Consider the following 233,040-nt stretch of genomic DNA (forward strand, 5'->3'; position numbering starts at 1 on the left):
GTCTGCTCTGCACTGGTTCCCGCAGGTGGCTGTTGTTTTTGCTGGAGGGTGGGGGAGGGAAATGCACCTGCCAGGGCCTTCGTTCATGGAGGGATCTCCTTGTGATCCCTGTCTCTCTACGGCATGCTCTCAGATGAGCAAATCGCTCTCCCTGCCATCTGCCGCTGGTGCTTTTCCAACTGCTGGTTCTGCCCTGCATCTGCGTGGGTGTTTGTCCTACCTCCTGAAGCGCCGAGGCTCTGCTTCCTAGGGCCTCCTGGCTCTGCCAGAGCCAACCCCGCAGATTTTTAAGATTCTAGGCTTTCAGTCGATTGGGCCCCTCATGTTTTCAAAAGCAAATATTATGGGGATTTGTCCTCCCATTGGTGGGGCTCCCTGGTGTGAAAGTCTGTTTTCTGCCCTTGTCCATTCCATTTCACTCCCAGACTGCATCTTCGCTCTTTCCACCTTCTTCGATGTGGCCTCCTTTCTACCGTTTAGTTGTGGAGTTTGTTCTGCCAGTCATCACATCAGGTCCTTTTCTGGATTATTTACACCGACGTGAGTGTTATCCAGTTGTATCCCTGGGACCAGAAGAGTTTAAGGGACCTCCTACGCCGCTCTCTTCTCAGCCGACCCTTTTTATTATTCTTTTTTCAAAACAAGTGTTTGCTTTGGTTATTGCTGTCAATTATATGTTTGTTTTCTGTTGTCCTAATTTGGGCTTTTCTTTATTTTTTATTTTTTATTTTTTATTATATTATGTTAGTCACCATACAGTACATCCCCGGTTTCCGATGTAAGGCTCGATGATTCATTAGTTGTGTATAACACCCAGTGCACCATGCAGTACGTGCCCTCCTTACTACCCATCACCGGTCTATCCCATTCCCCCACCCGCCTCCCCTCTGAGGCCTTCAGTTTGTTTCTCATAGTCCATAGTCTCTCATGTTTCATTCCCCCTTCTGATTACCCCCCCTTTCTTTATCCCTTTCTTCCCCTACTGATCATCCTAGTTCTTGTGTTCCATAGATGAGAGAAATCATATGATAGTTGTCTTTCTCTGCTTGACTTTTTTCACTTAGCATTATCTCCTCCAGTGCCGTCCATGTTGCAGCAAATGTTGAGAACTCATTCTTTCTGATAGCTGAGTAATATTCCATTGTATATATGGACCACAACTTCTTAATCCAGTCATCTGTTGAAGGGCATCTCGGCTCCTTCCACGATTTAGCTATTGTGGACATTGCTGCTATGAACATTGGGGTGCATATGGCCCTTCTCTTCACTACGTCTGTATCTTTGGGGTAAACAGCCAGTAGTGCAATGGCTGGATCATAGGATAGCTCAATTTTTAACTTTTTAAGGGACCTCCACACTGTTTTCCAGAGTGGCTGTACCAACTTGCATTCCCACCAACAATGTAGGAGGGATCCCCTTTCTCCACATCCTCTCCAACAATTGTTGTTTCTTGCCTTGTCTATTTTTGCCATTCTAACTGGCGTAGGGTAGTATCTCAGTGTGGTTTTGATTTGAATTTCCTTGATGGCTAATGATTTTGAACATTTTTTCATGTGTTCATATCTTCTGCCCATTTTTTTATTTGTTTGAACATTTTTGATTTGTTTGAACATTTTTTCATGTGTTCATATCTTCTGCCCATTTTTTGATTTGTTTGTTTCTCGTGTATTGAGTTTGAGAAGTTCTTTGTAGATCTTGGATACCAGTCCTTTATCTGTAGTGTCATTTGCAAATATATTCTCCCATTCCGTGGGCTGCCTCTTAGTTTTTCTGACTGTTTCCTTGGCTGTGCAGACTAATTTGGGCTTTTATTTTATTATTTCCTCCCTTCTACTTTCTTCGAGTGATTCTGATGGAGTTGCTTGTGACTCTGGCATAACCTCGTGCCTCGGATATCTTCCATTTGCCCCTCTGGATGTACCCTCCCCTCCTCACCCCGAGAGGGTGAATTGTTCTCCAGTCCTGCAGTCCTGTATGAACTACACCAATGGGCTCACTTGCTGTCTGGCTTCCAATCAGGTTCAGTCCGTGGGGTGTCCAGGCAGGAGATTGGAGGGCGACAGTAGAGGTTGGTCAAGATATTCATTCCCCTGGCTCCTTTCTGACGGGTTGCTTCCGGCTGTTTATAGTTTCTCAGGTGAAGATCACCGTTTCTCTCAACTCTTTCTTTTCTTGTAATGGTAACCTTTCCAATTTCCTTGTTCCCTCAAGCTAGAGATGGTAATGGCTGTGCTGTGACTAGCCCCAGATTACTGAGTTATCCCTTGTGATTCTCCTACCCTCTGCCCGTACCTTTGTAAACAGTTTATTAAACCCTCCTCTAAACTTCCTAATTTGACTTCCTAATTTGGCTCCATCTGTTTTCTCCAGGTGCCTGACTGATACGCCTAGAGACTATTATGACTGGTACATGTTCTTAATTTAAAGTCTAAAGTTAATCATTAGCTTTATATTCCTCCTAAATAAGAGAAAAACATTAGATCAGCAAGGCTTCAGGATACAAGATCAATATGCAAAAATCGGTTTATTTCTATACAATTGCAATTAACAATCCAGAAATGAAATCAAGAAAATGATTCCATTTACAACAGCATTAAAAAGAATAAATTACCTGGGAATAAATTTAGCAAAAGAAGTATGAGAAGATTTATACACTGAATACTAGGAAGCATTGTTAAGAGAAATTTTAAGATAACTAAATAAATGGAAAAGTATTTCCATGTCCATGGATCAGAAGACATCATAGCGTTAACATGACATTACTATTTACAGATTCACTGCAATCTCCATCAAAATCCCAGCTGCCTTATTTTTTAGAGAAATTGACAAGCTGATCCTAAAATTCATATGGAGATTCAAGGGACCCAGCATATCCTAAAACAGTCTTGACAAAGAAGAACAAAGTTGGAGGATTTACACATCCTGATTTCAAAACTTACTACAAAGCCACAATAATCAAGACAGTGTGGTACTGGCAAAAGATAGACATATAAATCGATGGACCCTATTTCACACCATATAAAAAATTAAATTCAATGAATCAAAGCCCTAAATAGGAGCTAAAACTGTGAAATTCTTGGAAGAAAACATAGGCATAAATCTTTGTGCCCTCGGGTCAGGCAAGGGCTTCTTAGATGACAAGGTAAGCAGGACGTGCAAACAAAGAAAAACAGGTAAGTTGGACTTCCTCACAATTAAAGCCTTTAGTGATTCAAAGGGCACTATCAATAATGTTAAAAGACAACCTACAGAATGCGAGAAAATATTTGCAAATCAAAATACCTGATTGGGGGGTGGGGCACCTGGTGGCTCAGACGTCTAAGCATTGGACTCTTGATCTCAACTCAGGTCTTCATCTCAGGGTCATAAGTTTTGGCCCCATGTTGGGCTCCATGCTGGGCATAGAGCCTACTTAAAAAAAAAAAAATCTGAGGAGGGTCTAGTATCCAGAATATATAAAGAGCCCTTATAACTCAACAATAAAAAAACTAATTAAAAAAAAATGAGCAAAGACGATAGACATTTCTCCAAAGAGGTATGCAGATAGCCCGTAAGCACATGAAAAGATGCTCAACATAATTAGTGATTAGAGAAATGCAAATCAAGACCAAATGAGGTTCCACTTCGCATGCGCTGGGGCCGCGTCTTAGTCTGCTTGGGCCGCTATAACAAAATAGCATCAACTGAATGACTTACAAACAACAGGAGTCTATGTCTCACAGTTCTGGAATCTGGGATGTCCAAGATCAAGGTGCAGCTAGATTCCGTGTCTGGGGAAAGCCTGCTGCCTAACTGGCCATCTTTTCACTGTAACCTCACATGTCAGAGGAGGTGAGAGATCTCTCTGGGGGCCTCTTTTATTAGGGCACTTACCCATTCATGAGGGCAAAGCCTCCCAAAGGATCTGCCTCTTAATACCATCACCTTAGGGGTTAGGATTGCAACATGTGAATTTGGGGAGGACATAAACATTTAGTCCACTGCAGATGGCTATAATAAACAAGGACAAACAAATGTTATCAAGGATGCGGAAAATTTGGAACCTTCATCCATTTGGTGGCAGGCATGTAAAATGGGGCAGCTGGTTTGGAAAACAGTTTGGCAGTTCCTCAAAAAGTTAAACATAGAATAACCATATGACCCACCAATTCTACTCTTGAGATATATATATAGATAGATATGTATATATGTGTATATATATATATATACACACACACAGACACACACACACACACCCAAGAGAAATCAAAACATCTGTCCACATGAAAACTGTCCACCAATGTTCACAGCCGCGTTATTCATAATAGCCAGAGGTGGAAGAAACCCTAATGTCCATCAGCTGATCCGCAGGTAAACAAAATGTGGTATGGCCATACAATGAAATATTATTCAACCACAAAAAGAAATGAAGTGCTGATAATACGTCGACATGAATAAACCTTGAAAATAAATGTTAAGTGGAGGGAGCCAGATGCAAAAGGCCACATACTGCATTATTTCTTTTATATGAAGCCTCCAGCACAGACCAATCCATAGAAATGGAAAGTAAATTGGTAGTTGCCAGGGACCAGGGGGAAAGGGGATGGGGATTTACTCCTAGTGGGTATAGGTGGGGTGGGGTTGTTGCGTTTTGCTTTTCTGTTTTTTGTTTTTTTCCATAAGTGGGCTTTTTTGGTGGGTAATGAAAATGTTATAAAATTAGATAGTGATGATTATTACACAGCTTGATGAATATGCTAAAAACCACTGTTATGTACACTTTAATAGGGGGAAATTTATGCATATGAGTAACTTAATTTTTTAAGAAGACAAAAAAAAAAAAAAGGGAAAAGAGAACACACGTCCCCTCACAAAGCGGCAGCAGTTTGCAGGCACAATGTGGTCTAAATCCGTACTTGGAAAAAAAATCTACCAAAAAAATCCCCCCAAAAAACCTTTCTGCATGCAGAAAGCCAAGCTATTTTGGTTATATATATTCGAAACAAACTTTCTTGCTGCATTAACAGGCTAGTGCTTTATTTTATTTTTTTAAAGATTTTATTTATTTATTTGACAGAGATAGAGACAGCCAGCGAGAGAGGGAACACAAGCAGGGGGAGTGGGAGAGGAAGAAGCAGGCTCATAGAGGAGGAGCCTGATGTGGGGCTTGATCCCATAACGCCGGGATCACGCCCTGAGCTTAACCGCTGTGCCACCCAGGCGCCCCCAGGCTAGTGCTTTAGAGCAGTGTTCTTAAGACTTGGCTTATGACCCTTTAGTAGGTCAAGGAATAAATTTAATGTGTCACAACTAACTTTTAAAATAATGAAATAGAATGAATTAGGAAGTATCAGAGTGTCACATAGGTCCTTGGCAAGAACCAAGGACATTGGCACAATACTGAGGCTAATTGCTTCATGTTGTGGGAGAGAGACAGAGAGGGGATGTAAAAAATATACCCACCGGCTAAAAGCAGACTGTTTTATTCAGCGCACTGGTGTCTAACTTGATTTTCTGGTGCATGATTATTGATATGACCATCACCTGATAATGGAAGAATCAAGTATTTTTATTTATTTATTTAACTAATTAATTAATTTTTAAAGATTTATTTATTTGAGAGACAGTGTGTCTGAAAGAGCACAAGCAGGGGGAGAAGCAGAGGGAGAGGGAGAAGCAGGCTCCCCACTGAGCAGGGAGCCAGATGTGGGGCTCGATCCCAGGACCCCGGGATCATGACCTGAGCAGAAGGCAGCCCCTCCACCGACTGAGCCACCCAGGCACACCGAGAATCAAGTATTTTTCAATTTTATATCAAAATTTGAAATTAGTTGTGAACTGAAGTGTGGGAGAATTTTATTCATTTTTGGCAACATTGTCATGACTTTCAGCTGATTTTGGTTAGGAATTTACAGTGTAGTTTTTTTCAGAAAATGCATAGTTTGGAAAATGTTGAATGTGTGACAAATGTAGCGTTTTAATTGAATTAGTTCAGACTGCCCTTAAATAGGTTGTTTTAATGCTACAAAAGATGAGAATGAGAAAGTGAAAAATGTGGGGTGAGTGATATTAGGGGAAGTATCGACATTAAACAGCAGATAGTGATTTCATTTGAGCCTCAAAAAGAGTAAATGTAAGACAGTTTTTAAAAAATAGTTTTAGCAAGTGTGCAAACCAACAAAATGACATATACTAATGTATTATTTGCAATAATATTCTTGCAAATGAAAGCTTAATGACATCAAAATTTAAAAAATACTAGGTAATATGACATACTGAATTAGACCCTTCAGTATTTTCAGAAAAAAAAAATATATATAATGGGATGGACAAATTTTCTGAGTCATGATGTAGCTGTCAAAGAGAAAGCCTTATCATTATTGTGTTGGGTTACATAATACATGCAAACAGTGAAAATTGCTCATAGGGCTCCTGAAAAAAAATTATTCTTGCGGCATGTATTTTGGTCTGTACAGTTTTTATGGTAAACCAATCAATAAAAATATGTTTTAGGAATAATATAATTTCTCCTCAAATCTGTACTGTTGTAGAACTTTAGAAGCAACACGTAGTATGCTTTTACAATCTGGTACTGATTTTGTGATCCAAAAAACTTGAGAAAGACAAGTTGAAAATTGCACAGCAGTTTATGCCTGAGGTGAGTTTGGTTAAGGCCATTTTAAGGAGGGTTTTGTTATGTTTAGTTAACCTCCTCACACAAACTGGATTAAAGATATTTGCAGAATTGAAAAGTACAATTTTGGTCACCAAAAATTAGTCTGCAAAAATGAAACTATAACAAAGTTATTTAAGAATTGTTTAGAAACATCGAAAAACAGGGTCACTTGGCGTACTCTTATTACAGTTTATGTGTTGTAATTCTTCGGATGACAAGCAGATTCTGCTGGAATACATGTATATATTGAAAAAAAAAAACCAGTGGGAGTTGTTAATTTTATTAAAGGAAGCTGAAAAAAAAAAACCAGCCAATTCCTTGGAAAAAGAGAAAACCCCACAAAATGTTTTCAGGGATTAGAGCTGACCACACCACTTGGTTTATCATATCAAAGTTAGTTGGTTGTCTTGAACGAAAGTCCAAAGCAGATTATAAGAATGAAATTTATATTTTTCTAACTGAAAAGTAATCTCATTGGAAAATCTTTTCAAAGTTGTTTCTTGCGTAACAGTGAGGGCCTATTTAACTGATGTGTACGTATGTATTTATTTTAGCTGATTTTTTTTAGACGTTCTTAGAGAATTCAGTTAGAATGTTCATGGGAAAACTATTCCAATATTTCAAGCCTTTCCAAGTGTTCCAAATGACATTATTGCTGTGGTAGGCAAGGTTTTAATATATATGCCACTGGACCCGTGGTTCTCAAACGTGGTCCCCAGAGGCATCAGCATCTCCAGAGAACTTGCCACAAATGCAAACTCTTGGGCTCCACCCCAGACCTTCTGAATCAGAAGCACGTGGGAACAGCAATCTGTTTTTTAAAGCCTTCCAGGTAGTTTAAAAAAAAAAAAAAAAAGCTTTCCAAGTAATTCATATATAAGGTCAAATATGGGAACTAGGATACTTTCTAGATGTTCCCAACACCACTGCAACACATTGATGAGAACTGATTGATGAAAGCAGTTTGAATTAAATGAAATAAAATTAAAGCTTTTTGTTGCATCTCACCTCCCGTGTTGGTATTGGTGTTCTGTTGGTCTCTCTAGTCAGTCAGAGCATGTTATTTGGAAGAAATTGTGTGCTGTTGATATTATTTCTTCCTTAAAAGTTTAGTAGATTTCACAGCCATTTGGAGCTAGAGTTTTCTTCATGAAAAGGTATCTATATTGTAGTTTCAACTTCTTTGATAGTTACAGGATTATTCCAATTTTCAATTACTTCTTGTGTCCTTTTAGGGTTTTTTTTTTCTAGAAATTTGCCCATTCCATCTAAATTTTCAAATGTATAGACATAAAATTGTTTATATCCTCATACATCTTCTTAATGTGGAAGAATCTGAAATGATATTCTCCTTTTCTACTTTCGACATTAATTCTTGGTTGGAATCTATTCTTTCTCGTCTTCATAAGGTCTGTTCTAATCTGACTGATTGCTTTCTAGGATTGCAGCACAAGGCTCAATCTGGGATTTCTTTTCATGTACTGCAACTTAAAGAAAAAAACCAAAAATAATGGTTATGTAAGATGTTAATACTAAGGGAAGCCGGGTGAAGGGTGAAAGGGAATTGTTTGTATTATCCTTGCAACTCTTCTATAAACCTAAAATTATTCCAAATAAAAAGCTTATTTTAAAAAACAAAAATGGTATTAATCATCCACTTATTCATCAAGCTCCACTCAGAAGGGTTTGGGTTGTATGTAAGATTCAAGTCCACCAGAGAATTAGAATTTGTTGCCTCGGAGGTTCCAAAGAATTGTTGTAAAGGCTCAGAGGCAGTGGCTTTTACTTAGGTGTTTCTTTTTTAAAAGACATTGTTTGGGGCTGTTTCCAAAGAAAGATTTCAAAAAGGGATGGAGCCTTTGCAACTTCATTGGAATAATTATACAATTCAAGGAAACAACGCTTTGAATATGTTTTGAACACTATTTATGTTCAGAGGGGAAAAAAGTAATCTGATTGCTTTATCCTTCTATCAGATGCAATCTACCTAGGAAGGAAAGAAACCACTAGTACTAAGAACAGAACAATTACTACAAAGTTTTGTAAGCGAGGGTTAAGTTGTGAGAGTCTGACCAAAAAATGCCTCCAGAGTTCTGAAAAGGGCAGGAACTTAGTCTTAAAGAAAATGTGGAATTTGTAGGAGTGGGGGGGTCCTACCCTGGACATGACAGGAGGCCTCCAAGGACCCTAGTCTGCCTGGAACATGGAGGGCATGTGGAGGAACGGTGGGGACTGGGGTTGAATACCTAGGAGTAGAGCTGGATTGTGTCGAGCCCTAAAAATGCGAGTTGAAAGCCGTTGAAATTTCCATAGTTGTGGACAGAAAACTTATGTGATAAAAATAATGTATTAATAATATTTTTTGGTGCTTATTTTGTGCTGGGTCCTGTGTTAAGTGCTTTATATTTATTATCTCAGATGCAACTTAGAACAATCCATTAAGGTATTTTCTCCATAAGCACATTGAAGCTTCAGAAAGTTAAGTACAGTAGTTCCCTTCTATCCTGGGTTTTGCTTTTCACCAGCTTAGTTACTGGTGGTCAACTGTGATCGGGAAGCAGGTGCTCATTCTTCTGAATATCGTTAGAAGGTCAATAGTGGCCTGATACTACATGACAATGCTTTACTTGATCTCAACATGTAGGCATTTTATCCTCTCACATCATCACAAGAAGGGTGAGTACAGCATAATACAATGTTTTGAGAGACCTCATTCACATAGCTTTTATTACAGCATGTTGTTATAATTGTTCCATTTTATGACTAGTTATTGTTGTTAATCTCTTCCTATGCCTAATTTATAAGCTAAACTTTATCATAGGGGGGTATGTATAGGAAAAGACATGGTATGTGTAGGCTCAGTACCATCCTGGTTTTAGGCATCCACTGGGGGTCTTGGAACATATCCCCCATAACCTACTTTAACTTGTTCAAGGCTATGGAGCTTGTGTGAGTTGGAGCCAGGATTGTAATTGTTTATCTATCTGTTTTTCTCCACTAGACTCTGGACCCTAGAAGGCACAAATCATGCTTATCTTGTTCACAGATATGTCCCTGATTCCTAGGACAGTGCCTGCATGTAGTAAGTCTGCAGTAAAGATTTGGTGAGTGCATGAAACTTAATGACCACATGTACTTATTTATAATCGCATGTATTTCATTTGCTGTGAAAATTTGTTTATGAATCCCTATTTTATGCCTCTTTGTCGACAAACTCTTGATACGGTGTCTGGAGCACACACACTAGGTCTTCCTTAATGCTTTTCTGTTTCTTCCCTTTGCATTCCTCTAATTTCTGATACATATTAGGTGTTCAATAAACAGACTTGAGACAACTAATTTGGAGGCCAATCCAAGAATCCTGTGGCAAAATGTGTGTGTGTGTGTGTGTGTGTGTGTGTGTACATCTTTTGGGGAGAAAAGGTTCAAGCTTTTATCATAAAAGGGTCGTAAGTCCCTAAAAGGCTAAGAGCTACTGTTGTAGATGAAGGAATGACTGGCTGTGGAAATGAGGCAAAAATCTACACCTGTGGGGATTGAAGCAGTGGTCTAGAGAGACTGTATTTAATGAGTTCAGGTCAGATTACATAGATGGACAAGTTCAAGTCTCACAGGGGTTATTTAAAATTAGGATTGTCCCAGAGGACATCAAAAGGACACAGGAACTGGCTTGAAAGGACTACCACTGGTCAAAGTTGAGGCAATTTGAGCATTAAAAGGAATAATGAAAGAGAAATCAAAATATACATCCCCAAAACTTGTATAAGAATGTTCAAACTGGGGGCGCCTTGATGGCTCAGTTGTTCAGCATCTGCCTTCAGCTCAGGGCGTGATCCCAGGGTCTGGGGATCAAGCCCCACATCCGCATCAGACTCCCTGCTCCACTGGGAGCCTGCTTCTTCCTCTCCCACTCCCCCTGCTTGTGTTCCCTCTCTTGCTGTCTCTCTCTCTGTCAAATAAATAAATAAATTCTTTAAAAAATGTTCAAACTTGTATAAACCTTGAAGATTAGCTTTATTCATAATAGCCCAAACTGGAAATAACCCAAATATCCATTAACAGGAGAATGGATAAATAAATTGTGTGTATTCATGCAATGAAATACTTCCCAGCAGTAAAAAGGACTGGGCCACTGATACATAGAACAATATGATGAATCTCAAAAACATTATGCCAAGTGGAGAAAGCTATACACAAAGACTACATACTGTATACTTCTATTTAGAATAAAATTCTAGAACAGTGACAATGAACTTATGATGAAAATCAGAACAGTGGTTGCCTGGAGGGCAGGAGTTGACTGTCAAGGAGTATGATGAAACTTGATGGAGTGATAGAAATGTTCTATATCCATTGGGGTGTTGGTTAGATTGGGGTGTTGGTTACATAAGTGTGTGTGTGTGTGTATATATATATATGTCAAAATTCACCTCACTAAACACTTAATATCTGTGCCTTTCACCATATGTAAATGTCAGTCTAAGGAAAATAGAGAAACAACAGTAAAGGACTGTAACACATTACATAAAAAAAGAATCTGTGGGTCCATAGTGATACCCCAGATAAAAAATGGAAGAGCTCCCCTTTTCAGGAGAATATGATCTAATAAAAGGGGGAAGAAGTGATAAAATTAGAAAATCACTACTTTGCAACCACCAGCACAGTAATCCAGGCAAAGATTGCCAAAGGATGCTAAAAACTACGGAGTGAAATTTGGGGAACAAGATATTCTCAGTCTTGAAGGCCAGTTACTTATTAATTACAAAGCGGGAAATGCACCTTTCCTTTTTTCTTTTTTCTTTTCTTTTTTTTTTAGATTTTATTTTTAAGTTGTCTCCACACCCAATGTGGAACTCAAACTTACAACCCTGAGATCAAGAGTTGCATGTTCTACTGAGCCAGCCAGGTGCCCCCACAATGTACCTTTCTAATAAAGACATCTCGTAGACACGTGTTTAGTCAAGAGATCAAAGTTGGCATCATCGATAATAAGATAAATTTGTGTTATTTCGTCCTGATGTGAAGCAATGGGAAAGACATGCCATCACCTTTGTAGTATTCTTGCCAAAAAGTTGAACCCTAGGAGCTAAGATGGTGGCCAAGTCAGAGGACCCTAAGCTGTTTTTGTCCATGCAACACAAGATAACTATCAAATCATTCTAAATACCCCAGACATCCGCCCAAAGACTGACAGAACAAACTCCACAACCAAAAGGAGAGAAAAAGCCTCATGGAACAGAGTAGGAAGGGCGGAGACATGGTTTAGGGGAGAAGGGGATCATGACTGCTCTGGAGGAGAGGGAGCCACAATCAAGGAAGCAAGAGAGAGAGAGAGAGAGAGGAGCACACAGGGGAACCCACAAGGAGAACATTTCCCCAAAGCCATTCGCTGGGAAAAAGAGAGGGGCTGATTTTCGTGAGGTCTTGCAGGCAGCGGTACTTCAAGCCTAGAGTTTGAAAAGCAGGTGGGCTTGGCTGGCCTAGAACCCTGAGGGCGCCGCCCTGCTTCTGGAGACAAGGCTGGCAAACACCGAGGGGGCAGAGAGCACGGGAACAGCCATCTGAAGAGTGCCTGTGGCACAGGACTGGGAGATGACGTGCCCTTCTTGGAGGAGTCGCAGAGAGGCAGTCTTCCTGGAGAGGCCTCTCTGGGCACACGCGAGCCAGCCGGCGCCATTTCTGTCCCCGGCCCCCAGCAGAAACACAGATGCAGCAGCAGGAGGCAGCACCGGGCCAGCATGGGCTGCCGCGCTCGCTTCCACCTAACCTCGCTTCCCTGCCCTCCGGTGAGACTGTCTTTCGGGGTCCAGCTCGCCTCAGTCCCAGCGCAGTGAGACCCTCCCCTAACAGCCCAGCGCAGGCCGCTGCTCCCCTCACGTCCCTAAAGCCTGCAGGTTGGAGAAGTCAGCCGGCCTGGCTGGGCTAGAAGCCGCAGGGCACCGCGCCGCTCCTGGGGCAGACGGCCCGGAGACAGCCGTCTGGAAAAGGCCTGGGACACAGTCGGGGAGATTTGTTCTTCTCGAAGGGCTTTCCTGAGAGGCAGCAGCCTCAGAGACTGCTCTCCGGGGACAAAGGAGAGGGCCGGTGCCATTTTCCTCCCCTGCCCGTCAGCATCCACACACAGCCACCTGGGCGGGTGAGCCGCACGGCGAGGACGCGGGCCGCCTAACCCGCCGACGCCAACCCTGGCGCTCTGGCGGCGCTGCCCTTCGCAGCGGAGCTTGCCTCCGTCCCCGCGTGGCCGGCCCCTGGCCCAGGAGCACAGCGCGAGCCCGCACACGCCACGTCCCCTGGCTAGAAAGTTCTGCGGGGCTGCAGTTCTCGTGCAAGCAGCCTCAGGCCCCATTTCACAAGCGGAGCAGAGCACACCTAGTGCAAACTCGCCACATTCCCTCCAGGGACCAAAGACGGTTCACCTCTGGCGGGGAGAGTGTCTGCAGATGACCTGCCCGAAGGCGAGAGCCGCAGAGTGCCCGCAGCCCCCGGCTAGAGACCCCCGCGCAAGTGCCAGACGCAGGCACTACCTTCCCTCTGCTTCATGAAGCCATTTTCCTCCGGAGTGGGAAGCAAACGGACTTCTCTTGCACCCAGAAGAAGGCAGAGACTTAGACAAAATGCCAAGACGGAGGAATTCATCCCCAATGAGAGGACGAGATCAAGTCATGGCCAGAGATCTAAACGAGACAGATAGATGTAAGAGAATTTAAAGCAACAATCCTAAGGATACTCGCTGGGATTAAGAAAAGAATGGAGGACTTCAGGGAGGCCCTTACCACAGAGAGAAAAGAGGTAAAAATCAGTCAGAAATGAAAACTACAATAAATGAGATGGGAAACAGGCTTGATGCAAGGAACACGAGGATGGAAGGAGCAGATCTCTGCACAGACACTTAGCAGACCAGAAGCGTGAGGCCTGATCTGTTGGACGTGCTGAATAGGAAGAAAACTCTGATCGCCAATGGTAAGACTTTTTTTTTTTTTTTTTACGGTTGAGTAATATCCCATTGTCTATATATATCACATCTTCTTTGTTCATTCATCTGTTGATGGACATCTGGGCTCTTTCCATAGTTTGGCTGTTGTGGGCATTGCTGCTGTAAACATTGGGGTGCGGGTGCCCCTTCTGATCATTATGCTTGTATCATTTGGGTAAATACCCAGTAGTGCAGTTGCTGGTTCGTAGGGTAGCTCTATTTTTGGAGGAAACTCCATACTGTTTTGCAGACAAATGTGGAAATTAAGAAACAAAACAGGATCACAGGGGAAGGGAGGGAAAAATAAAGACGAAAACAGAGGGAGACAAACCGCAAGAGACTCTTAATTATAGGAAACAAACTTAAGAGTCTGTTTCTTGATCTTTTGCTCTCTCTCTTCCTCTCTCTCTTATTTTTTCCCCAGTGTTGCTGGAGGGGAGGTGGGTGGGGGGATGGAGTAATTGTGTGATGGGCATCAAGGAGGGCAATTTATGGAATGAGCACTGGGTATTATATGCAACTGATGAATCACTAAACTCTACCTCTGAAACTAATAATACAGTATATGTTAATTGAACATAAATTTTTAAAAAAGAATGAGAAGTACCCTGCAACCAAGAAGACTCTATCCAGGAAGGGCACCATTCAGAATGGAAGGAGCGATTGAGTTTCCCAGACAAACAAGCACTAAAGGAGTTTGTGACTGCTAAACCAGATCTTAGTTATTATTGTCAAATGGTGTTCTTGTGACATGTCATTTCCCATTCCCCATTCTATTCTTTTTAGGGTGGTAATTATTACATAGAATGCCAACTTTTTTTTTGTTTTGTAGAACCTATTTACTTTTCTGTTACCTAATAAAATTTTTTCTCTTAAACATTAAAAAAAAAAAAAAGTTGAGCCCTAATCCAGTCATGAGAAAATAGTCAAGAAGATCCAGGTAGTAGGACATTCAGCAAAGTTGGACTCTTAAAAATTGTCAATGCCACGAAAGACAGAAAAGATGAGGGACTCTTCTAGATTAAAAGACACTAAAGAGACATGGTATTCAAAAATGTATGATCCTTGATTGTATCCTGGATTTGGGGGGAAAAGACTATAAGGGACATTCTGGGGGCAATTGCAGACATTTGAATATGGAATATAGGGTAATATTATATCAACATTAGATTTCTTGGGTGTGATGTTGTCACGGTTATTAGGAGCATGTTCTCGTTCTTAGAGATATATGCTAAAATTTATGTGTATATGTATGTATATCTATGCAGATGGATAGGGAGAGAGAGAATAGCTACAATAAAACACAATGTTAACAATTGGTGAGTCCAAGCAAAGGAAACGTGTGTTCATAGTAGCACCCTTTCAACTTTCTATAGATTTGAAAATTTCCCCCTAAAAAGCAGCAGGGAAACTAAGACAGTGCAAATAAAGTACTTGGCCAGTGGTAAGTGCTCCAAAAAGGGTGGGTCTTACGCAAGAGCGTAAGCTCCATGAGAGCAGAGACTTTTGTTTATTTAGCACAGTATTCCTAGCACCTACAGCAGTGCCTGGCACTTAAGATGGTACTCAGTAAACATTTTTGAAACAAATCACTGAGGGGCACCAGGGTAGCTCAGTCTGTTAAGTGTCTGCCTTCAGCTCAGGTCATGATCTCAGGGTCCTGGGATTGAGCCCCACATCAGGCTCCCTGCTCAGCGGGAGCCTGCTTCTCCTTCTGCCCCTCCCCCCTGCTCTTGCTCACACACACACTCTCTCTCTCAAATAAATAAAATCTTAAAAAAAAAAAAAAGAAGTCACTGAGAGATTGTATATTAGAAATGTAAGATGAAAAAATATATAACTGAAATACCACCACAGGACAATGTCCCACTACACGGGACAGCTGCTTCTGTGGTCTGAATATAGCTGTGCCAGTTGCTTTGACTAAAATGACTTCTCCATGATTAAAAAATATGATTTAAAAAAATTGCCCCAGAAAATCTTTCTGCCCGACTGAGATGAGTTTGGTCACTCCTTTACAAGAAGTAATATTCTCTGAGTAACATCAGCATGTTTGGTTAAACCATTTGGGATTACTGTGAGGGGAAAAAATAGCCAGTTTAAGAGCTTCATTTTTTTCTAACGCTGACCCAAATTGACATCAACGGACTTCTCATGGGAGGGGTGCTACGCCCTCTGGTGGTGAGAGGTCCCTATCTGGTTTCCACAGCAAAGGCCTCTAGAAAGAATGGCTTTACCCAGAGGTTCTGAAAACTTATCTCCTTACTTCCTAGACACATGGTGACTTTAAAGACTGAATTTGATGTGATCATTTTTGACTCAATGAGTAGCCAGCTTTAGGGAATGCCTGAGCCAGGCTGGGCGGAGCAAGGTACAAATTTAAGAATAGCAGGTGACTTTTGTAGTTGAGTTAAAGTTTAGGTGTAAAGACTTGTTCCCAGCATGATGAGTGCCAAGGGAAACCTGAAAGGCCATGTGAACTGTGAAATTTGTCAGGATCCTGTTTCCTCATTCGTCCTGACGAGAATGAGAGTTCACTCCACCATACACCTCGGGAAGAACCCTGGGCAGAATCCCGGGGCCGTGATTGCCCAGGGAAGACTGGCTCCTGCCCAGATAGCTCACCAATGCCCAGCTTGTCTCCCTGGAAATGCCTTTTCTTTTTTTCTTAGTTTCTAACACTAAAAAAGTCTTTTTTTTCCTGAGTGTAAAAATGATTTGTGGCTGATAAAGAAGTGGTGTATATATGCAATGGAATATTACTCAGCCATAAAAGAGAATGAAATCTTGCCATTTGCAATGACATGGATGGATCTAGAGGGTATGGTGCTAAGTGAAATGAGTCAGTCAGAGAAAGACAAATACCATATGATCTCACATGCGGAATTTAAGAGACAAAACAAACAAGCAAAGGGGAAAAAATAAGAGAGAGAGGAAGAGAGAAATCAAGAAACAGACTCTTAACTCAATACACAGGAAACAATCAAATCAAAAAATGGGCAGAAGATAATGAACAGACACTTTTCCAATGAAGACATACAAATGGCTAACAGACACATGAAAAAATGTTCAAAATCATTAGCCATCAGGGAAATTAAAATCAAAACCACATTGAGATACCACCTTACGCCAGTTAGAATGGCAAAAATTGACAAGGCAGGGAACAACAAATGTTGGAGAGGATGTGGAGAAAGGGGATCCCTCTTACATTGTTGGCAGGAATGCAAGTTGGTACAGCCACTTTGGAAAATAGTGTGGAGGTCCCTTAAAAAGTTAAAAATTGAGCTACCCTATGACCCAGCCATGGCACTACTGGGTATTTACCCCAAAGATACAGACGTAGTGAAGAGAAGGGCCATATGCACCCCAATGTTCATAGCAACATTGTCCACAATAGCTAAATTGTGGAAAGAGCCGAGATGCCCTTCAACAAATGACTGGATTAAGAAGATGTGGTCCATATATACAATGGAATATTACTCAGCCATCAAAAAGAACAATTTCACAACATTTGCAGCAACATGGACGGGTCTGGAGGAGACAGTGCTAAGCGAGATAAGTCAAGCAGAGAAAGACAATTATCATATGGTTTCACTCATTTATGGAACATAAGAAGTAGGAAGATCGGTAGGAGAAGGGGGGATAAAGAGAAGGGGGAATGGACCACAAGAGACTATGGACTCTGGGAAACAAACTGAGGGCTTTAGAGGGGAGGGAGGTGGGGGATTGGGATAGGCCGGTGATGGGTATTAAGGAGGGCACGTATTGCATGGTGTAGTGGGTATTGTACGCAAGTAATGAATCATGGAACTTTACATCAAAAACTTGGGATGTACTGTATGGTGACTAACATAACATAATAAAAAATTATTATAAAAAAAAGAAACAGACTCTTAATTACAGAGAACTAATGTGGTTACCAGAGGGAGGGAGGGATGGGTTAAATAGAGGATGTGGATTAAGGAGTGCATTTGTAATGAGCACACAGTGATGTATGGAAGTGTTGAGTCACTGTATTATACACCTGAAACTAATATTACACTGTATGTTAACTAACTGGAATTTAATTTTTTAAAGATTTATTTATTTGTAGGAGAGAGGAAGAGAGAGCACGAACAGGGGGAGCAGCAGGCAGAGGGAGAAGCAAGCTCCCCACTGAGCAAGGAGCCCAATGTGGGACTTGACCCCAGGGTCCTGGGATCATGACCTAAGCCGAAGGCAGATGCTTAACCGACTGAGCCAGCCAGGCACCCATTTCCCCATTGATTTGAAATATCTCCCTTACCACATGCTCAGCTTCCATGTATCCGTGGACCTGTTTCTGGTCTCCCTGTTCCAGGCATCAAAAAGAGACAGGGCTTTATTTGGTCCATGGAGTTTTCAAAATTTGGGGATTTCACATAAAAATGAATCTCCGTGAAGCCATTTCTCTCCAGAGTGGGAAACAAACCAGAAGATCCAAAAACTATCTGCTGGAGGCCAGGAGGGACCACTCATTTTAGATGGACATTGTTACCTCCCTTTTTCCTTTCCTGGGAGGGGTCTTATAACATAAACAGCAGGTGTATATGGGGACTATCCCAGGCAAACTGGGATAATGGTCACCATGCCTGCTGTCCCAGCATAATTATTAATAGTCTCCCTTTTCTCTTAGAAGTGTTCTGGTTTGGGTGATAAATGATAAGTCACAATCTCCACCATTCCTTATTGCATCACACCCAGCATTCCTCTTTCATTTATAAGAACCCTTCCAGGAAAGGAAAAGGGAAGGCAAGAATGCCACCCTGACACAGAGGCTTGCCAGAAGAAGGATTACATGGACTCAGAATAGAGAGATCATATTATCTGGTGGAGAGAAATTAGGACAAGTTTCTTCTGACAAAGCATATGATGTCATAATTTATCAATCCCTTTCCCTTCCATTATTTTACTTAACTGCACAACAACCTGCCCACTTACACAACTTAGCCAGTCTGTTATCGTGCATTTATTTGTGTATGGATTTGTCTTCTGCTGTAACCTGCATTCCAAAACAGGGACCTAGTTAGTCTGTTCTGCTCTCCACTGTATTCACAGTGACCGGTTCGGGGCCTCTAGGAACTACTTACTGGCTGAATAGGCTCCCAGGAACTACTGATTGAATGAACTAACAAGGAAATTAAGGAGCAGAGAGCCGAGGTCCATCCGCACCCAGTCAGGGGCAGAGAGAGGCAGGCAGGAATCAGGCTAGGCGGCTTGATTCCTGGACTGGAGCCCAGGATTTTTCCTAGCCAGTTGGCTGTAACCTCCCCAGACAGGCAAGAAATGGGAGAGTGCTCAAGCAGGACTTGCCTTTGACCTCGGCGGACCTCGCCGAAAATTCTGGATCGAGGGGCCCCAAAATCAAGTGGCGCAGGAAACGCCACATCTCAATATCGCACCTGCCCCGCCTGAGAGCAAGACTACATATCCCAGTAGGGTCCGCGGCGCGCACGGCCCCTGCCACGCGGCTTGCGCCTCCGCCGTTGGCCCGCTGGGGGCGCTGCGGCGACCCCTCCGCCGCCCCGTAGAAATCTCCGCGGCCCCGGGGCCGCTTGCTTCCTGTTTGTCGGACGAGGAGACATGGCGGCGGCGCCGGCGGCTGCTGGGTCTGGGGCCGGCCGAGGGCGACGGGCAGCGGCGACGGTGGCGGCTTGGGGCGGATGGGGCGGCCGGCCGCGGCCCGGTAACATTCTCCTGCAGCTGCGGCAGGGTCAGCTGACCGGCCGGGGCCTGGTCCGGGCCGTGCAGGTACGAAGCCGGCCCGGAGGGGCGGGGCGGGGCGGACCGGGCGGGAGCTGGCGGGGGGCCGAAGAAGAGGCCTTTCCAGGCCGCCGCAGTACGGGCCCGACCCCTCTTCGCTGGCCGCGGGGCCTCCCTGCAGGCTGTCCGGATGCTGTCAGCCGCCGCGCGGCGGTAGGCAGCAGCCGGCGAGAGGCCCTGCTTAGGGGCCGAGCGGGCCTGGCTGCATCGGGCATCGATGGCGTGTACGAGCCCTGGGCCCAGCTCCTGGATCCTCCCAACCCTGCGCCACGTCTGCACGTCTGGGGGACCCTGAGCGAGTTTGGTTTAGCTTCTAAGGGCCGCGAGTTTCTCCCCCGTGAATTGGGTGGTGGGTCATTATTGCAGTCCCGGAACGGTTCCTAAGCGTATCATAAATGTCATTCTCTCAGAAAGGCCATTCCTTGACACTACCCCCTACCCCACTTCTAAAGTAGGTCCCCATTGTTATTCAATCACAGCCCTGAATTCCTTTCGTTCACATTACTTTCTTAGTCTGTAATTACATATTTCTTTGTTGTCTACCCTTTTTCTCGCCTGTATCCCACGTTAGGCTGAGCTCCAAAGGGTGCAGGGACTGTATCTGTTTAGCCAATGTAGAGCGTCATGCTTAAGAGCGAGGACTTTGGAGTCAGGCCTGGATTCAAAGCCTGGCTTGAGCAAGTTACCTTTCCGTGCCTCAGTTTTCTCATTTGTAAAAAGGAGATGATAATTAGTAACTTGCCTCTTAAGGTGGTGTGAGGATCAATGGAGACAATTGTGTAAAGCGTTAAGTGCATTTTGTTGCTTAGTAATGGTTGAAAGATAACCAGTTAGTTAATGCTGTACTTGCTATTTGGCTTATAATAGGCACCCAATATGTGATTAGTATTTTTTTGAATGAATGAAGGACACTGCTTTAGGGTAAGGCAGGATGAAAAGACCTAGGCTCCTCGCTCCCACTACCCCCCTTTCATTCCCAAAACTTAGGTTGCAAACACACCGGTAAAACATTAGCTTAATTTAAAGACAGCTTTTGCATATAGAAACTTTTTGAAGGATACACAAGAAACTAACACAGTGGTTGGTGGGGGTCGATGGCGATTGGGTAGATGAGGGAGAAAATGGGAGTGAGATTTCTCACAGTATACTATATATATCTATAAACTTGCCATTTCAGTATTACTCATATGATTAAAAGGACAGAATAAAGATAAAAACCAGGTGGTCTCTGTGTTAACGGGTTACAGATGAAGAACCAGTTCTGGGTTAGCAGTATTTTCCTGAACATCAGATAATCAGAGTTGAGCAACTTTTTCCCCCTGCATTCTTCTCTATCTGCCTTAACATCCTGGAAAGACTTGCTCTTTAAACCAAAATGCCTTACCTAGCTGGGTTGCAGGGACAGGTAGAAAGGGAGCTAACTCACCTTCACTGAGCACATACTTCGGATCAAACATTGTGCAAGGTATACAAACAGTGTCTTCATTTAATCTTTAGTCTTTCGAATGAGGTGTCAGGACTCCGCTCTCAACACAGATGAGGAAACTGAGGCTCCGAAAATTTAGGTGATGATCTACTAAACACCCATCTTGCTACTTTACATTCTGAGGGCAGTAGGGAGCCACAAAAGGCATTCGGCATAATAAATGAGGCAATTTAGGACACTTAATTTGTTTCCAGTGCTGGATGACTTGGAATGGGAGGAGATTGGAGAAGCTCATCAGATGGAAGGGTGCTAGGATATTCTTGAGCCTGGTTTAGAGTGATTATTGTGGTAATCAGTAGTTGTATGCAAGTGTGGAAGCTCTTTCAGATGTTGAGATGGAGAGATCTTCCTAAAACTCTGGTGAGGATAAAGTGGGGAATTTCATCTTTCAAATGTGGTTCATTACAATTCTGTCAATAGTCTTAGCTTTATTCATTATATTTCAACTAAAGGTCTCAAAATATAACTTGTATCCTTTCTTGGTAACTTCCCTTCATTTCTTCCTTGCCCCACACACCCCCTTTCCCCCACATTACAGGTAAATGCTTTCCTTACTGTGCATTTCCGTAGCACAGTAAGCGTGTCCATTATGGCATGTGGTATATTGGGAAGGACCAAATTGAAAATCAATTTTTTTAAGTTGTGGTGAACACATAACATGAAGTTTCCCATCTTACTCATTTTTAAGTGTACAATTCAGTAGTGTTAAGTGTATTCACATTGTTGTGAATCAGAGTTCCAGGATTTTTTCATTTTGCCAGTCTGCAACTCTATACCCATTAAACAACTCCCCTCCCACCCCCTTTCCCCAGCCCCTGGCAACTACCATTCTACTTTATGTTTCTATGAATTTGACTACTTTCGATACTTCATAGAAGTCGAATCAAACGCTATTTGTCTTTTTGTGACCGGCTTATTCCAATTCAGCTTAAAGTCCTCAAAGTTCATCCATGTGGTAGCATATAACAGGATTTCCTGGTAGAAGACCATATTTTGAAGGAAGGTGGACCTAGATTGAACCCTAGTTCTGTCACTTACTAGTTGAGGGACCTAGATTATGTTAAACTTCCTGAAGCTCTGTTTCCTTATTTCTAAAATGGTAATAATAATATCTATCTCATAGGGCTGTTTGGAGGATTAAGTGACATCGTGTCTCTGAAAAGGTTGGCCAGCGTGAGGCAGATAGTAGATGTTCAGTAAATAGTCGCCGTCGGCTTGCAGCTATTAGACTGGGCTTCTTAAGGGACTTGGTCTTAAGGTACTTTCAGAGCCTGAAACAGTGTCAGGCCCTTGATACCCAGGACTCAGAAAAGTGTTTGATTTGAAATACTGTTTGTGAGGGCTCAGTCTTCCTCCTCCTCAATCCTGTCTCTACTGCTAAACAGTCTCATGGCTTTAAAGAGTTCTAGAGTCAGATATCCTAGGTTTGAATCCCAGCTCTGGTACATACTTGCTGTCTGTGTTTGGGCAAGTGACTTATCTCTTTATACCTCAGTTTCTTCATTTGTAGAATTGGGCTAATTGTGAGACCTAGTCTGTAAGAATGTGGTAAGGATCAAGTGAGTGTATACATATAAAGCACTTAAAAGGTGTTTTAAAATATAGTAAGCATGCTATAAAGGTTAGCAAGTATTGTTTAACAAATTCTCTATATTCTGATGGATCCTAAATCTATATTTCCATCCAGATTTCTCCCATTAGCTTCAGATGGGTATATCCAGATATCTTCTCAACACCTCCACTTAGATGTCTAGTGGGCATCTCAAACTTAATATGTCAAATAAAATTCCTGATTCCCTGATTCCTCTTTCACCAAACCTGATTGTCCCCCGGTCTTCCCTATTTCCCTAAATGGGATTTAAGAGAAGTCTGGGAGAAGACTACAGACCACCTGATTTAGAACAGGCCTGTGCTAGGTGGGTTTTAATATATTTTCCTTTCTTTCCTCCCGTTTAATTTGTCCTCTGTCAAGGTAATAAAGTAATGCTGGTGTAATGCTTTAGTGTTTACAGAGCCTGTGTACATTTATCAGCACATTTGATCCTTACAGCAAATTAGATCTTACAGATCCCTTGCTTAAAGCCCTGCGGTGGCATCCCACTGCAGTTAGAATCAAATCTGCATTCCTCACAGTGGGTGCACAAGACCTGCATGATCAGTAGAAGTTGAGGGAAAGGGACAGACTAGGCAAACCCTGGGCTCAAGGCAGAGTAACTCACACAGGTCATGACCCACCACCCCTAGAGCTAGTCCTTCAGTTTAGCAGTCTGGTGACAAACTAGGTTATGGCATCCTCATTCTGTTTCCCAAATGCTAGTTGTTGCTTCCTTCAAGATTACTGGCGTATCTAACTTCTACCTGAATGTTACCTCATACTTTTTCTTGAGATTGACACCTCCTTTTTTTTTTTTTTTTTTTTTTTTTTAAATTTCAGTAAGCGCAACTTGTTTTAGCCTCATCCTGCATTAGATTTGTGAAATGTAGGGGTTTAAGTCAAATAGAGTCCCCTTGCCTGTCAAGGGCAGTTTGGTATTGAAAAACCCGTGGATAGGATAAATTCTCATAAATTAAAAATAGACATACTGTTCATTTTAACAGGAAGTTTTTGTATTTACAAACCATAAAATTCACTCCTAATTATATTGAAACAAAACAAATCCCATTAAAGTGGACACAGGTATTCCTTGGTTAACATTTATTATCAGAATACCCTAACAAAGTATTTCATCTTCATGAGTTATTTTTTAAGACCTCTATTTACTTGCTTTTAATATATAGTAAGACATAAGATATCTTATACTTAGGACTAGGGCGCCTGTATGCTCAGTTAAGCATCTGCCTTCGGCTCAGGTTATGATCCCAGGGTCCTGGGATCAAGTCCCACATTGGGTTCCTGGCTCAGCGGGGAGTCCGCTTCTCCCTCTGCCCCCTCCCCCTTGCTTGTGCACACTCTCTATTTCTCTCAAAAATAAATAAATTTTTAAAAAGCTATCTTACACTTGGGACTAAACAAGATAAACATTTATGTTTATGAAATTCAGCCTTTATTTAAAAAGAAAAGCAGTAAAGACAATAAGTCAATGAAAACTAAGTGTCTGGAAATGTCACATCCACTGAACAGGTTGACAGCTTAGGCAGCATGATGTAAGAGATTATCACTGCTATAAACTGTCAGACCACAAGTACTCCAAGAGAAGAAACCCATACAACACCTGCCAGTAATTCAGCTTTGAAGATGACTGGATTGGTGGCTCTTCATCACAGTACTCAGCTGTTCACAAGGAAAACAAAATCCAAATGATTATTTTTAAATGGGAGTAAATGCCTTGTAAGACAATGTAGACGTCGTAAAGAAATTCCTTGTGTGGTTGAATATTTGGAATATGATAGGGAAACTCTCTGGGTATCATGAGCCTTGTAATTAAAAATGGCCGGGCCCTGCCCCACTTTTTATCCCCAGATTCTAACCCTCCCCACACGACCACTGTCCACATTGTAGCTGTTTGTTTTGCAGGGGGAGGGTCCTGCAGGAAACAGGATAGCCAGTATTTCTTTCTTTTCTTCTTTCTTTTTTTCCTTTCTTTCTTTTCTTTCTTTCCTTTCTTTTCTTGAGAGAGAGAGAGAGAGAGAGACAGTGAGAAACGGAACACAAGCAGGGGGAGTGAGAGAGGGAGAAGCAGGCTCTCCGCTGAACAGGGAGCCTGATGCAGGGCTTGATCCCAGGACCCTGGGGTCATGACCTGGGCCAAAGGCAGACGCTTAATGACTGAGCCATGCGGGCTCCCCAGGAGAGCCAGTATTTTTAAGTAACATGCTTTTATGGCTATTTCTTGACTTTTCAATTTTAGACACTATCTCTTGTAAACTAGGATTTAATTCACAACACCCTTTGCCACATATTTCTTTTTCATTCTCCTAATTTAGTTACATCACAGTTTGGCCTGTTGGTGTTAAGTATTTATATGATGGTGATCATGCTGATATCATTGTTTGCAGTAGGGCCATATAGTAGTGTATGCTTTGTATATTTTTTTTGTTTCCCTTTGAGTTTAAAGCCACTGTCTCCCCCCTCCATTTTTTGAATTGAGATATAAATATAGTAGAATTCATCCTATTTAGTGTATAGAGGCATACTTTGTTTTGTTGTGCTTTGTCTGTTGTGCTTCACGGATGCTGCATTTTTGCAAAATTGAAGTTTTGTGACAGTCTTGCATGGAACAAGTCCGTTGGTGCCATTCTCCAACAACATTTGCTCACTTGATGTTTCTGTTACATTTTGGTAATGTTCACAATATTTCAAACTTTAATTACTATAATATAATGATCTGTGATCAGTGATTAAGACTTGCTGAAAGATCAGATGACAGCATTTCTTAGCAATATTTAATGAAGGCGTACTTTTTTTTTAGACATAATGCTATCTCACACTTATTGACTACAGTGTAATGTAAACATAACTTTTATTATGTACTAGAAAACCAAAGAATTCGTTTGTCTCACTTCATTGCAGTGGTCTGGAACTGAACCTACAATGTCTCTGAGGTATGTCTGTTAGTTCTATGAGTTTTGACAAATGCAGTTGTGTGACCACCACTACAGTTAGGATATAGAAAATTCCCTTGTAGTAGTTAACACCTTCCGCACCCCATCCTCTAGCAACTGCTCCTCTGTTTACTGTCCTATTCCTATGCCCTTTTATAGACTGTCATTGCAATGGAACTGTACCATATGCAGCCTTTGAGTCTGGCTACTTTCACTAGAATAATCTCATTCTAAAATTTGCTTTGCTTTTTGTGCGCTTATAATTTAGTCCCAATTCTAAAACTTTATTTTTTAAAAAGAAATCCTTCTTGGAATTCTCCATCTTCCTCCAATTTAGACTAGTTCCTTGCTAGGACAGCTATACATCTGAATTCTTGGAATTTCCCTTCACCAAATTCAAAGCATTTTATTTTTCTTATGTTTTAGATCCAGATCCTTTGTTTCTTGAATCCTGTCTTTCTTTGGGAGAGTGCATTCTCTTAGTAGCCTCCTAAGAAAGAGTACTTGAGAGGTGGCTTTTTTTTTTAAGCTTGCATATTTGAAAATGTCTTTTATTCTTATACTTGTATATTAAGTTTAGCTGGGTATAAAATTCTAAGTTGGGAGTTATTTTCCCTTAAATTTGTAATGGTGTTATTCCATTGTCTTTAAGCATTTGGTGTAACTGTTGAGAGGTTCTGTTCTGATTCCCATTCCTTAGTATGTGACCTATTCCGCCCCCCCCCCCGGCCCCTGAAAGCTTTTAGGATCATCTCTCTCTCTCTCTGGCATTCTGAAATTTAATCATGGTGATAGTCTTTTTTTGTATTCATTGGGCTGGACATTTGGTGTAGATATACATCAAAATATGTAACAACTAAAAAATGAATAACAACTATTAAAAAGTCATGTCTATTACCTGAAATTAATTTCCTCTGCAAAATGCACTGAATGTACTCTCAGAGTCCTCCTATTTTTCTTTTTTACTTTTTAAGATTTTTTAGGGTCCTCCTATTTTTAAAAGCCATTTTCTCTCCTATGATTATGTTGGGCTGATTGCTTTGGAGAACTTCATGGAATAGGGGAGAGTTGAGTTGGTTCTGAAGAATGAGTAGAATTTGAGTAGCAGAGATATTTCTGGCACTAAGAACACCACTGAGAAAGTCCTTCTGATTGGCCATTAGAAGACAGGGAAGAGACAGTGAATGCTTGTATGGAAGATAGTGAAAGATAAGTGTAGATATGTTGGGAATGGGATGGGGAAGGTAATTAATATTCATTGAGCATCTACTGGTGCCATTGTGCAGAGACTTGTTTGTTTATTAAATATTTGACCTACAAAAACCTATATAGTAAGTAATACCATAATATTATGGCAATACCCATGTACCTACCACCAAACTTAAGACAGTATCAGTATATTTAATGTCCCTTCATCTCATTCCCTCCCCCATCAGAGGTAATATGTGTTTTGAATAGAAAACATGTGCACATACACATTCAGGTTACAGAGAAAAGTGAGTCTCCCTTGCAAATAGCCCACTACCACCTCTGCTGGCATCTTCCAATTCTCCCAGAGGCAGCTGTGGTTATTGATTTCTTGTGTATCTATCTAGAGACATGTTAAATTTAGAAAAGCAAATGTGCCTATATATCTTTTTTTCTTACGCAGTGGTATCATAATGTACATACTATTGCGCATTTATTTTTTTTTCACTCGAAAATGTATCGTAGAGATCCTTCCATAATCAGTACATACAAATCTATTTTGTTTCAGGCATTTAAAAAACTTTTTGTGTTGAAATATAACATACAAATAAAAATGCACAAAAAAAATGTGTACAGCTCAATGAATAGTAATAAAACCATCAACTATGTAGCAACCAACCAGATCACCTCTGTACCTCTACTCTACAGCTCTACTTTTCCTCCTCTCCAAATGAAATTACTAACCTGACTTCTAACATTGTATTTAGGTGTACTAGTTTTTATGCTTTATATAAATAGAATTAAACAGTATGTACTGAATCTGCTTTCTTTCATTCGATATTTGTTAGATTCATTCATGATGATAATGAAGCTGTAATTCATTAATTTTTATTGCTGTATAGTATTCTATTAATAAACCACAGTTCATTCTACCTTTGAGTATCTGAGATCTTTCCAGTTTGGGGCTTTTATGAGTACCACTTATATGAGTATTCTTGTACGTGTCTCTTGGTGCATATATGCACAGTTTCTTTTGGGTATATATTTAGAATTGCTGGGTTATAGGATATGTATGTGTTCAGCACCAGTTGCTATTACCAAACACTTTCCCAAGTGGTTGTACTAGTTTACATTCTCACCAGCAATGTATGAAGAGTACCTGCTGTTTCATGTTCTCACTAACCCATGCATGGTGTTGCCAGGCTTTTTAAATTTGGTCATTCTAGTGTTTGTGTATTGGTATCTCATTATGGTTTTGGTTTGTGTTTCCCCAATGATTAATGAAGTTCAGCACCTTTTCAGAAGTCTGTTGACCATTTGAACATCCTCTTTTGTGGATGGCCTGTTTAGATCTTTTGCATATTTTTCTCTGTTGGTTTTTTTTTTCTTTTTATTGATTTGAAGTTATTTCCATTTCCTGGATATGAGCCTTTATAATGATGTTTTATAAATATTTCTCTCATTTGGTGGTTTCCCTTTTTAGTCTCTAAAAAGATTTTTTGATGAACACACATGCTTAATTTTAATGTAGCTCATTGTATCACTATTTTCCTTTATGGTTAGTGCTTTTTGTATTCAATTTAAGAAGTCTTTGCCTACCCTAAGGATCATGAAGAAATTGTTTATCTTCTAGAAGCTTTATTGTTTTGCCTTTTACATTTAAATATATGTTCCATTTGGAATTTATTTTTGGATGTGGTGTAAGCTTGTGCATAAAGATACCCAGTTGACCCCACATTATTGAAAAGTTGCTTATTCCAGGAGTGTTCTGTGATGTCTGTTCTCATGTCTGTTTCCTGTCTATTTTTTCCCACTGGTCTGTTTATCCTTGTGCTTGATACCACTTTGTCTTATTTTCTGTAACTTCATGTGTGTTGATTTTGACTATAGTGTATTGAATAGGAATAGCTTCCTGTACATAGTTATCTTTAAGAGTTCCTTGGCTCTTCTTAGGGCTTTGCCATTTGTGTATACATTTTAGAACGAGTTTGCACATTTTTACAACAAAATTTTGTTTGGGATTGCATTCAATCTATTGAATACAATATAGTCATTCTCTTCCTTCCCCTCCCCTCCCCTTCTCTTCCACCCCTGTAACTGTAGGTGTAATATAAAAACAAGATTGATTTTTATATCATTCTTGTATTTATATGGCCCTTATATTTTAATACTTTACCTTTAGATTCTTTTAGATTGTATATGTATACAGTCATTTGTAAATATCATATCTGCAAATGAAGGTTTTATTTTTTATTTTTTATTTTTTTTTAAAGATTTTATTTATTTATTTGACAGAGACAGAGACAGCCAGCGAGAGAGGGAACACAAGCAGGGGGAGTGGGAGAGGAAGAAACAGGCTCATAGCGGAAGAGCCTGATGTGGGGCTCGATCCCATAACGCCGGGATCACGCCCTGAGCCGAAGGCAGACGCTTAACCGCTGTGCCACCCAGGTGCCCCTTATGTTATCCTTTTCAATCTTATATTTTTTCTATTTCTTGCCTAACTGTGCTGCCTGAGTGGAAGTGTCATGTTCCTGATCTAAGAGGGAAAGCCTTAAACATTTCACCATTAAGTATGACGTTTGCTTAAGGTTTTCTGTAGATACTGTTATTTGTTCACTTCTTTTTTCAGTTTATGATGTTGCATTTTATAAAAATCTTTTTCTCATCAATTAAGATGTTCATATAATTGTTCTTTATGTTTTCAGTGTGATGAATTACCTATTTTTCCTTTGTTACATGTTTTTTAGAGGTCATATCTAAGAAAAACATTGCCTAATCTAAGGTTATGAAATCTATGCCTATGTTTTCCTCTAAAAGTTTCATAGTTTTAGCTCTTACATTTAGATCTTTAATCCATTTTGAGTTAATTTCTGTATATGGTATGTGTAAAGGAGTCCATCTTCATTCTTTTGCTTATGGATACCAGTTTCCCAGCAACATTTGTTGAAAAGACCTTTTTTTTTCTCATTGAATTGTGTTGACACCGTTGTCAAAAATCAGTTAACCATAAATGTAGGGATTTAATTTTGGAATCTCAGTACTATTCCATTGATCTTGTTGTTTATCCTTATGCCAAAGTCTTGATTATTACAAGCTTGTAATAAACTTTGAAATCAGTGTGATTCTTCCAACTTTGTTCTCTTTTTTCAAGATTATTTTGGCCATCCTGGGTCATTTGCATTTCCATATGAATTTTAGTATCAGGTTGTCAATTTCTTCAATGAAGCTGCCTGGGATTGTGATAGAAACTGCATTGAATCAGTATAGGAAGTATTGCTATTTTAGCAATATTAAGTCTTCCAATCTGTGAACATGGATGGCTTTCTATTTATTTAGGGTTCTTTAATTTCTTTTGATAATATTTTGTCGTTTAATTTTATAAGTCTTGTATTCCTTTTGTTAAATTTATTCCTAAGTGTTATGATTTTGGGTTTCATTATAAATGGGACTTTCTTAATTTCATTTTTGGATTGTCTGTTGTAAGTATATAGAAATTTAGCTAACTTTTGTATATCGGTTTTTATCCTGCAACCTTGCTGATTCATTTATTAGCTCTAATAGTTTTATATGTGGGTTCCATAATGTAGTCTATATACAATATCATAGGATGGCAAATACAGTTTTCTTTTCCATCTCTGAATGCCTTTATTTCTTTTTCTTACCTAATTGCTGTGGCCTGAATCACTAGTACAATGTTAAATAGAAGTGGTGAGGATCAATATCCTTGTCTTTTTCCTGATCTTAATGGGAAAGCATTCAGGCTTTTACTGTTAATTATGATGATAGCTGTGGGTTTTTGGTAAATAACCCTTTATCGGGTTGATTAGATTGATTAATTTTCATATGTTGAACCAATTTGCATTCCTGGAATATACTTTGCTTGGTCATGGTTTGGAATACTTTTTACATGTTGCTGGATTTGGTTTGCTAGTGTTTTGCTGGGGATTTTTGTGTCTATATCCATCAGAGATATTGGTCTGTGGTGTTCTTGTGACATCTTTGTCAGATTTTGGTATCAGGGTAACAGAATGAGTTGGGAAGTGTTCCCTTTTTTGTTTTATGAAAGAGTCTGTGAAGAATTTTTAGTTTCTCTTTAAATGTTTTGTAGAATTGACCAGTGAAGCATCTGGACTTAGGCTTTTCTTTGTGGGTAGTTTTCTTTCCTTTTTTCTTATTAAATCACTGATTCAGCTCTTCTTGAGTCAGTTTCAGTTTTTTGTGTCTTTCTAGGAGTTTGTCCATTTCATCTAGGTTATGTAATTTGTTGGCATATAATTATTACTACGGCTTCTTTATAAACCTTTTAATTTATGGTTGGTAGTAATGTCCCCTCTTTCATTCCTGAATGTAGTTATTTGAGTCAGTGTTAAGTTGGTCATTATAACTAAAATTTTAATTTAGTTGATCTTTTCAGAGAACCAACTTTTGATTTTGTTGGTTTTTCTTGATTATTTTTCTATTCTCCATATCATTTATTTTTGTAGTAGTATTTATTTCCTTGTGCTTGTTTGGGGTTTGGTTTATTCTTTTCTAGTTTCTCACAGTGGAAGTTTAGATAATTTATCTGAGATATCTTTCCTTTTTAATATAAATGTTTATACCTGTATATTTGTAAACACTACTTTTGCTGAGTCCCATAAAACCATGTTTGTTTTCTTTTTTTCCTTTCAAGGAAAGGAAAGATGGTTTCCCGTTGCTTTTGGACATTGTTTTTGAATGATATGAAATTGCTGATATTCAGTCATTTTTTACCTACAGAAATGGTAATGCTCTTGGTTCACCCAAACACAGATTACTCTCACAAACATTTCATTACCTTTACTTCTGTATTATCTTATTTTTACAATCTGAGAAATCAAGCTCAGGAAGAATAGTGGGATTTATTCAAAATCATAGGACTGGTATGCGTCAGGATAGAAGTTATTGAAGACCTGCATGTCCCGTAATAATAGTCATGAGGTGCTTTTGATCTGATCGAGGGACAAGTGTGTATGAAAATAATTCACATCCGGCCTCTGGTTAATGATATGTCCTAAGAATGTTAGTGGAACTGTGCCATAATTGGTTAATGAACCTGTCATTAAACTAGAAGGTTATTGCTCATTCCTTCAAACATTTACTGAGTCTCTGTTCTATGCCTGCCATTCTTTGAGAGAGAGAAGGTGGGCGTGATAAACACAGCCTGGTACCTACTCTGAAGGAGCTTGTGGTCTACAGGAGGAGAGGGACAAGTGAATGAGTAATTATGATACAGAGGGAAAATGTTAGATAAGGCCCCAGAGGAGGGACACTTACTCGCTTAGAAAGGAGAGAGGGGGAGGGGTACCTGGTGAGCATCCATCTCAGGCCCTGATCTCAGGGCTGAGGTTATAATTTCGGGGTCGTGGGATTGAGCCCTGCATCAGGCCTCATGTCGGGCTCCGTGTTCAGTGTGGAGTCTATTTGAAATTCTTTCTTCCCCCAACCCCCTCCACTCCTAGTGTGCGTGTGTGCCTGCGCTTTCTCTCTCTCTCTCTCAAATAAATAAAATCTTTTAAAAAAGAAACAAAAAGGAGAAGGGAAGACCCAGCAAGGAACATTTGGCTTATTTGGCTTACACTTTGAAGAAGGAGAAGGAGCTTTCCAGGTAAAGACCAGGAGAGGACATTTTAGGCAAGGAAGAACACGTGCAGAGAGACATAGAAAACATGCACATTTGGAGCCTGGAGTGTGACTGGGAAAGGGATGAAACTAGAGAGGAGGGCAGGTGATAGAATATAAAGGCGGCTATGTCACAAGGCAAGGAGTTGTACTTTAGCTTGTAGGCTCTTGGGGAGCTTTTGAAGGTTTCTAGAAGGAGACCTTTGAATTACTTGTCCTGGGTGTGTTTAGGAGGCAGCTGCTTCCCTTTACCATGCATGCTGGTAGTTCTTTCCTCGCCAGTAAAACGTTCCTTTTTCTTTTTTTCTTTTGACTCACAGTTCACGGAGACATTTTTGGCAGAGAGGGACAAACAGTCCAAGTGGAGTGGAATTCCTCAGCTGCTCCTGAAGCTGTATGCAACCAGCCACCTCCACAGTGACTTCATTGAGTGCCAAAACATCCTCAAGGTAACTCTTAGGGGCTTTGGGAGGGCTGCATTCAAAGCCTCCAGGTGACACGATGTGTGTTTTTTTTCTCCTTCAGTGTATGTACTTTTTAAAATAGCCTGTTTTTAATGTGTAAGCTGTAGAAAATTTGGGAAGTTCAGAAAAAGTGCAAAGAAGAAAATAAAAATCAACTGTAATCCCACCACCCAGAGATAATCCCCATTAAGTTCCTGTGTCTGTGCTTCTGGGCTTTATTCACACTTGTTTTGTGGCAGTGCTTGCTTAATTCGGGAGGCCAACACTGTGTCCCGGGATTGTGATGACATTCTTCTTGAGCAGGAGTTTTAAAACTCCCATGTTGCTAAAGGTTCAAGGAAGTGGCCTTGTGGTTGTCGATCCATTATGACCAACATAAGATGAAGGAACTGGGGTTGATGGTTGGGAGAGGGATGGAAGAGTGCAGAGAGATGCTAAGGCACCTGTTCTCGAACTTGAGTGTGTATCAGAATCACCTGGAAGGCTTGGTAAAACAGTGCTGGCCCCCACGCGCCCGCCCAGAGTTTCAGGTTCAGTAGGTCTGGAGTTATGGTATCCAAACTTTAGCTTGGGAGATAGGTCCAAATTTGAATTTAGATCACCAGTACTAGCTGCAGTTAAAACCCATGCAAGTTATAGTTGATCATAATGAAACTTGATATAATGTTCTTCAGAGGTAAAGTTTTGATTATTATATCACATAAGTCATTCTAAAATATAGTAGGCAGCAAATAAGCTTTCCCTTTAAGAAGAGATGTTTTGTCTGTACAAATTTTCCATAAATTGAAAATCATTTCCAAATAAAAGTTTATTTAATTTAAAAAAGGTGTTTTGTATTCTTAATATAGTCTGAATGGGATAGAAATAGAGTCTTTTACATTTGTTTGAAAACTTTGCAAGGAATTGTACATTATTACACTTGATTCCTGCAAAATCTCTGAATGTGGGGTAGAAGAAAGAGAGAAATTAACATTTGTGAATACTTGCTCTTGATGCATGATCACTATTTCTTTATTCATCCAACACATGCTTCTTTGAAGCCTGTGTACAAGGATTATTTAATTCTTATGGTAACTCTGACATGCGTGGTATACTTGTTTTAGTCCAGAGTACTTTTGATTGCAAGTGACAGTAACCCACTCAGACTAGCAAAAAAGATCCTTTATTGTCTCGCATAACTGGAGAGCATATGTGTGAATTCAGGGGCTGAACAGGGTTAAGCTGTACTTTCTTACCTTGACATCTGTGTGTGGCCTCATGTTCCTCCATGTAATCACAGCTGTAAGGTGACATTTCTACAACTTGGGCCAGCCACCGAGGTGAGGGGGATGAGAGACTATTGGCCAAGCCTGGTCACCTGCTCCTGGTGCTTGGTGGCAACCCCAGCAGAACTCTGTGGAAAGTGGGGAGGGGCCTTTCCCCCAAGGAAATGGGGCTTTTACTTGAAGAAGAGATAAAGAGATAGTGGGCAAGCAAACGCAGATGTCTTCTACAATTCCCTTTTTCAGTTGTGAAAGAACAGCCTCAGCAATAACCCACCCAAAGCCTGTGGCTGTCACATGATGAGCCCAGATTTGTCTTCGTCTTCCTCTAAGACCAGCTTCCACTGTACTATGTTGCCAGCAGGAATTACATCCTAGTTTTATAGTTGAGAAAAATGAGACCCAGAGAAAGTGGTTCAGTCTTTAGTAAATGGTTCAGTCACTAATTACGTGAGCCTGGGCAGCTTTGTGATTTTGCTTTTCACGTATAAAATGAGTAAAACTATACTCACTTCATTGAATTATTTTAAGGATTAGATGGGCTAAAGTATCAAACCCCAGTGCCCAGCATGTTACAGGTTATCTGTAAGAGTTCTGCTTTTTCTTTCTTTTTTTATTTTTAAAGATTTTATTTTATTTTATTCGGCAGAGGGACAGCCAGCGAGAGAGGGAACACAAGCAGGGGGAGTGGGAGAGGAAGAAGCAGGCTCATAGCAGAGGAGCCTGATGTGGGGCTCGATCCCAGAACGCCGGGATCACGCCCTGAGCCGAAGGCAGACGCTTAACCGCTGTGCCACCCAGGTGCCCCGAGTTCTGCTTTTTCTTGATGTGTGGTGCCTGGACCAGCAATATTAGCAGCGCTGGGGAGGTTGTTACAAATGCACGTTCTCAGGCCCCACCCCAGGCCTATTGAATCAGAGACTCTGCAGGTGGGACTCAGCAGTATGGGTTTTAACAGGTCTTTCTGGTGATTCTGATGTTCGCCACTGTGTGAGAACCACTGCTCTAGCCCATCGTGTGCCATCTTCCCTCAAGATCTCTGAAGAGAGAGCCTAATAGTAGGGTCCTGGATTCTTCCCACCAAATACTTCACCCCAGATAGTTCCTTTTTCTTCTGTAAGAGCAAACTCTGGAGCCAGACTTCCTAGATTTAAATCCTGGCTCTGTTACTTACCAGCTGTGTGACCTTGACAACTTCTTTGTATCTCAGTTTGCTTATCTATAAAGTTGGGATGATAAATTACTGTTATCTTGTAGGTTTGTGAGAATTAAAAGGAGTCATGCATGGAGTACTTAGAACCGTACCGGGTACATAATAAGCATTAAATAAGTGAGCTATTGTTACTATTCAGATTTTGATCGTCATATTAGCTTTTCTGTAAGATTATTATTTGTTTCTCTTGTGGTTCATTGGGGGCTATCTTTGGGCTCATGGGCATTCAGGTTGTGACTAAAATGTAAACTGATGTTTTGGTGCGTGGTTCCTCTTGGATACTAAAACTGAAAGTCTGTCTGTATACTTTTTTTAAATTAGGAAATTTCTCCTCTTCTCTCCATGGAGGCTATGGCATTTGTTACTGAAGAGAGGAAACTTACCCAAGAAACCACTTATCCAAATACTTATATTTTTGACCTGTTTGGAGGTGTTGATGTAAGTAGTTGGTCATTATTACTACAGCTTAACCGCTTGAATATTTAACTCTTGAAATGGGAGAAACGAGACATTTCAGAATTTATAGTCTTCAGAAGCTCAGGGGCCCTCTCCTGTGTTGAAGCACCATAGCTTTTACAGGAGAAGAATTGATTTATTTGAGTTAATAATATATCCACCTTTTTCTTCACAAAATGGAAGGCGTGTCTCCTATCCCCCATCCCCTTCTCAGAGGCAGCTGTGATTTCTAGTTTTTCTGTGTCCCTCCAGAGATGTTCTGTGGTAATGTGTGTGTGTGTGTGTGTGTGTGTGTGTGTGTGTGTGTAAATAACCCCCACTGTCCTCACCTTAGGTTTATTTTCTCCCCACATAGAGGTGGCATACCCCGTATACAGATAGATACACTGCTCTGTACCTTGCTTTTTCCATGTAAATTCTCTAGCTTGGGGGTAGATTCTGTATATGTAAATCTGCCTTATTATTTTAAATAGCTATATAGTATTCCCTGGTATAATTATATCATAATTTTTTTACCCATGCCCCAATTGAAGGGCATTTAGAGTTTTCTCACATCTTTCCTTTTACAGTAAGGTTGCAGTAAAGGCTTTTGTACATGGGAGTATATACCTGTGGGATCAAAACTTATGTGTGCTTTATTGTTTATAAACTCATTAATTATATACCTAAGAGGTTTTATCAGCTTACATCCCCAGTAGCAAAGTATAAGAGTGTCTGTTGATCTGCACCATCACCAACACAGTGTATATATGTGTGCTTTTATGGACTGTGTTATTGAAGCCTTGCTTATAGAAAAGTATACCAGTAATTATCACAAAATAATTTCACCTTTGTCGCTACACCCAAATCATGAAATGGAACATTACCAGCCCCCAGTAGCCGCCTTTACCAAATGGTACATTTTAAGTAAATTTTAAGTATTTATTAACTTGATAGAAAAATGGTATTTCTTCAGTTTCTTAAAAAGCTTTAATGAGATATAGTTCACATACCATACAATTCACCCATTTGAAGTATACAATTCAGTGGTTTTTGGTAAATTCATAGATACGTGCAACCATCACCACAATTTTAAGATATTTTTATCACCCCAGGAAAAACTCCATATGTTTTAGCTATCACTCCCCTATATACCCCTGTCATAGGCAACGTTTACTCTATTTTCCATCTCTGTAGATATCCCTGTTCTGGACATTTCATCTGAATGGCATCATGTAATATGTGGTCTTCTGTTACTGGCTTCTTTTACTTAGTTTAATGTTTTCAAGTTCATCCATGTTGTAGCATGTATCAGTACTTTATTCCTTTCTATGGCTGAAGAATGTTCCATTGTATGGATGGATAGACCACATTTTGTGTATCTGTTTGTCAGCTGATGGACTTTTGGGCTTCTGCCTTTTAGCTGTTAAGAATAATGCTGCTCTTAACATTTGTGCCCCACTGCTTTGTGAACAGACATTTTTATTAATTTGGGGTGTATACCTGGAAGTGGGTTTGCTGGGTCGTATGGTAACTCTTAAGTTTAATCTTTTGAGGACCCTTTAGACTGTTTTTCAGAGCAGCTGCACCATTTTACATGCCCACTTATGGTGTATGCAGGTTCTAATTTTTCCACATCCTTGTCAACATCTGTTGTTATCTGTGTTTTTCGGTTAAGCCATCCTTGTGGGCGTGAAGTGGTATCTCACTGCTTTTGATGCTGATTATCTTGGTGGCTCTTGGTGTTGGGCATCTTTTTATGTGTTTATAAGCCATCTGTGTGTCTTCCTTAGAAAATACCTTCTTTTCGTATTTTTTTTTAAAAGATTTATTTATTTATTTATTTATTTTTTAAAGATTTTATTTATTTATTCGACAGAGATAGAGACAGCCAGCGAGAGAGGGAACACAAGCAGGAGGAGTGGGAGAGGAAGAAGCAGGCTCATAGCAGAGGAGCCTGATGTGGGGCTCGATCCCGTAACACCAGGATCACGCCCTGAGCCGAAGGCAGACGCTTAACCGCTGTGTCACCCAGGAGCCCCTAAAAAGATTTATTTATTTTAGAGAGCCTGCTCACAGCTCATGGTGGGAGAGGGGCAGAGGGAGAGACTCTTCAAGCAGACTCCCTGCTGAGTGCAGAGCCTGACCCGGAGCTTGATTTCACAACCCTGAGATCACGACCTGAGCCAAAATCAAGAGTCCACCACTTAACTGACTGAGCCACGTAGGCGCTCCTCCTTTTCCCATTTTTAAATTGGATTGTGTTATTATGCATTCTGAGAGTACTTTATGTATTCTCTTCATAATTTTTAAAATTTGCATTCTTCTGTCAGTGGGATTGAATATCTTTTCGTGTGTTTATAAGTAGTTCCTTTTCTGCCAGTTTTCTCTTCGTAGCTTTTGCATCCTTTTCGGTTTGATTATCAGGTCTTTCTCTTACTGATTTTCTGTCTTAGTTGTTTGGGCTGCTGTTAAGGACTTTCACAGACTGGGTAACTTTTTTTTTTTTTTTTTTTAAGATTTTATTTATTTATTTGACAGAGATAGAGACAGCCAGCGAGAGAGGGAACACAAGCAGGGGGAGTGGGAGAGGAAGAAGCAGGCTCATAGCGGAGGAGCCTGATGTGGGGCTCGATCCCATAACGCCGGGATCACGCCCTGAGCCGAAGGCAGACGCTCAACCGCTGTGCCACCCAGGCGCCCCACAGACTGGGTAACTTCTAAGCAACAGGAATCTATTTGTCATAGTACCGGAGGCTGGGATTTCTGTGGTCATGGCACTGGCAGATTTAGTGTGTGGGGAAGGCCCAGGTTGCAGACTGCCAGCCTCTCACTGTGTCCTCCTGTAGTAGGAGGGGCTAGGGATCTCTCAGGAGCCTCTTTTGGAAGGACATAATCCCATTTATGAGGGCTCTGCCCTCCAAACCTAATCAGTTTCCAAATGCCCCACTGCCTAATGCTATCCCATTTGGCATTAGGATTTAATGTGAATTTTGGGAGGACACAAACATTTAGATGGTAGCACTTTGAGATTACTCAATTTTTAAAGGTCCTTTGTTATATGTGTTGTATTTTTATTTCTCTAAGTTTGAGAAATGAATTTTGACTTTGTTTATGGTACTTTTAAGTGTCGGAGGGTTTACTTTTTAGGTTATCAGATTGCTCAGTCTTTCCTTTTATGGCTTCAGAGCTTTGTTTCTTGCTTTTCCCACTGTTGGATTATAAACTGGGTCTATATTTCTTTGTAATATTTTAAAGTTTTTATCGCATACGTTTAAATTTTTGCACCATGTAATGAGTGAGGGACTGGGATCCTACTCCCCCCTTCCCCATATCTGTCCTTGATCTGGGTGGTGACTGTATAGGAATGATGTTCACTTTGTAAAAACTGGAGCTTTATGTTTATGGGTTATACTCTGCTATGTTGGTATGTTATATTGCAGTTTAAAAACTGTTTCCTTAAAGAGCCCTTTGCCATGAAAGTAAAGATGGAGTGTTACACGTTTGGACCCATAGCGTCAGCCTTAGCCTTTATTTCCTAATTGTCGCTCAGCATTGCCTCTCCTCAGCAGCTCCAGTGGTCCTGTAGCGTGGACTTAATGGCCAGCTTGAGGGACCCTTCACCTCTGAATTGTTCATCAAGGAATTTATTTATTATTTTTTGGGGAAAGACTTTATTTATTTATCAGAGAGAGAGAGATAGGGAAAGCACAAGCAGGGGGAGAAGCAGGCTCCCTGCTGAGCAAGGAGCCCGATGTGGGACTCAGTCCCAGGACCCTGGGATCATGACCTGAGCCGAAGGCAGCTGCTTAACTGACTGAGCCACCCAGGCGTCCCAAAATTTATTTAATGGAAACCAGTTTATGGGAGGAAAAAAGAATAATGTGGGTCTCTAGCCTGATGTCTGTTGGCAGTGAAAATGCGGTTTTCTGTTGCAGATGCCTGTCAGGGACATCTTTGCATCAAAGTTTCTTGATTTTGTGAGGTTTTGGTCTGCTTTGGAGAAGATGAGCTTCTCCAGGAACTTCAGCCTGTTCATAAATACGAGCTTTAGCTTGGGTCCTTTTTCTCTTCACCTACCTTAACTTGGGTGCATTTGTTCTTGTTGAACTCCCTTGTCATCTTGCTCCTAAAGGTATTTTTGAGACCGAGTTCTTTAGTTCTTCCTCTGCCAGTCACTAGCAAGGCCCAAAGTAACCCTCTCTTCAGTATGCTGCCCAAAGCTCAGCCGAATTGGAATAATTGGGAGTGCTGCTGGTTAGGCCACCCCTTTGTCAACGCTGACGTGACAGTGAAAAGTGTATCCTCGAGTTTGCAAAGTCAGATGCGTACAGGGTCAGGTGGGTAACTTACTAGAGCAACGGAGGCCCAAGTCAGATGATCTGTGTAAATTAAATGCCTACAGGGACTGCGGAGAAGTGGAGAGTGTGGCCCCTTTGATGGGGGAAATGACTCTTTCATGCCCATTGATTGCTGTTGCCCTGGGGGATGTGGGAAATCTAGACTCTTACGGGTAACTTCTCCCAGCTTTTCAGTAGGTGTGGACCAAATGAAATGTCTGTGGGCCAGGTGTAATCCATAGCTTGGCATTCAAGAACTTTTAATTTATTCATTGACTTAGTTCATCTTCCACTTGAAGTGAATTTATATTCTGTGTGGTTGAGCATTTTACACCTTGGATGATTGTGAGAAGTGAGGCATCTCTTTTGAAAATGGTGTAGTATGCCTTAAACCTTAAAAATCATTACCCATTTTGCCTTGTTTACATTTCTGTAAATCTCTCATGAAGGTGTAAGTCAAAATGAGATGAAGCTTTGTATACGAAGATGCTTAGTGTACTTCTTACATAGTGGTTAAAAGTGTCCCTCAGAAGAAAGGTAATTTTTGTTCTCTGTATGGTTAGTGGTGATATAGTTGATTTTCTGTTATTTTCTATTCTTTACTAAATTAGTTTTTACTTTAATTCTTATTTTTTTCCTTTTTTTCTGCTTGCTTTGGGTTTCTACCTCCTTTTCCACTGTCTCAATGTGAAAGATTAGGTTACTGGTTTGAGATTATTCTTTTTTGTTGTTTTAAGTATAGGCACTTAGAACTATAAATTTCCCTCTAAACACTGCTTTAGCTGTATCATAAGTTTTACTGTATTCATCTATCTCCAAGTATTTTCCAGTTTTCCTTGTGATTTCTTCTTTGACTCATTGATTATTAGGATTTGTTTTTTAATTATACACATTGGTGAATTTCCCTGATTTTTTTGTTATTAATTTTTAATTTTATTTCATTGTGGTTGGAGAATATGCTTTGATAGTTTCAGTGCCTTTTAATTTATGAGGCTTGTTTTATGGTCTAATATGTGATTTATCCTGGTAAATATTGCACGTGTGCTTGAGTTGAATGTATATTCTTTGCTAGGCAAAATTGTCCTGTAAACGTCTATTAGAGCTTGTTGGTTTATTATGTTCGAGTCTTCCTATTTCTTTGGTGATGCTTAGTTGTTTGTCCATTATTAAAGGCAGGATATTGAAGTGTCTGTTATTTTTGAATTGTCTGTTTACTTCACTTCTGTCAGCTTTTGCTTCATGTATTTCGAGGCTTTGTTGTTAGGTGCATGTATTTATAGTTGTTAATCTTCCCGATGGATTGACCCTTTTCTCATAATAACCTGTCCTTTGTCTCACCAGAATGGGTTTTTAAATGCATTCTTATTGTAAAGAGTTTAAGCAAAAAATTATGTGTTGTATTAAAAGTATATAAAATGAAAAATGAATGTATATCATCCCTATCCCCCATAGAAATCTGTATTAACAGTTTATAGGTGTGTCTTTTGAGATTCTGTTTTATTAATTTATGTCTGTAAAAGAACATAAATGTTCTTAAAGCAAAAGAGAGGAATCCTAGTGATGACATTCTGTAGCTTCTAAAAAATTAAAGCCAAATTGGATCCCAGAGATGATGTAGTCCAACATGCTTATTTTTTTAAATGACAAAGCTGAGGCCATGGAGGGACACTGACTTGCCCAAGTTGACATGGGGACTAGGTGGCTGAGCTGTGACTGAGGTTTCCTGACCCTTGGTACAGTGCTCATTCCTGCGAGCCTCACTGCCTTCTGGATGTGTTGGGAAGCAGAGGGTCTTTTAGTACTATGACAGATATCTGGGTCATCAGTTGTCATGGCAAAAGATTGTTTTATAAGTTGTGCTTGCTTGGAGTTAATTTTGAAGATTTTACCCAATATTCTTTTCTTTGTTTCCTTTTTCTTTTCTTTTCTTTTTTTTTTTTTTTTTTTTTAATATATAGCTCCTTGTAGAAATTCTTATGAGGCCTACAATCTCTATCCGGGGACAGAAACTGAAAAGTAAGTATACTTGCGAGCCACTGGTCCTCCTTTCCCAGCTTGCTGGTGTGATGTGGTTCCAGGGGCTTCTCTTCTTTCCCCTCCTCGCTCAACAGTGAGGGTCTGCCTTCCATTCAGCGGCAGCATACGCTCTCCACCCCCACCTAAGAGCTCTCTCTCTTCACTTTGTACTAGATAGAAATACAGATCTGGGGCTTTTTTTTTTTTTTTTTTAAAGATTTTATTTATTTATTCGACAGAGATAGAGACAGCCAGCGAGAGAGGGAACACAAGCAAGGGGAGTGGGAGAGGAAGAAGCAGGCTCATAGTGGAAGAGCCTGATGTGGGGCTCGATCCCATAACGCCGGGATCACGCCCTGAGCCGAAGGCAGACGCTTAGCCGCTGCGCCACCCAGGCGCCCCAGATCTGGGGCTTTAAACGAAAAAGCGTGAAAGCCACTGGGCTAAAAGAATTGCATCGTTGTAGTTTCTAATAGTCCATGGCCCAGCTTTTGTGTTTTCTCTGGAAATTCTTATTTTTCCTATCTAGTTAATTGAGGGAGTAATGAATAACCTGGTAAGATCATTTGTTTGTTTTATTTTAAAAAGTATATATTTGTTGTTGTAAGGGTGATATGTGCTCTTGGTAAAAAGTTTAGTCATTACCAGAAATGGTAAAGGTTAGAAAGTCAAAGTGTTTTGGTAGCACATTATTTCTTAAGCTGGGTGTTGGGTCTGTGGGTATTATTCTATTATTCCTTTTTATAACTTATACATGTTACAAATACTATTTTTAGGTATTCTGTATTAAGAAAAAAAATTAAGAGTACTCTGGGACAGCCAGAGATCACAAAAAACACATACATACATACATACATGCCAGAAATTACTTTTAACATTTGATGAATGCGCTTCTACAAACATCACATACATATTTTTTTAGTTGAAGTATTTTTCTTTTATATACAATGAGCTAGCGTTAAGGTAGGTATCTTGGATGACCCATTCAGAGAAGTTCACCTAATCCAACTTAATGAAGCCTGTCTCCTTCATGTACTGACAGAAATACTGGTGGCCCATATTGAGGCTGTATTTCCTGATAAGACTACCAGTTTGAGCATAGGTGGCAAGGAGGAGAACCCTGGGCAAACTTCCTAGGATGTTTCTCCAGGAGAGCTGCTGGAGACCCATCTTGCTCTCTCGGATGCAATGAGGCAAAGGGAAAAATACATACTTTTTTAAATTAAAAAAAACTCCCCCCTTAACTCAAACAAAACATATTATGTAAGGCCTCATTTGTATGTGCAGCAGTGGTTAAGAAGATTCATATTCATCTTTGATGTCTCAGCTTTGTACTCTATCAAATTGGTTCTTCGTGTTCTCTGTGTACACTGATAGCAAGTAGCATCTTGTAATTGTTGGTGGGTTTATTCTCTCTTTCTCCTACTGGGTTTAGAGACTTTGTCTTATTTTATTTTTTTGCTAACCACTGTGTATTCTTTATCTGATCTTGAGTAGATGCTGAATAAATATTTGATGAATGAGTTAGTTGCAATTCCCTTTGAAAATGAAAGGTCTAGAAATGCAGAGATACACTGATCTGGTATTCCAACCTGCTCTGAAGTCTTGAGATAAACAAAAAAGCCCCCACAGGTTGAAAGGTAGTGATAAGGGACATCTGCATTGTCTCCAGATTATATCAGATAACCCTTCTGGTCAAGCTAGCTTGGCAGGGCTGCCCATTGACATCTCAGAGGGAGACCTAACATTGAGTTTGTGGCAGCATAGGAATGAATGGAAATAGTTCTTAAAAATAAAAGTAATGCCAAGCATTACATTGATGGTTCATACTCAGTTTTATCCTCTCCAGGCTCAGGGGTCATAAAAATTGTTTCCTTTGTTGTATTCCCCCGTTACTGCTCACAGAGAAGTAGCTAGTTCTTTGTTGGAGTTAATAGGTCAGGCGTTAAAAGACATTTCCCCAACAGAAATAACAAAAACAAACACACTTGTGAGTCTTCAATAAAAATGATACTTGTGTTTGCTGGTAGTAGAACCTTCAGTGGAAATTTATAACGTACAATCAGGAAGCTTATACTTTGGATTCTAGCACTTCTGCTTTTGGAAATGTATCTTGAGGAACCAATGCAACAAAAGCAGAAAAAGGTACATATATATATATTAAATTGTTTGTTTTTAGTCTATTTAAATAGCAAAAATGCCCCCCAAGCCCTGGATATATTCTAAGCAAACTACAAAGGGAACATGGCTATTGAGAGATGACACCACAATAGGTTGAAAGTATGAAGACTGTGGAGCTTAAGAAGAAAACGGCTACTGTATCAAACCAAAAATCAGTATACAGATTGGTTTGTAGGGTCTGATGAGCACCATGAAAATCTTTGGTAAGCAAGGACTGGAAAGAGGTATGCTAAAAGGAAAGTAATCATCTTGGAGGGGATTGTGAGGAACAGTTCTTAGGTTCAGAAAATTTAATTCTATTATGCCATCTTTTCAGTGAGAAAAATAACCAATTATTCCCCCTTCACTTTCAGTAAGTGATGAAATGTCCAAGGACTGTTTGAGCATCCTGTATAATACATGTGTCTGTGTAAGTACGCCTGCCCTTGGGGCCCCATTTATGTGCCCACCACATCTGCAGTGCTTGAGAGGGGAAAGTTAAAGTGGGGGTGGTGGATGTGAGACCTATTCTCAGACATGCGGGAATTGGACTTACTTGTGTGGGCCTGTGAACCAGGACCAGCAGGCGGAAGTTGTGGGGAGGCAGAATTTCATAGAAATTATTAAGAGTTAGGGCTGCTCTAGCAGGTAGTGATCTCCTTTAGCCCTGGAGGTGTCCAAGCAGACACTGAACAATCATTTATCAAGTGGATACATATACCGGAAGAGTGTGTGTAACCTTTAAGATTCCTCTTTATTATTTCTGTTCCTTCATTTTCCTTGTTAGAAAACAAAACCGGAACCAGAAGCCCCACCAATGTATTAAGCAGGAGACTCTGCCTGGTTGACCCCTGAAAAGGAAAGAATGGTGAATAAAAGAGCAATTTGGTAGAAAGGAAGAAGCCTAGCACTTAGTACTAGAACTGGATTTGGAGTTCTGGCTCCTGGCTCAGTGCTTATTAATTCACCTCCCTGAGCTTTAGTTTCTTATCTGTAGGGTGCAGTCGGTAACCTTACTAGCATCGTAGGCTTGTGAGGACTAAGTGGGATGATAGATGTGAAAGCACTTTGTAAAGCAACATACAAGTGCTAGTTTTTGTCAGACACAGTACCTGTCTTTTAAGGGCATATGTGGTCACCTGTACGCAGTGCACGTAATACACACCAGAATGGAATAATCCTGTGGAAGGAAATGCTCCTATAGAAGCAAAACCTGTATGTTATGAAATACAGTGGAACATTTGATTCCGTTGCATTTCTTGACTCATGCAGAAAGAGATTTCAGGAGTTCTTGTAGCGGTAAAATCTACCAAGATCATAAGTCATAAATTTAGAAGTAGGTAAGAAAGAAAAGTATAGAACAAGGTGAGGGCATAACATGTATTCAGGAATTGGGCTGACTAAAAAATCATCTGTCGCATGTCTGGATGGGACACAGATTGGAATTCAAGTTTCTTATCAGCCAACACAACTAGGGAAGTAGGTTCAGCACTTACACAGTTCAGCATCTGTAACAGAGCCATGCAACAAAAATACAGCGTGAACCACTTAGATTATTTTAAATTTCCTTATAGCCACATTTTTTTAGAAAGGAAGAAAAGAAGGGGAAGAAATAGGTGAGGTTAATTTTAATAATATATTTTATTTAGCATAGTATATTAAGAGTATTCCAACATGTAAATAATATAAGTGATTATTAATGGGATATTTACCTCCTTTTTTGTACTAAGCTTTCAAAATCCAGTGATTTTTTAATACCTAGAGCACATCTCAGTTCAGACTTAGCCACATTTCAGGTTCTCAGTAGCCACGTGTAGCTAGCGGACAGATAGGCACAGACAGACCAATAACATAAAAGTTAACTGTCCAGCTAACACACAACTACTCTTGCAACTAAGGTCAGTAAGAACTTGTCCTTATTTTAGGAGATGACATGTGTATGACGTAATGACTCCATCATTGGCAACATCCATATAGTCATTAGTTTGTTGAGGGTGTTTGTTATTAATGACACCTAATGTTAATAATATTCCAGCAAAACACAGTTCATGCAAGAAAGAAAGGAAGAAAGAAAAAGGAAAGAAAGAGAAGGAAACAAAATGTGAAGAACATAGGATGATATGGCCCAAGTCTGTGCTGATCTGGCTTAATTCCAGGAATTAGGCAGAAACCAAGAAATGTCTGATGGTGCCGCTTTGGGGTGGAAACTTGTGCAAATTGTGGCTGACCTGGAGTAAGCATATCCTGCCTAAAGACACTTACATTCCAAATTTAAAATGTACTGCTGGCCAAATAAAACTTGGCTTACTGGATGCTAGTTTGTAGGTCCTCATTTAGTTACTAGGCAGATAGTAGGTCAAGAACCTATGATGAACCTACCATGAAAAAACCCCTCCCCCCAAAATGCATTTGCACACAATGTTTTGTATATAGTTTTAGTGATTTAAGGCCCCTGCCAAGAATTCCTGATATAGCTTGGAATTGCTTTTTCAGTTTCTGGAAGGGGATACCTTGCTTTTCATGTTTTATTTTGTGGTTATAACCTATTTTGCCTTTTGTCTTCTTTTTCCCTTGTGATAGACGGAAGGAGTTACAAAGCGTTTGGCAGAAAAGAATGACTTTGTGATCTTCCTGTTTACATTGATGACAAGTAAGAAAACATTCTTACAAACAGCAACCCTCATTGAAGACATTTTGGGTGTTAAAAAGGTGAGCTATGTTTTCTAGCAGGTCGTTGACCAGACGGGGGAGGGTATCTCAGACAATTGGATTCTCAAACCTGAATGATGTACAGAGCTCTTTTGAAAGAAAATTCTTCCATATTCCTAGTGTTAACTTTTTTTTTTTTTACTTAAATATATTCAAGTACAAAACTAGGTCATACTCCTTATTCTGATGGTTTTTAAATGACGGTAAAACCCAAACCAGTATATAAATTGAAATCAATCTAATGATAAGACTCAAAAGTTCAGATTGACTTTGTGAATTTAATGTGATGGCTAATGTTACTTTGCTGAAATCAAATTACCCCTCACTAATCATTATGATGCAAGGTCTTCAGAGCATACTTGCACTGCTGTATGCTGTGTGATGACTCCATTTTCTTGCCATTTTTCTTTATTTGAATGCTGTGAAACCTTCCTTCATTAGTATATGTTCCCCTGGGTGGGGATGTTCGACTTTTACGTATTAAGTCCACTTCTGTTTATTCTCATTAGTCTTCAACTGTTAAAGTTTAATTGATACCAGCATTGAGGACACAGATGTGAGCACTGACATCCTGCCACTTTGGTTGTAAGATGGACATCCAAAAGATCCAGAATATGCTTTTAAAAAAAACACACAAAGGAGTGCCTGGTTGGCTCAGTCAGCAGAGCATAGGACTCTTGATCTCAGGGTTGTGAGTTCAAGCCCCATGTTGGGTGAAACGCTTACTTACAAAAGGAAAAAAAAGAAAAAAACCAAACAACTGTGATTGAAATGAAACACTAAATTAAAAAATTATCATCAGGAACTTACCCCAAAAAACACACCCATAGACCTCTGCTAGATAATCACTCTATGAGATTTTTGCATAACGCTTGTGAAGATGTGGAGCCTCCTTCCCCAGTCTTTGTTCCACGCCTCCATGTTGATTGCAGGCTGGCAGATTTCTTCCTCTTACTACTGAGTAGGCAGGAGCAGCCTCTTAGAGTTGCTGTTGCCAGGAAAAGGCTACCCACGTGCATTGTGGTTAGCCCAGCTTTCATTTCTGTCTTTCTGCTGCATTTTCCCCGGGTCCTGCTTGTCATGCACAGGCGGAAGATGCACAAGTGGCCTTTTGTCTGTAGGAACACACTGGAGATGTGTGCAGGTCCCAGACAGACCCTTTGTACCCTTTGATAAAAAGGCTTTGTTATTTTTCCGATAATTGTATGCTCTAGCCAGTGTGTGAAAGGGGGCTTCCAGGGCGGAAACACCAGATTCCCTGGCAGTCTTAGCACGGGAGTCTAGGATTGCTTCTTCCTAACTTTTCCTGCTTGTCCGTCGTGCCCAGAAATGTTCATTTCTTTGTGTGTTACCAAAAATAGTGATGAGTTCTGCTAGACATGGTTACGTGGTGCAGTTTGAAAGGGGGATGGACACCATAAAGTGGGAACCCAAGCCACAAACTGGGAAACGATATATGTAACCCATGTAACTGACAAAGGATTGGTATTCAGAATTTATCAAGAGTTCTTACAAATCAGCAAGAAAAAGACAAATACCCCGGTACAGAAGAGTGGGGGGCAATGATGTAAGCAAACATTTCATAGAGAAACAAATAATCCATAAATAGAACATGCTTAACTCTATTGATGATCAAAGAAATACAAATCGAGACCACAGTGAGAGAGAGAGAGCGCAAGTGGTGAAAATATATATCATTGGCCTTTCTTTCTTTCTTTGGCTTTTTTTTTGAAGTAGGTTCCATGTTCAGCGTGGAGCCCAACATGGAGCTTGAACTCACAATCCTGAGATTGAGGCCTGAGCTGAGATTAAGAGTCAAGTGCTTAACCATCTGAGCCACCCAGGCACCCCAAGAATATGTGTCATTGGAATCATTTATATACTGCTGATACCTTTTTGTTTCTGCAGAATCTGTTTATCTTTCTTTGTTTTCTAGTTGACTATGTACATACCCTCTGACCCAGCACCTAGGGAAGTACTACCCTGAGGGCTGAGGCATTATTCTTGCGCTTGGGTCACCTGTAGCCTATGCCCAGGCATGCTTGTGGATAAACTCAGTCCCAGGACAGTCGTTCTTAGAAATGAAAACACTATTTCAAAGCCGAGAGCTTGTGAAATCAATTCATTGGGTCTACCAACTAAAAAGAAAAGATCTAAGTGTGTCATGTAAGGATATTGTTTCTAAGTTTTTGTTACATATTTATATATTCACCTATGTATGTTTTATTGGGTTGTGATGGCAATTTTTTCTTATTCTTGGACCTTGTCAGAATGGTTTGGAAGCCACCGCCCCAGAAAAACTTCTGCACGTGTACATCAAGAAACGCATAAGAATGTTTATAGTATTACTGTTTCAGAGAAAAAACTGAAACCAAATCTGTGATCCATCAACAGGAGAATGGATAAATTTTCTCTCTTCACACGATGAATATTATAGAGTTGTGGAAGTGAATAAGCTGTTGCTAACGGCAACAACATAGCTAAATCGTAGCAACTGATAGAAGTCAGTTGCAGAAGACTGTATATAGTATCTTTTTTTGATTTTTATTTTTTAAAGTTCAAGCAGGGGAGGGACAGAGAGAGAGAGAATCTTAAGCAGGCTCCACGCTCAGCACAGAGGTACCAGTGGGGAGCTTGATCTCACAACCCTGAGATCATGACCTGAGCCGAAAACAAGAGTTGGTTGCTTAATCAACTGAGCCACCCAGGTGCCCCTAGGATATCATTTTTATAAAGCTCTGAAATAAGCAAACTCAACTCCTACATATAAAACTTTTTTTTTTTTTTTTTTAACAGCAAAACAAAAAATTCAGGATTGTTACCTCTGGCAGAGAGGCAGGAAGGTGGATAGGAGAGGCACACATAGCTATTCACTTGGTTATGCTTCAAAACATATGTTGTATGTATTAAATATTAAAATATAACACAAAGAAGTGGGCTTGGAGGGCAGTGGGACCTGGTTTCTGACCCAAACTAAGTTAGGGCTAGAAGAACAGGGCTGAAAGTTACCATTTCCTCTAATAACAATAGCTAACATTTGTTGTGTACTGGGGGAAGAAGAAGGCAAAGATGGAAGAAGCTATCCCAACTCGCCCCTCCCCAGCAATCTCCTGTTCTTCACTACCAGAAATAAGAGTGAGGGGGCGCCTGGGTGGCACAGCGGTTAAGCGTCTGCCTTCGGCTCAGGGCGTGATCCCGGCGTTATGGGATGGAGCCCCACGTCAGGCTCCTCCGCTATGAGCCTACTTCTTCCTCTCCCACTCCCCCTGCTTGTGTTCCCTCTCTCACTGGCTGTCTCTATCTCTGTCAAATAAATAAATAAAATATTTTTAAAAAAAAAGAAAGAAAGAAATAAGAGTGGGGGCTTCTAGGATTCATTCACTTGGTCAGTACACATTTACTGAGACCCTTGCTACCAAGTCTTACGTGCTAAGGCTCTGGAAAGAAAGAAGGACACACCCCTCCCTCAAGGCAGTGTGAGTTTATTTGGAAAAAGATGGAGGAACAGGTAATCACAAGATCCTGTGGTATGTGCAGTGATAGAGAAAGCCGCAGTCCAGTGGAAGTGAATCAGTGAGATGAAGGGTAGTAGGTATTATTTGAGGAATATAAGGATATTTTGAAAGAAGAGAAGCTCATGTATTGCACATTTGCAGATTTTAAAGAAGAAAAAAAAATGAGAATATCACCAAATAACAAAAGGCGCTTCATAAAATTCAGTAGTCATTCATGATAAAATCTAGGAATAAAAGGATAGTTCATTAACTTATTATATAGGATATCAAAACTTACAGCAGACATTAAGCTTTTTTTTTTTTTTTAAGATTTTATTTATTTATGTGACAGAGAGACAGCCAGCGAGAGAGGGAACACAAGCAGGGGGAGTGGGAGAGGAAGAAGCAGGCTCCCAGCGGAGGAGCCTGAAGTGGGACTCGATCCCAGAGCGGCAGGATCATGCCCTAAGCCGAAGGCAGACGCTTAACGACTGCGCTACCCAGGCGCCCCAGACATTAAGCTTAATGTTAAAACTTTGGAAATATTATCGTTAAAGTAAAAAACAACACTTGCTATCATTTGCTCTAGAGAATTGGTTACGTGTGCACATACACAGGGAGACCCCTATAGGAGTGGTCATTGCAACAAATAGTGAAAAATTATAGTCCACCTAAACATACATACATACATATATATGTATGGTTAAATATGTTGCGGAGTAAAGCAGTGAAAAATGAATGAATTAGAGCTACTTCTGTCAGAGTAGTTAAATCCCAGTGTTGACGGGCACCTGGCTGGCTCAGTAAATAGGGCATGTGACTCTTGATCTTGGGATCGTGAGTTCAAGCCCCACATTGGGCCTAGAGCCTACTTAAAAATAAATTTTAAAAAAATTACTTTCTCTTGTCCGAAGTGACCTAAATTAAAATAAAACAAAAAACCAGTGTTGACTAAAAAGTAAGGTATAATGTGTCATTCACACTGTGCATACAGAAAATATTATGTTTTTAAATTTTTTAGTTTATTTTTTATTGGAGTATAATTGACATGCAATGTTACATTAGTTTCAGGTGTACGACATAGTGAGTCAGTGAGTTTATACACTACTCTGTGCTCACCATGTCACCATACATTGTTATTACAGTATTATTGAGTGTATTCTCCATGCTGTACTTTTCATCCTCATGACTTATTTTACAACTAGAAGTTTGTACCCCTTCATCCCCTTGAGACCTATTTTGCCCATTCCCCCCAATCCCCTCCCTCTGATAACCACCAGTTCTCTGTATTTGAATCTTTCTCTGGTTTATTTATTCATTTGTTTTGTTTTATAGATTCCACATATAAGTGAAATCATAGTATTTGTCTTTTCTCTGACTTATTTCGCTTACCATTATACTCTCTAGATCCATCCATGTTGTTGTAAATGGAACGATCTCATTCTTTATGGCTGAATAATATTCCATTGTACATGTATACCATGTCTTCTTTATCCATTCATCTATGGATGAACACTTGGGTTACTTCTGTACTTGGTTATTGTAAATAATGCTGCAGTAAACAGGGGTGCATATATCTTTCAAATTATTGTTTTCGTTTTCTTGAGGTTAATACCCAGTAGTGGAATTACTGGATCGTATGGTATTTCTATTTTTAATTTTTTGAGGTACCTCCAACTGTTTTCCATAGAGGGTGCATCAGTTTACATTCGTACCAGCAGTGCATGAGGGTTCCTTTTTTCCACATCCTGACACTTGTCATTTCCTGTCTCTTTAATATTAGCCGTTCTGACAGGTGTGAGGTGATATCTCACTGGTTTTGATTTGCATTTCCCTGATGATCACTGATGTTGAGCATCTTTTCATGTGTCTGTTGGCCTCCTATAGGTCTTTGGAAAAGTGTCTAATCAGGTTCTCTGCCCATTTTTAATCAGATTATTTTTGGTGTCGAATTGTGTGAGTTTTTTATATATATTTTGGAGGTTAACCCCTCATCAGATGTATCATTTGCAAATATCTTCTCCCATTCATGAGATTGCCTTTTTAAAAGTTTTGTTGGTGGTTTCCTTTGTTTTAATACCATATATTTTTATGGAAATATAAGAACATGTGTGGGAGTAATAAACACAGTTCAAAATTATGGTTACCTCTGGCGGGAGAGATGGGGATATAACTGTGTAGGAATATACAGGGGCCTTCAGCTATATTTGAAATATCTTATTTCTTAAAAAGAAAACATCTGTAACAGGAATGGCAATTTATGAGTGATAAAACTTCCATGGTAGGCATTTCTTTTCTTTTTTAAATAGGCAAAATGAGCCACATGAGCAAAGATAGAGAAATAAGAACAGTGGTGTTCAAAGCGGTTAGTCCTCACACCAGTCCTATAAGGTATGTTAGTCCCATTTGATAGTTGAGCAGAGACTTAGAGAGGTTCCATGACTTGCCTACGTTTGCACAGCTGCGGTTTGCAGAGCTGGAATTTGGACCTAAGTGGTGTAGCTACCAAGTCCCATTCTTAGGGGAATGCAGAAGAGGACCGCATCCAGTCTCCAGTGACCTGAGCATGGGGATTTTTTTATTTTTGTCTCCTGTAGGAAATGATTCGACTAGATGAAGTCCCCAATCTGAGTTCTTTAGTATCCAATTTTGATCAGCAGCAGCTTGCTAATTTCTGCCGGATTCTGGCTGTCACCATTTCAGAGATGGATACAGGGAATGATGACAAGCACACACTACTTGCCAAAAATGCTCAGCAGAAGAAGAGCTTGAGCTTGGGGCCTTCTGCAGCTGAAATCAACCAAGGTAAAGTCTCTACGTTTTCAGAATTTTGACACCCCTTTGTAAATTATCTGCTCTTTCAGTATCTCTAGAGATTGATTCATGTGAGGCTTCTGGGGTCCACTTAGAGTATGTAAATTTTGTGTGTGTGTGTATCTGTTCATTATTTTAGAGGACCAAGTCCATAACCTTTATCAGATTTTTTTTTATCTATGTTATGTTAGTTGCCATACAGTACTTCATTAGTTTTTGATGTAGTGTTCCATGCTTCACTGTTTGCATATAACACCCAGTGCTCATTGCAATACGTGCCCTCCTTAATACCCATCACCATGCTAACCCACCCCCCACCCCCCTCCCCTCTGAAACCCTCCATTTGTTTCCTGGAGTCCGTAGTCTCTCATGGTTCGTCTCCCCCTCTGATTTTTCCCCCTTCATTTTTCCCTTCCTTCTCCTGATGTCCTCCATGCTATTCCTTATGTTCTACATATAAGGGAAACCATATGATAATTGTCTTTCTCTGCTTGACTAATTTCACTTAGCATAATCCCCTCGAGTTCCCTCCATGTCAGTGCAAATGGTGGGTATTCATCCTTTCTGATGGCTGAGTAATATTCCATTGTATAGATGGACCACATCTTTATCTGTTTGTCTGTTGAAGGGCATCTCAGCTCCTTCCACAGTTTGGCTATTGTGGACATTGCTGCTGTGAACATTGGGGTGCATGATTTTTGAATGGATTCAGAACCTCAGAAAAGTTAAGAATGTGGGTGGCTCAGTTGGTTAAGCATCAGACTCTTGATTTCAGCTCAGGTCATGATCTCAGGATCATGAGATGGAACCCCGTGTCAGGCTCTATGCTGGGCATGGAGCCTGCTTGAGATTCTTTCGCTCCCTCTCCCCCTCCCCCCATCTCTCTAAAAAAAAAAAGAAGAAGAAGAAGAGTTAAGAACCATTGTTTATCGGAATTACAAATACACATACCTTTTGATCACTAAGCCTCTTCTGGGCCTTTATCCTATAGATATATAGGATATGATGTATATTCAGGGTCATTCATTGCAACGTTGTAATAACAAAAGACTAGAAACAAGACCACTTAATTTCTAGAATATTTATGTAAAGGGAAATTGTATAGCTTTTAAGAAAAAAGAATGAAGATCTCTGTGTAGTGATTCAGGAAAATATCTCCAAGATGTATTACTGTTGAAAATGCAGAGCTGTGTGTACAGTATGATACTTTGTGTGGTAAAGCAGAGATGGGGGGAACACGATCAGATGTATTTGTTTGCTCGTACACAGTATGGATAAACTGGAAGCACGCACAAGAAACCGAAAATGGTTACCTGTTGGGGGTGGCTGGAACCAAGGTAGATGACAACAGTGGAAGTAGGATTTTTTTTTTTTTTTAAGATTTTATTTATCAGAGAGAGAGCGCACGTGCACACGCAGGAGTGGGGCGAGGGGCAGAGGGAGAAGCAGACTCCCCGGGTTAACTGAACAACCAAGGTGAAATAATAAAAACTTAGCATTAAAAGGCAGTAGTAGGGAGCCATGATCACCCTCTGGCAGCCCGATGATGCTTTGAAAACAGTACTTTGTTTCTGAGGTCCAGCTCACTGGACGTGTGCATTCCTAGGCCCAGCTCTGCAGAATTGCTGAGTGCCGCACAGCAGCCTCCCTCATAACTACTGAAGTGAGTCCCCCGTTAACTCTGCGAATATTCTAGTTTTAGTCATGAACACCAAATGGTCACAACTGTATTTCTAGGTATTAAGGAATATAGTTGTACATGTTTTAGTCATATGTAAAAACAGAAATACACGAATCTGTGGATGCCAGGTTGGTGGTTCCCCCTCCAGGCTTGTTTTTCTTTCTGAATCCATAGATCCAAGGCCTGCCTTGGTCTATGTAGGCTTTTCTTCCCCTCCTTCTTCCTTTCTTCGGACTTAAAGAGTGCTCATTTTAGCAAATCGTAAAATATACATTCTTAAAAACATGTGAATTTTAACTAAATTATACCTTAAAGCTGATTTAAACACGCTGACAAAAGCTCACGTTTGTTAAGTTCCTGCTGTGTAGCAAACATTGAGCTAACTGCATTACCTAGAGGTGATTTTATTTACTCCTCCCAGCAGCCCTATGAGATAGAGATTAGCATCCCCATTGCACAGCTTAGGAAACTGAGGGTCATAAAGGTTCAGTATTGGATGCCTGTGTGTGCTGAGGCACTAAGTCACTTTCATCTTAGTTTCCCACTTAAGGAATCTGTTCTGGCAGATTATTTTTATCCTGTTAGTATTGATTACCTTCACGTACCTGTTTATAAGCTGCCTTAAGTGAAACCAGCATTGCCCATCGTTCTTGGAGGACAACGTATTCTGGTCAGTTGGTTTTTTAATTAACTGAGAGTTAACCCCAAACCCAGGTTTCTTTGTTTTGGGACATTACAAAAAGAAAGTCTTCATAAAATGTCAGGGTTCACTCATATACCTATGTGGCTACATGTGATGTCTGCTTATAGCTTTGGGATTGAAGCTTTAGTAAATGTTGTATTTTAGCGCATGATGTTATGTAGTGTCTGACCTTTCCCAGCTCTCTGACCATAATTCCTGTTTCCCTGTCCCCCACCCTACACACATTTTTCTCCAGTCACGTGCCCTGGGAAGGCCAAGGTGAACATAATTAAATCACAAGTACAGTGAGAAAGATCTTAGTCCACAAAGTTGTGCTTTAATTGAACTCCGGTACTAAATGCTTCTAAATATAGGTGTGTATAATAATCATCTCAGGCTGCCCTAACAAGAAACCGTAACTGGGTGGCTTAAACAATAGAAGTTCGTTTTCTCACTGTTTTGGAGGCTAGAGGTTCAAGATCAAGGTGCCGACAGCATTGGTTTCTGGTGAGGCCTCCCTTCCTGGCTTGCGGACAGCTGCCTTCTCAACTGTGTCCTCAGGTGGTCTTTCGTCTGTGTATGTACAAAGAGAAAGCAATCCCTGGTGTCTCTTCTTATATAAGGACACGAGCCCTATTGGATTAGGGCCCACTCTAAATGACCCCATTTAATTACCTCCCTGAAGGCCCTGTCTTCCAGACACAGTCATATCATGAATTAGGGCTTCATAAATTTGGGGGAGGGAACACAATTCAGACCATAACAGTATGGAAAGTGGACATGTTTTCCTTTTGTTTTTAATAAACTGTGGCTGTTTTCTTGCCCAGCAAAATAATGATTTATACTGTCTTCCCAGAGCTCATATAATAAAAAAAATGTAAGAGCCCTTTTTAGATTTCTCAGAAGTACCAGTTGTTCTTCTCTCCATTCGGAGGGGAACAGATGGTTTCATCGGGGGGAAAAATCATTCAAGATTTTAGTCAGAGATGTAGATGAAGCCACAGGCCAGATAATTATCGATTGATAGGTGACAGCTAAGAGGTGCTGATTTCTGTGAGCCAGGACAACTTCAGAATCCTCTCAGCTGGAAAGCAGGGCCTAAACTGAAGAGGAAAGTTTATGGGAATATTTCAAAATACTGATGTTTTAACAAATATGAGGAGAGGAAAGGTTTGCTTTTGCAGAAATCCTGAGTTGTGTTTCGGTTGTCAGCCAGTTTAACATTAACCAGTAGTGTGGATCACTGCCAGTAAGGCCCTCAGAGTTACAAGGACACTGTGACCCTGGTGCCAGTTCCCTGAGGTTGTGTATAATTTGATGAGTATAATTGGGCCAATTTTTTTTTTTCTGGGGACAGAGCCCATAGCTTTGATCACTTTTTCAAGAGACGAGTGATTCACAAAGGCTTAAGGATCTCCAGGGTGGGGGTTGGAGTCTCAGAACCCTGAATGCTGGGCAGTCACATCTGAAGGAAGGGCTGTGTTGAGTGTGCAGGATGGGAAGGATAGGTCTTAGGGACTGAGAATAGAGAAACTGCAGCTCTTCATCCTGCAGAAAAGAGGTTGAGCGTAAAATAAAAATCCAGCTTTGAGAAGATTTTCATGTAGAAACCACTGTTTTATTTATTTTTGGAAAAAAGTAATACATATCTAAAGTTTCTTAAATAAGAAGAAGAGTGGGTATATAGTAGAAAGTTTGTTCCCTTCCCCGTGGCACCCCTGTTACATTTTCCCTTGTGTCCCTCCGGAGAAATTCTCTGCATGCCCAGTCAGGGGGATGGAGGAGGGAAAGAGATTGGCTCCTCCTGATCTGCAGAGATGGTAGGTACAAAATAAGCACCCTTCTGCCCTTTGTTGTTTTCACTTAACTTTATCTTGCAGAGCGTTCTGTTGCAGTGCATACAGAATTATGTGATTCCTTTTTACAACTGCATAGTATTCTGATATGTGGGCACACCACAATTTATTTAACCTGTCCCCGATTGATGGAAATTTGGTTTATTTTAAAATCTTTGTTCCTACAAGTAACAGCCGTGTGTATGGAGTATGATGTGCTGGATATTTGCCTTTTACACTTTGATAGATGTTGCCGGATTAACCCTGCACAGGTTTTACTGGTTCATCTTCCCCTACCCTGTACGTTGTTCTCAGTACAGGGCTTTTTTAAACTTCCTGATGTTTGTCAAGCCAGTAAGTAAAAAATGGTATCTCAAAACAAAAAAGCTTTCTCCGTGTATTTTTTTAAATTGAGGTGAATGTCACATAAACCACTGAAAGTGAGCAATTCAGGGCATTTAGTACATTTACAGTTTGTGCAACCATATCTCCATCTAGTTTGAGAACATTTTCATCACCCCCCAAAAGGAAACTGCATGCACATTAGACAGCTGAAATTCCCCGTTCTCCCCAACCCTGGCAACCACCTGCTTTCTTGTTGTACATGTACCTAGTCTAGGTGCTTGTAAATGGGGTCCTAGAATATGTGACTTTTTACATCCTGCTGCTTTCACGTCGCCTGATGTTCTTGAGGCACGTCCGTGCTGTGGCACATCAGTGTTTAATTTCTTTTTATGGCTGAATAATATGCGTTATCTGTGTATACCACAGTTTGTTTATGCATTCCTCAGGTGCTGGCCATGGGGGTTGTTTCCCCATTCGGGCAGTTGAAGTAGTGCTGCTGTGACTGTGCGCGTGTGTGCATCTGTTTGCGCACCTGTTTTCAGTGATTTGGGGGATATACTGAGGATTGGAATTGCTGGGTCATCTAGTAATTCTGTATTCAACTTTTTTTTTTAAGATTTGATTTATTTGAAAGAGTGAACAAGCACAACGGGGGAAGGGAGGAGGGGCAGAGGGAGAGGGAGAAACAGATTCTCCCGCTAAACAGGGGAACCGTTTCAGGGCTCAATCCCAGGACTGTCCCCCCCTGCCCCATTACACCTCAGCCGAAGGCAGACGCTTAACCATCTGAGCCACGCAGACACCCCTGTGTTCAGCTTTCTGAGGAAAAGTTAATTTTAATGTAGTTTTAATTAGCTTTTTTTTTAAAAAATGAGGTCAGACAATATAGTCACTAATTTACAGAGGATAGAAAGGGGGCTAAGATTATTTCCTGAGCTCCGTGCTGGAACTGAATTTATATGACTTTGTATAATCCTAACTAATTACTTTGTTGTAATTTATTTGATTTTTGAAGAATTTTCTTTAATATTGTTCTTTTGAATTTTACTTTAAAATTTTTCATTTAAATTCTTCACACAGAGACAGGTATATGACACATATCACATTATAATGATACTTACTCATCACCTAGCTTCAGCTGTCAGTGTCTCTTTATCTGTATCCCCATTCACTCCTCCTTACCTTACTTTGAATTATTTTGAAGTAAATCCCAGATATCACAAGATTTTAACCTGCATATGTTGCAGTGTTCCCACAAGATAGTGACTCTTTTTAAAAATAACTCCAACATCATATTATACTCCCGAAATTAATAGTAATATCTTGGTATTGTGAATACCTACTTAGTAATTTTCAGTTAGATGATGCATTCATGTGGTTCAAAAGAATCTACAGATTTAAAAAGGTGTTCATTGAAAAGTTTCCCCCTCACACTCTTATTTCCAGTGACCTAATTCTCTTTGCCTTTGGTAGCCACTGGTGTTTTCTATCCTTCCCGGAAGATTTGATACATGTATAAGCAAATACTTAGAGATGTTAGCCCTTATTTTTAAAGAAGGTTAAATGATAGATCCATGATCTACTCCCTGGATTTCCCTGCCTCCACAGTGTATTATGTTCTCTTATGCTGATCAGAATTTCCATCTTTTGTGAGCAAAATGGGATTAAGGGAAATAAGAGTTGGGTGATTATTCAGTTTCTTTCTTAACCTAAAAAAAAAAACAAAACTTCTTTCTTCCTGCTAGTGCATGTTTGTTACAGGAAACCCAAACTAGAGAGAAATAGTTTTAAAAGAAGCATTTATGGGGCGCCTGAGTGGCTCAGTCGTTAAGCGTCTGCCTTAGGCTCAGGGCGTGATCCCAGGGTCCTGGGATCGAGCCCGGCATTGGGCTTCCTGCTCTGCTGGGAAGCCTGCTTCTTCCTCTCCCACTCCCCCTGCTTGTGTTCCCTCTCTTGCTGACTGTCTGTCTCTCTGTCAAATAAATAAAATCTTAAAAAAAAACCCGAAAAACATTTCTATCCTCTCCTACTTAGGAACGGCCACAGTAAACCCCTTGTTGTATAGTTAGTCTTCATTCTTTATGTGTATATTATGTGCATATTTTAAAGAAGCCGATTTTTAAAGAAAATGGGCTTAAGCCAGTACTGTTTAATAATTTTTTCTCTAACAAGTAAATTTAAACATTTTTTTGAGTCACTCTGAATAAAGATATGTGTGTCTTTGTTCTTAGTGTCTGTTGTATTCTATTGTAATGGGATATATTGTGTTTAATCAGTATGCTGTTGATGACCATCTTTACCTTTTTGCTATTGTAGAAACCACATCAGTGAATATCTTTGTACATGTGATTGGTATTTCCTTGCAGGAAATCCCCAGAAATGAGCCTCCTGGCTCAAAGACACACAGGTTTTAAGAAATTAAAGTGACTCCAATTTATATTCCCGCCAGTAGATGTAAAAGAGCATATTTCCCTGCACCTGCTATTGAACTTGTTTCTGTAATTTAAAGTACTATTTTACTTTGGCTTAGCATTTCATTTTGGAAGCAAACTCTCACTGGCTACTGTCAGATTATTCCTGTCGTGCGGGTAAGGACAGACTCATTGTTCAGGGCTTTAGAGCTGGTCTCTGTTTTGAAAATGCACTCTTTTGTTCTCTCCTTGGCAGCGGCCCTTCTCAGCATCCCTGGCTTTGTTGAGCGGCTTTGCAAGCTTGCGACTCGAAAGGTATCCGAGTCAACGGGCACAGCTAGCTTCCTTCAGGAGTTGGAGGAGTGGTACACGTGGCTGGACAATGCTTTGGTGCTGGATGCCCTGATGCGAGTGGCTAATGAGGAATCCGAGCACAATCAAGGTACTTGCGGTGGGTTTTCTATGAGGTGGGGACCTTTTCCTTAGGCTCCTGGAGCCATTCTTGACCTCTTTTCCAAGGAGGACTAATTGAAATTTGTTCAAAGTAGAATTTTCCTCTGGGAAGTTTTAGATCATAACTGTTAACGATACTTTTGAAAGCTAGTGACAAACCTCTTTAAACTCTGTCAGAGTGGACCTGAAAGCAGGGAGAGGGGACTGGCTGGATCCGATAACCAGAGCATTCTTAGGAACTCAGAGAGTCCTTTCCAGGTCTCTTCATTCTCCATGGTTCTCTGGTGTTCTCTTCTCACTCTTCTGATGAGTAGACTCCTAGTTTCAGCAGCAGCTTCCTGGTGAAGGGCTCTGGCCCATCTTGGGTCAGATGCTCAACCCTTAAACGTTTGACTCTGGGCAGCAGGATGGGGTCAGATTGTACAAACTCAGGAATTCTCACTGTAAAAGTGAAGAGGAGTTCTGTTTCCAGGATGGCAGTGTGTGGAGCTCTGTGGACCTGCTCCCCGTGGCAACTATAAACAGCGACAAAAACCATCCATGCAAAGTCTGTGGAAGTTGTTCTAAGAGCATACAGTAAATGAGGAGCTCTTCAAGATAATCGCTAAAACTCAGAACAGTGAGAGTCTGTGACATTTGAAGTTCTGCTTGGTGGAAGTTCTACTCTGGGCAGGTGTGGCCAAAAAGATAGAACCCTCAACAGGGGACATGATTTCCAAACAAGGAATATGGTATCTCACCATTGAGGACGAGGGCAGACTGCCAGCTTTTCTCATCCCCTCCAATTTCAAGTTGAAGAGGCTGAATACTTGATGAGTATATCCTACAGGTCAGGGGCTCCCCGCCTCAACTTCATTGAGATATAATAGATTTATAACTGCGTATACGTTTAAAGTATATAGCGTGTTAATTTGTTACATTTATATATTGCAAAATGATTACCATCCTAGCATTAGCACCTCATCCCATCACATAATTATCATTTCTTTTTTGTGGTGAGAACATTTAAGATCCACTTTATTAGCATCATTCAGATCTTACTAGCTATGATCACCATTCTGTACATTGAATGCCCAGAACAAACTTAGAACTGTACGTTTGTACCCTTTGACCACTATCTTCCTATTTCTCCCAACCTCTGGTAACCAGCATTCTACTGTTCCTCCGAGTTTGGCTTTTTTAGATTCCACATGTAAGCGATATTATATAGTATTTGTCTTCCTGTGTCTGACTTCTTTCATTTAGTTCACTTATTTCACATAATGCGAGGGGCCCCTTTCCCCACCCACCTCTGTATTACACTCAGTGCACAAGCTATGCCCTAGGCCTGGCAAGCAAGAATTCTGTGACCCTGCTGCTCTTGCCCCAACTCACTTGTAGGACAGAGATTCCATGCAGGGATCTCCATGCAGCATGCAAGCTGAGAAGGCTGAGTCTGCTGACCCTGCTCAGAGTAGTAGCACCAAGAATTTGCCAGGAGGAGAGTTAGTAGGTAAGAACAGAAAGTAGGGAAGTTCAAAGCTAAGGGTGTTCTCAAAAACAGTGTAGATTTTGGTGGTAAGCAAATAAAAGGAGGCTGTTAGCTCTTAAGTAAGAACAAAAAGCTAAACCATAGGCTTGGTAGTTTACCAGCAAGAACGAGGCAGACAGCTTAGCAGAGCTCTTCTGAGATCAAAACCAACTCAGACTCAAAAACTACCTTTGCCCAGTTTTAATTGGATTAGACTTTGGAGCACTTTATGCCCCAAGGCCTTGTCAAAAGTTGAGCATTCTGCCAGCAATTAGTGGAGTCTGACAGCTGGGTTTCATACCAGATGAGGCAGAAATCTTAACAGAGAGATCAAGGAAAGCCATAGAGAGCCCTGCTGAAACACTGTCATCCACGGAGACTGTAAACATGCCCACGGCTGCACACTCTGAGGGCAAAACACAAAGACCTCACTAGGCCAGGGAGAAATAGATTTTACTGAAATAGGCTAGCCAGGTCACTGAACAAATGAACAAAGGAATGACAGCAATCCCTGAACGGAAGGAAAGGGAATCCATATCCAGAGTTGCTGCACTATTTACCTAAAATGTCAGTTTTTAATAAAATTTGAGCTATGCAAAGAAGAAAGTACGGCCCATACACAGGAGAAAGCAGGCAACAGAAGTTGCCCGTGAGAGAGCCCAGATAGCAGATCTAACAGAGACTTCAAAGCACCCAGTATAAGGATGGTCAAAGAACTAAAGGAAGCTATGCTTAAAGAAGTAAAAGAAGGGACGCCTGGGTGGCTCAGTCAGTTAAGCAGCTGCCTTCAGCTCAGGTCGTGATCCCAGAGTCCTGGGATCGAGTCCCATGTAGGGCTCCTTGCTTAGCAAGGGAGTCTGCTTCTCCCTCTCCCTTTGCCCCTCCCCCCTGCTTGTGGCTCGCTTGCTCTCTCATTCTCTCTCTCTCTGACAAAAAAAAAAGTAAAAGAAGCTAAAGAATCTGTGACAACATCAAATAGAGAGTATCAGTAAAGAGATAAATATAAAAAAGAGCCAAGTGGAAGTTCTGTGGTTTATTAAATTATAAGTAACTGGAATGAAAAATTCACTGAAAGGAGCAGGAAGAATATTTGAAGAAATAGTGGCTGAAAACTTCCCAAATTTGAAAAGCACTAACGTACACATCTGAGAAGCCCAAAAGTACTGGAAATAGCATAAACTCAGGGATTTACACCCGGACACATCATGATAAAAATGTTGAAAGAGAAAGAGAAAATCTTGAAAGTAGCAAGAGAAAAACAACTCCTCGTGTTCAAGAATATCTCAGTAAGCTTGATAGCCGACTTCTCGGAAATAACAGAGGTTAGAAGGCAGTGGGATAACCTATTCAGAGTGCTGAAAGGAAAAAAACTTTCAGCAGCAAAACTTCTTTCAGAAACGTAGTGAAGTAAATTGCTAGATAAACAAAAACTTAGAGAATTTGTTACTAATAGATCTCCCTTATGAGAAATACCGAGGGAAGTTCTTCAGGCTGAAAGCAAGTGCCCTCAGACAGTAATTTAAATCTACACAGCACAGCAAAGAGCATTACTAAAGGTAATTACGTAATCATAAAAGACAATATAAATGCATATTTCTTCTCCTTTCCTTAACAAGTTTATAAAGCAGTTATATAAAACCATAGGTTTATAATTATATTGTTGAATCTGTGACATACAGAAATACAATGTACTTGAGACAGTAACAGCACAAAGAAACTTTGTGGGACCAAATTTTGTGACAACTTGAGTGGGACCAAAGTTGTATTGCAATAAGGAAATTATACGAGATGGTAACTTGAATCAACAGGAATCAATGAGGAGAACCAAAATGGTAAATAAAAGGGTCACTATCACCAACTCTATTAATATTTACTTTCTTTTCTCAGCTTCGTGAACAGACATTAAATTATATAAAGTAACACCACGCCGTATTGTGTAACCGCGCATGCAGTGTATTGTAGGGTGTGTTGTTGGACGGTTAGCGTCTGTAGAGGTAGCACGCCTAACAGTAATAGCGCAAAAAGGCGAGAAGGAATAGAGCTGTGTAGGAACGCTGGAGTTAGCATAAATCTGAAAAGATCCTGTCAAATTAAGATGTATGTGGCAAATGCTACAGCAACTGCAAAGAAAGTAACTTTAAAAATACAGGGAGAAAGTCATTAAAGGAATTATAATGTTATACCAGAAAATATTCTTTTACTACAAAAGAAAGTATTCTAGGAGAAATAGAGGAATTAAAAAACACATGAGATATGTAGAAAACAAAAAGTAAAAAGGCAGAAGTAAATGCATCTGTGTCATTAATAACCTTAAATGTGAATGGATTACAGCAGTTCATTGTTTTAAAAAGATCCAATTGTATGCATCCTACAGGAGGCATTCTTTTCTTTTCCTTTTTATCTTTTTTTTAAGTAGGCTCCATGCTCATTGTGGGGCTTGAACTTACAACCTTGATATCAAGAGTTGCATGTTCTTCTGACTGAGCCCGCCGGGTGCCCCCAGGAGGCATACTTTCTATTCAAGATAGAAATAGGTTGAAAGTAAAAAACAGAAAAAGATGCATCCTGCAAAGAGCAACCATAAGAAAGCTGGAGTAGCTAATACTAAAAAAGATTTTAAAACAAAAAATGTTATCAGAGATAAAAAGGACATTTTATAATAAAAGTCCGTTTATTATTATGAGTCTGTTAAGAAGATATAACAGTTACAAACATATATTTAACACCAGAGCCAAAAAAAAAAAAAAAGAAGCAAAGACTAACAGATTTGAAGAGAGAACACGCAGCTCAAAGGTAATAGTTGGAGGCCAGAATACCCTACTTTCAGTAATGGGGCGAACAGCCAGACAGGGGTCAAGAAGCAAGTAGAAGACTTGAGCAGCAGGTAAACTGTCTAGACTTACTGGATGCACATAGAACATACACCTAACCCCTGCAGAATACATGTTCTTCTCATGTGCACATGGAACGTTCTCCAGCATAGTCTGTATGCTAGGCCATCTGAAAAGCCTCAGTAAAAGAAAGAGGATTAAGGTTGTACAGACCATGTATTTCAACCACAGTGGAGTGGTATTAGCAATCAGATATTAGAAACATACGGAAATTCAGTGATATACTTCTAATTAACCAATGGTTCTGAGACAAAATCACAAAGAACATTAAAAGATACTTTGAGACAAATGAAAATGAGGACACAACATACAGAACTTAAGGACTGCAACTAAAGCCTGCTAATAAAAGAGAAATGTATAGCTATAAATGCCTACATTTTTAAAAACTAAAAAAATGAAATCCCTAATTTTTCTCCTTAAGTTATTGAAAAAAGAAGAGGCAAGCTATATTCTCAAAGCTGCATTCTCAAAGCTATATTCTCAAAGCAAGCAGATGGAAAGAAATGATAGAATTGGAGTAGAAATTAATGAAATAGAGAATAGAAAAACAATAGAGAAAATCTGCAAAACCAGTAGTACATTCTTTGAAAAGGTCAACAAAATTAACCTTGAGCTTCACTGACCAAGAAAAAAAAAAAAAGATTCAAACTACTAAAACCAGGAATGAAAGATGAAAGAGAGGGTACATGACAATGAACCTTACAAAGCTAGAAAGGACTCAGGGAATACTGTATACAACTGTGCCAGCAAACTAAACAGCCTGGCTGAAATGGACAGCTGGTAAGAAAGACAAAAACTACAGCTGACTTGAAGAGAGAAAATCTGAACAGACCTATGACAAGCAAAGAAATTGAATTAGTAATGAAAAAGCTACCCCCAAAGAAAAGCCCTGCCTACATGGCTTCACTGGTGAATTCTGCCAAACATTTAGATTTAACACCAGTACGTCACAGACTTCCACAAAATAGAAGAGGAGGAAACGCTTCCCAGCTCATTTTAGGAAGTCATTATTAACCTGATACCCAAACCAAAGACACTACAAGGAAATCACAGACCAATATCTCTTATGAATATAGATGTAAAAATCCGTAAGAATATACTAGCAAACCAAATACAGCAACATATAAGGATTATACACCTGACCAGGTATGTATACATGAGTAAGTAGGGTTTATTCCGGGTTGATTCAGTATATGAAAATCAGTTGTGTATACACCGTATCAGTAGAACAAAGGACAAAAATTTACATGATCGTTTCAGTAGATGCAGAAAAGAATCAGACAAAATCCAACACCCCTTCATGATTAAAACACTCAAGCTAGGAATAGGAAGGAACTGCCTCAGCCTGTTAAAGGACATCTGCAAAAATCCACAGCCAGTATACTTCATGCCTAGACAAAGCTTCTCGACTAAGATCAGACACAGGTACAAGACAAGGACGCCTGCTCCTGCCACTTCAGCTCAGCGCTCTGTTGGGGGTTCTGGCTAGGCAGTTAGGCAAGGTAGAGAAATAGAAGGCATCCGGATTAGGAAGAAGTTAAATTGTCTGTCTTCAGACATGACATGATCTTATCTAGGGAAAAACCCAAGGAATTCGGTAAAAAAAAAACAACAACAACAAAAAAACACTGAATAAGTGAGTTCAATAAAGTTTCAGAATACAGGTCAGTATACAAAATTCAATGTGTTTGTATACAGTAGCAATGAACAAAATGAAAGTAAGAAAACAATTTCATATGCAGAAGCATCAAAAAGAGTAAAAAACTTAGAGATAAATTTAACAAAGAAATGCAAAACATACGCTCTGAAAATTACCAGACATCTTTAGTATTGAAAGAAATGAAAGAGGACCTAAACAAACGTAACGCTATCTCGCGTTCATGGACCGGAAGACTCGTATTGCTAGGTTCGTACCCCACATGTTGAGCTGTACGTCTGTCACAGGTTCAGCACAGTGTCTGTCCAGACCCCAGCTGGCTGCTTTGCAGAGATGGATTAGCTACAGACCATGTATCTGATAATAATTATCTACTAATTACAAGGGACTTGAATCCAGAATTTGAAAGAACTCCTACTGCTCAATGATAAAAAGGCAACGCATTTTGAAATGTGAGCAAAGGACCTGAATAGGCATTTCTGCGTGGCAGTTGTCCAGATAGCCAGTAAACACATGAGAAGATGTTCAGCATCGTTAACCATCAGGGAAATGCAAATCCAAACCAAATACTACTGCATACCTGCTAGCGTGTCTGCCATCAAGAAGACAGATGATAAGTGTTGGCAAGGATGTGGAGAAATCAGAGCCCTCATTCCCTGTTGGTGGGCATGTAAAACAGTGTAGCCACTTTGGGAAACAGTCTGGCAGTTTTCAGAGGGTTCCTCAAAAGGCTAAACAGAGTCACCGTATGCCCCAGAAGTTCCAGTTGTACTTGTATTTTCAAGAGAACTGAAATCATATTGCCATAAAAACTTAGACATAGATACAGCTGCAGAGTTATAATAGCCAATATATGAAAACAACCCAAATGTCCATCAGCTGATAAATGGATAACAGAATGTGGTATATTCATACAGCACAATGCTGTTGAGCAGCCTAAACAAATGGAGTACTGATCCGTGCCACGATCTGCGTGAATCTCGAAACCATCGTGCTGAGTGAAAGAAGCCAGGCACAAAAGGTCACGTGTTGTATGATTCCATTTCTGAGAAATGTCCTAAAGAGGCAGTTCCATAGAGACAGAAAGTACTTAGGTGATGCCTAGGGATGAGGGGTTTGCGGGCAAATGGGGAGTGGCTGCCAGTGAGTGCAGGATTTCTTTTTGGGGTGACAGGATGCTCTAAAAGCGGTTGTGGTGAGGGCTGCACAGCTCTGCAAATTCCTCAAAACCCCCGAATCGTACACTTCCAGTGGGTGAGTTGTATGTGAATTATAGCTCAAAGCTGTTGTAGAGAAAAAAAATGAGTGCCTATGCCCCAGAGTGCGGTGTAGACATACGGAGGGTGGTGACGCCTTGAATCGGTTTCGTGGAGCTGAGGAGATTTGCAGGGAAGCACAGGCCTCTCAGACCAGTTCGCCCAGCCTCGTCCTTGGGAGTGAACCTTGTTGCTAAGCTCTGGCCATTGCTTTCAGAACTGCATTTTTTAAAAATATTTGTCCCAAAGACTTTCTTGTCAGGCCAGTGCCAACCTGGCACCAGAGATTGGCAGTGCCTCGGGGAAGAGTCCGAGCTGCCCGTGTTTCTCTTTCTCCACAGACGTTTATTACTGAGGAGGGCTCGTGTGCCACTCGCTGCGCCTGTTCCTCCCGTAGGCATCCTGTCCTGCGGTCGCCCCCGAGCCCCCTGAGCTAGGTAATGAGGACGCCGAGGCTCTCCAGGCCGCGCAGCAAGTGTGCCGCGGAGGCAGCATCTCCATGATAGCTCTTCAGAGTCTCTCCACAAATCACTTGACTCTCAGACTGTTCTGGGAGCTGGGCCAAGGAGTCCCAACATGGAAATTGAGTAATTATGATTTTTCTCCCAATGCAGGAAAATACTTGTTTTTTGAGATAGAATTTTCTCAGTTTGGTTTTCTCCAGTAAATTTTTCTTAAGTCTTTGCCCACTGCCACTTTTAGTTGCAGATTAAAAAGAAAAAAAAAAGAACAAGTAGCAAGCAAGCATTCGCAGAAAAACTCAAGTGTTTTGTTTCTATTTAGCATACGCGTACGTGTTGCGTACATGTGCCGGGCGTTGTTTTCAGTACTTGGAATGTATTAAATCCTTTCCTCTTGGCGACTGGGGTAAGAGATCGGTACTGTTGCCTTCATCCTGGTTTTACAGGTGAGGAAGGAAACTGAAGCATAGAGACCTCCACCAGTGTACCAAGGCCACCCAGCTGGTGAACAGTAGAGCTGGGGTTCAGACCCAGCAGGCTGGCTCAGGGTCTGCACTCTTAACGCCTGTGCCGCGCTGCCCCTCAGTCTTGCTTCACTCCACAGCTGGTCGTCTCCCAGGGTGATGATTTTATATTAGTGCCATAATACGGCTGGAAAAAATAGTTCCACGTCTGTAGGGCACAATAGCTTGGGTTCTTGTGCCATAGTATCACCCTGCAGAAGTCACCAGACTTTCACGTGCACCTTACCCAAATATTATTTGATAACCACCGCTCTGCTCTGTTCCATATGGTTTTTCTGGCCCTTTGCAAAAGGCCTATAGGGCAGCAGTCCCATTGGGAGCTTGGAAGGATCTTAATAGTTATCGCTTCATCCTTTCACCTTAAAGACGAGGAAAACTGAGGGAAAGTAAACCCTAAGGTCTCCTGACTCTGACCAGTGCTCTTTTAAAATAATAGGGATCCAAGAGGGAGGCTTCCCAAGAACCAGGTGCTGGCCTTCTCTTGTGTTCTCATTCACTCCTCACAGCTACCCTAACCGTCCACGGTAGCACTGCTGTCACTTCCCTTCTCCAGGGCAGTTCGAGGCCTTGTGAGGAGGTGACTTGCCCAGTGTCACATGGCCAGCAAGTCGTAACTCCAGAGCCCTGAGCCTTCAGCACTTTGCTCTGCCGCCTTCCCATGAGTACTCCTCGCTGGCCTGCGTGACTCGTTGAGACTTGCTTGTTCATGGGGTAGTGGAATAAATGTGATGGTTTGCTGCCGCCCCAAATACGATGCCCGGCACTTATCAGGTGTCCCAGAAATATTACCTAGCTGCTGTCGTTGTTACTAATAATGAAGTTGGGTAAAATGAAAGTCTGTGAGTAGATGGTATGTTCATCTGTATCACTAGTAGTGATTGTGGTGCCCGGTCTGCCTTAGAAAGTTGAACCTTAGAAAACTTTAGATAGTTCTTTGAAAAACAGCAGACAAGAAGTCTTGAAAAAGGATCCCTCTCAGTCTTTCAGCAGTGCCTCCTCGTAGAATCTAGGCAGGGGAATCAAGTACTTAGAGTCATTTGTGACTTGAAGAGAGATTGGCACAGTTTGCGGCTTAGGTAACTGTCTGGGCACTTGAGGGGGGGCTCTGTCTGGTGGTGGCGGGAGAAGGGATGAATCCATCACTGCGCTGGCTGCATCAGAGCGTTGTTAGTGTGTGAAAGTTGACACAATTGCAGAGTCGACTTTTCCCCCTTTTGTTGAGGTATAATGGACATACAACATTACGTTAGCTTCAGGTGTACGGCATAATGATGTGATATTTGTATGCAGTGCAAAATGATCACTGCAGTCAGTCTAGGTAACACCTGTCCCCATACATACCGAATTTTTTTTTCTTGTAATGTACAGAGTCAGTTTTTCTAAGTTTCTATGCTCGCCTGGCCCCTGGGGGCCTGGCGGGGGTTTTGTGGCTTTCCAAGTCTCCGTCATGGGCTCAGGGGCCAGTCTAATGGCTCTGTTACCTCAAGTCTGTCGAGGGTGGGTTTGAGGGGCAGAAACATGTTTCCTCACAAGCAGTGACTCAGCCCTCTCTCTCGGTGGCTGTCTCAGCCTCCATTGTGTTCCCTCCTCCAGGGGCTTCTGAGGAGAATGGCCTGCCTCACACTTCCACCAGGACCCAGCTGCCGCAGTCAATGAAGATTATGCATGAGATCATGTACAAACTGGAAGTGCTCTATGTTCTGTGTGTGCTGCTGATGGGGCGTCAGCGAAACCAGGTGGGCCCCTCCCCCATGTCTCAGAACAGGGGGAGCCAGGAGCACGTGCTTCCTGGGCACTAGTGGTGTGCCAAGTACTCCTTTAGGTTGCCTCTCAGGCTGTCTCTAGCCCTGCAAAGCGTAGGGCTGTTTTCCTTCTCTGTGTTTCACACATCAGGAAACTAGTCTTGTTCCAGAGTCCACCGTCTTTTCCACCGTACCTTGCCGTGGGCAGCATTTCTGGGCAGAGCACTGGTGCCCAGGGCAGGAGCTGGTGGCTTGGCCATGCTACCTGACCTTGCTAATGTGAAGAATAAAGGGTCATTGTGGCAAGACTAGAGGAGTCGCCAATCCGATGGGGGCTCAGGGTGATGGCCAGAGCCCGGAACTATGTCAGGTTACAAAAACTAGGCAACTGCGGGGGGAGGGGGGGCTCCAGATGTGCAGGGGTTCCCCGAGCCTTGAAGCAGTTCTAGGAGGGAGGAGCAAGGGCCTGTAAGCTACAAAGGGAGAAAGGGCTCTGGAAGTATGTAGTGCTCCCTTCAAGATAGGTGATAATTGGCCTTCTCAGATGGCTAATCATTGTCCTGTGGATGAAAAAAAGGTGGGTGTTAGGGGCAGGGTGGGTGGGGTGCTCAGCAGTCCTTATGCTTGCTTTTGAGTCAGACACTGGACTGTCACAACAGCTCTGTCTGAGACTGGTGCGGTTATCCCCATTTTGGGTAGGTCAGCCAGGGAGAAGACTGAAAAGCTGACATCCAGCATGGGGATGTCCTGAAGAACGTGAGGGGGCTGAGCTCGTGATCCCCCAGGCAGCCTACTGGGTAGAGGGAGCAAGCGCTAAAGTGGGAGTGTGCCCAGTGGGTTGGTGGAACAGTAGGGAAGGGGGGCATGGACTAGAACAAGCAGTGAAGGGGAGCAGGGGAGGGACTATGGGGCCAGATCGTGTCGGGCTTTCATAGGCCATTTTCAGGACATCAGTGTTTACTCTGAGTGACTAGGAAGTCTTCTTTTGGCTGCCGTGTGAAAGAGATGATCGTAGCCAGGACCAGCACGTTGGTGGAGGGGGGTGGTAAGAAGTGCTTGCATTCTGAGTATATTCTGAAGGTGGAACAGGTAGAATTTGCTGATAGTTTGAATGTGGGCATGAGAGAGGGTTTAAGGGTAACTTCTTTAACTCCTAAGGTTTTTGGCCCAAGCAGGTGGGGAGGTTAGATTGGCCATTTATTGAGATGGTTAAGACTGTGAGTTAGGGAATTGGGGGTGAGGGGCGGAGGCGTAGGGAGAAAGGAATTCAGTTTGAACAAATTAGGTTTGAAGTGTCTGTTAGATTTGGCACCTGGATTATCCGTACCTGGGGTTAGGGGAGAGGTCGGCCTGGAGATCGAACTTTGGGGGTTGTCGGCATGCAGTTGGTATTTAAAACCAGGACCATGGATGAGATCCCACCCTGATCTCCACAGTATCAAAGCTCCTTCCTTCAGCATGGAATATAACTGTTATAAAAAATAATAGTCACTATGCTTTACATGTGTTGAGTGCTTTTACCTTTTTTGGAGGCACTTTCACAATTATTCATATTGGAATTTTCAGTATTTGGTAAGTTATAAAACAGGTGGTAACCCCCTCTCCCCTCACTTGATGCTTGAGAAAACCAAGGTACATAAAGGGCTGTGCTCTCAGGCTCCAGTCAACAGAGCCAGGATTTAAATTCTGCTGCCCTGCCTCTTTCTGTCCCCCCATGACTGTCCCCTGCTCCCCGAGGCTTCCTGTTGCCAAGTCTTCATGAATCAGTCATTGTGGTCTCTAGTTCAACTATATGTTACAGCCACTGCTTCCTTGGAAGGACCGTGGGCTGGCCTCAGGACCCTGCCTGCCCGAGAACCAGTGTTATTCTGGCACGGCCTCATCTGCCCAGTCAGCGGTTACTGCGTTCCTGCTGTGTCCCCGGCACCGTGGGGATGTGGATTCATGGACCTTGCCGAGATGGGGACGGCAAGGGGAAGGGTTTCCCTGGCTAGACCTCCCAGAAGGCTCCTCCTTGGAGTGCTTATATTTGTGCCTGCAGGCCAAGTTCTCTGACGAGTCTTGGCTAAGTTGAAATCACTAGACTGGAAACTTTCCCCAGCTGTTGGAAGTTCCATTTCTCTGGTGCTAACGTAAATAATCCGTACTTCCTGTACGTCAGGCCCTGAGCTTCCCCCATGTTACCTCATTGCATCCTTTCAGCAGCTTCGCTAGCCCTCATTTTCTGTCGAGGAACTCAGGCTCAAAGAAGAACGTTGCTCAGAGTCACATCTTTGTCAAGTTCTGGAATCCTGCGGTAAATGCACACTGTGGGCCTGAAAGAGTCAGGCTTTAGGGTCAGAACACCTGAGCTAGGGCGACATTTCCACCACTGCCTTGCCCAGGTTGGTCCTGCTCAACTTCCCCTTGTAAAATGGGATTTAATAAGCACTGGTGCTGTGCTCAGGACTTTACATGTATTTTCTGACCTTATCCTTAACAAAGCCCTGAGAGGAAGTAGTAATAGCTTTGTTTTCTGTAAAAAAATATTTTTGATAGGTAAATAATTCACATAGTTCTGTATTAAAATGTGTAAATAAGTATCAGTGAAGCCTCTCTCCCCTCTGATCCTGAACATTCTGGTTCTTCCATGAAGCATCTAATTTTACCAGTTATTCGTGTATCCTTCCAGAGACATTTTATGCTTATAATAAAGCAAATATATTCCTCTTGTTTTTTTTTTAACACAGTAGTATAGCATGTATATATTTTTCTTTTTTTTTCCTTTCTTTTTAAAGATTTATTTATTTGACAGCACAAGCAGCGGGAGAGGCAGAGGGAGAAGGAGAAGCAGACTCCCCACTGAGCAGGGAGCCCCACATGGGGCTGGATCCCAGAACCCTGGGATCACGACCTGAGCCAAAGGCAGACACTTAACCACCTGAGGCACCCAGGCGCTCCCATATTTGCTTTCTTAATATTGAATCTTGGTGAATGTTCACTAAATGTGAAAAACCTCAATTCTTTTTTTTACTGGTACCTTATACCCTTCTGAATGGACATACCATAATTTATGCAACTAATCCTCATTGATGGGAAGTATAGGTTATATCTATTTTTTTGCTATTGCAAATAATGCTACCATGAGCGACTTTGTACATATGTCATTTAGTATGTATATGGATCTGTCTGAGGATAAATTCCTAAAAGTAGAATCGCTGGTCAGAGGGAATACGCATTTGTAATTTTTAGAGATACCACCGAAGCGCCCTTCTTCTGCAGGTGGTACCCAGTGTTCCCTCTCACCAGCAGTGCGCGAGCATGCCTGAGGCCCAGCTCACCAACACAGTATCACAAAACTTCCTTCTTTGCTAATCTGAAAAAGTGAAAAAGTGGTTGTGAATTGAATTTCTCTTAATATTGTAAGTGAGGCTGAGCACTTCCCATATATTGAAGAATATTTTGTTTTCTGATCTGTATCCTTTGCCCATTTTTCCTCTAAGGTTGGCCTTTTTGTTTAAGAGATTTGTAGGATTCTTTATGGAGGAAATTAGCTTTTTGCCTGTGACGCGAGACTGCCAATATGGACTTTGCTTATTGTGAATTTTGCCATAGGGAATTTTTAAAGGTTTATATGGTTGAATTGAATGGTTTTCTCTTTTGGCTTCTAGATATACTTAATATACTTAATACTTTAGAAAGTCTTTCTCATTGTGTCTTTTTTTTTTAGTTCTTTGCATAGATTTTTCTAGTATATTTAGCATTTAATTTTTTAAAAATGTTTATCTTGCCCCCAGTTGAAATTTATCCTACTCTGAAGCATGAGGGGTATTTTTATTTCTTAATGATAGGAGGGAACGAACTAGAAGGATTAAGAGATTTGGTTAAGGTTACAAAGTTCATATGTGCTGGGGTGGAAGTCAAACCCAGGGCTTTCTGAATCCAAACTCATGTTCTTAAAAGAGGACCCACCTTATAGTATGACTCCTAGGAGTGTTGTGGGGAATGTGTGAGCAGAGAATAAAAGTGTCTCTGTGCATAGTGGGAATACAGTCAGGGGTAGGCTAAGTGGGGTATTTTCTTTAAACCCCAACAGTCCCTACTGACTGTCGCTTTCTTTGTTCTAAAGATTGTTTTGTACATGCCAAGCACGAGACTTTGATGGATCTTCACAGCACGTTTGTCATAATGCTTTTGCCTTCCCACCCCATCCAGGTTCACAGAATGATCGCAGAGTTCAAGCTGATCCCCGGGCTCAATAATTTGTTCGACAAGCTGATTTGGAGGAAACACTCAGCATCTGCCCTGGTCCTCCATGGTCACAACCAGAACTGTGACTGTAGCCCGGTGAGCAGGGGATGTGGCAACAGATGGGCTTTACTAATTGTTTCAAGATCTGCTGTTGACCCTTTGAAATCTCATTTTTTTATTTTTTATTTTTAAAGATTTTATTTATTTATTTTGAGAGAGGGAGAGAGAGAACACGTGAGACAGAGAATGAGCAGAGGGGAGAGGGAGAGGGAGAAACAGATGCCCCACTGAGCAGGGAGCCCCATGTGGGTCTCAATCCCAGGACCCCGTGATCACGACCTGAGCCCAAGACAGACGCTTAACTAGCTGAGCCACACAGGTGCCTATATGTATATATTTATAATTTATTTATAAAGTCTAAATAATCCCATAAGTGGATGCTTCCTTGGAGAAGGGTCTGCCCCCGCCTCTCCACCTGTGAGGAAATCCCTTCTGAGGCCCTCTGGCCAGCTTTGTCTTGCTCGCCTCTGGAATGGGGCACTCACTGTCCTTCAAGCAGGGCCCACCACTCCGTGACCTAGTAGCAAGTTTTCCCGTGTTCTGCCCCATCGTATCGTCCAGCCATCGCTAGTAGTTCTGCGCTCTGAAACCATGCACCACCAGTGGTCTGCAGCCAAAAGGGCTTTAGCATGCTTTCTTTTTTAAAGGGGTCAAGGGCTCACCTCTGCCTGGCCTTTTACGGTGCACTGGAGAGAACATTGCACTGGGAGTCAGGAGGCCTGTGTGCCAGTCAGCTTGTTAGGAGAGGTTGAACGAGTCACTGAATCTCTGAGCCTGTTTCCTGCAAAAGGAAGGCCCCAGTCCCTTGCAGTGTCCTCATGGGCCACGTAGAGGCCTGGTCACCACCACGAAGGGGCCAGTACCCTGGGACTTGAACATGCCACACAGCCATCAGTGCCATATGTCCTCCCTGGTCCCTGTGCCATGCTCTAGGGACTTTGCTCCATGCCTTATCTTCCAGCTTACTGTTTTTCTCTTTAGCCTTGTCAGGTTTTGCTTCTCAACCCATCCATCTGACTTTTTAATTTCAAGTGAATATAGTCTGCATTTTGAGACATCTGGCTCTCTGTCAAAAACTACTTGGTGTTTATTCATTATGTTAATGTTCCGTTCTGTTGCATTCTATCTCTTTCATTACTTGTAACATACTTTTTTTATGGTCTCGGATTGCTCCGGGGGTTTTAATACTTGTATTTCTGTCTTCAGACTATCTTGGGGCGGAAAGCTGCCTCACGCTCTGTGATGTAGCCTGGGCTCTGGAAGTGTTTCTTTAGGGCCCTTTGCTTTTGTCTGCCGGGCACATTATGGTTAAGTGTCCCAAGGTAAATTTTCATGTTGAGTGCCTTGGTCCTGGAGGTATGAGCCCAAAAGCCTTCTCCTGGGGCCTCCCCCCCAGCACCAGCAGCACCCCGACAGAAACAGGCACCCGTGCTAGCTCCCTGGGCTGCTAAGTGGGGTTTCCTAACCCTTCTTCCATGGAGTGTATACTTCCTGGGCTTCACGTGGGCTCGGGTTTCTGTCTAGTCCCTGCAGGGCGTTAAAACGCAAGCCCTGGGGGAGTAAGTGTAATTGCCACTTCTCCATCCTCCCCGAGCTGTCAACCATCTGCTCTCGTGCTTCCCACTCTGAGCCCAGTCCTTTCTTCATTTCTGATTCCTGTGGATTTTCCTGTTAGGAACTTAGCCTTGCATTTTAAAGAATTTCAGTTATTTTTTATCCAAGGTGTTGGTGGGGGGGGCGGTTAGCAGGAAGGGTTCACATTAGCTTAATCTGCTATTGGCCAGATGTGGAGGTCAACAAAGGGTTTCTGACTAAAGAAAAGTCCTCATGGTGCACGAGGACAGAGGCTCAGAGAAGCAAAGTAACACACCCAGGCTTTCCGCCGAGTGTTCGGTTTTCTCTGGGAGTACTGTGTTGATGGTTTTAATGTCAAGGATGCACGTGTGTTCTAGGACATCACCTTGAAGATACAGTTCTTGCGGCTTCTGCAGAGTTTCAGCGACCACCACGAGTAAGTACGTGCTGTCCCTGGAAGGGGAGTTGTCGTGCCAGCTTCTATCATCTCTCCGTCCCGTCGAGCTCAGCTCAGGGGGACTGGGGAGCTGTGAGAGCTGCTGTCACCTTGGTGACAGCTGCGCAGGGCGCTGCTGCTTGGGCAGCCCTTCCTTTGTGCCGGGCCCTGTGCTGAGCTTCCCCTGAGCCCTCACGGCCACCCTAGGACGTGAGTACAGGTGTTGCTGGCCCCTTGGAGTCACTACATCTCTCAGCTGTCTGCCCCTCGGAACCAGGAGCAGACAGCTTGGCTCTTCACAGGGACCTCAGGTGGGGAGGGTGGGCTGAGTATTTGCTTATCGAACAGGTGGACTGTTCTTCACCTGCATAAGGAGATAGGCCCTCTCCCATTTTTTTGAAACACATTGTGCCCTCTCATTTTTTATTTTTCAACCTTCAATGGAGAATGTAGAAGAGAACAGTTCTCTTCGATAGGAAAAACAGTGCGGGGGAGGGGTGACTAGCAGCTGGCCTTTGGCCTTGGCACTGGGGACAGTGTGGCGCGGACTTTGGTGAGCTGGAATGCACAGTCAGTTACTGCTCAGCTCTGGCCAACTGTTGGTGTACAGGAAACCGGGTCCACTGTTGCAGAGCTTCTGAATTTTTCCCTCAAGGGAAGCTAGAAATTAAGATTTATGTGAAAGGTTCTGATTTTAAACGTTGGCTTAAATTCCTTTGAAACATTGTAAAAGCTACCAGAATGTGCCTGAGGACAAATGTGGTCAGGGGACTCCACTTGCTACTTTCATCTGGATTATGTCGACCGTCCTCTTTCAGAGGTTCTCTGTCTGAAGGACTTAAGCTCCAGGAAGTATGTGAACCCTCTGAAAAATGGCACCAATATGTTCTGATTGTGTACTTTTTTTCTGAGGAATTGGGTCCCTAACTTTCATCAGACTCTGAGCACTTATATGGGCTAGGCTCTGGGGAGACAGTGATGAGTGAAAACAGCCATCACCCCCACTCTCATGAAGGGCACAGTCCTGGAAAGGAGGAGGACATTAATCAGAGAATTATACCATTGAATGTACATTGACAGATGGAGAGAGTATTCTGGTGGAGGGAGCATGGTCTGTGAGAGAACATTTGACAGGGGTCGTGACCTGGCCAGAGGGTGGTCAGGAGCTCTTCTCTGCAGAAGTAACTTGTCAGCTGAGACCTAAAGGGTTGGCAGTGATAAACTGGGCGAAAAGGAAGAGTGAGAGGCTGACTGTTCCAGAAGAATCCCCTGTAGGAGGGAGTGCTGTGTGTTCAGCGAGGCCAGTGTGGCGGGTGATGTGAATGAAGGGGGGCTTGGCTCAGAGCGAGGCTGCAAAGGTGGTTGGTGGCTCAGTCGCAGGGCCTTGCAGGTCATGCTGGTGGGCTTGGATTGTATATATTCGAAAGCTTGTGAAATCGTGGAGGCGTTTTTGACATGGGATTGACATAATCAGAGTCCTGTTTTCTAAAGATCTGTCTGGGTGCTGCGTGTTGAGTCAGTTCCTGGGAGAGACCATTTAGAAAGCTGGTTCTGTCCACATGGCTTGGGTGATGCCAGGCCTAGAGGTGAAGGGCGCAGGAGAGTGTCACAGCTGACTCAGGCCCCCTGGTGGGAATGCTGGAATAGGGCCTGGTTTAAGGAGCAAAATGGAGAGTTTGATTTGGACGTCATTGAGTTGGAAGTGCCTGTGAGAAGTCACATAGAAATGTTCAGTGGCAAACAAAAGGCCTGGAGATGTTGAGGGAAGGGCCCTCGCTAGTGAATGTGGCAGGTAGAGAGGAAGGGGCTGGAGCCCGGGAGGCTCCCTTGGCCTGAGCCCTTCTGCTGCCTCAGGGGCAGGTGGCATCAGGAGAGGGCTCTTGGGGGTTCTCTGATTCTCACCGCAGGCAGTGGGAAGGTGAGTAGCCCAGCACCTGTCCTCTACCCCCTTCCACCCGTTTGCTTCAGGAACAAGTACCTGCTGCTCAATAACCAGGAGCTGAATGAGCTCAGTGCCATCTCTCTCAAAGCCAACATCCCCGAGGTGGAAGCTGTGCTCAACACTGACCGGTAGGTGGCGTCAGCTCTGGCCCACAGCCTCGCTGGGCTGCTTGCGTGCCCTGGGGTGGTAGGGGCTCAGACTTGTGCCTCAGGTGTGGTACTGGTCCTTTCTCACTGACGGGTAGCTGCAGTGTCCTGAGGGCTCCTGTGCGTCAGGCACCGTCCTCACATCACCTGCATTACCTCGTTGGAGCCCCGCAGCGGCCCTGGGAGGGAAGTGCCGTCACCCCTCTGCTTTACAGAGTGGGGTGCAGGGACTTGGAGAGGCCACTTGCCAAAGGTCACATGTGCTCTGCCCGCTCCTTTGTCACTCACCTCTGCTGACATGCTTCTTTCTTGCCCTTTGCCAAGTCCCATTAGCGGGTTATGCTTGTGTCACCTTCTGAGCAGTAGGGAGGTCACGGGCTCATGGGGGTCCAGGCAGGGAGGACTGTATCCAGCAACAGGAGTCATAATTCTCAGCCTCTTTTTTTTTTTTTAAAAGCAGGAGAAATCTGTTCAGATGAAACCATGCACAGTCCATAATGTCTGTAGGGAATAAAAGTAGAGCTGTTCTATTTGAAGAGGGAACTTAAGGGCCCAAAACCCCTGCCTACTTGACCCTCTCTTCCCCGTGATGCAGCCTGAGTCATTTCCTCATCTAATGTCTTTGCTTCCTAGACCAGGAAGCTGAGGCCCAGAGGCACGGGGACTTGTCCAAAGCCAGCTGGAGCTGACCGTGGGGCCCAGGGTATTCCCTGTCTCACCCTACTGGCACAGACTTTGTCCCATCTGGTAGACTCTGTCCTGGTGTTTCAGACTCACTTTGGTGTAAACAGCCCTCCTTCCAGCAGTTCTGAGCACGCACTCTGGGTTTTTCTGGCCTCTGATCACTTGCTGGTGGGCCTGGGAAGGGAAAGCTGGCCTGAGGGGTGGCGTGATTCACTTGGCTCTTCAGCGCTAAGACTGCAGGAGTCCTTGGGGTGCTCTGGGCCCAGACAGCAGGAGGACATCCTGCCGGCTTGGAAGTGTCCCCAGGTGTTTTCACCCAGCTAAAGCAGCAGAGAGACCCAGCCCCAGGGCCCCAGGACAACAGTAACCCTTCGGCCAACTGGGACTGGGCCCTGTCAGCCTCAGGTCTGCCACCAACATCCGGGTTTTGTTCCAGGAGCTTGGTGTGTGATGGGAAGAGGGGCTTATTAACTCGTCTGCTGCAGGTCATGAAGAAGGAGCCAGCCGAGTCCTCTTTCAGGTGGGTCTAGGGACAGGCACCTGCCACTCCTGAAGGGCCCAGAAACCAAGTGTTTCTCAGGTGGTTAGAAATACCTCACTTAGTTACCAGCTTCCACCCTGGACATCTGACTGCTCTGGGGCGAGGGGGTCCGACTGAGCAGGGGTGTGTGAGCTTCGGCGCACCGGCAGCGTATTTCAAGAACTGACCAAGCATTCACCAAGCGCCTCTGTGCTGGCGTTGGACAGGTGGTAGGGAAATGGGAGCTACAGCCCCTGCCCACACGAGTTCCCTGGGTTGTGGGAAGCAAGCACGAAAAGAAACCTGTTTGAATGCAGTGTGAAAAGGAGCGGAGCCAGGACCTGCCCCGGGAGCTGAGGGAGCCAAGGAAAGCCCCTTCCCCAGCTGGGGGCTGGTGGGGTGAGCGGGAGGCGGGAGGGCTTCTCAGAGCTCCTCCTGCTCACCTGAGATGAGTCCTGAAGGCTGGGGACAGAAGTGCGGCTAAGGGAGGCATGCTGTCAGGGCTGGGGTGTGATGCGTCGGTAGGTCCCGTGCCCTCCTCTGTCCCCCGTCAGCTCAGCCTGACTTGTCCAGACTTCCCCTCATTGATCCCAGCTCTGCCCTCTGGGGCCACATCCTCTCTAGGACAGCCATCAGAAGTGAGCTCAGTGGCCCGTCTGCACATGCCTGTCCAGTTCCCACATGCATTCCCGGCCTCAGTTTCCATTGTCTGCCTGTTCTTCTGAACGGTCAAAGCCTAGAGTGCATTTTCATATGTGACCTATTGGCGCCAGCCCTTTGATCCTAGATCCCCCTACTCTGAGACACAGCTTCTTCCAGACAGAACCAAATAGAGGACCATTCTCCACTGAACTGTCCGCTCCATGAGGACTTATCCTTGCTTAACCCCCAGTGCCTAGTATGAGGCCTGACACCTAGCAGATGTGCAGTAAATGTTGAATAAATCAAAAGGCAGCCAACATCTCCCAGCCCCTTGGTGAATGGAATATGGGACAGAAGAGGGCAGCCTTAGCCACCTGGGCCAGGGGTCAACATTTGGGTCGCAGGTTTTGGCAAGCCCGGGCTGTGGAGAGTTTCCTCCGAGGGACCACCTCCTATGCAGACCAGATGTTCCTGCTGAAGCGAGGCCTTCTGGAGGTAACGGCCTGGAGGAGCCAGGGTGTTGGGTGTCCCGTTCTCCCCGCAGCCCCATGCATCGCTCTCCTTCCCGAGCCCTAGACAGCTGGACAGGGGCAGCCGCATCTCTATTTTAAAGCGCCAGTGCAGATTGCCCCAGGACTTCCCCCAAGTTCCCAGCTGCGGGTTCCCGTAGGTGCTTAACGGATGCTTGAGGGAGCTGGGGGTGCCCATGGAAGACTAGAAGAGTCTGAAGTTACCCAGTAAGGCCTTTTGACCCTGCGGATATTTTGCTGTTAACCAAAAGTTAATTTCCTTTTATTGTAAAATGACCTTCAGAAAAAGCAAAATTTACAAAAGGCAGGGAGCAAAATGGCCAAAGATATAATTGGTTTAAAAAAAAAAAAAAAAAGGGATACAAATAGGAAACTGACCCATGAACTGTAAAATCCGTAAGAAATTCATCCAAATTAGCATAACTTCAGGAAAACGAAAATGAAAAATGTAAACAGTTGAACTGTCATAGAGAACTTTATTAAGAAGTTAAATTGGCTTTACGTTCCTGATAAAAATTCATTGATCTTAGTATAACCTTTTTTATTCATAAATATGAAGACAAACCGTGGGGTCAAAATGTGTCCCGTGCCCTTAAACCCTGGGCTTCATTTACTTGAATGGCCTCAGTGCTCAGGCAGTGGCCAGTGTTACTTCTGGAAACAGCTCCTCTCCCCTGCAAGCTGGGGAGCCCTGGGCAAGCAGGAGAGCTCATGACTGCCTACCCCAACCCACCCCCAACCCGCTGGTGAGGTGCGGCAGCATGGTCCCGCCCTTGGAGCCCCCAGCATCCCCAGATGAGAATCTAGACAGGGGAACAGGTTCCATCAACTGACGTGGATGCTTACGCGAAGCAGGTGTCCCGTGGTTGGGGCTCCATGCCCGGCCCTGGTGGGACACAGGCAGCCGGCAGCTTGGACGAGCACAGCCTGGGGGCGGCAGCCACATCTGCCTCTTGGCCCCAGGATTCAGCCAACTTCCTGCCTTCATCCTGTCCTCTCCCACCCCCAGCACATCCTGTACTGCATTGTGGACAGTGAGTGCAAGTCGAGGGATGTGCTCCAGAGTTACTTTGACCTTCTGGGGGAGTTAATGAAGTTCAATGTTGATGCATTCAAGAGATTCAACAAATATATCAACACTGATGCAAAGGTAGGACTAACATGGGCTCCGTGGGGTTCGCCGCATTGTTCAGAAGTTGTCTTGCAGGGGTGCTGGGTGGCTCAGTCGGTTAAGCATCTGCCTTCGGCTCAGGTCACGATCTCAAGGTCCTGGGATGGAGCCCTGCATAGGGTTCCCGGGTCAGTGGGGTGTCTGCTTCTCCCTCTCCCCCCCCGCCCCCTGCCCTGCTCATGCTTGCTCTCACTCTGTCAAATGAATAAAGTTTTCTTGGAGCCCTGGCCCTTGCTAGTCTTCAAGTCCTGTTTTAAATTGGAGAATACTGGGGAGTCAGTGGGCATTCTTCAGCAAACAGTCAGTCACTTCTGCTCTGTGCCAGGACTGCGCTAGACCCTGGGTGTACAGGGGTGATCGGCGCAGCCCCTGGGAGACGGTGGGAGCAGGTGGGCTGTGACATGGCCCTGAGGCGGTGCGGTGGGTGCCAGCACGAGCCCCAGAAGGGCGGGACTGGGCCTGATGTGCTAGCCTCATGGGCTGTTTGACAGAGACACAGCTCAGGCTAGTTGAAGTGAAAATGAGAGGAATGCAGGACCCATCGGTGCAGAAAACACTGGGCTTAGCGTCCGATGTGGCGTGAGCTGCTGCTGAGGGGCAGCTCACCCAGCTTGTCCGGGCCTCGGTCTGACCAGAAGCGTCTGGGCCTGAGTGAATGGGTGCCCCTCGCCACAAGTGCCCACCCTGGGCCACGGCTGTGCGCGGCGGGAGCCTGCCACCGCCCGTCTGAGCTCAGGCCCCGCTCCAGTTCCAGGTGTTCCTAAAGCAGATCAACAGCTCTCTGGTGGATTCCAACATGCTGGTGCGCTGCGTCACTCTGTCGCTGGACCGATTCGAAAACCAGGTGGACATGAAAGGTAAGAGAAAGCCGTAATGCCCAGGCGAACCGGCCCGCTGTGGCCGCGCTCGTGGCAAACACCCAGCATCTAGCAAGGAGACAAAAACGGCTAGAAGCAGCTGCCCCAGATGCCCACGTGGCTGGGGTCAAGGTTGTGGCTCTCCGGGAGATGTTCTTGGCTGCCTTGACTCTTCTCTGTCATCTGTGCTTCCTTTCATAAGACGCACGTTTTAATAAAAGTGAAGAAACTATTGATGCAAGCAAAATGCAACACACACACCCCCCCCACCCCCGCCGTTGGAATTGCCTGGGGTGAGAGGGGCCCAGGTGGTGGGCCGAGGGGAGGGAGGGCCTCAGAGAGAGGTGGCCCCTGCGCCCACTGAGGGACGAGGAGGTGGTGAGCTCCTGCTGGGGCTCCTGAGAACGCGGGCTCTGCCTGGGAGGAGCGCTGCCAGAGATGCACGCGTTCCTGAGGCAGCCGCCCCCGCTCCTGTGGCCGCTTCCGTGGTCGGGGCTCCCAGCTCCGGAGTCAGGACCCCAGGGCGGGTCTGGCTGGAAGCCTGAGGGGCGTGTCCCTGGGCCTGAGCCACAGACCAGCTGTCACACCTCTGCTCCTCTCTCCCCAGTTGCCGAGGTCCTGTCCGAGTGCCGCCTGCTTGCCTACATATCCCAGGTGCCCACGCAGATGTCCTTCCTCTTCCGCCTCATCAACATCATCCATGTGCAGACACTGACCCAGGTGACGCGCCCTGCGGACGTGCCGGGAAGGGAGATCGGAAACAGTCTCCCTCATCCTGGAGCCCGATGGTTGATCTGTCCCACCTTCCCCTAGTAGTGTATCTTGATCCATCTGTTGGTTCCTTGGAAACCCTGCCAGCTATTCCGAGGACTTTTTCCAGTGAGGGATCAGTGCCGCATTTTACAGACAGGGCCTGAGCGGGTAGCAAGTCTCCAAGGTCACGGATGGGTCGGGATTGGTACTGAGTTCTCGACTCCAGGTCCAGAGCTCTCGGTGCCCTTCCTGCTGTGAAGGCTTTGGGGTTGGACTTGATGCTGCCTCCCACCCCCTCCCTGACTAACTGCGGCTGTGTCTTCCCCTGAGCTTCACACTCCTCTTTTCTAGAATGGGGCTGATGCTGTACCCCTCAGAGGTGGTTCTCTGTTCCTTCAGCTCACACACACGTACCGAGGCAGGGCTCTGGGCTGGGGCTACGCAGTGAACCAAACAGGCCGAGACCCTTCCCTCGTGCTGCCCCCAGCCTCATGCGGAGTGGGAGTTAGAAAGTGAGGCGGCCGCACCTAACGCAGGCACCCTGTCCTCCCTGGGGGTCGACGCTCCGGGAACCAGAACTCCCGGGAAGAAGGGATGCCTGAGCTGACCCGAGGAGCGGACTGGAACCGGACTGATGACGAGGGTCCCACCAGGGCGGGGATGGCTGGTGGGTGGAGGAGGGACAGGAAGGTGCTCAAGGCAGTCCACTGGCAGCTCTGGCGTCCTTCCCTCCCCCGTCCTCCCAGGTCCGTGCCGCTCGCGCGTGGCCCTCAGGGTCTGGGTGTGGGACACCCTCCTCCCTGCCCCGTGGCACCCCGGGTCCACCAGGGGCCCCCCGGGGCGCTCCGCCCGCACCTGACCTGGGTGGCCTGGTGCCCGGCAGGAGAACGTCAGCTGCCTCAACACCAGCCTGGTGATCCTGATGCTGGCCCGCCGGAAAGAGCGGCTGCCCCTGTACCTGCGGCTGCTGCAGCGCATGGAGCACAGCAAGAAGTACCCCGGCTTCCTGCTCAACAACTTCCACAACCTGCTGCGCTTCTGGCAGCAGCACTACCTGCACAAGGACAAGGACAGCACCTGCCTGGAGAACGTGAGTGTCCCCAGCCCCGGGGGTGGCGGCTGGGCTGCGGGGCCGCGCGGCGGGCAGCTCTCTGTGCCCTTACCGAGGCCCTCCCCACGGGGTGCCGGGTTCGACCTGGGTCCTCCAGGCGCCCCCCAGCCCCTCTCTCTCTGCCCAGAGCTCCTGCATCAGCTTCTCCTACTGGAAAGAGACCGTGTCCATCCTGTTGAACCCAGACCGCCAGTCACCCTCCGCCCTTGTCAGCTACATTGAGGAGCCCTACATGGACATAGACAGGGACTTCACCGAGGAGTGACCTTGGGCCGGGCCTCGGGAGGCTGCTGGGCCGGGGCCAGTGCGGGTGATCGTGGGTATGTGTGCCGCACGCCGTGACCTGTCCATGCCCCCCCCCTTGCCTCCCCGCTACTGTGCCTGCCCCAAGTCTTCAGGTACAGGCTTGGTGGGAGGGAGCATCTAGAAGCCTTTGGCCCTTGGGTCTGAGGGCCCCAAGTATTGGGGAACCTCGGTTCCTTCAAGATCCCCATGATAAGGACAGGGACACTCTGCCCACCCTTCCTTCAGAACCCTGGGGCCCTGGCCCACCCAGAGGTAAGGGAACTTTTAAAAATAGCTCTGTCTGAGCTCTTGCCCAGTCTCTTGGCTGTCAGTCCTGGGGTGGGGAGGGAGATATGGGCACCCTCCTCCAATCTGTGAGCCAAGCTTGCTCTGGCCTTTGGACCCAGGCAAAGGCTTCTGAGCCCCTTTCCCCTGGGCAGGGGTGGGGGCTACCAGAGGACGCTGCCTTCCCCCACACCTGCCCCTCTGTTCCTCCCTCGTTTTCCTTTAGCTCCTCTGGTCTGTTTGCTCACTGGCCGCTGTGTTCATCCCAGGGGGTTCCCCTAGAAGTGGGGGCCTTTTTCTTCCATCCCTTGGGGCACAGGGTGGCTGTGCCCTGCCTCGGGGCAGCGTCTCCTGCCTGAGCCCGCACACATAGGAGCCTGGCTAGGAGCACACCCTCGGCCCCTCCTTGTGTTGCCAATTTATTAACAACAAATAAATCGATTAAATGGAGACTATTAAAGAACTTTATTTTAAATGACGGATGTGGACCTGACTTTTGTCCAGGGACCATGTGTTCCTTTTCCCGATCCTCAGAGGAGGAGAAGGCACCCAGCTAGAGCTGCAGACATGGCATTTACTCAGGGTCCAGCAGGGCTTGGGGCGGACTGGGATGAAGAGGCGGCAGGAGAGGGCCCACGGCACGCCACGTCTTCAGAGCCCAGGAACTCCGGCGTCACTCCTTGTGCTAAGGGGACAGGAGTGGCTGAGTGAGTGCCACCACGCACACCCTCGGGCAGAGGGTAGGGGGTGCCCCGTGCAGCCCCTCACCTTGGGCCCCAGGGCATCCCGGGTCCGAGCCCGCAGCTTGTTAGCCTGCGTTTCTGCCATGTCCGCCCGCTCCTCTGCATCATCCAACTCGTGCTGGGCCTTGCGGTACTTGGCCAGGTTAGTACTGGCCTGCTGTTCCTGGGGGCACAGGCAGGTCTGGTCACCCTTTGGTCACTGAGATAGGGGGTCAGTCTGGTCCCACCCCATGCCCAGAGGGGTCTGGCTTCTGGTCCTCAACTGCTCCCCTCCTCCCGCATCACCAGTACCCACGGCAGGAACGGGGGGCAGAGGGGGGGAGGTACGCAGAAGGGGAACGCACATGGGGTCCCCTCGGTGACAGAGCTAGGTCCTTTCCCTAGCCAAAGCTGTCAGGAAACTGTCCCTCTTCCCACTGGGACAGTGGGGTCACTGCCGACACACAGAGCCAACACCGGGGTAGGGGGGCCCCTCTCTGGCTGTGAGCAGCGCAAGCAGCGCTGAAGGGGAGTCACCAACTTCCAGGCCCCGGTGGCCCAGACTCGGGTGCACTCACCGCCTCCTCAAACTGGCGTTTGTAGCTCTTGACCTTGCTCTGCAGCTTGTCCACCAGGTCCTGCATGCGAGCCAGGTTCTTCCTGTCCTCCTCAGCCTGGGCAGGCAAAAGCGACTCAGGTCTTGCCCAGACCAGGCCAGCTCCAGGGTCACCCCTCGAGGCGGACCTGGTCACCCACCTGGTACGCGAGCTCCTTGACCCGGCGCTCGTGTTTCCGCACCCCTTTGAGGGCCTCGGCGTGCTTCTTCTGCTCTGCGTCCAGCTCGGCCTCCAGCTCCCGCACCTGCGAGCAGCCAGGGATGGGCCAGCTGCCCGGGGCCTGCCCTCCGGCCGGCCCACCCTGCCAGGGAGAGGACTGAAGGGCCTCACGCACCTTGGCCTCCAGCTTCTGCACCTGCTTCTTCCCACCACGCAGGGCCGCTTGCTCAGCCTCCTCAAGCCGGGCCTGGAGCTCCCGCACCGTCTGCTCCAGTGTCTTCTTCATCCGTTCCAGGTGTGCGCTCGTGTCCTGCTCCTTCTTCAGCTCCTCAGCCATCATGGCTGCCTGTCGGCGGAGGGGGGGGGGCACGGTCGGCATGGTCAGGAGGTGAAAGTCCCTTTGAACTCAGCTCTGGACCCCCCACGACCCCAGCCCAGCCTCACATCAGTGATGGCCTTTTTGGCCTTCTCCTCGGCTTCCCGCCTCTCCTGGGCAGCCTCCTCCACCTCCCCGCTCAGCTGGCTCAGATCCACCTCTAGCTTCTTTTTCTGGTTCAGGAGGCCTGTGTTCTGGGGGGAAGCAGAGCCTCAGAGTGGGGGCCTGCTGGCCACACCCTAAGCCTCCCCCCCTCAGTGTCCCCGGGTCCCTCCTGTCCCCACCTGCGAGTGCAGGAGGTTAAGGCGCTCGGTGGCCTCCAGCAGCTCCTGCTCCGCCAGCCGCCGGCTACGCTCTCCCTGCTCCAGCGCGGCCCGCAGCTCCTCCAGCTCCGCGGCCAGCAGTGCGGCCCGGCGCTCCAGGGCCTGCGCCTGCTCTCGGAGCTCAGCCGCCAGCCGCTGCTCCTCATCCCGCCCCGCCTGCTCCTCCTTGAGCTGGGCCTGCAGCAGCCGCGTGGCTGCCTGGGCCTCCATGGCCTGGCGGGCGGCATGGCCCAGCTGCAGCTCCAGGTCGTTGAGGTCGCCCTCCATCTTCTTCTTGAGCCGCAGTGCCTCATTGCGGGCCCTCGTCTCTGCATCCAGCGAGGCCTGCAGGGACTCCACGGCCCGCTGGTGGTTGCGCCTGTAGGGCGGAGGGAGGAGAGGAGGGCTCGCAGCCTCTGAGAAGGGGGTGCAGGCACAGGTACTGGACCTGCTCTTACACTCGCCCAAGGAATGCCGCAGACGCGAACCCATTGTGGGAACAAATGACTCGTCCTTTCCTGGTTTCAGGCCCCTTGTGACTGCCTGTTACCCCTCAGGACAAGTTTACGGACAAAAGTGAGGCTCCAGACAGAGGTGGGCTGAACCCTGGCTCTCCCTGCACCGTGTAGCCCTGAGCAAGTCCTTTAGCCTCTGAAGGTAGCCTCTAGACTGGGGACGACAGCCCTGACCTTGACAGAGTTCTCGGGGAGGGGCAGACCAAGTGTCTGTGTGCACAGAGGGGCCTGGCGCACTGCCTGCCTGCCTTCCTCCTGCCTGCAGGTGGCCAGGATGGGAGGGGCGTTAGCCTCCAGGGGTGGTGGTGGACGGGGATGCCTCGAGCCCGCCCCCCCCCCCCGCCCCCGTACCTCAAGTTAGTGCACTCCTCATCTTTCTCGGCCAGTTTCCGGTCCACCTCAGCCTTGACCTGGGATAGCTCCAGCTGGATCCTCAGAGTCTTGGTCTCCTCCAGCTCCAGGGCTCCCTGGAACACAGAGCAGGCAGTATGGGCGCGGGGGCCGTGAGCGTGCGCGACAGGAGAGCAGAGGTGTGGGGGGGGGAGCAGGGCGCCACCCACCCCGGCCCTGTGGTCAGCCCCTGACCTCGGCCTCCTCTAGCGCGGCCTGGAGCTCACTCTTCTCCCCTTCCAGAGCCTTTTTGGCTTTCTCCAGTTCCTGGATGCTCTTCCCACTGAGGCTGACCTGGTCTGTGAGGTCACTGATCTCCTCTGCAGAGGGAACAGGGCACTGAGGGGCCACCCCCATGCCTCCTGCTCCAACCCAGGTCATTTCATTCACTCCTAATTCCAGGGGGACCCCACCAGGGCACCCTCCGTGACTCCCAAGGTGCTTCTGATGACGCCAGTGCAGTCCTGCCCCCAGGGGGAGCATACCCTGCAGGTTCTTGTTCTCTCGCTTGAGCGTCTCCAGGGCCTCGAGCGCCTCCTCGTGGCTGTGCCGCAGCCGGAAAAGCTCAGTACCCAGGCTGCGGGCCTCCCTCTGGGCAGCCTCCAACTCCCGCTGCGTCTCCTCCTCCTGCCGCCGCCGCTCCTCCAGTGCCCGCTCCAAGTGCCGCTGCTTCTTGTCCAGCGCCGCAGCTGCTGAGGTGGCCCGTTCCAGCTCCAGGGTCACGTCCTCTGACTCTGTCTGCAGTCGCAGCTTGGCCTTTTCCAGTGAGGAGCACTTGGCGTGAGCGGCCTCCACTCCCTCCTCTGCTTCCTGCAGCCGCAGTGCCAGCTTCTTTCTAGGCCACGGGAGCAGACGGTGGGAGGCTGGCCCAGCAGTCCCCACATCTCCCCTCGCCCCCTGATGGGTCAGAGGCTCAGGCACCACCCCTACGTGGTGACGGCCCTGTGGGTAAGGCACTCACTTGGCCTCCTCTAGCTCCTCGGTCCTCTGGATGGCATCTGCCTCGTACTTGCTCCTCCACTGGGCCACCTCGGCATTGGCCTTGGACAGCAGCCGCTGCAGCTCGGCCTGGGCCTCTGCCTCCTCCTCGTGCTGCTCCCGCAGGAGGTCACAGTCGTGCCGCAAAGCCTGTACAGCATGGGCCAGCGCACTCTTGGCCTGCAGAGACCCCAGCGACCTCAGCATGGGACTGGGCCGGCAGCCCCAGTGCCCACCCTGCCCGCTCCGGGGTGGCCGGTGGCCAGCCCACCTTGCTCTCCTCTTCCAGCTGCCTCCGCAGTTCCTCCAGGCTCTGGGTGGCCGAGGCCTTGCCCCTGCTCAGCTGGCTAATCAGAGACTCCTTCTCCTCGAGCAGGCGGCTCAGTTCCCCTGCAGGCCAAGGGGTGAGCAGCAGGTCAGGCGGGCTCTCGAGGGGCGGCACCAAAGGCCGGGGGGGTGGCCCAGCCGAGCCCTTGGCCTCACCGCTCTCAGTCTGCAGCCGCCCACGCTGAGTGCTCGCATCCGCTAGCTGCCGCTGCAGCTCTTCCACCTTGATCTTGGCCTCGCTCAGCTGATCCTCGTAGGTCCGGCACAGCTTCTCTGCACTGGCCTGGGATCCAGGGTCAGGAGTCAGAACAAGTTTGTCAAGCACAAGGCAGTGTCTGGGGCTGCCAGCCGGGGGCTGGGACCTGGGGTTGGGAACTAGAAGGCTAGACGTGGGCTCAGGAAGCAAAGGGAAAGCAGTGCCCAAGTTCAGGGTCAGAGATTATGCTGGACCATGGTTTTAGAAGATGGGTGTCAGACGTGAGAGGGCCAGGGTGAGTTAGGATACTGGAGTCTGAAGTCAGCTGCAGACTGGTCAGAGGTCAGCTGTCAGAACTGGTGGTAGAAAGGTCAAGGGCCAAGGTTGGGTGCTGGGGTTTGGGACAGGAACAGTCAGGATAGAGGTCAAGGACTGAGATGTTAAAATTAGATGCTGGGTCAAAAAATGACCTGGAGTCAGGGCACAGAGTTTAGTAGGAGTCAAGGTTTGAGGTCAGGACTGGTGTGGGGTTGGGGCTGGATGACAGGTGAATAGGTCAGGGGCCAGGATCAGGTACAGGGTCAGGCCTAGTGTGGGTCAGTCCTGGCATAAGGGTGGCCAGGGACTGGCGGGTGGGCTCAGCGCTCGAGTCAGATCAGTTCAGAGCCATGATGGGTATGGGATCCGAGCTCAGTCAGGAGGGGTCAGAGGTCGGGGTCAGGAACGGGGCAGACACCTTGCCTCGGGCCAGAGTCTCCACATTGGCGCCCAGATCATCCACCTCCATGCGGAGCTCGCTCTTCTCCTTTTCCAGCTTCTGCCGCACCCGCTGCAGACTGTCCACCTGCTCGCCCAGCTCGGCCGCGCTCTCGGCCTGCTTGCGGCGCAGGGCAGCCACGGTGGCCTCGTGCCGCAGCGCCGCCTCCTCCAGCTCCCGCCGCAGCCGGCCCAGCTCGGCCTCCCGCTTGCGGCAGCCCTCCCGCTGCCCCGCCGACGCCCCGCCAGCCTCCTCCAGCCGCTCGCTCAGCTCCTCCAGCTCCCGGGCCGCCTCTGCCCGCTGCTTCTCCACGCGGGCCCGAGCCGCCCGCTCCGCCTCCAGCTCCTCTTCCAGCTCCTCCGCCCGAGCCTGGGGACAGGCAGACACGGCAGCTGTCACCTCCCTGTGCTGCTGGCCCTGACCCTTCCCACCCCCGGGCCCCACACACCTGCAGTTCCTTGATCTTCTTCTGTAGCTGCGCCCCAAGGAGCTGCTCGTCCTCCACCCGCAGGTTCAGCTGACTCAACTCCGAGTCCTTCCTGGAGGTCGTGTGGGGCGTGAGCCAGGGCCGGGCAGACTGCCATCAACCAGCCTGGGGTCCCCCAGCCTTCCAATCTCCCTGCTCCCTGCCTGAGGCACCCAGCCTAAGGATTCCACACCCCGCCCCCCCGCCATGCCGTGGTCCCTCTCAAACCCCCAGCCTGGCCAGGGCCCTCGGTCCAAAGAAGGCAGGACACTACCACCCATGTCCTAGGGCCCCCCGTCTCGATCGTCCACGTTCATCTTCTGCAGGGATGCAGAACTGACCCCAGAGCCCAGAGAGAGAAACAGGTTACAGGCTCAGGACGCCGCCTGCTGGCCAGGGGCTCAGGCTGGCTGCCCACCCCATGCCTACTTCTTGAGCTTCTCCTCCAGCTGCTGCTTGTCCTGGGCCGTGTCAGTCACTGACTCCTGCGTCAGCTTGAGGTCACCCTCGAGCTTGCGCTTCGCCCGCTCCGTGTCCATGCGCAGCTTCTTCTCTTGCTCCAGGGAGCACTCCAGCTGTGGAGCAGGAGGGGTGGACAGGTTCAGGCGCCAGGCCCAGCAGGCCCCCGCCCTGGCTGCCCCAGCCCCCCTCTGTGCCCCCCTGGCCTCTGCAGGGGGCCGGCACTCACATCCTCCACTTGCTGCTCCAGCCGGAGCTTGGCCTTGGCCAGAGCGCTCACACGGTCCTCCTCGGCCTGCAGGTCGCCCAGGGCCTGCTGGTGGGCCTCCTGCAACGCCTTCTTCTCCTTGGTCAGTCTGGCCACCGACTCGTCCAGCGCCGCCATCTCCTCGGTCAGGTTCTTCACCTGTGCCCGTGCCGGGGTCACCATGAGGACGTCCCTCCCACACTCTGGTCTGAGAAGCCACCCACCAAGTCACAGCAACCGCCCCTTCCAACTAGGGGACCCCAGGCAAGTCACTTCACTCGGAGCTTCAATTCTCAGTAGATGCTAGCTTCCTTCGGTGTAACAGGTTCCAGACAGTCCCGGTTTCCACTGTGAGCACCTGAGCGGGCAGCTGACCCCGCGCCTCCCTCTTCCTCCCCCCCATAGCAGCATCACTACTCCGGGTCCCTGAACCGCATGGGGCTGTGGGAGGGGCCCGATGGCAGAAGGCATGCAGAGGCACTGGGGCCGGGCTTCCTGCCCTCAAGAGGCCTGCGGTCCAGGACGGATGACAGTTGCTAGCATTTGCTGAGCACCTACCGTGTGCTTGGCCCTGTGCTACGCCCTGTGCTGAGTGCTCGCAAAAGCTCGTTACACACTGAATCCTCAACTGCCCGAATGAGGTAAGTGCTGCTATTAACCCCACTTGACAGATGAGCAAACTGAAGCCCACAGAGGAAGTGACCCGCCCGCGGCCACCCAGCCGGGGTGTCCCAGAGCCTGGAGGTGGAGCAGCAGCTTCCTGGCCCCCCAGCCGGCCAGGCCCACACCTTGTTCTCTGTAGCTTGCTTCTCCTTCTCGGCCTTGGCCAGTGTCAGCTCCAGGTCGTCAATGTCCTTCTTGAGCTCTGTGCACTCGTCCTCCAGCTTGCGCCGGCGGGCGGCCAGGTCGGCGTTCACCTCCTCCTCGTCCTCCAGCCGCTCGCTCAGCTCCTTCACCTTCGCCTCGAGCTGCACCTTGGACTTGATCAGCAAGTGGCAGCGCTCCTCAGCATCCGCCAAGTTTTCTTGCTCCTGGAGAAGGATGTGGGGGGTGGGGCAGAGCTAGGGCCAGCTGAACCAGCCAAGGGACACCAGGCCAGGCCCTGGAGAAAGTTCGTGTGTCCATGCAAAGGTCTGACACCCATGCTCAGCTGGGCTCTGGGGACCAGCAATGCTTCTGACCTACCTGCTCTTGGCCCTGAAGGGGCTCAGGTGTGATGCAATGAGGGCTCAGGGAGAGGGAGAGGCAGGGACGGAAGCAGAAGATGTCCGGAGGGGACATCGGACAGGCTGGAGCAACTCAGAGTGAGACCCGAACACGGGCTCGAGGAGAGAAGTTCTGGGTGAGGCCTTCCGGGGGGATGGGCAGCAGTGCCCCAGATAGGTTTGGGTACTCTCTCCCACCTCCCCGTTTCCTCACCACCTGGCTGCCTCCCGGTCTCCTGTACTAGCAGGTGAGTTTGGTGACCACACCCTGTCTTCCCACCAGCATGTCCCCAGAGCTACAGCGGGGCCTGGTGCACAGGTGATACTCCGTGTTTGCGGAAGGAAGGAATGGCTCTGTGGACGTGGGGAGACTGCAGACTCTTGCTCCCTGCCCTCTGGCTATGACTGTTACTTGCCACCTGGCTTCCCAGGGGAAGGGAGCATGGGTCTGTCTCAGGGAAGGCAAGGAAGGGAGGGCGGGGGAATGGGGCTCCACTGCCACTTGAGCAGGAAGCCAAGGTAGCAGGAGGCAAGAGCATCGGGACACATGCGCAGACTCTGAGGGCAGGGAGGCTAAGCGTGGCCATGAGCCCGCAGGCCTCCTCTCATGGCACGTCTGGGACTGGGAAGAAAGATCCAGATCCTGAGCACCCGGAGCATACCAGGTCTACCCTGGCCCGGGTTGGGGGGGGGGGTTGTGATATTTCCTCAAAGCAGCCTGGGGTTTTCTGGGGTGCCAGGGGGCACAGGTCATCAAGGGAAGCCCCCCTTCCCCTCCCCCACTCACAGCCTGCAGCTGCAGGGCCAGGTCATTCTTCTCCTGGGTGACACTGACGTGGGTCTCCTCCAGCTCCTGGCGCTTGGCCTCGGCAGCAGCCAGAGCCCCGCGCAGCCCCCGCAGCTCCGCCCGCAGGGCCGCCAGCTCCTCCTCCGCCTGAGCTGAGCGCAGCAGCGGCTTCATCTTGAAAAAGAGCTTCATCCATGACCAGTTCTTGACGGCATTGAAGGCACGGATATTCCACTGGATGGTGAACAGGGCGTCCCTGGGGAGGGGAAGGCCCAGGAGGCCGCAGGCTCAGTGCTGCCCCTCGCAGTGACAGCCCGACATTCCCGGGGCGCGTGCCCCGCACGAGGCTCCGCACTGAACACTTTCAGCGCGGTCTCTCATCTTCCCGGCAGCCCCGTCAGGTGGGTCTAACGCCTCTGCTTTATAGGGGAGGTGGGGAGAGGCCCAAGGTCAAACGGGTCTGCTCCCTAATGTCCTGGTGGCCCTTGAAAGTATCCTGACCACAGTCACAGCTGGCTACTGTGGTCCTCGCAGATAGCCAGCTGTGACTGGGTCGGAGACTCACACGGCCCTTCTGCCGCTGGAGAGAGTCACAGCACCCACTCCTGGGACTGTCGTGCACTTTAACCAAGATAATGCAAATAAAGCCTCCTGCCTGGGGCCTGGCACTTCAAGTCTTGGAAAACACAGGTTGTCATTATGACCATTCTGGGCCACACTCTGGGTGGCCTGCAGTGGAGGGAAAGGTGCTCTTGCCCCAATGTTTGAGGTGAGGAAATGGAAGCTGGCAGCTGAGGGGCACAAAACAGAACCCTGCCCCTTCAGAGGCACCCAACCAGCCCCAGGGGATAAGCTGACCCCAAGACAGATAACACGACAAGCTGTGGAGAGCCTGGGGGTCCTGCCAGCCAGGGTACTGTGGTCCCGCCCCCACCCCTGGCCCCCACACACCTGCCACCAAGCAGGCGCTGGTACTCCAGGCGCATGAGGCGGCCCCGGCTCCGTGCCTGCAGCAGCGTCAGGACCTTGGCCAGACGCTGGTCACGAAGCTCCTCCAGGACGCCTAGAAGCCCAGCCTTGAAGAACACCTGGGGGTGGGGGAGGCACCGGGTGGAACCCCCAACCGCCTGTGTGTCGTCTGTCCAGTGGGACCACCCTCCATCCCGCGTGCCCCGACCTTGGTGTGGCCGAACTGGTACTGGGTGTGCTCAATGTCCAGTGAGCCCAGGAGCTTCTCTGTGGCCTTCCTGCTGTCCATGAAGGTGTCGTCCGGGATGGCACTGGGGTTCAGGATGCGGTACCTGGGGCAGCAGGGAAGGGCTAATGAGGAGGAGGCCAGACAGGGGCGCAAGGACGATGATTCCTGGGCCTCGCAGAGGCTCCGCAGGGGCCCCACCGACCCAGCCGGCGGGGGAGCATGGCCGCACTGGGCAGTGAGCTCATTCTGCTTAAAAAGCTCGGGCTGCGTTCAAATGCATTTTTTCATTACATTTGTTAAGAAATTGTATTTACAACAGGCATGCAGCACTTTTCATAATTTTTTAACTTACAATTTTTTATAATTCGTTTTTTTTAGAAGGCAAAAATATAACGAAGGGATATGGTACAGTGCATCAAAGCTGAAGGAACATTTGAGGGCGAGAATTCTCAATGACAGCAGGGGTTCCCAGCATGTCCACTGCTGTGGGTCCCAGTGGCTGTGGCCACACTGGGAAGGCCAGAGAAATACGAAAGCTCCCTCCCGAGGGGACTGAGGAACAAAGCACACAGTTCACTAGACTATGGGATATCTTACAGCCATAACAAAATGAATGCTACAAGTCATTAGACACCTGTCCAAACCCACGCGATGTCCGCCTCCAGGAGCAAACCCTGATGTAAACCATGGGCTTAAGTGATTATGGTGTGTCATCAGCTGTGACAGACGTCCCACTCTGGTGGGGGATGTTGATCCTGGGGGAGGTTGTGTGTATGTGGGGGGGGCACAGATATATGGGAAATCTCAGTACCTTCTCCATTTTGCTGTGAACCTAAAACTACTCTTAAAAAAAACTCTTAATTAAAAGGAAAAAAGGTGATGGTATAGACTTATGTCTGCTGACAAGGAGCAATCTCTTTCTCTTCCATGAAAAAACAAACTCACAAACGGGTGAAGGGTGGGGGGGAGAGGTTGAGAGCACACGCGCACGAGAGAGCACGTGTGCAAGCACGCCCATAGCCTTCGTGTCAACACGCGTGGGAACGTCAGAGTGGGTGACCACGGGGACTTCGGGAGGGGAATTATGGACCCCTACAGCCCCTAAAACCAAACTTTCGGAGGCAGAGGGAGCTGATAGCACTAACTGGCATCACATAAAGTCTAGTCTATGGGGACCCTCACTCCACTCCCAAGTCCACAGGCAGCTCCGCCTGCCCCCCTTCGACTCTGTTCTGACATCTGCTGAAGACATTTCAAACTTGACTTGTGTAAAGTGGAACTCCATCCACTATCCCTCCACCCCCCAAAATATCAAAAAACCCTGTCTTGGTATCTCAGTAAACCTACCACCAACTCCCCAGTGGCTCAGGCCCCAAACCTGGGATCATCCTCGTCTTGTTCTTATTCCCTATCCAATCCAACTTGGCCTATTGGCTGCACCTCCAATACTTACCATAAGCCTGCTGGCTACTCCCGCAGCCTGCTCCTGTCTCAGCCACGACCACCCACCCTGAGATGCCTGCCCAGCCCCCTCCCCAGTCCCGGTGCTCCCCTCGGTGATTGGAATCTCAGTCCTCGGGCCCTTGATCCCTTTGGTTCCAAGTGCCCATGCCATTCCCTCAGGCAGCTGCCTCCACCTGGGGGAGGGGGGGCTGTGTAGGAACAGGGGTGGGGTGGGCAGGGGAACCAGGGCCGGGCAGGGAGACACCCACCGCTGCCGGAAGTCAGCATAGAGCAGCCTGTTGGGGAACCCTTGGCGACAGATCCGGATCCCCTCCAGAACCCCATTGCAACGCAGCTGGTGTAACACCAAGAAGGCATCCATGACTCCTGGATGTGGCAGGGGTTCAAGGGAAAGGTTAGAAGTCAATGGAAACACCTTCATGTCCCAGAGAAAGACCACCAGCCCACAGAGGGGCTTTCTTCGAGACTGTGTGGGCTCCAAGGAGAGGGAAGACCCAGCTTCTCCATCTGCCCTGTCCGCTCCCTCCAATGGCCCCACCCCGCCAACCCAGCCCTGGGGTGACTACCTGGGGTCTTGTTCTCATTGGGGACAATGCAACGGACGAAGTGGGGCTGTGTGGCCCGCAGGTTGGTCATCAGCTTGTTGAGGTTCTCCTGGGGGTGGGAGAGGGGAGAAGACACAAGAGGGGCAAGAAGCAGAATTGGAAACCATTGCGGATCAGCCCGCTAAGGACTGGTGAGCCAGGCTTCTAAGCATGCCTCTGCACATCGGTCCTTTCACTCTGGTCCTGGTGACCCTCTTCCCTCTTCTGCTTGACTGGGTCCCCATCACTGCCACCGAAGACTTCACCCCTCCCCCCCACCCACCCAATCCCCTTCCCTCCCACGGGCCCTGTGGCTCCCTGCCCAGGCAGCGTGGGGACGGGAAGCAGCACAGACTTGCTGTGATGTTCACGTGGAGAGGAGTTAAACATCACTGCAAGTCTTAACGGCCGCCCGCCCAGGGTGCAGGGGACAGAGCAGGGACCAGGGATGGGGGTGGAGGCTGGCAGGGGAGGGCCTGCACAGGGCCCAGCGTGGGCCTCACCTTGTGCAGCTGGGACACCGTCTGGAAAGATGCTGCCTTCTTACGCTTCTCCTTCACCCCAGACTTGGGGGGCTCGGCTAGGAGAGACAGGACCAGTCACTCTAGGGGATGTGACTCTGTGAGTACCCTACAGGATGGCGATCTTGTCCCTCTGTACTCACTGGAACAGGAGCCTGAATAGTTCTCGTAGAGGGTAGCCAAGAGCTTGTTCTGCGACTTTTGGAAGATAGGAACCACCGTCTCATTCAACGGATCCTTGTTTTTGTCCAGCCAGCCCACGACGCTGTAGGGCACCTGGCGGAGACCGGACAGGTGCTGACAAGGGTGGGTGGGGGCACGGAGACTGAGAGAAGGGGGGGGGCAGTCAAGGGTTGGGGTTCCCACAGGCACCTACCACGCCCGCATAGTGGGCCACCTCAAAGTGGGCCTGGTATTTGCGCTTCTTGTCAGGCCGTGGCTGCTGGAAATTGGGTGACTTCCCCGCATGATTATCATAGAGCTTGGCCCGGAAGCTGGCGTCTGAGGCCTTGGGGAACATGCACTCCTCCTCCAGGATGGACAGGATGCCCAGTGGCTGGGGACAGGGAACAAGCTTGAAGGGCTGCCATGGGGCCAGCCCATCCTGGCTGGGCCAGATCCCCATATCCCAGAGCCCTTCCTTCTGGAAGCCTTCCCAGACGCCCCAACCACCTGCTGGGAGGGACAGAAACCAGACAGGTGCTTAGGAGTCCCGTCTTCTAAAAGAGAAGTTTGCAGCTTGGCTGCCAGCCCCCCTCTGCACGATTCACAGCTCTGGGCTGGCCTCTTCGCTCACAGCTGCACAAACTCAAACTGTTCCCACTCACGTCCCGATGCCTGTGGTCTCTCTCTTTCTCTCTCTCTCTCTCTCACACACACACACCACACACACACACACACAGAGTACAATAAAAAAAAAAAAAGCAGTTCAAACTTTCGCTTCCTCACATACTAGCAGGTGGGCCCTTGGGCCTCAATTTCTAACCCACAAAGTGGGGAGTGAATACTTTCAGTGATTTCACAGCAAAAAACTACTGACCCCCCAAATGTGCCAAAGCAGGAGATCACAGAAATGCGCAAAAATCACCTGCTGCGTGAACTCCTGTGGCTTCTTCAACAATGTTCAATGTTCAAAATACATTTTCAGAGAAAAAGTAAGATGCGAAATGAGTGCGAGTCTATAAAAGAAAACGCGTGCCCAGGATAAAGGGTTTGGAGACGTACCGAAGTGCCAGATACAGGCTGTACAAGGTTAGGATTAGGGGGAGATGTTTTTTTCCCCCTTTACTTCTGATTTTTCAAATTTTCTTTGATTTTTCTTTCTTCTGGTCTTTGTACAACGGGAAAATATGTGTAACCACTCAAAGCAAGAAGCAAACAGACCCTACCCTGCCTGCCCCCAGCGCAGTTCTGAGGGTCCAGTGAGACCGTGGCTGCAATAGGGCCTCGTGAACCACAGAGTCGTGCATGCCCAAGGGGCTGTGGTCAAGAGTGCTGGGTGCACGCTCACACGTACTCAGCAACACCACCGCCAGCAAAGCTACTCACAGCCATGCACGCTGCCATTCACACACGTGAACGGAGACACAGTCGCAGCCACGCTCACATACATGTGCACGTGAATGCTTGCACACGCTTGCCAGCCAGCACACATCCAGCTCACTCACCACACCCACAGCCCCTTTCCTTGCAGGGACCTTGGCCCAGGCCCCACCTTCTCGATGAGGTCAATGCAGGGCTGCAGGTCCAGGCCGAAGTCGATGAAGACCCAGTCGATGCCCTCCCGTTTGTACTCCTCCTGCTCCAGCACGAACATGTGCTGGTTGAAGAACTGCTGTAGCTTCTCGTTGGTGAAGTTGATGCACAGCTGCTCGAAGCTGTTGAACTGCGGAGGGAGGCGCCGGGCTCAGTGGTCAGGGACAGGGAGACCCACAGAGGACCGGGGTGCGCGTGACTTCACCCCCACCCACCCGTGGTCTCACACCCTGGGGAAGAACGGAGCCCAGGGGCATGAGCCTGCTCTCACCTCAAAGATCTCAAACCCTGCGATGTCCAGGACCCCGATGAAGAACTGCCGGGGCAGCTTGGTGTCGAGGGTCTGGTTGATCCGCGATACCAGCCACCGGAACAGCCGGTCGTAGGTGGCCTTGGCCAGAGCCCCCACGGCAAACACCACCTGGACGCATGGAGAGGCTGGTCTAGGGCCTGATGGGGAGGGGGTACCTGTCCCAGCTGTCCCCAGGTGGGCCCCGGCCTGCAAGCCACTCACCTGTTCCACACTCTGGCCCTTGGTCACATATTCATTGCCCACACGCACTCGGGGGTGCAGAAGGCCTTTGAGGAGGTCCCCACTGCTGACCCCCATCAGGTAGGCAGCCTTGTCAGCACCTGGCAGAGCACATGGGTGGGTTAAGAAGAAGGAGGCCAAGAATATGGGCACTTGGGGGCTCTACTGGCCTCTGCCTGGGGTTAGGAGAGGGAGGCTGGGAGAGGTGGAGTTCAGGGCAGGCAAACTCTATGGCTCAGATGAGTGAGGGTCTGGAGTTGAGAAGTCAGGGGTTACAGTCAGGGCCAGGGAAAACTGAGGCCAAAGGTTGTAGACAACGGTTAGGGTTAATGGTCACAGACAAGACACTGGGATCAGGGTCAAGGTTGATGACCAGGTCAGGGCAGGGTCAGGACCCCTCACTCTCAGTGCCGTCGGCCTCGGCCTGTTCCTCCCGCTGTTTCTGCTTGAACTTCATGTTACCAAAGTGCAGGAGGGCCCCCACGATCTTATAGCAGGCGCACTTCTCATCCACGCTGAAGCCCAGGATGTCCATGGCATGCTGTGGCAAGGGACAGAAGATCAGAGAAGGCCAGGGGCCAGCAGAGCTAAGGGCCCTGGGACTGCTCCCCGGTCTCCACCCAGCCTCACACATGCCCACACCATTGGCCCCCGCTCTGCCCTGTCCCACCACAGACGTACATCAGTGGCCATCAGCTCTTCCCCATCGTTCATGTTGTCCACAGTGATGACCCCCTGGCTGCAGAAGTGGTAGTCGTAGGGGTTCATAGACAGAAGCAGCATATCTGGAGGCCCAGGGAGGAGCAGAATGGGTTTGGTTGTGTTCACTCAGCTACTCTCCTCCCGCCCCCATCCCAGCATGGGAGGCCCCGGGGGTCACCCTGGCAGGAAACTCTAGGGCCTTCCCAGGACTTCTCTGTAGCTGAGTTTCTCACCTCCTCCCCCATGCTCATGGCTTTGCTTTCTTTATGGTTTTCTGAGGAATGAGCCCAGGCTCCATGTGCGGTGCTAGGACACAGGGAGGACCACACTCTGCCCTTTTGGGGCTTGCAAGAGAGGGGAGCTGGGCCGAGACAGAGCCATTGCTTCCCCCCCTGGGGAAAGTCCCAGGACAGCAGAAGGGACAACCTTGCCAAGACGATGACACCGAGGGGCCCGTTCTCCAGTACGAGAAGGAGAGGGCTCAACAATAACAAGTCCCAGCTAAGGAGTGGGGGGACGGTCCCACCTAGCCCCGCGGGCTCTGACTCCCACTCTACCCACCCTGACCCTCACCCTGTAGCTCCGGCTTCTTCCCCGAGAGGATCTGGTAGTAGACGTGGTAACCACGCTCACCGGGCAGCTGGAAGATCACTCGCGACTTCTCCAGGAGATCTGGGAGAAAGAGGGGCACTAGCCTACCATCCCCTGTTTCTCCCCAGACTGGGTTGCCCCAATAGGGCTGAGGGGGCAGGGAGGAGGTGCCAGTGAGGGTCAAGGGTGAGTAGAGAGGCACTGCGTCCACACACCTGCCAGCACGTACTGAAGGGTGTCAGCATGGGAATGTGCGTCTGTGTGTGTGTGGGGGGGGTGTTGGCATTCGTCCTTTTATCTGTGCTCTCATTCCTTCATTCACAGAGCACGCTCCTTCCCTTCAGAGCAGAGCTTGTGTGTCAGTGCGTGTGTGCGGCGTCATGAATGACAACGTTCCTTGGTCATCACATGCCTGTGCTTATCCATCAGGGTCTGGCCACGCATCCCAAGGTGGGGACTGGTCAGTGCGGGGCCTCGCATGCGGCCTGGAGCCTGGTGTCTGAGCAGGGGGGCTAGGTCAGGTGGGAGGGTCAACAACCCCCAAGAGGCGGGAGGGCAGGCTTCCAGGAAGGACAGCGACTCTGTGTGTACGTGAGGCAGGGGCCTGCCCAACTGGGGGCCAGAGAAAGGACTGAGGTGGGCTAAGGACTCAATCACAAGCAGCCTGACTGCCCCAGTAAAGATCTGGGTCTCCATCTTAAGGTAATGGAATCTAGAAAAGGTTTTTTAGCCGAAATATAATGTGGTGAGATTAGCTTCTGAGAAAATACCACTCTGGCTGGAAGCTCAAGCAGAGAAATGGAGGCTGGGAGACCATGTGGAGGCTGGTGGAATGTTCCAGGTGAGAGTAAGGTGGCAGGGGGTGGACAGTGGCCAGGGGATGGAGAGAAGTGTCTGGAACAGGTGGGAGCCCCAAGGACTTGAGGATGGATGCTCAGTCCGAGCAGAAAGACCCAGGCGTCTGTCCCCCATCCCCCTTTCCCACCCTCCCCTAGACTCACAGCTATCAATATCTGCGGATGCCAGCTTCCCAGAGGGACCGAAGTGAATGCGGATGAACTTGCCCTGTGGGCGGAGGAGCAGGCTCAGCTGGGGCCAGCCATCTGCGGGGCACTAGCTGCAGAAAGCTCCCACCACCTCCATTTCCCTGCTGCCAACCCCACCCACCTCTCCCACTGTCGCCACTCACAAAGCGGGATGAGTTGTCATTCCGCAGGGTCTTGGCGTTGCCAAAAGCCTCCATGGCAGGGTTAGCCTCGATGATTTGATCCTCGAGAGTGCCCTGGTGACAGCAGCATGAGGGGTCTGTCAGCCCTGGTGCCACTGACTGGGAGATCAAGGAGCCCAAGGGTCCTGGGTATCAGCCCATTCTGGACAACCTCTGGTTGTGGGGGAAGGAAGAGGGGCTCTCTGGGGCCTCATTATCATTGCCTGCCCCACTCACACTGGCCCCATACTTACCCCAGTCTTTGTGGCCAGAAATTGCTGGAAAGAGAAGACAACATTAGAAATTATGAGGTCTCACCAGGCTGGTGGATGGGGGTGGCAGTAGTTAGCAGGACAGTGAACGTTAGTCACCCAAATGTGTAGCCCCCAACCCCCCTCCCTGACCCTGTCAGCACTGTTAGAAGGAGAAATGCTAGAAAGTGGGAACAAGCCTGGCCCTACTCAGGGGCCTGAGGCAAGGAGCTGTGTCTCAGGGTCTCCTACTTGCAGCCCTTCCCCTCCCCCAGCTCTGTCTCTGGCCTCTTCCATATCCCTTAAGTTTCCATACTCCAAGAAGTAGCCCAAGCCCAAAAGCCCTAGGCCTTCCTGACTGAAATCAATTCCCCTTCAGAGCCCAACTCAAATGCCCCCTTCTCAGGAAGGCTCCCCTGTGCTCTGAGGCTAGAAGAGCCCTCTTCCTGCTGGAACCTTCTAACCCCTCACCTCCCTCTGTAAGAGCCTTCTTCACACTTCTCCTTTGTATTTCGACGAGCTTCATCCCCATCGTATAAATATCCATTGTACAATTGACATTGTCCACTGATTATTATACAAGATGGCCCTGCCAGGTGCATATTATTAGCCCTAATTTGCAAATGAGGAAACTAAGACTCAGAGCAGGGAAGTGACCTCCAGGCCACACGGAAGTGAAGGGCAGGGCAGGAACTGAGCCCGGCGTCCTGCCTCCCATGACACCACAGCCACGGCATGTCTCATCTAGAGGGACATGTTGAATTGAAGGAATCTCCCTTCGTTCCTCTCCTAGCCTCATCCTTGTCTTCTGTCCATGTAGGTGCCTTTCCTTCCCTTCCCTACCCTGGCTCCCTGCAGCCTGGGAAGAAAGGAGAAGAAAGGAAGGAATGGCTTCTGGAATGCCAGGTGCCAGGTCACCAGGGGACTTTGGTTATTCACTCACCTCCAGGGAGCCCAAGACTTAAAAATCTCCCCAGAGACATTGCTGGGGGGATGGAGGCTGGAAGGAAATGGCAAGAGCCCCTCCTTCTGAGCTCCGCTTCCCACACTCATATCCGGGGCCTTTTGAATAGGGTTCTCTATGGCACATGGAGTCAAATCTGGGGCCAAGGGGGAGGGGATTGATAAGGCTTTTAAGTTCTAGCATCCATGGACCCTGTGAGCCAGCCTTTCTTTCCACCTCCCTTGCCTGACCCCCACATACACCCCACCGTGCAGAGCTCCTTTCTGCTCCGCCCTTCCCAGCTGCATCCCTGCCAGCTCTGGCCTCTCCCTGCCCTCTGTTCCCGTTACTGGACCAAGCCCCAACTTTCTGCAGCATCCTCAGAGACACTGTGGGGGGGTTCAAAAATGGGGTGGGGAAGGGAGGGAGCAAAGAGCACCAAAAAGTCAACAGCAAAAACAAAACAACAAAAACAATCACCACCACCACAACAAAAAACCAAAAACAAAACTGAAAGGAAAAACAAAAACAAAAGCAAGAAAATCAAATGGGGGGAAAAAGGAAAAGGCAAAAAGAAAAACAACATTAAATGGAAAAAGAAAAGAAAAAGAAGAAAGAAAAATGCCCCAGAATAAAGCAAGGCTTAACAGGACCAGGAGTGCAGGCTGGGTGGGAGGTGGCCTGGGGCTTCCGGAAAGAAAAGGCAGCCCATTTTGGGTGGGGAGGAGCACACACAGAGCTCTGAACAGCTGGCCTTGGGGGCTAAGAATGAATGTTATACCCAGAAAATTAAGATAAAAACATTGGTCCCCCATTATTTCAGAAATTTCAAAAATCCATACAGAAATCACAGGGTGAGAAACTGCCCCCTGACCCTGGCTGTTGGGAATGCCAAGCGCCCTTGGCTCTGGCTGGACTCCATATAAGCCTGCTTTTTGATTGACAGCAGGTGACTGTCTTTGGTGCATGAAAACCAAGAAAATGATCATTTCATAGTTAAAAGCTGCCTATTCGGTAAACTTTCAAAATACGGAGGTCATGACGGAAGGGAAAATTACATAAAAAGTTTAGGAACAGCTGTGGTCCAGCCCCTGTGTGTTACAGATGGGGCCGCTGAGGCAGGTCCAGATTTGGGTCCCACGGTGTGGAAGAGGCGGTCACAGCCTCTCTCAGTCAAGCCTTGCTCAGGCCAGAGTCTGCCACCAGGGTGGGAGGCTCAGGCAGGGCTAGAGGCTCTGGGGAATCAACTTTTTAAAAAGGAATTAAAAAAAAAAAAAAAAAGAAAGAAAGAAAGAAAAAAAAAGAAAGAAAAAGAAAAAGAAAAAAAGAGAAACAGTGAGAAGCAGTGAGGAGAGTGGGGAGCGGCGCCCGTGTGGGCGAGTCTTACGGCCTTCTTGCCCAGCCCGTCTCCCAGGGCAGCGACGATGGCAAAGTACTGAATGACCCGCTTGGTGTTAACCGTCTTACCGGCCCCCGACTCTCCGCTTAGACGACACAAACATGAGTCACAAAAGCCCATCTGGCCACTCTAATTCCCCCCAACCCCCAACGCCCCACCCCTCGTCACTCTCTCTTTCTCCCCACCCAGCTCCCAACTCAGGACCCCCAACTCAAGACCCTCCAGAGACAGATCAACCCTCAGAGGTGCTGAGTTGTTTACAAAGCAAGCCAGGGCAGAGCATCCATGTGAGATGAGAACACACACGATGACACCGCTGTCTACTGAGCACTAACGTAGTGCCAGACACGGAGCTAACCGTTTTACCTGTACTGGCTTGTTGAAGCCTTAGAAACCCTGTAAAGCAGGCACCATTACCACCCCTATTTTATGGGTAAGGAAATGGGACTCGGGAAGTTACGTAAACGTCCCTGCTGTGTGCCAGCACATACATTAACTCGCCGACTCCTTATAGCTCTGCGTGGTAGGTAGGCAGGACTGTTCTGCTTTTACTGATGAGACTCAGGGGCCCAAGGGTACCAGCAGGAAGTGCATGTGTGAGAACTAGAACCCAGGTCCTTCTGGTTTTAAAGGCCTTGCTTTTAACCACCAGGCTTCATGCACACACACACTCACATACAATGTCCATGTTGGCTTGGCTGGACATGAACTTGGCATGTAATAATTCTACCACTTTCTCATGGGGGCAAACGAAAAATCAAAATAAGATTCAGGGATAAGGAGATTGTAAGGGGGAAAGGGAAAGTCATCTCCTCCCTCTTGCTGAGCCAGAATCATAATTCTTGAAAGATCAAGAGGGGCAGGGGAGAAAGTATCAGGGCTGGTGATCACTCTGGTGCTTGGGTATCCCTTCCCTGTCCACCACCCCATAATGCATCTGCTCAGAATGGGGGCAGAGAAAACGCTAATTTAGCTTCAGCAGGACACTAGCTCCCGATGGTAGAGGCCCTGCCCTAAGCGCTTTGGAATCAACCCTGGGAAATGAGTTTAGTTCCACTCCCCTCCTGCCAGGTGGCCAGCACTTCCCACCACACCCCCAGAGCCCCACACTCACGTGATCAGCATGGACTGGTTCTCTCGGTCTGGAGGAAAGGGGAGGCGACAGAGAAGTTAGCCAAGGTGGGGAACCAGTCACAGGTAGAACACTCTGGATATCCATGGCACTGGGGCAGCCCCTCCACCACCCAGGGCCAGAAATGGGAGGGACCAAGTGGGATCATCCAGACCCCATCCAGACCATGACCAGCTCCCACTTGGAAAGACAGAACGCTATGCCAGAGTGTCCAGCAGCATCAAAAGGGAAGCGGTACAAGTGGAGGGAAAGGGGTCCTTTACAGGGGCCTCCCTGGAGCAGGGGTAGAGGTCTTGGGTGAGGGAGAGGAGTCAAGGCGGCTCTTACTGCGCAGCATGTCATTGTAGGCGTTATCCGCCACTGCATATATGTGGGGTGGGGCCTCCGAGCGGCGCTTTCCCTTGTAAGCAGCCACCACGGAGGCCGTGTACACCGGGAGCCATTTGTAGGGGTTGATGGTGACACAGAAGAGGCCCGAGTACGTCTGAGGAGAGAATGTAAGGTGGGTTATTGAAGGCCAAGTTCCCATCCTCTGGCCCCAGCCCTCGCAAAACCATGACCCTCGCAATACGCCCCAAGGAACCACTTAAAGTGCCCCGCCACACCCTCTGTGGCTGTCCTAGCCCGCCCCAGCCCTTACTCCGCAGCCCGCGGCCCCACCTCCACATTGCCACGCCAGGCCTCTAGCTGCAGCTCCGCCCCTGCACTCCAGGAGCCGAACCTCCTCTAGCTCCGCCCCAACCCGGGCCCCGCCTTCCCAGGGCCATGACATCACCCTGTCCCACCCCTAGCCCCGCCCGCCCGTTCCCCGTGGCCCCGTCCCCACAGCGCAGAGGCTCTTCCCCTAGCCCCGCCCCTACCTCTATGGCCCCACCCCCACCGCACGCAGCCCGGCCCACGGCTCACGTAGATCATCCAGCGAGCATAACGCTGGCGCAAGTTGTGCAGCACTGATGCCTCGTTGAGGTGCGTCATCATGGCCATGTCCTCCAGCAAGTCGAAGCGGGGCGGGTTCATGGGCTGCAGTTCTGCTTCGCGTACCATCAGCATCTGTCCGGGAGACCATATCGTGGGAGACCTTAACATGAGGTGGGGTGGCAGGTGGACAGGAACCCACTAACGTCAGCCTCTTACCCCTTTGCACCCCCAGACCCCCCTTTGATTCAGTGCGCTAGCGCTAGCTGGCAATGAGCTGCACCCCAGGGGACAGAGAAGCTAATCCCAAAAGAGGGGACACAAACCTTCTGGTCTTTGGTCTCCACGTTGACTCTGCCCCCAGTAGCCTCCGACTTGATCTCGGCCTCCACATAGGCATCCTGTTCATCAGGTACCCAGACCCTCTTCCTCCCTGGTTGGGGGGGGGGAACACTGGGGCTTTGAGAAGGTCTAGGCACATCTGGGGGTTGGGGGCCCAGCTGGGGTTCCCAAGCCATGTGCATAGAGCTGTGCCCCTCCCATGAGCCCCCTCGGCCAGGATGCAGGGAATACACAGAGAAGATCCTTCCAGACCCAGGATCCTGGAAGGGTAGAGTTGGGAGAGTCTATAGGGATCTCTTCAGAGGGATTTCCTGACTGAGTTAACAATCCCTCACCACCTTGGATTACACGCTTGGGTTCAGATTCCGGTTTTTGCCTTATCTACCCTGCAATCTTGGGAAAATCCCTCATTCTCTCTGGGTCTCTTCCCTCAAAAGGCAAAATGTTATGGACATCTCCTGAGGTCCCATATGGAGCAGCCCTCAACATCAGGAACATAATTCTCAGGGGGGTTCTGCCTCCCCTCATTTTGAAGACTCAAACCCACTTCTCCTAATTCTGTGTCTTGTGTTCCTTCCTGCCTGGCCAGCTGGCCCCCAAGCTTCGGGGAGCGCATATTTCATGGTAGTTAAAGGCACGGACTTAGATTGCAGACCACCAGATTCTGTTCCCTGTCCTACTAGCCAAGCACCTTAGTCAGGACCAACCACATATCTTGCAGGCCCTGGTGTTAAAATGCAGGCCCCTTGTTAAAAAAATCATTACGAATTTCAAGATGGTGATTCCAGAGTATTAGATCAAGCATGAGGCCCTTCTGAGGATGATGCCCTATGCAAGGGCAGAGGTTGCACACCCATGAAGCTGGCTTTGGCCCTGGCCCCCACCCTTCCCAGGTTGTTGAGATGATGCATGGAAAGTCATCCACTCTGGGCCTAGCACAAAATAAGCACTTGATACACATTACCTATTGTTATTATTGTCCTATGAGCAAACCAAGTCATAAATAGTAGTCTTTATTCCTGTCTTTGGCTTTGGCTGTATGGAAAGCACTAAAAATAACTCCAGCACAGGTTTTATGGACACCAGCCTCCGCTCTCATCTCAGAGGCCTCGGGCTCCAGCCACAGACTGCCGCTCTGGGAGACAAGGAGTTCTGTCGCATTTTACAGAGGAGCAAACCGAGGCTTGCTCACAAACATGCAGTAATGGACACATGGTCTCTGAGAATGTAGCCTTAGGACCCCAGACTCTGCGGGAAAGGGCCAAGGCTAAAGCTGTCAGGCCAGAGTGCTCCTTCAGCCCTGAGCTCAGTGCCACCACCCCTCCCCACTCCCGGTCTGAGGGCTACACTGTGGCTACACTGTAAGGGCTACACTGTGGCTGTGCCCCCCCTTCACTTACCATCCCACGGGACAGTGTGCACCTTCATCAGGTCCTGGTAGCCCTGGCGGAGGTAGCGGGCAGACTCCCCAAGTTCACTCACATCCATCATGGCCGTGGCACCGAGAGGTGGAGAATGAGGGACTACAAATCTTGGAGGTTCAAGGCAGTCCAAGGCATCAGGCACTGGAAGATGGCAATGGTGGAGGAACTGAGGGACCAGGGGCCCCAAACTGGGACATGATTCAAAACCCACAAGGCCTAATACTCAGTAATTCCCTGGGGGTCCCCATCTCAGCCTCCCTGGTGAGCCCCCAACACATACATACACACACACACTCAAACACCAGAGCATCTTTTCCCACAGATACAGAGACTCAGGCCCACCCTTGGAGACCCTCACCCTTTGGTTACAACCTCAGCCCTGATCACCCACCTCAGCACCACGGTGAGGGCTGGAAGCTGGGCTACCCCTTTTATTGCCACCGTCAAGGTCAGCGGAGGAGAGCTATGTCAGCAATCTCCACGTGTCACAGCCCCCCCAGCCTGGCCACAGGACACAAAAGGCAAATTCCCTTTTATCTCTACCAGCACGGCCCCTGGGCTATTTTTACCTCCCATTGTCATGGGATCACAAAGGCGGAGAGAGACACTCTGACTAAGTGATAGGGAGGCTGGGATTCAGAGACCAAGGGGGCAGGGAGAAAGCCATGAGATATCGGAGAAGACTGAGGAGCTCAGAAAGAGAAACTGAGTCACAGAGAGTCTGATCCACCCAAAAAAAGACTCACACCCCCAGAAACAGAGAGCAAGGAGACTCAGAGAGAGGAAACCACAGAATGCCTTCTGAGACTACTCGGCACAACACTGTTTTACATCCAGGCAAACGGAGGCCCAGAGAAGGGAAAGCACTGGCGAGTCTCCCAGAGAAGCAGTAGCAGAGACCAGATCAAAAAGAGAAGCGGAGAGAGTGAGACAGCCCCCTCCAGTATCGGCATGCTGTCTCTTTCCTCTCTACCTCTACCCCCATCTCCCTGCGGTCCCCTAGGGAAATCACACGTGAAGAAAACTAGACCAGGGACCATAGGCATAAAGGAATCATTTGGCTGAAGAGAAAGCAAAATGAGGAAATTCAGAACACTCAGGAGACATTCAAGATTCCCAGGACACCAAGTTCTCACTCTTAGCCCCCTCCCGCACCCCACTCTCAAGGGTTGGGTGGGCTGGCGTTCCGTTGGCCTGAGATGGGCTTCGGAATACATCAAGGGACTTCCAGGCTCTCCTGTCCATCACCCCATTCAGGCTCTGGTGACACCACAAAATTTCAGAGTTAGAGAATCAAAGGATCCTGGAACCTGAGACCATGGACGTGTAGAACTACGCAGGTCCAGAGCCAGGATTCCAGCCAGATGTCAGGCTGAGCTCACACATACCACCTGGCCACCAATTCCAAACATGCAGACTATCTATACTCTATAAAATACATAGAAATAATTTCAAAGATACATTTTCCACCGTACATAGTTCAAAGCAGGTAAAACTAATATAGGATGATAAAAGTGGAAGAGTGGTCCTTTGAGGGAGAGTAACGAAGGGATGAGGCATGAGAGAGGCAGGAATGCAGGAAACACTACAGACAGCACAGCAGGGGTGACACAGGTGTGTTCACTCTGTAAAGGCAATCAAGCTGTACCTTTAAGATGTACACATTTCACTGCTTGTATGTTACAGGAAAACTTTGTTAAAAATGCAGGGCCAGGTTTGGCAGTATCTGTTAAAATTACAAATGCCCAGACCCTTTCAGGAATTAATCCTACAGATACTTCTCCATGTTATGAAATGATATGGGTCTCCTCCGGGTGACATTTAGATTGTTTACCCGTCTTTTTTGCCATTATCATCAGGGCTACAGTGAATATTCTCGTATAGTCTGAGTTTCTGCACAAGAAACACACCCTATTCCAGAAACAAATTACCTGCACCCACTCTTTCAGTCACCACTCCCTCACCTACCATTCTGATTTCTAATGTCACAGATCAGTTTTCAAAATTTCTATGAATGGAATCCTACATTATGTAGTCCTTTCTTCTTTCTCTCCACCTTATATTTGTGAGGACATCACCCTGTTTTAATTCTCTTCATAGAACTTAGGTTGTTTCTGGCCTGCCTCCCCACCAACTAAAGGGCAAGAGCCTGGTCTATGTCCCCAGCACCTTATAGAGCGCCTGCACATAGCAGAAAGTCAATAAATCTGTGCTGAGGAAGAGTAGGAACCAAACTTGATAGTTTAAGATTATAGGTTTTTAATCTCCTTATGGGGGTCAGAGGCTAAGGGGTTACGCTTGAGCAATTTATAGAATGCCCAGGAGGTAGGAAAACCCTCACTGTTTGAAGATGCTTAGATAGAAGGCTTCTTTCCTAGGGCCTGAGCAATAGAATTAGCCTGGAGAATCAGAACCTCTAATGAGCCTAGCCTATACCAAATATGATGTGGGTCTGAGTTCTAGAATTACCTGCTCAGTGTATAAACCTGGGGCTGAGAAACGAACCCAAAGAAATGGGTCTAGGTCTACAATTGCCCTGTAAGTCTGCTTCTACTACACAGGGCACACCTTCCTGCTGAGATGAGCACACAGACAAAAATGACAAAGCACTGGGGAAATGCAGGATGCGCCCAAGAGAGGCACCAACTGCCACAATCTGCAAGGACTGAAATACGCAACCAACCTTACGTATGTGAAGAGCTGTTCTGGAGCAGAGAAAGCCTGTGTGATTTGTGTGGCCTCAAGAGCAGGCCAACGGGGTGGTTACAAGGGAGCAGGCTGGATACACATATGGACAGGGGCTTTCTCATCCTCAGAGCCAGTCAGCAATGGAAGAGGCTTCCTAGAAGAAAATGAGCCTGCCAACAACAATGAGGAACCACACAGAGGGGACACAGGGCTTGAAACTTTGGACTGGGAAACCTCGGAGATCTGCCCCAACTTTAGGACCCTAGGATTCTAGAACCTCCGGAAGCTTCATGTCTTCATAACCGCCCTCTCATCCCAACGAATCCACCCACTGAGTAGCCAATGTAGACAGTCCAGAGTCCTTCTTCCTCCCTTTTCTTCCCAAGATTAGGAGTACAGAGCCAAGACATGTGTGCACCTCGGTTTACAATCCTGGAGTGTTAAAACTGGGGTCACTAGAACACTGAAGCGCTAGAATCTAGGTATACAAAAGGTATACAATACTTGTTAATTGTTCTCTGTACTTTCCTGTATTTTTTACATTCCCCCCCACACACCCCACTTTTTTCCCCTCCAATTAAGGACCGTGGAGCATGAGGAATCAGGCATCAGGGCTGAAAGGGAAATCATCTCGTCTAGACCCTCAGCTGAGCGGAGGACACGGAGGCCCTGATGGGGACGAAGGGAGCCGAGGCCAGACTCTGGGATCCCATCCCCATGGTTAGCACCCTACCGCAGCACACGGAAGTCAGCAAAGGAGAAAGCAGCTGTGGAGAGGACCACGTGGGGGCAGCTAGGCCACCTGCAGCCTGTCCTGCAGCATGTCCACCCTCCCGGGCTGCAGGGACTCTCTCCAGAACTCGCCCTGAGAACCACAGTCTTCAAGGGACTTCATTAAGGTGCTCGTAGTGCTAGGAAGCACTGCCAGGGAGGGCTCAGCCTCAGTGCTCCCAGGCCCCTAGACCCAGGTAGCCCTGATTTCCCCAAGCTGAGGGCCTGTTGCTGCCCTCCAAGACGACAAGGCTGAAAGCCCCCTACCTACATCCCCACAGCAGAACCAGGGAAACTTGGGCCTGACTAGAAACAGAGTTGGAGAGGAGGGACAGGATCCAGGGTAGAGAGTAAAGTGGCCAAAGATAGAGACAGGCAGTCTTAGGATATAGGGGCGCTGGGACCAAGCTGGACATCGGGGTCTAGGTGTCCCCAGTTTCTATCAAACGCCTCAGATCAGCAGTTGCCAAGAGTCCTGGAGCTCACAGCTTAGCAGCAGCCAGACCTGGAGGCAGCTACTGAGCCGGGGCTATCTGGGGGAGATTTCCATGAGCAATGACCTGATGGGGCAAAGCCCAAAAGGGACATTGGACCCCTGGCCTCTCTTCTTCTAGCCAAAATGCCACTGTCCCCCAGTATTACCAGTCATACCCCCTGAGTATTAGGAAAACCAAGGGCAGATGGGGAGACAGAGAAGATGTGCTTTGGGAGCCATCCCCAGCCAGAAATGTATCTGTCACCAATGCACCTCAGTGCCTGGAAGTCCTTCTTTGATAAAGACATTGAAGGACTCCGTGAAAATGCTACTGCAGCTGGGACGGACACATGGATCCAATTCGACACGCATCTGGCAGCTTCTGTTCTACGTCCAGGACAGGAACACAATACTCATTGTCCAGGAAAGGAAAGACACCAAAGGAGGTGTCAGAACGGAGGAGTTTGAAGGACAAGAGCAAGTCCGACACTAGACAGGCAAGGAGAGGGACATGACAACACGGACCCTTCCCTCATAGAGCAGCCGTCAACAAACAAGCAAGTCATGTTTTCCAAGGCAATTAAAGATCGTGGCACATGCTATGAAGACACCACAGTTACGTGGTGAGGGGTTAGGGGGTGTACGCGATTCGTTGGTCAGGGAGGGTCTCTGAAGAGGGGGCATTCGAGGTGAGACCTGAAGGATGGGAAGGAGCCATGCAAGGAGCCAGAGGAGGAATATTCTGAGCAGAAGGAACAGTTAATACAAAAGCCATGAGGAGGAAAATAGCTTGATGCATTTGAGGCTGTCACCATGCTAGGGCCCCTGGGGCGGCGATGGGGAGCGGTTTTATAAGGTAAGTGACATAGGTAGGCAGGGGCTGGATCACTGAGTCTTTAGGACTCAGAAGGGACTCTGGACTTTCCAGCAAGTACAGTGGGAAGCTGTCTGGACAGGAGGGTAAGTGATTGAAGGTTGAAAGGGGACCACCATCTACAGAATGGACTGGAAGCAACAAGGAGGCCCTGGCCGTCCAGGTGAGAGGAGAGGGGATGCAGAACAGGAGCCCAGACTCCAAGGCCAGGGCAGCCACACAGGGAGGGCAGGCAGGACGGAGCAGTTGCGACTAGACTGTGAAGGGCTTCAGAGGCCAGGTCAGGGTTTGGCGCTTTCTCCTGCAGGATTTGGGGAGCCATCAAAGACATTTGTATTTTATGTTTCTCATCAAAGAGCTCTGAGCAAGGGCATTTGACAGCGTGGTCAGATTTATGCGTTCACAAGATCCCTGTGGCAGCTGGTGCGGAGGATGGACTGAAGGGGCGACACCGGTGACAGGAAGACTGACTTAGGAGGCGGCTGCCATAACGGTCCAACGCGAAGCAGTGAGGCCCTAAAGAGGGGCCTGGGGGCCCCTGCTTGTGCAAGGCTTGTCCCCCTCCTGGGGCCCTGGGCAGCTGCAGAGGGCCCGAGTGGGCCCCAGCTCTGATGCTTGCGCAGAAAATAGGATGAGTGCTGCCAAAAGGCATCAGGGCTGTTTATCCGGAGGAGAGATGCCTCAGCGCGGATTTAGGGCTAAAAGGTTACAGGGAGGGGGGTAGAGGAGGACCAGCTGTCCCCCATCCTCACAAAGGGCAAACAAAGGAGGGGACTGTGGCTTCAGCTGCAGCAAGAGGGAGGGAGGTGAGACACTGTGAGGGGAAATGTCCTGACAGACATCAGAGGATGAAAGGACCCTTTAGTGATCATGCAAACCAACTCTCACATTGAACAGCTAGGGAAACTGAGGCACAGAGGAAGAGACAGATCCTTGTCCTAGGTCACATAGTGAATGAGAGCTATGACTAGAACCAGCAGCCCAAACTCTCCCTTTCAGAGACCCCAGGGGCCTCCCGGATCACTCCCAAGAGTACATCAGACTGCCCTAGAAGAATCTGGGGTGCGGCTGCCCCAGAGAGAAGTGTGCATGTGTACCCTCCTGGCGATAAAGGGGTGGACAGAAAGCCCCGTGCTGGACTGAAGTGGCCTGGGGCTCTGATTTGCTGCATCTGAGTTCAGTCTCTGCCTTAGGCCCTCACCGTCTCGATAGCTCTCCGTCTCTGCCCGCACTCCCAACCAGTCTCAGTGTTGTCAGCATTTTGTGAGAGTCTCTTGTAGCTCTCAAGGGTCTTGGTCCTTCTGTGTCACCCTGTCTTTCTCTGCCCTCTGAGACTTTGTATTTCTTTGTCTTGGCCTCTGACTCAGTCTCTCTAGAACTGAGCTGGACTGGGCCAACCTCCCACCCCGCGTGGGCCCTCACTGGTAGAGTGCCCCCATGCAGACAATGCTCGGGCCCAGTGCCCAGGCTGCAACAGGTGACAGCAGCTGTGGATCTATCTATAGCTCCCTTGCCCTTCAATTGTTCCCAGCTTCAAACAAGGGCCGGGGCCTGGATTATAGGCACCCCCCACCAGCCTTGCTGAAATGGATCCCCGGGGGCAGGGGATGAGTGAGGCTCACGAGGGCCACGTCGTGATCTCTTGTAAGTAGCTACCTCTGTCTGGACCTCCTTGTTCCACCTGTAGCCCTGGGCTGTGAGGCTTTGCAGCTCAGAGGCTGTGTGAGTAAAGGACCAGTGCATAAGGTAGAAGAGTGTGTGCAAGAGCAGACCTGTACGTGAGGATATGGGTGTGTGTGACAGGTGTGTTTCCCTCTTTCTACTTTGGGTGACGGACACTCGTGAGCACGGGCTGCCAGTTCCAGAAGGGCAGAGACCTCATCTTTTTTATTCACTGCTGTATCCCAGCCTGAACTGGGCCATGGCCAGTGTTCAATGTACATTTCTTACCTTGGCCTTTAGGAGGAGTGAGGGCATGCGACATAGTGACAGGACTCAAGCGTGAGAGGCAGTATTGGGTAGTGATGAAGAACACCTTATTTAAAGTCAGACTGCCTGGGATTGAATCCTGGGTCTGCCAGTTACCAGCTATGAAATCTTGGGAAATTATTTAAACTCATAACAATGGGAATTTGTTAAAAAACACCTACCACATGGGATTCTGATGAGGATTAACATCCGAAGCACTTAGAATAGTGCAAGCCACAGAGACTATTATTACTGTTATTTCCAAGATCTATCATTAAATGAACAAAGTGAGAAGAACACATGGGATGTGCTATCGCTCAAGTAAAAATAGGAGAAGAGAAGAGTCATATATTTTTGTGGCCATCTATGGAGGGACCACCTTTGCTGGTAAGAGCAGTTGCCTCTGGAGAGGGGAAGAGGTGACTGAGGGCTGGGGAAGGGAGGGAGACTGATTTTTTTTCCTTATTTTACACTTTTATACTTTTGACTTTTGAATCATGAGTATATATTACCTATTTCTTAAGGATTTGCTAAATGAATAAGGGTCACTTCCAACAGGATCCTTGAAAAAGCAAGCTCCTATTCTGTGCCAGTGGGGAGGGCCTGAGTAAGGGCCAGTCCTCAGGGTGTGAGCTCGTTGCCCTTGGCCCTGGGTCTGAGTCTCTGGGACACCCTCTTTCCCCCAGCCCCATAGCAGGCAAGATGCATCCGTGGGAAACCAGCCCAGATCAAAAAGTAGACCAGAGGGAGGCTTTCCAGTTTCTAGGCCAAGCAGCAACAGAGATTGGGGGGGGGGGGGGTGTGGAAAAAGGCTCCTGCCCTTTTCCCTGGCCTCAGACCCCAACTCTTCAGCCCAGGCTATTCTTAGAGGCCAGATAATGCCAGCAGTTGTTGCTGCTCATATCAGCTTCCAGAACCACCAGCACTGAGAGGCCCAGTGCTGCCCCCACCCCCTGGTGCACTGGCCTCCCTGCCAAGTGTGGGCCTCCTGCTGCTCTACTCTCTGCACCACACAGGCCGCATATCTCCTGGCCACCACAGGTAAGGAAGGGGACTAGATAGTAGGCTCCTCCAAGACTCCTGTTGCCAGGCAGCTGGATGGAACAGGAAGGGCCAGAGTGCAGAGTATGCCCCTGGGGGTCACCGTGCAGATACTCCGGCCCAAACCCAGGTTCCAAACTCTGCCTAGAATATGAATGAAAGGGGTGGGGTCTATGGACACAGCCTAGACAGGAGAGCTAGGGTGATGGGAGGGTAGAAATGGTAGCAGGGAGGGGGCCTGGGAGGGCCAGTGTATGGAGGAGGGAAAAAGCCAAAAATAGGTCTCGGGAAGAGATGGCAGAAGAGGGTCTGATAGCACTGGCTCTGGAACCCGACTGTCCAGGTCTGCTTCTACTTGCTACATGTCTACTTCCTTCTCCTCTCGGAGATTCCATTTCCCTCATAAAATGGGCCTAGCCTTATTTCATGTAGTTGTTATACAGAGCCAACAACAGAATGTACGTAAAGAGCTTAGCCTGTGACTGGCATAGTTAAGCACATCTAGAGGTCTGGTGATTTTATCATTAGCTCCGTAAGATGTTTCTTTTTCAGCTCTGCACCTGCAAGGACTAGACTGGCACACATTAGGACTGCCTCCTCAAGTCCTTGCTCTGCCATTCACAAGCTAAGTGACCCTGAGCAAGTTACTTAACCTCTCTGAGCTTCGGGTTCCTTCTCAGCAAAGCAGATAGATGAAGAATACCCGCGTTATAGTGTTGCTGAGAGAAATCAATAAGCCAAAGTGCTTAGCCCATGGTAAGAGGTCAATGATGTGAACACAGGAACCCTGTGGCTATGGGTATGTTGGGGTAGTATGGTGGACAAGCCTTGGGTCTCTCACTCTGGGGACGGAAACTGAAGCTGTGCCCAGGGCAGCCAACGCTCTGGAACAGACATTCTAGTGGGACCACCATGTGGGAACAAAGTCCCAGGATCTCATAAGACCATAGCCACACTACCCCCAAAATCCTGGCCATGGCCCAGGCCCTCCCTAGGATCTCAGGATCAGAAGAGGCTTATCTCAGCCAGGGTCAGCTTCCCATTTAGTTGAGTACAACAAACGCTCTTTGATGCCCCCCAGATTGGGACTGGTTCTGGTCTTGCTCCTAAGACCCAGGAGTCTGTATAATAGAGAAACAGGCATGGAGGAGGCACAGAAAGTTAATAACAATTGGCACAGGGCATCCCAGGGGAGCGGCACTTAGCCCAACCTGGTGGAATAGAGACCAAGGGAAGAACATCTATTCTTCTCAAAAGACCAATCAGAGGTGGAGTGGGAGGGTTGGGTGGGGTGGGTAAAGCTCTACCCTTGCCCTATAATCGTGGTCAGCCAGCTCAGGAGGTGAAGGGCAGAGAGAGGCTCAAAGAGTTAAACTCAGAAACCAACCCAATGGGTCTATCCTGGGTCTCCTGAGGTGTTTAGGGTGACCCTGCACTCCACATCTCAGAGTATACGGTCCACCTCTGTGGAGCTGGACTTGGCTAACTGAAGGGCAAGAGCCCTCCCTGCACATAGCCCTCAGGATTTTTTATGCGGGTTGAAAATGCTGTCATTACAAATAACTCTACTGTCCTGCCAGTGCTTTGGGCCTTAGATTTCATTTTTTTAATTGAAATTCTTCTAGGTAATTACATATTCACAAGCAATTATAAGAAATAATACTGAGAGATCACCTGTATTGATATTGATACAATCCCCGAAGCTTATTCAAGTTTTCTCAGTTTTACGTATACTCGTGCATGTGTGTGTGTGGGGGGGGTGTATTAAGTCCTATACAATTTTATCACCTGTGTAGGTTCAGGGATCCACCACCAGTCAAAATTCCGAACAGTTCCAACAAAAAGTGTTACCCTTTTATAACTAACTACTCTATACTCCTTCCCATCCTTAACCCTGGCAGCCTCCAATTTGTTTTCCATTTCTAAAATTGCCAGTTCAAAAACGTTATATAAATGAAACCATACAGTATGTAACTTTTTAAGATTGGCTTTTTTCATTCAACATAATTCCCTGGAGATTAATCTAAGCTGTTGCCTACATCAATAATTTGCTCCTTTTAGTTACTGAGTAGTATTCCATATTATGGACGTACCATAGTCTGTCAAACTCTCACCTGTTGAAGGATATCCACAGAGCCCTCAGTCTGAGGTGCTGTCTTATCACCTGTGTCCTACGGGGGTGAGGCTACCCGCATCCTCCAAATTCTTGTTCCATCTGTCTAGGGACTTCTTGAGACCTGGAAAAGGGCAGATCCCACTCTGCATCCCCAGCAGCCAGCACAGGACTTGGCACAGAAGAAGTGCCCAGGCATGCCTGCCAAACAGACCGTGTCCACTGGGTGGGGGTACCTGTTCTCAAGAACCATCTTCTGCAAGGCCTCTCCTTGCTCCCTGCTGCTCCCTTCACACCATGATTCGTGTTTCTCACCCACCCAAGCCTAGGCAAGCCTCTCCTTGCTTTGCTGTCCTGGGTTTAGCTGAGCCAGGCTAACAATACAGTATAGTGCTTACAAGTTCTGGAGCCAGACTGTTGGAGTGAAAACCCTCAGTTACTCTGTCTCTTTGATGCCCTGTTTGTCATCTGTAAAGCAGGAATAACAACAGCACCTACTCCACTGGAATTAAATAATACTCATAAGAAAAGGCACAAGGCCTCATACATAATAAGTATATAATATACAATCATTGCTATTCTTTTTATTATCCTTATCATCACCCCCCAAACTCAGTAGAATAAACAAGAGAAATACATACCACCAATATAAAGACAATGAGAAGGTTCCCAAAAAAGGGTCATACCTAGTACTGTGGGACCCCATTCTCATTCTTACATAATTCCCTCCTGGCTTCTCTCTGTCTCTCCAGCTCCTTCCCTTCTTGGGGAACGTTTAGGGAAATGGAAGGGCAAGCCTATAGCCTCTTCCTGGAGAGAGGTTCCCATCACTGGTGTCAAGGTGACAAATGCCTTCTCCCACATATAGAGTTGCCAGTCTCACGCAACACTTCCTAGCTCTAGAGTCTCCCTACAAACATCCGGCACAGTGTAGGCCAAGAGCCCTGCCACCGTTCTAGCCACAAGCAGAGTCACAAGGGTCATGCCTCAAAGACCTGCATCCATTCTGCTTTCCTGCACCTGTCCATGCAACCATGTAACTATTTACTGACAAATAAACTTTGCTATTAATCTGGGAAACTCCAGTGAAATATCATGTCACACCCACCAGACTGGTAAAAACAAAAAAGCCTGACAATATTGAGTCTTAGTGAGGATGTAATTCTAATCCAACAATCCAGCAATTCTAATATATTGCTGGCAAGAGTACAGATTTATAAAACCACTTAAAAGAGATATTTTGTATTATCTGGAAATCTGAATATGCTCATGACCTTCAACACACTGCACAAGGAGGCCCATATTAGTTTACCATTTGTAATAGTAAAATACTAGAGACAACCCAACAGGCCATTCACAGGAGAGAACGTAAACGAAATGTGGCTTTTATGCAGCGAACATACAGAGCAGTGAAAATGGATGAACTAATTACCCTTAACAACACGGATGACTCTCCCAACAAAAGGCTAATGAGAAAGCAAGCTTCACAAGAATATATACAATATTACCAGCTAAAGTCCAAAAAACAGGAAAAATAGCATCAAGTATTTAGAAACACATACCTAGTAAAAGGATTAAAAATGCATCAGAAGGACCTACCTCACACCATATACAAATATTAACTAAAAATGAATCAAAGATCTACATGGAAGAGTGAACACTATAAAACTCTAAGACGACATGGGTATAAATCATGATTTTGGATTAGGCAATAGTTTCTGAGATATGACACCCAGAGCACAAGGAACCAAAGAAAAACCGGATGAATTGGACTTCCTCAAAAACATTTGTTTTTCAAAGGACACGATCAAGAAATCAAAAAGACAACCTACAGAATGGGAGAAACTACTTCAAATCATGTACCTAATAAGGGTCTAATGTCCAGAGTATATAAAGAATTCTTACAACTCAACAAGAAAAAGACAACCTAATTTAAAAACAGACCCGCTCTTTTATGAAGTGAAAGAGAAACTGAGTCAAAAAGTAGCCTGGGAGTAGAATGGTGGTTGCCAAGGGCTGGTTGGGAGTGGAGAATGGGGAATTATTGTTTAATGGGTACAGTTTCAGTTGGGGTAGCTAAAAAAGGTCCAGAGACAGATGGTGGCGATTCTTGCACAACAACGTGAATGTACTTAATGTCACTGAACTGTGTACTTAAGTGGTTAAAATGGCAAATTTTATGTACATTTAACTATACTACATTTTTAAGTTAAAAAAAAAAAGGTAAAAGGCAGGAATAGACAAAGGAAATATACAAACAGCCGAGAAGCACCGCTCAACATCATCGGTCATTACGGAAATGCAAGTTGAAACCACAATGTGACACTATCTCACACCGCTGGGATGGTCATCATCAAACAGATAGATAAGAACAAGAGGTAAGGATGTAAAAATTGGAAGCCTCAGACATTGCTGGTGGGAATGTAAAATAGCGCAGCCCCTTTGGAAAACAGTCTGGCAGTGCCTCCAAAAGTTAAACGTAGAGTTACCCTGGGAGCCAGCAAGTCCACACCGAAGTCTATTCCTAAGAGAATTAAATATGGCCACACAAAAACTGGTAAATGAAGGTTCACAGCAACATTATTTATAACAACAAAAAGCAGGAAGAACCCAAATGTCCACCAACTGACTGACGAACAAAACGTGGTGTCTCCACACGGTGGAATACTATGCAGGCATAAAATGCACGTACATGCTACAACATGGATAAACCTTGAAAACGTAATGGTTAAGTGACAGAAGCCAGACACGTGCACAGATGCAGACCACATACAGGAGTCCACTTATATTAAATGTCCAGAATAGGCAAATCCACAGAAACACGAAGCAAGTTAGTGACTGCCAGGGGCTGGAGAAGGGAAGAGTGACCCCTAGTGGGTATAGGGTTTCTTATAGGTGACGGAAAAGTTCTGGAATTAGAGAGTGGTAATGGTTGCACCATCTTGTGATTATATTAAAAACCACTGAACTGTACACTTTAGGTTGGATTTTATAGCATATGAATTCTATCTCAATAAAAATTATGTAGGAATAATAAGTACCAAATTCAGGACAGTCTTTATCCCTGGGGGAGTGCAACTGTGGAGAGGCACATGAGGCCTTCAGCTATATTAGCAATGTTTTGTTTTGCAAACTGGGTGGTGGGAATATGGGTGTTCATTATACAAATCTTTATACCCTTCTTGATGTTTTCATAATAAATAAAATTTAAAAGTATTTACTGAGCATCAATCTGGACCAGGCACGGGTCTACCTGGGTGTTATAATGGTGGGTAAAATCAGATCCCATCCTGCCCCAAAATAAGTGGGTAAGTAGTAAATGGAAAAGACGGGCTATAAGTAAGCCATCTCTCCTTTCTGGGCTTCTGTTTCTTCATGGATTATTACTATTTTTTTAAAGTAATCTCTATCCCCAGGGTGCCTGGATGGCTCAGCTGGTTAAGAGTCTGCCTTCAGCTCAGGTCAAGATCTCAGGGTCCTGGGATGGGGCCCTGTGTCATCATCGTCAGGCTCCCTGATCAACATGGAGTCTGCTTCTCCCTCTCCCTCTGCCCCTCCCACCACTCATGCTCTCTCTCTCTCAAATAAATGAATAAAACCTTTAAAAAAAATAAAGAAATCTCTACACCCAATGTGGGGCTTGAACTCACAACCCTGAAATCAAAAGGTACATGCTGTACCAACCGAGCCAGCCAGGCGTCCCTCCTCATGGGTGAAATGAGAGCTGGACTAGAAGTTTGTTAGTAAAAAGTCTCTGAGGGTCCTGGGGGTGGAGGAGTGTGTCTTCCCTTTATCAGCCCAGAGTTTCAAGAATTCCTTATGCATGATGAGAGCACAGGCCTGGAGTCAGCCCTGGTGCCATCAATCATCGAGAGTGGGCCTAACGCAAAGCCCAGCTGAGTCTCTATTTGCTCTCAGTAAAATAGGGACAGTAACTTCTCCCTCCCAGGATCGTGGTGGGGGTGTAAATGAGATAACACATATAAAGTGTCCGGGACAGGCCTGGCACACAGTAAATCCTCAACATATGGGAGAGTCCTCACTGTGATTCCACAGGCATTTCCTGAGCAGCACTGCTGGGCCAGGCCTGTGCTAGGGGGCTAGAAGACGGAGGAATTCCACTCAATGGCCAAGCAATGGCCCCTAGCCAGGTGGAGAGACAGCCTCATGAACAATACCAGGCAGGGTGATGTTACTGCTAAAAAGAGACAGCAGCCACGTGCACAGATGCAGACCACCGGCACTGCAGACCCCGGGACGACAGAGCTGTCCCAATCAAGAGGCCCAGTACAGGTGTGGTGAGAGGCTCTCACAGGCAGTGGGGGGGGGGGCAGGGGGCAGGAAGACACAAAGTGAAGGGATTGGCTTCCATTCACACTGCAAGGTAGCCCTCCTGGTCTTGTTTCACCTAATTCAGACTCAAATGTTCCCACAGACCCCAAGAGCAGAGACTTAAAAGGCAGCTTTGGGAGACCTGAGCTCATGGTACCTCCCCAGGTGCACATGTGGGAGCACAGTGGCTGACAGTGGGAAGCTGTGTGATCTCTGGCAAGTCAGGACACTTCTGAAAGCCTGCAAGTCCCCAGCTATAAAATGGAGATAACAGTACTGACGTCACAGGGTTGTAGTAAAAAGTGAGACAACAACTGTAAAGCCATTAACCAAGAGCCTGCCACAGATTAAAAACGATTCATTATAGTTAGGGGAAAAAAACGATTCCATTTTCAACGTGAGGGCAGTGGGATTCAGAGAGGTGAGAAGCTTTACCCAAAGTCACACGGCCAGTTTTGGCATCAGAATTTGAACCCAGGTCTGACACATCGAAGGCTCACTGCCTCATAATCTCCCTCTGCTCCAGAATCTTCAGCAGATTCCCTGTAGTCCACTAAATGGAATCTATTCTTGTCATGGAGTGGGGAACTAGCAAAGGCGTGAGGCCAGAGAGACCTCGGGCAAGTTCCCCAACCCTGGGTTCCTTAATCTGGGACACCTGAGTGGGCTCAAGGAGGTCTGTGAATTCCTCCACATGGTTTACAAAAAGTTTGTGTCTAATGGAGATTCTCAAAGGAGTCTATCACCTCAAAAGAAACAAACCACTGACTTGACCTCACTTGGCAAGTTTTCTTACCTACCCAAAGGAGATACAGTACCTACCCTGAAAGGCTGTGAGGGCATTAAATGAAATAGTTTATGAAAAGTACCTGAAACACCCTAAGGTTTCACCTACTGTTGGTTTCCCTATATTTCTTTCCCCAGCTTATTTCTATCATTTAGCAAATGTTATTGAGCATCTACCACGTTGCAGGTATCATCCCAGGTGCTGGTGGTAAAGCAGTAAAGAAGACAGATATTGAGCCTGTTCTCATGGAGTCACATGGTGGAGAGAAACAGACAAAATTAATAATTTCAGATACTAATAAGTGCTATGAAGAAAATACAAAGAATAATGTGATAGAGACTGATGGGGCCGGGATGACATCTGAGGAGGAAACATGTGAATGACAAGAAGGAACCTGTTATGCCAAGATTTAGGGGCAAAGCATCAGAGCAGAGGGAGCAGGAAAGACAAAGCCTCGCTTGAAAGACCCTTGGCCAAGAGCCCCTCACTCCCAATTGCACCACAAACTGAGTCCCCCTGAACAAGTCACAGAACTGAGGCTCAGCGGTGACATCTACAAAATGGGAAGAAAGACACCTTACCTGCCACAATGTGAGGGGACTCAATCAAAGGGCTGTTAAGGTCTGGGATCTTCCCCCAGGTTTCACCAATACACACCTGATATTCGTCATTAGGCACCCATCTTGGACGAGGGGAACCTGCGCAGAGAACCCTGGGTCATGATTTTTGACTTTTAATTTAATGCTACACTAGAAATAGTTTCCTTGGTTCCTGGTTAGCATGGTAGACTTTTTCTGCCACTTGGGGCCTGTCATAGTAACTGCTGCTTCAGACTCTCCCTCGGGTACAAAAGCAGACACAGGAAGGACATCATGGAAACACTGTTGTGCCCAAAACCAGACTACCTATCGCTTCCCTCCCCCCAACAAGATGGGAGGACTCAGTCTGTCCTGTAGACAGAGAATGTACAAGCTTTATTTAAGGAGTTTGTAGTTCTCCCTCCTAAACATCTCTTTAATCTGTCCCCTTCTCTCCATCTCCTCAGCCACTGCCTCACACCTTAATGCCCTCTAAGCATGCTCTCTGGCCTTAGTATCCTCACTTCCAAACCATTTGCCACACTGTAGCCAGCACCTAACACATAAAATAGACCATGTCTTTCCCGGGCTCAAAACCCTTAGACAGCTCCCCACCACTTACTGGACAAATGCCAACCTCCTTAACCTGGAATCCAAGACTTCCTCTCCAAGACTGAACTCCTAACAGCCTGCTCAACCCCCAGACCCTCCTCAGTATCTATACCAAACTCCTCAATGTCTCTGAAAAGAGCCCAGCCACACTCAGAATTACTTGCCTTTGCCATTCCTGTTCTTACTACTTGGAACACTGTCCCCCTTCCTGCTTCTTACCTCCACATTTCTTTCACTGCTTACACATTCCTACCTACCCCTCAAGACCGCAAAAGCCTTCCCTGATTTCCCAGAAAAGCACTGTTTACCAGTCTACCTTCTTAATCAGAGGTGAAAGCTGGGGTTCTTAGTCATGGTTAACTTCTCAGAGTCTAGACTGATGAATTCAGGTTCCTTTAACTTAAAATTCATATGAGGTGCCTCACGTTGAAAAGATCTTGTCAAAACCCAGAAAGAAGGAACAGTTAAAAGAACTGGAGGGCTGCCATGAGCTAAGGTGGGAATAGGAATCAAGAATCTGCATTCTCAAAAAAAAAAAAAAAAGGAGGAGAATCTACATTCTCAAAAAAATTGCCTTGCCTACATACTGACGCAAATGATATTGGACATTTTGAGAAACACCGTCACCTTCAAACATTCCCAACTTAAAAATTGCTGGAAAAGGGGCACCTGGATGGCTCAGTTAATAGAGCCAGCGACTCTTGATCTCAGGGTTGTGGGTTCCAGCCCCACGGTGGGTGTAGAGAATACTTAAAAATAAAATCTTTTTTAAAATTGCTTTTTAAAATTTGCTTTCCTTTGCCTCTACAGCTTTTCCGGCAGTTTTCCCGAGGTTAGAGAAATCAGGTGGTCTTTTCTGGGACTGAGCTGGGTGGAAAACAGAAGCCTGGGCTCCAACACTGGCTCAGCCTGGAACGTGTTAAGGAACCCTGCGCTGGTCTCTGCCCCTCTCTGGGCCTCCCTTATCACACCCACTCCCACGGTGTGTCCCCGAGGTAGTGACTGTCCCATTCTGGGTATCAGTTTCTCCATCTTACAATGGAGGTCACCAGCTCTGACGCCCTACAAGCTCCGCAAACCGACACAGTCTGACTCCTCCCCTCCTTCCCAAGGTCCTGTCTGTCTGGGTCCAGACAACGAACCCCTAAAGCCAAGGCTGCCCTCACACGGACTGACCCTTCCCGGCCGCCGTCCAGCTCCACAGGCGGCGGTCTCCTCCCCGCCCCGCTCTTTAGCCCCCACTGGCGAGGTTCGCGCAAGCGCATTGGGTCGCATCGAGGCCCCGCCCCCTGGACCTGGGGGAACAGCGCGAGGGGCTTGAGTACCGCGGAAGGCTGGACGACGAACTAGTAGGTTGGGGAGCGGCAACGGCGGCCGGCAAGGGCCACGTTTCCTAGGGAGGATAGATGTGAGGGAGGGGTCTGGCCAGTGATTGGAACCCTGAAGGCGGAGAGATGTTGCAACTCAAACTCATCGTAGGGAAGGGGAAACTGGTGTCCACTGAGGGGATTGGGCTGGTGCGTGTTGATCCCAGATTTTCCAGATCTCCTTATTCCCGATCGGCCCGGTGTCGGGGACAGGGTGCTGGTGAGCCAGAGCAGTTTAAAAAAGAAAGGAACTGGGAGCGATTAGAACCAAACTTTGTCTGGAGTGGGAGCGAACGGGCCCATGAAGTGAGGCAAGCCTGGGCAGGAGACTGGTGGTGTTGCCCCAGGCCTCACGCAGGCACTGGCCTCGCCCTCGGGATAAAGTCCTACCGGGTTTTCTCGTGGGCGTTTTAAGACTTTTGTTGATCTGGCCGCAGTCTCTCATTCATTCATCATTCATTCATTTAACATTTTAACATTCAGTGAATACAGTAGTAGGTGGGCAGGTAGAGAAGTGATGAAGACACACAGCTATTCCTATGGTACAGGGGGAACTAGCGGTCTGGAAGCCCTGGGCGGAGAACAGGAACAGCTTCTGAAACTGAGTCGTGAAGGGTAGTCAGGTGTGGTGGGGAGTGTTCCACAAAGAGAAGCCTGCAGCACGTGCCTAGCCTGGGAACCGGAGAGAGGCAGGTGTATCCTGGTCACTGAAGATAACCTCACACTGAGTCTGTTTAATACCCAGAGAAGACATGGTGGTAGCTGGAATGAGGCTTCTGACAGTGGAGGCCGGGAGAAAGCAAGGAATTCAAAGCGTTCTATATTTAATAGAAGCTACAGGATTTGGGGAGACTGGGGTGTTGGAGAGAAGTGTGTACAAAGCTTGAGTGCTTGGGTGGGATTCATTAGAGGAGGAGCAGATTTGTGGGGAGACAACAACAAATTCTATTCTGCTTCTGCGGAGGCTCCCAGTAAGCAGTGGGCTTTACAGTTTGGAGGTCAGGAAAGCGCCACTGTGAAGGTATAGCTTTGAGTGTCCTCACAAGACAAATAAAGCACCAGGGTCGAGACTGTAGAATGAGAAAAACAAAGGGCCCAATCAGCACTTTACATAGTGATTATCTTTATGTCTTACCCATGTCCTCGGTACCTAGTCTAGGGCCTGGCATTAGACGCCATTCGGTGTTTACCAAGTAGACAAGAGTCCCACAACAAGCAGAAAGGTTGGAATCCCAGAGTTGTGAAGAGATGGGGGGTAATGGAGGGTTCTGTTACTCTAATGCCAGAGTCATAGGTTCTTGTCCCAGTTCTGCCACCAGCCTCCTGTGTGACCTAACAAGTCTTCCTACCTGTAAAGTGGGTATAGCCAAAAAAGAAGCTCCCATGTATAGAGCTCCAAACCCTAAGGAACTACACACAGATTTTTCTCATTTAATCCACATTGGCAACTTTATTTATGGGCTCAAACCCAAATCTGACTGAACCCAGAGCTTTATTACGACTCTATGACTGCCCTTACCTATGTTGTCAGGACCCTCTTGAAATCACATGATCATTTTCTTTCAAAATGTTGTGCTGAGGCCACCAGACTTTCATAATTAGTTTAGCACCAGTTCTGTTATAGGGAGAGTGAGAGGGAGATGGAGCTAAATGTGATGGAGGTTACTTGTTCTCTAGCTCCCTTTGTGGGGACCACTGAGCTGGGTAACCATGTTCTTTTCCTAAAATCCAATACCAATAGGGGAGAACAAAATGAATTACCAGTGTTTCCAGATTTTTATTCAGATCTTCTTAAATCCCTGAGGCCTGCTGCAAAATCAGTGAGTATCAAGGTGTGAGTTGGTTCATACCTTTGTGTCTCTGGACAGCCAGTTGGACTCCTCCTCCTATTACATTGGGCACTTGGGTTTCGGTTGTTTCTATCCTGCTAATGTGATTTCTCAAAAACGTTTTGTCTTGGTGCTGTGATGATAGATGTCTGTACAAGGAATGTAATCATATCCTGCTAGTGAGTCTGCTTCTGGTTAGTATGAGGGAGGAGTTCCCCGTATCTGCATTTCATAGTATTCTACAAAGGGCTCCTCCTACCACCCCTCCCGTTTGAGATCTGAGGGTTGTGAGCTAGAAGGGAAAATTTAAAAAAAAAATTTTTTTAAATAGGCTCCATTCCCAGTGTGGAGCCCAATGCAGGGCTTGAAATCAGGACCTGAGCTGAGATTAAGAGTCAGACACTTAACCTACTGTGCCACCCAGGTGCCCCAGAAGGGAAATTAATAATCTATTGCATGATTTTAAATTTGTTAAAAATACAGAGCTACAAAAAACAAACAAATAAAAACCTTCCCTCCCCTCAGACCTCTTGCATGAGAATCTCTGAGTGAGGCCCAGGAATTTGTATTCTTTACCAGGCTCCCCAGAATATTCAGCCAGTTTTGGAAACCACTGGTCCACTCCATACCCCTTGTTTTATACGTAGGGAATCTGCAGCTACAAGGGGAAGGAACTTGCCCTAATCACATATGACATTAGTGCCTCTTTCGCCAAAGACAAAAGCACTGGGCTGGGAGTCCTGAGACCTGGGTTCAGATGCAGGTTTTACTAGTCATTACCTTGGGCAAGTCATTTCACCTCTCTAAGATTCCACTTCCTCACTGTGAGAATAATGCCCTCCTTGTGTTAGGAACCAAAAGAGAGAGTGGCAGTGGAAGTGCTTTGTCAAGCTTTCCATTCTGTACTCATGGAAGTTAGGAGCTGCCATCCAGTGTTCACCCCCTGTACCACACTGTCAGTTTCATTGGTTGCCAGACCCCAGGCCATCTATCACCAAGCCTTCCCTGCTCCTTCTGTTGCAGGTTGGGATGGCCACCGGCTGGGAGAGCCTCTTGCGGGATGAGCAGCAGCTGGAGGAGCTGGCGCGGCAGGCTGTGGACCGGGCCTTGGCGGAGGGAGTGTTGCTGAGGACCTCACAGGAGCCCAGCTCCTCTGATGTAAGCCCCTGACTCCTCCCCACAGCACTGATCACACCGTCCGGGACCCTAATGCTCAGTATCTGGTCCCTGCCAGGCTGAAGGCAGCTCCTGTTTGTCCGAGACATCGCTTTTGCTTTATTTTCTTCAGTAACTAAAATTGATCTCTATATGTAAAAAGTAGCCTGCCAGAAGAATCAAATTTAAGTCTGGGGTTTCAAGTGTTGACTTAGGCAAGATACATAACCTCTCTCAGCTGTGGTTTCTTCAAATAATAAAAAAGGGATAATAATGGGACCTACCTCATCAAGTTGGTAATAGAATAAGAAGCTAATTCACGTGAAGCACTTTGCCCAGTGAACTATTATTTTTTAAGACCCCCTAATCACAGTGCGGGGGGCATATCTGTACAACTGGTTTGTATATATCCTTCTTTGTGCATTTATATACATATTTGTGTATATAAAGAAATAACGTGCTATTTATTTATTTATTTATTTTAAATTTTTTTTGTAACCTCTGTACCCAGTGCAGGGCCCAAACCCACAATCCCCAAAATATATGGTTTTCTAAAAAACAAAGTGGATCATACAGATCATGCAGATTACTCTGTGATGTGTTTTTGTTTTTTTAATTTTTTTTTTTTTTTATTTGTCAGAGAGAGAGAGAGCACAAGCAGGGGAAGCTGCAGGCAAAGGGAGAAGCAGGCTCTCCGCTGAGCAAGGAGCCCAATGTGGGGCTTGATCCCAGGACCCTGGGATCATCACCTGAGCCAAAGGCAGACACTTACCCGACTGAGCCACCCAGGTGTCCCTAAAGATTTTATTTATTTATTAGAGTGAGAGAGAGAGAGAATGAGGAAGAGCACGAGAGGAGGGAGGGTAGAGGGAGAAGCAGACTCCTCGCTAAGAAGGGAGCCCAATGCAGGACTCAATCCTGGGACTCTGGGATCATGACCTGAGGCGAAGGCAGTCACTTAACCAACTGAGCCACCCAGGCACTCTGAGTTTTTGTTTTTCTTTTAAACAATCTGTTTTAGAATTCTTTCCAACTCCCTCCAGTAGGATTAGCTTCATTCTGAAGCTCACCTGTTCCAGGTGTGGATGGATCACAGTTCAGCTTTCCTCTGTTGATGGTTATTTAGGTGATTTCTAATGTTTTATGATTACAAACAGCACTCCAGGGAACAGCTACGTACATGTCTGTTTGGTACCTCTATGATTGTTTCTGTAGGGTTGATACATAATAGTGGAACTGCTGAGTCCAAACCACATCTTTTAAAAGTCTCATCCTTAAAAAAAAATAAAGTCTTTGTTGTGTTTTTTTTTTTAAAGATTTTATTTATTTATTTGACAGAGAGAGACAGCCAGCGAGAGAGGGGACAAAAGCAGGGGGAGTGGGAGAGGAAGAAGCAGGCTCCTAGTGGAGGAGCCTGATGTGGGGCTTGATCCCAGAATGCCGGGATCATGCCCTGAGCCGAAGGCAGATGCGCCACCCAGGCGCCCCTAAAGTCTTTATTTTGTGACTAGGTAAGACATTTTCATGGTTCAGAGGGCAGAGTTTACAGTTTAATCCTCTCTCCCACATTTCCTAGCCACCTGTTCTCCTGACCTGAAGGCAGGTTCTTATTTATTCTTTCATATAGTTTACTCATAACAAAACTTTTTCCTACTTTTTACACAAAAAAGTGTCCTAGACGAGCTCTTTTGTGCCTTGCTTTTTTCTTTTTACTTACTATTATACCCTATGACAGTCCATATTAGTAACCAGACAGCTGCCACCATCTTTCTTTACCAAGCCAAATTCTTTTTTTTTCTCTGTGCCCAGAACCTAGTTAAGGGCCTGCTGGAGAGTCCAGACTCAGTAAATGTTTGCTGAGACCTGAGTGAATGAGAATGGCTGTCACCTAAGGTAGGCTCATATTGTGGAAGGTCTGCCTCTGGTTTTGGGAATATAATTGCTTGGTTTGTGAACCTTACATTATGGGAACTGCTTGTCCGAACCCAGGATTGAGCATTTTCCCTTCCAAGATTTTTTGTTCTATTAATCAAAAGGTATTGTCTGAAGGTCCAACACTTGGTCTTTCTGGAAGTTAATGGAGCCTAGAAAAGGCACAGTCCTCAATGAGAGTCCCACTTCAGAGAAAAAAAGACAGGAAATGTGTGAATGTGTGTGTGTGTGCGTATTTGTGTGTGTGAAAGAGAGAGATTTAATTCCAGATCTTTACCAGGTGCCTGTTCTATGCCAGACCATTCTAGGCACTGAGGACACAGCGGCCCTGGCCTCTGAAGCACATGGTCTAGTTGGAGAATGTGCCACAAACAAAATTAAGTAATGTCAGTTCTATGAGGAAACAGAGAGAGCCTGCTACACAGCATTAGCTATTATCTATTGAGTATTTCCTGGTGGCACTGTTCTATATGCTTAGGAATCACTAACTCATTGAAGTCTCACCACAACAGAGATGAGGAAACCAAGACCCACGGAGGTTAAGTACCTGGCCCAAGGTCATGAGAATGCTGGTGTAATTGGCAAAGCCAGAATTCAAACCTAAAGAGTTTGCCTCCTGAGCCCATGCTCCTAGCTTCCATTCTTTACTGCCTCTCTCAGGAAATTGTATGGGATACCTAGAAAAAGGAGCAACTCATTAGTTGTATTTGAACTAGATCTTTAAAAATAAATGGGGGCGGGGCGCCTGGGTGGCTCAGTTGGTTTGGCATCTGCCTTCCGATCCAGGCATGATCCAAGGGTCCTGGGATTGAGCCCTGCATCAGGCTCCCTGCTCAGCGGGGAGCCTGCTTCTCTCTCTCCCTCTGCCCCTCCCTCACACTCGTGCGCTTGTGCGCTCTCTCTCAAATAAATAAAATCTTAAAAAAAAATAATAAAGGGGAAAAGAATAGCATAGCAGAGGTGTGCCTGGCTGGCTCAGTCAGTAGGGTACATGACTCTTGATCTCAGGGTCGTGAGTTCAAGCCCCACATTGGGCCTGGAACCTACTTAAAAAAAAAAAAAAACATAAAAAAAAAAAAAAAAGAACAGCATAACAGAGTCCCCAAATTAGGAAAAGGCAAAAAATGTTCAAGAGAATGCACCTGAACGTGGGACGGAAGACAGGCCAAAGTCAGATAAGCTAGAGGCTTTTGATACTGGGAGGAAGAGGAATGTGAACTTTATCCTGTAGGTCAGCACAACAAACTAGCCATGTGCAGACTGAATAGTAGGCTCCTGCAGATTTAGGGAGTTAATTAAAAAAAAAAAAATACATGAACAGGGTACAAAATTTAAAAGGTATTCAGTGTAGAATAAATCTCCTCCTTCCAGCCACTGTTTCCCTCCCCAGAGGCAAGCACTGTCAACAGTTTTTTCATCAGAGTGTCTTTAGAAAGTCAGAGCCAGTAGTTTTTTTTTTTTTAACCATGAAATTAAAAAAACAAACAAAACGAAACTAGATACCCAGCTTATCTTGAAAAGTCAGAGCACCTGACAACCTGCCCACTTTGCCACTTGGCAACGACGAGCTAACATGGAGTTCTGGCCCTTTAGGTGAGATGGGAGGTCTTCTTCCCATCACTCTCTTTGTTTCTCCGACTCTGAAGCTGAGTATTTCTCGTCATGCATGTGCTACAGTTGTTCTTGTAGTAGAAGACTATTACTCTGTGTCTGTGTCTCTATAAAAAATGAAAAGACCGTGTGTTTCAGCCTTTGGTCTACACACAGCAGAAAGCAGCTGTGTACTATTGATCCTAAATTCAAGTGGGCATGATGAGTCATGGGGACAAGAGCTGGAAGAGGAAGAGGGAGAATCTTAAGCAGGCTCCATGAGCCTGATGCAGGGCTCGATCTCACAACCCTGAGATTATGACCTGAGCCCAAACCCTAGAGTTGCACACTTAGGACTGAGCCACCCAGGCACCCCAGAGGGAACTCTTATTAGAAAAAATTTTAGTTTTTCAGGCCAAATGAGACTTGTTGGAAGAGGCAGAGTTCTGAGTTTTAAAGCCAAGGAAATGGGGCACCTGGGTGGCTCAGTTCGTTGTGTGTCTGCCTTTGACTCAGGTCATGATCTTCGGGTCCTGGGATCGAGCCCCATGTCGGGCTTCCTGCTCAGCGGGGAGTCTGCTTCTCCTCCCTCTGCCCCTCCAGCCCGCTCATGCTCTCCCTCTTTCTCTCTCTCTCTCTCAAATAAATTAAATAAAATCTTTTTTTAAAAATAAATAAAGCCAAAGAAATACCCTATAGTCATCACGCGGGCATTCGGTATTAAGATCACCCCTTCTGTAATCTGCAGTACTTCCCAGTCTAACACGTAAAAGCTTCAAGCTGAAAAAACCTTACTCTCACAAATACCCTTCCTCAGTTTTGTCTTCTGAGATTCTGAGGAGGGCAATTTGGGAATTATCTACCAAAATTTTAAAGGGATTTATCCTCATTATCGGATATTTCCACTTTTTAAATTTACAATTTATGGACTTTCTCACACACAAAATAGCTAGAATGTATATTCTAGGGTATTGATTGAAGCATTGATTATAAAGGGGTGGGGGAAGGAAACCACCTAAATGTTCATAATAGAAAGCTAGATTCAAAGAACAGAATACTGTGCAGCCATTAAAAAGAATGAGAGTTCTTTATTTCAACATATGGAAATGACTCTGAAATATTTATAAAACAAAGGACAGAACAATGTATGTATCATGTGCCTCTGTGTGTATAGAAAAAGAGAAAATATGTATGTATACATGTAGTCTAAAGGACATGTAAGACACTAGTATACCATTTGCCTCTGGGGAAAACTGAGTCACTGGGGCCAGAGTGGGAGTGAGACATACTTTTCACTATGTGTCCTTCTGTCTGTTTTGAATTTTGTATCATGTGTTTGTATTATCTGTTAAAAATAACATTTTTAAATACCTACAGAATGCCAAATTCTAATGCCATAAACTCGTACTACCATAATGGCAAACAGATATTAACTCAGAGGTTAAACGCAGGAATGCTTCATAAAATAAGTCATAAAGTCATCTTATCATCTCTTACCCAAATTCTAGTTCATTTGTTGTTATGAATCTCCGAAGGCATTATCCCCTTCTAGAAATAGCATTCCAGATGGCATTTGGGTTTCCCGGTTCTGCCAAAGTCCAAGCTTAACTCCAGGCCTGGCAACCTGAGTCACCATCTCCAACACTGGGGGGAAACCACTCCTAACTTCTACTCTGGGGGCCAGAGTTTACTTCTGCTGCAGCCCTACCAGCAGAACTGTCCGTCTCCCACAACCGGAAGACAAGGGGACTGGGGTGTGAGCTCCTGGGTTTAGATAATCAACTGGCTAGGAGCTGTGTGTGAATGTGTGTGTTGTTTATCAACCACCTTGGTTCAAATCCCAGTGCCGTGTAACACGTGGCACATTATATGATTTTGGATATGTAACTTAATCTCTCTGAGACTCAATTCCCTTATCTACTTATTAAGAATAGGTAACAATACTATGTGCCTCACAGAGATAAATGATCCATCCATGTAAGGTATTCAGAACAATGCCTTGCACGTAGTAAGTGCTCAATGATTTCTTATTTATTTTTTGTCTTTGTTTTTGGCTGTTTTGCTTCTAATTCTTTTTTAATGTAAAGAGATGAAATATCACAGAGTCTAAAACTTCCCTTTATACCCCTTCGTCATCCTATTCGCTCGCTCCCTTCCCAGAGGGACCGCTATTTTGCAGTCTGTGTGTCCTCAGTAAATGTCGGCCACACTTTCCATGGGGTTATGTTTGCAGGAAGACAAGCCATTCACGGGTGTTCTACCCCTGCCCGCTCTTTCTCCTCGATCAGGTGGTAAGCTATGCCCCATTCACGCTCTTCCCCTCACTGGTCCCCAGTGCCCTGCTGGAGCAGGCCTATGCCGTGCAAATGGACTTCAACATGCTGGTGGATGCTGTCAGCCAGGATGCCGCCTTCCTGGAGCAGACGCTCTCCAGGTACTGGGTCGTGGGGCGTTAGGGGCTGGGAACTGCTGGAACCAAGGGACTAGAAGACAGAGGAGCCATGAGTTGTTGCTCTGGCAGCTGACTTGGTTGGGTGGGGGACAGGAAAACAAAAAGTAGTAGAATAGAAGTCAGTAGATCTGGCTTCTAATCCTGGCTCTAATTCTCACTGATGTATATGGCCTCAAGAAAGTCCCCTTTCTTTCTCTGGGCCTCAGTTTCTTCATCTGTAAAGTGGTGAGATTGGCCCAAATCTGAGATCCCTTCCAACACTGACATTCTGTGATTCTCTGATCCATGGCCCCCTGCTTTGAAGACTGAGATATCTATTTGGAATTAGGGAAGGTCAGTGTAGTTTTAGAGAAAACAAAGGACAGAGAAGATTATTGGGTTTAAAGTCAGATTTCTTACTTCTTTTCCTAAGCATCAACTCTTTCTTGTTACCTCAGGCCCCTTATCTCTGGATGAGATGGGGTATAGACTGGGCCACACCCAGGGCATGAGGATATAGAACCCCTGAAATGGCTCACTCCATCCACCCCTCTCTGTCTCTTCTCCCGTGATCCTTTTTTTCTTCTTCAGACCCTGAGGCAAGGGAAATTTCTTTACTTTAGAATTAAATTCTTTATTTTAGAATTAAATTCTTTATTTCAGAATTAAATATAAATATGTATATTTGTGTACTTGTATGTATATATATATATATATATATATATATATGTAGAGAGAGATACTAGACATGCATACTTGCATGTCTGATTAATTTTCCAAAAGAAAACAAGTATTTTATTACAGACAAATCTTTTTTTTTGTTTTTAAGATTTTATTTTTAAGTAATCTCTATATCCCATGTGGGGCTCGAACTCATAGCCCTGAGACCAAGAGTTGTATGCTCCACTAACTGAGCCAGCCTGGCACCCCAGAGACAAAATCTTTTAAAAATGTGCACATTGGGGGGCACCTGGGTGGCTCAGTTGGTTGAGTGTCTGACTCTTGATTTCTGCTCAGGTCTTGATCTCAGGGTTGTGAGATCAAGCCCCAAGGTGATTCTCTCTCTCCTTCTCCCTCTGCAATTCACCCCCTGCTTGTGCTCTGTCTCTCTTTAAAAAAAAAAAAGTGCCCATTGGTGTGAGGGTGAACATAAGAAGGGATCTTAATGGTAAGAGTTTTGGAAACCATTGACTTAGAGCTAAAAACCCAATGAGTTAAAAAAAACAAAAACAAAAACAAACCAATGAGTTGTGAATGTACAAACCCTACCACCACCTCCCCGCCCAGATCTTTTTTGTGGTGGGCCTGGCTTTTCTACCTGTGATTCTAGATTGTGGGATTTATGAGCAGCCTGATTTATGACATGTGCCCTAAAGATGCCATTATGTGGAGACCTTCCCTGCAGTCCATCTCTGCAACCCTGCATTCCCTGTTTCTCTGTCCTCTGAAATACACGCAAACCCTAGTTTGTAAGGGAATAGAGCCCCAGGATCATGTGTGTTAGAATAGGAGCGTAGGGTCTAGGCTTGAAGGGGAGCACCTCTTCAGAAAAGGGAAAATGTGTCTTAACTTTCCTGGAGACTAAAGCCCAGCTGGGGGCTGTCCTCACCAAGGGCTGGAAAGGCCCCATGCGAGAGCTGGCTGGGAAACAGAGGAACTGGAGGGCAGGCCTGAGCTACATGGGCTCAGTGGGGTCCCTGTCACAAGGTGAGCCTGTGAGTCAGGCTGGAGCAGGCATGCAGAGACTGCCCTGAATCTTGACAGACAAGTGTGGTGTTGGTTACCAGTGGGTGTCTCTTCCTGAGGTTCCAGAAAAACCCATACTAGATGGGCTCCTTGCATCATGTCACATGTCCCAGCAGCACACTGGGCTATGATGATGAGCTAGAGATACGGTCTCTACCCTCACATTTATAGTCAAGTAAGAGATGACACTAATCATCACAGAAGTCAAGTGGAAAATTATAACTGTAATCTGTGCTATAAAGGAGAGGTCCATAGTTCTCTGAGAGCACATAGCAAGGGGATCTGATCCAAATAGGGAAGGCTGCCCTGAGGAAGTCACATCATATGAGGACTGGCCGAAGAAAAAAAATAGGATATTTAGCGTGTGTCAGAAGAATCTTTGGGGCACAGGACATAACTGCTGTCTTTTAATCTCTCAGAGTTACTGTGTAAGAGGTGGAGAAGACTTGTCCTTGGAGGGCCCAGAGTGTAGGAGAAGCTATGCACACTTAATGTTAGGTTGACCAGAAGGCTAACCAACCATCTGAGCTATTCAAAGATGGAATGGTTCTATCATATGCTATGAAACTAAAAATAGTTTCTCTCGGGGCCAGACACTAGGCTCAGTTCTGTACATGTAAATCTCATTTACCCTTCACCATAACTCTATAATTTTCCTCTTCATCTTCCATTTTCATCTTTTACAGATGAGCAAACTGAGACACAGAGAGGTGAAATAATTCTCTAAGGCTGCCTAGTAGGGAGTGGTAGAGTGGGTATTTGAACCCAGCTCATCTGGCTCTAGAGCTGGGTTCTAAACCATTATTATCTACCAGGTTGATGTGGGTATTCAGGTTTGGGTCAGTAGAAATCGAGATTCAGGAGACAATGGATGACGGTGGAACTAAGGTCCCATATAGTCTAGAAAATGCTCTGTTTCCTCCTCCAGCACCATCAAGAGGGACAACTTTACCGCTCGTCTCTTTGACATCCACAAGCAAGTCCTGAAAGAGGGCATTGCCCAGGTAACCATTCCCCACTCCACCCCAATGCAGGACCTGTCCCTCCCTTTTTTGACCAGAAGAATTTGGCTCAGACCCTGCGCTCAGGGGACTCTGCCTCTCATTGGTCCCCACTGGATTCGGACATCAATGACCAATCTGGGGATGACAAAAAGAATGATTCCACTGACTTTTGGAGTATTACCCAGCAACTCTGATCTCTGTGTAGAATATACATTACCTGTTTGTTCCATGGCTAGGCCCTCAGTCAGCCCCTGGGCAAATATACTCAGCCTTCGGTTTTCCCCACAGACTGTGTTCCTGGGCCTGAACCGCTCAGACTACATGTTCCAGCGCAATGCAGATGGCTCCGCAGCCCTGAAACAGATTGAAATCAACACCATCTCTGCCAGCTTTGGGGGTCTGGCCTCCCGCACCCCAGCTGTACACCGGTGGGTCCCTTGGGCAACACTGGGCACGCTGGTGGGGTGAAAGCCTGATAGGCCAACAATTACAGGCCGGGGCAGGGATCTCCAATTCTGACTGTGCCTTCTTAGGCCCTGGGTCATGTGTTTCCCCTTGCAGCAGTTTCCACTTGTAATTAGGTCTTAGTATGTCGAGGAGAGAGGGGACCTCGTGGTTCATCGAGTCCTGCCCCCTCGTCCGTACAGGTTCATATTCCAAGCTGAGGAAACAGTATCTGAGGTGAGAAAGAGTTTGAAGGCCTGAAAAGAGTTCAGGATCCATGGCAGAGAGGGATCAGTGACTTCCCATCGGGAGGCTGGACCCTGGTAGCAGCCACTTCTAGCCAGCAGTGATGCTTCAGGTTGCTGTGAGTCCAGATGGTCTGCAGCAGGATTCCAGACAGCAAGCACCTGGGGCTCAGGGAAAGGAGTTCCAGCCCAGTGGGAGGCTGGTATAGAGCAGGAACACAGGGTCTTGGGGCTCTGGGCACGTGCACGGGGCCAGGGTGTGGGTGGCCCAGTACATTCTAGCCTGAGGGGGATCCTACAGGAGCACGATGATAAGATGCTTTTTAGTGTTCAGCTAAATCTCCAAGTGATGTTCCTATAAGTGTCTGTGAGTCACAGGCAGAGGGGTCTTCCAGATCCACCCAATTACTGAACAAACATCTCTCTTCCAACAGACATGTTCTCAATGTCCTGAGTAAGACCCAAGAAGCTGCCAAGATCCTCTCCAATAATCCCAGCAAGGGACTGGCCCTGGGGATCACCAAAGCCTGGGAGCTCTACGGCTCAGCCAAGTAAGGGGGAGAAAAAGTGGCATCAGAATCCTGCTTTAGCCTCAGCAACTGCTTCTTTGCCTGACATCATTAGGAAATGAGGGATTTTTTCGGGAAAGAGAAGCTTATAGCTTTCAGTGCCAAAATTGTTTTCATGGAGTTTTGGGGCTTTCTTCTTAAATAAGAGCTGCAGACTATAATCTTTTCTTGTTGGTTAGAGGTCATCATTATCTGTCAGTGATTGCATCTTGATGTAGCATAAGGCAGAGGAGCTACCTAGACTAGAGAGGTGTGGGCGGCTGTTTGCCTGCACTGATGGCCCCAACTGTTAGGCTTTATGCTCCTGTTCCTTTTCTTCACAGCTTTTCTGTTTCTCTGCTGTCAGCTCTTACTTCGTACTGCTGTCAATGTGCTTCACGTCCCCAGACCTCCTTTCTGGTCTGCTGGGGTTTGGGAAAGCAAGTGGTCTGGGTTGTTATGTAGTGTCTAATGAGCATGAGAGCCTCTTTGATGAGTAAATGCATAAGCTTTGATTTAGGGATTTTGTAGTGCCTGTTTTAACTGCTTAGAGGCATTTTTTGCTTCTTTCCTATTTCTCAACCATGTGTAATGTATGAGGATGCCAGGTAAGTGACTTCTGGATAACTGAGGGGTCACTGTACCAACAGTTTTTGTAATGTTTACATAGCTTTAATAGTTAACCCTTAATGAGCACTTTCTAGTGCCATACTTTGTGCTAAGCACTTTACATGGAGGATCTCATTAGATCCTCCTATCAAACACTCCAAGACAGATACCACCCATCTCCCTCATTTTACAGATGAGGAAACTGGGGTTCAGAGAAGTGAAGTGAATTGTTCAGAGTCAAATGGCGAGTTGGTGGTAGAGCCCAGAGTCCACTGCCTCTAGAATCTGCATCCTTAATCATGTTATTGCCTCTGAGAGAGCCTCTCTGGGCTTGCTAGACTCGCAAGACTCAAGACACCTTGGACTCTGAGTAATTAGAAGGCATCAGATGAATACTTTGTCAAGTAGAACTCTTGGCTAAGTTGTATTTTGGGAGATACGAGCCAGGAAGGGGTCAGCCGGGGAACTGCTGATGGACAAATGCTGCAAAGGGTTTCTTCTACCGGGCTGTGGATGATGTGCAAAGACTCATGTGCCCAGAACTAGGCTGTGGTGCACAGGAGCTGTGGGCACCCGAGCTGGGACTGGCTTCTCTCATTTTGAAAGTCAGATAGGCACTCCTGCTGACCCAGCATGTGACCTTCACCTAAGTCCATTCTTTTCTCTGAGAAGCAGTTTCCTCATTTGTGAAATGGGGACAATAATAACAATACCTAAGAGGGTAGGAGTGAGAATTAAATGAAATCATGGCTTTGAAAAATGCTTTTAAAAAACTTGGTGAGAAATGGAAAAGTCTCTTCAATAAATGGTATTGGGAAAATTGGACAGCAACATGCAAAAGAATGAAACTGGACCACTTTCTTACACCATACACAAAAATAAATTCAAAATGGATGAAAGACCTGAAAGACAGGAACCATCAAAATCCGAGAGAAGAACACAGGCAGCAACCTCTTTGACTTCAGCTGTAGCAACTTCTTACTAGACACGTTGCCAGAGGCAAGAGAAGCAAAAGCAAAAATGAACTATTGGAACTTCATCAAGATAAAAAGCTTCTGCACAGCAAAGGAAACAGTCAATATTAACTAAAAAACAGGCGGTGGATTGGGAGAAGATACTTACAAATAACATATCTGATAAAGGGTTAGTATCCAAAATATATAAAGAACTTACACAACTCAACACACAAAAAACAAATAATCCAGTTAAAATGGGCAGAAGTTGTGAATAGACATTTTTCCAAAGAAGACATCCAGATGGCTAGCAGACACATGAAAAGATGCTCAATATCACTCATCATCAGAGAAATACAAGTCAAAAATAATGAGATATCACCTCATAACTGTCAGAATGGCTAAAATTAACAACACAGGAAACAACAGATGTTGGCGAGGATGCAGAGAAAGGGGAACCCTCTTTCACTATGTGTGGGAATGAAAACTGGTACAGCCACTCTGGAAAATAGTATGGAGTTTCTTCCAAAAGTTAAAAATAGAACTACCCTATGATCCAGCAATTGCGCTACTAGGTATTTACCCAAAGGATACAAAAATACTGATTCGAAGGGATACATGCACCCCAATGTTTATAGCAGCTTTATCAATAATAGCCAAATTATGGAAAGGGCCCAAATGTTCATCAACTGATGAATGAATAAAGAATGAAGTCTTGCCGTTTGCAACGACATGGATGGAACTAGAGGGTATTATGCTAAGCGAAATAAGTCAGTCGGAGAAAGACAAATACCATACGATTTCACTCATATGTGAAATTTAAGAAAACAAAACAGATGAACATAGTGGGGGAAAGAAAAGAGAGGCAAACCAGAAAACAGATTTTTAACTACAGAGAACAAACTGAGGGTTACTGGAGGGGAGGTGGGCAGGGGGATGGGTTAAATGAGTGATGAGTATTAAGGAGGGCGCTTGTGATGAGCACTGGGTGTTGATGAATCACTAGATTCTATGCCTGAAACTAATGTTACACTATATGTTAACTAACTAGAATTTAAATAAAAACTTGAACGACTCAAAAATTTGAAAAAAAAAAAAAAACAAACCCCAATCTTGGTGAGGATCATTATGTGGTTCTTCCAACAGTAGTACTAGTAATAGTAATAATAGCAGCTACCTTCTAAGCAGTACTAGTTTCATTTTACAGAAGAGCAAACTGAGGGCTCGGAGAGGTGGAATAGCTTGCCCAAAGTCACACAGCTAGTAAGTTTAGAATTCATGTCTGTCTGCCTCTAAAGCCTGCTTTCTCTCTACTACACTGTTCTGCCTCCAAGAGGAATGGTCCCAATAGTATAGATTGGAAAACTGAGGCTCAAGCATTTACAGAGCAGGTGAATTTTCATCAGTTATCACATAATTTTTGAGAATTTTTTTAAAGAAGTCTGGATATGATTTATGATTCCTATTCGGAAATTTATTCAAACTCTTTCAAAATATTAGTGCCTGTGGTTAGAGTGAGTAGGGATAAGAAAGGAGGATTCTTGGTGTAAAGTGTTGGGAGCTATGATCAGGAGTCCTCACTGCCAGCCAGCACACTACTGCCACTTTACCTTCCTTAGCTGACAGCTTTCCTAGCCCCACTCCCAAAAGACTGTTCAGAACTGAAGGCAGGAGGAAGTAGAATATGTTTTCTGAGTCTGGCTGAGATTATTTGGCATAAGGCAGGCTGACTTAACCAGGGAATGCAGTTCCACTTTAACCTACAGCCTCCAGCCTCCCTCCTCCGCGTCTTCTTGGAGGTGGGCCAGCCTGGGCCAGGTGCCACCTTCCCACCCATGAGCAGAGCAAATCAGGCTACAATATGAAAAGCAAGGCCATTGGCCCTTGGGACTCTCTCAGGAGAGGAAGGCTTATGAGAGCACCATTTCTAGCTTGTCTCTCAGATACCCAACTCAAAGCCAAGACTCAGCTCAATGTCATGTCTGACCTTAAGAGATTTCAGGCAAGCCAGGAGAGGAGGCATACTGGGACCTGAATTTCAGCTAAGTGGAAAGGAGTCATGCAGAAGGTAATCCAGGAGGCTCAGCTGAGGTAGGGAAAAACAGAGACAAACAGACCAGAGGCCAAGTACAGGAGGAAGGAATCCACGCTTAGATTGCTAGGCCAAAATCTAGCCATCCTAGAGTCCCAGTAAGAATCCATGGGCACACAGCAAAACTGGAGTTTAGTACTCTATTACTGCTGAGTATTGCCCCTCAAAATCATCTCGTAGGAGATTGGACCTGTCTTTGATAACTAAAAATAGCCTGATTGGTAGCCAAATAGTTTTCTTGGCATTAGCTTCCCCCTGAGTCCTTGAGCTCCTGCTTCTTTAGGAAGTATGTGGTTAGCAAAAAGGAAGAGGTCAGGGAAGCCTCAGTGATCCCACTAATACTGTGGAACCAAATGTGTCCCTATGTACATCACAGAAATGTTGGGAGGCCCCAAGAGACAATGCTTTATTTATAGTTGGCTCTGTAGGGTTCTGTAAGATTCCACTGAGCTATTCTAATGTATCATGCAAGAACCACACAAAGAACCACATTCTATGCTTTATAATCTAGTAATAGGGTCATTAGCCTCCAACTTACAACATTATTCTTCTATAAAATATTCTTCCATACTTTCCCCTGTTTATTTTTCCAGAAAGATTTTAAAATAATTATTTTTAAGTTCTTAAAAAATGTCCTCTTGGGTTTTTGAGATGATTTAAACCTAAATTTTAGTTTGCACAGAGAATTAACATCATTACAATATTTCATCTACCCACTGAAGAAGGAGCAGAGACATCTCCATTTTGTCAGGGTTCCTAGTTTCAGGAAATAATGTATTGTAGCCTCAGGTATCGCCTGAGATCCTCCTGATTTGAGAGAATATCTGCTCTTTCAGGGAAGCTGTGTTCTTATTCTCATTCCTGAAAGGGGTGGGATGGAGGGAGGACAAGCTTTGTAGCCACTTCTGCCAACTGTGTTTGCTGTTTCCCCAGCGCTCTGGTGCTACTGATTGCTCAAGAGAAGGAAAGGAACATATTCGACCAGCGTGCTATAGAGAATGAGCTACTAGCCAGGTAGGTAAAGGAGGGGAGACCTCCATATATGGCCCCAGGATTGTGAGGATCCATTCAGACCAGAGCATCCATTCCTTCTGACCTTTGCCCATCTTTTCCAGGAATATCCATGTAATCCGTCGAAGGTTTGAAGATGTCTCTGAAAAGGCGTCTCTGGACCAAGACCGAAGGCTGTTTATGTAAGTGTTCAGGGAGCATTCCCCAAGGATCTGTTAGAGGGCTGCCTTAGGAAACTCATCCTGCCAACCATTTCCTCCAGTAATCCTTTCTTCTGGGAGATGTGATAGCTTACTTCCTCCTCTGAATTTTAGGGGCAAAATACCCCATCATCTCAGGAAATTTTCAGAAGACTGGTCATGTTCTGCTTCTAAAGGGTTGTATCAGAGCTATTGACATTCTTGATAAGGGCCTTCTTAAAATAACGTTGGTTGGAGCGCCTGGGTGGCTCAGTCAGTTAAGCGTCTGCCTTCGGCTCGGTCATGAACTCAGTGTCCTGGGGTCAAGCCCCACATCGGGCTCCCTGCTCAGGGGGGAGCCTGCTTCTCCCTCCCCCCACCTTGCTTATGCTCTCTCTTGCTATCTCTTTCTCTCTCAAATAAATAAATAAATAAAATCTTTTAAAAAATAAAACAACCTTAGTTTTCATATGCCCCTGGGCTCCTCAAAGTTTTCTTGCCCCTCTTGGTAGCTGGTCAAGTGAGGCCAGGGCAGTTGGGCTGGGTAGTCAGGGAGGAAGAGCAATAGCTCGTTCATTCTGTGATTGATCTGAGAGCTGCTCTCTGAGCCCAGGCAAGACGTCAAGGGGCCTGGATTTGTGTTCCAAGCCAGGCCCTGTGCTTCCCTCCAGGGGAGATTCCACCAAGTGACTTTAGTATCACTTAGTTGGGTAGCATTGCTTGCAACACACATATTTAGACCTGGAACTTTATAGGTTTCTTTTTTTTTTTTTTTTTTAAATATTTTTATTTATTTATTTGACAGAGATAGAGACAGCCAGCGAGAGAGAACACAAGTAGGGGGAGTGGGAGAGGAAGAAGCAGGCTCATAGAGGAGGAGCCTGACGTGGGGCTCGATCCCGGAACGCCGGGATCACACCCTGAGCCGAAGGCAGACGCTTTAACCGCTGTGCCACCCAGGCGCCCCTATAGGTTTCTTTTTTTAATTTGTGATTAAAATTAAGAACCTCCACGAATTTCACAATACCACTTACTATTTTCAAAATGTGCTTTTATAACAAAGTCATTAATTTACTTTCCAGATATATCAGACAATATCAAATAAATCAAAGGGGAAGAAATTTAAAAAGACAGTCTGTGTCTTTTTTTTTTTAGAATAACAAAATTTGGGGGCGCCTGGGTGGCACAGCGGTTGAGCGTCTGCCTTCGGCTCAGGGCGTGATCCCGGCGTTCTGGGATCGAGCCCCACATCAGGCTCCTCCGCTATGAGCCTGCTTCTTCCTCTCCCACTCCCCCTGCTTGTGTTCCCTCTCTTGCTGGCTGTCTCTATCTCTGTCGAATAAATAAATAAAATCTTAAAAAAAAAAAAAAGAATAACAAAATTTGTTTTACTAAAATGTAAGATTTACAGAAGTTTCCAGACAAGCCATACAAAATAGTCAGAAGCTTTTTCTTGAAGGAGGAATTCTACACTTGACAGCAAAGTCACAAAGTTATTAGTGAGGGCTGTGATGTTTGTTTAATTTTCCCATATTGGTTCTGACAGTCAAGCTTGTCCATCTACAGCATCTAAATAAAGTTGGACTTGGCTAGAGAGCATATGCTAAAGAACTGGTTAGCTGCTTCTAACCAATGCAATTAGATCACCATAAAAAGGGGGAAAGGAGCCCATAAAATGAAAATAAAACTACCTCTCCCCCTTAAAAAAAAAAAAAAGAAAGAAAGGAAGGAAGAAAAACATTCATACCCCTGCAGCTAACCCTGACAACTACCTTCATTCCCAGTGCTTTATACTTAAACCATGTTGGGAGAAATGAATAAAAGCAGAGGGGGCCACTGCTTTTAAATGTTTCACAACAATCCAGATGGTACTTCTAGTCTCTGCTCATGCTTTACAGCAATGTATCAAGACAAGACATAGATTTGTCTTTTAATTGTAGATAATTTGCATTTAATCACCAAAGGACTGAAGGTGTCTGGGCTTTTATTCTGTAGTGTTTCTAAGACTGTGTCCATTAAATGCAAACAAAAAAAAAGGAAGAAGTCTTGGCAGAACAGGAGAAGTGATGCACACCTGATGATCAGATCGCTTTTAAATATTATTCCTGGCATATAGCCTAGTCCATGCTCTAGCTCAGTGGCTTGGGCTTCGGTGGTCTTCCACTGCTCTGCTACATCATTTGCTAATGGATCATCCGGACTGGGAGCACTTAACAAAGCCTGGATTGATAGTGGAGCTGTGCAGATCTGCAGTGCTGGGGAACACTGAACTTTCAAAATATCTAAACGTATTTTTCCCAACTTATCTACATTAGGATGATCAATTTTAGTCATGAAACATACTTTAGGGGCTGCTGTCGGGTATTCTGGTAAGAATAGTTCAAGTTTAAAAGTCCCTCCCTCAAAGGGGGAATCTTGGGGGCCAGCAATGACCACATGAAAATTATGGGCATTGTTCTCATCTGGTTCTGCTTTAATGCCAGGAACTGGTTCTGCCAGCAAACGCTGGGTTTCCTTGATAATCCTCGGGGCAGCCCGGCCATCTTGTCAGATCCCGAGTTTGGCCTCTGGTCTCGACTCAAGGCAGTCTGTGTCTTGACTAGACTCATAATTTTACATCTGCAGACCCTCACACCTACCATTTCAAAGAATCTCAGCCTAGTTTCTTTTTTTTTAATAATAATTTTTTATTATGTTATGTTAGTCACCATACAGTATATCCTTAGTTTTTGATGTAGTGTTCCATGATTCATTATTTGCATATAACACCCAGTGCACCATGCAATATGTGCCCTCCTTAATACCCATTACAGCTATTTTAAGTAGTATAAGTGTGTTTTGCTAGGCATGGCAATATGATTCCGAGGCTCAGTAAATTTTAGCCCTTTTTCAAAATTTATTTATCTGGTTTGATTCTAGTTGCCTTCTTGTTTCCCTCTGGCCTTCCTAGAATGACTCTAGATCTGGAATATTCTAAAGCATTCCTTACTACATATCTTCATGTTTTAGTGGAAAAAGTGGTGGTATAGGTAGCTACTTTCATTGCTTCCAGTGAACCCCAGTCTGGGCAACCTGTGCAGACTGACTTTGAAAGAAGCCAAACTCATTTTGATGTACCCTAAAATACACTGAACCACTGAACATATCAGTTATAATTTAACACAGCAGCTTTCTCCATCTTGTGTTCTAGGGATGGCCAGGAAGTTGCTGTGGTTTACTTCCGGGATGGCTACATGCCGAGTCAGTACAGTCCACAGGTTGGTATTCTGTTAGACCATTCTCTGCCTCATAAGACCTACCATTGTTCCTCAGAGACCCAGCTCAGGCATCACAACAACCTGGGTTTTTCCCTGAGCCCTGGCCTCGGTGATCCTCAGGGAAATTACTGGTGGAACCTCCTATTCTCCCGTAAGCTTTTTTCTACCTCTCATTCTCTACAAACACACTGTCTTCTAGAATCTAAATCCTCAGGAATCCATGTTGCTTCAACCATTCGTACTGTTTCTAGGGATATCCTGGCAAATGTTTAACAGTCATGTTTCTCAGGGGGAGAGCCCCAGTTTGTAGCATTTGCTGATTTCTGTGGTGTACTCCCATCATGGCCAATTTCAAGCTACCCAACTTAACATTTCTGGACACAGTGTTGGAAAACCAGTTCCACTGTACCACTGACCATTTTCTTCCTGCCAACTCTTACTTCTCTTTTATCTACGTCAGAAAGTTTTTCTGTCCATTCATGTTAATGACAGTAATGATGATATCACTTTATCTTGCTGTCATACCATATAGCTTCAAAATTACTTTCCACATCCATTATTTCATTAATCCTTACAACCACCATGTATGGTGTATAATTATCCCCATTATACAGATAGAGAAACTAAGGTTTGGAGAGATGCAGAGGCTTGCCTAAGAAAGATCCCACAAATTCCCAGGCTTTCTGATTCTCAGTCCAGAGAATCCAGAGGCATTCCAGTATATCATTATTCTCCCCCTGCCCCTAATCCACAGCATGGAGAAGCTAAGAAGCTCTGCTTTCACTTCAGAGAAATAAGTCAGAAGATACCATGAGCAGTATGCTGGGGATTATAAGCCTTTGACTCTGCTTGTCTGTGACCATAGGCAAGTTCCAGACCCTTTCTGGGCTCAATTTCTGTAAGCGGAGGAAACTATACTCAAAAATTGAGGGAGCTCCTTCCAGATCTCTAATTCTTTGAGTATGGGATTCTCCCTAAGGCCCAGTTATATAGGGAGCAGCTCCATAGAGGTGGAAACTGTGTAGAAGGTCCTTTCCTCTAGAAAGTGATTAGGAGTGGGGGGAAGTTGCTGACTAGAGAAAACAAAAACTGTCCAATGGGGAAATGGATCCAGACTCCAGGACAGACGGCTTGGGGGAAAGGGCCAAAGAAAACTTTAAAAAAAGAGAAGAGGTTGAGCTAACAGGGAAAGAAATTTGTGCATGAGGAGGAGGACATTTTTAGGGAATTGAGAAACTCAGACCAGGTTTAGAATATGAAGATTAAATCTGCAAGGCTCAATGACTTGCTAGGTGACCTAGGGAAAGTCCCTGCTCATCTCTGAATTTTGCTTCCCTGGTTCTAACATAATGGAATACTTCTCTGGGTTTATCTCTGATGTTCTAGGCACTTGTAACTCTGCCTGGAACATCAAAGGTGGCTGAGATCATTGGTGAAGACCAGGCAAAGGTGCTGCAGGTGGACTGATTATATCAAGCGGAGCACAGCATGGGTGGGGGTGGGGGTTGTTTCTCAGGCCTTTATCCTGCTGTGGGCAGTTTGATGTGGTCTGGAGTCAAGGACAGGCTATCCCCCCACTGTCAGAATGGGTACTAGAGCTGGGAGGCATGGTCCTCTGCTGTTTACCTGCCTCTCATGCCCCAAATTCCACAGCACATCCATCCTGTGCTTATGCACCTGCAGGCCTTTACTCATTATGAGTACGCCTTCCCTACTGAGTCTGACCTGACTACTCAGATTTCACTTCATTAAACAACAATAACAAATAATTATTGAGCATTTACAAAGCTCCAAGCACTGTGTTTCAGACACTGGGGATACAATAGGAAATAAGACAGACAAGCCAGAGCTCACATTTTGGTCAGGGAGATAGATAGTCATCAGAAAGTAAGCAAAAATTTAAAAAAAAATTTTTTTCTAGTTGAGGGAAACCCTTTGAATAAAATAATAGGATGAAAAGGTAGAGAATTATGGGGAAGCCCATATTAAATAGGGTAATTTGGGCTGAGACTTAGGGATGAGAAGGTTCCAACCATCCACTGGAAAAACCAAAAGGAAAAGAATTCCAGGCAGAGGGGAAAGCAGCAAACACAAAGGTGGAAATGACGTTTGTGTGTTTGGCCTGTGTGGCTGGATTATGAGAGTGGGATGGAGGGATGTTAAGAAATTGACATGGTTGAAAGAGGGACAGGAGGCAGATCCTGAAGGGTCTTGAGTTTGGATTTTATCTGGAGTACAGTAGGAAGCTGAACTCATACACAAGTGTCCCACCTCTTTCAAACCTCTTCATCCATTTTTCTATACCCTCATACCTTTTGTTATTTCCCTTTTAATTACAGTCATGTACCATTGTGCTAAACTGTGAGTTCCCTGAGGGCGAGAATCCTATATACTGGAAGAATCCACATCTGCCTCACAAAGATGTTGCAGTGACCCTGGGAGATAACGAATGTGAAGATAGACAGCATGATACCTGGCACCTGATGGATGCTCAGTAGAGGTCAGCCAAAGGGAAATAAAGTAGAATTCCTTTTGTTTTCTTCCCTCTGCAGAACTGGGAAGCACGCCTGCTGCTGGAGAGGTCACGTGCTGTCAAGTGCCCGGATATTGCCACCCAGCTGGCTGGGACTAAGAAGGTGCAGCAGGAGCTGAGCAGAATGGGCGTACTGGAGATGTTGCTCCCTGGCCAACCTGAGACTGTGGCCCGCCTCCATGCCACCTTTGCTGGCCTCTACTCACTGGACATGGTGTGTGGGTAGCCTCTTTCTCCTACCACAGGCTTTCCAGGTGGCAGGAACCAGAACTCAATGTGTTGGGGAGGCTGGAGCTGGTAGTGGGCTAGACTTGGGTCAACAATGCTCTGTGAGAACCCCTAGAGCCCTGGGGAAGGGGGCTGGACTCCATTGTAAGCTCTGTCCGCAAAGGGGGAGATGGGGGTAAGAGGTGGAAAGGGGAAGTAGCTGAGGTGGACAGCAAGAATTGGGGAATATCTTTTTTTTTTTTTTTTTTTAAGAATTGGGGAATATCTATATGGGCTTTCCAGGCCTCCTGCTGAGGAGCCCTGACCTGTTGCCAGAGAAATCTTGCTCTCATTGTACTTGCGCTTTAGGGGTTTGTTGGGGGTCACATCTAGATAGTAGCATCTGGTCTAAGGGGGCCATCACTCCTCCCTTTCCTGCTCTTCCTCTGATCCTGCTCTGCATGACCAGCAGGACCGCAGCTCCTGCCTCTGGCCTAAAACTGCTGGTGACTGCTTTCTTGCCTCCTGCCAGGGTGAAGAAGGGGACCAGGCCATTGCTGAGGCCCTTGCTGCCCCTAGCCAGTTCGTCCTGAAGCCCCAGAGAGAGGGTGGAGGTAGGTGCTTTCCCCTTTGTAGGGCTGCTCAGTGGAAGGGGGCTAGCAGGCTGTTACCAATGCCAATTGGCACTTGCTATGGGCACAGTCCCAGACTCTGGGAGATACAGGAGGAATGACACAGGCCCTCATCTTGGACAATCTCCCAGGAGACTCTGTGATCAAGTGCTTTTGAGCACAGGGGAACCTGATTAACCATAACTAGAGGGTTTGGACAAGTTTAGTCTGAGGTGCCTGTGGCTTGATTGTGGGGAAGTAGGATAGGGCATATCAGGAGGTTGGATGTCTTCCTGCCTGGTTTGAACTCCTTGAGGGCAGGGATCATGTCCACTTCACAGACACAAAGATGAGTTCTGATCTTGGTCTTAAAGGATAAGTAGGAATTTACCAGGTGGGAAAGGAGGGAAGGCATTCCATATAGAAGGAGCAGCTGCAAGTAGAGGCACCGGTCCCTGGAAGTGTATGTTTGGAGATTAATGAGTAATTGGTAAGGCTGGAGTGCAGCATGGGAGATGGGAGGAGGCAGGGATTTGGGCTAGAGAAGATGGTTTGGGACATCATTACAAGGGACATTGAAAATATGTGGGAAATTGGATTTTATCCTGACGGTACTGGGAATCCATTAGAGAGTTTTAAGGAGGGAAGGGACACACAATTGATCCAGGATCCATGTTTCAGCCATAGTAGAGCTTGCGCTGGATGAGGGGAGACCTTGGTAACAGGGACCATAGAAGAGGCTGGTATAATTATCCAGAAGAGCAATGCAGAGGCCTGGGGTAGGGCTATGACATTGTGGAGTACAGACTGTTAACAAGGGTGGCAGATGGATTCCTTGGGAATCCCAACAGTTAAGAGGAGCAGGAGCCAGTCAAGGAGGCTAAGGAAAGCCATAGACAGGCAGGAGGAGAACCAGGGCAGAATGGTGTGGCGAAAGGTGTGTTTGCTTGTGTGAGTAAGGGCTTGCCTGTTAAAGTGACGTTCCCTCCTTGGGAGCCAGGTCACTGAGCTGGTGTCAGGAACTGAGGCTGCTGACTTGACCACAGAAGGGGAAGGGGCATAGAGTGGAGAAGGTATGCAGAGGGTCCAGGGTCACTGGCCACTGCCATTGCAGGTAACAACCTATATGGGGAGGAGATGGTGCAGGCCCTGGAGCGGCTGAAGGACAGTGAGGAGAGGGCCTCCTACATCCTCATGGAAAAGATCGAACCTGAGCCTTTTGGAAATTGCCTGCTACGGCCTGGCAGCCCTGTCCGAGTGGTCCAGTGCATCTCAGAGCTGGGCATCTTTGGGGTTTATGTCAGGTAAGCCAGTCAAGAGGGTCTCTTTCTTGTCAGAGGGTCAGCCAAGCGAGCCTGGAGGAAGCAGAGGACAGGGAACAGGAATCCTGGGCTTCAGTCCCAGCTCTGCCAGTCCCTAGCCATGTTACCTGTTTCCTTAACTAATAAATGAAGCCAAGGACCCAAGACCTGCCCACCTCACAGGGCTATCAAATGAAGCCCAGATAGGAAGTACTTTTTAACTTGTAGTTTCCTTTGTAAGGAAACTATAAGTAGTATCAAGATGGATGAGAAAGTGACCCTAGACTAGAAGGAGACCCCAGGGAAGAAGAGAATTTGGGTCCAGTTTCCAGGCCACCAGGGATTCTGGGGAAAGGTGGGAGGGGTGAGGAAAATCAGTGCCTTTGAAAGGCTGAGTGGGCCCTGGGTTTGGATTTGAGCACTAAAGAATCAGGAAGAGAAGATTACTTGGGAATTTGTAAGGAATAGTTCTGGTCCCTTAAACCACTTCCTGCAAAATCTGCACTTTAAGATCAAGCAAGGTAGGAATACCAGATCCTACCATGCTCCTGACCATAGCCTTCTCTCTCTAATCTTTCCCTCTAACCACTTGCAGCAGTTCTGCCTGCCACTTCCCCCCAAACCTGGCTATTACCACAACCATCTTGAGAGAGAGGTAGAGAAGGAAACTTACAGTTACAGAACATGAAATATGAGGCTGGCATCATGCTAAGTGCTTTTCCTGCTTTATTTGATCCTCGTGACCATCTTGCAAAGTGAGAGGTATTATCTCTATTTTAAATTAAGGAAATTGATATTTAGAAAGGCTGAGTGACTTGCTCAAAAACACAGAGCTAGTAATTTCCCAGCGAGGATGCAAACCCAAATCTGATTCTAAAATCCTAGCACTTGGGTGTAGTCAGTCACTCATATACTGCTCAGGTGGGACCAGGGAAGGTCTTGGGTGTGGGGGCTGTCTTGGTAATGGAGTTGTGTGTCTCCTGCCCCCATTTCTGTAGGCAGGGAAAGACACTTGTGATGAACAAGCATGTGGGACATCTGCTCCGAACCAAAGCCATCGAGCATGCAGATGGTGGTGTGGCAGCAGGAGTGGCAGTCCTGGACAACCCATACCCTGTGTGAGGACACAGCCAGGCCTGCCCAGACTTCGCTCAAGAGACCATCTATCCCTCATACTTGTCATTCCTCTCCTAGCCCCTCTGAGGGCCTTCCCTCCCTGCACCTTGGGAGGGCTGGTCTCTTCAGTTCACAGAAGGGTGAATGCTGAGTACCTTCCCCCAGCATTCCCATCTGAGGACCAGAAAAGCTGTGTTTCCCTTAGGTGAGATCTAGAGGCCCCTAAATCCTGGGAGTGTGGGTATAGCTGAAAGGAAGCTGATTTGAGGTAAGCGCCCATAACCCTGCCACCCTCCTCTCAGGCCGTCAGCCTTTCCAGCAGGTTCCAGTGTTTGACCTAGGACAGGACTGAGAGGCAGGAGGAGGGGGGCGAAGGGGCATAGCTTTTCCCCACCTCTGCCTTAAATAAAACTACATTGCTGATTCTGTGATTCCTTGGTTTATATATTTGGTGGGGGAGGAGCTATAACCTGGGTCAGCACACTTAAAGTGGATTAGAGCAGGGGAAATGATTTGGCTATAATCAGAGTCTCCCTAGCCCCAGACCCTAGGATAGAACCCTGAAATTCCAATCCTTAGTCACTCACTAATGTTCCCACAGGATCATAGGAAATAATGCAACTGTGGTGGGACATCACAGGTGTGAACTGGCTTCAGTTGCTTTCCTGCTTAGTTCAGGAGTTTGCCAAAGGGCCTGTGAGTGAAGCCCTGCCTAGATCTGCCCAAACCAACAGTTCTGGAAGGATGATAGTGGGGTATTCCTGAGGAAAACCACTCCCCTTCCCATCCCCCACACAAATCAGAGCAGCTAGTAAGTGTACAGTCTGTAAGATACCTAAGAAAACAAGTCACCGGCTTCTTAAGGTCACAGACTTTATTCCTACAACCAGAGCCTGAGCATGACTGGGGCAAGAAAAGAAGAGTTTCATCTGAGAATGTCTCATGGGCAGGACTGTTCACGAAAGGGTGGGAACAGAGGACAAGGAAGACAAGTTCTTCTGGCCCTAGGAACAAAACACATTTATTCAAGCAAAGAAGCAAGTAATCTGAAAACCCTCTGGAAACAGCCTGTCTGCACATCCCCTGAAGCAAATGGGCAGACAAGCATCGCCATCTGGCACAAAAGAATTCAGATCTAGGACAGAAGCAGCAAAGTATTTAAAAAATAATAATAACTAATTGTTTTGGGACTCACAAATAGGCATTACTAAGGGCAAATGCATACCCAAGCTAAGTACTGGTACTTCCTGAGAGAGCTGACATAGGATTACAGAGCTGCCTCCCTGCTTCAGTCTAGACCTTCACTTGCCCTCCGCATACTTAACTCGGGTAAGGGACATGACCTTCAGGCTCCTGTTCTGGGCTCCAAGAGGTCTTGCAGTCTAGGGGCACAGCAGTCTGAGGCTAACTTGGGCCATGTCCCATCTATCTGGCAGCCACAGGAAGTTACCTCCACCCAAGGGCAAAGCTGGTCCTCGGTCCCAGACAGCTGGTCAAGGGAGGTGGTGTGGGTGAGCACTGGCCCTCAGCACTCCTGGATGGGGCAGGGAGGGTGGGCAAAACTTTGGAAAGCCAAGCAGGGGGAAGCCTGGGTAAAGGGCAAGGTCTTGTTTATTGGATGGTCAGGCATCGGTGGTTGAACAGCTGGCAGATGACAGTTGGGTCAGCCACAGTAGACGTGTCCCCCAGGTCGTGGTCATTCTGAGCAATCTTCCGAAGCACCCGCCTCATGATTTTCCCTGGAGGACCACAGCCTTCTGATTACCTGGTAATAGCACTGACCCACTCCAGCCCTGCCAAAAAGGCTTCCATCCACACACACTCCACCACCACTAGACCTTGGCCAATCCCAAACCCAATCCCTTGTGGTTTCTGAACATACCTGAGCGGGTTTTAGGCAAGCCAGGTGCATTCTGGATATAATCTGGAGTGGCAATGGGGCCAATCTTTTCTCTAACTGTAACCAAGAAATCATTAAGCATTTCTTCAGTACCCTTAGCCAGGCTCCCAAAAACCAAGGTAGAGATGGCTTTGTTCCCCACCTATTTCCTCTTCAAGGCCCTGCCCATAAGAGTCGTTCTTAGAGTCATTGCCGTCTTTCTCTCTTTTTAACACATTGTCTTTTACTATCTCATTTTATCTTAGTCTACCTTCATGGAACTCAGACTCTAAGAATCTGCCTGCTAGAGTTTAAATCCCACTTTACTAGCAATATGGCCTTGGGCAAGTGATTTAACTTCTCTGAGCCTCAATTTCTTCAGCTTTAGGGTTAGAGTAACAATAGGATCTATTTCACAGGGGTGATTACAGGGATTAAATGGATTAATGCATTTAAAGTACTTAGCCTAGTGGTGGCACAGAGAATTCTATAAATGTCAGCCATTAGTATCCTGGTGGAGAGACTAGTGGAGACTGAGTGGGAAGAGGCCAATCAGCCCCTAAGGCCCCCTGGGATCTGTCTGTAGTTTGCAGCTTGCTCTTGCCTCTCCCCAACAACTTGCTGTGGTAACTGGGTCCTCAGGTCAGGCCCTATAGTCCCTGCTCAGGGAGGCTCCTCACTCTGCTTCTTGAGCTCCTCGGTGAGGGTGGGGCTGAAGGTGTAGCCATCGCACAGGGTGACAAAGCAGTAGAGACATTCGCCCTTCACAGGATGAGGGTGGCCGACCACAGCTGCCTCTGCAATAGCCTCATGTTCCACGAGTGCTGACTCCACCTCTGCTGTGCTCAGCAGATGTCCTTGTCAAGGGAAAGCAAGTGCCATGAGAGAGATCCCAGCCTCCACCCCAACCCTTGTTTCATCTCTGCATCTTGGTCTGGCCAGATGGGGAAGCCCCTTCATTCATTCCTCAGGTGACCTGCTTCAGTTGTCCCCGCCTCCCAGTTCCCCTCCTCTAGGCACATTCCAGTGTTTATCACTCTTCCTCCAAAACCTGTACCCAGAACTGAATGCTGCACTCCAAGCATGATTTGTCTAGAGGACGTCCTGGCTCGCTCAGAAGGCTTTGGCTGGGACTTGCTGGGACAGTAGTGCTAACAAGAAGGGAAAATGGTCCCTGGCCCTCACCAGATACGTTCAGCATGTCATCGATCCTGCCAGTGATCCAGTAATAGCCATCCTGGTCCCGCCGGCAGCCTGGAAGGAGAAGAAATGCACAATGTAATAACTATCCCACAGTAGGATACATGATCCACATTACGAAACTGCTACACCCACTAATCGCCCCCTAAGAAGTCTTCCTGCTTCTAAACTTGTCCACATGGTAGCTGGGCTCCAAGATAGCTACACTGATTTCCATTTTCTGATATTCAGACTCCTGTGTAGTCCTCTTTCTCATTGTACTAGGGTAAGTCTGTGCAATCAATAGAATTTGGCAGAAGTGATGGTATGTCATTTCTGAAATTAGATTCTAGAAGACACTGTGGCATTCTCTCAGATGATTTGCTCAGGGAGAAGTCAGCTGCCAAGTCATGAATAGCCCTATGGAGAAGCCCACGTGGTGAAGAACTGAGGGTTCCTGCCAACAGCCACATGAGTGAGTTTGTAAGTGTGTCCTCCAGGTTCAAGCCTTCAAATGACTGCAGCCCCAACCAACAGCTTCACTGCAACCCATGAGAGATTCTGAATGAGAACTACTGGCAAAGCCACTCACAAATTCCTGATCCTCAGAAACTGTATGAGATAATATTTGTTGTTTTAAGCTGCCAAGTTTGGGGGTAATTTTTTCCATGGCAATAGATAATTAATACACCCACCTAAAGTCTATTCTCCTTAAATCAAAGTTATTTTCTAAACAATAAATCAGTTCTTATCACTTCTCTGCTTACAAGCGCTAAAGGTCTCCCCCAGTGTACACTGGATAAAACCCAAAGTCCTCACTGTGGCCCACAAGGCCCCACATTATCTACCTCTCCAACTTCATGTAACATCCTTCTCTTTGCTCACTACACATCAGCCACACAGGCTTCAGTCTGTTCCTCAGACATTTCAAGCTGGTGTCTCTGCACAGAACACTCACTCCAGATTTTCCCATGCCTGGCTTCCTTCTCACCCTGGAGGTCTCTGGTCAAATATCACTTCAAAGAAGCCTTCTCTCACCATCCCATGTATGGTGGCTATTCCTTCAGACATTCTTTGTGCTGTTACCCTATTTATTTTTCTTCATAGCACTTGTCACCAAGATAAGCTTATTTACTTGTTCGCTGAATTTATTGTCTGCCTCCCCTTACTAGAATATAAGCCCCATGTGAACAGAGACCTTGCTTACCTTATTCATGTTAATATCCCCTTAGATCAGTGCCTAGACATAGTACGTGCTCAATAAAAAGCTATGGATGAATGGATTGGTGGACAGAGTCATGGGCAAACATAGGCTCCAGACATAAGGAAGTATATGACATAGTAATACATGCTGCTACATGCCCCATTTCTTTTAGCACAGGAACAGTGGAAACAAGAACCTCTTTCGTCATATATCACGTCAGGTGGTACCATGCTGAGACTCTCCATGCAACACTCATTCCTGCTCTACAGTCTTCTATATAGCTCTACCTGGATATTAGACACTGACACACAGAATACATTCCTCTCTGTTTTTCTTCACCACTAACCAATTCTCCCTGAAAATGGAAGGGAAAGGTACATGTCAAGGTGGGAGATATGGGAAAGGGATAGCCAAGGCTTACCATCTCCTGTCACATAGTAACCAGGGAACTTCTTAAAGTAGGTGGCCTCAAAGCGTTCATGGTTCCCATAGACTGTGCGCATGATTCCTGGCCAGGGCTGCTTGAACACCTAGGGAGAGAGAAAGGCACAGTGGTCACATTGGCTCTACTGTCTCACTGAAAGACTGGAGACGCTGTCTCACTCACAGGCTGGGCAATCACAGTTTTGCCCAACCTGAGGAGAATTGGCCTGAATGTTCTTCCTGAGAAGTAGGACAAAGTACAGGCTTTGGAGATAGACAATCCAGACTGAGAATCCTGGCTCTGCTACTTACTGTGTGACCTCAGGTTAGTAATTTTACTATCTCTAAGCTTCAGATCCTCTTCTGTAAATCACAGAAAATAATCTTTTTTTTTTAAGATTTTATTTATTTATTCGACAGAGATAGAGACAGCCAGCGAGAGAGGGAACACAAGCAGGGGGAGTGGGAGAGGAAGAAGCAGGCTCATAGCGGAGGACCCTGATGTGGGGCTCAATCCCATAGCGCCGGGATCACGCCCTGAGCCGAAGGCAGACGCTCAACTGCTGTGCCACCCAGGCGCCCCCACAGAAAATAATCTTAACCTCCCAAAGTTACTGTGAGGTTTCAATTAATGGTTTGTGGAAGCTGCCTAGTACAATGTTCTGTTAGTGATAAGCATTTAGTAAATTTGAGTCTCCTCAGGAAACCAAGTCCAGTTTGATACAAATGAAAATAGTCACATAAAAGTGAATAATTATTGTCCCAATCAATAACATCCTGTGATCATAGATTGATGAGATGGATGAAATTCTAGGCTGAGTCAAAAGGCGTGGATTTAAGTCCTGTCCTTGTTACTAACTTGCTCTTACTAAAAGTAAGGTGAGATGGAGGGTGGGGGCTGATGATCTTCCTACAAGTACTAATATAAAAATCACAACAGCTAACATTTGTTAAACACTAACTGTTTGGTTCTATGCTAAATCCTTCAAATGGATTATCTAATTTAATTGATCAGCAACTTGGGAAGACAAAAATACTATATTTTACAAATGCAATTTAGGTTCAAAGGGGTTAGGCAACCTATCTGTGGTCACAGAAGAGGCAGAGCTAGGATCTGAACCCAAGCAGGCTGACTCTGGAGCCTGGATGATCTTCTAAGTTATGAAGATTCCTTTCACACTAGAATGTTTGTCAAAGGAAGAGTTAGCACTAAGTCTTCCAGACCCAAAAAGTCATCATCAGGAATCTTTGAGCAGAGCCCTTAAGAGCCAAAGTGAACCAAAAGGCAGAGAGGCAGGCTAAACAACCAGAAGAATTTTCTCCAGGGTCTCGCAGAGGATAAACCCTCAACCATGGAGCTTTAGCCACAAGCACCTACCAGTAGAGATTAGGTTCTAAACTCTGAAGCAAAGTACAGCATCCCTTGCTGTACTCTTTCCTCCCAACTCCTCAAAGACATCCAAGGGTCAGGACCTCACCAGGTAACCTTCAGCTTCACCTTCCAACTCTTCCCCAGACTCATTCAAAATTGCAGGAGCTACACCAAAGAACGGGAAGGTCTAGAAGCAAACAGGAGACAGCACTCAAGGAGAGGAACGAGGCAACTGTGACTCAACTCTTTACCTTTCCCAAGGACCTTCAGAGCCCCAGGTTCCTCACACATATTAGTTTAGTCCCCCACCCTCTACCTAGGCCCAGAGACTTTACTCCTGTCTAGCCCAGGATCAGCCAAGGGAGCCTCACTCACAGCAGAACCAGGCTTCATTGGTGTGGCACCAGGGAGGGGGGTCAGCATATGGCCACCCTGTGGAAGTCAGAGAGCAGGGGTTCGAGTCAGTCTTCCCACACTGTCCCTCAGCCCCAGCCTTCTGAATCCTTTACTCACTGTCTCTGTCTGCCAGAAGGTGTCCACGATGGAACAGCGCTGGGCACCTACCACCTGGTGGTACCACAGCCAGGCCTCAGGGTTAATAGGTTCACCCACTGTACCTAACACCTGTAAGGATGCCCGGCTATGCCTTGGGCAGGGGAGCGGGAAGAAAGGAAGGCTCTGAGTACCACTGGGAACCAGAAAGACGTGCCCAGGCTCCTCTGCCCCCTCCACTATTCTAAGCCAAGGAGCTGGAATAATGGAATGGAAAAGATTAGCACCTAGCTCTGAGGGACACCCATGGGGCAGCAGCTGGGGAGGGGGTCTCACCGGGTGACAGGCTCATCTCCAAACTTCATGAGCAGGCGGATAGCTGTGGGTGCTGTGTAGAACTTGGTCACCTTGTACTTGTCCACGATGCTCCACAGGCGGCTCACATCCGGGTATGTGGGAATCCCCTCAAACTGACCCCAGTGAAGGCTGGTCATTCCCAGTCCTTCCCAACAGTCCCTCAATTCCCCTTTCATACCCCCAGACTCAGTATTTTGCCCTTTCTGACATACCCATGTCTTCACTCCCTTACAGAGAAGTCAAAAGACCCTCCCAGTCAGTATATACAACCTTCTCAGAATTCCTCTTTCTCCAGGGAACAGGTCATTGTGTAATTCCCCCGGTCCCTAGACCAAGTGGCCTTGGGAAACTGTCACCCAGGATCATCTTATCCACCCCTAAGTAGGCCAAGTATCCATGGGTCCCAGCTCCCTTCTCACCAAAACACTGGTGGCACCATTGGCCAGTGGCCCATAGGTGACATAGGAATGGCCGGTGATCCAGCCAATGTCTGCTGTGCACCAGAACACATCCTCCGCATGGAAGTCAAACACGTACTTGAAGGTCGTGGCCACATAGAGCATGTAGCCCCCAACAGTATGTACCACACCCTGGAGAAAGAATAGGGCCTCAGCTTGGGTACATGGGCTCACCCCCACAGACCACCAAATGCAGGCTGGGCAGAGTTAGAGGAAGATCCTCTTCAGGAATTCTGGCTCTACCAGCACCCCTTTCATAGCATCCATCTCTCTTCTCTCTCTTTTTTTTTTTTTTTAACATTTATTTATTTGACAGAGAGAGAGACAGCCAGTGAGAGAGGGAACACAAGCAGGGGGAGTGGGAGAGGAAGAAGCAGGCTCCCAGCGGAGGAGCCCGATGCAGGGCTTGATCCCAGAATGCCGGGATCATGCCCTGAGCAGAAGGCAGACACTTAATGACTGAGCCACCCAGGCGCCCCATCATCCATCTCTCTTCTATCCCCTTTTCTCCATGTTCCCATCTCACACACCATACACATGCATAGTCAGTCATCATTCATATCCACACCCTAAGATGGTATTTCTGAGCCACTTGAATCACTCTCATACACACAAACGGAAATTCTCTCCTCAACCCTACACAATACACACACAGACACGCGTGCACGCTCACACACACACGCATACTTGCCTTGGGTTTGCCTGTGGAGCCACTGGTGTACAGGATGAAGAGTGGGTCCTCAGCATCACACCACTCAGGCTCACACTCATCCTCTGCCTCTTGCATGAGTTCATGCCACCACAAGTCAACCCCTTGGTTCCAGGAGATCTGCAGGGTTAGGAAGACAGGAATGGGCAGGGAAGAACTGTGAACAGCTCAAGATAGGAGCAGAGATACACCTACCTGGCACCTGGGGTTGGGGAAGTACTGCCAGGTGGAGGTGTTTGGTGGGGGGGGGGGATGTAAGGGTGGGATGCGACAGAGAACAGGAGCAGAACAGCAGGCTTCTTGGGTACTCCTAACACCCTACCCCAGAGCTCCCCTTATGTAGTCTCAGACTGAGGAGGACACCTTGGTTGGTCCCTTTTCATCCTTTAGCTCTTAGCTTAAATGTCACCTGCGTAGAAGGGCTTTCCCTGAACAGTATCTGGTAGATTCCAGACCCCACCCTCACCCTTGCCATTATTCTTGATCACTACACCATATTTCCTTCCTATACAGTACATATTTCTAGTTATTTAGTTGTTTGCTTGATTACTATCTCCCCAACTAGATAGTGACCTCTGTCAGTGCAGTGACATTTATTTTTTCTTTTTCTTTTTTTTCTTTATTCCCAACACCTAGCAAAATGCCTGGCACTCAATACACATTCTGTAAATTTTTGTTGGATGAATGAATATGCACACACAGGCCTACATACAAACATATGTACTTTGGGACTAGTGGCTTATCAGCGGGGATGCGGACACCACCCAATTCAGAAATGCAAAATTAGTCAGAGCCTGCAGGTGAAGCGGGCACCTGGCCCTGTTAGTATTGAAAAAAGTCAACAGCTTTTGGTCTAAGCACCTTTTCCTGAATGTCTAGACCTCATCCATATCTGCAGGTTCCTGCCGTAGCTCTGCCCCCACCTTCACACCCCTGGTACCAGTGGGTTTCCCATAGAGCTATTTGCTTAAAGTTCCATTCAGCAGAAACCCTGCTTTAAGTTGGTGGAAAAGGACCAATATGGATTTCTTTTCCTAGTAGAGGGATGTCCCCTTATACTAGAGTATCTTTGGTAACTACTTTTGGATCTATCATCCTGAAATTTTTCTAACCTCTCCTTGAAACTATTTTACTTTCCTAGTTATATCATCTCTTTGAGCAGCCAGTTTTCAGAGTCTACTCTGTGCTGAGGGAAGGTGGGATGCCCTGAACTTCTCCAAAAATTGCACTGGATCTTAATCCCAGTTCTGGCACTTCCTACCTATGGAGGACCTTGGTAAAGGCAAGTCCCTTTACCTCAAGCCAGTCCTTTTTAAAATGAGGATAGTCATTCTTTCTTTAATGGTCTCACAGGATTTGGAGAACACCAAAAGAAAAAGGCATTACCTAGAAAATATCATACTTTGAATTGTCCTGTGGGGTGGGAAAGACTGACGAATGTCAGGAAGGATAGAATTTAGTTCAGTGCTACTGAACTCCTCTGGGAAATAAATTCAAGGGTATGAAAATGGGAACTGTTTGGGGTTTGCTTTAGCTGTCACAAAGCCTCTTCATATTCATTAGCTTCTTGTATGTTCAATGGCCCTGGCTGGCAGGTACCCATGATAATATAAGAGAAACACCCTAATCCCTATTCCCATTATATGGCTATATGCTAATTTATTGTGTACATATTTGGTTAAAGAACCCCAAAGTGTTAAAAACATACCTTGATAAATTACAAAATGACTCTCCAACCACTCTGCTCTTTCTGTACTATCTGTCCCTTCCTTTGGAGAGTTTGAAGTGTCTGGCACACAAACATCATAAGAATGACAAGTCCAGGGGAGCCTGGGTAGCTAAGTGGGTTAAGTGTCCGACTCTTGGTTTTGGCTCAGGTCGTGATCTCACAGGTCGTGAGATCGAGATCGAGCCCCATGTCAGGCTCAGCGTGGAGCCTTCTTGAAGGTTCTCTACCTCTGCAAACTCCCCCCACTCGTGGGCTCTTTCTTGCTCTAAAATAAATAAATAAGTCTTAAAAAAAAAAAAAAAAGAATGACAAGTCCAGACTCATTGAGGCACCATAAAAAAAAAAAAAAAAAAAGAAGAAAAAGAAAGAAGAGAAAGAGGCTGCCCACAAGCTAGAAAACACTAAAACACACCCTATTTTTTAGTGGAATAGCCATATGGGTCTACACATACATTGACACAAGGATACTTTTTTTTTTTCTCCTGCCAAATGATCACTTAAGATGAGGGCCTTAATGTATTTAAGCAAGAGAATGTCAATATTGCTTTGGGCAAACGGTCTACAGTACTGGTACTGGTCTATAGTAGTGGTCTGAATTGTCATAGAAAAGGCACTAGGTACATATAGGGGCAAAATATAGTTACACTGTGGCAATGAGGGGGTTCTCGTAATGTTGTAAAACTGTTTCCTTTGTGGGTATGTGGGTGAGAAGGGCCAGTACCCCAGGTGTAGAACTGATAACTAGCACCAGGAAGCAGGGTGAGTTCAATTAGTGGTTAGTTATGAATTGGGTGTGTGCCTATAAGGGCCCACAGCTTTGAACCAGGAAAAGATTTCAATTTACTGAAATAAGAATTGATTTGGCCTTTGTCCTTGGAGCAGGGCAACTGCCAGGTGTGAGAGAGGAACGTGAGGAAGCCCATAGGTGACATGGTTGAGGAGAGTACCTCCAAATTGTGCCAGGCCCTCCCTTAAAGAATGCTTAAGGATGATGGGATGTGGAGCTCTCTCAAGATTTCTGCAGGTTTGACTGCAATTATTAGACCAACAAACCTGGACTTTGTAAGCCTATTCTTATGGTCTTTGGTTTTTTGATAACTGATTATTTTCACCTCCAAAAAAACAAAAATCCAGGAGCCTGTGGCCTAAGGGTCTCTGGTATTAATAATTATAGGAGTTTATTTCTTTTCTGGTTCCCCTTTTAGAAATGCCAGGCTGCCTACTATGTTAAAAGCAATAAAAGCTAACATTTATAAAATAGTTACTATGTGCCAAAAAACTTATATATACTGACAAAACCCTATCAGGTAGGTACAGTTATTATCCTTATTCTACAGATGGGGAAGCTGAGGCAAGAAAGCTTACGTAGTTTGTCCAAGCTTCCACAGTAGCAGGTGACAGAGCTAGGATTTGAACCCAAATAGTCTGGCTCCAGAGTCTATACTCTAACCTCTAACCATTGAGTTTGTTACATCTTTCAAGAGAAATGTCTTAGGTCTCTGCCTTTTAAAAGGAAAGTAATGTCCCCTGGGAATCAGATCTGTCTCCAGCATGCTATGAGAACAGAGAACAGAGAAAAAGATTATATTTACCATTAGTCGAAGAGGTTAACCATAGAAGATTTAGACTAAGACACCCTGTGAGGATCGTAAAATTCGGAGGAATAATGGGTTTTATGTTTTGTTTTAATAAAGGAAGTGGTTTCCTTTTAAGCATGTATTATCATCTCTCCATTGCTGATAAGGTAACTGAAACTCAGAGAGGAGAAGTGACTTATTTGAGGACATACAGCTAAAAATCGGTCTCTAATTGCTAGTCTAATCTGCTTTGCGCCTCCACTTAGGACTCTCAGATCTTAAAATCACCTACAAAGTAATTTTTATTCAATCTAGCACTTAATTATATCAGAGAGGTTATGTGCAGTTTATAAATCCCAAAGTAATATATAAATGTATTTAGGAATCTTCTGTTGTCCTAAATAAAACTGAGGTTTTCATTTGTAATACATATCTAACTCCCCAACTTGACAGTGAATTCCCAAGGTCAACTTCTGTACCTCCTCTACTCGCTCTCCTATCTTCTAGGGCTCTGCCCCAGCTAAGTACATAGTAAAAACTTTCTGACAAGTCACTTGGTCCTTTCTCCCACAAAGGTTCTGACCAGCAGTAGTGCAATGGGATGCCTGTTGCTACCTCTATGAGATCCATGCTCTAAACCAGTTCAGAGAGGTAGCAACAGGCATTTTGTTTCATGACCCTTCAGAGTAACTTAGATGGCAGAGGACCCAGGGGCAGAAAGAAAGTAGTTAGGTCTGGCAGCCACCTCAATGGGGAAAACAGGCAAAGAGCAAATGGAAACACAGACAAGCACGCAGAGAAGCAGTACCCAAGGCAGTGCAGAGGTGGATACCTGGGGCCAGATGCGCTTGGGTTTCTCTTTCAGCTTACCCTGTTAAGAGCCCATGGAAAGGGTGGTGAGCAGGGTCTGAGTATAAGGGGAGTGGAAGGGAAGGGTCAGTGTGTCCCAAGCCTCTGCTGCCTCCTTTTCTTTAGGCTTCCCTCTTACTGGTCCTCCCAGCCTACATTTTCCTGATCTTGCTCCCAACCTCTATATCCTCGGAACCTCTAATACTGAACAGGGTCTCCACAATCTCTCTAGAGTAGACTATAGCCTCTCTAGACTAGACTATAGCCTCTCTAGCTCTGTGACCACTCAGGGCCCCTCAAGTCACAAATCTCAGGAACCTTTGTCCTTCTGAACCCTGGAGCATTCATCCTTCATGCCCCTTAGACCTTTAGGCTTTTCCACCATTTCCACTAAAAGTGCTGGATCCAAAGCTAATAAGGGCCATATCTTGAGGGCCAAATCCTGATCCTTCCATGGTGGGGCCATAAAGGTATCCCACCCCAAGACAGAGACCAGTACATATTGTCACCCAAATCATCCCATTTCTTTGTTTCTTTCCTTTCTTTCTTTCTTTTTAAATTGAAGTATAGTTGACTAAGTCAGCCCATTTCTAACCTAAGCCCAAGTCCTGGGGTCCCTTGTACCTATCAGGATACCCCAACCAGCACAGTCTCCCTTACAATCTAAGGGAGACTCATGCTAAGTTTCCAAGGTATGGGGAGCTCCCTACTGACATTCAAGGTCAAGGTCCCCCAGTTCCCTACCAGCCCTGCCAGAGGACACCTTCCTAGGATTGCTCCCAGATCATCTCAGCATTATGATAAGGAAGCAAAGAAGCACATCAAGAACTTCCTGGGCAGGAAGAGGGAGCCAATTTGAGCCCAGAGGAAAGCACAGCAGTACCAGACTCACCTGAACATCCGGGCAAGGCCTCTTAATGGGGGGGGATTGGCTGGGAGAGTCACCTGTGCCCAGTTCTGCCCGCCCCAGGTGCTTGACCACAATGCAGCATCTCACTTGGAAACCCCTAGAGGAAGGAAAAACCTGAAGTGGTAGGCTGGTTGGCTCAAAAGAGAATTTGGCAGGACCCACCCGTGTCCATCTAAGATAGAGGGGACACAGGGAATCTGGTACTGGGGAAAAGCCCAGTTGACCCAGAGCAGTAGCCCACCAGCCAAACACACTTACTTCTCCCGACACTTGTCCAGGGCCTCGTCAGCCAGCTCCTTGAGGTTCACAAGCTTTTCCCCCCTGTAGAAGGCATCTTCGGGGAGCAATAGACATTCCAGGCCTTAGGAAGGCACCATACTCCTAGCCCCTTATCCCTAGTGAGCACAATGTTCATGGAGCCCTTCCTAAGGTAGGCCTCTTTACTCTGGCTCTTCCAATTGATTTGAGCTGACAGAGGGTCAGGTGAGGTGGAATCAGGAGTAAGGGTAGGCAGTCCCTACCCTCTATGCTGAGCAGCCTCAAATACCAACTAGCTGATTAGAGAACAAAACTTCGGGTGTGGCGGTTCTGGAAAAGGGGTGAGAGAATCAGTCACCTGTAGTGATAAGAAGGCTGCAACTGGAATCCAGGATCCGTTCACATAGAGACTCTGCAGAGAAGCCTGCAAACTAGGGAAAGGAAGAAAGACTGAGGAAGATGAGGACCTAGGAATTAACTAAACAAGGAAAGGAGACCCTCATAAAACCCTCAGGGTTTCTAACCTATGGTCCTAGAAAAAACTGGGTAACCGATATTGAACTTATGACACAAACATTCTAAACTCCTTAGTTTGGTTCTTACGATCCTCCATCATCCAGGCCCAACCTACTTCTCCAGAGCCCCACCCGCCACTAGGTCTCTTTTTCCAGTCCAAATTCCTACCACAATGGAGTGCAGAGCCCCAAGGCGGGCACATGCCAGCATGGCCACCACAAGCTCCGGTATCATGGGCATGTAGATGGCCACTCGGTCACCCTTCTGAATGCCTGCAAATAAAGGACACAGATCATGGACCATGTACCCTTCCTGCTGCTACTTGCTCTTTCTCATTCAGCCATTGCCCGCCCCCCACAGCTGACCTTTTCTGTTCCCCTATTACCACATTCCTTCCATTCCTTGTCGACTTCCCCCAAGTCCTCAGATACCGCAGGGCAGGACCCTCCAGTCCCCTTCTTATAAACCCGATACTCACCCTGTTTTTGAAGAACATTGCTGCATCGACACACTTGGACCAGTAGCTCACGATATGTGATCTGGGTGGTCTCCTCTGGTTCATTGCCCTCCCTGAAATACATCAGAAAAAAATCAGTCATTAGGGAATATAACCTCTTCCCCAAAACAAAAAATAGGAACAGTCATAATAGCCATTCAGGAACACCAAGGCTCCTCATGAATGTCCTGTGAGGGTGAGCTGTCTGCCATCACACCTTGAACTGACTGGTCAGATACTCTGGCCTTTTAAAGTATACTTTATACACAAGCTGTCTGTCACTGGAAAATGCAGTGTCCATCTGTGAGCCTCATTTAGGTTGGTAAAATGGGATGATGGTCCCTTCTCTTCCATCATAGGGATGTACTAAGGAGAAATTATATCAGAGATGTGATTCTTCCTAAGCACGGTGTCAAGACTGCCATTGGTGTTATTCAAAGTGGGTCTCCAGATCACTTATTCCCAAGGGAACTTATTAAAATGTAGATTCCTGAGCCCCAACTCAGACCTACTGAATCAGAATCTGCCTCTTTATTACAAGCTGGTATAAAGATTCAGTTGGTGATTTTTTTTAAAGATTTGTTTATCTATTTTAGAGAGAGAGAGAGAGAGAGAGAGAGAGAGAGAGAAAGAATATGAGCAGGAGGGGTAGAGGGAGAGAGAATCTCAAGCAGATTCTGTGCTTAGTGTGGAGCCAATGCCAGGCTTGACCTCATGACCCCGAGATCACGACCTGAGCCGAAACCAAGAGTCAGATGCTCAACTGACTGCACCACCCAGGCGCCCCTCAGTTGGTGATTCTGATACACATTTAAAGTTTCAGGGGTGACTGGGTGGCTCAGTCTGTTAAGCGTCCAACTCTTGATTTCGGCTCAGGTCATAATCTCCGGGTTGTGAGACTGAGCCCCATGTTGGGCTCTGTGCTGGGCACAGAGTCTGCCTAAGATTCTCTCTTTCCCTCTCCCCGTCTCTAAAAAGAAAAAAAAAAGTTTCAGAATCACTACACTTTATCATTTATCATCTGATTTCTGTCTACCTCCTCAGCCTTGCCTCCCACACCTTTCTAGGCTTCAGCCTCGTTTCCTTCACATTTGCTTACTCAACAACTACTATATGTGCTATATACATATATAGAAATAAGGCACTGATGAACAAGACAAGCAAGATCCCTGACAACATGGAGCTTATATTCCAATGACAGTGCAAAAAGTATACAAGTAACAAATAAAGCCAAGATACTTTCAGATGATAAGCATTATGAAGGATATAAAGAATGATATAATGAGTGACTAATTGGAAATACTTTTTTAAAAAGACATCTTAAGGAACTTTCACGATGGTATGTGAAGATTTAATGACCCCCAGTGATTTTTTTCAATTTTATGATTTTTTTGAATAATACATATATACAAATGGAACCACAAAAAAAGATATGTAATGAGAAGTGTCCCTCCCACCCCTACTCCCAAGTCATCCTGCCAATTGGCAGCCTCTATTTGTACTATGTTGTGTAACTTTCTAGAAATAGTCAATATGCAGACAAGACCACTTCTAATAGGTGGGAGGGTGCAGAGCAACTGAACTAATATGGAGTGACCAAGACAATCACTTTGGAAGAAGACTACACTGTTAGCATCTTTCATAAGATCCCTCAGATATCATTGAAAATGGAAATTTAAAAACTAAATTTAAAAAATTGAATTTTAATACTGTTCAGAAGAGAGATAAGCACTCACAGTCCCCAACCAAGCCTGGATGGGAAGAGGTAGGAAAGAGCTGTTTTAACCATGGGACAGGCCTATTATAGAAGCACATATATGTATTTATGTTTACATATTCTTGTTTTTTCTGTACATATAATGGTATACAATATACACTATTCTGTATAGTGTTTTTTTAATTGAGTATAACATACATCCAATAAACTACATGAATCTTTTTTTTTTAAGATTTTATTTATTTATTTATTTATTTGACAGAGATAGAGACAGCCAGCCAGAGAGGGAACACAAGCAGGGGGAGTTGGAGAGGAAGAAGCAGGCTCATAGCAGAGGAGCCTGATGTGGGGCTCGATCCCATAATGCTGGGATCTACGCCCTAAGCCGAAGGCAGATGCTTAACCGCTGTGCCACCCAGGCGCCCCAAACTACATGAATCTTAAGTATAGAGCTCAATCATCCTGCTTTTTAAAAACTTTAACAATATACTTTGATATAATTCCCCATCAAGACCTACAGTGCTGTTTGATTTTCCTTGTCATCTGCATAATGTTCCACAGTTTGTATGTGCCATAGTTTATCTAACAAATAAATGCTTCAATGAATATCTTTATTCAAATGTCATTTTACTCACTTGCAAATATATCTATAGGATGAATTATTAGAAATGAAATTGTTGGGTCAAAGGATATGTGCATTTTAAATATTAATAAACAATTAGAGGACAACTACTTTAAATAATGGTCAGAGAAGGCTTCCGCCTGGGGAGGTGATACTTGAGCTAAAAGACCCGAGTAATAAGAAGTAGTCAACCATATGAATTCTTGAGAAGGGTATCCTGGGCAGAGAGAACATCGAAATTTGGAAAGGCAATGAGGCAGTAAAGAGCTTGGCCTATTCAAAGAACAGTAGGAAGCCAGCATGGCTGGAGCACAGTGAACAAGAAGAAGGATAAGAATGAGACTTAGGCAGCAGCCAGATCACATAGGGCCTTGTAGTAATGGTAGGAAGTTTGAATTTTATTCTGAGTGGGTTCCTCCTGGCTTCCTACACACAAAAGCTGACCTCCATACTTTTGATCATGCCATTGCCCCTGCTCAGAACACCTTCCCCTCTCCTTCTGGCATAAGTACCACATAGACCTCCCTAAATACTGCAGGCCATTGCTCTCCCTCTCTTTCCTTACTACCCAGAGTACTCAAGAAAGAGGTAACTAAAACCCAGAGAGATGTAGTAGCTTGGCCAAGGTCAAACGATAAGTGGTAGAGCCAAGAATAGATCCTCAGGTCTTCTCATTTCAAGGCACAACTTTTTTGCCTTGTAGTGTGAAGGACAGGGACTAGCAGGGAAAACAGGCCTTGGAGGTTACACAGAAGAATATCAGCCTCTTTCCAGCTCCTGGCTTGATGAGTCAGTTACTATCCTTTCCTTGGCATAGCCCTCCTAGGGCTAAGAGTAGCCAAGCACAGAGAGCTCTCTAAAGTGAGAAGGAACACAGAGAGAGGAAGTTGGCAAATGGCCCTGAATGCCAGAGGCAAAAAGCCATTTTCTTAACTGGCCCAGTGATGAGTGCCACAGAAACTTCAGAACATCTCATTATGGCTAAATGCCGACATATACCACATACCCATGCACACATATCCCGCATGTGTACCACATACCACCTCACCTGTGTGTACTTGCATGCATAAAATCACATATACTAATATGCAAAACATCGTACACATAAAAGCTGCCCATTTGTACACAGAGGCACAAATACGGAGAAATATATGGACCCAGGACTCAAACATGGGCCTATCTACAAGTACATGCACCACACTTATGTACCCATCTACGTGCACAGCCTGCCCTTCTGAAACACTAGCAAATCATTGTTTTATTTGCTTCACATAACTTTCCATTATTTGAAATTATCTCGTATATTTTACTTGCTTATATATTACCTGTGTCGTTTATTGGAATATAAGCTCCATGGTAACAGAGGATTTGTCTGTCTTGTTCATTACTACATCCCTAGAACCTAGAATAGAGCCTGGTACATAGAAGCTACACAGGACAGATAAGCACAAACCTATACAAGAACTGCTTACTTGAGCCTACTTCTAGTTACACACACATACACACACACACCCCTCAGTGTACATTCCTCTCCCAGGCTCTGGGCTCAAGTTATGCATTATTGATATAGGCACCTTATTCCTTCCAGTGTCTTCTTTCTCTGACATACACACCAGGCTGGGGCCCCTGGCTCATTAGGAGGAGGAGGTGAACAGAATACTGGCCTACTGCAAGCTCCCAAGCCCTCTAGGATGTTAAGAATTTTTTTTAAAAGATTTTATTTATTTATTTATTTGACAGAGATAGAGACAGCCAGCGAGAGAGGGAACACAAGCAGGGGGAGTGGGAGAGGAAGAAGCAGGCTCATAGCGGAGGAGCCTGATGTGGGGCTCGATCCCAGAATGCCGGGATCACGCCCCGAGCCGAAGGCAGACACTTAACGACTGCGCCACCCAGGCACCCCAAGAATTTTTTTTAAAGAAAGATTTTATTTATTTATTTGCCAGAGAGAAAGCGCACACAAGAGAGCGAGAGTACAAGAAGGGGGGGCAGAAGGGGGAGCAGAAGGGGGAGCAGCAGGCAGAGGGAGAAGCAGGCTACCCGTTGAGCAAGGAGCCCAATGCGGGACTCAATTCCAGGACCCTGGGATCATGACCTGAGCTGAAGGCAGATGCTTAATTGACTGAGCCATCCAGGTGCCCTGGATGGATGTTAAGAATTTTTAAAAGAACATTCAGTTTAGTCTCCTAACTCCAAAGAGATCCAAAGAGGACATTTAAGGTGCTCACGGTCACATGATTGGTTGTGGCACAGAAGATCTCACTTTCCTTGTGATCTATTGGTACTACCTTTTTTACATTTATTGGGGCTTTATATTTCCCATCACACCTTGGGTTCTTAGAGGGTGGGGATCACGTCCTCTTCCTCTCGATCTCCTCCACGCTCAGCTGGCACAATAAGTACTTAAGGTTCATGGTTGAATCATAGAAAACCTGATAATTGATTAATGACAGGGAAGACTGGAACTCCCTCTTTATATGAGGGACATTCACTGTATTGGAGATTTTAGTTCCCTAGATTAGCAGAGGAGTAAGGCACAGGATAGGAGGAAAGAGCTGGGGGAAAATTAGGTGGAAAAAGTTAGGTTCTTCACAGAAACAGAGGGCAGGATCTAACCTGGTAGGTTAGGCCTTCTAGAGGAGAAAAACCCAGATGAGAAAAGGAGTCAAACCTATTGTGAGAGGACACACTAAACTGAGCTGTTTGGCCTGGAGAAGAGAAGATACTGAAATACATGATAGTAAGTCTCACTATCTGTATCTTTTTGCTTCTACAGGTTCAGGCCACCTTCATCTCTTGCCTGGATGACCACAAAGGCCCCAAACTGGTCTCCCATTTCACTCTTACCCTCTTCCAATCCATACATCATCTGGAATAATCTATTAAAAACATAAACCAGGTTATATTACCTCCTGTTTAAAATCCTTTAGTGGCTTTCATTGCATGTAGAAGAAAATCCAAACTTCTATGCCTTGTATCTTCTCCAACTCATCTTGTGCCATTGTCCCATTTTGCTCAATAGACTCCAAACACATTATGAGCCTTCCTACTAATACAATATGTTCTTCCCCCGGTTTTTCAAACGGTTTGTTCTATGTCATGCTTCAGATCACTCTAAGTAGCATCAGCCCTTCCTATTATTCTTCATCACAACACTGTTTATTTTTTTCATGGCATTTTTCTCAAGCTATAATTGTATTATTATTTATTTTTCTAATTGTCCATCTCTCCTACTAGACTATAAGCTTCCTGAAAGCACAGACCCAATTGGTCTTGTTCACTACTGAATCCCCAGTGCCTTGCAAAGAAACTTGTATATAGTCAGTGCTCAGTAAATATTTGCTGAATAAATGAATGAACCTGAAGGATTATTATGGGAAAGAAGCAGACTAGTGTTACATAACTATAAATGGAAGAGGTGGGTCAATTGGGAGATTTCAATATAAGGAAAGCCTTTCTAACCGTCAGAACTGTCCAATGATAGAAGGTATTCCTTTAGGAGCTTCCTAACTCTGGAGATATATAGAATCTGGGATTTGCAGGGATACTAAAGAGCAGACTCCAAGACATGGCTGGGAACAACCAAGCAAGGCCAATGTGTCTCAAAGCATGGTCACACAGTGTTAATAATGCAAATTCCAAGGCCCTGCCCCATATAGCTGCTGTATAGAATAGTACAGATTGGGCCAGGGAAACCCTACCTACTAATCATTCTTCAGGGAGTGGGGGCCTTCGAATTCTCATTTTATGAGCAACCCATGTGATTCATGTTTTCTGAAGTTTGAGATGACCTTTAAGGCTCTTTAAACTTTGAAATTCTTTGATTATGTAAAATTAAGAAAACATGTGAAATAATGTGTTCTATGATCCATAAAGCACTGCACAAGTGTGAGGCACTCAGATATAGGTATACCCTCAAGTCACTTTCCCTTTCACCAAGGGAAGAGGGAGTGGGAGCAACATAACTTTACCAATTAGCAGGCTAATGTTCCCTCTGGGTACTCCTGCCCTAGTCACAGTGAAGAGGGAGAAGGGCTGGAGGAGGAGGTGAGAGGAGGCAGACCTCAAAGATTGAATCATAAATCACTTAGAATGCCAGAGGAGGACAAGGCTTTCAATGTCCACCATCCTTACTTACAGATGAGAAACCTAATACACAAATGGGAAGTGATGGCCTCAAGGTTACTTAGCACATTAGTAGCCCCATTATTCTAAAGCAGTGCTATCCAACATAGTAGCCACAAGTCACATATAGCTATCGAACATTTGAAATATGGCAGAACTAAATGCTTAATTTTATTTAATTTTAATTATTTTAAATATTAATAGTCACCTGTGTCTAGTTATAGTATTTAAATGTCTCGTTTAGGCATTCTCCTAAATGACGTGGCCTCCAAAACGAGGATTTTTTTTTTCCAAAGCCAGAATTAGCATTAGGAAGAAAATCAAAGTGCAGGTGTCCTGAGAACTGTAGGGCTGAAGTCCACCAAGGATGGATTTTTAGCATACCTGTAATCACCCAAGAGAATTGAAAACATATACTCCTACAAAAGCTTGTACACAAATGTTCATAACAGCATTATTCATGATATTAAAAAGAGAAAACAATCCAGATATCCATCAACTGAAGAATGGATAAATAAAATGTGGTATATCTATACAATGTAATATTATTTATCTAGGACAAAAAGGAATGAAGTACTAAGTCAGTTAGAGAAAGACAATTATCATATGATCTCACTGATATGTGGAATTTGAGAGACAAGGCAGAGGATCATAGGGGAAGAGAGGAAAAAATGAAACAAGACGAAACCAGAGAGGGAGAGAAACCATAAGAGACTCTTAATCTCAGGAAACAAACTGAGGGTTGTTGGAGTGGAAAGGGGTGGGAGGGATGGGGTGGTTGGGTGATGGGACACTGGGGAGGGTATGTGTTGTGGTGAGCACTGTGTATTGAGTAAGACTGATGAATCACAGACCTATACGCCTGAAACAAATAATACATTATATGTTAATAATAATTTTAAAAAGTAAAATTAATTAATTATTTTTAAAAAGGAATAAGTTACTGATACATGCTACAACACTTGTGAACCTTTAAAACATTATGGTAAGTAAAAGAAGCTAGAAAAAAAGGCCACATGTTGTATGATTCCATTTATATGAAATGTCCAGAATAGTCAGAGCCATAGAGACAGAAAATAGATTAGCGGTTGCCCAGGGCTACAGAGGGAACATTTGGAGGAAAATGAGGAGTGACTGTAATGAATATGGGGTTTCTTTTCAGAGTGGTGAAAATGTTCTAAAATTGGTTGTGATGGGGGTGCCTGGGTGGCTCAGTTGGTTGGGCGTCTGCCTTTGGCTCAGGTCATGATCCCAGGATCCTGGGATCAAGCCCCCAATTGGGCTCTCTGCTCAGCGGGAGCCTGCTTCTCCCTCTCCCTGCTGTTCTCCCTCCTTGTACTCTCTCTCTATGTCAAATAAATAAAGAAAACCTTTAAAAAATAAATAATATTAAATTAAAAATAAAATAGGTTGTGATGATGATTGCACAACTCTGTGAATATAACAAAAATCACTGACTTGTACACTTTAAATGGGTAAGTTGCATGGTGTGAATTATATCTCAAATTTTAAAATTTTGTGATTTTGATTAGCATTGCAATAACATACAGAATAATTTGGAAAAACAGACATCTTTACAAATCTTCCTTTCCGGAAAGTTTGTCTCTTAGCACTATTCATTCATTCATTCATTCATTCATTCATTCATTCTGTCTCTTTCTATTTGCCTAAAGACTTGGCACTTATTTATTTTAACGTTATAGTCATATGTATACATCTGTTTCCTTCACTGGACTGTAAGTTCCTTAAAGGCAGACATCTTTTTATCTTTTTCCTCCTCAGTGCTTAGCATAAAATTTGATACACATTGGGTAATTAATACATAATAGTGAAATAAATGGGAGAAAGAAAGAAAGAAAGAAAGAAAGAAAGAAAGAAAGAAAGAAAGAAAGAAAGAAGAGAGGAAGGAAGGAAGGAAGGAAGGAAGGAAGGAAGGAAGGAAGGAAGAAAGAAAGAAAGAAAGAAAGAAAGAAAGAAAGAAAGAAAGAAAGAAAGAAAGTTAGTTCTCTGCTCATGTGACCAGCCAGATCCAAGCTGATCAGGGTGAGGAAACATGGAAAGAAAGGGGATTACAGAGGATACAAACAAAGTAGATAGATGCTAGACAGGCAGGGGGAAATGGCAGACAGAAGGAGAAGAGTATAAAACTTATGGAATGGGATTTGGAGAAATATAAAGAAGAGTTTCTTGAGCCCCTATAATGGGCTCAGTTCTGGACTCTGCCATGGGAGAGCAGGGCAATAAGCCCCTGGAGTTGAGGTTCAGGTTATGGGACTTGTGCTTTGCAATCTAGGCTATTATTGCATCCTGTCCTCATGCCAGCTATTTTCAGGCTTTGATCCAGGAAACTTGTGCCTGTACCCCTTGGCCAAGGTGGCTTTGGTGCCAGTTAGATTCTGCAATTCTTCTCTGTTGACAAGGCAGACCTAGGTCAGCGTAGAAGGTAACCCTTTCCCACTGCTTACATAGCTACTTACAGGAGGGAAATCATATGCACGCGTTCCTTCCACACCGTGTCCCATGCTAGCCTTACCTAAAACAAGTGAATGAGGGCAGTCCTCTCAGATCCTTTATTACCACAGCATTTGGAATGTTGCCTAAAACAGAAATATGACTAGAGCAGAAAAGGAAAGTGGAAAGAACAGCCGAGGGGACTGTTTTATATGTACATTGAGTGTCTCAATTTTGACAAACGCAAAAATATTTATTACAATGGTTCTATGTTATTTAGGTAGATAGCATGGTTGAAATCATTAGTTTTCACGGGAGGGTACTCTATTCCTATGGGTGGTTGAGCAGGAAAAGTTTTAAGAGAGTAAGTGTCCAGATTCTCAACTTCCATATATAAACTTTCCTAACACTGATCTGTCTGTGTTGGTTCTCCTTTCTCACTTTCTCCTTCACAAACATACTTCTCCCACTCTATTTTTTTTAAAAAAATGGGGCGCCTGGGTGGTTCAGTCGGTTAGTGGCCTGCCTTCAGATCAGGTCATGATCCCAGGGTCCTAGGATTGAGCCCCGAGCCCCACCTCAGACTCCCTGCTCAGCAAGGAGTCCTCTTCCCCCTCTGCCCCTCCCCTGGCTTGTGCACGCGAGCGCTCTCTCCCTCTCTCTCTCAAATAAATAAATAAAATCCTTAAAAAATAAAAATAAAAGGGGTGCCTGGGTGGCACAGCGGTTGGGCGTCTGCCTTCGGCTCAGGGCGTGATCCCAGCGTTATGGGATCGAGCCCCGCATCGGGCTCCTCCACTGGGAGCCTGCTTCTTCCTCTCCCACTCCCCCTGCTTGTGTTCCCTCTCTCGCTGGCTGTCTCTATCTCTGTTGAATAAATAAATAAAATCTTTAAAAAAATAAAATAAAATAAAATAAAATAAAAATTAAAAAAAATTTAAATGCCTTCTCTCTTATTCCAAACATTATGCCTATACCATGCCAAGGTTAAACCAAACCAAACCAAAACAAAACAAAAACAAAAACAAAAACACCCTCCAGAGTGCCAAAGGGACAATTTGAAAACTGTAACCTCAGACGGAAAAGCCCAAGAGAACAAATCAGAAAGCTTTTTTAAGAAATCAATACTGAAAGGAGTAATATCTTCATTTATCCAGGTGACAAACTCATGGTAACACTACATGCCTTATTTCTCTTAGAATTGTAATTCAGAAGTTAAACAGTTATCATATTTATTTTAATCGAAAAAGAAGCTGGGCATTTTCTAACAAAAGAAATCTCATTTGGCTGATTTGTTAGCAGTTTTCTATAGATTACATGAGCTAAATTTGTAATTCCAAGATTTCAAAAGAGATACATGAAATATATACATGTATACAATATAAAACACACTGGAAATTAGATTTTTTGGAATTATTATTTTTTAAAGATTATATTTATTTGAGAGAGAGAGCACACGTGCATGCACATGAGCTCAGAGGAGGGGCAGAGGGAGAGGGAGAAGCAAGCTTCCTGCTGGGCAAGGAGCCCGAGATGGGGCTTGATCCCAGGACCCTGGGATCTTGGCCGAAGCTAAAGGCAGATGCTTCACCAACTGAGCCACCCAGGCTCCCCAATTTTTTGCAATTATTTAATCTTATGATTAACTGTTTAAATGTGAACTTTAAAATGCATAAAGAGTTGTGTAATTTTTCAAAACTCTTTTAGGTATATAACTTTAAAAGTTTAAGACTGTTAATCTAAATAATTATTTTTCTGGGACACCTGGGTAGCACAGTCAGTTAAGCATCCAACTCTTGGTTATGGCTCAGGTTGTGATCTCAAGGTGATGAGATAAAGCCCCATGTCAGACTCCACGGGCTCCTCACTCAGCGTGGAATCTGCTGAGAGTCTCTCTCCCTCTCCCTCTGCCCCTCCTGCTCATGCTCTCTCTCTCTAAAATCAAACAAACAAACAAACAAACAAACAAACAAATATTTCTCAAAGGTACCCTGCCACTGACCACCACATCTGAGGAGCTTATAAAAATATAAGTCAGAAGTCTTATCCTTTGGAGATTCTGATTTGATAGGCTGGTGGGGTTCAGGAATCTGGATTATTAACAAGATCCTCAGATAATTATTTGGAGTCACCAGACCTAGATTTATTGTTTACACCTAATTCAATGTATGAATTTACACAAATTTTCCCCTCTCTCTGAGCCTCAGTTTCCTTCTCCATAAAGTATTAGAGGGGAGGAGGGAGGAGGGAGAAGACTGGTATTAGCCTGGATAACTTCTAATATATCTTAGACTCCTTGATTCTCATTACTTCCTTTCAGAAGCAGGAGAATGGGCCCTAAAAGTCAGTTTCAGAGAAAAACGGTTTTAGTTACATAGGGGGCAGGGTGCAGGGGGGAGAGTAAACTTAGCTGAGGTAGAGACCAAATAGAAGTAAATAAAATAAAAGTAATAAAAGTAAGGGGCACATGGGTGGCTCAGGTCATGATCTCAGGGTCGTGGGATCAAGCCCCACATCGGGCTCTGCACTCAGCATGGAGTCTGTTGAGATCCCTTCTCTCTTTCCCTCTATCCCTCCCCCTGCTCATGCTTGCTCTCTCTCTGTGTGTCTCTCTCTCTTTCTCAGTCTAAAATAGGTAAATAAAATCTTTTTTTAAAAAGTAATAACACCTGACAAGCTTGTCTCACACGGTATTTGCATAGATCAAATAGGAATTCAGCTAATTCCTTACACGAGTATGGAATAAAACGACTTTAGAGGATAATCCTTTACCTGATCCTCACAGCTACTTTAGCAACAGGTAGAGCAGGTACAATTATCCCCATTTCAAAGATAAAAGAAATCCAGAGGAAGTGGCTTGCCAGGGCTACACAGTGGGGTTAAGGAAAATCTGTAACTTGGTCCCAGGTTTCTGACTTCCAGGTTAGTGTTTGTTCAACTACACCAATTCGGAGTGTACCTAAATGGACACAGAGAAGCCTCTTTCCTAAGAATCTCCAGGAACACTGTGAGAAGGAGTGAAAGAGGCTCTCATCCACTTTGAGCTTTAGCCCATGGTCAGGATCATGCATGCCACAATCTCTTCAATATCCTGAGAACTTCCTGAAAGACCCAAAACCTCTGGCAAGGAAGCCTGCATATGTCTACCTTCACAGTCCTTGGCAGTGCTCAAGTGTCACACAAGCACTTGTACAGTCATTTGCTCCTACAGACATGACCCCCATTCTGTGAAATAAGGCAAAATACATTGTCTCCAACATTTTCTTCCTAAATGAAATTCCAGCTCACAGACAAAAATCTTGCCCCACCCTCCCAGAATGTCAGCTCCATGAGGACAAGGACCAGATTTCTTTTGTTTATTGCTATGTCTAAGCACCTAATGCATGCCTGGCACATATCGTAAATATCTGTAATTTTTTAAAAACCTGCTGCTAGAAGCTAGTAGACTGTCCATGGAACATAGCTATCCTTACGTAACAGCATATACAAAAATTAATTCAAAGTGAATCAAGGACCTAAATGTAAGACCTAAAACAATAACATTTTTAGAAGAAAACATAAGATAAAAATTTCATGACATTGGATTTGGCAATGATTTCTCAGATACGACACCAAAAACACAGGAAACAAAAAAGAAAAATAGACATTGGACTTCATAAAAGTTCTAAAATTTTGTATATTAAAAAACACTATCCCCATAGTAAAAAGGCAACCCAAATCATGGAAGAAAATATTGGCAAATCATGTATCTCATAAGAGATTAATATCCAAAATATATAGATAACTCCTAAAGATCAACAACCAAAACAAAAAACAAACAAACAAAAAGCAAACAAAAAAACAACACGATTAAAAAATGGGCAAAGGACTTGAAAAGACATTTCCCCAAAGAAGACATACAATGACCAATAAGCACATGAATCATCACTAATCATTAGAGAAATGCCAATCAAAACTACAATGAGATAGCAGTATTAACAACTGAATGACGGCAATGCTCTCCCATCCTTAATTATCACAATCTCCCTAATGCCTAATGCATAAAGTTCATACTGTTCAGCCTTGTCCTGTGTTCCTCCAGGGTCTGGCCCAAACTTAGCTGATACATTCAGCCATGCTGTTCTTCTAGGCCCACTTTCAGCTCCAGCTGAAGCTCTCTCAGCCCCTGGGCAGGAATGCTGCAATGACAGGGAAATGAATGGACAGCACAAGAGCTCAGGAAAACTGGGTTTCAAGTCAAGCTTTGCTACTTCTCACAACATGAAATCTTTTACAAATTATTTCACTTCTCTGGGCCTTTGGTGCCTCAACTGTAAATGAGGGAAATATTTCAGTAAATGGGCTTTCTAGATATAGGTTTTTTAATTCATTCTGGCTGACAGCAAGAAAGAGGGCTGGAAAGTGAGAATTGGAAAAAGCTTCACAAAGAAGATGGCATTTCAGATGGTTATGAAAGAATAAGCAGGATTTAGACTGGCTCAGATAAGGAACAGACCAATTCAGGGAGAAGGGAACAGCATTAATTAGCTTAGATACAGAAGCGGAAAAGCACAGGCCAGTCCAGAGGCCAATACCAATCCTAAATAATATTTTCATCTACCAGTGGTGTTTTTTCATAAAGCTATATTTATTTGATAGAAAGCACTATATTTTGTTCTATATGTTCTGCCTATTCTCATGCAATTAAATTATCTTTATTCTTAAAGTGATAGTGATATAAGCTGATATTTACAGTTTCAAAAAAAATTCTTACCTCATAAAATTTTAAATTGCAAACTTTGGGAGGTCCCTGCTGAAATATTTGTGAAATTTTTAAAAATCTCAATCATTTGGTATAAAATAAAACAGCGACCAATTCAGTTTAGACCTTAAGCTACATTTTGTGGGCTGTAAGATCGAAAAGATAGAATATTGAAGTCCTGAAAGTCAAATAAAGATGATTCTGGATTAAAGACCTTTATCTTTCCCTCGTCCAGCACCTGGATACAGGTGAATCACTGCAGTAAGGTGTTAACCTTCAAACAGAGATGCGCAGAGTCAAGTTAACCCTCTAGACCTCACATTTATTTGTTCCAGAGCCCATACTTGCTAATCAGCTTCACCTCTTGGTTGAGGGGATTTCCTGAAGGGTCTCCATGGAGTCACATAGGTTTTATGACAAACCCAGGTCCTGACCACTGCTGGGTTGGCTCTACTCTCCCATCTGTACCTAAGCACAGACCCAGTGACTGAGAAAGAGCTGTACTTGCAACTTTTCTATAAATTTAGGTATGTTTCAAAACTTTAAAGATTGATAATATAGACTAGGGAGGGATCATCTATTGAACCCCAAATGTTTAGTTTAAATTTTATTCTGTAAAGAAAAGCCAAAAAGGCCACTAGATTAAAGGCCCCTCCTCCACCTCAAAACTTTTTAGCTACTAAATCCCAAGCCATGAAGGAATGGAAATGATCTTTGCCAGAATGACCACCTGACAATCGGTGCCTACTGCTTATCATATCATAAATGAAATGGAATGAGAGGTTAATCCTTACTTTCATAAGCTTAAAATCCTTTAATTAGAGAGATCCAAACCACCCACTATCTAAGGCCAGTCTTGGGGGACAGTGATCAAGGAAAGCAAGAAAATACACGTGTAGGAAAACACCAAAGGAATGCAAAAAGAATTAAGTGTGGTCAATCATCACACATTTCCTAGAAATGGTGGATTTTGAGCTAAGTTTGAGGGAAGAGTGAGAAAAGAGACTAAGGGTTCATGAGAGGAAAGAAGGGCATTTCGGAAAGGATAGAAAAGTCATGTGGCTGCCAGTCTTGAATCTCTACCTAACAACGCCCTTGGACATGTGTGATATGTATGAGTATTAGCACCACTGCACAGTAATAAATCTTTCCAGTATGTTTTCTCATCTTTTTAAAAAATATTTATTTGAGAGAGACAGAGATAGAGAGAGCACAAGCAGGAAGGAGGTGGAGAAGCAGACTCCCCACTGAGCAGGGAGCCCGACACAGGGCTGGATCTCAGGATCCTGGGATCATGACCCAGGCTGAAGGCAGACGCTTAACAGACTGAGCCACCCCGGCACCCCTGTTTTCTCATCTTTTATCTCAGCTAATCCTTATGGCAATTTTTTGAGATAGGCAGGACAAGATTTGCTATCCCATTTGAAAGGTCTGGAAACTGAGGCTCAGAAGGGTATCATAACTTGCCAAAGGTCACAAAGCAATGGTTAGGACCTCTGCCTGCAGATCCTCAGGCTAGGCTTTAAAAATTTTTTTTAAATATATATGCTCAAGAGATTGACCTTTTGGGGCGCCTGGGTGGCTCAGTAGTTAAGCGTCTGCCTTCAGCTCAGGGAGTGATCCCAGCATTATGGGATCGAGCCCCACATCAGGCTCCTCCACTCGGAGCCTGCTTCTTCCTCTCCCACTCACCCTGCTTGTGTTCCCTCTCTCTGGCTGTCTCTCTTTCTGTCAAATAAATAAATAAAATCTTAAAAAAAAAAAAAAAGGAGATTGATCTTTTCAAAATGTCTGATATGTCATACTTCTAATTGAAATTCTTCATTGGCTACTTAGCACTTGTCAAAGCTGCAATTTTACATCTCTGTGTGTGAAATACAAATTCCTGATCCTCCCCAAAGCTTCTCCTCCCAGTTTTCTTTCTTCTCCAATTCAACCAATGAAAATTCCATTTTTCCAGATGCTCAGACAAAAAACCTTTGAAATATTCTTTTTTAAAAAAGATTTACTTATTTGAGAGAGTGAGAGCAGCAGAGGGAGAGAATCTCAAGCAGACTCCCCACTGAGCAGGGAGCTTGATGTGGGGCCATGATCCATGAGATCATGACCTGAGCTGAAACCAAGAGTCGGAGGCTTTACCAACCAAGCCACCCAGGCGCCCCAAAAAACCTTTGAGATATTCTTGACTCCATTCTCTTCTACCCCACATCAAGTTCATCAGCAAATCCTATTGGCTCTGCTTCAAAATATTCCAAAATCTGACCACTTTTCACAACCTCTACCCTTATCTCCATTTTTTATATTTTGCCTGAACTACTGCCTGTTTATTGTCCCTTTGCCTTTGCCCTATGCCCTCCATCCACTACTCTCAAGGTAGAATGCAGACTACATATAGTAGATATTCAGTAAAAAATTGTTTGATGAGTGGATACATGAGCACATCTCAGCTAAAGAAAGGATGTTATTTCTTTGAGGTTTGCCCTTTAATGTCTTTAGCCTTATAAATTACAAATTGCAGTCAACATTTCTAAAGCTAGCCCTAAATCCACAAAATAAACTGCTGGCCAGACAAGTGGCGAATTGAAGCCTGATTTGCCACAAGTGGCAAACTGTCAAAGAAGCAAAGGCTTTGTAAATAAGCATAGTGTCTACAACAGAGAATATAAGTGTTCTGTCCAGAAGAAGTTACAACTGCTATGTGACTGGCCAAGTCACTTCCACTTTCTAAGCCTCAAGTTCCTCATCTGTTAAGTATTGTAGTAAACCATACCCAGGTTCAAAAAAAAAAAAAAAAAAAAACAAGGGAACAAACGTACAAGTACAGTATAAAGGAGACATAGTTTATTATTAGAATAAATAGAAAAATCTCAGGTATTACACGAGATTGTAAGTTGGGTGGTAGAATATGGCTGTCAATGGGGCTAATGTAATCTTAGGTATGTAAAGGTAGAGCAAAGAATGCTAATAGTTCCCTGCCCAAGGCAGACCATAGCTAGAATACTTCGTTAGAGATAATGACCAACAGAGTATGTCCAGAGGAGACTGACATGGATGATGAGGGAGTTGTTCAGGAAACCACATCATATAAGGAATCTGGGAATGTGGACTCAGTATTACCTCATCCATAAAATAAGAACACTAGACCAGATTAGGGGTTTTCAAACTGAGGTTTACAAATCCCTAAATGTTCTACATACAGAGCTTATAGGGACCTCAGTGACAAGGTGAAGAAGCCAAAAGAATGTGGCTCTGGTCCTCCCATTCATGTTTCAACCAGATCAACTCTGCTCTTGCCTGTTTTAGGTATGGGGATCTTGGTAATAATGATAAAAATAGCTAACACACTGTTTGCCAAGCACTAAGCCCTTTACACAGATTATTCCAATTATTCTGCCAACAATCCATGTCATAGGAACTATTATTATTCCCATTTACAGATAGGAAAAGTGAGGTTTAAAGAGGTGAGGTGGGGTGTTTGGGTGGCTCAGTTGGTTGGGCGGCTGCCTTCGGCTCAGGTCATGATCCCAGGGTCCTGGGATAGAGTCCCGTGTTGGGCTCCCTGCACAGTGGGGAGTCTGCTTCTCCTTCTCCCTCTGCCCCTCCTCCTGCTCATGCTCTCTCTCTCTGTCTCAAATAAATAAATAAAATCTTTAAAAAATGAAAAATAAAGAGGGAGGCAACTTGCCCAACTAATAAGTATTAGAGTAAGGATCGAAATCCAGGCAGAGTCCAGAGCCTACTGTTGTTAATCACTATACATATAATTTTTATTTGAACAGAAGGATTCTAATGCCTTAAAAAATTGATAATTACTGAATTAGATGATCTTCAAGGCATCTTCTAGATTTAAATTTTTATAATTCCACATTCAGCCTAGCAAAGAGATATAACTGCCCTCAAATATCACAAAATAGTATTATTCTATGTAGCTCCATAAAATAGAATGAAAACCATAGGAAGAGGATTGAGTGGAGAGAAAGAAATAGGGAGGGAATACATCTAAGAACTTTGTAGCAGAGATGCCCAACAATGGGACAGAGAATGAGTGAACTCTGTGGTCTTGGTAGTATTCCATAATCAGAATGATCACACATGGGGATTGCTGGTGATGGAGATATTGGGGCTACAATTCCTGCTTTGTTTAGGAAGTAGACTAAATGACCTCAAAGGAGGGGCACACCTGGGTAACTCAGTCGGTTAAGCATCTGCCTTCAGCTGGGGTCATGATCCTGGAATCCCGGGATCTGAGCCTCATGTTGGTTCCCTGCTCAGCGGGGAGTCTCCTCCCTCTCCCTCTGCCCCTCCCCACTTGTGTTCTCTCTCGCTCACTCTCTTTCTCAAATAAATAAAATCTTTAAAAAATAAAAAATAAATGACCTCAAAGGATCAGAACTGAGAATCTCAAACTCTCAGATAGAGGTTCAAGGTATCAGACACTGAGGATCATTATCAATGCCCAATTTCTCTCATACCAAATCCGAGAAAAGAAGGAAGGCCCATCCTCAGCTCCATGCCTTTTATACTTGCAGTTGTAAATGTGAGATTACCCTAAAGCATGCTCCCTCCTGACTCCTGCTACCTTCAAGGGACAGGAATTCACCATTGGGATCCTACCCTACCTCCAACCTCTCCCTGCTGCCCTGTCACTGCAGTTCCCTACGTTTGTGACAGTGATTCTAAAGATCAGTGCTAGAAGTAACTTTAACAAGTATCCTGTTCATCCCCTACAGTTTACAGGTGGTAAAAAGCCCAGAGAAGGGCATTATCTAAAGCCATTCTCCTCATTATTTACTAAACACACTGGTATAAGAAGTCAGGGCCAAACACAAACTCAAGAAAGTTGACAGGAGCTCAGAACACTGAATCAGGCTTCAAGACAGTCTCCATTTATTATATATTTACAATCACATATGTTAGCATATATAATATTAATCTATAACAAACTATATTATTATACATTTATTATTCATATCCCACCTACTTCTAAAAAGTGACCAGTAACTTGGATAACACAGCCTACTTGTCTCATTTTCACCACAGGGAGGAATTCTTTAAGGCATCAAGGGTCATGAAACCAAGGGAGAAGTGAAAGAAAGAGATTAGAGATCCACCTTAAACATGAATTCCTCCAGCCCTCCTCTGCAATCTGCCCACCAGATTCACCGAGAAAGACTGTTCCCAGCAACAGTTATTTCCCCACATACCTCCACTAGCATAAAGTGTATGCTACCAGCACTAGTACTGCCCCCAGGCAAGGGGAGCAGACTCTCTACCTCAGCCCTTTCACCCCCAACCTTCTAAAATCCTGCCTTTATTTCACCATTTCAAACAGAAGCCCAGCCCACCTACTGAGTCACCATAAAGTCCCTATAGGTTGCATCAGACAGTCTAAAAACCACTTCCTCTTCAGAAACAATCATAGACTTCTGAACTATAAGAGTCGGAAGAAGAACCTTGCAGAGTATCTGTAGTTAATCCTCTACCACTCCCAAAAAGGGAAGGTCTAGAGAAGGGAAGAGATGGTCTGAGGCAATCTACTTTCTCAAGTGAGTGTTTTTCCATACCGTGTATACATATTTTTTTATTATGTTATGTTAGTCACCATATAGTATATCATTAGTTTTTGATGTAGTGTTCCATGATTCATTGTTTGCGTATAACACCCAGTGCTCATTGTAATATGTGCCCTCCTTAATACCCATCATTGGGCTAACCCATCCCCCCACCCCCCTCCCCGCTGAAACCCTCCATTTGTTTCCCGGAGTCCATAGTCTCTCATGGTTCGTCTCCCCCTCTGATTTCCCCCTTCATTCTTCCCTTTCTTCTCCTAATGTCCTCCATGCTATTCCTTATGTTCCACATGTAAGGGAAGCCATATGATAATTTTCTTTCTCTGCTTGACTTATTTCACTTAGCATAATCCCCTCCAGTTCCATCCACGTTGATGCAAATGGTGGGTATTCATCCTTTCTGATGGCTGAGTAATATTCCATTGTATATATGGACCACATCTTTATGCATTCATCTGTTAAAGGACATCTCGGCTCCTTCCAGTTTGGCTATTGTGGACATTGCTGCTATGAACAGTTGGGTGCACATGCCCCTTCTTTTCACTACATCTGTATCTTTGGTGTAAATATCTAGTACTGCAATTGCTGGGTCATAGGGTAGCTGTATTCTTAACATCTTGAGGAACCTCCATACTGTTTTCTAGAGTGGCTGTACCAGCTTGCATTCCCACCAGCAGTGTAAGAGGGTTCCCCTTTCTCCACATCCTCGCCAACATTTGTTGTTTCCTGTCTTGTTAATTTTTGCCATTCTAACTGGTGTAAGGTGGTATCTCATACCATGTATATTTTAATTAGTAAATACACTATTGTGAAACCAGCAAAGACATAGATGGAGGACAAAAAGGTCCTTTCCTTCCCATATCACTGAAAGGAACTCCAGGACATGGACCTAGGTAATTAACAGAGTCCTTGGATATGAATGCTAGGACAGTACAATCTAGGGTCTGGCTTTCCATATCACTTTGACAATCTTCTCCCTGTCAGAACATGGGCTTATCTCACCTTTCTACCTTCTCAAATACACATACACATACCTCCCAGGGATCTGGAGAATTCTAAATATCACACTCTGGAATTCATACTTGGGAGAACACAGGGATTCCGAGAGCAGAGTTTCTGTACAAAGGTCACTCCTAAAGTCACCTGCCTCTCAGAAGCTCTGGTTTCTAAGGATTAATAATAGCCAGAGGCTATAGGGCAATGATTTAGCTGAGGATGAGAGGTGAGATGGCACACAGATGATGACAGTCAGAGGCAACTGAAAAAAAAAACAGTGGAAGGAATGGACTATACTAATTTTCTTGGGTCTTGGAGACTGGGGTCCTCTCCTGGAATAACCTAGGGATTTAGCATTTAGTATAAACTGCCAGAATAATAGCCGTCAACCACTCTCTGCCCTCTTTCCGCACAAACCCTTTAATTAATCCTCCAAATCTTCTACTGTCCCCCAGTGTCTCTTCAACTAGCCAGTCCCCACTCCTTGAACTACCCCTAACATCCCTATCTCTCCCTGAATGTCTACTCCAGTAAGTTTGTCACTGACCGCCTTCTCACACATGTACACATTAAGCCCCTACTAACACGTCTACAGCCACACTAGGAGGAAGAAAGTACAAGAGAGGTTGAAACCAGTTGTTTAGAGGGCAGATTCAGCTTTTGGATCAGATGAGCATGTACCTTTGAAAAAGGTAAAATGTTATACAGACTAGAGGGACTGTTGACTCTTCTGTCCCAACTTTCTGTTTCTCTACCATCTACATATGCAGTTACCTAAGTTGGTTTTTTTCCTCCAAATTACTTTAAAATTTCATCTTTCCATTCCATTCCCACCAGCAGTAACCCAGTTCAGGCACCTCTACCCTGAATAATAAACTCCCAGCAATCTGGCTTCACACTCCCATTTCCATATGTATCCATATTAATCTTTTTAAACCCAGTTATGACCACATCATTCCCCTTCATATACTCCTTTCATAGGTCTCCAAAAAATAGTCAAGATCTTCCATTCCTGGACCTTACCCACTGTTGAAGACAACCTTGACTCCTCTTGGTTTCACTCCCCACATCCAATCCAAGTCAGTAGATTTCACGGGCTCTTCACTCAAAATAGATCCAGATTTTGACCATTTCTAACCACCTTCAAGATACTTCTATGGTCTAAATCACCCACATTGCTCATCTGATTTCTATAATAGCTTCCTAATTGGCCTCTCTGCTTCTACTCTTGTCTTCTGTCTATTCTCAACACAAAAGACAGAAAGATTCTAAATATACATCAAATGGTTATCACTTTTGTGCTCAAGATTGTCCAGTGGTTCCCTATTTCACTATAAATAAACCACAAAAGCCTATAGTGTCTTTCAAGGTTCTACACAATCTAGTGTCCTGCTCACCTCATTCCTAATACTCTCTTTTTCTCTAGTTCACACTGCTTCAGCTACACTAACTTCCAGCTGGTCTTCAACCAAACAGCAGCACACTCCTACCTCAGGGCTTTTGCACTTGCTCTTCCATGTACTTGGAATATTTCTCCTTCCCAACCCAACTATCTGCATGGCACACTCCATTTACTTCCTAAATGTCTGCTCAAATGTCAACTTTATCAGACAGTTATTCCCTTATCAACCCCCACTCTTTGTTGTCATTCCCTTTTCCTTTATGCCACTCTGTAGTTTTCGATAGCACTTATCACTACCTGTCATGTATTTATTGGCTTGTTTGTTTATTGTCTCTCTCCTGAAGCTGAAATAGAACCTCCATGAAGGCATGGATATTGTCCAGAATAGTTCCTGATATGTAGCAAGTTCACAAAAAGTATTTATTGAATGAATAAATTGTTCCCTATATGAACTCTTCACTCCAGACAAATTTGGTCTTCTCACTGTCCCAATATAATAGTAATGATGGCGAATATTTTTTGAATGTTTTCAATGTGCCAGGAATTGGACACATCAGTTTGTTATACTATTCAATCAATAACTCCATGAGATGGAAACTTTTATCCACATTTTACAGTTGAGACTCAAAGAGATTAAATAATTTGTACAAAATCATACAGCTATTTAGTGGCAGAAACAGGACTCAGGTTAGTCTGACACCAAAACTTATTCTCCTAATTTTTATCATACTGCCTCCCTACATGCTTTCTCCCTTCTATGAACTATTTGTGTAAGTGGCTCTTTGCAATTTGGCCCATAATTGCTTTCCAGCTGATTTATATAGGCCCATTTGGTGTTCCAAACAGAATGTCAATTCCATGAGACCAAGATCTGGGCCATTAACACGTGATAATACATTTTATCTTATATTTGTAGGCAAATGAACTTAAAATTAATTTAAATTAATTTGACTAATATGACAAATTTCTCTTTTCAGCTGTCAGAGCCTAGTGTTGGACAACGAGAATAATGAAGTAGGATCATATGGAGAAAAGAAGAGCTGACTAGGAGTGAGGCTATCTGGAGACTGGTCTCAGCTCTCCTGTCTCCAAGCACGTATATAACCCTTAAGCCAATCACTTAGCCATCCTTGTCTTTATCCATCTGTAAAGAGAATTGACCTAGATGGAATCTAAACGGTCACTTCAAGTTCTAAAAATACTATGATTCCATGAACATCTACAATGTGTCAAGCCAAAAGTAAAAGGCCAGATTCTTCCTTAATATGGATCTAAAAGCACTATTTCCTCTATGCATTATTTCAGAACATGCCCCAAAACAAGCAATGAGCTATAAATGTGGTTTGCTAATGCCACTAGAGCTATATAAATGACATATTTAGGTTGAAAAGAAAGTCATACTGTGGCACCATAAGAAGTATATCAATTGGAGGAAATCATGAAAAAGATGTCATTTTAAAAAGCATTAATAAGGGTGCCTGAGTGGCTCAGTCAGTTAAGCAGCCGACTCTTGATCTGGGATCAGGTTATGATCTCAGGGTCCTGGGATCAAGCCCCATGTCCAGGCTCTGCGCTTCAGGATTCTCTCTCCCTCTGCCACCACCCCCCCCCCCCGCCACATGCATGCACGCACTCTCTCTCTCACTCAAATAAATAAATAAACCTTTTTTTAAAAAGGTTTATTTTTATTTAAAAATAAAAATTAGAGCAGGAAGAAGACAAACTCAAAAAAAAAGATTTTAGAGGAAAAAGACAACTTCATAGAATAAATGATATGATAGAGTTTGAAAAATATTGAGAACAAGCTAAAGGCAAATAATGCAAGAAAAAATGGCAGGCAATTTTTAACTTCAGATAAAACAAAAAAAGAAATTCATAAAAGGAAATGCAATCATAATATATATCTCTTATATAAACATTGGTTTTAAATTAACTAAAAAACAGAGCTAGGTAGATGAAAGAAAGAAGTTGGAGGAATATATAAGAACCAAATTCTCATCTATCATAATAGGAAGTCATACTTTCTAAAGTATGCAGTATTAGTATATTATTTAAAATTATGGAGGTAAAAAAGGGAAATAACCAAATATCTGGCCTATTTGCACTTTACTTTTTTATAACAACTGTGATTTATTTGTAGCTTGGTTTTACTTTATTATTAACATAAAATAATTGAATAATAATGGCCCATGTAGTACTTGTCTCCCATTCCTCTACCCCTATTTCCATAATACCTAATATATGACTGACCATCCAACATCTTTAAAAATTCTTGTTAGTTGAGTGACCAATGTAAAAATGGGGTGAAGATGTCTTGTTGTGGAGTTATAGAATTTTGCACTAGAAGCAAATTTAGAAATTATATAGTCCAGTGCTTCCTAATTGGGTGTCCCAAGGAATACTGTTTCTTGTAATAATAGAATGCTGTAAAAAGTGTTTGGGGTTCAAATAAATTTGGGTAATCCCATGTTTAAAAAAATTAATCAGGTATCTTTACTGTAGGAATTCTTGGAGGCTTTATGTTAATACATAGTGGGAATCCCACAAGCAATTTATTATGTAGTGTTTCTCAGACTCATTTGTTTCATGAATTAAGCCCCTGCTAATATCTTTAGTAATGAGTGGTTTCTGGAGCGTTCTTTAGAAAACACTGATCTAGTCTACTACCCTCATTTTACAAATGGGAAAAGAAAGGCTCTCTAGAGCCTGTTCGGGTCTGGATAGAAATAAGGGCTTCAGAATTCTGGAGCAATCAATCTCCAGTACTTGAACAACTCTGGCCTATGTTTTCTCAGCCTTTCATCACACACCTGGATTACTTTAAACCAGGAAACAACATCAGGCACAAGGATCTTCTTTACCTATCTTTAAAGATTTTCTGATCCCTAAGGAACTTAGGAGGTGAACCCAAGTGTCAGCTGCAGCTCAAGCCATAAAGTCCCAGGACAGGAGCTAAGGAAAGTCCCAACAGACATTAAAGACTGAGTTTCAGTGGCAAAGTAACCCCAAATTGAGCAATGGCAATGTGAATACACCACTCACATTTGTACAGTGTTTTCCAATAAGTAAATAAATGCTTTTACATCATCCCATTTGATTCTCATAACAATCTAATGAGAAAGGACAAGGGTGAAATTATTATCCCAATTTTATGGAAGAGGAAATGGACTCTCAGAGAGTTAAATGCCTTGCCTGTGTTATGTAGTCAGTGAACAGCAGAGTTGGGCTCACATTAGGGCTCTTATCAATATATCATATAACCTGGGCAAATTTTGACTGAGTACTAATTAACTCTTCCACGAAACATCCAAGCTGCTCCTACTGGCTCACTTAAAAAGGAACAGATCAATTCTCAAAGTGCTCATGGGTGGTGGCAGAAACAACACCCCAATTACTGAAACTTCAAGGTCCTATTTGGGTTCAGTATAGTAACACCTCCTATAAGCTATGTTGCGGGAAGGAGGAGATCTTAAAAAGTTCCCACTGTGGGGGTCACCTGGGTGACTCAGTAAGGTAAGCGGCTGATTCTTGATCTCAGTCTTGATCTCAGGGTCGTGAGTTCAAGCCCCACGTTAGGCTCTGCTAGTGTAGAGCCCACTTAAAAAAAAAAGTTGGGGTACCTGGGTGACTCAGTTGAGCAACCGACTCTTGGTTTCGGCTCAGGTCATGATCTCAGGGTTGTGAGATCAAGCCCTGCATCAGGCTCCATGCTCAGCACAGAGTTGGCTTAAGTTTCTCCCTCTCTCTATGGCCATCCTCCCCACCCCCCTACCCCGTGCTCACTCACTCTCTCTCTCAAATAAATAAAAAAAAAAAGTTCCCACTGGAGAGGCAGAATGACCTAGTGTTACCAGCAAGGTGTCAAACAGACTTGGGTTTAAATCCTGGCTTACCCTATGACTTTATTCCTTTTTTCACTATTGTAACTCTCTGTGCTTCACTTCTTCACCTACATTGCAAAGCTACTGAAAAGCTAATGTAAAGAATTAGGGGGATAGGGGTGCCTGGGTAGCACAGTCGTTAAGCGTCTGACTTTGGCTCAGGGCGTGATCCCTGTGATCTGGGATCGAGCCCCACAACAGGCTCCTCTGCTGGGAGCCTGCTTCTTCCTCTCCCACTCCCCCTGCTTGTGTTCCCTCTCTCACTGGCTGTCTCTCTGTCAAATAAATAAATAAAAATCTTAAAAAAAAAAAAAGAATTAGGGGGATAGCACAGTGTCACAATTATGAGTAAACTCTATAACTATACTACCTGGGTTTGAATCTCAGCTCTACTTCTTATTAGCTGTATGGCTTTGGATAAGTCACTTAACATCTTAGAATTTGCTTTCACACATGTAAAATGAGGAAAACAGTGCATTCTTGGTTGTTTTGAGTATCAAATGAGACATCTGTTAAGCATTTGAGCATAGTGTCTGATGCTACTGGGGAACATCAAAAAGATGTGACCGCTGATTTACCTGACTGATCCATGAGCTGGACCCTGGAACTAGGAGACTTCTTACCCCCTTCCATGCCCTTGGAATGTGGGTTCCACTTGCCTTTCCTGCTCCCAGAGGCTATTCCAAGGATATAGCCTTGCAATATGGTGACGTGGTATTGAAAACACCTGCACAGTACTAAGCCCACTTAGGAACTCTTTACAAACTTTTAAGATTTGGAGGGCAAGTGCAGTGATCCATTCACCTTGCTGCTGCCCAAAACAAGCTTTTTATGTAAATTCTCTTTGCTTATTAAAACTGTCACCTACCAACCTGGAGTGGTTGCCTCTTTCTTCACTCTCTCCCTGCCCTGTTTATGGGAGCTGGTTTCAGATTACACCTGGGAAACTCCAGAAAGGACTGTGAACCAACAGGTACTATAGCTCACTCAAAGATAACGATGACAACTGTGGTCCTGGTAGTGAAAAACTCAATACCCATTTCCTCCCAAAGCATATGAGAAAGAATGCTACTCAGTCTTGTTTGTTTCCATTTACCCTCTCCCCTCTTTTCTCTCCAACTACAAGTCAAGAATACTAGCCTAGAAATCAGGACACTTGGCTCTGAGTGTCAGTTCAGTCACATACTAATTAAGTGATTTTAGGGAAGTCATTTAACTCACTTGAGGTATTTTTCCTCATCTGGGATTAAATTAATGATATTTTACTTACTCTGCCAGGTTGTTGCAAGCATCAAATGAGTTAATAGATTTTAAAGTACTTTGTTAACTATGAAACACTATATATATATGTGAGGGGTAACTTTTTATCTGTCACAGACTTCAAGATAGATGTTTTTACCAGTAAAAAGCAACTTTATCTCCAAGTTTCTTCTCGTGGACAATTCGATCCAGTACGTTGTAGCAGATGTTAGTAGTTGCTCCTTTCATCCACTCAATGAAGATTTTTCCTTTAGTCACATCAAAATTGTACTGGAGGAATGGGCCAGGACATGAAGTCTTCCAGTAAAATTCCTTGGCAATGTCTCCCCAAAACTCTGCAATAGCAAGGGAAGCCCAGACATCACTAAGATTCTCAGACATATTTATCCTCCAGATGGTTTACTAGTCTATGACAGGAACAAGTTACAACTTCTCTGCCCTGTACTCTAGGACCCACTACCTAGATCCCTCCTCTGTCTAATTTTATCACCTACTACTTTCCCAGCTTACCTTCTATTCCCATGGGCTGAATCTTGACTCAAATTTCTTCCTTCCCTCCTCAAAACTGCCATTCCATTTTTCATCATCTATTCAAATCATAGCCACCCAGGGCTATCACAATGCTTAGCATATTGTAGTCAATCAGTAAATTTTTTAAAGAATTAATTAGTGAGGGGCGCCTGGGTAGCGCAGTCGTTAAAGCGTCTGCCTTCGGCTCAGGGCATGATCCCGGCGTACCGGGATCGAGTCCCACATCGGGCTCCTCCGCTATGAGCCTGCTTCTTCCTCTCCCACTCCCCCTGCTGTGTTCCCTCTCTCGCTGGCTGTCTCTCTGTCACATAAATAAATAAAATCTTAAAAAAAAAAAAAAGAATTAATTAGTGAAAGGAAGAAATCCTTTACCCACAGAGTCTTCCGATACACGTAACATCTTTCTCTTAATTTGTTCATTCACTCTTGGCAATGATTTAATGAGTACCTCACTCTCCTACTACATCTTGCCCAAGTGTCACTTGCTATGTGCCAAATGTCACTTTAAGTTCTTTATATGTATTATCTCATTTAGTCTTTACCACAACCATGAGAGGTAGGCTTCATTTTCATTCTCATTTCGTTGATCTAAAAATCAAGGCTCAGAGAAGTTAAATAACTTGCCCTAGGTTATACAGTTACTAATCAAGATGTGAACGGCCCTGAGGAAGACATTTTTGCTAAAATCTAAAAGATGAATAAGAGTTTTTCTCCACTTCCCCACCAGGAACAGAGTACCCACCAGGAACAAGAAAAAGAATAGCAGGAATTGGTGTGTAAACTGGGTAGATCATGCAATCCTTCTGGGCATGATAAGGAATTTGATATTTATCCTAAGAGGAATGGAAAGCCATTGTAGGATTTCAAGGAGAGGGACATGATCAGATTAATAATCTTAAAATATCTGCCTGGCTATTCCATAGAAAATGTATTCAACAGGTAAAACATGTAATTGCAGAGCACTTAGGATACTGTCCTAATTACAGAATCAGGAGCTAAAAGGGAAGGAAGAGACACACTTAGAATCATAACAATGAAAGTAACTTCAGAGGTTATCACCCCTTCATTTCACCAATAACAAACCAAATTCATAAAGGTAAAGTGACTTGCTCAAGGTTACAAGACTCAGTTTATACAATCGAGTTGGAAAGATAAGACTAACACATGAAATACTTCTGAACGTGCAAGACAGAATATAGATGAAAGCTAAATCACATGGTGTACAACTTGCAATCAATTCAGGAAATCCAAATTAAGTCATTCCCAAGGTGCAATTATATACCTATAAAACTAACAAAGATTAAAAAATAAAAAGATAAACCTAGTGCCAGAGTGGCACCGTAAAAGAGATACTCTTATATGACAATGGCATTGTAAGAAATTGTCATAATCTTACTGGATAGAGGGCGGTGACTGACGAGAGCCATAAAATTTTTTATACCTTTTCATCTGCTAACTCAATTTTGGGGAACACACTATAAGAAAAAAATAGAAAAAATGAAGTGATTACTAAAGAGATGTTTATAATAACACTATTTTAACAGTGAAATTGGAAACAACCCAAGAGCCCAACAATTATTTTTTATTAATAATATTTTTATTATGTTAGTCACCATACAGTACATCCCTAGTTTTTGATGTAAAGTTCCATGATTCATTACTTGCATATAACACCCAGTGCACCATGCAATACATGCCCTCCTTAATACCCATCACCAACAGTTTAAAAAAAAAAAACCTGATGAAAACTAGTAATACTAGTAGTAATACAACAGAATACTAAATGGCCACTAAAGAGACAGAAAATGGGAGGTGGCATCTTAGTGAATGCCATTCCTGTACCAGGCACTGGGCTAATCTCACTGAATCTTTTTGTCAAAAAGATTTTATTTTTAAGTAATCTCTACATGCAAGGTGGGTCTCAAACTCAAAACCCCGAAATCAAGAGTCACATGCTCTATTGACTGAGCCAGCCAGGTGCCCCTCATTGCATCTTTTTTTTTTTCATATTAAAACACTTATAATTGAAGTATTTTTATTTTAAGTACAATGGGTTAGCATTAAAGTAGGTATCCTGTATATCTGCAGTTAAGGTAGGTATCTTGGATGACCCATTCAAAGAAGCTTACTTAATCCAACTTAATGAAGTCTATATCCTTCATGTACTGACGGAAACGCTGGCAGCCCATAATGAGGCTGTATTGGCCAATCAGACCACGCTGTTTTGAGCACAGGCAGCAAGGAGAACCCTGGCCAAACTTCCTAAGATGGCTCCAGAAAAGCTGCTGGGACCCATCTTGCTCTCTCAGATGCAATGAGGCAAAAGGCCTCATTAAATTTTTATATGGCCCTATGAAGTACACATCAATTATCCTAATTTTATAGATAAGAAAACCAAAGCTCAGGAAACAGAGAAAACTCTCCCAAGGACCACACAGCTAGAAACCAGTATACAAAATCAGATATGTTGTTACAACTACATCGAGTACATGTATATACTCAAAAATACTTTTAAGTGATAAGAGTAGGCATAGATTATGTAAAACTATTTATGAACCACATTTATTTATTTATTTATTTTTTTAAAGATTTTATTTATTTATGTGACAGAGAGACAGCCAGCGAGAGAGGGAACACAGCAGGGGGAGTGGGAGAGGAAGAAGCAGGCTCGTAGCGGAGGAGCCTGATGTGGGACTCGATCCCGGATCACCAGGATCACGCCCTGAGCCGAAGGCAGACGCTTTAACGACTGCGCTACCCAGGCGCCCCTATGAACCACATTTATGCGTATCAATAAGGATGAAGAAAACTGAGTTTTATGATCGCTTAGTTTTGTTTTGTTTCGGTAGAGGTGTTGAAATCTGGATGTTCTGTTGACACACGTTCTAAGTACAGAAGAAGTTCAGAAGATTAAAAGATGAGCATGGACTGAATGATCAGGGAATGCTGTGTGGAACTGGTGGAGTTTGACTAGGTAGAGAGGAGCAGAAGGAAATGGGCAAAGGCAAAGAGATGGAAAAGAAACCTTTGTGTATCCAGTGTATCAATGAGAACAACTTATCTAGAATAAAGGGTGTGGTAGGGAATAGCAAAAGTTAAGAATAGAGGGGTGGGGTGAAGCTAGTTACCCAGACCTTGAAAGAAAGGCAGAATTTTAATTTGAAATTGGAGGAAACAGAGAAATATTGGAAGTTTTTGAAGTGACATATGAAAGCAATGTTTCCAGGTATCAATCTAATAGTGTTTATTTTAGATAACTCTGTGAGAGAGATTGAAGGTGGGTGAGACCAGGGGACAGGAGAACCAATTAAGAGGCTGCTTCCTTGAATTAAAAGGTTCTTTGGGAATGGAAGAAAAGGTAATCAGAGACATTTTGAAAGAGTATTTAACAGAATTTGGTGAAAGACAGACTGTGAGGTCAGGGAAGAGGAAGAATATAGCTATCAGGAGTATAGATTCTGTGGTCAAGACTACCTTAGTTCAAATCCCAGATCCACTGCTTTGTAGCTTTGTGACCTTGTACAAGTTAGTTAACCCCTCTATGCTTCAGTTTTCTTCTTTGTATAATGGGGATAACAGTCTCTACATCAAATCAAACAGAATTTGTCCTCAGTAAGCAATAAATAATATTAAATGAGATATACAGATAGAAAAGATCTATCTGTGGTTGACAGATCTTATTAGAGGAGAGGATGATGAAAGATTTAGTTTGGGATACTGCCATTGACAGGGATTAGAAAATTAAGGGGAGAGCAGGTTTGGGAGGGAAAATTGGTCACAGTCATGTTAAATATGGTATAACATCAAGGTGTGTGAATAAAATGGTCTACAGACCTATGAAATTTGGGACCAGAGCATAAGTGGGATCCTGGGCCCAGGGCTAAATATACAGACGTTATTACTGTAGAAATAGTTGTAAACAGATGAACTCATGATGGGGAAAAAATACAGAGAAGGAAGAGAAAGGAAAACAGGTCTGAGGATTCACACTTGGACACTGCCTGTAACAATGAACCATTCTACACTTGATTCAATCCTGTCTTGCATTACTCAGTAATCGCTTTTTCCATGTTGTTCTTATTGTTATCAAATTAACCACCATTTATTGAATTGTGCATCAGGCACTCTACAATGCACACCTATCACCTGCTTTGGACCTCAAACAAACCTAGAAGCAAGTATTATTAGCTGTATCTTATAGATGAAGAAAAGGAATCTCAAACAGGTTTAAAACTCTGCTTAAGACCGTGCAGTGAATGAGTAGTAGAGCCAGGATCTAAATCTAGATTTTTCTGGGTTTGATTCATTGCCCATGCTTATCCCACTGCCAAACATAATGCTGCCTCCCAACTCGGGTACAGTTTTGACCCCTTATGCTGACCGAGGGCAAGAGCAAAGAATTTTCCTTACACATTATTAAAGACATGGGCCTATCTATCAGAATTTCTGAGTTATTACGATCCCAGCCTAACTTAAAAAAAAAAAAAGTGGCATTTTAGTGACTTGTTCGGTCTTACATTGCGTAATTTTCACTGCGATTTCTGAAACATGAAAAACACATCTGGGACTCCGTTACTCCTGGGGACCCCAGGATGGGAACCAGACCAGTTACTGACCCTCAACAGTGGAGACTAAGTCACAGGGTAAAAGGTGTCAGGAGGCAACAGCTGACTTGGCGCGAAAGGGAGCAAAGTTCTGTGGCTCTCCTCCCCTCAAAGGCGCCCCTTCACCTCTGAGAACCAGTCCTTTCACGTTAGGAACTCTCCTTCTCTCACGGAACTTTCACTATCCTTAAGGAAGCCCCATCTCCTCACGAAACCCCCAAGTCGCCAAGGAACTCTTCAACTCCTAGGGTACCCTCATCTCCACACAGAACCCTCCTTCTCCCCATAGAATCCCCATATCCTCCCGGAGCTCCTTTTCCATCTCCTCCAAGAACCTCCTCATCTCTTCACAGACCCTTCAACCTCCCAAGGGAAACCCCAACTCCGCCAAGGAACCCCGATCTCCTCACGAAACCCTCGTTCCCCACGCCACGCGCCCAATTCCTCACTCGTCTGGAAACCCCCACTTCTCTCCTCATTGACCCCGCCCAGGGCCGCCCGGGCCCGGCCTCACCTCGCGGCTGCTCCACTGAGCGCCGGTACAGCTCGCGGTAGCGCTGCAGCGACGGGACGTGCGCGGAACGGCGGACCTCGGGCGGCGGAGACCAACTCCGCACCCGGTTCCGGGCTCCAGCCTCCTCCCGCTCCGCGCTCCCGCTGCCGCTTCGGCCCCGCTCCTCCGGAAGCCCCATCACGTCAAGTTCCGAGCGCTGTAGGAGCTTTCACTGTCGCTCCTGGCGCCCAGGCGGGGAAAACAGCCTGGCCGAGGGGCGGGGCCTTACGGGAGGAGGAGAGACCGGGTCGGAGAAGGCGTGGCGTAGGCAGACCCGGCTGCGGAAGGTCTGGAGGGGGGGAGCCACGCCCGATGGGGGCGGGACCAGGGTTCGCAAAGACAGACCAAGGGAAAAGTCCCGCATTGCTTGAGGGTTGGGGGCGGAGCTGACTGAGGAAGGGGTGGGGCCGTAGAGTGAGAGCAGAGGGGGCGGGGCCGGGCCTGACAGGAGAGGACGGAATCTTGAAGGGGAGGGGCCAGGCGTGACAGTAGAGGAGGTGGGCCATCTCCCGTCATGGAGTGACGGGGAGTGGCGAGGATGGATGTGACAGGAGAGGAGGCTGGATCATGGAGTGACCATGGTCGGGTTGGGTCTAGGAGTGACAGATGAAAAGTTGGGTTAGGGCGGGGCTCGAGCGGGAAAGAACTGGGCAACCGAGAGGAGTTGAATCAGGCCCATAATGGAGCCGCCCCGTGATCTGATTGCACAAGCCTAACTATCACCCCACCGAGTTTGAAAGCCAGGTGGAGTAGGGTCCTTTGTGGATGACACCCGCCCCCTCAGAACTATTCCCCAATTCTCAGTAAACCCCTCCCTTTTGTCCCCAGGAAAAACTCCTCCCACGACGCCGAGAGCACAGCCTGGGGACAGGATGCCCTCTCTGCTAACCTTGGGACCAGCTCAGATTTTCTCCCACCCCTGAAGATATGTCTTTACTCTCTCTACCTCCACAAATTTCCACCCAGATCTAAAGTAAAAAACTCCAGTGAAGACGAGGAGGCGCTTCAGGTCTTTGCTACTAAACCCCCTTCTCATTACACAAATGGTAAACTCAGGGAAAGGAAACAATTTGTGCAAGGTCACGGATCAAACAACAACCAGGTTAGGGCCAAACCTTGGTCTCCTGACTTACCCTCATCAGGCTGAAGGTAACATTTCTAAAATACTAAAGTCTATGCAAAAGAGGAAAAATTTCGCACACCCTTCTTTCCTTCCCAATCTCTTGATTTCACCAAGAACCCCTCTCACCTGCCACAACTGGGTTCAATTACTTCTGGCTTCCCTCCAACCTTTCCACTCCAGAAAGGAGAGGCCAGGCAGGACCCTCCATCTCCCACTTGCATTCACTAGCAAGAAGCCCCCCCCCCATCAGTTCACAGAATAGTGTATCTAAGCAGGAAAGCTCCTTAGATAACTAACTCCAAGAGTGCTTCTGAGGGTCAAAGCAGGCAGTCCCCACCTCCTGAAGCCTACACAGGGCTTGTGACCCCATCTGGCCCAGGCTTTCTTCCCACCTTCTCCCTTATTCTTTGTTCAGCTACCACAAGCCCAGCACACCCTAAAACAAAACAAACAAAAAAAAAAAACAAAAAACAAAAAACAAAAAACAAAACAAAACTCTCCATGGTCAGACCTATTATCCAGAGCCTACCCAATCCTGAAGGGAGAGTCTCAAGGCTCTGAAGGGGTACAGACCTCATGGAGTGGACATGGACCCCACTGAGGAGACAGAGATTTCATCAAGAAGGCATTAACTGCACCGAAGGGGCACACACTATACTGAAGGTACTCCATTAAGGGAATTCCATTAAGGGAGCACAGATCTTGTTGAGGGATCTCAGATCTCAATGAAGGGCTATGGACCCTGCTAATAGGGCATAAATGGCATTGATGGTCTCTGATTCTACTGAGGGGACATGGACTTCCTCCTGGGAGATACAGAAGATATAGACTTTGCTAAAGAGACATGGACCCCACTGAGGGGACTCAAACCCCACTAAGGGGCCCCTCACTACACTGAGGAAATGGATACCACTGAAGGAGCACTGACCTCACTTAGTGGAGACAGGCCCTACGTGTGTGTGGGGGGGGGGGGTCAGACTTCACTAAAGCATAACAAGCCCTACAGACTTCAATGAGGAGTTAGGAACCTCTCTGTAGGGAGGAAGGCACAGGCAATGGGTACGTAGTCCTAGTATAGACAGTCATTCTCCTTCCCTTCTCCCCTCCTCAGGCTCCAGCTCTGGGCAGCCTCTCCACCCTCTCTTCTCTCCCCAAGCCCTTCAGCTAAGTCCTAAAGCTGTTCTCAATACGCTGCTGCCTCCTGCAGTCTACAAGTGGCACTGCAGCTGCTGGGCCCATAGTAGATTTTCAAGCCCTCCTGGTTATTATTACCTCTGAGCCTGACTGGGTTTGGGGAAGGAGAGAATGTGTGCCCAGGGGCTTGACCAGTCCCCTCCCTATGCCTGTGGACTGTTATAGAAATTTGGGCAAGAGTCCTCACAAGAGAGGGAGCCGCCCCCCATCCTTAGAGATGGGGTAGTAATGCAAACTATAGTGTAGCTGGAATTCCTCAGGGTGGGAAGAGAATGGATTGGATTGGATTGGATGAGATGAGAACTCGAGATTAAGGAAATAATAATAACAATAATCATAATTATGACATTTATTAAGTAGGTGCCACGTCCTATACTAAGCACCTTCCAACATGTTACTTAATCTTTCCAACTATCTAAGACAAATACTATTATTTTCTCCATTTTACAGATGAGGAGACTGATACTCAAGGAGATTAAATGTCTTGCCTAATATCGCAGTTTGTAAGTGGTAGCAGAGGGAATAGAACCCAAACACCTAGACTACAGAGACCCATTCCTCTCCCATTTATTACCCCCCCCACACACACACACACACTCCATCCCACTCCTGCCATACCACAACCACAGTTATTTCTCTCTCCAAGTGTCCTTTCTGGAACCAAATCAAAACCTCTTACAATGATGGTAAATATCCAGATTCCAGAGACCCCATCCCAGCCTATAAATCATGGTCTCTAGAGTGGAATCTGGGGATCTGATTTTAGAGATCCTAATACAAACTCAACTTTGGACTCACTGTCCTATCCTGATAGGTCAGGGGTTCCAGAAGGGGTTGATTGAAAGAGGAATCTGAGAAGTGCTGGGGGTGGGGGGAGAGATCTGATGTCCGAGGAGAGACATCCGAGGAGGTGTTCTAAGTGAAGAAGCAATCTGGGGATGAAGCAGGGGTGGGACTGGAGGGGTGTGTGTGTGAAGACGGAGTCTCTGGAAAGAGGGGTCTGGGGTCGGAGGAGGAGTCTGAGATCAGAGAAGGATCTAGGAGTCCAGAGAGGGGTGTGGGGTCCGAAGCCAAGTTTGCGGTCCGAGCTTGGGATCAGAGACAGGATCGGGGGTCGAGGCCACGTTTGCGGTCAGTGGACGGGTCTGTGGGCTGAAAAGAGGGTCTGGGGTCTGAGGAGGATTCTAACTAAAACTGGAAGGAGGAAGGGGTTTGGCCCCTGGGTTGCATAAAGTGTCCCAAGCCACTAAAGTCGCGCTTGCGGCGATCTTCTCCACCCCTCCCCCCAGCCTGCGCGCGCTCTTCAGGGCCCGCCCCCCAGGTTCTCGGTCCACTAGGCACACCGCCCACCTGCCGGTCCTCTGCGGGAAGACAGTGCTAGGGGGAGGGGTATTCAGTCAGAGCTCGCCGCCCGCGGGGGTTGTGGTGAGGCGCCCCCTCCTGGAGGCCCAAGAGCTCAAGCCCCGCCCTCCACCCACCCGCCGCCTCCGCCGCACCACTTCCGGCAGGCGCTGCGTTGCCGGGGGGCGCGGGCGAGGATGGCGGCGGAGAACGAGGCCAGTCAGGAGAGCGCCCTGGGCGCCTACTCGCCGGTGGACTACATGAGCATCACCAGCTTCCCGAGGCTGCCGGAGGACGAGCCGGCGCCCGCGGCCCCTCTGAGGGGCCGTAAGGACGAGGACGCCTTCTTGGGAGACCCCGATACCGGTGAGGCCCGCTGGCCCCGTCCCTGCCCCCTGGGACGTCCCCGGTTCTCCTTCATCTGCGCGGAGCATCACTTCCAGCTTCCATCTTCCTAATTCATCCCTTTCCTCCTGGACCTCTCCCTTCTCTCTTGTCTCCGTTAGTTATCTAGTGGGGATGGAGATGCATTTCTGCCTTGGAGGCTTAGGATGCGACAAGGGAGAACGATGCCAGAACTGCAGTAGCAGCAGGGGTTGGGGTTCCTCTTGGGAAGAACCAACTAATAAGGAAGGAATGTTGAAGGGGAGATCCTAAGCAACAGCCGAGATCACCCAGAAGAGGCCATCCGTTAGTCACAAAGAACAGGATAGGAGAAACCAAGTCAGACTGCAGCAGGATGGGTAGAGGCTAGGTCTTGAGAAGAACTTCCCCACAGGCAAGGATTGTGGGAAGGCGAGACCTTAGGGAGAAGCTAAGAATCTCTTCACGTTCCGGGAGGGGTAAAGAGAATATGATTTACGTCTGTCTGTGAGCGGCGGATATTGGGAGACAGGGGGATGGACTGCATGACCTCTCAGAGTCCTTGGGGAGCAGAGTGCCTTTGCTGCCCTGTGGATTACCTCACCCCTCCCGGAGCCATGGATCAGGCCAGGATGTTAGTAAGGTAGCCTGCCCCCTAGGAAGCAGGCTCCAGAATTTTACTGTGTTCTCAGCCTTTGAAGGGACTGCAAGGGGTGAGAATAGGGAGGGGGGAAACAGGGCTTGGGGGAGACCTGAGGGCCAAGAGCTCTCTGAGCATTTCTTCCCTAGGCTGGCTCTCCCTCCTATCCATGTAGCCCAGCTCTATCCTCCTCTCCATTCTTCATCCTCCATCCCCCATCCCTCTTTCGCTCAACGTCACTTCCTGGCATTAGAGCATCCTTCTGCTTCACTCTTCCTCCCAGTGCCTGCACTTGAGCCCTCTCCCTTACCAGCCTGGCAGATCCTGCTTCGCTGACACAGCCTTCTCTAGCCTGACCCTTCTGTAGCTATTCCCAGTGTGGCAGCCCCAAACTCTTTCCCCCTCCACAATTTTCCAGTCATCTGGCCCTTACTAGCAGCACCTGCCAACCTAACTGGGCTGTACCCTACCTGGAGGGAGGAGTAGGGAAGGGGGGGAAGCTTATAGGCATCAGATATCAAGCTGCAGATCAAAACTTTTTTCCCAGAGGGTGTGACCTTGGAATCAGGAGATAGCAGGGAAAGTAGTGGGAAGATGTGTCCTGGTGGATAACAGCCTGAAACCAGGTCCTTTATTCGGGGGTCAGGAATGCCACTTCTGGTTCCAGTGCTGCCTTGATTCCTGTGTAACAGTGGGCACATCTACCCTGACCTGGGCCTCAGGTTCCTCTTCCAGCTCAACTGGGAATGCCTATCTCTCCTAACGTAGAGATTGGAAGCCCCTGACATGTTTTCTCCTGGCTCCCTGTAAATGTCTTAGCATTTATCAAGTCTGTGATTATTTGAGCAATCATGTGGTTACTCCATGTCTGTAAGCCCTATGAGAGGGCAAGATTGTGACTGTTTTGTTCACCATCCTTTCTCCACTGTCTGGCACAGTGCTAAGCGCTCAATAAAAATTGTTGATTATTCAACAAATAAATGAATGAGAGAGATCTCAGGGTGAAAGAATAGCTAAGCGCTCAATAAAAATTGTTGATTATTCAACAAATAAATGAATGAGAGAGATCTCAGGGTGAAAGAATAGCAGGGGAGGGAGTTCTCAAGCCTCAGGGAGTACCTTAGGGAGTTAAGACAGGTTCTGCTCTCATCTGTACAAAAATCCAGCAGAGACCCTTGTCGCCCGAGTTTCTGGGAATCTGCACCTTATGCCATGGTTGTGCACTAATGTTCCAAGGACCCTTACCATCATACCTATGTAGTCATTTCAATGCTATGTCTCAGAGCACTACTTCTAAGCGCCAAGGCTCCTTTAGCCAGCTGGACTAGCCTGTTGGCTAACATGATCTCCTATGTTCTCAACCTGGAGGTGCCACTTACTAGCACTGCCCCATCCTCTTAACCAGGACCTTGGTTGTGCCCAGCTAGTCTCTAGCCTGCCACTCCCCAGAACCAGGTGCCAAGTACCCCATAGAAGACCCTATGGAAAATAGTGACCACTCCAAGGTTGGGGAGATTCTTAACTCTCTTCTGAGCTCCAGGCCCATGATTTCCTGTCTGTCACAGGCATCGGCCTCTAGATGTCCTGCAAGTGCCTCACCTTCAGGATGTTCTATGCTGAAGTCATCATCTCATCCCCATACCTGCCCTTCCCCCAATGTCATTCTCAGTTAATGACACTGCCATTCACCCAGTCTCCAAGGTAGAAGCCCAGGAGCTACCCACGACTTCCTTCCTCTTACTTCCAAAGGTGATCAGATGCTCTCTGTCCTCCTAAGTATCTTGCAATCCATCTCATCATCCCTGCTATCAACACTGGAAAATGAGCTTCCATCCTCTTTACCTGTATTACCCATAGGTTCTAGCTACTCCCTGCCCCCTCCCTGCCCCCTGCCCCACCAACCCCAATCCAACCACCACCCTGAACTTCTGATCATGTTGTTCCTTAGTTCAAAAATCTTTAATGATTCTGCCCTTAAAGAAATAAGCAAGCCAGGGATGACCTCAGTTTCCAGCCAAGATCTCTCTCCTGATCTCTAGACTTGCCAAGTCAACTCTGTTCAGGATTCTTTTGTCATATACTCAGTTAAAACTGAGCTAATTGTAAAAGAGAATTTTATTGGGTAGCATAACTGAAAAATTCAGGGATGTGGGGCCTCAGGCATAGCTAGATCAAGGTACCTAAAAAGGAATTGGCTTTTGTCTTTTGTTTTGCCTTCCTTTTTATGGTCTTCATCTTCAGACAGCCTCTCATTCTATGGGGGCAAGATGCTCCCAGTAGCAACAGGTTTATACCTTACCATTTTAGCAATCTAGACAGAAAGAAAGCCTTTCTCTTTCCCAATAGTTCCAGCCATAGAACTAAGTTTGAGTCTCATTGATCTGGTGCTGGTCACATACCTGTGCTGAACCAGTCACTAGAGAGGTACCTGTTCTTAAGGGCTAGGCCTTAGGTCATATATTCACTCTGGTCAGGAATGAGAGAATGAGAAATGAGAGAGAGGAGCTGGTGTTTTGAAATCAAAATTGATTGGAGATGGCATCTAAGCAGATAAAAATCAGATGTGTACTAGGCCAGTTGCTTCCAGACAACTCCTGTTGGTGTCCCACAAATTTAGAATTACCAAAAATAAACTCATCCTCTTTCTCCCAAAAGACTTGTTTCTTCTGATTCCAAACTAACCTTTTCCCAGTGTCCTGCTGTTCCTCTTACAAATCAGCAAAATCACTGGTATTATTGCCCTAGTGCTTACACAGTAGGGTACTCAGTAAATATTTTTGTTGAATAAATGAATAACTTAATGATTGACTGATGGAATAAAAAGTCTTGAATAGGTCCAACTCTGATGGAGCCATATCACTTCCCCTGCTGGTCCCTCGTAGCTGATTGGAGAAAGCAGATTTAAGGACAAGTACCTGGAAGTATCAACTAGAGTTAGCTTGTAAAGTTGGTTTTTGAGCATGGAAATGGCTCCTAATGCCATGTGGAGCAATGGAAAAGAGGTTTGAGTTACTTTTGCTTCTGCCATTTATTCATCTTATGATGTTAAGTGGGCAATATCACCTTTTCCAGCCTCAAGTTTCCTCATCTGTAAAATGGAGAGAATAGGCTTATCACATAAAGTTATGGGAGTGCTTCAATGAGGGAATGTATGTAAGGTACTTGGAATACAGTCAGCATCGATAAATATAAGCTCAAAACCATTTTCTGCACTTTTGAAACCTCTAGGGACCAAGGAGAGTTCTGTGCCCACAGTAGGTATTTAACATCTGTTTGTTGGATGCATTCCAGGTTTTTTTACAGACTGGCGCTGGTGCTGAGGAGTAGAGGCAAGCATTATCAGCTGAGGAAGGCTTCCAGAAGACAAGTTTCTTTTCTTTTTTTAAATAAAAATTTAAAATAAATTACATGTTTATGGTCAAAAAAAAAAAAAAAGGAAAGAAAACAGTGAGGAAAAGTAAAAGTTCTCTTCTCCATTCCTATCTGCGCACCATTTTTCCTCTTTATTTAAGAAGATATGTGTTAATTTAGGGGCACCTGGCTGGCTCAGTCGGTGGAGAGTGCTACTCTTGATCTCAGGGCTGGGTGTAGAGATTACTTAAAAAAATAAAATCTTATATATGTATTGATTTTGAAAAAAAAGAAATATATATAGTAAAAATTTCAAAAAATCCATCTCCTTCCCACCTTCAGTATCTTTCCCCGAAAGTAACCACCATAAATATTTTCTAAAAATTATCTGTATATGTTTGTGGCTTCTTATTTACACAAAAGAGGGGAGTGTGGATTATAGAGGGCCTTGGATGCCAGGTCAAGGAGCTTGGATTTTTATCATGTTGGTATTAATGAACCATGATAGTGTTTCAAACAGGAAAATTTAACAGTCAATTTTCAGCGTTATCCTACAGACTTTTTAAAGGGGTTATACTCCTAGTGCATAGTAGCAAGTACTCAAAAAATAGTTATTGAATGAATGAACTTTTTAAAACACATTGTACATACAGCAAGGGTATTAAGGTCAAGGTCCCAGGCCATTTCTTTACTGTTCACAAATACCCAGGACCCTTAAGCCATTTAGAGAACTGGTTTCAAGGCTAATATGACCCAGAGGAGGGAAACTATGGGACAGAAGAGGGTCTCAGCCCCGGCCAAGGTGGAAAAGGAATGGAAATAACTAAAGGGTGCCTGGTAGACATCGTTTCATGGAATCCTTATACCCATTTGGCCAGTTAGGGATTAGCTCCAGTATTAGGATGAGGAAAGCGAGGCTCATGACTTGAAGTGACTCATTCATAGTGACCTAACAAGTCAGTGGCTTTGAGGTCTCCCCTGTCTCCACTGTTCCTGTCCTTAGATTCATTCTTTAGATAGCAGCCAGAGGGATCTTTTTAAAATACAAAACAGATGGCTTCCAGTTCTTGCTTAAAACTCTGAAGTGGCCTCCCATGGTTCCTAGGATTAAATCCAGGCTTCTCACTAGGCCCACAAGGCCCAGTGCACCTGGCCTAGCCTCCACCACACTACTCTTTCCCCTCACTCACTGCACCACAGCCACCCAGGCCTTGGTTTGTTGTTGTTGTTGTTGTTGTTGTTGTTGTTGTTGTTTTCCTAATGCACCAAGCTTATTTCTACCTCAGGGCCCATTGCACCTGCTGCTTCTTCTTTCTGGAACACTCTGCACACTCACCCCTGTTCTACATATGGCTAGCTCCTTTTCATCCCTTACTTCTCACTTAAAAGTCACCTCCACTGAGAAGCCTTGCCAAATCCCAGCTAAGCAGCCCCCAACACACATCATTATTCTCTATCATTTCATCCTTCTTTTTCTTCATAGAACTTGCTGCAAGTTGTAATGATATACTCCTTTGTTTACATGTTTATTTTCTTTTCTTCCACTGGTCTGTGAACCTCATGAGGGCAGAAACGGTCTATTCCTTTCCCCTAGCATCTAGCATAGGGCCAGACCCATAGCAGGCCCTCCATATTTGTTCAGTGAGTGAATGAACAAGCCAAGCAAGGTTGGAAGCCTGGGTCTGTCCATTCAGTTTATGTAGCTACTTCCTTGCAGAGAAGGCTGGGTCCCAGCTGAGGCAGGATCTGGTTTCTAGGGAGGGCCCAAACCCCCTCCACTCCAGGAAGTGTTTGCCCTGGGTCCTAGGTCGTGAGTGGGTCTCAGGTCTCAGGAAGTTTGGCATAAGGACCAGGCATCCAGCCCCCTGCTGCCCACCTGAGGGTCCCTGTCTCTACCCAGCCAGGACTGCTGCCATCCTGTTCTGGGGTGCGTTGGGGAGACACCAAAGTGCGGGCAGTACTGTCTAGTGGGGTTTGCTTAACAGGGGCGGGGAGAGGGAGGAAGCCCAACAGTCCCGCCTAGAGGGCGGGCAGGGCGGGGTAAGGTGCCCAGACCCACCTGGCTGCTGCCTGCAGACCCGGACTCCTTCCTGAAGTCAGCGAGGCTGCAGCGGCTGCCGTCCACGTCGTCGGAGATGGGCAGCCAGGATGGGTCGCCGCTGCGGGAGACGCGCAAGGACCCGTTCTCCGCGGCAGCGGCTGAGTGCTCCTGCCGCCAGGACGGACTCACAGTCATTGTCACAGCGTGCCTCACTTTTGCCACGGGTGTCACTGTGGCGCTCGTCATGCAGATTTACTTCGGAGACCCTCAGGTGAGCCAGTTGGGGGGGTGCGCAGAAGGAGGAAACTGGAGAAGAGGGAGTGGGGAAGCGCTTGAGGAGACCAGACCCTGGGAATGGAATTGCGACTGGCTGAGTTGGGGAGGGGGCCAGCAAATGGAAAGGGGAGAGGACAGTGGAACGGGACAGGAAGGGAGGGAGGGGCTCAGGATATGAACGGGACAGAGCAAAGAAGGGACCTGATCAGGTAAGAGGTACTGAAGGCAATATAGGAAGAGTCACAGGGTAGAAGGAGGCGGGCTCCCATCCCCAACACCTGTGGAGGTTCTGGGGTTGGTGGAGGTGCCTTAAGGAGGCAGGGTCTCCTACTACCCCCACCTAGTCCGCTTTCCCTTCCCAGATCTTTCACCAGGGTGCCGTGGTGACTGATGCTGCCCATTGCACATCGCTGGGCATCGAGGTGCTCAGTAAACAGGGATCTTCTGTGGATGCCGCTGTGGCAGCAGCCCTGTGTTTGGGGATCGTGGCTCCACACAGTTCTGGCCTGGGCGGGTAAGGAGCTCCCAGCTGCAGAGGTTGGGGTCCCCCAGGCCTACTTCTGTGTCCTGTAGGCCTCATGTGGGGGTCTTCGAGTTTGACCAGAGAGGAGGCTGAGTCCTAACTCCTTGCATTTTGTCTTTCTACACCCAATTTTACCCCCTTCTCCTTATATGGAGTTGGAGGAGGTGTTTTCACAAGCTTTTTTTTTTTTAACTGTGTAAAGGCTTTTATAAAATATAAAGTAAGGTGCACAGGTGGGGGCATACTGTCACTAATTAGGGCAGGAACACTTTAACTTTTAGGGTTTACAAATCCTTAAAACAAATCCTGTGAGCATGATGAAAGCTATGGACCCTCTAGCCTCCAAAAATACACCACAGGCTGAGAACTCTTAAAACAGAGATTATAAACTGGCCACCCATAGGCCATACCCAGCACACAGATTAGTTTGGTTTCCACACTTAAATTTTTTAAAAATGTGTTTGCTATTGTTAAAAAGTTGAAATTTTTCATAAAAATCCAGATTTTCAATATCTCTCAAACAACCAGAAGACCTAGTAACACTGGGCCCATGTTCCCACATGGCTGCGGTAGCATTATCTGGAGCTGAATAGCATGACGGGACTTGCTGTCCACTTGGCCATAGTTCCTACCACTATTGTTTATCTGTCCTGCTTTCCTTATTATGTTACTTGGCTGCAGGCCAACCATCTCAGATGCAACTCGCATCTTAGATGGAAACAAGCCACAGAAAAGGGACAAGCTGACAAAGCCTGTATCTTGGCTCCTGCAAGACCAGCCCTGCAGGCCCTACCAAAGAAATTCCCCTTTTGGTTGTATACAGTCCATCCTTACATAATTCAGTCCTGAGAGAGGAGGCCGGGGCATACCATGGAGGCAGGTGCAGGAAGCTGGCAGGGGTCCAGCTGTGGTCTAGGGAGGGGGCAGGAGGTAGAACATCTTGCTCTTCCAGTCTCTGGGTTTTCCCTAATCAGGGATTAAAGTCTCCAGTAACAGGCTAGAAGAGGTCCATGGTCTCCGGGTCCCCAACCCCCTAGATTTCATTCCCCACCCTCATACAGTGGCCGAGTCTCTGAATCCCTGCTAGAGGGGGCTCAGACATCCGACTCCTGTGACAAACTTAGCCTATGGCCATTACCATTGGGAATAAAAGAGTGGCAGGTTAATTGTTTAGGGGGTAGTATCTTATCAACCTCCCCTTCTGTGTCTCTCCCAGTGGGGGCGTGATGCTGGTACATGACATCCGACGAAATGAGAGCCACCTAATTGATTTCCGGGAGTCTGCACCAGGGGCCCTCAGGGAAGAGGCCTTGCAGAGATCCTGGGAAACCAAGGTGGGGACCCTGGTGAGAAGAGAGAGTGCAGGGGTGGTCTCCCTTTGCTACCCTTCTGCTAACCCAAACATTACGTTGCTGAGTAATTACTATGGAAGTGAAGAAAAGAGTGAAGCGGGTTGCTCTTAAAGCTATGAAGGAGATAGGCAGCTCCCGAATAAAATAATGAACCAAAAGATCTGTATGGTTGATAATAGGCAATACAGCAACACCTTACTTCTCTGGCAACCTTGCCTACCTGGAAGCCTGAGCAGCCTGAGAGGTTGCAAAGTTCCTGCACTGGAACTCACACATCTCATTCGAAGCCTGTTGACTATAACTTTCCCAGCATGCAATATATTGAAGATTAAAGAGGAACTGCAAAAGGAAACCCACTATCCACTGAGCGTAAGGGAGGAAATAGAATAACTTGGAAAAATAGATATTTGGTGAGGTGGCAAAAGCCAAACACATGCGTGGGTTATCACAACTGAGTAATGGTGGTGTGACCATGGAAAGGTTAGATGAAACTCCCTTGTCCATTATTTTAAAAGGTAGGAATAGATATAATCCAATGTGGACAGATTTCCATCTAAATTGATTATATCTTGGCTCTTAAAAGCGTTTGTTTAATTTATAAATCCTTCAACTGTGATAGATAAAGGAAGCCTTTCTGCATTTGCTGATAGTAAGTCAGGGAAATGGGAGGGACGCCTGCGTGGGGAGAGCTTGTCCCTCCTCTGGGATACTTGGCCTGTGTCTTTCCCCTGTGCCAGCCCCCATCCCTGGCTTGGGGCTCTGCGGAGTTCAGCCCAGCCCCCCCCTTCCAGTGACCTGGTCTCCTCTCTCCCTCGCCTGCCCGCCTCGCCCAGCCTGGGCTCTTGGTGGGGGTCCCCGGAATGGTGAAGGGGCTACATGAAGCTCACCAGCTCTATGGCAGGTAAAGACCCTCCCCCTGGGGACCAAGGGCCCCTGCCTGGATTCCTCCTCGGGTGGCCTTCTCCTACCTTCCTGGATTCTTTCCTTCCCAACTCCCCCTCCTAATATCCCCTTCCCTTGCCAGGACTCTCCTTCCCGGGAACCCCCTTTCCCCCAGGACCCCTCCTCCTCCCCCCAGGATCTCCTCCACCCCCTGCTCTCCGGCCCCCCCAGGCTGCCATGGTCCCAAGTCCTGGCTTTCGCAGCAGCTGTGGCCCAAGATGGCTTCAACGTGACCCATGATCTAGGTCAGTGGGGCCTGGGGGTGGGGGGAAAGGCATGAGGTTTATGGGAAGAGGAGAGAGAACCTCTGAGATTTGGGGTCCAAGCCAGAAAGCACCTGTCTTCCACTTTCTCGTTTAGCTCCCTCCCCACCCATCCTACCCTCATGGGGATGCAGCCTCAAATGAGAGGCTCTGGGAAGGGCCCATATACACCACTTACCTCCCCCATAACAGCCTCCTGGGGGACCAGAGCTCTTAGGGCCAGCCACTCAGCCACCTCACCTGTGGTGCATCTCAGCCCCCTGCCCAGCCTCCTGTCCCTACTTGCAGCCCGTGCCCTGGCCGAACAGCCTCCGCCCAATGCGTCTGAGCGTTTCCGTGAGACATTCCTGCCATTGGGCCACCCGCCACTACCTGGCTCACTGCTGCGCAGGCCTGACCTGGCCGCAGTGCTGGATGTGCTGGGCACCTCCGGCCCCGCCGCCTTCTACGCAGGAGGCAATCTCACACTGGAAATGGTAACTGAGGTGAGTACTTGGGGAGCCCCCCTGTCCTGAAGGACCCTACTGCAGGGACATCATCTTCCCTTTACTTCCCTCTCTGTCTTTCTACATAAACTTACTGATGATTCCATTTACTTAAGATTCTCTAATAGACAAAACTAACTTCTGGTGGTAGGGATCAGATCAGTGGTTGTTTGGGGTGGGAACACAAAGTTTATGGGATGTAGCACAAAGAACCCCCTGGGATGATGGAACTGTTCTGTCTTGACTGAGAGAGGTGCCCTTGGGTCCCTCCAGGGCTGGTGCCAACCTGTGCAGAGTCTTGACCTGTCCCTCCCAGGCCTGGTGGAGACCCAGGATCAGCCTCAGCTTTCCTGAGCCCACAATCCCACACTACTCTTGGGTTTTTTAGGGACTAAGGGAAACCCCTTCCCTGGGGATATTGACACAAGGGCTTACCAACCAACCCGAAAGACTCTTAGTCTGAGGTAGTAATGGGTTCTGAGAACTGTTGTCAGTAATTCAAAACTCCTAATGGAAAATTATGTTCAAGGTAAGGATACACAGACCAACTCTGTGATTCTCTCATCTGTACCATTGGAGTAATTATCTGTTTCTCTGCCATGCGGTTGTGGGAATTGAATTGGTCCATTGTTGTTCTACATTTACAGAGTGCCTGTTCTGTGTCAGACCTTGTGCTGGGCACTGGAAGTATGGCTATGTGATAGATGCCCATCTCAAATGGACTTAACTGGGAAGTCCAGCAGAGTACTGGCTGTAGGTCTGCTGGGTCCAGAGCTCCATCCACATTGCCAGGCCGTGTTCCGTCTCTCTCTCTTTCTGCCACAACTCTACTTTCTTCTGTTTGAATTCACTCTCTGTCAGATCCTTTCCACACCTGGTCCCCACCAGCCATCCTTCCAGCAAACCAACCCAGAGAAAGAACATTTGTCATTCCAGTAGTTACAGCAAAAGCCTCCAGGTTATGTCTCATCAGCCTGTCATAGGTCTCATGACTATTCTCAAACCAATCACTGGCATGGAAAAGGAATGTTCTGATTAGCCACACCTGAATCTTCTGGAGAAGGGGATGAAGGAGACTCTAACAAGACTATCTGAGCTTTAAAAGAAAACTAAGTTGAATTTATAAACTTGACCAATAAAGGAACACACACACGAGCCAAGAAATTCAGTGTGTAGTTCACTGAGTGTGGATTAGAAGTCAGGGGTTTCAAGTACTAAAAAGTAAAAAAAAAAAAAAAAAAAAAAAAAATGGAGGGGGAGAGAGAGAGAGAAGATTCCTAGTGGGTATGCTAATTTAGGAATGAAAATTACCATGCTGGAAAGGATGAACGCATGGGTTTGTACAAAATTGGTTCATTGGTCAATAGAGTGCTTGGATACATTCAATGAGGGTCATTCCTACCAGGACCATCCAGAGTTCATGGTTTGGGAGTGGCTTTAGTTAATTGTAGTGAAATGAAGAATCCAGTTTTGATATCTTATAGGCAAATTCTGCTGTAAGTAGAAAATGTTCCTTTTTTTTTTTTTTTAAGTAATCTCTACACCCAATGTGGGGCTCGAACTCAGGACCCCAAGATCAAGAGTTGCATGCTCTACCAACTGAGCCAGCCACATGTTCCAGAAAATATTCCTTTTACATAGGCAGAGAAGGTAGTATGTTCAAGGCTATGGATGAGTTCAGAACCAGGTGGCTGTATGGAGCTCACTGGGGAATAACAGGACTTGAGGTGGGAGAGGTGGGCAGGGGCCAGATCACAAAGGGCCTTGGATGCCAATCTAATGGGGTCATTCAAAGAATGTCTGATACATAGCAGGTCCTCAGTACTAATGCTTTTTCCCCTTCCTTTTTCCTGGGGTACCCAGGGCTAACAGGGTCTCTAAAGGCCATGATGGAAATTGCAGAAGGCATAAAAGTAATAAACATCAAGTCTGTCTTTGATTCAAACATGTACCATAGGACAAGCCCAAGTGTGGTGTGTGGCTCACAGCTGTGGGATGGGGTCCTTCTCTCCCCTGCAGGCTCAGCACGCAGGGGGTGTCATAACTGAGGAGGACTTCAGCAACTACAGTGCCCTCGTGGAGAATCCTGTGTGTGGCGTGTACAGAGGTGACCTCTCTCCCAGCTCTCAGGGTCCCTGCTCAGGAGAAGCCTCCCAGTCCATGGCCACCTCCTTTTGGCCTAGAGACTCCTCCCCATTTTTCAGGAGAGAAACTGAGGCAGTGAGCTGCCTAGGCAGCCAACTGTTGAAGCAAGCCAGAGCCAGCCCACCTTCTGAAGTAGTTGTGGGGTCAGTTACCCCAAGTATTTAGGATATGAGGAGGGAGGTCTGGTCAAAGGCTCAGGCCTGGAAGTTTTCTTGATTTGGGCTCTATGTTATCTCAGCCCCACTCTTACTGCCCTGTACTTCCTAAGAAGAATTCATAAGACCAGAGTCCATCTAGCTTCATATTGAACAAACTTTTCAAGACAATTATAGACCTGTCCCCTCAAAAGAACAGGTGTCAAAAGGAAACTGAGGCCCAGGGATGGAATGGAACTTAACCTACCAACCTCAAACCAGCAAGGAGCCCAGAAAGCTAAGCTTATGACATAGGTGAAGTCCATGTTTGCTGAACCCAAAGTGGTGGGTTCCTGGGTCCCTCAAAAGGTTCTCAGGTTCTCAGGTTCTCTCCTCTCTAGGAGGTCTGGATCATCTCAAGCCCCAGAACAGGTCACCTCTGAGTTCAGGTTTCCAGGCCTCAACCTCTATCCTGATTCTTTTACCAGAGGTGATGGTATATGGAGCAAAGGAAGAGGGTAGCTTTGGAGCCAGGAAGACTTGGGTTTGAGTACCAGCTGTCCCATTCACCTTGAACAAGTCACTTCCCACTCTGAGCCGTGGTTCCCTCCTGAAAATGGAGACAATAGTAGTGTCTATCTCTCAGGGCCCCCATGAAAATTTGAGGAGATGATGTTGGAAGCTGCCCTGATCAGAGTGGACACTGAATGCTTATTTGATTTTACATTTCTCTTCCCCAGCCTGGGTTCTCTTGACAATGCCAGTACCTTGAGTGCTCTGGGTTCCCCTTGTCTCCTGTAAACTTGGACTAGCTGCATCTCTGTGCCTCAGTAAAATGAGGATGATAACATTACCCATTGTGAGGATTAAATGAGTTAATCAGTTAATATTAATGTTATGTGTCAGGTATTATCATTATTCCTTCAATGTCCAAACATCCAATAGGAGCCTCAAATAGGAAGAGGAGGTTGTTGCTCCCAATAAGTTTTGGGGGTGGTGGGATCATCAGGGGCCCTGAATAGTATCCTGGCCTGTGGGAGGAGCTAAAAGAAGACACATGGTGGACCAGGAATCTGGACATCTGGACACCTGTGCCTGTTCTGCCTACAATGTGACTCTGGGCAGACTACAGTCCTCTTGGACCTTAGTTTCCTTGTGCAGAAGAGGAAACTGAAGGCCAGTGTTCTGGGTTGGAGTCCTGGCCCTGCCCTTGACTTGCCATGTGAACTTGTGTGTGTCCCTTTGCCTCTCAATGCTTTGCCTGTCAAGGCAGGTTCCCTGTCTGATGAGAGGTCAGTGCAGTAGTCTCAGTCTATGTGATGGTGGGATGTGGAAATGCTTTGACCCCTCTCCTGCCATCCAGTCATTTCTTTTTTTTTTTTTTTCCAGGCCACCTAGTTCTCAGTCCCCCACCCCCGCATACGGGTCCTGCCCTCATCAGTGCTCTCAACATCCTTGAAGGCTTCAATCTCACCACGCTGGTGTCCCGGGAACAAGCTCTTCACTGGGTGGCAGAGGCAAGGCCGACCCCTCCACCCTGCCCTGGGTCTTGGTACACTGGGAGTAGGGGGATGGGGTACTGCCATGGGACAGGACTAACCTCCACGTTTTCTCACATGAGGATCATTAGCATGGGTGCTGGGAGGAGCCTGACAGCCTTTTCCACATCCCTGTACATTTTCAGACCCTGAAGATCGCATTAGCCCTGGCCAGCAGACTGGGAGATCCTGTCTACGATTCTACCATCACTGAGAGCATGGATGACATGCTCAGGTGGGTCCCAGGGCAGGACCCTCAGGGTTACAGAGGTGGTAGTGGGTGTGAGGAAAGGATCAGATGAAAAGCAGCTGGTAGAGCAATAAGACCTGGAGTCCCAAGTCAATTTCAGCTCAGCTCCAACTCAGTGTGACACTGGTTGCTTCTCCCAGCACCGACCTCAGTTTCCCCGTTTGTACAATGAGTTAGTCTGCATTATTTCGCTCTCAAAACTTTCTTACCCTAGCAGGGCACATATCTGGACCCATCTGGGCCCCCTTTTTAGTGGAAAAAGAAAGCCTAAGAACAATGAAAAGTCTCCAAGCAAATACCTGAGGTGATGGGGATTTTGATAATTCTCCACATTAGCAACATAACATTGTAGTGAGACTGTGGGTTCTGGTCAGACTGACTGAGTTCAAATCCCAGCCTCACCAGTCACTAACTGTGCAGCATTGGGCAAGTCATTTAAATTCTGTCTCAGTTTCTGCAAGGGGGTCTGACAATAATGGCGCCAACCTCATGAGGCTGAGGTAAGGACTAAATAAGGTCATACCTGCAAAGCACTTAGCACACTGTGTGGCACATACTAAATAATTCAGCAAAGAGTATTAGTAATTGGCAATAGGGGTGGGTAAGAATGGTTGCTAGTTAATTGCTACTCTGACTGACTGAAAGGCTAGCTAAGGGAAAAATCAGAAGCCAAAAATATAGTCAGCATAAATTTGTAGTAGTACTCAAACAGTTCTATGGATTAAGTTGAAAACAACGAGACTGAAATGAATAGCTTATAATTAAACAGCAAAAAAAGCAACAATAAAACAGTAAGCAGTTCAAGGCCACAAGGATGAGGGCTAAAAACAAAGCCTCTGTCCCCCCACCCAATCCACTTGAAACAAAGCCCTCTGTATGTCTTCTGTGTGGCCTCCAGCCTTTATGGTTGAAAACGGAATGAAAGTCTTCAGTAATCCATGGTAACCTGTCACTCTAATCAGCTAGAATCACAGAACTATCAGTCATTATGTAAGAAACCCTCAGCCAACCTTTAAAAATCTGGAGAGTTACATGTTTTCAATCTAGCTCTAAAACACACACACACACACACACACACACACACACACACACACACACCCCTATATTAAATTCATCCAAGTAATTCTTCCAATAAATAGTTATTCAGGGCTTACTGTGTGGCCAACTCTTCCTGTGTCTTGAAAAAAAAATTTAATAGTAACTAACGATCCCTGTATACAAAACCCTCCTCTGAATAAACTCTTCATAAAACTTCAGTTCGAAACCACAAATATTAGGTTAAATGAATTCTGTTTGTTCATTCAAAATAAATATTATCTGAACATCCACTATGCCCCAGGTGCTTTCAAAGAGAAGATTAAGTGAGTAGATAAAGTCGAGTAACTAAAAGACTCTTGATTTAAGCACTAAATAAAAGTTGACTCTAAAAGGGAATCTGGATAACACCTAAATGAACTCAGTCCAACAGTGGTTTCCTGGATATTTCCCATATGCTCAGAATGAGAGATTCTGCTCTCATAGACCTAACAGTCCAGTGGGGGAGGTGGATGTTAATCAAATAATTGCACAAACAGGCATCACAGTGTGGTAGGTGGGGTGTAATGAGAGCCTGCTGTGTATTGATCTCCTACCCCTTGTCTTTTCAGCAAGGTAGAAGCCGCCTACCTCCGGGGCCACATCAATGACTCCCAAGCGGCCCCTGCCCCACTCCTGCCCGTCTACGAGCTGGACGGGGCTCCCACGGCCGCTCAGGTGCTGATCATGGGCCCTGATGACTTCATTGTGGCCATGGTCAGGTATGCCAGCTCAGGCGCAGAACCTGGCACTGGGGATCATCTGGACCGGGAAGAGGTGGGGGCCAGATGGGAATGAGGGTGACCTCAGGGCTCAACTGGCCCCAACCTCTACCCCCAGCTCCCTGAACCGGCCTTTTGGCAGTGGCCTCATCACTCCCTCGGGGATCCTGCTCAACAGCCAGATGCTAGACTTCTCCTGGCCCAACAGGACTGCTAACCACTCTGCACCCAGCCTGGTAGGGCCTTGCTTCCCTCCTCCCCTGGGGACCTTGAGGCCAGGTAGAAGGTACAGCAGTATGGCTGCCCCTCCCTCCCTACTTCCTCTAGGAACTTCTAGTATAAAGAAAAGGAGCGTAAAAAGGTGTCGGCTTCACCCCCAGCCCAAGTCTCGGGCTTGGAGCCTGGTGAGCCTGAAGAAACCTCATCCCATTCCGTCCCTGTCTCACTATGTGACCTAGGGAAAGGCTTGCCCCCTGTCTTGGCCTCAGTTCCTTCACCTGTACAATAAGGATATTAGCCCTCATTTGATGCTTTGGCACTTTTCTGCACAATGGTCTACGATTGTGTGATGCTGAGCTGATGGGGCTCAGCCCTCTTGTTGGTCAAAGGAGGACAGAGATAGGATTTATGGTCTAGTTAGCCCTCTAGTTGGTCAAAGGAGGACAGAGATAGGATTTATGGTCTAGTTAGACCACTCTGCATGCTGGGGCCCTGACAGGACAATGAGAGATAGATGACCAGGGTGGAGATGATCCTGTTCTTCCCTTTAGCCATCTGTCTTGGCTTGATCCCCTCCCTTCCCACCCGTGGTAGCACCATAGCAACTCAGTGGGCCCACTATCCACCCCAGTTATCCAGGGACCCTGCCCATTTCATAAACAGCAAACTGTGGCCTGGGAAGGGACCATTCTCCCATGAAAACCTGCCCCACCTGTTATCCCCCTGTGGTCTTGGTCCTCTAAAAACAGGAGAATTCGGTGCAGCCAGGGAAGCGACCACTGTCTTTCCTGCTGCCCACTGTGGTCCGGCCAGCGGAGGGGCTCTGTGGGACCTACCTCGCCCTGGGGGCCAATGGAGCCGCCCGGGGCCTCAGCGGACTGACCCAGGTGAGGTTTCCTCCATGGTAGGCCCTTTGTGGCCAGCAGCCAAGCTGTGGCCTGAACTGTAGATGCCCTTGTGTCTCTGGCTTGTTCTCATCCCTAGCTCAACAAGCATAGGCCAAGGCTGCTTTGTGACAGGCCCATCGTGGACACTGGGGACATAGGCTGTGCTGAGTTTCTTAGCCAAAATGGAGCCCTGGAGCCCCTTGTCTTCCAGGTTGGATGGACAGTCATGGGTCGGTGGAACTGAGAGGTGGTGTAGCACGTAGGCTGCCTAGGTCTGTCAGCCTCAAGTCCCATGATGCCTCTACTCAGCATCTGAATAGACAAGCAGCCCTCTTTAGGGTCTGATTTTGAAAGGAAGTGACTACTCTCCAGAATGTCTCACAATAGTTACACAAATGTTTTGAGCACCTGATATATGTGCCAGGCACTTACTTTGGCAGGTGGTGAGTTAAGTAGCCTGAGCTTTGGAATTGGACAGTCCTGGGCCCTAGCCCAAGTGCTGCCAATTTCCAATGGCGTGATGTTGGGGAATTCGCTCAACCTCTCTGAACCTCAGTCTCCTCATCTGTAACATGGAGACAATAACAACAGCTAGCCTTTATGGAGTTCTACTAACAGCCAGGCATGGTGTTTCATGTGCTTGCTCTTTTAGCCTTCCCAACATTGGGAGGAATCCTTATTTCCATTTTGTATATGAGGAAACTAAAGCCCAAAGAGGCTAAGAAGTTAGGTCCAGTTGAGTAAGAACAGGCAGACAGTTTGTTTTGAGAGCCTACCCACACTCCAAACCACTAAACTAAAAGTACCCACACTGTGCCCTAGACTACTCCAGCTATTAACACTGTCCTGGCCAGTGAGAAGGGAGGAGAGCCCCAGAGCCAGGTTATAGGAGACTGACTGCCAGTGGTACCTCTTCCTTGGCTCTCTCTAAGCTCTGGAGTGAATTACTTTCCCTTTCTGGTCCTCAGTTTCGCCCTATATGAAATGGGGACAGTCATTACAGGCCTGCCTGTTTTCTGAGGCTGTTCAGATAATACCCCTAGTGTAAGGGTTCCAAAGAATAAGAAGTCAGGCTGGCGGGGGCGGGCGGTGAAACCTGGGGAGTCCTGGATCTCCATGTCTGGGGCAGCCCTGACTTCTACCCCTTGGCTGCCCACAGGTTTTACTGAATGTCCTGACCTTGAACCGGAACCTGAGTGACAGCCTGGCCCATGGCCGTCTGCATCCAGACCTGCAGTCCAACCTCCTGCAGGTGGACAGTGAGTGCAGAGCAGAGATCCCCATGGGGCGGGCTAAAGGCCGGGTGGAGAAAGGGGCTCCTCCCAAGGGTATCCCTGCCTTGACCAGCACAACTCCTGCCAGTGAAAGTTTGGTTTCTTCCAACTAACTCCTTTGGAACAGTGAAAGATCTGGGTGCTGGAACCAGTTCCATCATTTCCTGGTTGTATGGCCTTGGGAAATTCATGTCTCCACTCTGAGCCTCAGTTTTCTCATTTGTAAAATAAGACACAGTTGTTTAATTCTGCACACCATTCATTCAGCAGTTTGTATTGAATACCTACTGTGTGCCAGGTGTCTTCGTAGGTGCTGGGAATATGGCATTTGCAAGCAGACAGAAAAATAAATAATCAAAGAAACACAAGAAAGTGAAATAACTGCTCTGCAGGGTGACATAAAAGACTGACTCGATGACTAGGGAGGTCTTCTCTTTGGTGACATTTAAGCAGAGATCTGAAGAGTAAGAGGGAGCCTACCATGCAAAGAACCAGGGCATGTTTTGTAGGTGAAGGGAACAGATGCAAAGAATTCAGGGCAGAAATGGGCTTGGCATGTTTTAGGAGTAGAAAGGAAACCAGGATGAGTGAGAGTGAGATGAGGTCAGAGACGCAGGCAGAGGCCAGGTCATGGACCTTGTAGGTTACAGTGAGAAAATGGACTTTCCTCTAAGAAGGACAGGTGCTTAATTTTAGGCACAACTTAATTTTGTAAATGGGAAAGTATGTGCAGCTTTGAGGCATTCTATTACAAGAGGTGATGTATTATGCAAGTCCAAGAGGGATAGAACATAGAATGAGACATGGTTCTTGCATACTTGGTATTATCATTTCCATTTTACAGACAAACTGGTGGCCACAGAGTTATAAATGAGTCAAAAATCAACCAGTAAGTGGCAGAATTGAGATTAGAACACAAAGCTAGCTGATACCAAAGACTCAGTTCTTTATAGCATATCTCCTAGACCAAAGCACGTTAGAAGTCATAGACCTAAATCCTCAGCAGTCACACCCTGTAGTTTGGCTAGTAACACTCTGGATCCTGGATGATGGTAATGAGGCTATCCCAACTAATAACTTCTGATCTGTACTGAATGTGAGGCTCTGTGCTAGGTTACTTGGGTGGCGGTGGGGGGCGGTTGGATTTGGTTCATCCTAGCCCACCCTTGAGGAGCTCACAGTCTAAGACAGGAACATGAGGAGTAGAGGCTTAGCGAAGGGAAAGTTCATCCACTGAGGGCTATGGAGAAGGTGACAACTAGCTGGGTCTTGAAGTATGAGCAGGTGTTTGGCATGTCCAGAACCCAGAACATTCTGTACAAACGGGCAAAAGCCAGAAATAATGGCCCAGAAAGCAGCCAGGAGGCCTGCTGGACTAGAAACATTGTTTCCTAAACTTCGGAATTTATCCAGCACCTTCACGAATTTTGCCACATTTGCACACCATCTGAACCATTATTTACATATATGTCTCTATAAATGGACTTCCTTTTCAATGTAAGTGTATTTTAAAGGTAAATCCCATATCATAATCACAAATGGAAAAGTAGCATCATTTGCCACAAATAAAAGATAAATAGCTATTAAAAAGTCAACCGTTTGTAGGTTTTAGGTGGATATGGTTACTCCAGAAGGCTCTGGACCCTGCTCTCTCCATTGAAGGAGGTTAGAAATGTTTGAGTCCAGACTAAAACTTAGTCCTTGCCATTATTCAAAGGATTGAAAATGAACCATAAAGGAAATACATTTCTGACTTGGTGATTCAGTGCTACTCGGTGTTGTATCTTTACCTCAAGAACTACCCGAAATTATCCCATCTGCAGAAATAAAACCAGATCTTTACTGAGGAGCAGTAAGAAGTGAAGTTACAGGGTTTATCATGGAGGTTCATGGTAAGAAGTGTGGACTTTATCCACTTGACTGGAGGTGGGATAGACCTGAAATGTTTCATGTAAGGGAAATGGATTGACGTGGGGGGGAGAATTTAAGTTGGGGAAACAGAGGCAACTAGGATAAAGGGCCAGGCAAGAAATGGCAAGGGCCTGAACTTATGTAAGAGGATGGGGATTTCTTCATTCATCCACATAAAGGCAATGAGAATCAATGCCGAAAAGAGAACATCCTTGCCTTCAAAACACATATAATCTAATGCAGAGAGTCATAGTAAATAAATGAGTAAATAAACAGGTAGCAGTAAGTACTTTGAAAGAAAATAAAGCAAGGTAAAGATGACAGGGCTGCCATTTTAGATAGCGGTCAGGGAAGTTCTCCTCAAAGATTGGAATGAAGTAAGGAAGCCGGTTTTGTGACTATATAGGAGGAGAGCATTCCAGACAAATAGAACAGCAAGTGCAAAGCCCTGAGGTAAGAGCATGTTTGGCCTACCTGAGGGACAGCAAGGAGGTTAAAGCAGAGTTAAGGGAGAGAATGGAAGGAAGTGACGAGAGGAGTTTAGGGAGGTAGTGAGGTCCCAGATAACCTTGTGCCTTAGAGGCCTTGGTAAGGACTTTGGATTTTCTTCTAGGAGTCATCAAAGTCATTGGAAGATTTTGAGAAGGGGAAGTGAGTGGTCTGACTAATGGCTTAAGAGGATCCCTTTGGCTCTATGTGAATAGGCTGTAGGGAAGCAGGACTGGAACCAGAAAGACCAGTCAGTGGGCTATGCAGTAAAGGCTGCATCATGGCTATCCTGGCAAGTGATGATGGCAGCTTGGCCTAGGCAGGTGGAGATGAAGAGCCCATAGCCCTTTTTTGCGGTATTAAGAATGAACATATTGATCACGTACTATATTCAAGGTTCTGACCTCTGTACTTTCTGTGTATTATCTCCTTTAATCCCTTCAACAACTTCGTTTGGTAGGTTCTCATATAATCCCCATTTTATGCATGAGGAGGCTGAGGCTCAGAGAGGTAAAGCAGTTTGCCCAAGGTCATACAGTGCGCATCCAGCACCAGGACTCAGGTCTGACCGTGGGACTCCTGAGCCAGTGCTCTGAACACTCTGAATGTGTATATGTTGGGGGATGGTTTTCAGGTGAGTTCACAGAGGAAGAAATTGAGTTCCTGGAAGCCAGGGGTCACCATGTGGAGAAAGTAGATGTCTTATCCTGGGTCCATGGCAGCCGGAGAACCAACAACTTCATCATTGGTGTGAAGGACCCTCGGAGCCCAGATGCAGCAGGAGCCACCATCCTGTAGAGCAGCGGGGTGGGGCGGGGGTCTCTGTTCCCCCCCCCTTTGCATGTTCCTAGAGTCCCTCCTTCTCCCAGGTTTGGTCTCAGGGGGACCCCAGGGATGCCCCAGATCATGGGCCAGAGGGGATGCTTAACAAACCCTATCCCAGAGTAACTGGAAAATTCTCTAACCAGAGGCCGGTGGTGGTGGTGGTGGTGGTGGTGGTGGTGGTGAGTGTCAGTGTCCACAACCAGGCAGGCAGGACCTTGAGGAGTCAGGCTATCTGTCTGTCTCCTTTCCCGCAGCCGTGCTCGCCCCGAGCTTAGGGATGTGCTTGCAAACCCTTCTCAAGGGTCCTCACAACCCCAACATCTCCAGTCTGGCCCGACTTGGACCTTGTTTTCCTTCTCCCTTCTCCTGTCCCCACCCTCATTTCTTAAATGACTAGGATTTTTTTAATGGACCATTCTGGGAAGGGGGTGCTCCTCTCTTTCTCCCACCAAGTTGAGGTGGGGCCTTGCATCTGGGGGGGCCCCAGGTTGTGGGTAGGGGTGGGGGTGGGGATGAGCTCAGGGGCTTCCATTTGCAAAGGGGAATTAAAGAAAGACTATTGCTTAACCACGGCTCTGGATTGATTTATGTTTGGCTGTGTTGGGAGTGGGAGCAAGTGAGGTGGTACAAAAGCGACCACAGCCATTTGTTTACTATTTGTTTCTTAAATTGGATATTTTGAATATTTCCTTCATATCTTGTTTAAGATATGAAGCTTCCTGATTTGAAAACTTACTGCAGGGCTACCTGGCTATCTCAGTCGATATAGCATGCAACTCTTGATCTTGGGTTCATGAGTTCAAGCCCCACATTGGGCCTGAAGCCTACTTAAAAATCAGTCAGTCAGTCAATCAATCAATCAGTATTTTTTTTAAAGTGAAAAAAATAAACATTTACTAGAAAGTTACAGTATTCAAAACAGTTTGGTACTGGCATGAGGCTGAACATACCAATGGAATAGAATTGAGAGTCCAGAAATAAACCTATATATTTATGATCAATTGATTTCTGACAAGGGTGCCAAGATCATTCAATGGAGAAAGAACAATCTTTTCAACAGACAGTGCTGGTACAATTGAATATCCATGTAAAAAAGAATGAAGTTTGACCTTTACTCCACATCACATACAAACAGTAACTCACAATGGATCAAAGACCTAAATATAAGACCTAAAACTATACAAGTCTTAGAAGGAAACATAGGAGGAAATCCTCATGACTTGGATTTGACATTGGTTCTTAGATATGACACCAGAAGAAAAGGGGGAAAAAAAAGATAAATTGAAATGCATCAAAACTAAAAACTTTTGAGCATTAAAGGACACTATCAATATCAAGAGGGTGAAAAGACACCCCCCAAAATGAGAGAAATATTTGCAATCAGATATCTGATAAGGGTCTACTACCCAGAATATATAAGGCACGCTTCAGTTCAACAACCCAATTAGAAGTTGCTCAAAGAACTTGACTACACATTTCTCTAAAAGATATTCAAATGACCAGTAAGTCCATGATAAGATGCTCAATATCATAAGTCACTAGGGAAATTCAGATCAAAACTACAATGAAATAAATACCACTTCACTCACTAGGTTGGCTATAATAATAATATTTTAAAAATCATTTTTTAAAAGGAAATAAATGTTGGTGAGGATATGGAGAAATTGGAACCCACGTATATTGCTAGTGAGAATGTAAAGGTGCAGCTGCTGTGGAAAACAGTTTGGCATTTAATAATTAGAATTATCATATGCCCCAGCAATTCCACTCCCAGATATATACCCCCGAAGAATTGAAAACAGGTGTTCAAACAAAAACTTATACATGAATGTTCCTAGCAGCACTAGTCACAAAAGGCAAAAGGTGAAAACAACTCAAATGTCCATCTGTGGATGAATGGATAAGGAAAATGTGGTATATCATGCAATGGAATATTATTCAGCCATAAAAAGGAGTGAAGTACTGATACATGCTACAACAGGAGTGAACCTTGAAAACATTATGCTAAGTGAAAGAAGCTAGACACAAAAGGTCACATATTATATGATTCCATTTATATGAAATATCCAGAACACATGAATTTGTAGAGACAGAAGGCAAATTAGTGGTTGTTTAGGGATAGGGGAATGGGGCATTGAGAAGAAGACAATATCTAAAGGGTACAGATTTTCTTTTTGAGGTTGATAAAAATTGACTGTGATTATGGTTGCACCTGTGATTGTACTAGAAAGCATTGAATTGTGTGCTTTAAATGACTGGATTGTTTGGTATGTGAATTCTACCTCAATAAAGCAGTTTTTTTTTTTAAGATTTTATTTATTTATTCGACAGAGAGAGAGACAGCCAGCGAGAGAGGGAACACAAGCAGGGGGAGTGGGAGAGGAAGAAGCAGGCTCACAGCGGAGGAGCCCGATGTGGGGCTCGATCCCACAACGTTGGGATCACGCCCTGAGCCGAAGGCAGACGCCCAACCGCTGTGCCACCCAGGCGCCCCAATAAAGCAGTTTTTAAAAGACAGGATTTGGCAATATCCACTGGAGCTGAACACATGCAAATTCTATGACCCAGAAATCCTGGTCCTAGGTATATACGTATCCAGCAGAAAATTGTACATATGTTCATCCAAAGACGTACAAGAATATTCATGGTAGCACTTTAAAAAATTGACCCAAAGTGGAAAATCACCAACAAGAGAATGGATAAATTGTGATATATTCAATTAAGAGAATGTTATGCAGCAATGAAAAGGACAAACTACAACTATATGTTAACAATATAGATGAATCCCAAAAACATAAAATTAAGCGAAAGAAGCCAGACTCAAAAGAGTACACTCTCTATGGTTCCATTTATATAAAGTTTAACATCTGACATGCCTAATCTATGGAGTTAGAAGTCAGGATACTGTTTACCTTCAGGGGTATGAGTAACGACTGGAAAGGGAGCACTAAGGGGCATTTGTGAAGCTGGCAATGTTCTATTTCTCAATTTAGGTGTTGCATAGATAAGTGTTGTATACTTTCTGAAAATTCATCAGGAATTAACACTTAGGACTTGTGTATCTTTATGTCTTTGTGTTATACTCTAATAAGTTTTAAAATTTCAGAGTATTTTTGAAAACAGGTGTTTTTTTTTTAAAGATTTTATTTATTTGAGAGAGAGAGCGCAGGAAGGAGAGGTAGAGGGAAAGGAGAAGCAGGCTCCCCGCTGAGCAGGGAGCCCAATGTGGGGCTCGATTCCAGGATCCTGGGATCATGACCTGAGCCGAAGGCAGCTGCTTAACCAACTGAGCCACCCAGGTGCCCGAAAACAAGTTAAGTCCTAAGAATAGTTCTTCTTCTTTTTTTTTTTTGTCACTTCTTTTCGATTCTGTAGTTATCACTCTATTTCTATTTTTCAATCTTTATTTCCTAAGAGCTATTGCTTGCCCATATCAAGCCTTTATGCAAAGTAGAAGTGACTCCTCTTCAAGGCACCTGTATTTCCTGTTGTCTGAAATTGTTGAGCTGATTTTATTTATTTATTTATTTATTTTATTTATTTATTTATTTATTTATTTTAAAGATTTTATTTATTTATGTGACAGAGAGACAGCCAGCGAGAGAGGGAACACAGCAGGGGAGTGGGAGAGGAAGAAGCAGGCTCCCAGAGGAGGAGCCCGATGTGGGACTCGATCCTGGAACGCCGGGATCATGCCCTGAGCCAAAGGCAGACGCCCAACGACTGCGCCACCCAGGCGCCCTTGAGCTGATTTTATAACAAGGCATTTTACTGCCATCTACTGGGAAATAATCACAATAAAGTTATAAATTACAGTGAATAGTAGTACCCACTTAGAGGTGATGTCCACTTGCAAGACACAACTTGTCCAACTAAATGTGGTAAACTTGTTTGGCACGTTTGTGACGAACCCCGTAGACAGGAGAACGTTGACACTCTCTAGATGGTTTTGTTCTTTCTTTTTATTCCTGTTTGATGTTGTTCTTAAAGACATGGTCAAAGTATTCACTGCAAAAGCTTGAGCTCATTTGGACTAACATGTGAAAGCAAAACTTCAATAAATGCTAATCAATTTGTTTATGTCAAAGAACAAATGATTTGCTTTTTCTTTACCCAAGTCTGAATCCAGAACAATCCTGGTTGTCTTAGGACTGCTTTTTTTGCTCAAAACATTCTGTGAAATAGCTTTATACTCTCTTAGGAAGCCTCTGTGAATCTGGCATTGCTGAAGCCATCATAAGTGCTAGGTACTCTTCTATAACGTTTTATATCACTAATTCATTTAATCCTCTACCCTTATTATATAAGGTGCCCTTATTATCTGCATCTTACAGATGAGTCAACTGAAGCACGAAAAAGTTCATTTCTATTACAAGTGATGATATTACCAAAAAACCTTCTTTGGGGGAGCTTACAGTCTATTAGGGACACAAAATAAAAACCATGTAAGCTTTAAGCAACAAACGAAAGGGGATGCCTGGGTGGCTCAGTTGGTTAAGAGTCTGCCTTTGGCTCAGGTCATGATCCCTAGAGTTCTGGGATTGAGTCCCGCACTGGGCTTCTTGCTCAGCAAGGAGCCTGCTTCTCCTTCTGCCTCTGCTGCTGTCCTTCCTCGTGCTCTCTCTCTCACTCTGACAAATAAATAAAATCTTAAAACAAACAAAGGGGGAAATACTTTGGACCCTGTTGGAAAATCATTTTTCTCCTTTTGGTTCCAGTTTCCTCATCTGTATAGCAAGAGGGTTGAATTTTTCCCAAGGTCACATAACTAATAAATGGCAGAACTAGAATCCAAATTTGGGTATTTTGGTTTCAGAGCCCAAACTTGTGATCACTAGGCTATATTTAGTGCCAGTTTATGGCCTGTTTCTGTCCTTTTGCTGACTTCCTGTAGACAATAAATATTTATGTTGCTTCTGCTTCTGCTATTTTCACCTACAGAAAGTGTAGGTGCCCAAGTGGGTCCCTAGATCCTACCTCCCAGCATCCTCGTTAATCCCAGGAAAACTTATGACCCTCAGTTTAAGGACATGGATAAAAGGTAAAAATGAAGATAGTGGTTCACGTTCTGGCATGTTTTTTTTTTAATTGTGGTAAAATATAGAATTAATTTCACCATTTTAACTATTTTTAAGTGTACAGCCCTGTGGCATTAGGTACGTTCATTTCTGTGCAACTATCACTAACACCCATCTCCAGAACTCTTTCATCTTCCCCAACTGAAACTCTATAGCCATTAAACAGTAACTCTCCATTTCCCCTTCCGGCTAGCCCATGGCATTTCTACTTTCTATTCTATTCTTTCAGTTCTACAGTATTCTACTTTCTGACTCTATGAATTTGACTATCTAGAAACCTCCTATAAGAGGAATCATATAATATTTTTCCTTTTGTGACTGGTTTATTTCACCTAGCAAAAGTCTTCAAGGTTCATCTTTGTTGTAGCATGTGTCAAAATTTCCTTCCTTTTTAAGGCTGAATGATATTCCATTGTATGTTGTATAGACCATATTTTTAAAAAAGATTTTATTTATTTATTTGACAGAGAGACAGAGAGAGAGGGAATGCAAGCAGGGTGGGCGGGAGAGGGAGAAGCAGGCTTCCCGCTGAGCAGGGAGCCCAATGCGGGGCTCGATCCCAGGACTCTGAGATCAGGACCTGAGCCGAAGGCAGATGCTTAAGGACTGAGTCACCCAGGTGCCCCATAAACCACATTTTGTTTATCATTCATCTGATAGACATTTGGGTTGCTTCTACATTTTGGATCTGGTGAATAATGCTGCTATGAACATGAGTGTATGACATCTGCTCAGGTCCCTGCTTCTACTTTTTTGGGAGGGAATATTCAGAAGTGGAATTGCTGAATCAATGGTAATTCTATGTTTAACTTTTGAGGAACCTCCAAATTGTTTTCCACAGCTGCTGCATCATTTACATTCATACCAGCAAAGCATAATTGTTCCAATTTCTCCATATCCTCACCAACACTTGAAATTTTCTGGTTTGTGTGTGTGTGTGTTTTCTTTTATAATGGCCATCCTAATGGGTGTAAAATGGTCTCAGGTGGTTTTGATTTGCTTTGCCCTAATGACTAGAGATATGGAACGTCTTTTCATGTGCTTACAGGCCATTTGTATGTCTTCTTTGGAGAAATGTCTATTCAAGTCCTTGGCCCATTATTAAATAGGATTTTTGTTGATGTTGAGTTTCTAGAATCTTTCAGAGCTTTCTTACCCCTAGAAATTTTTGTGAGACTTGGAGGCTTGTGGATGATGTCATCTCAGTCTCTGGGCTGGCTTCTGGCAGGAACTTTGTTTAACTAGTTTCTCATTCAGTCTTTCAGATTAATTCATTAATCAAGTAACTAATTTTATCATTATCCAAAGAGTCACTCTTTGGCTATGTCAGATTTCTAGGCTACCATAAAAGAAGATATGTGTATATGTTTATATGAAGTTCAAGAATTGTCAAACTTGATCTAAGGTGCTAGAAGTCAAAATAGTCATGCCTCTGGGAGAGCAAGTATTAATGGGGAGGGGACATATAAGAGGAGATAAAAGGGAACTTTCTGGATTAATAGTTCTATAACCTGATCAGGGTGGTGGCAACACAAGAACACAGGTAAAAATTTATTATGCATATACTTCAGATGTTTGCATTTTGCTGTATGTAAATTATACCTCACTCTTTAAAAGTTAAAAGAAAAAGCTTTAAAAAATTTCCCCCCAGGATCTTATAAGACCTTTTGGTGTTAATTTCATAGGCTCAAGGACCTGAGATGCCTCCTTGTGGCCCTCTTTATTTTTCTTTGCCCTCTGGGGCCCATCACCTAGTACAGTGTACAGGATTCACAAACACAACAAATACTTATTGAGCACTCCTCTGTGCCAGACACTGTGCTATATGCTGAGGAAACGATGGCAAGCAAGATGGATAATGTCTCCCTCCTTTTGGAGTCCACAGTCTAGTGGTGAAGAAAAGGAATAAACAACCTAGTATGTCCTATTGAGGACAAGTAAGAGAACTCTCTGGGGAATGGTCAGGGACCAAGTCCTTGAGGTAGTGATGTCTGAGCTGGGATCTGAAGGCTGATGAGTTATCTAAG

At 45.6% G+C, this 233,040-nt stretch overlaps 5 protein-coding genes, 2 long non-coding RNA genes and 2 pseudogenes across 20 annotated transcripts; 5 read left to right on the plus strand and 4 right to left on the minus strand.

The window, feature by feature from the left end:
- The first annotated feature begins 19,178 nt into the window (after window positions 1-19,178).
- TRPC4AP (transient receptor potential cation channel subfamily C member 4 associated protein) lies at window positions 19,179-86,325 on the plus strand. 3 transcript variants are annotated; one of them, XM_087853623.1, is made up of 19 exons: window positions 19,179-19,397; window positions 32,589-32,717; window positions 35,529-35,645; window positions 41,941-41,998; window positions 44,533-44,588; window positions 46,739-46,867; window positions 52,959-53,166; window positions 60,386-60,571; window positions 70,451-70,617; window positions 74,818-74,949; window positions 76,866-76,924; window positions 78,893-78,994; window positions 80,133-80,216; window positions 81,263-81,353; window positions 82,398-82,538; window positions 83,308-83,416; window positions 84,024-84,136; window positions 85,053-85,259; window positions 85,378-86,325. In XM_087853623.1, exons 1-19 carry the CDS (start codon window positions 19,230-19,232, stop codon window positions 85,543-85,545), a joined length of 2,424 nt encoding a protein of 807 aa, XP_087709749.1. In that variant the 5' UTR covers window positions 19,179-19,229; the 3' UTR covers window positions 85,546-86,325. The 3 variants fall into 3 exon arrangements, with proteins under 3 accessions (XP_087709749.1, XP_045662145.1, XP_045662139.1); XM_045806189.2 differs by having other exon boundaries at window positions 19,180-19,397; window positions 70,475-70,617; window positions 85,408-86,325; XM_045806183.2 differs by having other exon boundaries at window positions 19,181-19,397; window positions 85,408-86,325.
- On the minus strand, window positions 86,297-124,966 carry MYH7B (myosin heavy chain 7B). Of its 4 annotated transcripts, none has more exons than XM_045806141.2 (42): window positions 124,944-124,966; window positions 109,290-109,454; window positions 107,874-107,980; window positions 107,539-107,682; window positions 106,960-107,116; window positions 106,615-106,642; window positions 105,489-105,585; window positions 103,162-103,185; window positions 102,890-102,982; window positions 102,702-102,765; window positions 101,683-101,781; window positions 101,089-101,192; window positions 100,810-100,948; window positions 100,390-100,508; window positions 100,147-100,296; window positions 99,835-100,005; window positions 98,497-98,676; window positions 98,264-98,396; window positions 98,103-98,179; window positions 97,582-97,669; window positions 97,264-97,381; window positions 95,531-95,654; window positions 95,305-95,441; window positions 94,354-94,609; window positions 93,150-93,392; window positions 92,344-92,520; window positions 92,085-92,230; window positions 91,638-91,728; window positions 91,169-91,558; window positions 90,393-90,519; window positions 90,181-90,299; window positions 89,893-90,089; window positions 89,417-89,766; window positions 89,127-89,251; window positions 88,893-89,008; window positions 88,009-88,405; window positions 87,793-87,918; window positions 87,524-87,694; window positions 87,329-87,433; window positions 87,151-87,246; window positions 86,619-86,756; window positions 86,297-86,535 (listed from the first exon to the last, which is right to left on the minus strand). In XM_045806141.2, the coding sequence occupies exons 2-42, from the start codon at window positions 109,378-109,380 to the stop codon at window positions 86,524-86,526; spliced, it is 5,826 nt and encodes a 1,941-aa protein (XP_045662097.1). In that variant the 5' UTR covers window positions 109,381-109,454; window positions 124,944-124,966; the 3' UTR covers window positions 86,297-86,523. The 4 variants fall into 4 exon arrangements, with proteins under 4 accessions (XP_045662097.1, XP_087709748.1, XP_045662111.1 ...); XM_087853622.1 differs by lacking the exon at window positions 124,944-124,966 and adding an exon at window positions 109,705-109,723; XM_045806155.2 differs by lacking the exons at window positions 107,874-107,980; window positions 124,944-124,966 and having other exon boundaries at window positions 109,290-109,426.
- Window positions 94,606-95,040, plus strand: LOC148108039 (uncharacterized). Its single transcript, XR_015720921.1, has 2 exons — window positions 94,606-94,754; window positions 94,888-95,040. It is a non-coding gene; the product is annotated as an uncharacterized LOC148108039 (long non-coding RNA).
- LOC148108040 (uncharacterized) lies at window positions 116,912-122,930 on the plus strand. The gene is made up of 3 exons (XR_015720919.1): window positions 116,912-117,130; window positions 117,683-117,886; window positions 122,660-122,930. It is a non-coding gene; the product is annotated as an uncharacterized LOC148108040 (long non-coding RNA).
- A 1,822-nt stretch (window positions 124,967-126,788) lies between the features above and the next one.
- GSS (glutathione synthetase) lies at window positions 126,789-160,732 on the plus strand. Of its 7 annotated transcripts, none has more exons than XM_045806239.2 (14): window positions 126,833-126,901; window positions 128,661-128,739; window positions 129,772-129,906; window positions 135,714-135,859; window positions 138,531-138,606; window positions 138,895-139,034; window positions 139,730-139,846; window positions 144,431-144,511; window positions 144,613-144,690; window positions 147,878-147,944; window positions 150,497-150,691; window positions 151,217-151,298; window positions 152,410-152,599; window positions 153,595-160,732. In XM_045806239.2, the coding sequence occupies exons 3-14, from the start codon at window positions 129,778-129,780 to the stop codon at window positions 153,716-153,718; spliced, it is 1,425 nt and encodes a 474-aa protein (XP_045662195.1). In that variant the 5' UTR covers window positions 126,833-126,901; window positions 128,661-128,739; window positions 129,772-129,777; the 3' UTR covers window positions 153,719-160,732. The 7 variants fall into 7 exon arrangements, 6 of the variants coding, with proteins under 6 accessions (XP_045662185.1, XP_045662195.1, XP_087709751.1 ...); XR_015720920.1 differs by lacking the exons at window positions 126,833-126,901; window positions 128,661-128,739 and adding exons at window positions 126,931-127,069; window positions 153,192-153,358; XM_087853626.1 differs by lacking the exon at window positions 126,833-126,901 and adding an exon at window positions 126,949-127,069.
- LOC123798110 (ubiquitin-conjugating enzyme E2 N pseudogene) lies at window positions 146,730-147,881 on the minus strand (annotated as a pseudogene).
- ACSS2 (acyl-CoA synthetase short chain family member 2) lies at window positions 155,306-200,791 on the minus strand. Of its 2 annotated transcripts, XM_045806205.2 has the most exons (19): window positions 200,535-200,791; window positions 195,025-195,220; window positions 168,103-168,194; window positions 167,793-167,896; window positions 167,467-167,539; window positions 167,109-167,184; window positions 166,833-166,947; window positions 165,924-165,962; window positions 161,768-161,905; window positions 161,038-161,208; window positions 160,598-160,731; window positions 160,283-160,415; window positions 160,145-160,201; window positions 159,876-159,956; window positions 158,396-158,504; window positions 156,777-156,845; window positions 156,272-156,448; window positions 155,595-155,669; window positions 155,306-155,451 (listed from the first exon to the last, which is right to left on the minus strand). In XM_045806205.2, the coding sequence occupies exons 1-19, from the start codon at window positions 200,710-200,712 to the stop codon at window positions 155,324-155,326; spliced, it is 2,145 nt and encodes a 714-aa protein (XP_045662161.1). In that variant the 5' UTR covers window positions 200,713-200,791; the 3' UTR covers window positions 155,306-155,323. The 2 variants fall into 2 exon arrangements, with proteins under 2 accessions (XP_045662161.1, XP_045662171.1); XM_045806215.2 differs by lacking the exon at window positions 165,924-165,962 and having other exon boundaries at window positions 200,535-200,790.
- LOC123798119 (small ribosomal subunit protein uS14 pseudogene) lies at window positions 196,972-200,526 on the minus strand (annotated as a pseudogene).
- Window positions 200,792-204,356: 3,565 nt separating the features above from the next.
- Window positions 204,357-228,187, plus strand: GGT7 (gamma-glutamyltransferase 7). Of its 2 annotated transcripts, none has more exons than XM_087853628.1 (15): window positions 204,357-204,597; window positions 210,662-210,897; window positions 211,265-211,416; window positions 212,642-212,759; window positions 213,611-213,678; window positions 213,891-213,964; window positions 214,271-214,467; window positions 216,487-216,574; window positions 218,136-218,263; window positions 218,431-218,519; window positions 220,181-220,330; window positions 220,449-220,566; window positions 221,299-221,436; window positions 222,596-222,688; window positions 225,745-228,187. In XM_087853628.1, exons 1-15 carry the CDS (start codon window positions 204,429-204,431, stop codon window positions 225,805-225,807), a joined length of 1,881 nt encoding a protein of 626 aa, XP_087709754.1. In that variant the 5' UTR covers window positions 204,357-204,428; the 3' UTR covers window positions 225,808-228,187. The 2 variants fall into 2 exon arrangements, with proteins under 2 accessions (XP_087709754.1, XP_045662252.2); XM_045806296.2 differs by having other exon boundaries at window positions 204,367-204,597; window positions 222,596-222,695; window positions 225,745-228,181.
- Window positions 228,188-233,040: the final 4,853 nt, after the last annotated feature.

This window comes from Ursus americanus, chromosome 22 (genome assembly GCF_024610735.1).
Source record: "Ursus americanus isolate L20-20 chromosome 22, mUrsAme1.1.p, whole genome shotgun sequence".
In the NCBI taxonomy this organism is placed as follows: domain Eukaryota; kingdom Metazoa; phylum Chordata; class Mammalia; order Carnivora; family Ursidae; genus Ursus; species Ursus americanus.

Bases quoted from the DNA above. Each gene is read 5' to 3' on its own strand.
- TRPC4AP (XM_087853623.1), top strand. From the start codon at position 19,230: ATGGCGGCGGCGCCGGCGGCTGCTGGGTCTGGGGCCGGCCGAGGGCGA. The intron at 81,354-82,397 runs GTAACGGCCTGG...TCCCACCCCCAG, and splicing joins TGAAGCGAGGCCTTCTGGAG to CACATCCTGTACTGCATTGT. The intron at 84,137-85,052 runs GTGACGCGCCCT...GGTGCCCGGCAG, and splicing joins ATGTGCAGACACTGACCCAG to GAGAACGTCAGCTGCCTCAA.
- MYH7B (XM_045806141.2), bottom strand. From the start codon at position 109,380: ATGATGGATGTGAGTGAACTTGGGGAGTCTGCCCGCTACCTCCGCCAG. The intron at 106,643-106,959 runs GTAAGAGCCGCC...CCTTTCCTCCAG, and splicing joins CTACAATGACATGCTGCGCA to ACCGAGAGAACCAGTCCATG. The intron at 90,090-90,180 runs GTGGGCTGGCCA...GGGTCTCTGCAG, and splicing joins AGCTGGAAGAGGAGAGCAAG to GCCAAGAGTGCGCTGGCCCA.
- GSS (XM_087853625.1), top strand. From the start codon at position 127,007: ATGTTGCAACTCAAACTCATCGTAGGGAAGGGGAAACTGGTGTCCACT. The intron at 138,607-138,894 runs GTAACCATTCCC...TTTTCCCCACAG, and splicing joins TGAAAGAGGGCATTGCCCAG to ACTGTGTTCCTGGGCCTGAA. The intron at 139,035-139,729 runs GTGGGTCCCTTG...CTCTTCCAACAG, and splicing joins CGCACCCCAGCTGTACACCG to ACATGTTCTCAATGTCCTGA.
- ACSS2 (XM_045806205.2), bottom strand. From the start codon at position 200,712: ATGGGGCTTCCGGAGGAGCGGGGCCGAAGCGGCAGCGGGAGCGCGGAG. The intron at 161,209-161,767 runs GCAAGTATGCGT...TTCTTTCTCCAG, and splicing joins GCTCCACAGGCAAACCCAAG to GGTGTGGTACATACTGTTGG. The intron at 160,732-161,037 runs GTGAGAAGGGAG...CACTGGGGTCAG, and splicing joins ATGGTGCCACCAGTGTTTTG to TTTGAGGGGATTCCCACATA.
- GGT7 (XM_045806296.2), top strand. From the start codon at position 204,429: ATGGCGGCGGAGAACGAGGCCAGTCAGGAGAGCGCCCTGGGCGCCTAC. The intron at 216,575-218,135 runs GTGACCTCTCTC...TTTTTTTTCCAG, and splicing joins TGTGTGTGGCGTGTACAGAG to GCCACCTAGTTCTCAGTCCC. The intron at 218,520-220,180 runs GTGGGTCCCAGG...TTGTCTTTTCAG, and splicing joins AGCATGGATGACATGCTCAG to CAAGGTAGAAGCCGCCTACC.